The 215,695-nt window shown below is 37.2% G+C and overlaps 17 protein-coding genes and 2 long non-coding RNA genes across 21 annotated transcripts; 8 read left to right on the top strand and 11 right to left on the bottom strand.

Moving 5' to 3' along the window:
• Nucleotides 1-5,455: 5,455 nt before the first annotated feature.
• On the bottom strand, nucleotides 5,456-8,937 carry LOC149702985 (xyloside xylosyltransferase 1-like). Its single transcript, XM_089866889.1, has one exon. The coding sequence runs from the start codon at nucleotides 8,489-8,491 to the stop codon at nucleotides 7,334-7,336; it is 1,158 nt and encodes a 385-aa protein (XP_089723015.1). The 5' UTR covers nucleotides 8,492-8,937; the 3' UTR covers nucleotides 5,456-7,333.
• Nucleotides 5,456-206,869, bottom strand: LOC149702968 (uncharacterized). The gene is made up of 2 exons (XR_016381908.1): nucleotides 206,710-206,869; nucleotides 5,456-7,324 (listed from the first exon to the last, which is right to left on the bottom strand). It is a non-coding gene; the product is annotated as an uncharacterized LOC149702968 (long non-coding RNA).
• On the top strand, nucleotides 9,864-13,616 carry LOC149702984 (uncharacterized). The gene is made up of 8 exons (XM_089866888.1): nucleotides 9,864-10,309; nucleotides 11,165-11,268; nucleotides 11,340-11,403; nucleotides 11,463-11,624; nucleotides 11,689-11,827; nucleotides 11,897-12,117; nucleotides 12,178-12,476; nucleotides 12,544-13,616. Exons 1-8 carry the CDS (start codon nucleotides 10,265-10,267, stop codon nucleotides 12,851-12,853), a joined length of 1,344 nt encoding a protein of 447 aa, XP_089723014.1. The 5' UTR covers nucleotides 9,864-10,264; the 3' UTR covers nucleotides 12,854-13,616.
• On the bottom strand, nucleotides 13,850-18,641 carry LOC149702983 (cytochrome P450 2J6-like). Its single transcript, XM_089866887.1, has 8 exons — nucleotides 17,932-18,641; nucleotides 15,718-15,834; nucleotides 15,428-15,552; nucleotides 14,949-15,366; nucleotides 14,779-14,885; nucleotides 14,456-14,711; nucleotides 14,140-14,330; nucleotides 13,850-14,087 (listed from the first exon to the last, which is right to left on the bottom strand). Exons 2-8 carry the CDS (start codon nucleotides 15,786-15,788, stop codon nucleotides 13,912-13,914), a joined length of 1,344 nt encoding a protein of 447 aa, XP_089723013.1. The 5' UTR covers nucleotides 15,789-15,834; nucleotides 17,932-18,641; the 3' UTR covers nucleotides 13,850-13,911.
• Nucleotides 19,224-23,875, top strand: LOC149702982 (glycosyltransferase 8 domain-containing protein 1-like). The gene is made up of 7 exons (XM_089866890.1): nucleotides 19,224-19,492; nucleotides 19,566-19,673; nucleotides 19,735-20,003; nucleotides 20,830-21,018; nucleotides 21,088-21,254; nucleotides 21,315-21,415; nucleotides 21,487-23,875. Exons 1-7 carry the CDS (start codon nucleotides 19,447-19,449, stop codon nucleotides 21,657-21,659), a joined length of 1,053 nt encoding a protein of 350 aa, XP_089723016.1. The 5' UTR covers nucleotides 19,224-19,446; the 3' UTR covers nucleotides 21,660-23,875.
• On the top strand, nucleotides 52,125-120,376 carry LOC149702980 (uncharacterized). The gene is made up of 4 exons (XM_089866875.1): nucleotides 52,125-52,337; nucleotides 56,090-57,113; nucleotides 117,055-117,241; nucleotides 117,755-120,376. Exons 2-4 carry the CDS (start codon nucleotides 56,223-56,225, stop codon nucleotides 119,665-119,667), a joined length of 2,991 nt encoding a protein of 996 aa, XP_089723001.1. The 5' UTR covers nucleotides 52,125-52,337; nucleotides 56,090-56,222; the 3' UTR covers nucleotides 119,668-120,376.
• LOC149702981 (uncharacterized) lies at nucleotides 112,548-113,204 on the bottom strand. Its single transcript, XR_016381907.1, has 3 exons — nucleotides 113,111-113,204; nucleotides 112,844-112,921; nucleotides 112,548-112,744 (listed from the first exon to the last, which is right to left on the bottom strand). It is a non-coding gene; the product is annotated as an uncharacterized LOC149702981 (long non-coding RNA).
• LOC149702979 (EEF1A lysine methyltransferase 4-like) lies at nucleotides 128,770-130,886 on the top strand. Its single transcript, XM_089866878.1, has 3 exons — nucleotides 128,770-129,088; nucleotides 129,153-129,436; nucleotides 130,226-130,886. The coding sequence occupies exons 1-3, from the start codon at nucleotides 128,914-128,916 to the stop codon at nucleotides 130,508-130,510; spliced, it is 744 nt and encodes a 247-aa protein (XP_089723004.1). The 5' UTR covers nucleotides 128,770-128,913; the 3' UTR covers nucleotides 130,511-130,886.
• Nucleotides 130,881-133,170, bottom strand: Prosalpha5 (proteasome alpha5 subunit). The gene is made up of 3 exons (XM_089866881.1): nucleotides 132,682-133,170; nucleotides 132,360-132,621; nucleotides 130,881-131,171 (listed from the first exon to the last, which is right to left on the bottom strand). The coding sequence occupies exons 1-3, from the start codon at nucleotides 132,943-132,945 to the stop codon at nucleotides 130,972-130,974; spliced, it is 726 nt and encodes a 241-aa protein (XP_089723007.1). The 5' UTR covers nucleotides 132,946-133,170; the 3' UTR covers nucleotides 130,881-130,971.
• LOC149702977 (ceramide-1-phosphate transfer protein) lies at nucleotides 134,049-136,244 on the top strand. Of its 2 annotated transcripts, XM_089866880.1 has the most exons (3): nucleotides 134,049-134,196; nucleotides 134,451-134,637; nucleotides 135,330-136,244. In XM_089866880.1, the coding sequence occupies exons 2-3, from the start codon at nucleotides 134,504-134,506 to the stop codon at nucleotides 135,841-135,843; spliced, it is 648 nt and encodes a 215-aa protein (XP_089723006.1). In that variant the 5' UTR covers nucleotides 134,049-134,196; nucleotides 134,451-134,503; the 3' UTR covers nucleotides 135,844-136,244. The 2 variants fall into 2 exon arrangements, with proteins under 2 accessions (XP_089723006.1, XP_089723005.1); XM_089866879.1 differs by lacking the exon at nucleotides 134,049-134,196 and having other exon boundaries at nucleotides 134,238-134,637.
• On the top strand, nucleotides 137,427-148,508 carry LOC149702976 (alkaline phosphatase-like). The gene is made up of 8 exons (XM_089866877.1): nucleotides 137,427-137,943; nucleotides 144,392-144,615; nucleotides 146,801-146,975; nucleotides 147,047-147,222; nucleotides 147,296-147,497; nucleotides 147,555-147,695; nucleotides 147,774-148,085; nucleotides 148,151-148,508. Exons 1-8 carry the CDS (start codon nucleotides 137,859-137,861, stop codon nucleotides 148,414-148,416), a joined length of 1,581 nt encoding a protein of 526 aa, XP_089723003.1. The 5' UTR covers nucleotides 137,427-137,858; the 3' UTR covers nucleotides 148,417-148,508.
• Nucleotides 149,246-152,188, bottom strand: Fbxo42 (F-box protein 42). The gene is made up of 5 exons (XM_089866876.1): nucleotides 151,754-152,188; nucleotides 151,010-151,680; nucleotides 150,615-150,740; nucleotides 150,414-150,541; nucleotides 149,246-150,356 (listed from the first exon to the last, which is right to left on the bottom strand). Exons 1-5 carry the CDS (start codon nucleotides 151,875-151,877, stop codon nucleotides 149,327-149,329), a joined length of 2,079 nt encoding a protein of 692 aa, XP_089723002.1. The 5' UTR covers nucleotides 151,878-152,188; the 3' UTR covers nucleotides 149,246-149,326.
• Nucleotides 155,269-156,846, bottom strand: LOC149702974 (putative sodium-dependent multivitamin transporter). The gene is made up of 2 exons (XM_089866883.1): nucleotides 156,682-156,846; nucleotides 155,269-156,614 (listed from the first exon to the last, which is right to left on the bottom strand). The coding sequence occupies exons 1-2, from the start codon at nucleotides 156,844-156,846 to the stop codon at nucleotides 156,438-156,440; spliced, it is 342 nt and encodes a 113-aa protein (XP_089723009.1). The 3' UTR covers nucleotides 155,269-156,437.
• On the top strand, nucleotides 157,837-173,715 carry pea (ATP-dependent RNA helicase pea). Its single transcript, XM_089866874.1, has 13 exons — nucleotides 157,837-158,029; nucleotides 158,120-158,205; nucleotides 158,316-158,587; nucleotides 159,740-160,424; nucleotides 161,015-161,200; nucleotides 161,888-162,035; nucleotides 162,687-163,336; nucleotides 165,767-166,426; nucleotides 168,498-168,578; nucleotides 168,680-168,808; nucleotides 170,579-170,775; nucleotides 171,397-171,576; nucleotides 173,380-173,715. The coding sequence occupies exons 1-13, from the start codon at nucleotides 157,936-157,938 to the stop codon at nucleotides 173,600-173,602; spliced, it is 3,591 nt and encodes a 1,196-aa protein (XP_089723000.1). The 5' UTR covers nucleotides 157,837-157,935; the 3' UTR covers nucleotides 173,603-173,715.
• On the bottom strand, nucleotides 173,694-174,630 carry LOC149702972 (uncharacterized). The gene is made up of 4 exons (XM_089866884.1): nucleotides 174,268-174,630; nucleotides 174,069-174,209; nucleotides 173,954-174,010; nucleotides 173,694-173,857 (listed from the first exon to the last, which is right to left on the bottom strand). Exons 1-3 carry the CDS (start codon nucleotides 174,389-174,391, stop codon nucleotides 173,961-173,963), a joined length of 315 nt encoding a protein of 104 aa, XP_089723010.1. The 5' UTR covers nucleotides 174,392-174,630; the 3' UTR covers nucleotides 173,694-173,857; nucleotides 173,954-173,960.
• On the bottom strand, nucleotides 174,806-177,596 carry LOC149702971 (uncharacterized). The gene is made up of 4 exons (XM_089866882.1): nucleotides 177,456-177,596; nucleotides 177,256-177,396; nucleotides 177,056-177,196; nucleotides 174,806-176,996 (listed from the first exon to the last, which is right to left on the bottom strand). Exons 1-4 carry the CDS (start codon nucleotides 177,577-177,579, stop codon nucleotides 176,833-176,835), a joined length of 570 nt encoding a protein of 189 aa, XP_089723008.1. The 5' UTR covers nucleotides 177,580-177,596; the 3' UTR covers nucleotides 174,806-176,832.
• LOC149702970 (uncharacterized) lies at nucleotides 177,632-179,295 on the bottom strand. The gene is made up of 6 exons (XM_089865806.1): nucleotides 178,722-179,295; nucleotides 178,456-178,596; nucleotides 178,256-178,396; nucleotides 178,056-178,196; nucleotides 177,856-177,996; nucleotides 177,632-177,796 (listed from the first exon to the last, which is right to left on the bottom strand). The coding sequence occupies exons 1-6, from the start codon at nucleotides 179,101-179,103 to the stop codon at nucleotides 177,633-177,635; spliced, it is 1,110 nt and encodes a 369-aa protein (XP_089721932.1). The 5' UTR covers nucleotides 179,104-179,295; the 3' UTR covers nucleotide 177,632.
• LOC149702969 (agrin-like) lies at nucleotides 187,784-189,405 on the bottom strand. The gene is made up of 3 exons (XM_089865805.1): nucleotides 188,576-189,405; nucleotides 188,480-188,512; nucleotides 187,784-188,206 (listed from the first exon to the last, which is right to left on the bottom strand). Exons 1-3 carry the CDS (start codon nucleotides 188,994-188,996, stop codon nucleotides 187,977-187,979), a joined length of 684 nt encoding a protein of 227 aa, XP_089721931.1. The 5' UTR covers nucleotides 188,997-189,405; the 3' UTR covers nucleotides 187,784-187,976.
• On the top strand, nucleotides 193,701-214,629 carry ClC-a (chloride channel protein 2). Of its 2 annotated transcripts, none has more exons than XM_089866886.1 (21): nucleotides 193,701-193,990; nucleotides 194,556-194,643; nucleotides 196,500-196,650; nucleotides 199,150-199,281; nucleotides 200,461-200,589; nucleotides 201,500-201,711; nucleotides 201,780-202,069; nucleotides 202,549-202,650; nucleotides 202,719-202,803; nucleotides 203,397-203,546; nucleotides 203,617-203,686; nucleotides 204,847-205,055; nucleotides 206,337-206,452; nucleotides 206,542-206,678; nucleotides 207,252-207,460; nucleotides 208,429-208,534; nucleotides 208,604-208,680; nucleotides 210,852-210,899; nucleotides 210,968-211,003; nucleotides 211,084-211,188; nucleotides 212,353-214,629. In XM_089866886.1, the coding sequence occupies exons 2-21, from the start codon at nucleotides 194,581-194,583 to the stop codon at nucleotides 212,638-212,640; spliced, it is 2,715 nt and encodes a 904-aa protein (XP_089723012.1). In that variant the 5' UTR covers nucleotides 193,701-193,990; nucleotides 194,556-194,580; the 3' UTR covers nucleotides 212,641-214,629. The 2 variants fall into 2 exon arrangements, with proteins under 2 accessions (XP_089723012.1, XP_089723011.1); XM_089866885.1 differs by having other exon boundaries at nucleotides 193,702-194,210.
• The last annotated feature ends 1,066 nt before the right edge of the window (nucleotides 214,630-215,695 follow it).

Here is a 215,695-nt window from a genome sequence, read left to right as displayed (position 1 = left end):
ACCGAATCGGTTTTTTTTTAATTCACAGAATTAAAAGTTTTCCATTTTCGTCACTTAATGTTACTTAGCTTCGGTTGGCTGCTAACAATCTACCACCATGGAGCAATATCAAAGGAGACATAGATGCGTATAATCAGAAGTGGTATGAGACTAGAAGTGAAGGGCTCTAGCATTGGTAATAGATCCTGGCACTAGTGAACAAATTTGAGGATTTTGTGCCGCTTCCCACGCGCTAAAACTAGAGAGAGAAAAATTGGTCGAGTTCCAAAAACATTTCCTACCCCCTTCCCTTCAACCTAAAGCCGCAGAACACGGACGCGGCTCCTTGAATCTAATTCGGCCGTCTACCACCGCGAGCGTCTCACGTTTTGGAGGGAAAAATTCTGAAACCGCCACTAGAGGGCCAACCGTTTGTGTTTTATCAAGTCTTTTCACTAATGCCGAGTGAAGAATTTGGTTAGCTCAATACTTCTAGTATCATACCACTTCTGGTATAATGCAATTTTAAAGGAACTTTCGTTCTCACTCCAAGAAAATTACTCCATCTATCGAGTAATTTTTCATTGGCCTATTCTAGAATGCCAATGGAAAACGGCATTACTTAACACCTATTGGTACTACGTAGTAGTACGTACTAACTAATCGGTACTAATAGAATAATTTCGGTTGAGAGGGGGAGTGAACTGTGTATCCCCTACCTTAGGGGCAACTTTGTACTAGAGAATACTATTTGCCCCCGGAAGGGAAGGGGAGAGGGGATATCACTAAGGTAAGAGATAGAGGGTTATGACGTTGCCGTATATGGGAAAGATATTACTCTATATTTGGTCTTTGAGTTTACGTTGGAGTATCGCATTTTTCAACATTTATCATAAACGACCGGTTAAAAACCGGTTTTTTTGTCCAGTTTTTTGAATCGGTTAAACCGGCCATTTAAATATAACGATTAACCGAAAACCGGTTTTTTTCTGGGAAGTTGACATCCCTAGTTGGAGGTGCTAGTTTCAAAATGTTTTTGAAATCTCAAACTAATTAGAATTTTAAAATCATTCAGAAGTATTTCCTGGGAGTTTCACTATGCAGATTGATTAGTAGGAGAATCGATAAAAAAATCGCTTGATTTTTCCTTTTCACCCTCCCTTTAAAGGAAGTATGAAGGCCCAAATTTCGAGTGTATAATTTGCTTCCTCAATGATAACATTAAAGGTTCATAGATAAAAACATGAAGTATGCTTCATTGAAGCTTGCTTGCGCCATGAGATATGAGAAACTCCCTCTATCTTTCAGAATAGTGTCGACCCCCTCAGCGTATCATTAAACCTGGTGTCAGTTACCAACAAAAATCAAGTGTTCTCTTGGCCATATCATAGATAAAGGATGCGCGTGAGGAAATTTGTTTTCAACTCCCCGAGGGGCTAATCACTGTGAGATTTCCTGTACAACGATTACGGATTACGTGTAACCATTTTAGCATTGTCAAGGGCAGGGCTTATAAAGATTACCGTAATCACTTTAGTGCAGTCAAGGGTACAGCCGTGTACACCGATTACACTGAGTAACCGGCCCCTCGCAACTTCCTATCTCCGACGGCAGCTTATTTGATATACACTCTGTTCTGAAATACTGATTTTTAGCTACGTTATAGGCCGGTTACAGCTAAGCCGCTCCAACGTAAAGACCTAGCTTTGCGCGTACTAACAACCGAAGCTGGAAGCCTGGAACAGACCATATATCGAATAAGCTGCTGTCAGAGATAGGGAGTTGTCAATCTTCTATCGTGAAAACAAATTTTCTCACTCGCTTTCTTTATCCATGGCCATATGCTTTTCTTGGAAGATGCTTTTTTCCAATCTTTCTGCTCCCCTTTTAATGATTTGCTTGAAAACGATTACTAGTATGCTAGTAACTATAGTCCTCATTGCTAAAGTCACAAGGAAATTATCACCATGTTGATAATTCCCTTGTGCTATACTCTATGACCTTTTTTTTGGCAGTTTTGCGGCAAAATTAACAACGGAAAAATTTTTTCTAGGGAATTTTGGTTTTACTAAGGCGCTCAAAGACTCCATTTACGACTATTTCCATTTTCTTGTTTTCCTGGAGAATTTTGATTTCAAGTACTCAAAGACTATATTTACCAATATGACGTATTATAGTCTTTGATCGTCTGGTTTTATTCCAAAATTATTTATTTATTTACTCATTGTGTTTTGGCACAGGAAGTCAGATCGACTTTTGGCAATCACCGATATTCGGAAAATGAATTTTCAGGTTTTCAAAGGCAATTTTAGCTCAAAGATTATACTAACCAGAATGATGTAGATACTTAGTAAAGTCATAAGTTCGTAAGATATGTTTCATAAGTTTGTCACTGGTTACTGAGAGCTTGTCATGAAGATGGACTGCAAAACCGCGTGTAGTCCATTCTCACGTTGTTGTCGAACTAGCTCTTAGTAAGTCTCTAGCATTGCGACGTAAAGGAAGTGTCATACTTAAGAAGCATATATTATAAACTTATGTAAAGCATTAAACCTGGCGTTGCTATAATTAGCTTTTGAAACAGTCTAAAGTTTTTAGGTTCGGTTTTTCGTTCTTTGGTTTAATATAAAATACAGAGACGCGAACCACCTGTGGTTTTAATAATATATTCGCATACTTTGCGCCCCCTAAATGACCCCTGGTGACCTTTCCTGTAAAGGTTTTCGCACCCCTTTTGAAGGAAGGATAAAGGGGAATTTTAGCTTAGGGAGTTTTGCCATGATTGTTGTATAGATTCGTAGCATAATTCGCTTTTAAACGTAATATTTTCATTGGATAAAAATCTTAAAAAGGGATAATAGCTTTCCAGTTTTTGGACGCTCGCGAAACTCCCACCACATCTTCCCGCTAGTTTTGGTCAATTCAAAGAGAGATTATTCTTTATCATACAGGTTTTTTATGGAAATCTTTTCTCTCCCTGCACTAAGCTTTTTACCTCACCGAGTGACGATGACGTTAAGAAGAGGTATTAAACTAGACATGTCTGTATGTGCGTGTGTCTGTCAGTTCTGTCACCGCGTTTGCAGTTGGCAAATCGGAGGAAACGTGTTGGCAATTTCCGAACCGCGTTCGCAATTCACACTAATTCGGAAAATTGTAGTTCGATCGTTGCGTTCATCCCGGACAAAGGTTTCTGGCCATTTTCATTTGGCTGCCATTTTGTTTCTATAGAGTGCTGTCAGAAGCGCCGGTGTGACGTCACCCATGCTGTTTTCCCATAAAGAAAAAACGCCCATTGCTAAAGCCAGACTCGTGACGTTTAACCTTGGATCTGACGTCACAACTGACAGCACTCTATTAGAGCTGGACTAACAAAATAGGACTTCCTAGATAGGTTGACTTCACAAAATATTTTTAGAATAAAAAGTGACACGGTGGCGGTGTTAGGGCCATCTTACTTAACCCTTCATCGGAAAGCTTTCCGCCAAGAATATTGTTGAGGTGTCAATAGAACTCTTAATCTTAACGCTTGAATATTTCACTAGAGAGTTTAAGCATCCCCTAAACGCGTACGTGTAGCTACCTTCCACAGTGCATTAGACCAATGCATTGTCAAAGGTGGCTACACGTACGCGTATAGGGGATGCTTAAACTCTCTATTATTTAAAATTTTAAAAGGCGATAGTTGCGTATTTAGTCTTCGTCTCGACTCGGAGAGGTGATATGTTGGTTTCTGAACTTGTTATATTTTACCGCGCTAGGTTGTCTACCTTGCAATAATTCGTTTCAAGAGCAGTTCGCACCGATTTTTACAATGATAACAAACCGCAACCACAGGAATTGATAGCGACGACGTCCCCATTCATTGACTTAACATTTCGTGATTTCTGTCTGTCCTTTCAATCTTCATTGGTGTAGTCAATTCTCGCTTGTCGTTCTCGAACTAGCTCGAGCTGTAAGTCTCTAGCATTACGAAGTATCGGAAGTGGAACATATCTTACGCACTTATTGTTACACTTATCTGCAAGCTGAAACTATGGGGTTTGAATCTCCTAGGCTCCTGAGGCATTTTATTTTTCAATAGATTTGACACTTCATAATATTTTTCAATTGCTCTTGCATAATATTTCTTTGAAAATGCTTTCTCGAAATGGAAACTGCTCTTGAACAAAACTTAGCTTTCAGCGCTCCCGCACCCCCATTTTAATCTTTTTGAAAAAACGCCCTTACCTTCTTCATTATAGGCTTTGTAAACTCAATTTGTACCGTGTTAAAACCGGTTTCTTTGGTAGATTTTAGGTCTTTTTAAGATTGCGAGAAACTTTTAAGCTTAAAAAAAATTTGAGGGCGATATTTTAGCAAGAAAAGGGACCTTGAAGAATCAACAAAAACCACGTCTTATTTTGCAGGGAGTAGAAAACGTAGCTAATTTTGAAGTTGGAAATTTTCAAAGGATGGGTTTGTTTTTTCGAAGATATACCATTTTATCCTTGAAGGTAGGCCACTCCTACGCTCAAATTGAAATTGTCAGTTCGTTGACTACATACTGAAAGCATAAGTTTATAAGATATATTCCATGGAACATATCTTATAAGCTTATGCTGATGAAAGGTAATTAAGGTATAGATTTCAGGCCGGGGAGTAGTTCTGATTGGAGGGTTTTAAGGATGACCCCTTACTTAGATCAACATTGTCTTTTAATCACTTATATAAATTTGACTTGAACAGGGTTCACACAAACCTGGAAAACTCAGAGAAATAAATAGTTAACTAAAACTCAGGGAAATTTCGAATTTTTAGTAAAATTCAGGGAAAATCGGGGATATTTGTGAGATTTGAGTAAGTTTACTCTGAATGGGTTGCTTCAACTATAAAACTACTCCCGTTGTTATTACTGCATATATGGGAAGAAACCTGGAAAACTCAGGGAAATATATTGTGATAAAACCTGGTAAACTCAGCGAAATATATGGGGAAAAAACCTAGAAAACTCAGCCAAATGTATGGGGAAAAAACCTGGAAAACTCAGCGAAATATATGGGGAAAAAACCTGGAAAACTCAGAGAAATGTATGGGGGGAAAAAACCTGGAAAACTCAGGGAAATATAAGGGGAAATAACCTGGAAAACTCAGGGAGATGGGTTTTCCAAAAGTTGTATGAACCCTGTTAAGGGACGGCCCGTAAAACACTCCAATCATAACTTGTAAACGGTGGCCCTTAGAGAAAAATGTCATAGAACATTTTCGACTCAAAATCTCCCAAATAACAGCCCACTACCATCCTACAACCCTACTAAAATAAATATACATACAAGTATACAATTTCCAGGGCCGTCGAGAGAGTTTGCGGGACCTACAAATGGCCAGGGCCCTCTAGAAAGTCCGGGCCCCGGTCAAACTAACCGAATTACAACAACCCTCTTTGAACGGCCCTGACAAATTCAAAAGTAGTTTAAGTTAAGTAGACCACAATTTATTTTAAATTGAAAAAAAAAAAAGAAAAAATATTTATTTTCTATCTTTATATACAGTTTTTATTTCTTTATAAAAAATATTTATTATGGCGTTATGAACAGGATTTTCTTTCGATAAAAATATGCTTCTTTTTTTGGCAAATATTTTAAATAGATAGATCATTCATTATTACTATTTTATTTAGTTATCTTCTTTGTTTAATTAAATAAACACGGAAAAAAATGCGTATTTAATTTCTAAAAGTATATATTGCACACTAAAAGTTGTGCAAAATCATAAACAAAATGCGAGTTAAAATTAACAAGTGCTACTTTGGCACGTACAAAATACAGTAAATACTTTAAAACATTTACGTAATATAACTTAATTAAAGGGCAAAATATATCTAACTTTAATCTGTTAATTTCAAAAAGAAATTAACGTGGAAATAAAATTAAACGAGTGCTCATCTCTTGCTTTTTAATTAATTAATCTGGGAATAAAAATTAAACGTTAGGTACTTTTGTTTGTTTTTTGTTGAACTATTATCACTTTAATTGCGCAATTGCAATTTTTAATGCATTTTTTATTAATTAGCATTATCAAGAAGTGATATCTAGTTTATTAGGGAGAAGGTAAAAATGCCCATAAGTATTCGCGCGCCATAGTCCCAGTCCCCCTTTCAAAATACAAGGGGGGGGGTGTAAAAGGAGGCCGGGCTATTTCGCAGCCTCTCCTCAGTCGGAAAATATGATTGTAATTTTCGTCATTCCCGTCGCGCTGACGTGAGTTTTTAAGAACCAATGGGATGCTGGTTGTAATTTAGAGGCGGCGGGGATTAACTCCGGACCTACTATAGAGCTATTTCAGTGGGGGAAAAATTTCGTCTGCTACGAAAATTGGGCCTGCCTTTGAGTGTAGGGCGGCCATTTTATGAGGGTTTTCTCTATGGGCAAATAGCCTTGGTGACGTAGCCATTACCCCCTCTGAAATAGCTCTATACGTTTGGACTGGAGATAAAGCTAGCTTTAAATGTGGCGTGTTTATACCTTCTCCCTAATAAACTCGATATCACTTCTTAATTAGTATTATGCAAAACCGTTTAAGTAGGTTAGAACTATTAAAAATTTATCGTTTATCTGCATAATTGTTATAAGAAAAATCTAAAAGCAATTGCTAAAGTATTAAATTATAGGACTAGGCTTACTTCTTGTCACAGAATATGAAATTAAAAAAGTTTGATTTTTTTTTTTTTATTTTAACATTTGACTTGGAACGAAGCCAAGCTGTCTACTCAACCAAAAACGGATTTATGTACTAAGAACGTCGGATCGTAGCTTTAGCCTCTAGTACCATCCTCGCATACTTTATTGAGAAACTTCGTCTGCTTTTATATTGACTCCACCCACAAATTCTGTATATAGAGACTTCTAGAGATCGAAAATGTCATTCTTATCTCTATTTTCGTGGTTAAAAAGTTTTTTCGAAATTGCTATATAGAGCTATTTCAGTGGGGGAAAAATTTCGTCTGCTACGAAAATTGGGCCTGCCTTTGAGTGTAGAGGGCGGCCATTTTATGAGGGTTTCTCTATGGGCAAATAGCATTGGTGACGTAGCCATTACCCCCTCTGAAATAGCTCTATACAGAATTTGTGGGTGGAGTCAAAATATAAGCAGACGAAGTTTCTCAATAAAGTATGCGAGGATGGGTAGTGAATTTGCTACGTTCAACGTTCTTCTTACATAAATCCGTTTTTGACTCAACTTAATTAGGAAATGTGGTATACTCGCTTAAACTAGCTAAAGCATTTTGTACCCGATTAAATGGCAATTTAAGTTTCGCAAAAGTTAAAAACATAAAAGCTATGGAATCTATTCTATATAAAAGTTACTTAAGTTTTTATCCTAAAATCTCATCTGGCATTGGCGTATTACAATTTCCGTGGTATAATTTAATTGGCCCGTTACATTGGTAGTATTTATCAAAGACATCGCTATAACCGTGATGTTTCCACCATTGACAAAGCTGTCGATTCCAAAAGCACGGCAAAATGTAAAAAAGTTCAGGATGTTCGAAGCTCAATAGCGTAAAAAAATCTTGATCACCTAAATGACCTTTGAACTGATATTTTTGAGCTAGACGATCAACCGCTGTTGCGTTTAGGTAGGAGTTGTAGGTTGTTGAGTTTCTAATTCGTTGCAAGTCAAGCAAAATGACACCGCTATTGAAACCAGGGTTTCCGTTCGCTTCTAAATAACCTCCCGGTACGGCTTTCGGTCTTTTTAAACGGTAATCGCGTAATAAATGAAAATAAACTGGCTGCTGTTCATGTGCTAGCCCCATTATAGCTTCAGGTCCAAAAAGTTCAAAATGTTCGTACATATCAGCAATATTTCCCATTATTTTGGTATCGATATCTATCATAATAATTTTATGTTGGGGTAATACTCGATGTATCGCGACAGACAGGAAGAATAACGCGTCACTGTAATAAGCCCCCGGTTTATAACTGAAATGTGGTTGCAAAAAACTGACTGTATCGTGCAAAGGTTCGACAATATGTTCGACATTGTAAAAATCAACTGCGATTTTGAAAATTCCGCTTTTAAAAGCAGCGAAACGTAAAAGTTGTTTGGCTAATGGAAGGCTGCCTAAATCTGTGATTATATGAAGGTGTAAAGGCGAGTTGGTTTTCTTAAATAGAGATGAAAGGCAACGCGAAAACTTTTGTTCTAAGAATTTAACTTCGTGAGCGCGAGTAAAGATGAATAAAAGGTCCAATAATGTTTCATTGGGGTAGCTGCTCCCACCGCTGATTAAACTAGGAAGCCTTTTACCATCTCTTTTTAACACGTAAGATTCCAAAATATATAATTTTTTACCATTAAGTTCGTTGTTTAAAAGTTGCACGGATGTACTGTATCCCTTGTTAGGATTTAACTTGGTTGAAAGGGAATTTTCATCCACCATTCGCAAAAACACGAAACAAGTGCCGAAAATGCTCAAAATTATGCATATTTTTAAAAAGGTAATGCGGTGGTGGCCAAATAAGGCCATTTAGAATAAAAAACTCATTTATATTAAATTATTTTCAATATGCCCAAATAAACATCACAAAACTCCTACACAGCAACTAGCAGCAGCAGCAGCAGGGTCGATCGAGTCTTGACTCTCTTTAGATAAAGCCGAAATTTCCGCGAAAACTCATAAAGCACCTCTCGAATGAATATCGCCGCCGATTTGCGCTAAGCCTAACGCGCGAATGTTTTTATTTTTCAGTTTTATTTGGAAATGGCGTTTTCTCACTTTTTTCTCGTACGATATATTTTCCGCGACGTAATATCCGTATAAAATTGATAGTTGCGACATTATTTATTTACTTTTATTACATTTTAAAGTTAATACTAAGCTTTGAACACGGTGGATAAACTTCTTAACAGCACAGAAGAGAGAAGAGTGACGATTCGGGATCGGATTCGGGAATCGGGACGAGACGTCAACCTCTCCTCTTCTTTTTTTCAACTACGGAAATCAAAGAGAATATAGGGGAGGAGTGGAAAGAGGGGAAAATCTTGTTGCTCTTTTCTACCGCGCATCTTCAATACGCAGTACCGAGGCATTTCCGTTTGAGACATTTAACGGTATCGTAGGTGGCGCGACTGAGCCGGAAACTCCCTCGTACCACTAGTATAATTTAGGGGCAACAATGTAATTTAGCCTTGTGGAGCGGGGGAGCTTCAACTCCTCCCCTATATTCTCTTTGCGGAAATTTAGGGAATAATAGGCTATGAGCAATGGAGGGTACATACTTTTTTCGTGACCTTCACACTTGGAGTGGAAAGTAGCGATTTTTTTCTTTAAGCAATCAATGTTTAGGGATTATTTTTTAATTAATTCTTAGGGAGTTTTTCAATTAAATATTTATTGATTTTTTCAAAGCAATGTTTGTGGATTCTTTCATTGCAATGTTTATGGATTTATTTGAAAACAATAGACTAGTGGCGCTAGAGAGGGGTGTAGACTGTGTATCCCTCCCTCTGGGCGCTCTTGTAAGATTAAGAAGGGATACTGTACGCTCCCAGTAGAGGGGATGACACTGAGCTAAGAGTTGGAAGGGCAAGGGTATGACGTTTGCATACGTAGTACTGCCATTACTCTATGCTTGGGATTTTTTTTCTAATTTAAATTTGCAATATGAATTTTTGAGCGACAAATATTTCTTGCCGTGTAGGAAAGAGAGATGACAGATATAGAGTGCTGTCAGTTGTGACGTCAGATCCAAGGTTAAACGTCACGAGTCTGCCTTTAGCAATGGGCGGCCATGACGGTTACCGTTTTTTCTTTATGGGAAAACAGCATGGGTGACGTCACACCGGCGCTTCTGACAGCACTCTATTGGCCTTTGACTGAACATTATTTAGTCCTATATTTAAGCAAGATTGCGTACTTTTGGCGTTGATGGAAAATCAATTCGAAGAAAAATTGTTTCTACGTTAGTTTTTCATTGCGAAATAAGCTTTTGAATAAATGAATTATTCCGAGGGTTCGGACACTTTCCATTTCTTTTTTTTTTAAATCTGAGCGTCTTCCCTTCGAAAATAAGGTGTCTTTATAGAAGTAAGCTGTCCCTTTGGTAGCGCTTGACCAAACCCCTTTTCGTGTCTTCTTGACTTACCGGCGCGCGACATAATTAAGGCGGCAATGTTCAAAAGGCGGAACTATGTCGAAATGTCTTAATCGTCCCATTTTCGGACTTTTACGAAAGACTAGGACTCAATAGGCAAAGGCGATCTTGAACTAGTTTTAATTCTAAATTGGTATTTGAGAAAGATGAACAACTCCGGAGAGCTCGTTCTGAAAGTTGCCGTTATTGACGTAAATACAGGGTGGAAACCTTCGCCAGAGACCACTGGTATTACGCGTGGGGATGATGTGTCAAGGATTTCGTAAAGAAATTAAATGAGTAGTTAAATAAAAAATTTTAATGTAGTTCGTTAAAAAGTGTGACGAACATTCGCTGTGACCAATGACTTTAGTTCATTGGCTTTCTTCGGTTTACTCGTTTAATTTCTGTACTAGCGCTGGCGTAAATTCCGTTCTTAGGAACCCCGCGTAATACTATAAGTTTATAAGATATGTTCCATAAGTACGACACTTCCTTTACTTCGCAATGCTAGTGACTTACTGAGAGCTAGTTCGAGAACGACCAAAGAGAATTTAGAAGGGGAGTGGAAGGGGTGGTTTGGAATGTAGCGCAACGTCGTCTGGTAAGCGTTATCTAGGCAGGTCGATTTCCGGTATGATGCGTTTGTAACAGAGAGATTTTAGAACATGTGACCGGAAACTCGCCTACCCCAAAAAGCTCAACGCGACATCTTGTTTGGGCGTCATCACGTTTAATAGAGTCAAAAGGGGGGCCTTCCACTCCTCTTCTAAATTCTCTCTGGAACGACAAGCGAGAATCTGTACTTAGCCTTTGGCAGCGCCTCACCAGCCGTCGCTCTACGAGAGTCTATGATGTTTCACCTACATTACTTCGTGACAAGCTTTCAGTAACCAGTGACAAACTTATGGAACATAGCTCATGAACTTATGGTACTACCAACGCTTTGTAGTCGCTGGCGAAGTGGCTGTCTTTTTTCTTCGAATGTCTTGGAAGGACGCGGAGATTTTGGTGGACTTCCAAGACGCTCGAAGAATACGTAACACGCATTACATACACGCGCGCAGTTCATAGAAGCGATGCGTATTGAAGTTCAGAATGGTACGGTCCAAAGCATTACGGGAGTATTTGCCGACGTATTTAATATCTTGCGAAGGAATTGTAATTTTAGGTGAACTAGCAAAAAGGCATCGGTCATAATACCCTAATAACTTAACTATCATCATTTTCGAATATTTTCAGGCACGAACTGATTGAGACAAACAGCCAGGATGCCACGGAAAATGTCAAAATGGTTCACTCTGGGGTCGGTGCCATTATTCAATTCATTCTCCTAATTGACCTTAATGAGCTTTTTAATTTAAGAGAGCGCACATGGCGCTGGTCCCAGCCTCGCTTTGGTTCACCCAACATGAACCCGGCGAGATTTCGATGCCTTTCGTCTATTCCCCGTTGTATATTTTGACGAAGGCTCCCGAAGAACGCGTCTTAGTTTCCCTACGAGCGCTTCTCGTCATGGATCTCAACGTAATTATTGTTGTTTTAGCAGCTTGGTTGTTTATCCCCACAATAAGAGTTCACTTGTTCGTAGTCTTTTTTGGGGTGCGTCCTGTTCCTGACACTTCTCATTTTGATAATGGCGTCCTCGGTCGACGGGACATTAGGCGAGTCCCGATCGAAGAAACTCCTTCGATCTTCTCTTCAACATTTGCGGCAGTTCATCAACGAACGTATAAGAGCGTCAAGCTGTCAAAGCAACTATAAGAAGCGTCTAAACGTCTTTTTTTTTTGACGCGTAGCTCTGTTCAAACGTTCACCCTGTCATGGGTCATCGTTTGGTTTGGCGTCCGCCTGCTGGTTGTTTTTCACTTTCTTCATGGTCGCCTTCATCGGAGCATATCTCAAATCGGAATTCTCAATTTCCGATCCCGATTTTATCAACTCGGTCGAGGATTTGCTGAGACATGGAGACGTGAAAATATATTTGATGAGCGGATCAATGGAGGAATTCTATTTTCGGGTAATTGAAGACAGGAACGTGTCACTTTCAGCCGCACCTAGATTTTTTCATTAACTGTAGGACGCGTCAGACACTCGACTGAGATCAATTTACGAGCGTGCCAACAGGGAAGGGAGCATCATAGACTTTTTCGATTTCTTTTGTGGCAAGCCGTTGGAGGAATTGGACGCGAGAAAAGCGGCCTACATCATCGACATTAATTACTTCTTCTCCGTCTATCACTCGCTCGCTATTTTCGAGGACGGGCGTCCCATCCCCAAGAATTTGTACTACGCCGATCAACCAATCTTCACCAATCCAATGGGAACTATCACCTCCAAAATGATACCGCCAAGAATAGACGAATGCCTCGAATACTGGTAAGTATATCGTCTTGATACCTTAACCTTCCGTTATCGAGGAGAAGTGTCATAAATGTACTTCCAGGATCGAGACAATGTTCTCGACAAGTCCCTACATGAACCTGAAGTACGAGTTTTTGCGGGAATCGGACGAGTTCATTTGGAAGAAAGGGGAAGGTACCACCGTCGAAAAACTTCGCCTCATCTCCATCATCGGCTGTTTCGCCATTTTGGTGGTCGGGCTCGCCGTGGCCAGCCTCGTCTGTTTCCTCGAAAACGTTACGTTCTCACTCAAGAAGAATCCCTCTCTATATTCGACCATTTCAAATCAAGAAAATATCGAGAAAGCTCAAAATGAACCAGAAAACACAAAATCAGCAACCATATCCGAATGATGGCGAGCCGAAATGGGGAGCCCCCCGTCTTTCCCATGCCCAGGGATAAATCGCTTTCAATATTTAATATCTTACCACGCATCCCATTAGGATTAGTCGGAGATTAATTACTGTGTGTATTTGGATCGAGTTCAAAGGTGTGCGGGGGTCTTCCGGCGAAGCTCTCCTTGTTCACAGCTTCCCGAATTCATCTGCTCTCCTTCAGGACGACGTGTTATTTTTCCCCCAAGTACAAAGTGAAAGTATTCAATTCAATGACGCGTTGAGGTTTTAGAAGGGAAACACTTCCGTTTTTCTTGGCCTGCGCCTTATAGTAAAGGTGTCTGGTAGGGGCAAAAAGGGCAAGTGTTCTACGATGGGCAAACTCAAGAGGCCCGGGGACAAATTGTACCTAGTGTAATGAAACCGTTTCAGAAAGATCAACCCCGCTGGAGGCTGACGGCGAAGACCAAGACCAGTTGGACCCGGAGTCCAAACTTCGAAGGAATCATGTTTAAAAAGGACTCTATTTCAAAACTTAGCTATAATGGCGGAAGATTGCTCTGTCCGCTCAAGGCACGCAGTTGAACTTGAAAGCCCTATTCGGGCTGAAAATAATCCAACATAGATTCCATGATTTTTAACTGTCGATATTAAAACAGCACTAGCGATTTCTGAACTAATATTATAATATTAGAAAATATATTATATATCTTTTACACCTATAACTCATAGACGGCCATTTTCGAAAGAGATAAATAAAACCAGAATGACACTCGTAGAATTGTGTATGAAATATTGGGGCCTGCAGGTGAAACCTTGAAACAATCTTTGCTAGCTTAATTCGGACAGGATAACATAATCCACTTTATCGCAGTATAATCTCTTTTTAAGCGTGGTGTTTGAAACTCCCCATTCTAGACCTTGAGTGGCTTAGAAGCGACCAAATTAATAGAGAATTACCATCACGCCCCTTTGAAACCGCTCAAAGACCATTTTCCCCAACACGAGAAATAATTAGTAAAGTATTCTGGCTTTTAATTAAATTGTATAATTATACAAATTCAAGAGTTCAAGGGTCAATTTCTGGGTTTGAAAATGAAGGTAGCGTTTTCTAGTTGAACTGCGAGTTGACGATTGACCCTGGTGTCCAGTCCGCCTTTCGGTGGCAAGATCTGGAAGGCTTGAACGACAGCCGAGAAGTACAGGAAGACGCTCATCCTGGCCAGACCCTCGCCGGGACAATTTCGCTTTCCTATTGTTAAGTATCGTCAAAGATGGTTAGACTTTGTCTTCACTTATTTTACCTTTGGAAAAGATGAGGACATTGTCGACGAGGTTGTTGAGAGATTTCCCATCTTTGGACAAGAAACGTTCGGGTCGGAACTTCTCCGGGTCTCCCCAAATTTTGGGGTCAGTATGGACTGAATGGAAGACCATTAGAATGATGGCGCCTTTGGGAATGTCGTAGCCACCGAGAGTATCGTCTTCCATAACCCTGATAAAAATAATCAACAGCGTGAGATTGTAAAAAGTTCCTTCGTTCTCGAGGAGAGAATGTTGTAAAGACAAGTTGGGCGAATTCCTATTTAAAACAATAATGACTGAGCATTAAAGACTTACAAGCGGCCTTCGTTGACCGGAAAGAAATTGGCGTATCTCACGACTTCCCAAAAGACGGCTTGCGTGTAGGGCATTGAATGGCTGTCATTCCACTCGGGCAGTCTCTCTTGGCCGACGACGCTGACGATCTCTTCGTAGACCTTTTTTTGGACATACGGGTACTGAACCATAGTCGTGAACATCCATTCCAAAGTAAGTTGAGTGGCTTCCGCTCCCGCCATCATAAGCATAACCGAGTTTGTCAACAGAGTCGGTCCTATATCGTTAGTGGTCAGATAACGCCACCACCAATTTTAGCAATCGAAGCAATTAGTAAGGCCTACTTCTAAATGATTTCTCAGGGTTCTTGTTCATTTCTTGGAGGTAAAAATCGATGTAATCTTTCTGCTCACTCTCTTCGAAGTTTTTTTCGTGACGAGAAACTTCACCGCTGCGATAATTAATGATTATTATAATAAATTGGATTATGAATATATTTCTAATTCGTACTGACTCGAAGACTTTGATCATTTCCGTCATAAGACGTCGTCCCTTTCTGACGTGCGGATTGAAGTGCTCAATGAAATGCTTCAAGAAGGGATAGTAGTTCTTATTCTGATTCTCAATCATATATTTTTGAGTGGCCGCCTGGAACGCGTAGACAGCTTGCTCCAATTTTGATCCCTTTTCCAAATTTCTGTTCGAGATCATTTTGAACATCAAGTTGTTTGTCTCGTACTTCAAGGCGTCCCGAATTTTCGTCTCTTGACTTCCGGACCTATTCAGTTTGTCGACGAAGTTGACCACTATGTCCGAGTGGTTCCTGGCTGAAATGGCGGCCCCCTCCGTCTTGCCCATGCCCAGATCTCTCAGGGCGCGTAACAGCGACTGGCGCTGTTCTTTCCAGTCGGACCCGTTCATCTCACCCATGCCTGAGGTGAACAGATTTTAAAAATGAACATTTTGCCAGAAATAATGAGTGACGTCAATTACTAGGTTCATTTGGTAAGAGTTCGAAAGCGTGCGGGGGTCTTCCGGTAAAGCTGTCTTTGTTCGCGGCTTCCCGAATCAAATCATTATCGTTCAGAATGATGTATAATTTGTCTCCCAAATACAAACTGAAATTAAAGTTGGAAGTACCGACGAGTTAAGCCGCGGAGAAAGCTCGGAATTGGGAAGCGAACCAAACTCTTAAAACGCATTAAAGTTCTGCGTTGGGTGGGTGTTTGACGGCTTTGGCTTAGCCGTCCCCGTACGCTTAATGAGGTCGATGACTTACTTACCTGAAGATATTTCCGTACTTCTTGGCCAGTTTGGTATAGTAAAGGTATCTGGCAGCGGGCAAAAAGGGCATGTGTCCCACGATGGGCCAACTGAAGGGGCCCGGGGGCAAATTGTACCTATTGTAAAAAAACCGTTTCTGAAAGATCAACCCCAACAGGAGGCTGACGGTGAAGACCAAGGCCAGTTGGACGCGGAGGCCAAAGTCCGAAGGAATCATATTTAAAAAAGACTCCATTGTTAATTTCAAAACTTAGCTAGTGGCGGAGGACTGCTCTGTCCGCTCAACGCACGCCCGATCGAACAGACTTGTACTCCCACTGCGCAGGACGTTACAAATACCCTAGCTTTATTTTATCGCCTTATCTGAATCTAGCTATTCATTGAGAGATAAAAAAGCAAGGTAATAAAGGGACGCCGAAAATACCCACGTTCAAATTATATTCCCTGTCTGTACTTTTCATAATCGAAGGATCTGCGTCGTTGACTCTCCCCTTGAAGAGGTTATCAAACGCCAGGGCCAAGAGTAGTGTACTCAGTTGTTAGTTTTAGCAGTGGTTTTAGATTTGGGAATCAAGGTTAACTATCTCAAAAGGGAAGCGACAAGGCAGTTGTAATAGTAAACCTAATAGGAAACCCTCGACCAAAAACGCACTGTTTTATTAATATTACACGTCCGTCGGGTGGCAGTGGCACAGAACGAGGTAGAATGATTTATGACTTAAAAATTAGTACCACGAAGGCAAGAGGAGGGGTTGTCATGGGGGAAAAATCACCCGTAGGTCGCGTTTGACCTTGGTGTCGCTCGAATTTAATATTATTCTTTGAAAATTACTGTAACATGATTTTATATGCATCAATTAGTTTTTTCTTTTCATATATTAGTTTTTAAAAATCAAATTGAGTGTTTATAAAAACGAAAGAGCAGATATGCAACCAAATAGCAAATCAAATAAATTTTATTATTTTTGGCAGGGAAGAAATAGAAAAATATTTAATTTGATTGTAACTCTACCGTTAATTTCAGTACTAGCTCCAAAATTAACGGCAAAAGTCTTTCCAAAATCCAGATTTCTGTCTGGGTGCAAATTTTTCTTCCAATAAAGATTTTAGCCAAATTCTTCCAGCTCTAGGAAAACTTCATTGTTAGGTCCGTTGCCTACGTTATATAACATAAGCAACGTTAGGTCCAAAGAGCCCAAAAGAGAAACCACCGTCGTACGGTCGTACCAGTACCATGGGTAAAGAATGCGCTTGAGGAAATTTGTTTTCACGCTATAGGATAGGCAACTCCCTATCTCAAACAGCTTATTCTGTATATACTCTGTTACTGCATCGGTTGTCAGCACGCGCAAATCTAGGTCTCTATGTAACCTAGCTTTGTGCGTGCTGTCAAGAGACGAAACACCGCGAAACACTTCAGGATTTTCAGGATTTAAAATATAATTAGCTCGAGTGCACTGGTCTCTAGGCTTTAGTTTCAAATACGTGTAGTAGGATGTAGGCAATTTCACAGCAGCTCTTTACTCCTCTACTAATGTCTTCTTGGTAGAGGGGGAGGGCTAGTTATTTACTATAGAGTGGTACTGAAAAGGGAGGAGCTACGGGAAAGTGACGTCAATATTGGGGGTCTAAATTGTATGGCTTAAGCTGACGACTTCCAATATGGTCGCCAAAACCGAGGTAAGAGATAGGAGGGTGTGACGTCACGAGAAAATTCGTGGTAGCAGACTATGGTAAAGTCTTGGAGGAGGGTAGTTTATCCTGGAGTAGAATAACAACACGCGAGAGTGCAATAGAGTAATATTTGCTGAGGGAGGTGAGACGTCATTGGTTTTTCAGCCAATGAAATTAACAAGCCAACAGATGGCATCACCTTCTGGTGGCTATAGAGCTCATGTTAAATTCTGCCGCCAAAATGGCGAATGGGCGGAGTCAAAAATAAATAGGGGAAAGTGTCGGACTCTCTCCTTCGTCTGTGACATGCATTTGGAGGGGTGAATGCATACTCGCGAAATCTGTTTCATCCCCCTCGCCCATTCACCGCGTACCTAAGACAATTTGTGATATTGCGCGTGAAGAAATAGTGCGGTTTTATTTTACATTAGCTGCTTTTGACATAGGCTAACCGTGGCCACTGCAGTTTATCGCCACAATTTAATTTGATGATGTACATGATTGTATTAATTTAGTTTGTTAATATAGATGTTATTTACCAATTCGGGGTAGGATCGCCAGCTGAAAAAGCCAGCTCCTAATCCCTTAGACTAAGCCAGGGTACCGAGAACGAAATGCTCTTGCCCCAGCGAAGTCTCCTCCGTACGGGAGCTCTCCGCGTACCGTCGCGTTCACGGGTCGAACATCTCCGTCCGTCCAAGGCTTAGTTTCCTACGGCCTATTGTCATTGTATATTTTCCGCTTATCGAATCGTTAATAAAATTGTAAAGTTAAAGTTAGAAACTCCGTCTCGGTACTAATTCCTACGTAACAATATTGATGTTATTTACTAATAGAAAAACGTTTTAGCTTATAATGACAACCCAGGGCCCAAGTTTAAACGAAATTCTAAAGGATTTTAACGATGAGTATTTTTGAATTAAATGATGATTCAAGAACATCTGGGGCATTTTTAATTTAATTTCGGCGTGCTAGCGATTTAAACAAACTTTAACCTCGTTCAAACGCGAAAAAATCACTAAAGAAAATAGAACAGAGCGCGCAGGTTGTGACTCTTCCTTGAGATACGCCTATGCCAAATTCTCCCGTTTGGTGGCGTACGAGCGTTATTTTCGGGAAGAATGACATCATCAACTACAAATCTGATTGGTTGATACCATTTCGCGCGCTCGAGCGTCTCGAAATGCATGTCAAGCTAAGGTAAAGGCAGGAAAATTTGGCAGTCCGACACGTCATCAGCCCCCACAGTCCCCACGCGCGCGAATTTTTATGGCATAAATGTGTTTAAAATCAAAATGCCTTACTGAAGGCTACAGTGAAATATCCAGGAAGCGTAAGCTTCTATTATAAATCCATGTTTACAATCATTAAAATTTAGTGGCGCCGTTGGACCAAGGCTTAGGTTTTCCGAGAAATTTAATTTCTCCGCCTTAAAAACAACCCCAACTTTGAATGTTGATTATTCGTCAAATAACGAACGGAAAATTATGAAATAGGTCTCAAAATATAGATTAGAACTTACTCGACTTCTCATTTAAAACTCCGCCACGAAAAAAATCGGTAATTATATTAAAAATGCTCTTTAACCGAGTCCACTACCGAATTTTTTTTCCCATAGAAAAAGCATTAGGAGGAAAACTGGGTTGGTAGCGCACCTAACGGCGAAAGTCGGAACTAGGGGCGCTTTTGCTAGTCGTTTTTTAACATGGGGCTCGGCTAAAGCTGGCAGGCCTTCTACCACCGGTAATCTAAGTTGGCCATGCTTCTACCCTCCAAGGTAAAATGTTGGTGCTCGCGGAAGGCGGGCTGCGCAGCACATTCCAGATAGTGGGGGGGTGTCGGTCGTGTATTTTGCTGTAGTTGTCTAGTGAGGCTGTGTTATTAATTTTTGATAATTAAAAAAGGCATGTCATATAATTTCACATCACGATGACGAGCAGGAAATTATAATAGTACTACAAATGCATGCTCCCTGGAAATTGCGACGATCATTTAGTAAGTGTTCTACCACCAAATCATGATTTAGAAAATTTGGTGGTGTATTAGTCACCAACATGGGTTTGTGCCTTTTTGGAAGGAAACTTTGCACTCCATTCGCTTGTAAGTCCATATAACTAATTAAATTGAGATTCAGTTAATGTCTTATAAGCTTTAAAATGTAATTCCTTAATAGGGTGTCTCTTTCTTCTCGCTGGTTGCGTTATTTACGCTAGTTTCTACAGTGTTAATCTTTTATTGCAAACTGACGACCGGAGTGTGTTAACTTCAGGATGGAGAGAAAGTAATGTTTCTTTGATGTTGAACTACTGTAGATGAGTTTAATAACATCCCTTCTGTCACAGGAGAGGTATTTGAAGCCAAGGATATCACTCAAGTAGCGATAGTCACGAATGAAAACCATTTGGGAGGGACAATTGCTTTGATAAATAGTATCGCATCAAATACTAGAGTTCCCGTTTATTTTTTCATTGCCACTGACAATAATACTATGAATCATCTTTGGTCGTGGATCGAGAAGAGCAAGTTGAAAGATTTGTCATATGAAATTAAAGGAGTGACGGAGGAATGGCTTCGCAAAAGGACAAATCTCACCGGATCAGTAGAGAAACTTGTGAGTCCAATTTCTGTTATTCCTCTAAACTTAAAAGAAAGTATTCTGTGGTAGGGCAAATTGCTTCCATGTTGTTTTTTCCCTAATAAAAATTGGCCAAATTGCCTCCATGGGGTTTTTTCCCTAATAAAAATAGGCCAAATTGGCTTTATGTTGTTTTTTCCCTAGTGAAAACAGGCCAAAAATTGGCTCGGTGGGGTTTTTCCCTAATAAAAGTAGGCCAAATTGGCTGGGTGGGGTTTTTTCCCTAATAAAAATAGGCCAAATTGGCTCCATGGTGTTTGTCCCTAATGAAAATAGGCTAAAAATTGGCTCCATGGTGTTTGTCCCTAATGAAAATAGGCTAAAAATTGGCTCCATGGTGTTTGTCCCTAATAAAAATAGGCCAAATTGGCTCCATGTGGTTTTCCCTAATAAAAATGGGCCAAATTGACTCCACGGTGTTTTTTCCCTAATAAAAATAGGCCATATTGACTCCATGGTGTTTTTTTCCCTAATAAAAATAGGCCATATTGACTCCATGGTGTTTTTTTCCCTAATAAAAATAGGCCATATTGACTCCATGGTGTTTTTTTCCCTAATAAAAATAGGCCAAATTGGCTCTATGGTGGTTTTTCCCTAATAAATATAGGCCAAATTGGCTCAGTGGTGTTTTTCCATAATAAAAATAGGCCAAATTGGCTCCATGGAGTTTTTTTCCCTAATAAAAATAGGCCAAAATATTACATTATCTCTTTTTTTAACCTTTGATGAAACAGCTAAATAAAACTATCCTATTTTCAAGGCAACTCTGTTAGGATATTAATGATTCGTAATTTAATTACAGTTACAATACTCAAGACTGTTCCTAAACGAGATTTTTCCTAATTTGAAACGAAGGGTTATATTATTAGAAGATGATATGATAGTTAACGGCGATATCAGCGAGCTTTACCATTATCGTTTGAAAGACAAACACGTAGTTGCTCTCTCCAACGAATGTGATCCAATCACTAGAAGCCATAACTATAAGGGGGTATGTCAAAATTTTAATTCTAATTTAATCCATTTTCAATTAATTTTGATTCGTTTAATTTAATTAAAGGGAAAGTACGGAGAAATTATGTATCTTTTTAAGAAACTTTTAAAATATACACGAATTAAACCTAACACTTGCGTGATCAACATTGGTGTGTCAGTTATTGATATTGACGAGTGGGACAGAAGTAACGTCACAGCCAAAACTTTGACGCTATTAGAAGCTAATAAGCGGTAATTTTTCGCCTATTGCCAAAATTTAAGAGATATATTAATCAAATTTTTATATTTTAGAGATAAACTTTTCAAAACTGAAGGTGTTTATGCGCCGTTAATAGTCACACTTTATAATCAAACTACTGAGCTTGATCCATTTTGGCATGTTCGGAATTTAGGTAATTACTGATTTTAAGGCGTTTTGACCGTGTCATTGTCCCTTTTTTAATAATTCTATTTTTAATCTTAGGCTTATCAATTGGTTCCCGATACACCACAAAATTTGTTAAAAAAGCGAAACTACTTCATTGGAATGGACAGTTTAAACCTTGGATGCGAAACGCCGCTTACAGTGATATATGGGATAAATATTACGTCGAAGATCCTACAGGCTTCTTTAAACCATTACGAAAAGTAATCTAGGTTAAAAAAAGTTCAAATCTTGAAATGACATTACGAAAATTTCTTGGTAGCTACTGAATTGTGCTCCTTTTGAGTTAAATTCTATTGCAATTTTTTATTTTTGGTTAAATTTTCTTATAATTATGATTTTGTCAGTTAAAATTTCTTAAAATCATGTTTTTTCAGTTATACATTCTTACAATCATGTTTCTTCAGTTAAACTTTATTACAATTATGTTAATTAATTTAATATCTTAAAACAACCATGATGATGGAATCATAGTAAAAGGAAGAATGAAATGGCCAGACAAGGATTTTTAATCAATAGACCATTCCATTAAATACTTGCAGAGAAACCAACGCACGTGGGTAGGGCCTCCATATTAGGAGAGTTCCCTAGCGCTTCGAGGCAACGCCTGATGTAGTTCGTGTTCGCTACACGCGAGAGGCTAGTCAACTAGCTTGCCGGGCTTCTTAGCGCGAGGGAACTAGCCTAATAGACCATTCCTGTAATTACTTGTAGAAAAACCAACGCGCAGGGGCGGAGGGGTCTCTTCCGATTCGCCAAGAGGCAACGCCAGATGGAGTTCGCGTTCGCTACACGCGGGAGGCTATGCCAACTCGCACTGCCTCTAGCGGTGCTTCTTAGCGTACCCCTACGACCTGTAAAGTTCTCTTCACCTATGTCAATAATGGAATAGTCTATATTGCGGCCCCGGCCCCAATGCTGTCTACTTTTCCTATTGCATTACAGGAATTGTCTATTTAGACTAAGCCCTTGACAGTACCAAAAGTCCTCTGCAAAGACTAATAACTGTACTCAGCAAGTCCATTTCTTCTTCAGCATAAAAAGCTTTCAGTAAACAACGCTTGCAAAGGCAAAGGCTCAAATATATCTTTAGTTGTCTTGCGCAATAGGCATTGTATTTTCTATTCCACATTGGTACACTAACTAAACCTGTAACTGTATGCACCGTATTGTGGTATAGCTGTAAATATCTGGCGCATTTGTTTTGAAAACTATAGTAGCAGTATATTTATTTTTTATTTAAATTGCATAATTTATTGTTAATTAGTTACTAATTCCTAGTACTTAAGGAATTACTTTCAAATTGGACTTGGGTAACAAGTTTGGACTTTCAATAGGACTAAAAAATAACGGTTGTCTGGCCATTTCTTTATTCCTTTAGTTAGGTGAATTAATTAACATTTCTGACAGTTATTCATTTTTACTTAAATAATGGGATAGTGAACTCCAACAACACTCAATCTGTAATATTCTCAAAAATTATTCGGAGAATGAGATTATTTGTCGAAACAAACACATCTTCAAACATGACATCGTGCAGCATATCTTTCATAATTAGTACTAATTGAGTTCACTATCCTTAAGACAGTTTTATCACCTCAGTAAATTAATGACTGTATTGCTAGCTAATTTTTAAATTCATTAATATTCCTAACTAATGAAACGTAATTGTTGATGAGACGCGGCTGGCTTTTTTACGGCAAATTTTTCCTCTCCCCTTTTATCGTGAATTTTTAGCAAATTATGAACAATTAAGTGCCTTACCTATTTCTTAAACTAAAAAGGGGTGTGTAGTTAAATCTTTACTAATTCGTAATTCTTGATTAGAAAAAAAGAAGAATTAATTAAAAATTATATATATTTTTTAATTATAATTTTGAATTATCGAACGTTAAAGGAAAGGTTTTTCTACTCATCCCTTTCGACCACTTTTAAATAACTAAATCACGTGTAAGTGTATTATAAATATAAATATAAATATAAATATCATTATTATCGCTAATTTAGAGTGAGGTTTTAATACGTAAAAAGAATTTTTCAAAGTTTTCCAAGAATGTTTTAGTAGGTGCTAGGAATAATAAAACAAAAATACACGTACGTCATTTTAATTATTATAACATAATTGCTTTAAATTGTTAAAATATGTGTTAGTTTTTCAAGTATTATATTTAATTTTGCTCGAATGGTTCAATAATTAAACGATTATTTTGCGTAGTTAGATTCCATCCTTATACGTAATTTTTTAGTATTTCAATCCCAGTCCCGGTGTATTAATTAACTAGTTTTTATGATTATTAATTTTTAGAATTTAGGGTATATTAATCATGTTTTCCAAATATATATGAGAGATATATATATTTATATATATTTCTAGTATTATATTTTTGAAGTGCAATTGTTATCGTGTGAATAAATCAATTTAAATTAATGTTTTCCAATTTTTTTCTGTGCCCATTTATTTTTTACATTCATTTGTTTTGTACTAAAAGCTTGCCTAGGGAAACACCGGCCATTACAGGTAATTTAATGCCAAGAGACAATCCTAGATGGAGCTTCTAACGGTTCTTCTTGGCGGACGCCTACGCCCTGTAAAGTTCTCTTCACCAATGTTAATAGTGTAATGGTCTATTAGCCTAAGTAAATCACCCTTTTTAAGTCCCCGACTACGGCTGTTTGGTGAAATATTAGTTATTCCAAGAGATCAAGCACCTAAAAGCCACAAGATATTTTTATTTGCCTATTGGCGCCCCTAAGGTTGGGGTGATCTGACTCTATAGACCATTCGCGTAATGGAATCAAAGAACTTGGAACATATGTTGGAATGGAATTGGGTAAGCAAACAGCACAAGGGCCGATCCACCATATTAGACTAGTTCCCTCACGCTAAGAAGCACTGCAAACGGCAGTGTGAGTCGACTTGCATCTCGCGAGCTCCGTCTGGCGGCCCTTCCCCCGTGAGTTGGTTTCTCGAAAAATATTTAATGGAACGGTCAATAGGGACTTGGCAATTCGGGCTTAACTCCGCCCCCAGCGCCATTATGGTATGTTTTTTTACAGAATGAAAGCTATATAAGCCCCTCCCCCTGGTATGTTTTTTAGCACTAGTGGAAGGTAGCCTGACGTTTCATGACGTAGTAATGCCAAGTCCCTATTGGGTGGAATTTTTAGTTGAGGGCCTCTCTTTTTTAATTGTTTTCGACTAATAATACTCAAAATGGAAACCTTTAACGGGTGTAGTGTATTATAAACTAATACCAGGTTGGGGTCAAATAGAGAGCATTCTGCAGCCTGCCAGCCATTCAGACATAGCTACTTAGAGGTAGATCATCAGTTTATGGTAATTATAATTACAAGTTTGGTGTCCTCATAGATGGCGCCACTGCATTGAATTGAACAAAATTCTGAAGTCAGCCGTCGACTCATTCAAACAAATTCATTGTGAACGTGGTGCTATTACGGATTTAATTTATAGCGTTTTCCTTTGGGTCCTCGCGGAGCGCTCCCAAGGAGCAATAAAAATGGTAGTAGTAGTTTCCAGCTTCGTTAAAGACTGTTTTTGAAGAATAGGATCTCCTAGTTTTATTCCTCCATGGGAGCGCTCCGCGAGGACCCAAAGGAAAACGCTATTAATTAACGTCTTATTTTTAACTAACTGGGTTGGTAACTCTTGATTGAAAAATACAAATTACAGTCAGCTAAAGGACCAAAGTTCGTCTAATTATAGCTAGTGTCAAAGGACAACTTAAAATGTACCGGTAAGTCAATCTTTGAATGTTACGGGACAAGGCTTAAGTTACAAACATCCTTCTGTGAAGTGTGAAGCATGCCATATTTCTAATGTAGGTGATGCCTAATTTTCATAAACGTAAATGTCGAAAATAATGTCAATGTTTGATAAGAGTAAAATAGAAATCATTTTAATTGAAGCCTAGGTCATAGCTAACAAATTTATTCGAAAAGCGGCATTACATCCTTTACTTTTAATGAGAACCTTCATGAGCCAAGCAAGGTTATAGTTGTCATGGTAGAGCGGTTAAGCTTGAAAGTGAGAAAAACTATCTCCGTTTGTGAAATAAGCTCAATATTATGTTCCCATTTAAAGAAATTATATTACTTTCGAATGAATAATAAGAAAATTAAAAAAATAAATGTCATAGCGAGTTATTAACCGCCAAGGCTTATCGTGTATGTAGAGGTTTCAATGTCAATGTATAGCCGGGGTCGTAGGCCTAAAATTAAAAGTTGGCGACGCATTCAAGCGGGTTAAAGGGCTGTGAAAAATTGAAGAAGTAATTTAAAAACCGTAAAAACATTTCCATTTTTACGGTGGGGGTGATCTGGAGCACTTTTCTTAAAACAGTATATCCTTTTAAATCTGAAATTTAATTATACTAAAATGTTATCGCTTTGTGATGACTTTCAACGCGCGTTTTAAAACCCTTGGAAATAACTTATCCTGTTGAGAATTTAACAGTAAGTGGGTGGTACATACATATCAATCCTCGCGGGATTACCAAAACATTTACAAAATTTTGCAAAGAAACTCGTTTTTTAGAACTGATCGAGTGTTTTGACTTCTTTTGAGATGGTAATAATTAGGCCTAGGCCTAATTTTCAAATAGGCGTTAACTCGATCCTTTTCTAGCTAATTCTCGTTAAAAAGAGTAAAGTTTGTCCTTCGCAAATATTAGCCCTCAATTTTTGGCGTTAACTTTTTAATCAGAACTAGAAGCCACACTAATTTTCAAGAGAGGCGGCAGCTTTTTCACCAAACAATGGGATCGAAAATTATAGGTGTACGACAAAATATTTTCAACTCTTTCACAAGAAGGCTCGTGTTTGCAATAATTTCAGAAATTCGTTAACTACTTTATTCTTTTGTCCCAAAATGTGTCTTCATATTCGTGAAGTATAAAATAAATGCACGGTTTTTCCTTTCACTGTATTAAGTTCATAAGATATGTTCCATAAGTTGTTCGCTGGTTACGGAGAGCTTGTAGGTGAAGCGTCATAGATTCGAGGTAAAGCTTGCAACGCCTGGTGAGACGCCGTCAAAGGCTTAGGACAGGCTAAATATGAATATGGACTGCCAAACCGCTTGTAGTCAATTCTCGCTTGTCGTTCTCCAACTAGCTCTCAGTAAGTCTCTAGCATTACGAAATATAGGTAGTGTCATACTTATGCTACATATCTTATAAACTTATGGTTATATCGGAAGTAAATGAACTTCATTTACTTCTGGTTCTATGGAATTAGAGACATAATTTATAGTTATAATTAAACACGAAGATTATACTTGTAAGATTCAAGTTGAATTTTTTGCATTACACTTAGAACTTTAAGTCTGCAACGTAACTCTTCAACCCTTGACAATCGTAACCGTGATACACTCAGTACCTTTGTAGTAACTGCAATACGTGTTGAATGTCCTGCCCCTTGACAGTGCTAAATAATAGGACATGTGTCCTGTGAGCCCCCTCCCCCTTTGACTGGAAAATTTATAGGACATTATCCACTTGAGAGTGCAGAAATTGTGTCGCATCTTCATAGTCAAGCTATCAAAACTTCGGAAAACTTTATTAGTCAAAAATAAACCCCCCCTCTTAGTTTTTAAAAGTTTATGGGACATTTTAAAATTTTATTGGACAATGTCCAGTGTCCTGTGCTTATTTCCGGCCCTGCACGTGATCCTTGAGCCCCTCTTTCAAGGACAAAGGTTTTATTACACTTTCTGTGCTGGAGTAGTTTTATTAGAGTGGCAATCTGGCAAATGATTTTTTGAAAGTTACTTCTTGGTGGTAGATCGACGCTTATCGTATCTATATGCCTTTTCTAAACGCCGGTTCAATGTAAAATCAGGGAGGAGTTCCTTACTCCCTGGTAAAATATCATGGAAAGCTTTTGGGGCGGTTTCTTTGGAATAGACACTTCTGAAAAGGAGGACCTCGGTAGAGAGCCTTGTTATTTTTAAGACAGAACAGCCGGTATGTGGATCCAAATATGTTAAATAGAACTATCGCAGAAGCCTTAGTGTGACGTCACCCGTGTTATTTGCCCATAGAACCAAAGTGCAGGTACTAAAAATGGCTGCCCACTACAAAGCTAAGCCGGTGACGTTTTACCTAGGCACTGACGTCATAACTGAGAAAGCTCTATAGAGCTTCAACGTCACCAGTCCACCAAAATCGTTTTCTTTGGATCCAAGAAAACTAGGCTCTATTTAACCTCCGACTTTTAAAAATTGTCTCGTACCCTCACACGTAGATGTATATGTATATTACGTAACCATAATTTTTCTTGTTACTCTTCTTCTTTTATTTAAAACTAGGGCTTCTTAAATTCTATTTAGAAAATTAGAGATATAAGTTTGAGGCATTTTATTGTATAGCATGCCTTTGCAAATTACCGCTATAAAATATTTAATAACTACATGAAAAACTCAATTACTCCATTGTTTTTAACAAAAATATAAACCGGATATAGAAAAGAAAGAGAGAGGTTCGGGGGAAATCGGTACCATCCAGTGAAAAAAAGAATTCTCTTTTTATTGACTCGAAATTCTTGATCTGTGAGAAATTAAAACGTGTTGTGGTCAGTTACCCTTGAAGATGAACTCTCCATCAGAAAACTCATTTTCCGTAAGATCAGGGAGGACTACGAAAGGAGTCGTATTGTGCTGTGAATTACTATTCTACACCACGAGTAGAAAAAGGGTTACTGTTTGCAGTCTGGGAAATAGCTCCAGTTTATTAACGGTTTGGACCTGTTTTTAAATTCAAAAAGTGGGAGTTACTGGTCCTCCAGGGTTCGTACGGAACCTGGATAACCTGGAAAACCTGGATAAGTCAGGGATATGAAAATTAGGGGAAAAAGTCAGGGATAAGTCAGGGATTTAAAAAAATTTCCTAAAGAGTCAGGGATATGTCAGGGATTTCGTTTGGTATATCAAACCATGCTTCGAGCAATGCTAAATACGAGACAGGTGTGATGAAGTGGGCTCTGGTAAACACCTTAAAATGGTCAGGGATATTGCCAAAATTTGGTCAGGGATATTGCCAAAATTTGGTCAGGGATAACCTGGAAAAGTCAGGGATTTTCAATGTAAAAATTTCGTACTAACCCTGTCCTCAGGACCAGTTTATTAACTCCTAATGTATAGGGAATCTAAGGGAGAACAGTCCAAGGACCAGTTTATTATTTTGGACACTAGAGGGGTTACTGCTTCCAAGGAAAAGTTTAAAAATATTCTAATTTCCCAGATTGACTGTTCGGGTATTGAGCTACTATTTTGCGCCATCTCTCGAACACAGAATGTTGTAGGGGTAGGGGTAAACTTTCATCGTTAACGTTCGTTGTCACCACGTGATGTTTGGAGCTACTCTAAGCAGCGCGTACAATTCTGCTCCTTTTCTACTCCTCCCTGATAAGATAGATATGTTTTTATATAAAAATGTTAATTGAGGACTTTCTTTTGTGATTTATACCACCAAATAAAGGGGGTTGTGGACCAAATTTTTTTGATTGCGGCAAAATTTAATCGATATACAATCGGTTGTGGAAGTTTTCTTTCTTATTTATTAGGTTTTTTATATTTATAAAAGCCGGTATGTGTTGTGAGTGCTCTTTGTCTGTAGCCTGGCCGTCTTCAGACTTCAGCCAGTGTGATGGCCCTAGTGAAATTGATTTCATTTATTCAATAACCACCTAAGGTACTTTTCGTTTCCCGGGTGTTTTAAGGAACACTAAACTGGGAAGAGATTCCTGTCTATGTTGACATCAATGACAAAAAACTAAACCAAACTGAAATACCTGAGTTCTTGCAAAGTTTTTTAACCTATTTTCTACAAATTTAAAATTAGTTAAACGATTCTTCATTAAGGGTTATTCATGGAACTAAATTGTTACTGGTGTAGTTGTTACAGCTAGAAAATCACGAAGCCTGTGAGTTTGAGGCAGGGTACTCTTTAGAAACGTGAATGGGTTTTTGGTCAGACATGTCAAGGTGCTAAGCCTAATTTAAACCTTGAACTCATAGTTTTTTAGGTCGTTTAAGTTTTCGTTAAAAAAACACCGACCTATTATAAATTACACTAATTTTCTGCATTTTATTTTTAAACTTCGAAAACGTTCAAAATACTTTCATACAAATTGGTTCTTGGTGGAGTTTTGTTTACGATATAGCACCGAAAAGAAAATTCAAAAAAAAAATTTTAAAAGGCACCGAAAGTTTCTAAAATTTCTTGTAACTATTTTGGAATACAAATCGTTAAATTTGTGGTATGTGGACAGTTTCCCCATTTTAATAATTTACCGCCAAGAATATTTTAATACTTAATATTCATAATACTAAGGTTAATAGAAAATTATTATAAATTATTATTTTTTTAATTTCTTATAAAATGCTTATCTATACTCTATAGTCGAATATTTTAAAAGGAAGGTTTTAATGTTCTAAAATAAATGTTTTACATGATTGAAAAATGTTTAAAATTAGATTGGAAAGCCTTTGAAGGAAATAATTTCCAGACTTTTATCAAAATATCCTATTTTGAGATAATAAGAAAAAATGTTACTCGAGTTTAATTTTCCGGTAAAAGATTTTAAATCAAATTTAAGATTTTCCCATTGGAATCAATCGCAATGCCTGCACTAAAAACCAGTTTGAACTTTCTTTGAAACGCCTAAAGTTAAACACCCATGAGAAACGTCTAGCAGGAATCAACATAACCTTCCTGAGTTGAAGTTCATAGTTCAACGTTTATTTACAAGGGGTAGGATAGTCCTTCAAATGAGTGAGATTTCGTGATCATGGTCAATTTCCTTGATTATACCTTTTTTTATGGAATCGTTTTTATAGCATTTTGTAGAATTTCGCTATTTTAATGGAGTTTCATTTAATTTTTTTCTAATTTCCAAGTATTGTGTGCAAAATTGGCTGAATTTGCGAATATTGGTAGATTTTTAATGGGAATGTTATTGGACATTTCGTCGACTTATGGGAATGTTATTGGACATTTCGTCGACTTATGGGAATGTTATTGGACATTTCGTCGACTTATGGGAATGTTATTGGACATTTCGTCGACTTATGGGAATGTTATTGGACATTTCGTCGACTTATGGGACATTTCGTCGACTTATGGGAATGTTATTGGACATTTCGTCGACTTATGGGAATGTTATTGGACATTTCGTCGACTTATGGGAATGTTATTGGACATTTCGTCGACTTATGGGAATGTTATTGGACATTTCGTCGACTTATGGGAATGTTATTGGACATTTCGTCGACTTATGGGAATGTTATTGGACATTTCGTCGACTTTTGGGAATGTTATTGGACATTTCGTCGACTTTTGGGAATGTTATTGGACATTTCGTCGACTTATGGGAATGTTATTGGACATTTCGTCGACTTATGGGAATATTTTTTTTTTTTTTTGCCCCTATTTCCTGGGATTTCCTTGGGTAGTAATTTCACGTCTTTCAAAGTCTTTGGAAATTTTAACTTTGAAATGTCCGGCCCCGCGTATAAACTCGGTATAATTAAAAATCGTTTGATCAAATATTTGAACTCTTAACCATTTCTAATTTAAATAATACAGGTACTTATTGGGCAGCATTCTATATATGTATATATTCCAATCTATTTTTGAACTCGTGGCCTATTTTAGAACAAAAAATTCGGTCCCACGAAAACCGTACTTAAGCCTTAGCGCAACAACTTTTAATAAATTTAAATTCCATGTAATTTTATCAATATAAATCGATTAAAAAGTTTTTATCTAACCATTGCATTCTCCCATTAAGTGCAAGTATTAAACTTACATTATTCGAACGAGATTTTGGTTAGAAATTTTGTATAATGGAAAATGTCTGGGGTGTGTTATGATATCTCGTGATGTTTTTGTCAAAACAAAAAATTAAATATAATGGAACCACAATTTGGTCACGCGGAACCAGATTTACGGCGCGCCAAAATACCGCCATTTTATTTTCCTTTTTTTCTTTAACTCTTAAATAATAGTCGAAATGAGAGAAAAGTGTTAGAAAAGAAGCCGATCCCTTTATTGTCCTCTCATTATTTACTCGGATTCACTCTCTCGTCTTTTTGTCAACTAATAACCACCGCTACATTACTAGAAAGCAAAAGTGCGAAAAACCCTGTTTCTAGACGACAACACCTAACTAATTACCAATCTAAATGTTAGAGTTTACCAGAGATATAAGCTGTATCGTATGGCTTTACAAATGTGTAGCGCGCACCTTCGCTTTCGGTAGAAATTCCTGGTTGAAATAATTACCGAAAACCGTTATGAAAAGGGTTCGTCGTGCTCGAAAGTAAATAATATACGCGCAACACAATTTTAGCGAAGATAAACATTTTGACACCGATTTTTATTAAATTTTTATTTTATTTTATTTTTCTATAATATAATATTTCAACAAATGTTTTTTAAAGGGAGGGTGAAACATAGTTTTTTTTTCTTATGGTGAATTTTTATTATACAGGGTGTTTCAATTCAAAAAGGGTGCGATTTTGAATCTAAAACATTCAATGACATTTTGTCTTAAGGGCCACTGTTTACGAGTTATGATTTAAGTGTTTTTCGGATGTCCCCTTAATTAAATTAACAATGTCTTTCAGTTTCTTTCTTAAAATTAAGGGATCATCCGTAAAACGCTTCAATAATAACTTGTTTAGGGTGTTCCTTTGGGAAAAAATATTATATAACATTTTCAACTAAAAATAGAATCCACTATACTTCGACCCTACCACCTTTTTTGGAATATCCTACAGAGGTTATATAACAGAGGTTATAGTACGGACTATTTTCAATGTTTTTTTATTTTATTTTATCAGGGATAGATTTAATTTTAGAAGTAGGAATGAAGAACAGAGTATTCTGGGCGCGCGTCAAAGTCCCGGACCCCCTTCTCCGGGACGGGAGGGGGATGAAAGAAGAGGCGGATCATAGCGACAGAGGTAAAAAGGAATTGCGTATTTTTCGCCGTCCCCATTCACCAACGTCATCATAACGTAGTTTCAACGGCTCAATAAGATAATTAAATTTTTCGTTACGTGTTGGAGGGAGGGGCTCTATACTGGGCTATGCGTCGGACTGAAGTAAATACTAACCGTCTTCCATTCCTACTTCTAAAATTAAATCATCCCTGATATTATTGAAAGTTTTCAACGTTAAGCATTTTTTAAGTATAAGAATATTTTAAAATTAAATTAATGCAGGTGAAATTAAAAGAATGTTTCGGAATATGCATCTTACACTTGCTAAGGAAACGTCTGTGCCCGTGTGTTTTAAAAGTCTAGAAACCCAGAAGAAACTAAATAGCCTAAGTTGGGTTTCAGCGCCATGTTATGTTATTTTTTTTTTTTTTTTAGAAACTAAACTTACAAATTCAAAATTGAATAAAACTATGCTTAGTTCGGCGTTAATTATAAAGCTGACAATGTTACAGATATAGACAATACGACGTACTTAACAGGCTTAATGGCTGGGGGTTTCTCGGACCCAACCTTGAGGAACCCAACCAAACCATTAATAAAACCGTCCCCTAGTGTTGTTGATATCAACCATGCATCGTGAGCGTGACTTAGTATAAAGAACAAACCAACATCATTCTCAAATATATATAAATAGTTTATAGACTAGGAGCATTGATACCATTTACACCAGGAGGCCAGGCTTAAGGTTTCCCACAGTTCAGTTCAAACAGTTCAGTTTTCGGTTCAGTTCAGTTATTTTCGGTTTCAGTTTAGGGCCTAAACTGATTTGATTGCTTCAGTTCAGTTTCAGTTTGCAAATCTCCAAACTGATCAGTTTTCAGTTCGGTTCGGTTTATTTCTTAAACTGAACTGATAAAAACTGAACTGAAGAGATAGTTATGTACTCTTTCGATCTATCGCGAGAAACGATATCAAAACGTTCCCGCAAACATTAGTAGAACAATAGAAAACTGGCATCGTTTAGTATTGCAGGCTGTATGATATTTTGGGGGATGTGTCGCGTAAAGTTACCTTATTAGTGTCGCGTATATTTCTTCATTTATGTCGCGTATATTTAATTATGCATAGAAATAAGCTATTAATTTAAGTCCCGTGATTAGCTGGGACCCTCTGCAGAGAGACACAGGCTAAAAGAATACCAATAATTAGCAAGTCATAGTTAAATTGTTCAATGTTAATAATTAGTTAATTAGTCAAAGTTAAATTGTTCAATGTTAATAAATAGTTAATTAGTCAAAGTTAAATTGTTCAATGTTAATAACTAGTAGTTAGTGAAATAAACATGACTCTTAAGGTATGGCACTTCACGATTCCAAAATACTTAGTAGTAGCATGGATGAAGGAGGCGCGTGAGGAAATTTGTTTTCACGCTATATGATCGGCAACTCTCTATCTCGAGCGACAGAATATTCTGTATACACTCTGTTACAACGTCGGTTGTCAGCACGCGCAAACTTACGTCTCTATGTAACGTAGCCTTGCGCGTGCTGACAAGAGACAAAAAACTTCAGGATCTTCAGGATTTAAAATCGTTTAAAATATCCCGAAGTTTTTTAGCCTCTTGTCAGCACGCGCAAAGCTAGGTTACATAGAGACGTAGGTGCTGACAACCGATGTTGTAACAGAGTGTATACAGAATAATCTGTCGCTCGAGATAGGGAGTTGCCTATCCTGTAGAGTGAAAACAAATTTCCTCACGCGCATCCTTCATCCATGGTAGTAGTAGAAAATGTTTGGGGTTAATACTTAATAGTTACAATCTGGGTATTTTGGGCCTCTGATACCGTATTTTTCATCTTGATAATCTCTGAAGGGGTTTTCGGTTCAGTTCAGTTATAACTGAAAACTGAACTGATCAGTTCGGTTTCCTGGCTGAACCGAACTGGTAATTTCAGTTCAGTTTCAGTTCTTGAAAATCTTAACTGAAAAGTTTCAGTTCAGTTTCAGTTTTAGTCCAAAACCGATTTGAACCGAACTGTGGGAAACCTTAGCCACGCTACTTTGTACTGCGCTTTGCCTTCCAAATAGCCTGGCCTCCTGGTATAAATGGTATCAATCATTCTAGTCTGAAAACTAGGTATAATGAGGCTATTTCAGCCCCCTTTCCGACTCCCCTCTTGGTATCCTTTCTAGGTAGAGTGAAGTTGCATCGTGGACGAACCAATACTGAAGGACGGATGGCAGAGTGAAAGTTGAAAAATACTTGTTAATTCGCCTTCTAGCGACAGATAGTAGAAAACCGGATATTGGGGGCATACGGGGCAGTCTTGGAAATAGCACAGGTCCACAGGTCCAAAACCAGTTTATTAATTGCTTGGACCAGTTTTTTTATTCCAATTCGAGGGGTTACTGGTCCTTGGGACTAGTTTATTAATTGAGAATTTTTATGAAAATTGAGGAGGGACTAGTTTATTAATTGAGAATTTTTATGAAAATTGAGGAGGGACTAGTTTATTAATTGAGAATTTTTATGAAAATTGAGGAGGGACTAGTTTATTAATTGAGAATTTTTATGAAAATTGAGGAGGGACTAGTTTATTAATTGAGAATTTTTATGAAAATTGAGGAGGGACTAGTTTATTAATTGAGAATTTTTATGAAATTGAGGAGGGACTAGGTTATTAATTGAGAATTTTTATGAAAATATAGGAGGGACTAGGTTATTAATTGAGAATTTTTATGAAAATATAGGAGGGACTAGGTTATTAATTGAGAATTTTTATGAAAATATAGGAGGGACTAGGTTATTAATTGAGAATTTTTATGAAAATTGAGGAGGGACTAGGTTATTAATTGAGAATTTTTATGAAAATTGAGGAGGGACTAGGTTATTAATTGAGAATTTTTATGAAAATTGAGGAGGGACTAGGTTATTAATTGAGAATTTTTATGAAAATTGAGGAGGGACTAGGTTATTAATTGAGAATTTTTATGAAAATTGAGGAGGGACTAGGTTATTAATTGAGAATTTTTATGAAAATTGAGGAGGGACTAGGTTATTAATTGAGAATTTTTATGAAAATTGAGGAGGGACTAGTTATTAATCAATGGAAATAATTAGCCATATGCCTGATGAGCGCACAAAGGGCATAGCGGCCAAAATTGGAACTATCATAAGGATGAGCTTAGAGTAGTGGCACTCTATATTAACTCCCTATAGGTAAAGTGACCATTTATTTTTTACCCCAAACCGGGACGGCTTGGAAACACTAGAAACAAACTAAAATTCGGATTGAAGTAAACACAACTAAGAGTTTTTTCTAAGGGTTGATATTGTCTTTCTTATATTTTTCTGAAGCACAGATTTGTTTATGGAGGTCTGGTGATGATTTTAAGCAGGGGCGCCGATCATTTGTTTTTCTCAGGGGGGCTGGGGCCCAAGGCAACACCAGCGAGCTCAGCCAAAAATTTTAATTCCTTATTGAAAATATGAATTATGATATTATTGAAGAGAAAGTGAGTTTTAATAGGAAATATAGTACTAAAATCCTCATAGGTAAACCTATTTTAGCTTAAACTATGTAGAAAAAGCTCAAAAAAACTAATCGGATTTTACTTTGAAAAGAAAAGCCTATTGAAAATATTATGTATAAAAAATTCAGAGCGAGCGAAGCGAGCTCCGCAATTTCGTTGTCTATAAATTTGATCTCGATGAAAGAGCTAAATTTTGATAAACTTGGCGCTTAACTAACTCTTTTGAAGGTTGTCGTTAAATACGCATTTGCGTTTAGGCATTTTGAATAAAAGAAGACTCATTCGTCACTAGAAAAACTACACAACACAAGTCACCTTCGCTCGTGGTGGTAGACGGCCGAACTAGATACAAGGAGCCGCGTCCGTGTTCCGCGCGATGGAAGCGGCATAAAATCCTCAAATTTGTTCACTAGTGCCAGGATCTACTACCAATGCTAGAGCTCTTTACTTCTAGTCTCATCTTACTTCTGATCCTATATACAGTATAAGCATTGCAATTTTACGTAAACGAAATCAACTTTGCAACATCTCATTAAATAATAAATATAACCATTAAACTGTGGAATATAATTTAAAATTAAGGTATTTTGAAGTTATTTCGCGATAAAAGGGGGTCAGTTCGATTATCAAATTATACATACCATAAAACTGGTCGTAAATTTAGCATGAAATGAATTTTTAGTTTCTTTCAAATCAAAATGAATGTTATTTCGATTTGGGAGAGAACAATTTTCTGCCAAATTATTATCCCGTGTTTTATTTAAAGTATTTTAACAGCGTTAAATATTTTATTTTAACAGAGAGAGAGAGAGAAAATGAGCATAAAAACAAGTTGGGAAAACCAAAATATTACCTCTCCGAGTCAAGACGACTACTTACAAACTTATTTACACAGATATGGAAATGTTTCTTAAGTTAAAATTTATGAAATATTAAGCAGTATACAAAGCATAGCAAATATACTGTAAATCAGACGACATTTTTCATCCAATAATGATATACTTGTACACATTAAAATCATCCGATGGGGGAAAAACGGGAAATGAAGACAAAAAACTTTGGAGGGATATTACCTTAACGTGTTTGTAAAGGCCCAATTTTCTACGCCTCAACTGTATGCCCTCTATGTTCAAAGCCATACTCACAACAGGGTTGCCATGTAAACACTATCCTCTCGTTTCACCTCAACGATTTTCTTAGTTTTGTCAACATGACTGTTAACGTTACATAACACTACGCGTTTTACGTCACGTTATCCAAAAAGCCGACTATTTTCTTTGAAGACCGCGCTAGCTCAGCGCTGAGCACCCGACGTCAAAGTTCATAAACAAAATCCGGTTACATAGGACACTGTTCACAGCGCTGGGGTCTGCTGAACGCGGCCCAGATATCCACCATGATTATAAAATTTAAGCCCAATTATTTAAAAGTGTATTTAACTTTCGGCTCACTCTGAACCGTTATTGTCTCTGCATTACAGAAACGAAAACCTAGCGTTTACTTTTTGGTTCACTAGGCCTATTGACAAATAAAAGTTCATTTGACCAACATAGTAGCGTTGTGCTTGTATTCACTTTAGAAAGGATTATGCTATAAACAGATCTAGTATAGCTTAAGTAATATATAAACATCCATTTTAAATAATAATATTTAAAAAAATCTTTGGAATATCAAAATGAAATAGAGCTTTAAAGCTACAAAAGTACTAAATGCATCATAATTACGAAAAATATTTCCACATATTCACTTTATATTAAGGATAAAGGGGATATTATGGTTCTGTAGGATTTCTTTACACATCAAAACAAAACGAACTTCTAACGCAGCGCACTACTGTAACAACGGACGGACACACACAGACAAAAACATAGGCTGCTTTTTAACTCTTTCCGTATTAATTTTGAATTGAGAAACAAGATTATCTTAAATATTATAATAAATATAATTAATATTTAACATTTTCTTCGTTAGTTATTCGCCTTATTGAACGTTACATCGTTTTAAAAAAGAACAATTAAACATTCTTGAGAGACTTGACTAATATTGGCGTTTGAAATGAAGCATACGCCGGTTGCTTCGCCTTACTAAAATAGGTAGTATATAAGGGTTTCGAATCGCAACTATGGATAAGAACAGCGCAATTGCGTGAACCTTTGGTGGAAGCCCCACCTTAGGGAGGCCGGACGTTTCTCGTAACCCTGGCCGATCGCCGCGTATGTCTTAACCTTAACGATGATGATGGAGTAGAAGCCAGGTGTGCAGACTGGTGTCCATGTGGGATGGACCAAAACAATGACCAGAAGATGGTGGTGTGTAGAAACCAGTGTGTACAGACTGGTGTCCATGTGGGATGGACAAAGACTAGAAGATGGTGGGGATCTCATTAAAAGCCAGTGTGTACAGACTGGTGTAAATGTGGGATGTTCAAAGACCACAAGAGGGTGGTGATTAGAAGCCAGTGTGTACAGACTGGTGTCCATGTGGGATGGACAAAGAGCAGCAGATGATTGTGATTAGAAGCCAGTGTGTACAAACTGGTGTCCATGTGGGATGGACAAAGACCAGAGGCTGGTGATGTTAGACAGGCAATGGAGTAATAGCCTGTAAGTGTAATACAATTTCCGAAATTTCCGGAAATTGAGAACACGTTTGCTCCGATTTGCAAACTGCGAACGCGGTCACGTGGGTGTAACAACAGACAGACAGACACACAGACACGTCGAAATTAGAACCTCTCCGTGACATACGTCACTCGGAGAGGTAACAACCGGGAAAGTATGGGGGAAGTTCATTCCGTTAGGCTTAACATTTAGGCCATTTTATTTTTTCATTTTCATTATATTCCATTATTTTAAATTAAACAAATAATCAAGTGGAAGCCGCCCAGAGCGGAACTTTCTCCCCCTACACGCAATCTGACTGCCCACAAACTTACATTCATTAAAAGTATAAAATCCACACACTTTTTTTATCAACGTGCATGGTGGTAGTGCGGTGCAAATGGACAATGAATAATTAAACAGCCCTCACAATATAATAAAATATTCTTTCCGGTTACCTTATCGCTACAATCTCTTTGGATGTCTTGCATTTGGAGGTGTTATCTAATAGGGGGAATGGGTAAATTTTACTGATGACTAATATTTTTGTAGCACCCTAGGAGCGAAGGCACTCGGCGTTGCCCGTCAGCCCCTAGGGATGCATTTTTTATTACTTTTCACGCGGACATTATTCCATAAAGAAGGGTTTTTTTAATTTCTGGCCGCCATTTAAAAAGATGGCCACAAATTGAACCCAAAAGACCATTCAGCCCGTCTATAGGTTGAAGTGTACTAAATATTTGCGAAATTGGTTGAAAAGCGCGGACTTTGTTGCATAGAGAAATTTTTTTTACATTTCTGGGCGCCATTTTTTAAGCTGGCAGCGGATTGGAAAAATCTTTCTTAGTACGCGCCTACTACTTATGAGTAACGTTCCTGAAAAATTTCAGCCTCCTAGGGCAAGCGGTTTGGGCTGGGCGTTGATTATCAGTCAGTCAGTCAGTCAGGACTTTGATTTATATGGATACTAGCCGTTACCCGCGGCGTCGCTCGCGTGTAATAAGAACTTCCATCTAAAATGATATAAAGAATGTGTAGATTTTACTGATGACTAATATTTTTGTAGCACCCTAGGAGCGAAGGCACTCGGCACAGTCCGTCAGCCCGTCGGGATATTTTTTATTACTTTTCACGCGGACATTATTCCATAAAGAAGGGTTTTTAAGTTTTTGGACGCCATTTAAAAAGATGGCAACAAATCGAACCCAAAATACCATTCAGCCCGTCTATAGGTTAAAGGAAACCACTGTACTAAATATTTGTGAAATCGGTTGAAACGCGCGTACTTAATTGCATAGAGAATATTTTTTACATTTCTGGGCGCCATTTTTTAAGATGGCGGCGGATTGGAAAAATCTTTCTTAGTACGCGCCTACTACTTATGAGTAACGTTCCTGCAAATTTTCAGCCTTCTAGGGCAAGCGGTTTGGGCTGGGCGTTGATTATCAGTCAGTCTGTCAGTCAGTCAGTCAGTCAGTCAGTCAGGACTTTGATTTATATAGATATAGATAGACAAGCACAAGCTAAATTACCCGGTGTTGTCAGTGTTGAACTGACTGGAAGCCGGGAAGAGTTTTCGGTTTATGTAGACACTAGTGTTTGTGTGGGGACCCCAGACTTTTTCCCCTGATACTGTTACTTATGATGGAAAATGTATGTCTGAGTTTTTCGTAGTTAGATTTTGGTACTAGGAAACTGTTTTTTGACATGTTCCTAAAACAATCGACTGATTCATCTCAAATAAGTTCTCATATATAACAAGTTGGGAAGGAAAAATAAACCTCTCCGAGTCGAGACAAAATTAAGAGGATTTTCTTAAATAAATATAATTGATATTATTTATTTTAATCGTCATTAATGTACCTTAATTCTAGTTAAGTCGTTTTAAGAAACGTTATTTCTAAAATCATTTTAATCATAGCTACTGTTGACGTTTGAATTCAAGCGTATGTCTCTTTAACAATTTTTGGAAATATAGGGTGTGTATACAGTAAATGATAAGAAAAGCCGCAATTGCGTGAACCTTTGGTGGAAGCCCTGGAGGCTGGAAGGCTAAATGTTTCTCGTAACCCTAGCCGATCACCGCATACTTCTTAATCCTAACGCTGATCAGAGGTAAAAGCCAATATTGCTTTCTGTGAACTGCGAACGCGGTCGTAGTAGCAGACTATACTGTCACCCCGGGACAAAACCTTTCCATCGATACTTAATTTGAGAAAATCGGAGGAGATGCGTAAGATGTTTTGCTGAACCCTGTGACCCCTAGGTCAAAAAACAATAGCTTTATTGGCACCCCGGAGGTGAAAACTTTCTATGGACACGTCATTTGTTTAAATCGAAGACATACGGGTGCCTTACGAAGGTTGACAAGGTTGTACGTACGAATTCAGTGAAATTAGAATGAAACAGTTGTTTGAACGCCAATTTTCCAAACGTCAGATCTCTACTTTATCCGGACACCCCTAGTAACTGTACCATGGAACTACTTGGTTTTTTTTTCTAACTTAGAAATTAAATTACGAGCTTGCGCTAGCAGCTATGGGATCTAGTTACAAAATAAGAAAAGTTAGTAATAAAAAGGAATTTGGAGATTTTTCTTAATATTATTTTTTCTTCCTTCATTTGCACTAGCGTTATTACCGCCGGAATTCAATTTATCTTCGAAGTAGTCAAGAGTAAATCAACTTGGAGTAAGTGGCTTTAATACTGGGTAAGGCAACCTATATTCACCTGCAATCTCCGCATTGGTAATCAGTAACCACAGAAAGTTTAGTTTATTAATGGGAACCTAGCTTTACTCGTCTCGGCATAGTTTTCCGCGAAGATTTTTGAAAGGCACAATCCCAACGATAAGTATTACCGCTCACAGCAAACGCGCTTGTTACCTCTCAGAGTGACGATGACGTCACGGAAAGGTATTACACTGGATGTCTCTGTCTGTGTGTGAGTGTGTGTCTGTTACCGCGTTCGCAGTTTGCAAATCGGAGCAAACGTGTTCGCAGAAAGCAATTTTCGGCTTCTACTCCCATCGCTAGGGTTATGAGAAACGTCCGACCTCCCAATGTCAGGGCTTCAACCAAAGGTTCACGCAATTGCGGCTTTTCTTGTCATTTCTTGTGAATCAACCGCCTTATATACCCTAAATTTCCAAAAACTGCAAACGTCAACAATAGCTATGCTTAAAAGTATTTTAGGAATAAAGTTTCTTAAAACGATTTAACTAGAATTAAGGTAAATTAATGACGATTAAAATTTTTAATATCAGTCATATTTATTTAATTATTATTCAAGAAAACCTCTTAATTGCGTCTCGACTTGGTTTGCAGGGCGATCAACACACCACTAGCACTTTTTAGTTGATTTACTCCTGGTAGAGTAGGTATGGAGTAGGAAGACTTTAAACTTGTTGGGATGTTCCGAAGAAAGGTTCGGGCTTAGTCAAGTTAGCGGTGGTTCTTCCAACCTCTACGGATTTTGAATCATAAATCACTTTGTATATACAAGGAAAGTAAGAAGAAAAAACCCACCCTAGAATCGGAATGGAATAAACACCCTCACAATGTAATGTAATAGCAGCCTATGTTAATTTTCCTGGAGTCTACGTACTGTGGAAGGCGTGTAACTGCCGTTATCCTTCTTCCGTAACGAGTAAACTTGACTTAAGAGTTTCTGAGATTTTTTCCCACAAACTTCTGCCGGTGAATTTTCAATCGAATAACGCCTGCGTGTGTTTTTCTTTATTTGATATTTAGTTTCTTCTTTCTCTTTTTGTTTAATTCCTTGGGGTTTATCGAAAATTGCTCAATATCCATCTGCCTACCCGAATATTTTCCAATTTGTCAGTATTTGACCTTTCTTTGTATCGCTCCAAGTAACGTTGCTTATGCATAGTGCGGACTGAAGGAGCTAGAGAAATTTCATCTTACGTTTTCTTAACTTTAACCGCGCTTCCCCTAGTAACTTGCAAGAGCATCTAGGGTTTGGAACTGAATAAACACTAAATCGAACAGAGCTACAAGCTTTCATTCTGTTGTAGATAGCGTTTGAATTGCACTCACAAATGACTCCCAACACTTGCCCGCACACTATCTATAGAACCATAAGTTCATAAAATATGTTCCATAAGTTTGTCACTGGTTACTGAGAGCTTGTCATGAAATGACGTAGATTCTCGTAAAGCGATGCCTGGTAAGAAGCTGTCAAAGGTTTAGTACAGACTAAATAGGAAGATGGAAGTCCTGCAAAACCGAGTGTAGTCCTTCTCGAACTAGCTCTCTAAGTTTCTAGAATTACGAAGTATATGTAGCGTCATATCCTATAAACTTATGATAGAACTTCATTTTTTCTATCCAATGTTGTTATTGGTTAGTAGACCATTCGTAAAATTGTTTGTGCACGTCACAGCTTGTTCTTCCATGGTTTTACCGTTTTTGTCGACGTCACTCAGTTAGTTGGCCGTCAATTTCCGGAAATACGATTGCCAGTTTCCTGAAGTACGAAAGTAAAATTAAAATATTGCAATGCCATCGCGTATTTTCGAGTCGGTTTTACCCTAAATCTATTGTATCTGTATGATTTAAAAGCAAACCTATCTCCCAGGTAATGTCAAAGCAACTACCTTGTAATATGGGAACACCGAGCCATCTCTCAGTTAATTGCCTATCTCTTGATCTTAGAGCTTAAAGTAAAAGGCAATGAAAATATGGCATCAATTCGTTACCCTATAAGGAGTAAGTATTGGTCTGCCATACGGGCTTATCTTATCACCATCCGAGACTGAATTAAAGAGACTGCATACGTCAATAATGGTATTGCCAAAGCTGACCACTTCCAATATGGCCGCCAGAACCAATGTAAGAGATAAGAGGGTGTGACGTCATAACTATATACCTAGTAGGTCTATATAGGCGATGGGTTCTCTTTCCACCTCTTCGAGAAATTAATTCAAGGCTATGAGACGCCCCTCCTACCTTTTCATAAAAGATACGTGCTCTTAGCAAATATACTTTCAACTCATATGATAGTTTTATGTTGTAATTTAGCTAGCTTCGAATCGTCCACCATTAATCCTTGGTTGGATAGATCTTAATAGACACAATTGACGCGTACGTCATGATAAATGAGTTACCTTATTACCATGTTATTAATCGGTAAATGCGCGTACAATATTTGTGTTTATCGAAGCTTCTTCTCCTCAGGGGTACATTTAGATTATTTTTAGCTCTAGCGTCAAATAGGTTTTCGATTATTTGCAGGCATGGTGGTGTCAAAGGCGTTAAGGGTCATCAGAGTCACTCGTTAATTTACCTCCCGCCAAGTAAAATGCCGCTGCGAAAGTTTCGTGGAAGGGCGGTTATTTTCATTTCTATGGTAATTTTTCCTCGTTTACGCCCGCACCTTAGCGGCAAAATTTTGACAGCGGAAGAGTCATTTATTTTACCCCTTGTCTCTCTCTCTCTCTCTCGACATAACATGTTTTGGTGACGTTATTTTTTAATTTCATGGCTCCCCTGTTACACGACTTTTTTGTTTTTAGTGCTAACATGAATTAAGATTCAACTCTCCATGAATCTTGAAACTTTGTAGTAGATAAATAGATATTTTTCACTGTATAGGGGCTAGAAAAATGTACACCCCCTCTCTCAGTTCTAACTTCAGTGCAGGATTATCAGGCAAGTATTGATTCAAACTGCTTTTCTCTCTGCAGTGTTCTGGTTCAACAAGGCTTACTGTAGACAGAGAGAAAAGAGGTAAGATGGAGTGGTAATGATGATGGGCGACTTGCCGCACTGAAACTCTCCCAATGTACCTCGCGCACGCCCCTACCCTTCGGTAGACGATTGTTAAGTGCTGCCGCTTTGTGACACTGTATGAGAACTAGCTGCAATTTTTAAAACAGAAGGGGCGTCCTTTACGATTCCGTACTGTACGACGCTGAGGATGCTGGGAGGACTTCGCTGCCGTAGGTGGGGGTACAGAGGCGACGTTGTAATATTGGGGGTTGCACTCCATCCCTCTCTAATTCAAGCTGTAGATTGTTTTCACTGTACTGGAAAGAAGAAATTTATCCCCTTCCCTCTCAGTTTTAATTTTAGTTCAGGGTTGTCAGTCGAGTACTGATTTAAACTGAACTGCTAGCCTTTTCTCTCCAGTCTTTAAGCTTACCAACGGTTTGGTAACACTGGAGGAACGATGAAAAACCTTTTTAGTGAAAACTATTTATAGGATTGTATTATGAGCGATGAAATAGTCGGTTAAAGCTAAGGCAACTCTTACTCGTCTATATAGCGGGGATGGGAAGCAGAGGACGGAGGTGGAAAGTGGTCATTCTAACCGGTCTATTCCACGGAACCTATGACTATTGATCTTCGCATGGACAATGCCGATTATGAACCCTTTTCAAAAGGATCAGGGGTAAAATAGTCTGGTGTTTGACCACCTTGTTTTCTTCAGACTGAACATATAAGGTGTATGAATCCAAATACATTAGATATAGCTTCAAACAAGAGAACTAGTAAATTTGAAGCCTCATCTATGGTCTTTGGATCCGTCTTAACCATATATCAAGCAGATGACATTGCGGCTCGCCTTTTGAAAAGGGTATATTATAAGCCCTTACAACAGACCAATACTTATGCATTATATGGTTATGGGGTAAGCGCTTTCGCAGAGGCTGTAATGTTCAAACTTCAAAGTGGTTGCTCTTTTCAATTATTTTTAAAGACCCGTCAATATTCATAGGAGATTTTGAATCGTGCAGGTTGGAGAGCGCAATTGTACGTACCATAAATATCCACAATGGGAAGTAATATGGGACTATCTGTTTATATAATCGTTGAGAAGCAGCACCCCGAATTTAAAACAATTGCCCTATTTGAGAGACGAACTGATTTTTACGCGTTTGCTCGCTATGGAGTGTTTTTATTTTAATCCCTTTCCTGTAGGAAATCTCTCTGGTGTGTAGAACTTCAATGGGGGTGAGTGCTGAAACAAACCACTCTTTCCGCGTTTTATATTCCGAGCTTCCGTTTTATTATTGGAGGAAATATTGAAACGCATTTTTTAATATTAAAGAGATACTGTATGACATTGTAAAAACATTTTAAACAATAAAGTTGTACTGAGAAGGGAGGAGCTACGGGGATGTGACGTCAATATTGGTAGTCTGAATTTAGGGCCTGAACTAACGAATTCCAATATGGTCCCCAAAAACGGGGTAAGGGATAGGAGGGTGTGACGTCACGTGAAAGATCGTGGTAGCAGACCATAGACAATTTCTTAATTTACGTACAGAGAAACCAACACTCAGGGGCGAGGCTGCCTTTGGGGTATTCACTTTAGCGCCAAGAAGCAACGACAGATGGAGTCCAAGTTTGGAGGCTTGCCAACTCGCACTGCCTCTACTGGTGCTTTTTGGCGAGAGAGAATACCCCAATGGCGACCCCGCCCCTGTGTGTTGGTTACTCCGCGTGTAATTTCCGAAATTGTCAATTATGTTTGTATTAGCAGTACCCGTTATTGCCCATCAGCCCTTTAGGACATTTGTACTACTTTTAGGACCGCCATTTTAAAATATGGCGCCACGTAGAATCATAAAAGTCAATAGATCGTCTATAGGATTTAAGCGAACCAGAATCCTAATTTTAGTGAAATTGGTTGTAACTCGTGAACGTTGTTACGTAAAGTTTTTTTTCTGATTTTTTTTTTCTGGTCGTCATTTTTTCAATATGGCCGCCGATTGGAAAATATTTTGTAGTGCATGGCTACTACTTAAGATTAACGTCCCTCCAAAATATCCAGCCTTATAGGTAAAGCGGTTTGGGCTGGATGCTAATTATCAATCAGTGAAATATTACTAAATTGGTCTGGGTCATCATCTTAATTATTTTTTCAATATTATATTTAAAGTTTATTATATTTTCTATTTAATTTAATTCTTTTTTAATTATTGTAATTTTACACCTGTACATCTAAAACCTATTCTGTAATTCTAAATTTCTCGTATCTTAGAAACTTACAATTATAAAAAATTGATTTATAATTCAAGCATGTCTGTATCCCTTTACTTTAAATTTTGTATTTGGTTTAAAATTAATTTCTCGTATGTTTTTCACCCTCGATAACAAAATAAATTTGTGGAGCGAAAATTGAACGAAAAATTTAAATATTCTGATGAATGTTTTGAGGGCAACCTCTCTCTCTCGTAAAACATACGTTACAAAATTTTCCCTATTTTATAAATCAAAAGTCAACCGTAAATATTCAAATTCGTAAAATAACTTTCCATTCTGAAATTCCGCGTAAATCAAAACAGTTAAAAATTAAATTAAAAAAATCTCCAGCCTTACCAAATTCACCGTGAGAATTATTTAAAAATTTTGAAATCTAAAGTATAATTTCACAAATAATTTACTTATCAAAACCTAAATTTGATGAAATATGAACAAAATACACTAGTAATACATATATATTTAAATTTTTTTTTTATCGTATCGGTTTTAAAACTGTCATAAAACTAGTTTTGGTATTTGTAAGCGAAGCGTTCAGGTCACCATGCTTAGGTAGCGATGGGCCAACTTCAAGATTCTACTTCTAATATTTGCCCTAAAGTCGAAATATTTTTTATTACCAGTTTCTTCCTCCCCTTTCTTAAAGGAAGATTATAAAATAATTGCATAATCAACATATACAGGGTTCGTACGGGACCTGAGAAAACCTGGCTAAGTCAGGGATTTAAGTTAATTTCTTTAAAAGTCAGGGATTGGTCAGGGATGGGCCATGTGTGATGAAGTGAGCTTAAAATGGTTAGGGATATTGGAAAAATTTCTTTAGGGATAAGCTTGAAAAGTCTAGAATTTTAAATATAAAATTTTTGTCCGAACTCTGATTTATACGGTACGCGACAATTTGGTCTCGCCGTTTTGGTCTCGCCGTTATGGTCTCGCCGATTTGGTCTCGCCGTTATGGTCTCGCCGATTTGGTCTCGCCGTTAAGGTCTCGGGACAAATGGGTCTCGGGACAATTGGGTCTCGGGACAATTGGGTCTCGGGACAATTGGGTCTCGGGACAAATGGGTCTCGGGACAATTGGGTCTCGGGACAATTGGGTCTCGGGACAAATGGGTCTCGGGACAAATGGGTCTCGGGACAAATGGGTCTCGGGACAAATGGGTCTCGGGACAATTGGGTTTCGGGACAATTGGGTCTCGGGACAATTGGGTCTCGGGACAATTGGGTCTCGGGAGCTAACCCAACCCAACATTGTTTGGGGGTAAGAAGATTATTTATATGAGTATTAAAAGCCCGCCTCTTACCACGAACAATTTATTAGCAATAATAGAAATATTTTGAAAAATGTGTCAGATAATTGATAGGAGAACATTTTGGAAAAGGTGGCAGCTAATTAATAGGAGAATATTTTGGAAAAGGTGGCAGCTAACTATTAGAAGAATATTTTGGAAAAGGTGGGAGCTAATTAGTAGGAGAATGTTTTGGAAAAGGTGGTAGCTAATTAGTAGGAGAAAGTATTGGAAAAGGTGGCAGCTATTTAATAGGAGAATATTTTTGAAAAGTTGGCAGCTAGTTAATAGCAGAATATTTAGGAAAAGGTGGCAGCTAATTAATAGGAGAATATTTAGGAAAAGGTGGCAGCTAACTATTAGGAGAATATTTAGGAAAAGGTGGCAGCTAACTATTAGGAGAATATTTAGGAAAAGGTGGCAGCTAACTATTAGGAGAATATTTAGGAAAAGGTGGCAGCTAACTATTAGGAGAATATTTAGGAAAAGGTGGCAGCTAACTAATAGGAGAATATTTTGGAAAAGGAGGCAGCTAATTAGTAGCAGAATGTTTTGGAAAAGGTGGCAGCTAATTAATAGGAGAATATTTTGGAAAAGGTGGCAGCTAATTAATTGGAGAATATTTTGGAAAAGGTGGCAGCTAACTATTAGGAGAATATTTTGGAAAAGGTGGCAGCTAACTATTAGGAGAATATTTTGGAAAAGGTGGCAGCTAACTATTAGAAGAATATTTTGGAAAAGGTGGGAGCTAATTAGCAGGAGAATGTTTTGGAAAAGGTGGCAGCTAATTAATAGCAGGATATTTTGGAAAAGGTGGCAGCTAATTAATAGCAGGATATTTTGGAAAAGGTGGCAGCTAATTAATTGTAGAATATTTTGGAAAAGGTGGCAGCTAATTAATAGGAGAATATTTAGGAAAAGGTGGCAGCTAATTAATTGGAGAATATTTTGGAAAAGGTGGCAGCTAATTAATTGGAGAATATTTTGGAAAAGGTGGCAGCTAACTATTAGGAGAATATTTTGGAAAAGGTGGCAACTAATTAGTAGGAGAATGTTTTAGAAAAGGTGGTAGCTTATTAGTAGGATAATGTTTTGGAAAAGGTGGCAGCTAATTAATAGGAGAATATTTAGGAAAAGGTGGCAACTAATTAATAGGAGAATATTTTGGAAAAGGTGGCGACGAATTATTGGGACCATTGCTTTGGAAAAGGAGGCAACTAATTAGGTAACCAAACCGTCCCAAGACCAAATAATCACGATACCAAATAGTCCCGAGACCAAATAATCACGATACCAATTAGTCCCGAGACCAAATAGTCCCGAGACCAAATCGGTGAGACCAATTAGTCCCGCGACCAAATCGGCGAGACCAAAATGGCGAGACCAATTCGGCGAGACCAAATTGTCTTGCTCCGGATTTATACAGTGTGGAAAAGTGCACAGTAAGAAATTTACTTCTGATAGTAAGTAGCAAGGTTTATATGTTCCTAATGAAGTTAGTTACATGCCAGCTCTCTTAAACGCCTGACATTTGATGTGCTCAGATTCGTCTATCCAACCAAGAACCCATATAAGATCCGACAATATATATCGTGCAAATTAAGTTTGCCACCTACCTTGGCACTTACGAAATAACCCGCGAAAAAGGCTTTTTTTGTAACTCATTTTGATTGGCTTTAGAAATGAAATTAAAAAGTTGGTGACTCAACTCATTCAGCTTCTATTCACACGATCCAACTAGTTGATTCAACTCGAGTTGACCCATCAAGCTGAGTCAAAAAGTTTGATCGTCTGAAAGAGCCTTAAGTTTCTGAAAGGACTGTCTAAAATATTGGAAGATGAAATGAAATAATTATTTATTGTCTATGTAAAAAACTACAAAGAGTTCACGAGAATATAGGCCTAGACAGATTTAAGAGATTTTGCCGTCCGGTCCACCGTTTTCAAGTTTTGTTTGGAGTGTTTTATGGATGACCCCTTATAGAAACTGAAAGACAAAGCCAATTTAATTAAAGGGAAATCCGTAAAATTGCTTCATTGTTAGTCTCGATGCTCGGTTTTCAGTTCGCTAGAACTCTTCTCGATGGAAGTCGGCCTTTTATTTGGGCAAAATGTTATAGAACATTTTGAACTCTAAATTGCCCGAAGAACATCCCACTTAATTTCTCACAGATTAACAACCTGTATAAAAAGCCTTTTAGGTTTACTTGAGCTGATTTGCACTGGATCGGTAAAGCTTTGCCAGTATGGCGGTGTTGTGGACGAATACGGTGAGCCCGTATACGTGCTCACTGGCGAAATGTGGGAAAGATAGATGAGATCACGGTACTACAGCTCACTTCTGTCTCCGTTTTTATATGAGTTCCTGATATTTAAGGTAGAACACCTAATTACCAATTAGACACCAGCAAGTTGCTGATAGATCTTCTTAAAAGTGCCTAAAGTTGCAGATAGGTCTCCTTAAAGGCCGACTTCCAACGAAAAGGGTTCTAGCGAACTGAAAACCGAGCATCAAGACTAACAATGAAGCGACCGTGCCGATTTTCGAAGCCCCGCTGGGTCTAAAGTTGGAAGGGTTCTCGCTAACTGAAAGCCGTGCAATGTGATTCTAGCGACCTGAAGATCAACAATAGAAATCCTTTAAAATTTATTTCCTCTCGAATTTTTGCTTTCCCCTGAAGGAAATTTTCTATTGTGTATGTTTAGTTCGCTAGAACCGCATTGCACGGCTTTCAATTAGATCGAACCCTTCCGACTTTTGACCCAGCGGGGATTCGAAAATCGGCCCGGTCGCTTCATTGTTAGTCTCGATGTTCAGTTTTCAGTTCGTTAGAACCCTTTTCGATGGAAGTCGGCCTTTAAATGTAAGGCTGAAAACAAATTTCCTCCTTTATCTAAGTTAAAACTCCTTAGAAATTTCCAATGGAAAAAGACATTAAAAACGTGAAAAATTATCCATGAAAGTTTCCGTTGCCAGGCATTATGTTTATGGGCCAAGCGAGGCTTTGGCTATGACATTTTGCCCTAAGGGCCACTGTTTACAAGTTATGTTTAGAGTGTTTTACAAGTGACCCTTTAAATTTAACTAGGAAACAAAACTCAAAGGGGTCATCCGTAAACATGTAAACATTGGCCCTTAGGGCAAAACAATTCCACTCAAAATCGCTCGTAGAACGTACTGCAGTTCGGCAACGGTTCTCCCACCCTTTTTGCAACACCCTGTACTATTACCTCGTGTAGAATATTAATTTCGGTGATAATACGCCTTTAATCTAAACGTGAGGCAATCATAATAAAATTGTCCACGTGACCAAAACATTTCTGGCCATTTTTTTTATGATCCAACGCTCGCTCGGATGGCGCATTTTATTCTACCCCCTTTGGCGAGGCGCGCTACTACCTTCCTCCCCTTTCTTACTTTATCCGGGCTATGTTTTTCCGCTTCTTTCCCTCCCCCGAGCGGAGAGCGCGCTCTCTGCTCTCGCGCGACTTGAAACCCTGGTGCTTCTTTTAGTCATGGTCGTGGACCAGTGTTGTTCTTGGTAGTACAAATGTACTTTTTTAGTACATTTTCAAATTTCGAGTACGAAAAATACATTTTGTATTTTTGGTAGGTTATTTAGTACTTTTTGGAATTTCTAGAATGGGAAGTATATTTTAATTTTTTTGGGGGACGATTTTGCACTTTTTTGAATAACGACGAGGAAATTAATCTCTTAGTATTTAAAAAAGTTGATTCTTTTTTTGGACGAACTTAATCTGGAGGACACCTTGTTTTATTTTTCAACTCACTTTCTTTTTTAAAAAAAATAAGTCTCTACGCACAGCAAAAAAGCCAAATGGAAAAATGAGCCAATCACCCTTCGTTCTTTTGTACCCTTTGAACCCTTTCCCTGAAATTTTTTTTTCCAGAGTGGCGCTAAACTTGAGTGGGGGTCCGGGGGAAACGACTAAACGTGCTACTGCTATCGGAGTAGAGAGGTTAAGCATTCCTTAACGCTTGAGACTTTTGATGTTCCCGTGGTTTATTTATTTTTAATTACTTGGTTTTAATTAATATGGATTATATTATTAGAATAAAATAAATAATATTCCATAAATTAATATAAAAAATAATCTTATAATTATATTTAAGATATTTTGTATCTTAGATGGCGCGCTAAGCGTTTCGGAGGGGGGTGAAAGTTAAAAGTACGTTTTCCCCCCCTTTTTCTGGAAAAGTACGTTTTAGAGTTGAGAAAAGTACATTCCCAAAATTGCTAAGAACAACACTGTCGTGGACCCTAGCTTGGCGGTTGTTGGCGGGAAATCTTCGCGCGCGCGTTTGTTTTTCCTCGCGTATCTTCCGCTGGTCCTTGTCTTCTGCACCACCACCGCCCCCCTCACCATCGCGAACAAACGCTTCACGGATATAATTTGTGTGACGGAAAACTAATCTTGATTTAATTATTTATTTGGATTTTGTGCCGGGACATGGTTTATAGCTAAATTGGTAAGTGATCTTGTAATTAATGATATTTTTCTATGGTCTACAGTTTAATGAAGTGTGCTGAAGATTAATTTAGAAATTTTTGATGTTTGCACATTTTTAATAATAATTCGAATGACTGTAGGGGTTACGCGAATTTAGGGTGGAAGACACTCCCCCCCCCCCGTTAATGAACCTTAATTAGACTTAACCCTAAGTCAACAAAACCTAACCAAACCTAGTTAAAACCCAATCTAAACTTAACCATAAATTATTAAACCTAAAATCAATTCTATTGAAACTTAACTTTATCTAAAGTTCTAAAGTTTAAAACATTAGATGTTTTTAGAACATTCAATGTTTTCACGAATTCGTAATTTTTTGCTAACACTACTTATTGAGTACTACAATTAAACTTTAATTGGGATAATTTTCAAAGAAAGCAATTTTTCCCTGTTGTCGAATCAAGACTAATTTAGTTTGCAATGTGCGGGCTGCTTAACTTCAATTTTAAGATACGTGTAGTTTGTTGAACTTAAGTTCAAAGCATGTTTATCAACTAGCCCTAGCTACTTTTGCTTCGATTTTGTGTATCAGTTGTGTAGTTTTGGGTATTGATAATGGACCTTATGGGTTTCTAGCCTTAATATCATAATCCTTTGGAATATTTACATTTGTTTTCGATATATTTAATGGCAATTAAAAGCAGTATTTTCCACCATTTTATTATAAAATGCAAGCTCAGTTTTAAATCGAATCAAATTTATCGTCATATGCATAGTTTTCAGACTAGGAGTATTGATACCATTTACACCAGGAGACCAAGTTACTTGGTGCTGCAGTCACTTTGTCCACCAAGTGAAGTAGCCTGGCCTCATATTATAAATGAACATATCAAAGGTTTTTCGGTTACCATAAATGTACCACCTAAAATTGCGATTGAACCAATTACAATTCTATAATTTAGAAATAGGATCCTGATAAAATAAACAATCATAATGGATTTATTGGCAACACTTAAGAAATAAATCCCATCGTTATTATTTTTTCTTTTCTCAAAGACGCCGTAGAAACCTCTGGATAATCTTACGATTATGACTTAAAGGCGGCTTTCTACCCTAGACAATACTACCCCTTATGTACGAACAATATGAGGTGCCATACCCTCTATTTAAAACCCACGATTTTATAAGTCAAAAGAACTCTATATATATATATTCGAGGATTACGATGAAAAAAAAAAAGTTAGTCAAGTTGTGAGTTGTGTAACGCGTAATCAAGCATCTGGAATAGGTCAAAATCCAACACGCGCCTGTTCTACGTCACCCCGTGATCCAACCAGACACGATTCTACACGCGCAATTATGACTAATTTTGTTTTAGCCATTTTTAACCCGGGGTCCTTTAACGCTCAACGCAGTAGGCGTCGGACCCCTGCTTGAAGAAAGGGTGCCTAAAACAATAAAATCCATCAAATCCTCTAAGCAATTTGACAGATCGTTCTCTTGGCGTACCCCTTGGCTTCTAATATACAAGTACCATAATACGTTTCTAAATTTTCATTACATTGTGTTCTCGCTTTGAATCACACAATTTTGCGTAATTGTTAGCGGAAGTTGATAAATCGGAGGTTTTTAGAAACGCGAAATTTTCTCCCCGGTCAGCTGGGGGTGATTAGTGAATTGTTCTTTTTTTTATTAATAAATTATTGTAATAACGTCTAGGATGATATTCACTTTGAATTTCAGCTTTAAATTCTTGTTAAAACGTGCAGACGTTAAGTGGTAGACCATTTCGATGAACTAAGGTAAAACTGCCTTGCATCGCGCTTTTTTGGCGCCTGGGCTGTTCGCTTTTGGTGCATGTCATGAGCAGGCCTCGAAGTAAGAATTATAGGGAGCTAACAGTTCTGACCCTGAAACGTCACAACCTTCTATCTCTTACTGGAGTTTCATCCCCGTTAACGGTTGGAAACAGTTTTCTACGCGCAAAAATGCCAACCATAGGGGGGCTGCGTGACGTCAGACTATTTTTCCCCCTAGCCAGTTGTTAGCTCCCTATTTCCAAAATGGTCCTGCAGACATGTCACCCCTGATGTCTTGAATAATTAAACTACTCCCAAGGACCAGTTCGCCTTACCCTATGTATTTAAGTTGGAATGATTAAAGTTGTCATGGGGACCGGTGTGGTTCGGGGTTTGAATTAAAAAAGTGGTCCAATGAATTAATAAACTGAATGGTTTTGGACTTGTAGACTTGTCTTATGTCGAAGCCTACTCATGAGAGCCCGCGGCATTGTTTCAACCTTTTTACCGTCGAAATGCTTCATTTGATTGCAATTTTTGACGAAGCGCTGATATTGAGACCTTGCGCACCCCTTGGTCACACGCTCAAACCCTCAATTACTATAGATAATTTACAGACAAGTGTTGCAAGTCATTTGTGAGTGCAACTCAATCGCTATCTACAACAGATTGAAAAACATGTTGAATTCTGTCGATTCAGTGATCATTGAGTTCCAAATGTAAGGAACAGACTGACTAAGAATATGGGCTGTAAAATTAACCGCGTGTAGTCAATTCTCGCTTGTCGTTCTTGAATTAGCTCGAGCTGTCAGTCTCTAACATTACGAAGTATAAGTAGTGTCATGCTTATGGAATATGACTTGTGTAGGCATCTATTGAAAGTCAAATGCGCAAAATGTTCCACGGTGACTTCCTCTCGGTCAGGAAAAACCCAGGAATAGCTGGTAACTTTTAATGTGGGCCTAAGGTCACGAAATGTTTCGTTATAAGTCATGGCGTTTCTACAATTCAAGTAGAGAAATGAGTTACACGGTGAACTTTAGTTGTTAAAATGTGTTTTCGAAATTAGTATATTAAGCTTCAGGCACTCTCTGAAAAACTTCAGCGATAAACTACTTTTATTAATGTAGTAACTCGGTAACTGGTAAGACTCTTCACGAAGGGGCACCGTTAAGAACGGCGCGTAAGGGTTCGACACAATTCTTAGCGTAATTTGGTTAGCTACGTGTCAGCTAGCCGTGTTTCAGACAAGCCCCTTTGAAGTAGCCAGTCTATTATTTTCTGCTCGTGAGATTGTCTTTTTTTTTACTGCATGCTTCTTTAATGTGTGTTTGAGTATTTTATGATTGATGAGCAACGTGAGTGATGTAACTTTAATGCGCACGCGTTTTGCTTTTGCTGCTTGAAAGCGATTATCTCGCTTCGAAGTGACTGCAGATTAGGCCAAGTCTGTAATCAAACGTTTCTATATAATGATCTTTATCGCAATTCCGCAATCGTTCCCTCAATTTACCCTTTCTAGCTTAACGTAATGCGCGTCCCTTTTTGGGTTGTTGAATGCGTTTGAAACTGTGATTTGTTAAATTACAGAAGAAACGATTTAAATATCACCACCAAAGTATAACCCAGAAGTGATCAAGCTAGGTTCTTAATGTCTGCACTTCGTATACTTTTGTGGTACTGTAATTCAGGCATAACACAGGTGGTATTATTGATTATGAACTGTTTATAACCACTCCAAGAAAATGCCTAGATTTTAAAAAGCTGAAAGAATAATTTCAGTTGCACTTCCGAGTATCTCATATTTTAATTTTGTCTTATCTAATAGAAACCTGATATTTTAATTTGCATTTTTATCAGCTGCTTCTAACGAAAGTTTAAACCTTTTAAAAATATCTTTGTTCAATTTTAATGCGTTTTTAATACATTTTTAATTCGACTTTAACCCTTCCGTATAATTTATATTTCACAGGTATACGCAAAAATGGATTATACACACAATAGATTGGATTACAATCGCGAAATAGAATACGGGTGTTTCTACTCTGCAATTTTACTCTCAAAGTGAACTTTTGTGAACTGTGACATCGCCATAAAATATTACGATGCAAGCCATCGCGTACAGTTGGTTAGCGGCATCGGCTGCCGCTCCCTTAATCGTGGTCCTGTCCATCTGGACCGCGTATGTCTTCCATACTTACCGTCGTCGATGGAGGACCGTGGACTTGTTCTTCCTCGCCACTGTCTGCCAGGAACTGGTCTCGGCTTTCTTCGGATTCGGCTTCTCGGTACTTAACCTTATAAGCCCTCGTATGGAAGCTCCCTGCGGTTTTATCCTATGGGGTTTGACCTCCGCGAGAACTTTTCAAATCGCCACTCTGACGTCATTAGTCGTTGATCGTGCTCTAACCGTTCGATGGCCATATAGGTACCGGTTCAGCGTCAGACGTAATCAAATCCGGTATCACATTGCCGTATTGGCTGTCATATCTCTGTTTGTTGGTGTCGCGGCGGTTTTCGCGCGTTTGGGTCCATCAGCTTTGACCCTGAATAACGTGGCCACGGATGGCTGTTCCATTCATCCAATGGGATGGGACTTGAAGTTCTCCATCTTTGTCATGTGCTTGTACGGTGTCCTGACTCTAACGTCGTTCGTTTGTTGGGCTGACGTTGAAGTACATCGATGCCGTAACGATAACTTTGGCGTCAACGTCACTTCCGGCGGAGATCGGAACGCGAATGGAGGTCATTGTTTGTCGTCCTCGTCTTTGAGTTCGGGAAATACACCAGGACTTACAGGTACTGTAAGTAGCGGAAGTGTTTCGAGCTCCGGAAGTGGGAGTACCCGGTTACTTTACGGCGTGGCTGCCTGTAACAATGGAAGACAGACTTCGCAAAGACCCTACGCTTCGGACAAGACCGTAACTAACTTCCGGTGGACGTCTGTCGCCGCCATTGCTGTCGTCTGCTTTTCCATCAATCACATGCCCTTTATGGTAAGCCAAATGACTTTAAATTTTTATCTCTGTCTAAAGGTGTATTATTTCGAATACTTTAAACTGGTCGAGTGGTACCACCCATACTTAAGGATTCTTAATAATACATTTTAACGAGTTATGTCGAAACGCGTAAACGTTTGGCATCTATCTTAAAGCGTTCCGCGTTACGGCTCAAACACAATCGTTTATTTTATCGACGCGTTTGACGATTACAAAAACTAGAATCCCTTGACCAAGAAAATCTTTTTAAATATACTCAAAATTACAAATTCAACTTTTTGGAGTTTGGACTCGTAATGGTTCAAACTAGAAAAAAGAACCAAAATTCTGAAATATCTTTCGCGTTATGCAATCAATATATACTGAAGTCTGAACAGGTTTTAATGATAATAATAGCAGTAGTTTCATTATTAACATTGACAATTTTTGGCCTAAAAAAATCACGGGAAATATTCAGGAAAAAAACTGGAAAAAGGCATGGAATTTAAATCTGAACATTTTGGGGCAAAACTGTATGTTACTTTTAATCCGATAAAATCTTATACCAGAACCGAGCAACCCCCATCATGTTAGTGTGTAAGTGTGTTAAATCTTCACCCTATCCCCAAAAGTCTTAAGATTAAACGTTATCTGACATTACTTCACTGGAGCTGGGCACACAGAATCCAAAAAGAAAAAAAAACTGGTTCTTTTTTATCTGAAAGGGTCGTAACATTTTCTTCTTTTCTTCGCTAAATCGTTTTACTGTAAAGCATCCCCTTCTTCGTGATAAAGTTTCCTAACTATATACGTCATTCATGCTTAACTGACAGTCCAGGCTTTGTCCAGTTCCTTGGATTAAAGTGATACTTAAAGGCTCCCACACCTATTTTACACCAAAATGGCGGAAAATTTCACATAGTGAAAGGCTAGTGGTGGAAGCCTCCTGATTGGCTAAATAGGGGCTGACGCTTAGTAGGGCAGATTTTCACCCCTTTGCCCACACCCTATTTGTTGGCCGGATTTTGCAAAATTTAGGAATATAGCCTTTTTAAATGTTGGGGGTAAAATTATGTACCCCCTTTAGAAAAGAGTCTCTAATAGATGTTTTTGAACTCTTCACTCTCCCTTAATTTCAAATTATCAAATTCCTCTCCTAACACGTGACGTATCAAAGCAATCTGTTTGTGATGAATTTATTAAATAAGTTAAATAGATCCCAATTGGATATTCTTCTGTGTTCTTTTGAGTTGCCCTTTGAACTGTAACTGTAAGGTTAGAGCCTTTTCTGCCAGCTTAGGTTGACGATCTGCTTTGATCTCCTTTTGTGTCGGAAAGAGAAGTTTCGGCCGAGATTTTTTGCCGCTTTTTTGTATCTTTTGATATCAATTTTACACTGAATTTAATGTCAAGCCAAAGCCTGATGCCACGTTTAACGGACACGCGTTTCCCAGCCTTGAGTTTGGTATAAATTCTAAGGGGAAAATTATTACAAATTCGTAGGAGTCGTTTTCTCTATTGTGATATTTTTTATTTCCGTTCTGTCCGAGGGATTGGATACTTGCCAATTTTTGAATTATCATATAAAATTCATTGAAGGAACTGTTGAGGAAATTAATAATATTCACATGAAGGATAACGATTTATATTAAATTATTCGAAAATCAACCGTTAATTTTAAAATAAGTCTCGATACTCCAGGTCACCACTGAATTTTTTTAAACTCCCACAAAAACATTCAAGCACCAATCAGTAGCGGCCTTTTCTATTAATTGCAAATTACTTCAGCATTAATTTTTGTTAGTTGACCCTCAGGTTGACCATTTCATTACGCCTTTAAAATATCAAAATATAAAAAATATTGCCATCTTGATCTGAAAAAGTGGCCGATCCCTTTATCACGACATTGTTGTACTGTGCGTTTTAAGGGCCATTCTTAGTTTGCACTATTGCAAAGCCATATTTTAGATATAGTTACTGCAACTGACATAAGCAAAGCCACATATAGGAAATTCTACAGTGTTGTAAATTAAAAATGGAACGTAGTATAATGGGCCAACTCTAATCTTATATACTTCTCAAAAAAAAAAAAAGTTTGATTCAAGACCTGAAAACCTTTTTTATTTTTTTTTACAAAACGCCAAATTCCTGACCGAATATTTTACGTGCCCATCTTGAGCATAAAAGGCCATCCATGAAGGGGCCACCCTCTTTCAAAAGAATTTTCAACTAGCAATCTCCCCTTTAAATTTGGATGAAGGGGAATATTCATAAGAATATTTAGAATTCCACACATATTTAAGCACCATCTCCTTTTCGAGTTTTAAACGTTGAATAGTTGAATTTACGCACCCTTTTTCTCTTTCTTTAAACTGGGCTAGGGCCAGCTATAAAGGTTTGTATAAGATTAAGGATATGTCAGAATTATTCCATAACAATGTTATAATGCAAGTCTTAATTTTGAATTGAGAAAATTTAGTTATTTTCATTATAATTTTATCAGGTGGTTCTATTCAGTTTTATGATACATATTTTTGCGAAATCCACTAAGTGGCTGAATCGGAAAACGGACAAATATGTTACTAACACCTTATAACACGGTAAACTGCCATATATATTTTGACTAAATTATTTATTACCTTTGTTTACGCAGTGTAAAATATAGCAACTTAATTGTTTGTCTATGAAATGCTTATAAATTGCAATATACGACGTATTTATATATACTTTTAGTCATCGCCTTTCTCCATAAAATATGTTACTTTTTACATGTCAAGATTGACTATTTCGCTCGTGCTTTATAAGATCATATAAACGCACCTTGAATTAATTAAACTACACTAAAAAGTTTTCTACGTTGGTATTAATTTTCTTTGAACAATTTGTAATATTATATTCATAGTAGTATTTTGAACTTGATTAGTTAAGATGTGAATTATTAATTATATCAAAATTATAAATGCTGGGCAAATTATCGTTGGTTGGTTCAATCTTTACGATTTGGAAACGAAATTTTAAAGAGTATTTAGGGATCATTGTAACTGGCCAGTTTTGACGGTGTTATTTACTTTAACTGGAAATCGCTGGAATATTTTAGGGGTGTGAACACTTTGAACAAAAGGTGAATGGGCTCAGATTTAACGTGCGTAGGATTACTTATGGAAATTATGGTTGTGTTTATATAGTCATCGTTTTTAGGCACCTACGGAAACCAAAGGGCGAAATATCTTTAAAAGTATTTGATAATCCGGGTATGGATATTTCTGTAGGCTAACATAATCCATAACCAATCAGAAACTTAAAAAATTTTATTTTTTAATTAAAAGGGTAATTGTACTCTACGCAGGGTTGCCAAAATCAATATCATATTCGAATTCATTGACCTTTCCAGGTTTTCCTTAACCTTTTTTCTATGATTTTCCCTGACGTAAAACGGTCCATTTGTTATTGTTATTAATATATAAGTTAAAAATTTCGTTTAAAATCACATATTATGAAGATTCAATGTATAACTTCTCGCTTAAACGTAGTTCAAAACGTCACCCAACTGGATGTTTGAACCTCAGAAATGTTAGCAATTTTGAACAAATTCCCTGACTTTGTTGAAATTTCCCAACTTTTCCATAACCTATTTGGCCCATTTTAAAATTGCCTGACTTTTCCCGGTTTTTCCCCACCTCAACCCTGCTGCGATTTCTTCTGGTAATTTTCTAAAATGATAATTTTTTGGGGCAATTCGGCGCAATTCACCTAATTTATTGAGAAAATGTTCTTTGAAATTACGATATTTTATCACAATACTGAAGCTGAACAAAAATACGAAGGAAACTAGTCTAATTTTTCGGTAAAAAAGTCGATTTAGTTTTCAAAATATTAAGAAATAATTGTTAATGTAGCTCGAATTTATTGTAATATCGAGAGTACAAATAAGACCAAAAAAGTTCAAAGAAAACGTTTGGCAGTGATGCCACAATCTCATAGTATTGAAAGTTATTTTGTGCATCGCCGTTGTATTGGCAAGCGTACGACCCAATGCAAAAGTTAGATTGACTGATGGTAATTCAAGATGACTGCGTTCGCCTTGAAAGGTTTTAAGTTGTTTAATTGTAGGGTTATAGAATTTAAAAGTGAAAATTTGATATTTGAGGTTGAATTTAAGTTGAAGAAATTCCAGAAGGCAGGCATCTCTATCAAAATAAATATTTTCACCCCTCGATTCGAGAGGCTAAAAAATGTTTAATATCAAATTTTGGTTGCCATCCTAAACCTATTACAACAAGTAACATAAATTCCATCAAATGACTTTAAGCGTTTAAAATATAACTGATAAGTATCTCTGAGAATCTCCACCAATTTAAAGGGATACCGTCACAAAGAAGTTTCCTGGCCTTTTAGATAAAATATATAATGCATAAGTTTATAGGATATGTTCCATAAGTTTGGCAATACCAATACTTCGTAATGCTACAGAGACTTAGTTCGAGAACGGTTTTCCTATTTAGTCTGTGCTAAGCTTTCAAAAGCGCCTCACCAAGCTTCGCTTCACGAAAATCTATGACGTTTCACCTACGTCACTTCGAGATTAATAATAGAAATATCAAAAAGGACCTCTAATGGCCGACCTGCTTAGTTTATGTGCTTGTTTATCAATGTGAAGTATACATGGTGTTTCTATAGGGATGGTAGGACCGAAATACAAGTTATGATTTAAGTGTTTTACTTTTGGGTGCCTCTTAGGGCAAAATGTCATAGAACGTTTTCGACTCAAAATCTGTCGTTCTGTCCTACCACCCTTTTTTAAATACCCCGTATACGTGATTTAGAATGAAAACGGAGAAAGAAATAACGTACAGTACTTCACGTTCTTCCTTTTTCCCTCAAAATGGTAGAGGAAACAGCCTACCTCGGGTTAAAGTAAATTACGTACTTCAACTTTAACCCGTGGTTGTTCTCTCCCTAAAACGTTAAATAACCGAGCATGGTCTGTGAAAAATATCCTATGACAGTATCCCTTTAACGGACATCGAGGAACCTTAAGTTATTAGTCAAGGTCGTTTTTTTTTCTATCGAAAAAATATAAAAAAGATAGAAGAACCCTTATCTTCATCGTGTTTAAAAAAAAACCTATCTTTAAATTTATTATTCCCATCCTATTAGGACCGGGGAGGCCCAAGAGTAGTAGTAGTAAGTACTACCAGCGTTGTAGTGCCACAGAGCGTAAGTAGTACAAACCGGAATCGGACCTTTGGGCTTTGTTTTTTGGAGAGAGAGAGAGAGAGAGAGAGAGAGAAAAAAAAAACTTTTCGTCGCCGATTTCTTTTTAAGTTCATTTTCTTATAAAGAAAAGAAGAGAGAGAGATCTTTTAAGATCACGCGAGCGTAAATGAAACAATGGAGTGTCTTTCTTTCTACCGCTCCTTTTTGTCTTGACTTAAACCGACGGACGACGAGAAAGAAAGGTTCTGAAAAAATCACCAAAGGGGGTAATGAGAAGGGGAAGTTCTAAGAAAATTTTAGTTTTTGTTTTTTAATTTTTATTTTTTGTTTTTATTTTTCAAGAAACAATTGTCGTCACTACAGCTCTCCTTTTTGTTTCTCGAAGCTTTTGTCGCTTCGTCTAGTTGGTCAAAGGGTTAGTGAATCGCCTTTCTCTTAGTGGGAAAATATAGAAATTTGAGGGAAATAAAATTGTTGGCTTAAAATTTATTGTAATTTTAGGGGTATCTAATTTTTTTTAGTAAAATAATTTCTGGGGGTACTTAACTTGTTTTTAGTGAAATCAAATGTGGATGAGAGGGAAAGTATGACAATGGCCATAGAGCCTGTGTTAAAAAACGCGGACATCAAAGTTTCGCCAATAACTATTTAGTTTACTAGTGACTGATGGACTTGCAAACTCGCAACTGAAAGTAGTTCAGACATTTATGCTCCTTGGTTTAACCATAGCCCACTCGATCACGCGCATCACGACGCAAGCTGCTCGCGCTATAGCTAAATTACCGAGATTACACAATAGCAGACAGTGTAATCGCGAATTAACACAAGACCTATTTTAAGGGAGTGAACAGGCCCAGTATAGCTACACCAATAAAACGGTCAACTACGGCGAAACTCTGATGACTCGCGACTTTTGGCCATTTTCATACTTTTCCTCTCATCCACTTTTGGTGAAATTAAGGGACATTACGGGGGTATTTTAATTATTTTAGTAAAATTAATAGACATTCCGGGGGTATTTTAATTTTCTAGTAAAATTAATAGAAATTCCGGGGACCGGGGGTATTTAAATTTTCAGAAAAATTTCAAGTTTGTTTAAATTTTTTAGTAAAGTTAAGGAAAATTCCGGGTGTATTTAAATTTTTTAGTAAAGTTAAGGAAAATTCCGGGTGTATTTAAATTTTTTAGTAAAGTTAAGGAAAATTCCGGGTGTATTTAAATTTTTTAGTAAAGTTAAGGAAAATTCCGGGTGTATTTAAATTTTTTAGTAAAATTAAGGGAAAATCGGGTGTATTTAAATTTTCAGAAGAATTTCAGGTTTGTTTAAAATATTTTGTAAAATTAAGGGGCATCCCGGGGGTATTTAATTTTTTTAGAATAATCTCTGTTCTGTTTAAATAATTTTTTTTTTTGTAAAATGAAGGGAAATTTCGAGTGTATTTACATTTTTTAATTAAGAGAATTTTAGAAAGCTCGAGTAAGATGATGGTTGCGTATACTAAATAAGAAAAGTAGTTATTATTACCAGAAGTGGTATGATACTAGAAGTATTGAGCTAACCAAATTCTTCACTCGGCATTAGTGAAAAGACTTGATAAAACACAAACGGTTGGCCCTCTAGTGGCGGTTTCAGAATTTTCCCTCCAAAACGTGAGACGCTCGCGGTGGTAGACGGCCGAACTAGATTCAAGGAGCCGGGTCCGTGTTCTGCGGCTTTAGGTTGAGGGGCAGGGGGTGGGAAATGTTTTTGGAACTCGACCAATTTTTCTCTCTCTAGTATTAGCGCGTGGGAAGCGGCATAAAATCCTCAAATTTGTTCACTAGTGCCAGGATCTATTACCAATGCTAGAGCCCTTCACTTCTAGTCTCATACCACTTCTGTTATTACTTAATATTAATATTTTAACTTTTAAAAAGTGCATATTCATAATGTTAAACCTCATACTGATTTTGAACTATCGAGTTGAATATATAAATAGAAAATCGTTACATCGCCGGGATTCGCCGCACTACTGTTTCATTTATGTAGATAAGACCAAGAAAATAACTGAAATCCAGATCACATAAGCGGTTTTTCAAATCAAACCGAAGCATAAGCATAGCGTAAGTGCACTATATGCCTTTAAAATTTTGTCACAGTTTTAAAGCAAACGGAAAACAACAAACCGTTAGTTGTTCTTTTTTCTTGAATACAATAATTGAAGCGAATTTTTTCTTATATAAATTTCTTTAACTTGGCCAGAAGAAAGCAAGACAAAGAAAATGATATCACTGAGTCTGTAAGCTTTGTTGTTGTTCTGTTCCCCCTCCCCCCGCGATCCAATCATGGTTTCTATTTAGGTTATAAGCTGTGAGAAGAAGGCGCGCGAGCTCCACTCGAGTTCCCAAGTTTCCCATAAAAGGCAAATCGAAATATATCATGTCTGGTTTATGTTATATAAGATTGGAGCGCATTAAATCCATTATTCGGAAATGAATCGAGATTTGACAGGTCGCGGGAACACCACTAAAACCGCTCGCTGTATGTACAGTACGTTATGATATTGACCAGACGACGGTACAGAATTAATATACGATCAGTTACAATCTATTGTTTTCCTTGTAACGCCGTTTCAAGTACTACGGGTAGTGAGTGTGTATACAACATTTTTATGACAAAAGACTTGACAGATTTTGTTACTAAAGGGAGGGTGAAATGGAAAATCAAGGGATTATTTTTTGTCAATTTTTCTACTAATTATAAGACAAATCTTCATAATGAAACATGCCGAAAATAGATAGTTTACACACATTTAGTATTTATACCATTAACACCAGGAGACCGGGCAAGATGAAGGACAAAAACTCGTCTGCTCTTGGCCTCCTGGTGTGAATGGTATGAACCCTCCATGTGTGTAAACTATCAATATATCCGAATGATTTTAAATTACAAATTAGTTTGAGATTTCTTGGATAATTTGAAATAATAACCTCCGACCAATCGCGTAACGCCCTGAATTTTCGTTACCAAAATTCTCGTGGCACGCTCCATGTCGAATATGTTCACCATAAGTTTGTCACTGGTTACAAACTGGAGCTTGTCATGAAGTGACGTAGGTCATAGATTCTCGTAAAGCGACGCGTGGTGAGGCGCTATCAAAGGCTTAGTACAGACTAAGTTGGAAGATGGACTGCAAAACCGAGTGTAGTCAATTCTTTTGTCTTTCTCGAACTAATTCTTAGTATGTCTCCAGCATTTCGAAGTATAGGTAGTGTCATACTTATGGAACATATCTTATAAACTTATGGTGTATGCAGTACCAGTATCATATTTTGCTTTATAAATTGGATATAAATTCATAAAATGTTACTGTTTTTAGAAAATATTTTTATCAACCCTAATAAGTTTCAGAAAAAAAATAATAACCTAAATTCCGCCACCCCTATTTAACCATAGTTAAAAACCTTTGTTAGTTAAATTAGACACCCGGGGGAAAAGCACCCATAGTAAAGTCCGTCGGTGAAAAAAAATCGGATGTGTCGTCACACTAAAGTTACTTCAAGCGTGAACACACTTAAGACTCCGTCTCACGTTGTAACGTTAACGGAGTCGTATATGAAATATCCCTTATACTTCGTATTGACATTTTGAAATTTCAAAATGAGACGAAACCTAGACTATATACCAGATGGCTTAGTGGCGTATATACCCAACCTGTCTTTTCCTACTTTAAAAGTCCATTTCATTTACAATATTCTTTATTGTAGAGCGTAGACCACGGGTTGATTTAGGCTTTAATTTGTGTAGGAATACGATGGTTGTAGGGTTGTTATTGGTGCAGCATTTCTGGGGTGAGAGGACACACGTCACTTAATTCAACGAACTACTTAACAAAAGAAGTCTAGTTTCCATTGTCTAAATACCGGTATGGCATTACACCCTGATAGCTTAGTCTATTATAATCCGATTTTGAGTTTTTCAAAGGAAATAGATGAATTTTTTTTTAGGATTTTAGGCGCGGGAAGTGACGAGGTTGGGTTTAATAATAGATCTATTCAGTATATTTATACGTAGCAAATTTCAAATGAAGTTTATAGCTGCGGGACTTCATTCGTCGGAAGAGGCAACGAACTTATTATTAAAAGGATGTTCATTTTTCAGACAATATGAATATATAGTATATATTTTAAAGCTTTTTAATTTATTTCTAAAGATAAAATAAAATGTAACGTAAAATGTTATATAATTTGGAAATATCGCAAAGAGCTTTTTTAGGCGTCGTTAAGAGACAATTTTGAAGGGAATATGAAGCTGTTATAAAGTAAACTACAAATATGCTTTGTTTTCTCTGTCCACCTTTATCCAGTCTCGTTGAAAAACGCGGAAAACTTGGTTAATTTTTAACTACACATATGCCTCTTATATACTGGGTGTATCTGATTAGTCTTCCATGTATTAAAGGGTGTATTCTTTGGGTTAAATCAGAAGTATATAATACTTCTCTTCGATAGAAGTGTACAACAAAGCGGGGTTGTAACATATTCTTCCCAAGATCAATCCCAACATTTCGAGCAAAGTTAATAAGCCGAACAACATACGCGATAAATAGTTCCCTCATCATTACTCTATTAGCGCTGCTGAACTATTTGCCAAGGCGCAAGCGCTTGTGCAGTTTTTTTCCACGTCAAGACAATCAAGGTTGTGAGTTGATAGCTGAAACAGTTATAGAATTCACCCCACGGTGCGATGCCCATCTGAAGTTTGATGAGTAGGAGAACAATGAACATGGATGGGGCCTACAATATTTAACCACGGAAATATGGGTTCCCAAACATGGATTGGCCCCTAAAACAGGAAATAGTAATAACACATGTGAAGTAATTAGCTTTAGCAGCGTACGCCTCCTTCTAGGTATTTAATAGTACACTTTTGCCATTGATGAAGGTTCAATAAAGTTCTTAGGTTTAGGACTATTGAAGGCTGGTACGTCTTACTCCATTCGCATGTGTGATCACTATTTCCTTGTTTCAAGGACCAATCAATGTTAGGGAGCACATATCTCCATGACTAAATGATGTAGACCCCACCATGTTCTTTCTCACTTTCCACTGAATTTAACCTTAAGAACACACCCTTTAGTTTAAAGCAGACTTTTCAAAAACACGCTGTATAGCTTTGGAAATAGTTTTCCCCAAAACAATTTGCTTCAGTTCATACTTATTTTAATTATATTACTTAAAATATAATTTGTTTTGAGAAGATGCGTTAAATAATGGACTGCAAAAATAGCATGTTATTAATAGAAAGAGTACTTATGTTCAGACTTTTAATTTAAGAGTTTAGGCATCCATGACGAGTTTAAGGTTTTTAATCTGTTTTTAATATCAAACATACGTATATTACACACATACGTGTTTCAACTGAAATATTTTTTTCCCTAATCTAGTCACCGGGACCGGGTAGCCTTGTTATTTCACCTAGCTTCAATGCTTACTAACACAAATAGATAATTTTTTGTTTTATTACTAAATAATTCGAAAATCCCGTTTTATTTAATCAATCTAACATATTTAAAAATTGCATACACCCATAGCGTATTGCGAAATAACCTTATCCCCAATTTTCAAATTAAAAAAAACACTAGTATTAAAAAGATAAACTCGATAACTTAACTTGGATTTCAAAATACAGAACATAACATAACTGAAATTCTAGAAACACCTATCTTGTCAGAGGGGTGGAAAACTTCCTTTTCTGGTGTAAATTGTATCCAAACTGGTTAACGCTCTATGGAAGGAAGAAAAATAAATATTTATCGTACTTAATCTGGCTAGTGTCATACACCTCGGTTAGAATGAATTTCTTTCCGATAAATTCAAGTTTAAAATCAGATTTATTAAAATACCAGTTCCAAATAAAAATCTTGTATTGAAGTTTTAAGTGTAAGGTATTGGAATCGAAGAAAATTCACTCCTAAAAACGTGTATCGTTCTTAGTAATTTTAGAAAATCTAATAATTAAGGTATGACCCCTTAATTAAATTAGAAATATTTGCATTTTCAGTTTCTTAATTAAATTTAAGGGGTCATTCATAAAATACTTCAATCGTAACTTGAAAACAGTGGCTCGGACGGCAAAATGTCATAGAACATTTTGTACTACAAATCGCCCAAAGAACATCCCCCTTAATTTATGTCAGACTTATCAGAAACACCATGTATATATATATAGTGATGTCGTGTGCACAAACATTTCAATAAACAATCCCTGGACAAAACATATTATAACCAAGGATAGATTTAATTTTAGAAGTAGGAATGGAGAACGGTTAGTATTTACTACAGTCCGACTCATAGCCCAGGGCTGCGTTCAGTAACGCTCAACGGAGGCTCCGTTGAATGCGCATTCGCCACTGAACGATTTTCGGAACTTCCGGTTTGACGTCACGATTGTAAGCGAAGAGGCATCGAAGTCATCGGCTGTAAGAGCCGATTACTTCGTTGAGCAACGAATTTGTGACGTAGCAGCAATGGAGGAAACTTATCTCCCTGAACGATTTCGAGAAGTTAATTTGATGGATAATTTCGGAACTATTTATAAAATCGGTGTAGCAGCGACTGAATGCGAATGAATAATGTCTGTTAATTATTTTATGAAATTTTTTCTTCGATTATATCTATGAAGCTTAAAAAGTTATTGGGTTTTAAAGCTTAAGCCTTGGCTAAGTTACGGGTCAGAGTTTGCTCTTATTTCGGCTAGCAGGTCCTCGCATATCCATTTCCATGAACTGTAAGCAGACGATAAAACGCAAAGTTTGCAAAAAACCGTTCAGTAGCCTAATACGTCACATAACATCACGTTGATCAACGGAGCTCAACGCGTTTGGTCTCCGTTGAGCGTTACTGAACGCACCCCAGTAAAGAGACCCTCTCTCCAACACGTAGCGTAAAAGTTTAAATTATCTTATTGGCTCACTTAAACTACGTTTTGATGACGTTTCTGACGGGGACGGCGAAAAATACGTAATTCCCTTTTACCTCTGTCGCTTTGACCCACCTCTTATTTCTTACCCCCCTTCCCGTGGAAGGGGGTCTGGGACTTCGACGCGCGCCCAGATTACTTTGTTCTCCATTCCTACTTCTAAAATTAAATCTATCCCTGTTGTAACATAAGTTTTATGTGTCAGTCATTAAGGATTTTTACTGATATAAATATAATTATGTCTACCATGGTTCCAATTTGAAATATTATATTGCGTCTTTAACTTTTTCGAGATTAATTTATTTTTGTCCTTTATTTGGCTTGCAAGAAACTAAGATGCTACCAGACGTGATTTATGACGCAAAACGGCAAACACCAAAATTTGAGATAATTTTATAACATTATTTTTTATTATAACCATTTTATCCTCAATTTTTATCTATTTAGAAATATTTTTTATTTTTACACGTTTAATACCATAATGGCATTAGAAAAAAGATGTCATTGCGTCACATTTGACACTAATGGTCCCCTTAAAAAATGTTCTGTAGAAAAAAAAACAATCTAATTCCTCGATGCATTTCGAAATCAACGTTCGGGAAAAATTTTATCGTTCGACAGTTTTCTTCCAAGACAAAACAGAAAAGCTAAAAAAAAATATTGAAGCCATAAAGGGAATATAGGAAGGAATTTATTGCTTTGTACCATGCATAAAAATGACGTCAAGTGTGTGGTGCTCATTTTTCTCTTTCGCTAGGGTTGACTAAAGTGACATAACTTGAAGTGAAACATTGCAAACTTCCTCCATTAGAATTTAATTTTTGAAAGTTACAATTTTAAAAAAAACATTTTCTAGTTTCTTTGAACACTCAGTACCTTCACTGTTTTTAGTGGTACGGTGATGGTGGATGGGTAAAAAGCAACAGACTTACGCAACGCAACCCTCTGAAAGTCTCTAATCAGGCTTGTCTATGGTATCATGGATATCTATACGTATAAATACTACGTATTGTGGATTCCCATCTCTTAGCTTCCACAAGGCATTTCACTTTGGTGCTCTTTCAGCAGAGGAAAAAATATTACTTCCAATCCCCAAGTTTATGAGTGATGGAATTTCTCTATTTGCGCATGCGCAAAATTTCAAACTCACCACTCGGCTATAGTCTCCGTAGAGCTATAGTTCCTTTTCCCCACGAGGCATAGCTACTTCCGACTCATTTTAGAGCCACCTCACATCCGCCAGTGTATCGCATATTTGGTGGCCAGCTTTTTGACCTTGTTGGAATCCATAATAAACAGTATTCAGACATATCCATGCTGGTATTGACGAAGATCGAAACATGACCAATGAAATAATTTTCTAGTTTTGCTTATTAGTCTATTTAAAAATTTCTCGGCTAGCCGGCGTTGCCCGGGTGTTTTATGGGACTTCAAACCAGGATGAAACACCAAAAAGTCCACCATTGTAAAATATCTGCATGAAACCAACTTTTTTTCTTGACAAATTCAATAAAACGATGATAAACTTAAAACGTTACGGCTCTGCAACAGAACGTTCTTAACGGACTTAATGGCTAGCGGTCCGCGGACCCAACTTGGAGGAACTCAACCAAACCACTTCGTGTTCTCGATATTAACCATGCAACTTGGTCAAGTTCCTTAACGAATTGTGACCTCTCTCTGAAAAGTGACAGATATGTAGTGAATAAATAAAAATTATGAAATTCAATAACAAATAACTCATTGTATGGAAGATATACTAGACTTTAAAATATGAATTTCTGCAAAATATTCTACTAGCTGACTAAAAATTCAGGCCACGAGTTAGGCCTAGCAATTTTTTTTACTTAATCGATGCAAAGTACTTTTATGTCTCCGCCCCCTTTTTTCAAAGTAAATATAAAAAGTATTTGATTCGGCAAGAAATAAGAGAGATCTCTTCTTAAGATGTACACATTCGGTAAGATCTCGTGAAAAGAAATATAATAAATTTAAAAGATTTTTACCATTTGAGTACATTAGCGTGGCCCAAACGATCATACAAGTTAGGTTTTATTGAAACGCTGCTGCGATATAACAGAACGTATTTTTATGTATTTACTAAGTGCATGTGCTTTATGTTACGAAGTTTATGAAATATGAAATGCCTTTTTTTTACGATATGTACCCCAATTTTTTATATAAAAGCCACTTTTATATTTTGTAGGTTAGTTGAATTACAATATATATACATTTATACGAAGCACAACGACTTTTGTATTATTTTTTTATGTGTAAGACCATATGTTCATAAGATATGTTCACCATAAGTTTGTCACTGGTTACAAACTGGAGCTTCTCATGAACAGTCTGGGAAATAGCACACTTCCTCTGGTCCAAAACCAGTTTATCGATTGCTTGGACTAGTTTTTTGATTCAAAAAGTGGGGCTTACTGGTCCTCGGGACCAGTTTATTAATTGCTAATCTATAAGAGAACAAAGCCTGGGTCCAGTCCGGAGAGCAGTTTATTATTTCGGACCCTAGGGGGGGGGTCACTGGTCCCAAGGACTAGTTTAAAAATATCCTTATTTCCCAGACTGGTCATGAAGTGACGTAGGTGCAACGTCATAGATTCTCGTAAAGCGACGCCTGCTGAGACACTGTCAAAGGCTTAGTACTGACTGCATAGGAACTTAGGAATATGAACTGCAAATACGAGTGTAGTCAATAGGGTGCTAACAATTGGCTAGGGGGAAGAGATAGTCTGACGTCACGCAGCCCCTCTCTGGTTGGCAATTTTGCGCGTAGAATACTGTTTCCAACCGTTATGGGGGATGTAACTCCAGTAAGAGATAGAAGGGTGTGACGTTTCAGGGTCAAAACTGTTAGCTCCCTATTCTCGCTCGTCGTTCTCGAACTAGCTCGAGCTGTAAGTCTCCAGCATTACGAAGTATAGAAATTGTCGTACTTATGGAACATAACTTATAAACTTATGGTAAGACTATTACTATAAAAAAATCGAATTTACTAAATTCTCGCTTAATAACGGGCCATTTATTCGTACTGTGCCATATGGGTTGTAATATGTTTACGATTATAGGTTTCGTGTGGGGTGGTTTGGAATTCTTTTGACCGAACCGAAATGTAGGACTTTTGCTTAACTTTTCCTTTCTATGTCAAAGTTTATGGTTTTTCAAAAATTCTTATTAGGCTTAGGAAAAATGTAAGTTTACAAATTTTTATCTTTTCTTTATTTTTTTTTTTTCGAAAACGGTTTGTTGATTGTTCCATTTTTTATTTGCCTCAATTAATTAGAACGTGTCTAGAGAGAGGAATTTCAATGAAAGTTAGGTCAGCAATCGTTACTGACTTTGAGAATCTCGAAATATAAATATTGTCAGGTGGTGTTGGCACAGTTTTACATTTTTACATTAAAAATTTTCAACACCCCCCCCCCCACTTGACGGAATAGCTAATGTTAAGAGGCATTAATTGCGTGATGATAAGCTTGCTACGCATACATTAGCGTGTTTTGAAGCGTTGCGTATAGTGGATGCGTTTGAAAAATAGCGCCATTGCTTGCGTTACGTCCATAGCGACATCTGGCGACGCTATTCAAGCGAGAAAATTCTCTATAATCTAGATTAGCCTTCGCTATTTTTAAAGTGTTGTTGAACCATGAACCTTCTATATAATGGACAAGAATCTTAATGGTGTCCCAAAATAATAAAGAAAAAAAAAGCTAGCAGACGACAAGGTCTTGGAGAAAGACGGTACAATGTAAACAAGTAAAATGGCCGCTTGGTCTCATTTCGCTAAGCCTTGGGACTAATGTTATTTTTTGCGTCTATTTGAAAGTAAAGTTTAATAAAGTAATTAAAAATAGGAAAAATAAAGATTAGCGCGTTGGCCATTTTGAGAGTGATTCAAGGAAATTGAAATGGAAAAACATACGTTTTTTACCCCTCCCAAAAATGTCAAGTTTGTTTACGTTGTACCGCGGTGCGCGTACCCTGCGAAATTGGAGGGCAACTGCGCACAGAGTCACATACGTTTTAAGCAGAAAAAAACTTCCCAGTTTCTGGTCCTTCTACAGCCTTGACATTGTTATGTTTATATTAAGTTTCCTTAATGGCGGCGAGTAATGGACTACACGTTAGGCTTCCCCACAAGGCACTAGGGATCACCCCTATTTGACAAATCCGTCAGGTGGTACTAGGCGTCCAATAGGGGTACTTCCCAGTGCTTCGCGACGATGCCTAACGTGTAGTGGCCATTACACACCATTACATAAACTTAATTGCTTCTATATTCTTTAATATTGTAGATAAAAACATGGTACAATTAATATATTCATTATTTTTTATGCGCTCTTTCGATTTAAAAATAAAATATTCTAGCTCGACATTTCCGTTAAATTCATTTGCTTTATTACAGTATAATTATTAGAATATAAATATAAATTTATTTATTTTTCATTCCTTAGAATAGAACTTATTTTCATTCTCCATTCCATATGCACTTTTCGCACGACTATTATTAGTAAAAAAGGTGTCATTGATTGATATTGAACTTGCAAAGAAGTTTTTCCAATATTTTTTCCTTCTGCATTTTACGTGCTAAACGCGCCCTGCAACTGCGCCATTTCATTATTTTCTTTTCTTTTCTTCCTTTCTGGAAGGAACTAAGACGTGTTGTCGCCACGGAAAAAACTATAAAGGAAATACAAGCCGCTAAAAACATGTACACAATATCAGCTAGTTCGATCTTGAATCTTATTTTTTCCCCATTAATCCAGTAACAGGCAAATCGGATCTAGTTTCTTAAAATTATATGCCTCCCTGAAGGGTTTGTGGGCGAATAAAAGTTTTCAGAGACTCACTAGGGGCACGTGAAACTTAAAAAATGTCATATCATCAGAAGGGTATTATAGTGGAAGCATACTTTATCAAACGAAGCGTGAAAGGTTATTAGCTTTAAACTGAAAACTTAATAGGGATACACCGAACTAGAATGTTTTTTCTTTTTTTAATAAAAAGAGCGTGTAAAATAATGAATATGTCAATTGGAACCACGTTTCTATCTACAATAATAAAGAAGATACAAGCATATTTAGTTACAGTTATGGCCAAACTCTGTGAAGTTCCCTATTGGACGTCTAGTACCACCTGACGGATTCGTCCAATAGGGGTACTCCCAGTGCTACGTGTGAAAGCCTAACGTGTAGTGTCCATTGCGCGCCATTACGGAGACTTAATTGCTCGTATCTTCCTTAATATTGTAGATAGAAACACGATTCCAATTGATATATTCATTATTTTATACGCTCTGTTTAGATTAAAAAAGAAAATTTTTAATTGAAACAATTCTAGGTTGGCGTATTCCATTAAATAAAACTTACCAAAACATTTGAGTTACTTTTTAATCTATTTTCGAAGTTGCTGATTTTAGAATCCGAAATGAATTCGACCTTTCTTACTCTACAAAATCTGTCCGGCGGTTTCATTGGACAAAATTACAGCCAATAATAGATAGGAACATGAAAAGCTTTGGAAATGTGCAAAAACTCATGTGCGATATTGCTAAGTTATAGACCTTAGGCTTAGGTAAGAACTCAAAAATGAACCTTTTCGCGTTCCATTCTTCTATTGGCTGAAACATGGGCCAATGAGAATTCCGGGAAAAGTTTGTACTTAAAATCGGAAAAATACATTATTCTAAAGCTTAAAATTAAATCACCCTTCCCTCTTCCTTTATGGACTAATAATAGTGTATGTTGTTAATCCGTGAGTACTCCCTTTAACACGTATAGTCTTTATGTATAGTTCCTCTTAAAGTTTCGCTTTCGTTGAACACTTCTTCCCCAATATTAGTATTATATATTTCTGATATCACTGATTGCCTACCCTCTTGTGATTATTATTATTATTATTTGGTAATAATATAACTGTCAAATGAATATTGCGTGACGTGTTTTTATTTTATACTATGTGACATACGACCTAAATACTTGAGTAGTATTACGTGGTGCGTTTGGTAAATTGGCACCGCCTCTGGGCAAAAGCTCTTGATTGTATTTGATTGTTAATTTAGATTATTTAAGCTATGTTTATTTGACGTTTAGACAGGGGGAAGTTACGAAAGATTATTAAAGCGCTTGAGATGTTACGTAATACCTAATTGTTGTTTAATATTCACGCTCGAGAACTACGAGTTATTGATTTATGCAAATATTGAAATCGTGAAAGTGTCCTCGATCTTACACGGTTCCAAGCGGATTGAAATGAATTTCTGAACTCTTAAATTATTTACGTAATAGTAAACTTTCGTTGCTTATAAATTAGAAAAATTACGTGACCCTTGTAACCTCAACTCATTAAGCTCACAAAAAATTACAAATATTTGTTTTTATAAATGTTATTTATTGTATTTTAATCCTAAATTCTCAATAGATGACTTGTAAAATTGTTTGGGCCTCTCACATGTTTTTTTTTTCAAATTTGGTTCCTGGTTGTTAACATTACTAACGTTACTAATAGTTTTTGGCCAGCTAACGGTGTCAGAGCGTTACTAACAGACCGACAGATTAAGTTGGGCCTTTCTTATTTTAATTTTGGAAAGTTCCATACGTATGGGTTAGTTGTATTAAATCACTTTTGATGAGATTAAATAGTTAGCATTTTTGAGGCCTACAAAAGCTTCATAAAATGTAACCATTGGACAACAGTGATGAAATGTTTTAAATTGTTTTGTTCAATCTTTCAATGACCGGAATGTTATTTAAAAAAATAATAATAATTAAAAGCAAGAAGCGATATCTAGTTTACTAGGGAGAAGGTATAAATTTGCCACATTTCTAGCTTTATCTCCAGTCCAAACGTAGGTCCGGAGTTAATCCCCGCCTCTAAATTACAACCAGCATCTCATTGGTTCTTGAAAACTCAAGTCAGCGCGACGCAAATGACGAAAATTACCTATTTTCCGACTGAGGAGAGGCGAAATAGCCCGGCCTCCTTTTACGTCCCCCCTTGTATTTTGAAAGGGGGACTGGGACTATGGCGCGCGAATACTTATGCATCTTATACCTTCTCCCTAATAAATTAGATATCCCTTCTTGTTAAAAGCAAAAAGTCACTGTCAGTCAGTCAGAGGCTATTGTCTTTACAGCCATAGTTTAGTATAAGAAAGGTATTTGAAAAGAATTAAACCTAGCAGTCTCAATTTGCATTTCACCTGTTTCGTTTTACCGTCTCTTTGAAACTGTCTTAGGATATTTCTTAATTGCGCAATCTGATTTAAAAGCACAACAAAATTTCGTGATCTTCGTGAATTAATGTCCCATATATTTCCTCTTTAAAAGATTATCCTGATATTATACGGATAGATAAGAGAGTTGAAACTGAGCTTGTAATACGCTGACCCCAAAAAAGGTCACGGAAACCCGGGAGCGGGGGATTAGGAGGTAACGAAACCTATTAAGAAGGAAAAAAAAGGTCGCTCATCCAATCAGAAATTGTTGTCTCGATGTCAAACGTTTTTTGACATCCAGTTTTTCGCAACCTAAGCTAAAATGTGTCATCCGGAAGCTGCAGTTTCAGTTGGCGTAGCCGTCGTTTCGCGAGGGTAAAACAATTTCTTAAATTTCTACATCACTTTATCGTTAGTCATAACAAAATGCTGATAAAAAGAAAACATTCCAGACGTTAGTGTTTTAAGCATTAACATAAATGAATTATTAATGGGGTGGCACGCAAAGTAGATGAAACTTAAGTTATCGTTTATGTTTTGGTTAATTTAGGGTTTGTTTGTTTATTGAAATGTTTGCGCTTGTGATATCGCTATGTACAATCTTTAACGTATTAGCTGTTATTAGCAATTTATGGCAAGTCTGACTTTTAAAGGGGGTTCTACAAATCAGTTCGATATTCGTGTTTCCATGTCAGAAACGTTTTGCTAAAACTCCTTGTCAAGGCTTGTGGTTGGCAGGGCTCCCACCAGGTCCCCAAAGTCCTTATTTTCCTGCAAGGGCTTTAATCTACCCTAAAATCGGTATTTGGTCCTTAATCGCCCTAATTTCCAAAAACTGCAGAAGAAAAGCATTTATTTAGTATATTTAGTCAAGGGGAGATATCTTAAATAACTGTATTCTGTAAAGAAGTAACGAAATCTCGTCAGTCTAAACACAAATATCTGTAAATTAAGTCCGAAATAACTTTATATTTTGTTGAAAATCAGAAAAAAAAGTGATATAATGTTCATAACTTCACTTAATACTTAAAAACGTGTCAGTTTAAGACATTTTTATACATTACAGATGTCATTTTGTATTAACATGCAGTGGTCAACACTTTCGGTTCCTAGAAATTTTTATGGGAGCCAAGGGTTTGTGTAATAGTTTTAACCCTATTGGGAAGTAGACGATACTGCGACCCACCCTTTGAAAAGGATTATAAGGGAAACTTTCTGTTTATTTACTTCTGACGAAGTTTAGAACAACATTGATTTTCGTATAAAATTATCGTAATTTATTAATAATTTATAGCTTCTTGTACCCGTTCCGTTTTAAAATAATTTTACAATCAATATTTTGTTAAGGAAAAAAATTTACAAATTGAATATTATCAGAGTATACATTCACGATTCAATTTAGAAAAAGAATTATTTTGTTATTCGATTTTGGAGGTTGGAAATAGCACGAAAATGAACTTTTGATAGCTCGCCCATGTAGCTTCTTTTGGAATATAAATTTTAAGGTATTATAAAAATTAATAATATATACGGTACCGTTCTAGGGGTATCGCCTACCTCTTTTGGGGTCAAGTTTTTATTTAGAAGATGTTTCTTTTGAGAAAGTAGTATTATTATTATTTATTTATTAAATGTTGATTCAAACTGTAGCTTAAATATAGATAGCCTAATTCGGAAGCTTTTCTGTATCAACGCGGGGGATCAAAAGAGTTGAGTTTTAACTTTAATAATATTTTGCTACTTTTATTTTATAGCTTCTGTATTTTCTTATAGAGGTTTAAGCTTTTTAAAGTTTAGACAGAAGATTATATTAAAAATTAAACTGAGATTGTGTTTAAAACTTATATTTATGGCCCACGGGAGTTTAGGTTTTAAATTCAGCTTATTTTGAAAAGTGTTTTTGTTAAATTAATGGGTTTTAGAATTTTGTTGCGGTAAGCCCAGTTTAATCAGAAGTAAATTTACTTTTGGTTTAATTGATTATTTTTTCCATTTTTAAAATTTAATTGATTGCTAAAATCGTCTTTTAAATACAAGATTTATTTTGGGAAATAATTGGAACGCAATAACTAAATATTGCGGATGTAATTTAGATTTTTGAACTTATTTTTTTAAATTGAGACTGAAATGGACAGACAATTTTTTAATCGATTTATATTGATAAAACTGATTCGAAATTATTAATTAAAGTTATCAAAATCTTTCCGTGTTAATTTTTTTTCAAATTTTCAAACTCAAATTTAAAATTGGTTATACTTTTAACCGCGGTTTTTGTAAAAATAATCTTGAATTTTCAAATACGAGGGAGGCTTATCGTGTCAACTTTTGAAACTTTGAAAAATATATAATTAAATTAACAGAAGATTTTATGGTAAATTTTATTAATGAAATTTTTTATAAAATTAACAGGTTTTTGGTGTAAGTTTTATTAATAATTTTTAGGCTATTTCATCTATGTTTAAAATACAGGAGTTGTAGTTTAAGATTAAAATTTTCCTTTAATGAAAGAAGAAAGTTGGAAACTTAATTCTTCCTCTATATGAAACTTGATACAATTTATCTTAAAGTTAACTTGATAATTTTAAATTTCAAAAATTGTCAGTTAAAAATTAAGTAAAACACTTTTCCGGAGGGTTGAGTGTTTAGTTTAGAAATAGTTTTAAAAGCCAGATTTATTTAATAACGGGTTAATCTTGTTTTGTTAGTTTTAATTTGAAATTAAAACGTTTCATCACTTCATGTTTCAAAGCAAGCGTAATTAATTAAAAAAAAAACAAAAACTAATTAAGAACAGATATTGAAAGGTCATACACATCGGGGTGGTGGTGTACGAAGGTGATGGCGTTATACCGTGACTAAATTAGGGTAGTGAAAATATTGGGGTTACGAAAAATGCTTTCGAACTTTAATTTAATTTACTTAACCTTTGAGCGTTACCATTTATAGATTGAACTTTCGAACCATTTTTTCAAATTCTTAAAAAGATAAATTTAATGCATGATTGATTAAAAATTGAATATTCGACGTAATGTCTCTTAGTTTGTATTTTTAAATTTAATTCGAGTTTATTAATTTTATTTTCAATGGAATTCTTGAATGCCCTAACTGGATTAATCAAGCTTTATAGAAACTATATACGAATTTACGAAATGCATTACAAGTTGGGAAACCAAAATAAACCTCTCCCAGTCGAGACGCAATTAAGAGGTTTTTCGTAAACAATTAAATAAATATGATTGATATTAATTATTTTAATCGTCAGTAATTTGCCTAACTATTAGTTAAGTCGTTTTAAGAAACTTTATTCCTAAAAGCATTTTAAACATATCTATTGTTGAAGTTTGAATTCAGGCGTGTGCCTCTTTAACAATTTTTGTATTAGGGTATATAAGGCGATTGATTCACAGTAAATGATAAGAAAACCCGCAATAGCCTGAAACTTTGTTGGAAGCCCTGCCAGTGCCATTGCCCGGATTGCCGATCGCCGCGTACTTCTTAATCTTAACGATGGGAGTAGAAGCCAATAATTGCTTTCTGCGAACACGTTTGCTCTGATTTGCCAACTACCAACGCGATGACAGACACTCACACACAGATTTGTCCAGTGTAATACCTCTCCGTGACGTCATCATCACTCGGAGAGGTAAAATTACTCTGTATTCATTTAAGTATCCCTTTAATTTAAACTGTTTTGCATATCTTTAAACAAAAACGAAAATATAAATTTTTTTCTTAATTTATAATTTTAGAAACTAGTTTTAAAAATAGGTAATGAAGGTGAAATGAATGTCGAAATTTTCCCAAAAAATGCAAGTAGGTATGAAGTTGTCGCAAATAATTATGGCACATTTTTTATTTTTTTGGAGAAATATTCTAAAAACCTACGCCCAAAGAGCGACCCGCGCTGTAGAAATTAAGAAATAATTGCTGGTTTCTATATTGCAAATTAAAAGACATATTTTCACAGTCCTTATTTTGAGACATCTTAATGAAATTTAATAGCTTGTGTATATGATTCGGCCACACCCTTCATGGCTATGGTTACCTAATAACCACAGTTAATTGTTTTAACCATATCACAAAGCCACACAACAATTAATATTAATGTAGCGTATAGTGGGCTCAGCTGTTAAAATTTAACTCGTTGTTATCCTATTACAACCGTTTTAGTGAAATTAAAGATGAATTATTTTTAAATTCTTCATACTCGCGCATCTATATTATTATCGTTAATTTCCCCCATATTCCTCACCTATGAATGGTTATCATTCATTTCCCCCATACTCGCGCCTCTCTATGATTATCGTTAATTTTTCCCCATACTCGCGCCTCTCTATGCTTAAAATTAATTTTCCCCCACACTCGCGCCTCTACGATTATCGTTAATTTGCCCCATACTTGCGCCTCTGTATGAGTATGGTTAATTTCCCCCATACTCTCACACCCCTGTACGATTATCGTTAATTTCCCCCATACTCTCACACCCCTGTACGATTATCGTTAATTTCCCCCATACTCTCACACCCCTGTACGATTATCGTTAATTTCCCCCATACTCTCACACCCCCGTACGATTATCGTTAATTTCCCCCATACTCTCACACCCCTGTACGATTATCGTTAATTTCCCCCCATACTCTCACCCCCGTACGATTATCGTTAATTTCCCCAGACTCACACCCCCGTACGATTATCGTTAATTTCCCCCCATACTCTCACCCCCGTACGATTATCGTTAATTTCCCCCCATACTCTCACCCCCGTACGATTATCGTTAATTTCCCCCCATACTCTCACCCCCGTACGATTATCGTTAATTTTCCCCCATACTCACACCCCTGTACGATTATCGTTAATTTTTCCCTTTTACTCCTAAAATCCCCATTGATTCCGTTGGCCAAGAATAACTAACGCCAAAAAAAACCCCCAGACTAAAATGCAGTCGACTATTATTATGCTAATTAGCATAGTTACTTTTTACACGTATCCCTTTTAAAGACTATAAAACGTCGTTAAAGTTGTTTGGCTTGAAGCCATTTTGAGTAATATGGCAATACGGGTATGTCTCGTTTGCATTGATGGTTTCCTTTTTTTTCAGCTACTTAGGATAAGGTCATTGAACACAAAGACAGAAAAATGAACCGCGTCGCGTGAAAAATTAAACCTGTAAAATTTGCATCTCCTCATCCCCCCCCCGTCCATTCGCTGATCGTCAAAATATAACACCCCTTAATTTCGGAATTCGAAATAGCTCGATCGAAAGTTTTAACAATTAAGGAGAAAAACATGGAAGGATAATTAATAAAAGTTCCCCCTCTCCGTATGCTACAGTAATGAATCTAAATAATTTCCACATCATTTGAAAGACCAGGAGGGTGAGTGGGTGCCAGGCATTTCCCTAGTGAAATATCGTCCCGTTTTAAAGGGTTAACCTCTCCATTTTTCGGAATTGATTTTATGGAACTAGGAAACATAGTTTCAAATGTTTTAGTTTCAAGAGTGTTTATTTTATACGCTTTCTGATTTTAAAGTTCTATTAAGTTAGAATGAAAATGGTTTTGAAATGTTTGAAATAAGTTGAAGGGATAGTGAAAAATAAAATGATTTTGTATACAATGTGTTTCTGATAGGTCTGGCATAAACTAAGGGGGATGTTCTTTGGGTAATTTTGAGTCGAAAATGTTCTATGGCATTTTGCCGTCCTTGCCACTGTTTTTTTATTTTCACTATCTACAGATGTCTTCAATTGATAGAAGAATATGTTAAAAGGTTTCTTATTTCCTTCAGACCCTCCTTTTAAGAAATTAAAAATACGTGACGCTAACCCTTTAAAGGGGAAACAACGCGTTAATTAGCAAACGAGCGACGGATTAAAAAGAAATTACTAATAAATGCTTGTTGGATTCATACTAGTGTAAACTTGTTGTTGAATTTTGTATAAGCTGAATATAGGATGACGAAAAACATCGTTGTATAGAAGGATGAATTGCCAACATTGTTTACTTAAGTTGTCGCTAGAAAGGGCTTTGGAAAGCGACGCGTTAAGGGAAACAAAAAAATATGAAATTTAATGACTTTGTAGGTTTTTAAAAGAATCTTTCATGAATAGCTGTAGTCTGTGGTAATCAATGATGCGCTTAGAAATTAGTGTCGGTCTCTCTCTCTGACTGTATATTTTGAAACAGTAGGCGCTGAACTTCCTAATGATTTAATCATTTATACATATCTGCGCATGTCCGGAAATATTTTTCTAAAATTTTCTGGAATCTTACCAAACTTTTCCCTCAATTCTACAATTTTAGTTATTTGGAAATAGATAAATACAGCTGGGTATTTAAGTGTGTAAAAATAAAAATAGGCAGTGAATCGGTGCATTTTACAAATTTTTCTGTTGTTATATTTAGCTCGTATTAAGTTCTGTCATAAGTCATTATAACAACCGCAAATGTTTCTTGCCATTGTTTTAATTCTAAACTGTAAGAACAAAAGCACACGTAATGTTAATTCCAGTAAGTCTATCTTAGGTTAGGTAAGCCATGTCTCGCTTGGGCCATGGTTACGTCAATAAAATGATGTGAGCTCCTCCCACATTGATTTCCTAGTTCGAAACTTCTCACTCAAATTGCTTGAAAAGTCACACTTATGGCTTTACTATATTGAAATCTGCGTACCACCATGAATTTTCGTAGGTATTGCTTTTTACTAATACCATAAGTTTATAAGATAAGTTCCATAAGTATGACACTACCTATACTTCGTAATTATACTAGAGGCTTACTGAGAGCTAGCTCGAGAACGGCAAGCGAGAATTGAGTACACTAGGTTTTGCAGTCCATCTTCCTATTTAGTCTTCAGTACTAAGCCTTTGACTGCGCCTCACCAGGCGTCGCTTTACGAGAATCTATGACATTTCGCCTAAAAGCTCTCAGTAACCCGTGACAAACTTATGGAACATATCTTATGAACTTATGCTAATGCTTCAAAGGTAAGATCATATTTTGCTCAATGTGAGACAAAAGTAGAAAAGTGGTTCACACATTCACAATGGGAGTTATCACCCCTTTAACAACCACAACAAAAAAATAACTAGGTCAAGATTTTAATGAAATTTCACTCTTAAAATTGAACTTTCACCTCTTTAAGTCTTAATTGCCTTTTGGTATGCAAATTGATTCAATTCCTTAAAAGGTGCAGGAATTCGAAAATTTTATTTCGAAAGAGAAAGAAAAAACCTTCTCATTCAATTTATTGTTAAATGAGGCGTCATTCGCTTTAATTAAAAACTTATAAGCTCATTAAAATACCGTCCCAAACCCCAAGCGCTTTAACTACCCGCGAATAAATAGGCGGTTTCCCTTCAAAACATAAAAAAATAAATTATTCAGAATTCTTCCACCCTCATCTCATTAACATTTCATGATTTCTTCAAGGAATTTTCCACTGTTAAATGTTTTTTCTTATTTACCATAAACATAGGCCTATATTTTATATTGTATCTAATTAGCCTTTTGTTTTGCCGGAATCAATGTAGCGTTTAATATATTTCCAATTTTTTATAATTATCCTACCGCAAATATTTCCTATTGTTTTAGAATTTATTGGTTTCGTTTCAAACATCAAAATAGAGTATTATCGGTGGAGAGGGGAGTAGTCTGTTCAGACCCTTCTTTTGGAAGTTCTTTTGTAACAGAGAGGATACTCTATACCCCCGGTATGGTTCGTGTCACGGAGCCAGAAGGTAGAGGGTATGACGTTGTCATATATAGAACTGAAACGAATTTGCTTATGACGAAGATGGGGGAGAATTGGATGAGAAGAGGAGGTCGAGGAGGTGCATTTGAAGGGAAAGTGAAGCTCTGTTCTTAAACTGTCATTCATAAGCCTCTTCGGTGTAACTTAAGAGGGAAAGACACGGGGGTAAAACTCCCTGGCTTTTCGGCGCCTGCGCTGTGCGCTCTAGGCGTTTTAGGTCCAGAAAGTGCGCGGAGATGGATATGGGGCAACCCCTTCTATATCTCGATGCTGAGGGTTGCCTACCCCTTTTCTACATCGGAGAGGCTTATTTTTTTCCAGCGATGGTAGTGAAATCAAGCCACCTGGAGTCCATTTTTGAATTAAGAGCTTGGACTATGCTTCACCTTGATTTCTGTTGGTCTGTTTATGCCAGAGAACATCAATGTTCAAAAATGAAGAAATTTGATTAACTAAAGGTGGATGCTGGCAAGGCGTCGTCTGTGCATGATTTTCGCGCGCGCGTGCGCACATCGAGCTAGCAAAGTTAAGAATAATAGTATCTGTAATCTCTCGCCAAGTATGATTCACCTTCTCTTTAAAGCAGAAAGGACAATTTTTATCGATAAAACCGCGTGTAATTTAAAAGTCTAATTAGCCTGTATCGGAGATGGGCTGTGTGTGTTTTTTAGAATATTTATCGCAATGAGGGTGGAGGTGGCTTCTACCAATTTTTAAGGGTATTGAGTTTAGGGTGTATCTCGTTTAAATCAGTGACTGTGCAAGAAAGGCCTATATTTTTTGGTTAGTACGCCGAACGTACTAGGGAGAGACTCTATAATTTGACTTTACTTTCGCAAAATCCCTAGTTGACGGTTCGTTGATTTATATGGGGGACTCTGATATACACGCTCTGTCAGATATATATTAACCCTGAAATGCCTAAAGTTATAAATAACGGAAAACTTTCCTTAATACAGGGTGGCAACGGATCAGAGAATCTTGGTGTTTAAAGTCATCAAGGCTATAGAACAGAAAACCTCAAAAATGTGGATAAGAATAATTTCGATAAACATTTGTCATAGTCAAAATGAGATTGATAATTTTCCTTAAACAGCTAAGAGCTAATCGAAATTATTTAGATTTTTTTGACGAGTGTGAAATTCGAAAATCAAAATTCAAAAGCTTATTCAACAACATAGAGTAAACACACACAAGGAGAGAGGTGGTCTGAGGTCTCACAAGGAAACTGGGAATGATAGCCAGGGGTTTAAGCTACTTGAGCCTGCGCCGTTTTCTCGCACATACTTGACGTCATGTTTCTTCTCTTCTTTAGTATACGTCTACAGGATCAGAGAGAGGGGGAGAAGAGCCCCGCCTCTGCATGCGCAAATCATGTGCGTCTGAATGAACCTCTTCGATGTAAAAGGCAACCCTCAGTATCGGGACATACAAGGGGTTTACCCATAACTGTTTCTACCCACTCTCTGGACCCAAACGCCTAGAGCGCAGGCGCCGAAAACCGAGATGGAAGGCAGAGTTTTACCCCCTTATCTTTCCCCCTTAGTTTCATCGAAGTTCAAAGCTGCCATCTCTCCTGGTGTATGTTTCCTCTATGTTCATATGGACTAATTCTCTCTTTTGGTAAAAGTCAGCAATATATTCTGATAAAAAGTCATCTTCGTGTAGATTTTGACTAAATATGTTCTTAAATTGAACCCCGGGGCTGCCATAATTAGAGTAAAATTTTCATCAATGTTTCAAAGCTTCTATAGTAGCAACAATCAGTCTCCCAATTTTTATGGATTTGAGAACTTTTGTTGTAATCTTTTTTTTAGTTTCTGCCGGGTTCTACTAGGGCATAGCTTGTTTACAAACTTTATTCAAGACTAGCGTTGAAGCGAAGCCTGAGACTAAGACAGGGGGATTTATTTGGATAAATTGCCTTGATGGAGTACCAGGGTTAAGTTGACGTTTAGGGGCTCTCGACAGCGAGTAATTTTGTTATACGAATCTTTCGCTAATGGAGATATACCCAACATCATATATCTATCGTCTATTTCAGTTGGAGTTGCCAATGAGTACCAGAATAGACTAACCTTTATTTTGAAACAGTTTAAGTACCATTATAAGCTGATGTTTACTTATAATTCTTACGGTTAATTGCGTATGAGATGGATGAACTCTCTAAGATTAAGTCACGACCTCTTTTCTTAATGTTTTAATTTCTTTTTGATAGAACTTTTAAGATGCGGATTTTCTTAGAAAAATTTTATAGTTAGATATATTCAAAACTAAAGCAAAACTTGGAAATATGTTCACTAATAGTTGATTTTTTAAAAGAGGAGGAGCTTACAGAGAGAATGTTGCCCTCGACGTCATTTTCTACGTCATCTCGCTAGAGCTAATGAAAGTCTACTATTTCCTTAAAGCATAGCGCACTTGAACACGCTGTCTGCTCGAGCTACAAGCGTGATCGAGTGGACTAAATTTAAAATAAAGACCGTTAAGCCTTGGCTAGGTAGTTTTATTCGCATTTATTTTAAAATTTAAGATAATGAGATAATGAATGTAAACCAGTGTTCAATTTAGTATTATAATTAATTTATAAGGTTATCTTTTTCGCTCGAATAGTCCATGGCCAAGGCTTAGACTAACAAAGCGACTGCACCCTAAATATTTTTGGTAACGGAAATGCTACTCTGCAATACATCTAGGCCACGTGACTTAGAGACGAAGCAACATTGCAACAAGATGGCCAAGACCATAAGGTTTTATTTTATTAAATCAATTTGAAGCAATTCTAGAGTGAAGATCAAATATACTCACTGACTGAGTGCTCACTGTAACTTCAGAACCTCTTTACCTACCATGCCGAAATTTGGAAGGGAAGCTCTCTAGATGTTCGCAATGATTAAACCTTTTTAAGGACCCATCCGTAAAACACTCTAAACATAACTTAATTGAAAATAGTGCCCTTAGGGCAAAATGTCATTGAACATTTTCGACTCAAAATCGATTTCCCAAAGAACATCCCTCTTAATTTCTAATAGACATTTAGGAATTATCCTGTATATGCCATTACGCTGCCTATATATATTTTCTTTAAATTATTAAATTCTACTTGATTTTTTTTCTTTGGCTAGCCCTGTTTCACAATGATATTAAAATTATTTGCCTACAATGAAAGCGATTAATCATGATTTGTGTCGACCTCCGACAATTATCTCTCTAAACTTACAGAAATGACAACACTCTGTTGTTTCTATCAGCAACAACACGCTAAAAACAAAACAACTGCCATTACTGATTTTAGTCACATCGTATGTAAAAAGAAGTGTAGTGTGCCATGAGTATATTTTAAAAGTTTGGGAAATGGGCGTATTCCATCTTACCTCAACGTTTACGCGCTATGTCACCTAGTCCTGAGAGAAGGGAGATAAAAGGGCCGTCTATACTTTCATAATGGTGTTAAGTAATAGCGACTTTCAATATTGAGAACCCGATAACATCGACGATCCTTTAGTATTCAACCTCTGACCTACCGGGAACGCGAAAAACGTTAGAATATCAACCGCACCCTGTTACCCTTGAAATAAGGATTCAATGTTACATCCATGAATTTATTGAAATAATACGTGAATTCGGAGCGAAGCTAAAATTGAAAAATTTGATTTACCAATACGTTTCTAACGATTGGCTTTTAATGCCACAAACTATTTATTGGCTTCAACTATAGTTAAGTTCTAAGGAAATTAGCTAAATGTGACAAAAGCAGTTCAGTTTAGAGCCTTAAATTTGGTTCTTAACAACCTTTAAGACCTTAAACTATCAAACTTAATGAAACCATAAATTTATAAGATATGTTCCATAAGTATGACACTTCTTATACTTATAAAGACTTACTGAGAGCTAGTTCGAGAATGACACGAGAATTGACTGCACTTTGTTTTGCGGACCGCCTTTGAAAGCGCTAGTTGACTACTCGGTTTTGCAGTCCATTTTCCTATTTTGTCTATACTAAGCCTTTGACAGCGCCTCACCAGGCGTCGCTTTACGAGAATCTATGACGTTTCACGATTTGTGCCCCCTGATGAAAAGCACTCAGTAACCAGTGACAAACTTATGACGAAACTGATTCACTTTCAATATTACATTTTATTTGATCAAATCGAATTAAAAACAGACTGATTTAATTGGCCATATGTCTAATCAGCGCCACTAGCGGATGGTCTGAAAACTACTCCCATAGAGTCTAGGTATATTTAAGCGGGTTTGCAGAATTTCCGTCAGATGGCTCGAACGCCGCGCCATCTGACGGAAATTCTGCAAACCCGCTTAAATATACCTAGACTCTATGGGAGTAGTTCTCAGACCATCCGCTAGTGGTGCTGATTAGACATATGGCCAATTGGGTTTAATTACAATTGGATAAAATTTGAGAATAATACAACAATTTGATAGTAATTGAATCGTTAAGACTGAAATTAGATTTAAATTTTAATCTGACATTTTCAATCCCTATTAAAATTAAATCTAGTTTTCTAATAAATGAGGTAAATGAATCATTTTCCCGCGAGCACTTCAAGTAACTGTTTGTGTTATTCTTTAGTTTCGTATAGAGATTTTAAGTTCTATTTAATCTTAGAAATAAGTCAATGAACGCGTACTTTCAAAAGACTCTTTCTGATTCATAATTCTCCTTAAATTTCGAGGAACACCCAACAGATTCAATATGCTTGTATAAATGAAGAAAATTCACGCGTTAACATCGTAGTATTTGAACCAGGGGCCTCTTCTTGACGCGAGGCGCGTAGTAACATACCAAAGAGGATGTACAGTGCGCTAAAATCACCACTCCCGTAAAAATGTAGCTGGAAAATTATTTGCTAAAGTCGTGAACTTTAGGGACCATTTCGATCTTGGAGGTCCGTAGGTCAAATTGCGCCTTGGTACTATACGAGGCTATGAACCTTTGACTTTATGTAAGTGGCGAACCTCCAGGCAGCGGACTGGCGCTAAGGGTGCGTTCAGGAATTCTTAGGTGGGGTGCAAACAATTTTTTTCTTCAATTTTTCGTGGCCAAATATAATAAGTGCAGGGCTCCCGTAGTTACCGAAAGGAAGTTTTTTTTTATTTTTCAACACGAAGTTTGTTTTCAAGTTCAGTTTTCATCACAGCTGAAGGTACTTGCGGGTTGTTTAGCGTTTATAATCCCTAGAATGGAGATAGAGATGGATGGTACGATGTCTCTGTTTGCGAAGAAGACCAGAATTGGGATGTGATTATATAAATTTAAGTAGAAACTAGTTCAAATTTCCTTCCCCTTAATTTTTCGTAACATTTTTTTTTTCTTTCGCGTAAACTAATATTTTTTCGACCTTCCCATTTTTCTCTAAATTGCTGATGAAGCATCGTGTTGGATACTTGTCGCGAGTTAGAGGAAACAAAATCAAAGCTAATTTGAAGATAATCCTTAAACATAGGGGGAAGTGTCCTTAAAAGTCCTCAACGAAATTGAAAAATCTTAAAAAAATTTAAAATATTCCCTAAACATTTTAGGAATTTGAAAATAGGCTTTAAAGGTCAATTAAAAATTTGAAAATAGGCTTTAAAAATTGGGAAATTCCAAAATATTCCCTGAACGTGAAAACAGGGTTTTTAATGATCAAAGAAAAATTTCAAAATAGGCTTAAAATAATTTTAATATTTAGAAAATATTCCTTAAAAGTCTGGAAATTTGACAATGGTTTGAAAAATTAGGGAAATTTGACAATGGTTTGAAAAATTAGGGAAATTTGACAATGGTTTGAAAAATTAGGGAAATTTGACAATGGTTTGGAAAATTAGGGAAATTTTAAAATAACCCTTAAAAGTCAAGGAAATTTGATAAAAATCATTAAAAATCAAGGGAATTAGAAAATAACCCGGGAAAATGTGAGCAAATTGAAACTTGTGGCGAATTGGGAATAATTCATTGAAATTACAAAGAATTTCAAAATAATAACCAAGATTTTGGTATAAAACGTCTTGAGAAATTAGATCTAATAAATCGAGAATTATTTTTAGTAATTAGTTTTAAATGAGATGTGGGAATACAATTTCGGCTTAGCGGAAAGATGTAGATGTTCTAAAACACCAAGTCTTGTCTATCTAATGTGTTTTTAAAAATACAATAGATAAAATATCTTTCCCTAAATTTTAAAAAAAATTGCAATTATTCGACCCCTCTGAAAGAAGATGGAGAATGAACTTCTCTTGCTCTGGAAACTTAGAGATTCGTTTCCGTGATCCGCGTTTCAACATATTTTCTGCCTTTTTTTGAATAGAATAATTCTTTTGAACTTTTGCAGTATATAACTGCTCGGGAAAATTATCATAAGATTTGATGACTGGGGAGGATGCGTTTTTAAAATGTATCACATACATATACTTAAGCTAAGGATTATCATACACAATGATGGGTGTAGTAGGTCTAAAGCATATTTCTAAAAGGATTTTGCGGACTGTTGAGTTGGTTTATGATATCATTTTAACGGGTTAAAATATGTAAACAGGGTGATAGATTCGAAGTACACTCAAAAGTATATAGATATAAAAACAAAAGTGCACTTCATTAACAATTTCCTGACTTTGGCTCTAAACGACATGTAAACTGAGAAGCAAACTACCCTCCGCTCAACCCTCTACACGAATTAACCAATCAGAGTAGAGCTTCTTGACGTCATAGGTTTACAGAAAGTAGTACATGATGCTGGTGATTCAAACGTTAATTTTGGGTACTAGAGCTAGCATCTTCTACTTTATGAGCCTATTCACCGCTTGTTCCCTTACGTGCCACGGTCGAGAAGGTATTCATACGCTGAGGGGGTCGACACTATTCTGGGCTTCTCATATTACACGGCGCGACCAAGTTTCAGTGTACTTTTTGTTTTTATAACTATATACTTTTGTTAAAGTGCATTGAGTCGGAAATGTTCTATGTTAAATGTCTGCTTTACCGTTTGATTAGAGTCCTTTAGCGAAGACCCCTTAATTACATTAGCATTGTCTTTCATTTTCTTACTCAAATTTAAGGGGTCATCAACAAAACACTACAATTTTAACTTGTAAACTGTGAACCTTATGGCAAATGAAAATGTCATATAACATTTTCGACTTGATATTTCCCATAGATTCTACTGTACCACCCTTTATGGAACACTCTGTATACAGCTGGAACTTAGGATCGCCCTTTTAATCCATATTTTGAGCCCCAACTGCCGATTAAAGAGAGTCCCTCCTCTGTCTGTTATCTTTCTAAAGCCCCCAAAATTTAAGTCTATTTTGGTTTTTTGGTAAGAAAAGGAAACATCCGTTTCGCAAGTTTAGTTCCTTGGGCCTCTGACATAATCTTACAGACTCATCGCACGTGATGTCAAATAGACCAATGAATGACGAAGTTTTTCTAAACCTTCGGCAGATGCCAACGGGTTTTTCTTAAGTTAGCCGCCGCCTTTAAGCTAACTCTAATAAAGGACATTGTTAATTTATGGTATATTTCGGGCCACCTAAAGTATTTATACACGGCTTAAACTTGGTCTTTAATAGATCATTAAATTAATTACTTGCAGATAAACCAATACACAGGCCGCACTTGTCCTTGCTCTTTGGTACAATTAAGTATAAGCATAAGATGCGTTCAAATCAGTTTGACACTGGTTAACGTAGATCAAACGTCATAGGTGCTTGTAAATCCCAGTAAAAGACTTGCATAATACCATAAGTTCATAAGATATGTTCCATAAGTTTGTCACTGGTTACTGAGAGCTTGTCATGAAGTGACGTAGATGTAACGCCATATATTCTCGTAAAGCGACGCCTGATGATTCGCTGCTAAAGGCTTAGTACAGACTAAATAGGAAGATGGAAGTCCTCCAAAACCGAGTGTAGTTAATTCTCGCTTGTCGTTCTCGAACTAGCTCTCAGTAAGTCTCAGATAGCATAACGAAGTATAGGTAGTGTCATACTTATGGAACATATCTTATTAACTTATGATAGTAATGATATTAAGTGCAAAAATTATCCCGTCATTCTTCAACTAGCTTTCATTAAAACTGTACCATTTGCAAAATATAGAAAGCTTCATACTTATATAACACATTTTACAAACATTAAACTGTAACCCTGAGATGAACTCAATCATTCACCCTCCCTTTAATGTTTGAAGAAGATATGAGAATCAAGAAATAAGCAATTAAAAAAATAAAAAAAAAAACCTTGAAAATAAATTTTATTTGGCATTCTCTTTTCGCCGTGTTTTGAACCCTTTGACCCAAACCTTCGTAAATTAGGTAGGCGCGCGCGCTCGTGGAATTTCGAGATATTTTTCAATCGGTACCACCCGTAGTTTCTGTACTAAGACAAAATTTATTCCTGTTTAATTTTAGTGTTTATAAAAAAGAAATGGTTTAGCACCGCGAGGATTCACTCGATTTGCAATTCTAATTTTAGCATGGTTTTATATAACCAGAATCATAAGTTTATGAGATATGTTCCATAAGTATAATAGAGACTTTCTGAAAGCTACTTCGAGGACTACTACACTCGGTTAATTTTGCAGTCCATATTCCGATTTAGTCTGACCAGGGATAGATTTAATTTTAGAAGTAGGAATGGAGAACAGAGTAATCTGGGCGCGCGTCAAAGTCCCGGATCCCCTTCCACGGGACGGAGGGGAATGAAAGAGGCGGGTCATAGCGACAGAGGTAAAAAGGGATTACGTATTTTTCGCCGTCCCCGTCAGCAACGTCATCAAAACGTAGTTTAAGTGAGCAATAAGATGATTTAAAGTTTTCGTTGCGTGTTGAAGGGAGGGGCTCTATACTGGGCTATGAGTCGGACTGAAGTAAATACTAACCGTTCTCCATTCCTACTTCTAAAATTAAATCTATCCCTGGTCTAACTGTGTACTAAGCCTTTGACAGCGCCTCACCAGGCGTCGGTTTACCTCAAATCTATGACCTACCTCAATCACTTCATGACAAGCTCCTGTTTGTAACCAGTGACAAACTTATGGAACATATCTTATTAACTTATGTCAGAATGTACATATAAAATTAAAATTTATATTATTTATTATAAATACGGTATAAATTCCTTAATATAGCTTTACTAAACTAAACCCCAAAAACACACAATTTTCCTACAAAGTACAATAAATTTTTTCTTGTGTTGAATTTTCGTGGGAAGGAAAAATTTGTCGATTTTTTTAAGACACACACACACACAGAAAAAAAATCTGTCATCAGAGACCTTCAAGGCCTGGTGACCATGCGTTTACCGCCTACCCGTCTATACCACGTAGTATGAGATTGTAACAATAGATATCCAAGGAAAAAAATTATCTACAGACAATTTGGCATACGAATTTTTACTACAAATATTGTACCTTTATCCTAACTTGAAAAAAATAAAACATAATGCGTCAATGAATGTAAAATTAGATTCTGTCCATTTGAGCAAATCGAGTCAATCGACTGACTTCTTCGCCTTATGGGAAAAATCCTTCCTTTTTTGGGTTTACTTTACTGAGATTTGAAATCTGGTATACAGAAGAATTTTTGATAAAACTGAATTTTATTGGTTTATGAGTACAAATAAATATGAATTTATTTTACAAAATCGACCGAGGGGTTAGTAACAGAACCTTTTAACTGTAGCAAAGGGATTAGACGTGGTATTTGAAAGCCTTACCAAGAAGTTATATCAGTATCTCAGAGATACTAGATATAACTTCTTGGCCTTACCCTTGGCAGAGATTACACTTAATCCATAATCGGGCTATGATGGAATAACAATAATTTATTAATTTACGAAATTTTTCCTATTAATAATTGCAATTATCTATGAGTATGTTCAGTAAAATATTTTTTGGGATAAACGATCCCGATGACGTCAGTAATTGCTGAACGCTCTTGTTTCACCAATCAACATGGTTTTCTGGGCCACATAATCAAAACTTTTAATTTTAATTGTTAATGAGCTACCCAATGGTGAATATATTTTAAGGAAATCAAGACTTTTTAATGAGTAAAAAATAGGGTGTTAAAATTAAAACTAAAATAAAGTTCAAAGTCACCAATCCGATGCTCTTAACAAAAAAACTTCGATAAACCATGACGTCACTCTCCTAAATGCTAAAAAATGTTCATAAGATGCTTTTCATACATATTAATTACTGTTCAAACGTGTCCCAGAGTACGAAGAAATTTCAGACATTTGGAAAAACTGAAGTCAAGCAGGACAAATTGTTACAGTTGCCTTCGTTGGGCCATATGTTTTTAATTTCAAGGTGCAGTTTAATTAACGTATCACAAAATCAGTTATTTAGCATTACAAGGTTGTGATGCATAATTGCATGTTAAAACAGCCCTAAAAATAAACGTTCCTTAGCTGGCCTATCAAGGGCTCATAACCATAAATTGAACAGTTGTCAATATGTATTCTTGTGCCAAAAACAACTAAGTATTTTATTTTTATTTTTATTTTAAATAAAAAATAATTCACATAAATCGTGAAGGATTTCGCAAGTTTTCCCTTCAACAATTTCAACATATATTAAACATTGTTAACAACTGCTTATTAAATTAACGATTTAAACCTAACTTATACTTTCCTGTAAGTATAAAATTGAAAAATCATAACTCTCACTTTAACAAGCTAACTAAAACCTCTATCGAACTATTTTTAGCTCGTAACTTAATTTCTTCGCATTTCATATTAAGAACGGAACCTCTATAAATCTTACAAACTGATCATTTCCTTATATTATAGTTTCATTGTTACAACAGAGAAAAATAAAATTTATAAAAATAGTTTTTGGCTAAGTGGTTAATGAGATAATGATATGACACTGTTTCGACGCTCCAACGATTTTCGAATTTTTCTCACCTTGGAAATATTTTTAATATTAATTTCTTTCCATATGGCGCCAGGGCCACTAATTATTACCAATTCCCTCTGAGTTATTTCTGGAAGAGTGGAAATTAAAGTTTTCTACTTCCTGTCTCACGTAAAAGGGAGTGAGATAGAGGTTTATTATTCTTGTATATTTTCCAAGAGTTTATTCAATTCTTCCATAAGAATTGAATTGAATTGTACTTCAGTTAAATTATAAATGTCTTTAAGACAATTGTACGTTGTCTGTAATGAATGTTTCTTAATTGTTTCTTGAATGATTGATATTGGTGAACATCTCTTCGCGTTTTGGTCTTAGCAAGGTGTCATTATTTTTTCTCAGAGTTAATGGAATTTACAATTAGAAGCCAATAAAACTATTTAACTTTGGAAGTATTATGCTAGAGGCCTATTTTGCACTTTATATTTACATAAGTTCATAAGATATGTACAGTACCATAAGTTTGTCACTGGTTACTGAGAGCTTGTCATGAAGTGACGGTGAAACGTACGTCATAGATTATGGTAAAGCGACGCCTGGTGAGACGCTGTCAAAGGTTTAGTACAGAATAAATAGGATTAAGATGGACTGAAAAATTAACCGAGTGTATAGGACTACAATTCTGGCTTGTCGTTCTCGAACTAGCTCGAGCTCTAAGTCTCTAGCATTACGAAGCATAGGTAGTGTCATACTTATGTAACATATCTTATAAACTTATGTAGGTATGTATATTGTACGCAACTATAAGTTTTAAAAGTGACAGTACTTGGCCCTAATTCAAGATACATGTTCTAATTAAGTACTGAAAACGATACTTATGTCGTTTTGCTTTACAATTCTGCAGTTGGCAATTGTTTTATTCATTTTTAGATTCGTTTGTGTACGCTGTTGAAGCAAAATTAATTCTTTATTGAACACTCCATTTAATTGAAGCACAAATTTAACTATAGCAAATGGAATTAAAATTGTATGGTATAGCATTTACTCCGAAAGTGCAGTATAAATCAAACTTATTTAAAACGATCGATTGAAATCTGAAACTTTACGATGACCACTGGATATTCATGAAGGTATTAAACGAATGAAAAATTAAACGCAGTGTCAGGAAACTTACTGTCTCTTAGATTCCAATTAAAAATCATTTTGCTTCGAACGTCTTCATTAACCGGTTTATCATCATCGTTCTGGGCGATCGTTATTCTATATGGTCGTGACAAACCCTTCCCTTCATGCTTTAAAATTGTCGATATTTGGACATTCTATGAAGCGAATAATCATTAATGTCTTTTTAAAATATATAGATATATTTTTTTCCTTTAGAAAGTTTTACTCGGAAGTTAATTACAGGGTCTGGTGTTGTTATCCGTTTTGATTAATTTTGAGTTAAGGAATTTGTGAAAATTTTACTTTCTTTTACATTACTACAGTACGTTAAATATCAATTCCCGGGGGACGTTAAATCGACCGAGTAGTCATACAGTTAGTTTAAAAATTCGATTTGGTCCGTTATGCCATTGCGATATGGACAAATATCATATATCATATGTAAGAACGCGTTTTGGTTACCTGAGATTCTGTACTTCGAAATTTGAGTTCTGTTAGTTCAATCATTTCCGTTATATTTTCTTTGTTCTTATATAATAGAGCTAAAAGCTTTGAAGGAAAATTCTAGGCTGTAATTTTCGGTTTTTATTTTAAAAAGTGTAAAATAATGAAAATTTCAAATGGAGCTTGTGTCCATCTACAATATTAAATAACTTTCTAGGAATGTTATAGCCTGTTAGGTATTCGGTATCCCTGCGAAGCAGTTGACGTCATAGGGCTATTGTTTCCAATTTCTTGACAAGCTACGCCTTACGCGTAGGCTGTTGAATGAAAACGGTAACTCCTCGGATCTTCTTTAATACTGCAGTTCCATTTTGAAATATTCATTATATAATACGCTCTTTTGAATTTAAATGAAAATTTCTAACCTGATATTTTTTCTCTTAATAAAGGACCCAAAGCATCAAAACCCCCAGTTCAAATCCAAGAAAACCCAAGGGTTTCATTGGGTTTACTTTTACCCACCAAAGAACCCACTTATAAAACCAATCACTAAAGTTTTCAATTTTGATGAAATTAAATGATAAAATAATTTCTTTTTATTTATTGTTTCAACTTCAAAATAGTTATTTAATAATACTTTTTTGTTTCAAATTCAAAAGTGTTATTTCATAATATTTTTCAATATTAGCAGTTACTTTTAAATGACAATTACTACAATTCACGCAACTGCTAAATATAAAAGCCCAATAAAAGCCAGAAAAATTCAATAAAACCCAGTGATTATGGTTTTTTTTTTAAATAATACTCGGTTTTTTTTTCGAACCCTGTCAAAATCAACCTATTTAAACTAAGTATGAATCTTTCAAAACTCATTAAAGTCTTCGGGAAACTTAGTTTAAAAAATTAAAGATTTTTTAGTACACGAAAGATTTTTAAATTGTGAAGTTTGTTTTCAAATAATAATTAAAAATTTCATAAAACTTTAATATTATATTTTATTTTAATATTTTCTTTTTAATGATGGGCCATTTTTTGGTTTCTGCCAAATTCATGGTTACCAAAAAACGTAATTTTATTTCCTGAAATTTGTCCTTTAATGAGATTAACTTAATTTATTTAAGGAAGAGGAAACTTAAATATGAGAAAACTTCATGGTATTTGTTTTTAAGTTACGCTTTACACCGTGATAATTTGGTTTTTATTCTCTATTTAATTACGAAATTGGCGGCATTTTTTCATTTGTAATTATAGTTGGCTTGAAAGTACACCTAATTACACGGTGTCAGAACTAGTCTAAAGTTCTCGGAATTTTATAGACCTGAATTAGACTTAACGATGAATTGTAATTAGAACCAGTTGGTTTTGTTCTACTTTCGCGATATTGAAACGCCTTAAAATTGGAACGCGTCCACCCAAAAATCCCGACCTTCAATTATCTCGCAAAATTAAAATATAAGCCTTAATTAGGACTTAATTATTTTTCAAGGTTACAAGTTCGACAATCGGGTCATTCGATAATTATATCGTTATAAGTTAATATAGCTACACGCATCATCAAGAATGGATAAAAATATTAGTACTTTGGTGGGAAATTGCATTTCACTCTTTTTGCTACTTATTTATCAAACCATGAAGATTGAAGTTATCTCGTATCAATGCTCGTCACTTAAACGTTTGGGATGGGCGTTGAACTGTGCAGTTTTTGTTACTTTTTGCACCGCCATTTTACAAGATGGCGGCGTTTTCGACCATTATCATAATAGTCTGCAGGGTTTTCCAAAAAGGGTTGTAGCACAAAAGTACAGAAGGCTCTATGGGCCATTTTGAGTTCAAAATGTTGTATGAAATTTTGCCCTAAGGACCACCGTTTACAAGTTGATTAATGGATGACACATTAAATTTAATTAAGATTAAAGAAACTGAAAGACAATTCTAATTTTATTATTATTAATTAGAACATAACTTGGCCCTTAGGACAAAATATTGTGTATCTACTATTCAAGACCTAACGTATCTGCAAAATTTAGGCCTACTAGATTAAGCGGTTTGGGCTGAACATTATCAGTCAGTCAGGTCTTGGTAGCATATATTCATAAAATATGTTCGATAAGTTTGTCACTCGTTACTGAGAGCTTGTCATGAAGTGACGCAGGTTAAACGTCATAGATTCTCGTAAGGAGACGCCTGGTGAGGCGCTGTCAAAGGCTTAAGTACAGACTAAATAGGGCCTAGATGGACTGCAATTTCTGCAAAACCGAGTGTAGTCAATTCTCGCGTCGTTCTCGAACTAGCTCTCAGTAAGTCAATAGCATTACGAAGTATATTTAGTGTCATACTTATGGAACATTTCTAATAAACTTATGATGGTAGCAATTCGAACGCGGCCCGAAATATTTACTGTTGGAACGCAAAAGGTCAAGATTCAATCTAAAATATTGCCATCATTTCTTTCAATTTTCTTTTAAAATATCACTTAAGAAATTTTATATTTTCAAAACTTGTTGTTTAGTAATATCAGGTAATATCTTATTTTCCTCGAATTTATCCAGTCTCCCATACTTTTAACCTTTCGTCTGAACTTGAAAGTTTATAAAACTGATAGAACTGGTCTCGAAGCTATAGGAGAAAAGCCGGTATTGAAATAATAAAGCACCATAAGCCATAGCGTTTAAAATATATCATTTCACCACTAAAGAAGATGAGACTCAAGGGGAAATATATATATATTTTATTTTAAGGTGAATGATCCGATCGGCCGTCTGTCAGACATAGAACGGTGTAAGTACGCGGGGCCACTCGTCATGCTTATGGTTGGTATACCTGGAGAAAAAAAATCATGTTTTTATGGCTATGCTAACTTAACTGAGGAAGGTCGATTTCTTGATTTGTAATTCCTAACAAAAATATTTTTCCCCCTCCCATTTCTATCATATTTCTTCCCGTAATAAAATGTTAATTATTCGTTCAAAAAGAGATTATCTCCGGATCGAGAACCGGTCTCTACTCGTCTTAATTTTTGTACTAATGATGTTTTTCTGCATTTTTTCACCTCAAATCACGGCCAAGTTATATTTGATAAATTTGCGAATCGCGTTAGGATTTTGGTGTTAATTTTTATGTTAAAAAGGGCTTGGGTTTAGTTGAGTCATTAAGTTTATAAGATATGTTACATAAGTATCTATACTTCGTAATGCTAGAGACTTACAGCTCGAGCTAGAAGAAAATTGACTACACTCGGCTAATTTTGCAGTCCATCTTCCTATTTAGTCTGTACTAAGCCTTTGACAGCGTCTCACCAGGCGTCGCTTTACGAGAATCTAAGACGTTTAACCTATGTCACTACATGACAAGCTCCAGTTTGTAACCAGTGACAAACTTATTATGAACTTATGGTTAAGTGTTGTATCGAATGAGGATATTAATTTTAAAATTAGGTTAAATTTACATATTTATTTATTTATTTGTTTGTATCACGTGTTCATCTATATTCTCTTTGAACATGGCATGCGCGATAGTGATTTTTTTCCCCTTTTATTAGCGTGTTTTGGGTGAACAATGAACAAAAGCAAGCGTTTTAATATTTGTTTTAGAAAAGTGCTATCCTTTTTAGAGAACGAAAATAAATGGTACAGTACTCTAAAGAAAAGTTAATTTCTCTGCACGTTTAGGAATACACTAAAACCTGAAATATAAACATAGAACCATTAACAAAATCTTAAATTCCCTACCGCATTGCCTTTCTTTAAGAAATGCCTATTCAGCACTAATTTAACACGATGTGTTTCAGACTTTTTGACCAGTCATAACCTTATCTTTTTGGGGCTTGCACTGAAGTCTTTTTGTATCCGGAGATTGTGCGCAGAGACGGCAATGTATCAACCCCGTTGTATGTCCCGAAACTGAGTTTTTACGTCGAAAAGGTCAATCGAAAATAACAAACACCGCCAAGAATAAAACCGTTCATATAACATTTGCTAATGCATAGCTTACTCCATCATGCGTCAGTTGGGCATGATCAAGTGACCTATGACTAAAGGAAATGGCTAACGAGATGGTGTCATCTCGAAACTGAAAATTTTCGGACTATACCCGCGAATCTTTTACGCATTCGAACACTGAAATAGTAACAGAGCCCGTCGGTTGACTGATTTGGTAGACAGTGTTTTCCCCGTGTCTTGCCCTCTTAGTTACATCGAAATGGTCTACTCGGATATAGACCTTTTCGTTCTAAAAAAGGGGTAGGTAACCCTTAGTATAGGGACATACAAGGGGGTTGATACATTGCTGTCTCTGCGCACTCTCATGATACTTGGAGACTACAGCGCAGGCGCCAAACACCGAGATGGAAGGCAAAGTTTTACCCAATGTCTTTCCCTCTTAAGATGACTTGACAAAGGAGTCATGGAGGTTAGCGTCCGAGACTCCTTTGTCATCTGCTCCTGGTTACACCGAAATTTCTTGAAAGTCTTGGCTCAAAAATCGCAATTATATCATGTGACTTGTTTTAAGTCTTCTGCTATCACGTCTGAACATGGAAATGAACGTGCAAACGCGACCGAAACGGTTAACGAAATTAACGAGACGACGACCGAAGGGAACCCAAGATTTTACTCTCTGATTGGGCCTTGGCCCTTTAAGGTTTATTTTTCGCATCTCAAGTATTTAATTAAAACTACCAAAACTTCTACTTGCAATCTAAATAAAACTCTACTATTCCATTAATTGCTTATCAGTGTGAAGCCAATAAATTCAATGGTTAATTCCGTGAAATTCTCGATCGGGTTCAATTTGAAATTTAGGAAATAGGAATAATTATGAAATTATATAAAATCAAAATCAAAACGAATGTATTTCCTGTAAGGATCTGTAGCCGCAGCCAGCCCAACCAATCTAGTTGCGCCTAAAGGCACCCATTTCTAATTAAACGTCTTAAATTATAATTACTGCGAAACCCAACCGCTCGTAAATTTAAATTGCGTTAAAACCTTGGAAGCTCATATATTTTTGTTTCATTTTTTTTTTTTGTTTTTTAAAAAAATTATTAAAAAGACAAATGTCTGTGATAAGTCGAGCGTGACCGTTTCCGCTTCTTTATAATAATAACGATATAAAAACTTTTTCTTCAAACCCCGTTTTTCTTTTCCGCGATTTAATGAAAGGTACGAAATAAAGATAAATGAGATTTAAAACGGGGGCAGGTCTCTCGCTCTCTCCCATCTCGGAAACCTCCTTGACCCTTGATCCCAGTCACTTTCGACATAACTTCCCCTTAGGGACTAAAGAAGTACTTATTAGATACGCGAGGTTGTCACAAATTTTATTTTATTATTTTTTATTAATATATTAAAGGATTCGAATTGTCCTTGTTAAAGCGCCGGTAAATACGTAGGGTGACAAAGTTTTGACGAAATACTTTATTGTGGTAATCACTGAACCACGGACAAAGTTACATAGCGAGAAACTGTTCATGCAATTTAAGGGGGAATTCATTTACATGTGCTGCAGAGTGTTTTTAATTTGTTTGGGATACATTAGAAATGTTTTTAACAGATTTATGTTTGCATTAATTATATAATGTTATTGATTAGATGTGTTTGATCGCTTGATTATTTCACGCTCCGAAATTTGACAAATTACGGAAATGTAATATTTAATGTCACTGGTCAATATGTGATATACAGGATGATTTTAAAAGAGTGGTAGGATCGAAGTATAGTGGTTCTATATGCGATTAAAGTCGAAATTTTTCTATGACTTTTTGCCTTACAAGTTATGATTGTAACAAAAATTGGATATTAATATTCTAGATATCTAATATGTAAAATCATAGGTTTATAAGGTATGTTCCATAAGTATGACACTTCCTATACTTCGTAATGCTAGAGACTTACTGAGAGCTAGTTCGAGAACGACAAGCTATTGACTACACCTGGTTTTGCAGTCCATCCCGGTCCATCCTCCCATATAGTCTGTACTAAGCCTTTGACAGCGACTCACCAGGCGTCACAATTCTAGAGACTTACAGCTCGAGCTAGTTCCAGAACGACAAGCGAGAATTGACTACACTCGGTTAATTTTGCAGTCCATCTTCCTATTTAGTCTGTAGTATGAAGCCTTTGACAGCGGCTCACCAGAGAATCTATGACCTACGTCACTTTATGACAAGCTCCAGTTTGTAACCAGTGACAAACTTATGGAACTTGTCTCATGAACCTAACTAATTTCAAACGGAAAAGATGGAAAGTAATTTGGTCTTCAGAGTGTAACCCCTTTAAGCCTAATTCGTTGATCATGAAACCAAAAGGGATGGCCATTTCACGATCGACGATTTGAACGAACAAAAGCTAATCTAGTCGATCTTATCCTTTCAAAAACTTATCTTTCTTTTTAAAAAAAACTACTTGACTGTTTTATTCTATTTTTTTTGTGAAATGATACAGTTCGTTTACGATATAATCGACAGTGAAAGGAAATATTCCATTCTTATAAATTCAAAATACATTTTTAATTTTTGTTTTTTTCCCTATTGTTGGGTGCTCATCTCTCTCAGTCGTGAGAAATAAAGAATTTCTTCCGATTTCTATCATTATACAGAAACTACTACACGATTCGACGATTGTGCATGGCGATGCCTTGTTATATTTCGAGAAAAAAAAATAAATATATTTTAAGGGTCGAAAAACCTTTTTTTACACACTTTATCCGGGAAATTACTGACGCGTATAATGTGATGCTGTTTTTTATTTTTCTCTTTCTGCTTAGCCTTCTGCTAAAAATATTTTTTTTTGGTTTTGCGTTCATCTTAAATATAGCTATCTTAAAGACAAATAAAACTTATCGCATGCAGTTTTTTTTTTCTTAGATTAAAATTTGCTGAAATTGGAATTTGAATTTGAATCTTGCAGCTTGAATAATTTTGCATGAAAATTACTGAAAAAGGACAAGAATTATAGTGTTCGTTATACTAATATCATAAGTGCATAAGATATGTTCCATTAGTTTGTCACTAGTTACTGAGAGCTTGTCACGAAGTGACGTTGGCTATAGATTCTCGTAAAGTGACACCTACCTGGTGAGGCGCTGTCAAAGGCTTAGTACAGACTAAATAGTTAAACATCCAGCCTCCAGGAAATAACCTCCGAGTGATTTTAAAATTCAAATTAGTTTGAAACTTCATGGATAAGTTGAAATTTGCACCTTCGACCAATTGCGTAACGCAATGCCTTCTTGTTAACCAAATTCTCGTGGCACGCTCAATATCAAATGAAATTTAGCCTGAAATTTGATAAAAATTGCGCGAAATGGAACAATTGTGGCGCGAGATATGGAGCCTTACGTCATTGGTCGGAGGTGCAACTTTCAAATTATCCATGAAATCTCCTCAAACTAGTTTGAATTTTAAAATAATTCGGAGGTATATTTCCTGGATGTTTCACTATGCAGATTGGTCTTATAATTCGTAGAAGAATCGATAAAAAAATCACTTGATTTTGCCTTTTCACCCTCAAATGAAAGGTTCATGCCAGAATGTTTCTCTTTTCATTCGTAAAAACATTTAAAATAGGAATAATTCAAGCTGTAACAATGTGCCTTTGTGTCTACAACATTAAAGAAAATAAGAACAATTAAGTTAACTTATTGGGGCCTTAAGAATCTGACATTTCACCAACCATCCAGCCTTTAGTAACCAATGTTGTCAAACTTACAAAACATATCTCATAAACTTACGCTATCTTGTTACTAAAAACCATTTAATAGACGCGGATAACAACAATTTGTTCTTGTGCCCTAAATTCTAAAGTTTCCTTGAAAATAGGCCCCATTGTCCTTCGGAAGCGTCTAAGAAATTTCTTCTCGAAATGATTTGACCTCGGGTTTTCTTGACCCTTCGCTCGTGTATTCTGACTTTACGACTCCTCATCAGGGAATCCATAAATCCACAAAAAAATATAGCTTGAAATATATTCTTTGTGATGGGGGGAGTTTCTCTTATGTTTCTCGCATTTTTGCGTGTGTGCCGAGTGTCCAATCTTCTGGCTCGTTTTTCTCGCTTGATGATGATAAAACGAAGTGTGGCAAATAACGGTGTTCTCTCCTCCAACGGCAACGATGCCATGAAACCAGGCTTGCCAGACACAATTTCCTTGTTAAGGTTATTCCAAAGTAAAGGTTCGTCGCTTCTAAATGAGTTCTTTTGAAAAAATCCCATTGGCAAGTTAAACTGAAGTAGTAACTCCTGCTGAAAAATTACCAAGATTCTTTGGGACACACTAGGGTCATCTTCTAAAAATAAGCTCACGTTTCTGGATAGAGAAATGCCTTCAAAATATTTTTTTTCTTACTTACTTTGGATTGGTACGCAACGCCAAGGTTTAGTACAAGCAAAGCCTCTAATCGTGCATTTACGTACAAACTTGTTTTATACGCTTACTTACACTCATCTGTACTGTATTTTGGAGATGGTTAACGGTATACATATTCGTACTGGCATTCATCGGATCATTACGTCGACTATTGCCAGCTCTTTGCAGTTCCGCAAAAAGTAAATTTACACGAAGTAAATATATAAAGATATATTCTTGACCAGTTGAAATTACTGTAATTTTGAAAATCGAAAAATAAGTCCTTCTGGACGAGACCAAATTCAGGTAAATTGGTGTATTTTGGTAAGAGAGGTTATACATCGTTCTCAGACTAGGAGGATTGATACCATTTACACCAAGAGGCGAGGCTACTTGGTACTGCACTTTTTCTGACAAGTAGCCTGGTCTCCTGGTGTAAATGGTATCAACCTTCTTAGTCTGAAAATAATGTATTATATTACTAGTTTATGGTATCGTGCATGTTTGTAAGTTATTAAATTCAAAAATATTTAAGAATTTCTAAAAATTTTAAATTCTACCGAAAGCCCTTAATGGTTTAATATTATAAAATTATTTCTTGTTCAGTTTCATTATTAGTTTTTCGTTACTTTGATAAAAGATTTTGACGGGAAAAAAATTATGCTACAATTTCTTATGCTAATTCTTAACTTATAATTCTAATAGATCCACGTTAAGGTACGCTCCATAATTCAGTGTTTTTGCATTAACGTACCCCAATAGTACCGCTAAACGTGTAAGTTATTTTTTGGGGGGCATTTGATAGCTTAAAGCTAATCTACATTTGACCCCTAAAGATAGACTGAACTGTCCATCTTTCCACCCATGATAATGAATAGTCTTTCTTGGCCTCGCCGAAATTACCAGTCTTATGAGTCGACACGAAGAACTTAGAACCGAGTTTTTTTTCTTGGGAGGGGGGGGAGTAAGAATCACTTTGCAGAGAGATAGAAGAGAGGGGGGAACGTTAGGCATACCGGGTACCGGCCCCGGGTGTCGTGTTTTTACATTTATTATTTAAGTATTGTTCTCATAATATTACGTAGTTTGAAATTGACCAAAAAAAAAAACGTGTATGAAGACACAGATCCTTAAGTTTCGCGGGAAAAATCACCTATGCTTTTTAAATATACCATGTGTTTGAAGTTAAGCCTATCTCTCGTCCAGTCAAACTAAACCATAAGTTCATAAAAGTTTGTCATGAAATGACATAGGTGAAACGTCATAGATTCTCGTAAAGCGACGCCTGGTGAGGCGCTGTCAAAGGCTTAGTACAGACTAAATAGGAAAGTGGACTGCAAAACAGAGTGTAGTCAATTCTGGCGTCGTTCTCGAACTAGCTCTCATCAAGTCTCTAGCATTACGAAGTGTAGGTTATGACTAAACTAAATTAAAATGCAAAACATTTTAGACGCTACAAGGTTTCGTACGTGTTTTTCACAAAGTTTCTCAAAACTGTATGTTTTGCTTACTTAAAAAAAAACCACCCTAGGTCATAAATTTAGGTATTTCTTTTACTATGTTCATTATGTCCCTTTGAAACTGGTTTACCTGGGTTTACCTTATTGTTAATGGAAGTTCTGGAACGAGAAAAATGATTGACATTGATGACTGTAGACATCAAGGCGGGACATTATTTGAAATTCTAAAGCAAATATTATGTTTAATGCATGTGGGGTCTAAATTTAAAATGTTAATATGTTTGAATTTAATAAATTTGCTAGTAAGGTGGTCGAAAAGCTTTTGAATTATTGTGTAACATCTGATCGTAAAACAAAAAGGGCTTTAATTTTGGCTGACAAAGCCATAAGCTAGACTTAACGATTCTCTCAGTTAATTGACCTCGTGCTAATAATGACTTTCTTTTTCACTGTTTTTCATTTGTATTCTGTGTTTTAAAATAATGAAAATTGAATAATATTTCTTTCTTTTTGTTGTATTCGAAAGAACATTTAAAATAATGAATATTTCAAATTAGAACCAATAAGAACCACGTATCCATCTACAATATTATAGAAGTTATGAGAAAATAAGGTCTCTCAATGAAGCGGATAATGACGTAATGTTGTGTTGAGGCTGTAATTGGCCACTCTAAAAAGTTGTCTGCTTAACGACGAGGCTTAAACCGAATTATTCGTATCTTCTTTAATATTATCAGGGATAGATTTAATTTTATAAGTAGGAATGGAGAACAGAGTAATCTGGGCGCTCGTCAAAGTCCCGGAACCCCTTCCTCGGGACGTGGGGGGTATGAAAGAACTTAAGAAGAGGCGGGTCATAGCGACAGAAGTAAAAAGGAACTACGTATTTTTCGCCGTCCCCATCAGCAACGTCATCAAAACGTGGTTTAAATGAGCCAATAAGATAATTTAAACTTTTCGTTACGTGTTGGAGGTAGGGGCTCTATATTGGGTGGTCTATGAGTCGGACTGAAGAAAATACTAACCGTTCTCCATTCCTACTTCTAAAATTAAATCTATCCCTGATATTATACAGGATGTTTCTCAAAAAGCTCAGAAATTAAGGGAGATTTACTTCAAGCGATTTTGAGTCGAAAATGTTATATGACATTTTGACCACAGTTGTGTTTAGAGTGTTTTATGGCAATTGGAAATAATTGTCTTTCATTTTCTTAATTTAATTAAAGGTGTCTCTTAGGGCAAAAAGTCAGAGAAAATTTTAGACTCAAAATTGTCCATTAATTTCTTAATAGCCCTTTCGGAAAGACCCCATATAAGACGTCTTTCATTGCCGGTGTTATCTAAAAGCGCGATGTAAAATATTTCGGTCATTGAAGTTAGAAGGTACTAAAAGTTAATCCATTCCTCAGGGTATCGTATAATATTACAACATAACACCACAAACACACACAGGCATGCAGGCGTTTTACGAAAGCAGCTTATTTAGATTATAAACTTCGACAAATTCGGTCAAGCGTGTCTTCGATAAAATATTTAATGACGAATAGAAATTAACTCTAATAAGGATGTTGTAAGATAGGTAACGAAAAACCACCCATCGGGCGTCACTCTTTATTGATATCCCATTCTTATCAGAAACGACTTCATGATGCCAGTGCCAATTACATCTTCGTCGCTAAACTACTGTGTTGACCTATCGTTCTTTATTTTATAGAGAGGTAGTTCAGTTACACGCTTAAAGGGAGATTGAAATTGTGGTTTATTAGTATGCTCCTAACCTTTGAATCAAAATCTGTAAGAAACTTGAACGAGAAGAGAATGGTTTTTGTTTAGCATAAAAGTACTAATCAAAAGTCTAGCAGACGACGCGAGTTAAATTTATCTTTATTCACTTATCATCTCTTTCGGAGTTCTTCAACTATATCTATTTGAAATTGCGCCAATTGCCTCGTTGCAACGATTTAATTTACACGTATATTATCGGCAACAAATTTCCAATATTGCGGTAGATTTTATTGAAATAAATGTGATGTAGAGAATTTTTAAAACGTGTATCCAAATTTAGAAATTAGTTGCTGCATTTCAAATGTTTTTTCAAAGTGGTGGTTAAATAATATTAGTTTACTAGAGTATGCAAGGTTCATACAAACCTGGAAAACCTGGAAAAATCAGGGAAATAACTAGTTGACGAAAACCTCAGGGAAAATTCAGGGAAATTTCGAATTTTTAGTAAAATTCAGGGAAATTTCGAATTTTTAGTAAAATTCAGGGAAATCAGGGAAATTTCGAATTTTTAGTAAAATTCAGGGAAATCAGGGAAATTTCGAATTTTTAGTAAAATTCAGGGAAATTTCGAATTTTTAGTAAAATTCAGGGAAATTTCGAATTTTTAGTAAAATTCAGGGAAATTTCGAATTTTTAGTAAAATTCAGGGAAATTTCGAATTTTTAGTAAAATTCAGGGAAATCAGGGAAATTTCGAATTTTTAGTAAAATTCAGGGAAATCAGGGAAATTTCGAATTTTTAGTAAAATTCAGGGAAATCAGGGAAATTTCGAATTTTTAGTAAAATTCAGGGAAATCAGGGAAATTTCGAATTTTTAGTAAAATTCAGGGAAATCAGGGAAATTTCGAATTTTTAGTAAAATTCAGGGAAATCAGGGAAATTTCGAATTTTTAGTAAAATTCAGGGAAATCAGGGAAATTTGCGTCAAACAGGGGCCGAGTAATTAAGCAAAATGTTCATAAACATACCCTCCATAGGATTAACGTTTCGACACCAAAAAAAGCTTCGCGGAATTTTACCGTATATAAAAATTAAAAAGGCAGCAGACTAAAAACCAGGGGGATAAGTGCCTGGCAACATTGCCTATGTAATATTTACGTTTGGTCTCGTCGTGAAAACATAAATACTGCTTTTATTTCACCATCCCTTGGAAGGCAATACTTTTTAAGGGGTTAATGATAATCTCATTTGGGTTTCTTTATAAAATGAAAACACGACAGCGCTCTGATCAAAGCTATTGTAATATAAAGTATAAAATATATACGATCTTTAATACTGATTGGCCCGTTTGGAGAGATACTTTGGTTATTATATAAATTAAGGTTCATTGTTTTTAGCTTCGTAGAAAGCATTATCACCTAGCTGCCTTTAAATGATCTGAAAAACATTACATTAGCTTCCATATTTTGGGTCGTGCATTAATATTAATACTATAATCTTTACTTGGGCGTTGATTTCGCTTCAGGCGCCAAAATTTCATCGTAGGTATTACTACTCTGATGAAATGCTTGGCTTCGGGTGTTGTTTTCCTAGATAAAGGATATGCCTGCTAGCCAAAATTGCAATTAAAATTTTTGCTAATCTCGCGTGATAGGTAATCTTTCTTGAGCATCTTCAATTAATGGTAAAGCCTGCAGCAGAGGGTCTGCTCGCCATGGAAGCTATTAAAAGTATTTAATTGAATTTCCGTTTATTTTAACGTTGCGAAGGTACCTTTCTGTATATCCTTATAATTTCAATTCAAATGTCTTTTAGAATAATTTATAAAATTCAATATGAATTATTCAATAATTTTTTTAGAATTCAATAAGAACTTATCCTTTAACGATTTTCAATTCGATTAGAATTATCCAATAATATTTTTAAAATTCTATTAAGAATTTGTGTTTTTAAAATTGGAAAAGAATTATGCAGTTTTTTTAATTCATTTATATTAAAAATTATACAATATAATATATTTGAAATTGGATAAGAATCATCCAATAATTATTTTAAAAATTATACAATAATATTTTTGAAATTGGATAAGAATTATCCAATAATTATTTTAAAAATTCAATAAGAATTACCCAGTGATATTTTTAAAATCCCATAAGAAATATACAATAATAATTTTCACGGCATAAAAAGCATTCTATTTGTTAATCCAGGTGGTAAATTTCGTCCAAATCCGTTCAGCCGTTTAAACAGTATTGCGAAATAAACATCCAAACTCGCAAACTTTCACATTTATAATACAATAGTATTGTCAAAAATCGAATTCTAGCTTACTAGGGAGAAGGTGTAAATCCGCCACATTTCTAGCTTTATCTTATCTCCAGTCCAAACGTAGGTCCGGAGTTAATCCACGCCTCGAAATTACAACCAGCATCTCATTGGTTCTTGAAAGCTCACGTCAGCTCGACGCGGAGAGGCGAAATAGCCCGGCCTAATTTTACTTCCCCCTTGTATTTTGAAAGGGGGACTGGGACTATGGCGCGCGAATACTTAGGCATCGTATATCTTCTCCCTAGTAAACTAGATATCGCTTCTTGGTATGGTTAAAAATTAAATAAGCACTCTCCAGGATGATTTCTAATAAATCAATCACTTCAAATGTTTCCCATAAAATTAATACTGAGTTGTGACATTCCCTATCTATATAAGTTTCGAGTTAGCTTTGAGATTGAAATCCACAATAAACAGAACCCTCTAAATTGGTCACTCTGAATAAATTAGCATTTTACAATGTATGACCGAGTTTTTATTTTTAGGGGACGAAATGATTAACGCGACTATATTAGCGTATAAATTTCTTTAAAAAAATATTATTGTTTCAAGAAATAAATTATAATTCAGAAGGAATTTCGAAAATTGAATTATAATACGCGGTTGCCAACCAACCTAAAACCAAACACGGTAATTTAAATAAATTGTAGAGGGCGTATTGCTTCCGCTTTATGTTTTCGAATTAACTACTAGCATATATAAAGGGAAGATGAAATAACTAGCCGACCCTAGAAGTATCGAAGAAGTATGAATACAGCATAAGTTTATAAGATATCTTCCATAAGTATAACACTATCTATACTAGGTAATGCTACAGAAGTTACAGCTCGAGCTAGTTCGAGAACGACAAGCGAGAATTGACTATACTCGGTTAATTTTGTAGTCCATCTTCCTATTTAGTCTGTACTAGCCTTTGACAGCGCCTCACCAGGTGTCGCTTTACGAGAACCTATGACTAGTCACAGGCTCTCAGTAACCAGTGACAAATTTATGGAACAGGGTATAAAAAGGCATTGTGCCGTAATGACCCACTGTTTGCAATTTATGATTCGAGTGTTTTACGGATGACCCCTTCAAATTAATTAAGAAACTGATGAAGGAAAATGCTAATTTAAATTAAATTTGAGGGGTCATCCTTAAATCACTCCAATCTTAACTTGTGAACCGTGTCCCTCATAGATCCCGCCTGTAAATAAGCCACATGCAAGCTTAGTGTGGACATACCTCCATGGATAAAGCTTAGATTGTTGTTAAATGTCATAGAACAATTTCGACTCAAAATCGCCCATAGAACCCCCTGTATTACGACTCTACCACCCTTTTTTTTGGAGGAACACACTGTATTTTCTAATTGAGTTGTTTTCTGCCCCTTTAAAATATATAAATATATTTTTTTCAATTCAAATATCCTTATTAAACCATAATTTTCATTCCAGCAGAAATAATATCTATTACAACGAAATGTAGGTCAAAAACTGGATCTCTATCTAATTATTTACCTTTGAGATTACTCTAACAATCAGATTATAGAGTTCGCAACGTAATTACAGATTTTTTGATAATTTTTTTTCATTCTTTCTGAAATTGTTCTTTCTTATTTTCCAAACAATATAATACCAAAAAATAAAAATACCAAATTTGAAAGAAACTGAAAACCTCATCATTTCTTGTTATAAGTTATAAAGACAACGCAAAATGGGATAGATTACCTCCACGAAAAAGAAGGGCACGGAGAAAAATGAGGGCGAGCGCACACACACACCGTAATGCCATAATGATAAGGTCATTAACGGTCGCAAAGGTCATCCAAGTTGGTCCACCTCCGCGGCTAAAACAAAAAAAAATCCCAGAATATCTGCGTCATTTTTTTTCCGCAGCACCCCTATGGCTCTCCAATCCTCCTTCCAAAAAACGTATTTCTCGCGCCCCCTTGACGGGATCATCGTAAATCATTGAGCCTAATCGATAGCCCTGATATTCCAGCCCCAGTACCCATTAATTTTGACGAAACTTATCGTAATCGGCCATCATTTTGAATCAAAGTCCGTAGCGAAGTCGAAGTTGTCCAGCCCTTCGATTCGCTCTCCTCACTTATCCTGATAAATGCTCGCCAGTTCTGTTCTACTTGTAAAATACAGTGCTGTCAACGAGGGATGCGCCTAAAGTGATGCTGAAATGGTCAAATAGATGACCAAAATCACTTCAAATTACAATCTTTGAGACTTACCAAAATGTTCATATTGAAATTTTAAAACCGTGGTCGACTTACGAGAGGCATTTACATGGTTGCCGCCATAAGCTGTCGACGCCCCTTCGTTAGTGTCTGACATTCAGTATCCTCAGTAACCTTGACCGAATAAATGCGCTATATGAAGTGTTAAACTTGTGGTACTTAATTAATGTAATTAGTAAATATTGAATCTGGCTTTATTCCAACTAATTACATTTGTGTGAAGGGACATGCACTCTAGAAATTAACCACAAAGGCATTGGCTTTGAATACGGTATACTGTCAAGTAAAACTCTGTGAACTTACATCTGTGCTCACAGTGTCCACCCCTCTGATTTAGCGTCTGTATCGGTGCTTTTGCAAACATTATTTTGGCATTATAAACCAATTAACCATAACTGAAAAAAAAACGATAATTTACTGTTACATTTCTCTAAAATTTTTAAATACCGACAAACGGTAATTGAACAAAGTTTGATATAAACAAGTCGGCCAGCCATTGTCAAAATGTCAATGTATTAGCTACTCTTTACAAACGTAAGATCTATTCAGTAAACCCAAAAAACTTTGTATGGCGATATTTGGCAAATTACCGGTAAATGACAAACCCATTTGCATCCCTAAACACTACGCTGCATCCAAAGAAGCGAGGCATTTCTTAATTGCCACCTTTAGTCTCCCTTTAAATATGTCCTCTAACACGTACCCAAGTAATCCAACGTACATTCGAATTGAAATGGAGGAAAAATAAGTCCAATCTTCGGAAGCCCTCTTTAGGGGTGGGAGGGCGGAGGAAAACTTAAACTTTTTTAAGTACTTTTTTCTTGTTTCCGAGATACTTGGCCTTTGAAAGGAAGCCATTCGAAGGAAAAAGGTTGTAGGGTGACTTTTTTTCTTCTTCTTCTTCAACTTCTTCGTACTATCCCGCCGGATTTTTCTTATGGAATCAGCTATTTTAGCTCGACTGGGATGAGTTGGGATGAGCGCGTGACTGGAATACGTAACGTATAGACCATTCCACAAATTTCGTGCAAAGAAAAACTCACAAAACCAACACACAGGCGGGTAGCTGCTTTCTAGCGCCAAGATGGAACCAAGAAGCGATATCTAATTTACTAGGGAGAAGGTATAAATTCGCCACATTTCTAGCTTTTATCTCCAGTCCAAACGTAGGTCCGGAGTTAATCCCCGCCTCTAAATTACAACCATCATCTCTATGGTTCTTGAAAACTCACGTCAGCGCGACGCGAATGACGAAAATTACGTATTTTCCGACTGAGGAGAGGCTGCGAAATATCCCGGCCTCCTTTTACGTCCCCCCTTGTATTTTGAAAGGGGGACTGGGACTGGGACTATGGCGCGCGAATACTTAGCTATCTGATACTTTCTCCCTAGTAAACTAGATATCACTTCTTGATGCAACGCCAGATAGAGCACGTGTTCACTGGCTAGCACTACCTCTAGGGGTGCATGCTTCTTGACGCGAGGAAAATAGCCCAAGAAGGTGACCTCCCCCGCTACTGTGGTGTTTGCATTTTTTCTGGAATTAATGGAATGCTCTATTACGTAAAAGACCAAACCTAAACTCTTCTTTTTTTGGTCTCAAAATATGGGGAAAGCTTATGAAGGGGAAGAATCTTAATGGCCTGAAGCGAAAATCGAACTTGTTTAATGGCATATTGGCAAAAAAAAAACATAAGGATAATATTATATAATAGTGTGGTTTTATTAAGGGATAATTGGGAGACAATAAAAGTTCATTCGGTCATTGTTTGAGTAGAAAAATGTTCGTTCTGTTTTATATTTATTTATAGTGTAGTTTTTATTTCTTGCTTCCTTCCTTCCTATTTCGGCTCTTTTGAATTGGCGCCTCGCACGTATACTTTGTTGTTCTACGATTTGTATGTTTTTCTATGTATAAACTTTTTACCGTTACCCTGACGTGGTGTGTGTGTGTGTGTGTGAAAGTAGGCTTAGCTCTTCTATTTGCGCCTCATATTCTTGAACTTGAAATTGAATTTTGTTTGGGAAATTGTTTTTTTTTTTTTTTTTTTTTTCAATTATTTGTGTACTTTGAATATGGGCCGCGAATGACGTTCAAAGTTTAGGTTAAAACTTGTGGAAAATACACTTCGCAAGTTTGAAAGTATGTTTTATCTGAATTTGTAAATAATTTCTATTTTTTTATCAAGTTCAGGGCGCGAGAACTAACTTACAGAAGGGCACATCTCGTGATGTATAATTTATCTCTCTTTTTTTGTACATACATGGGATGACAATGTGAGCTTTAAAATAACATTAAAATTGGGTAATAGTTTTCGAAGTTGTTGAACGGTCTCTGGAAAATGGGATACATGAGGGCACAATGATTATTTGTGCTTTTATCAACAATGTAGTTTGGTCAAATTCGAATGTTAAGGAATTGTAACTGGGCCTAAAGAACGAACATACAAGTAAATAAACAACTTCCTCAAACAGGGATAGATTTAATTTTCGAAGTAGGAATGGGGAACAGAGTAATGTGGGCGCGCGTCAAAGTCCCGGACCCCCTTCCACGGGACGGAGGGGTATGAAAGAAGAGGCGGGTCATAGCGACAGAGATAAAAAGGAACTACGTATTATTCGCCGTCCCCTTAGCAACCCCATCAAAACGTAGTTTAAGTGAGCCAATAAGATAATTTAAACTTTTTGTTACGTGTTGGAGGGAGGGGCTCTATACTGGGCTATGAGTCTGAATGAAGTAAATACTAGCCGTTCTACATTACTACTTCTAAAATTAAATCTATCCCTGGCAATATCCAACGGTTTGTATGCTGCGGTAACCGAACGAAGCGATGTGCTTCGGTTTTTACCTTCCTCTTTTCCTGAATAAGACTCCCCTTTCAAGAGCCTCTGTGATCTCTTTCAATAATGAGTCTAATTAATAAGACGTTATCTAAGATTGGGAACTACGATAAATTACTTTAATTCGTTTTATCGTGCCTTTTGAAGTTATCTAATTTAAAAATCGATGTTTTTTTTCTGTGAAAAAAAAAACACAACCAAAAACCAATGAATAGCAGCGGAAATTCATTGACGACGGGTTTCATCTCTGACATAATTAATCTTTCCGGTAATTCATGAATAAAAATTGGAGATTTTTTTTAACTTCTAAAGCTCTTTTTCAGTATTTTTAATAAATTACCCAAAAATCTCCCCAAGCTAAATTTTTACACCGGCTTCTTTTCAAGAAAAGACTAGTTTTGTGGTCAAAAATAAAATAAAATAACCAATATTAACTCGTCAATAAAATGAATCAAATATTCGATAAAGAATAATTTATTTTAAATTTTCAAATAAAATATTAAAGGGAATAGAACCGTGCCAGAAATCGATTTTTTAAAATATTTTAAAATCATGTTTCTTGCTATTAAATCAATACTAATTATTATAAGGAGGTAAAATTCGTTTGTTTGTATGTAGGAGAAAATCTCTGAAACTACTGAACCGATTCTAAAAATTATCTCACCAATAATAAGTAACTACACTATTTAATTAGAAATCTCAATATATGTAAATTATATTGGTCAAAAAGCATTTAGATACAATGGACACTACCCATTTCCTATAATCACCTTTCGACCAAACCGTGTAAGGTCGACAACCAATTTCATCAACTGTCATAACTCTTTAGGGATTTCAATTAAAATCTTTATTATGTACATGAGTGTGATCCCTTCTCATAAAATAATGCTTGAAGTGAAAGATCACGTTAGATAACATATAAATTAGATTACATAGTGAAACAAATGTTTTATTGTGGTACTATTCCTTTAAAATACACTGGGGCTATTGGTGGTCATATTCCCTTTAATAAAACGCTGATCGGTACATGAAAAGTGGTACTAGTTTTGTCCGGTTTTTTGCAAAGCCAGTTCTGGTTTTCCCAGATTATTCACTTTTCACAATCGAACTTGTTCAACAGTTTATTCGGCCGTTTCGAGTTTTTAAGATGGATGGGTAAATTTAAAATTTAAATTTAAAAAAATTAAAATATTTCTAAACAACAAATAGATCGTGCAAATTCGCGCTTTTTCAACATTAAAGAAAGAAAAAAAAATAGATGAGGTGATTCTGCCTGGACAGAACCCGTTTTTTAAAGGAATGGGATGATTTAACATTAATTTTGTTTTTTCTCTAAATATTTTCATAATTGATTCTTGAAGAAATGCTATTAAATACTTATAGATTTTCCTTTTGTTTATTGATAGGTTTTGACCGTAGTTGGTACGGTGGTACCTACGGTATGGTCACCATGGTACGAGAACGCTTTGCTGTGGTTGAGACTCGTTGAAGGTCTACTAGTACCCCTTCTATTGTACGTCACTGATCAACCGCACAAGAATGGCTTCAAACGAATTTGGTCCAAGACGGAAAGCAAATCCGAAATGATGGAAGGTAAGATTAAAATGTCTTCAATTATTCATTAAAAGGTTAAGAAATTGGAAACAAACAGTTAAATTTAAATTAGAGAAGTCAGGGGCTAAGCGCAATAATTTTAAAGAGCTGTCAGTGATCTATTTTAGAAATTGACGTTAGTCCATTATCTCATGACCTATCCTTTTACAATTTTTCAACATTTCACACTCTTTGCCATTGCAAATCCACGAACGTTATTGGCTTATCCTGGGCACTTTTAAATTTAATACGGAATTACATAGAGATAAACATACGTATTGGGGTACCAAGCCATGCGTAGGTATTTTTGTTCACTCCAGTCGGCTGCGGGAGTTGCCTAAACCTTTAGTGCGTAATAAAAGCTGCTGCCTCTACCGATGCCTCTTGGGGTGAACGAAAATGTCGACATTAATGGAATTGCCCTTAAACGATTTCTTAAAATGTTTTAGTTTCCTTATTTGTATAAAATTGTGGAAAAGTCAACTCCCAAACTAATATCCGTTTCCTTTTTAGTGGACGATGGTCGTTTCCGGACTTTTTCCGGCGAGTTTTCCATCCCATTCGATCAGAAGCCCGGTCCTTTTGGATCGTTAACTCCGGTGGGAATCATCACCAACTACCGGCGCACGAGACGAGACAATAACACTCGTAAATCGGCTCGCAATTGGATCAAAGCTTGGAGCGCTTATTCCCCACACACAAACTCCACTAACAACTCCTACGGTGTCGATGCTGTACTTTCTTCCACCGCTTGTCCCCAAGTGCGATCGGCCAACAGTCACCAATTTCGCAAAGCTTTTCACCACCCTTTCGTTAACTGTAACCTAAACACGGTCCTGTCCTCCGAGGTCGACCCGTCTCGTAAAGGATCAGTGTCCAAGATACCGAGCGTCGAGACGGACTTGCCAAATTATAGTAGTGACCGTTGGAAAGGCGCTATAGTAGACGAAGACGATGAGAACCATATTTACGCCACCTTGTCCGATAATGCTAGCGACTTCAGTTTCCGCTCAACGCTTCCGGACGAGTCCGCGTTGAATTTGGGTGAGGAGGAAAGCGAGGAAGAAGTTTACGGTGGCTCATTTACAACCGTGGCTAATGACGATTTTGAGTTCCACGATACCAGGCCTTGCGGAGGTGAGGTGCGCATGAGACCATCGTCCTTGGAACTGGTGGTCACGCACAGTCCCGCACCTTCCAAACCATCAACACCTAAAACGACTTATTCCACGCCAAGAGTTATTCCGAATACAGTCGTCACTCGCGAGCCACGACCAGAAAGTCGCGGTTTGCCTCGTACCAGCATACAGGAAGAGTTCCTGCAGATGATCCAGAAACACGAGGACCTGTCCATTGTGGAGGAAAAAGATGAAGAGTATCAAGACGACGACAAAGCGTCTTCCGAGGCTTCGGGTTCCATCCATGACCTTGTAATTCGTATAGATCGATCTGGTTCCCACGCGTCATCTCACTTGTCCAAGACAGACAGCGGGATATCACCGGGTTCGAATCCGGACTTGTCTTTACGAGTGTACCGCATGGACGCCCAAGAATTGCGTCGTTCCAACTTAATGTCGTCGATAGATCGCCGAGCACGCGCAACCTCCTTTTCCATGAATGATTTAGACAGATTAGGAACCACGAGTCCTAATCGACTGAGGGAGAAATCAGAGTCAAGCAGTTCTGGAGAAGGAAGTTGTATTGAGCTAGGCGAAGAAGACGATGACGTAGACAGTCTGGATGACACTTACGTATTTCCGGTGAAGAGCGAATCCATGATATCCTTGTGTAACAATAGTAAAGACGATGGGCGCAACAGCCGAAATAATTTGCACCATCAACAAAACCATAAGGGTAGCGGGAATATGGTCTCCAAAAAGTCTTCCACTAGCCAGACTAGCGTAAACCAATCAGGTTCTGCCGCTAATTGCAGTGGCGGAAAAACCAATGCCAAATCTCAGCCGTTGAACAAACTGAGTGACAATACCATTTGGGAGAGTTGGGGAAAGTCCTCGTCGAGTTCTTCCCTATTGGGAGACCATTGCGTGCGCAAGGCGAAGGAACACATAAAGAGCAAGAAATATAAAGTCAACAATCACCATAACCACGAGAGACGCTCGAGTCGCAAACGCAAAAAGACGGTCAGTTTAAATAGTATACATCGCATTGGAAGCGATCACGTCAAGCAAAGGAGTTCCATTCCTGACTTCCGACAGTTTGCCTCACCAACATCCGCTTCTTCCTCCTCAACCGGAAATAGTAACGTTGGTGGTATTTGGAATAACGATTTGGGACTCCAGCAAATTTCTGCCAATTTTAGGCTTCAAAGGCCGCTCTGTTATTCCCAAGTATTTAATTACTATAATCCCGCCCATCAACAAGTCGGCAACGATGGGCGAAAAAGAATCATTTCTGGTTTTATTTAAAGAAACAAATTTTAAAATGAAACGCGCGGCCAATTAATATTCGCGAAAATACCCAACAATTTGGGATCATGTAAACTCGAGAAACATTGAAAGGATTAATTATTGTACGCATTGTGCCTTTGCGTAGCGTAATTCCTTCTATATTATGCAAAACCCCGTGTTCCACAACTTTCTCCTCTACAAATTTTCAAGATTTCTTTAAACTTAAATATGCAAAGGTAATTTATTTAATAAAAAACAATACACATACTATATTATAAACAATCAATATCGTGCCATTGCATCGTTTATATGAGAGATGGATTTAGAAAAAGTTTTATCTTCGAAATTTCAAACTAGTAGGCCTATATTTTTACTTTAAAATTTTGGTACCCCCGTTTTTGGAGGGTATATATTTACTCGGTTCACTGGACACTTTTTATGTAGTTATTGCGAGTAAATGGCATTTGTGTACTGTAAAATAAAATGAAAAATTTATATCTTCTTTATCGTTATTGAGGACGGCAGAGATACGTTTACATGAAAAATAAGGTGAAAAGCTAACTACGTTAATCCAGCGCTAATATTCGGAAAGTTTTTATATGCCATTGTAGTTCGAAAAGTGTTTTCAGTGTTTTTCTTATCCTCTGTAAATATCTTTTCAGTTTAAAATATGTGTTTTTCGTTTTTGTACATGAACTGTTAATTAAAAAAAAGTACTTGTAAGAAATTTTGGTTTCACCACGTGCGTATAATATTTAGAATTTTGGCGGGAATTCTAGGTAGTTCCTATAATTCATCAGGTGGCGCCACTTCCTTGAAGAAAATTCGAACTGCTCGCGCACGCCCCTACCATTCGGTAGGCGATTGCTAAGTGCTACCGCGTAGCGCCATTTTATTTGTATGAGAGCTAGTTTCTATTTTTAAGATAGAGGGAGCGCCCTTTACAATTTCATCCAGTACGAGTGACGTACGACCCTAGTCACCCTACCTAACCGCTGAGGATGCTGGGAGGACTACGGTGCCGTAGGTGGCAGCCATGGAAATAAGGTTTTTTTCCCAACTAGTCCTCGGGACCAGTGACCCCGACATCAACAATATTCAAACTGGTCCCTGAGACCAGTTACCCCTGTGCGATTTATTTTACTACTGGTCCCACTTTAAAATTATTTATAAATATAAAATTACATGGTCCCAAATCATTTTTAATAATTTTATTTAGCCATCTTTGACTACATTATCGTACGAAAACCAAAAGATTATCGATTTTCAACCAAAATTATCGTACGCTCCAGCGGTGTTCTGATTGACCTTGCAATTGGCCATATGTCTAATCAGCGCCACTAGCGGATGGTCTGAAAACTACTCCCATAGAGACTAGGTATATTTAAGCGGGTTTGCAGAATTTCCGCCAGGTGGCTGTAGCGGACTTTGGGGTCATAAGGCCCCGCAGCGGTTGGCTATGCCGTTGTAGTTCGCGTACAAACTTATTTAAAAATAATTTTAGCCGTGGGGGTAAAATCCAAGATAACTTTATTACATGTTAACAGTGCAGAGGTTAAGAACAGAAGTGACTCGAGATTCCTTCTCATACCTTTATCATACGAGGGGTTTTTGACCAAGGGGTTAACCTCCGAGGAGAGGAATCTCGTTCTTTTCAAATATGAATACAAAAGAGTTTATTTTTAGAAGCGAGAAAAACATCTCGTTCTTTACAGTACTGTGACGAAAGGGTTAACAACAGGTATTGAAAAGGTCAGGGGTGTGAGTGCAGGTGTGTCCAGTATTAAGAGATACAAATTTATAGGATGCAATGAACTGTAGAAGTTCGTAAAGTGAAGTCTAACAAAAGTAACTTGTTACAATTCCCCCCGACAAAGGATGAGAATGGGTTCGAATACTTAAGAAAAAACAAAAACAATTATGTTGTGTTACAAAAATACAAATTTAAGAGATTGAGGTAACAATGAGTTTGCAAAATACAACAAATTACAAGAGTCAAAAAAAAATACTTTTACACAATATTACTGTAGTAATTGACTAATTCAATTTACGAAATTTAAATCAAAAGTTTAAACAAATTAAAAACAAGCATTGAAAGTATACAATTTTAATCAGTAAGTTGTAATTTTTTTTTTTATTTTTTTTTCATTTAGAATATTTAATTGCTTTTGTATTAGCTCGCTGAGGGCGGGGATTGTGTCGCAATGGTTGTGAAACGTTAGGTTTTTTCCTTGGTTGGGGAACAGTGACCTGTGGCCAAACTAAAGTAGCGTCTCTTTCAACGTACGGTTTCATATTAGTAACATTAATTATACCCTGATCTTTCAATGTCTTAGGGTCAACCAAAGCGTAATTTAAATCGCTAGTTTTAGCCGAAATTTCGTATGGACCATCCCAGCGCTCGGCGAGTTTCTTCGTAAAATTTTTTATTTTCGAAGATTGGTGATGTGTGCGCGTCATAATTAAATCACCAATTTGATAATGAACATCGCGTCTATTTTTGTCATAATTTTGTTTTTGATGTTCATGCGCTTTTTCTTTAGAAATTTTGACATTTTTATTTATTTCCGTCATTTTATCAGTCAAATGTTGAACATAATCGGAAATCTCGTTAAGGGGGTCGGCAGAGGGGTTGCGTTCCAAAAAACGATGAATGGGTAGCTTGAGCTCGCGACCGGTCAACATAAAATGGGGCGAGTATCCCGTGGACGCGTGCGGAGCTGAACGAATGGCTAAAGCTAGTTTGGGTAGTTGTTCATCCCAACGTTTATGTTCTGTCCCAACATATATAGCGACCATCTGTTTTATTGTTTTGTTGGAACGTTCAGTGGGATTAGCCTGTGCATGATATGGGGTTGTGTGCTGTACTTTAGCCCCCCAATCGTTACAAATCGACCGAAAGGATTCGCTAGAGAATTGGGAACCATTATCCGCGATTATGATTCGTGGAACTCCATATCGAGGGAAGATTTCCTCTGTGAGTTTTTTAGTGATAGCGGAAGTGGTGGCTTTTCGTAAAGCGAAAATCTCAACGAATTTAGAAAAATTGTCAATTATGACCAGCATGTATTCATTTTGTTTCGAGCTTCGCGGAAAAGGTCCCATTAAATCAAGTGCAATGGTTTCCCATGGTTCTGTTGCACCTAGGGTGCCTAAGAGACCAGCTGGGCTTTGATTGTCAGACTTGTAAGCCTGACATTTCTGGCAAGACTTAACGTAATTTTGAACGTCTTGATTTAATGTGTTCCAATAAGCTACTGTTTTTGCGCGCCATAGCGTTTTGTCTATACCTAGGTGTCCTGCAGTGGGGTCGTCATGTATCACGCGCAGCAGGTGGGGTATCAATGTGCTAGGAATAATGGGAAGCCAAGCTATTGGTTTCGCGCATTTTTGCTCGTGGCGGCAAGGCCTTGTTTCCTGTAAGCGGTAAACCACGTTTTCTGCAATGACGTAACGGTCTGCCTTATGTTTAATGCGTCTGGCGAGCTTTTTATCTGTTGGCAATCGACTAGATAGCAAATAGGTTTTAAGAGCTAAGATCTTTGGATCGTCATCTTGGGCTTTAGCTAATTTAGTCCTATCAAACACGTCAGTTAAATTAAAATCTACTATGGCAGAAGTTGGGTCAGCGCTCTTAATGGCGGAAACATTTAGGGAATGGCAGAACTGGCATTTATCTGGACGGCAGGTTAGACCAGCGTCGCGTAATTTGGTTAGAACGTGATGAAGATGAACGTGGTGTTCTTCGCGAGTTTTGGAGTAAACCAAAATGTCGTCAATGTATATCAAGACAAATTTTCCTAATTCATTTCCAAAGATTAAGACCATGCATCTTTGAAAAGTAGCTGGAGAATTCCGAAGACCAAAAGGCAAAACATTAAATTCAAATAACCCGCGGTGGGTGACTACTGCGGTGAGGGGTTTCGCGGCTTCATCAAGTTCTAATTGCCAAAACGCGTCTTTCAAATCAATGATTGAAAAACAAGTTGCACCTTCAAGGAGGTTAATTTCATCCCTAATTATTGGTAGGGGAAAAGCGTCAGGGACCGTTATTTCGTTTAGTTTCCTAAAATCTCCACACACGCGAGGGATTGAGGTAGTTTTCTTACCGACTAATAGCAAAGGGGAAGAATACGGTGAAAAACTTTTTCGAATAATACCCTTTTTGAGCATGGCTTCGAGCTGCGTGTCAACTATAGCTTTGCGAGCTGGGGAGAGGGGATAGGCTCTGGATTTAAACGGTTCCTGGGAATTTAATACTATCTTATGCCTTAGCAAAGTACATCGGCCTGGTTCACCTGTAAAAACCTCGGGAAATTCTTCTATCAAAGCCCTGACTTCTGAATCACATGGGGTGACCGCATGTTTGTTGGCGACAGGGGTGCTGTTTACGCTAGAAGTGTCAGCTGGGATGATAGGGGAATCAACAGGGGTGCAAGGCCGTAGAGGTTCAATTATAGCTAGCGCAGGTAAAGGGTTAGCGTTGGCTAAAGGGTACGCCGTGGGTTCATTCCCAAAATGAAACGTGCCTGAATGAGGTTTAGCGTGGATTAACGTAAATTCGGAAAAATCCCAACCTAGAACGACATCGCTATCAACGGAGTTGGATACGGCGAACACGTACATCCAAGACCGTCCGGCGATGGTAACGTTTAACGCGGCTTCACCAATAACGTGAAACGGGGTTAAATCGGCGTTATTCATTTTTGGTCCTGACCACGGGCGTAAAGTATCTGACTTACCGCGTGCTTTACCCCATAGAGTAGTGGATATGGCGGAAATTTCTGCCCCACTGTCTAACACTGCTAAGCCTTTATATTGACCTAACGTTATTTCTACTTGAGGTCGGTGGGCAGCCACTCGTACCTTTGTTTTGATATTTTTCTCAGGAATGACTTTCTTGTCATCGGGCCCTTCAGGGTATTCTAGGGGGAGGTTCTGCCAGCTGGGGTTATCAATGACAGAAGAACCTATTGGCGAAAAGGCATGTGACGTTTGCGGTGAAACGGCTTCATTTAGAGCGGCCTGAATCACGCCTGAAATTTGATTTGGGGAAGATTCATCTTCGCTAGCCGCCGTGGCTATACTAGAAACTGTCCCGGGAGGGTTAGACGCGTGGTGTTCGCTTGCCCTATTGCCATTTTGACGCCTAGCGCGGCATTGAAACGACTTGTGTCCCATTCTGTGGCATTTCTTACATTGCACTTGCTTAGGTTCCCTGACTACATTACTGGCGGTATTATTTACATGTGGCGATGGATTGTGGCTATTTTTAGGAAGCCCGGTACCCTGAATGGAGTCCCTAGAAGTTTGAGGTGGGTTTAAATTTTGGACAGGCCGAGGCCTATTTTGAAAGTTAGGACGTTGGCTTCGCGGATTTTTACCATCGAAAGCCTGACAACGCCTCCACAGATTCTCTGCCTTTTGAGCGCTTTCTTGAACATCTATTAGCCTTGGGTTGTCTGGTAACCTCATAAAGGGAATTAGATGTGGATTAAGGCTGTCGAGAATGTGAGTAACTACAGCTTGAGGAGTCATGCAAGGGTCATACTGTAGTGCTAAACGTTCCATCTCTAGAATAAAACCTAAGACTGGTTCGTCTTCGCGTTGCTTACGCCTATTCAGCTTGTTTTGCAGCTGTTCTTTAAAATCTACACCGATAAATGCTCGGCAAAAATGTTCTTTAAACTCCGACCACGTGGGAATACTTCGTGCCATACGGTCAAACCAGTATAAAGTGTCGCCCTCTAACATTCTTTCTACTAAATCCCTTAACTGTGGGTCAGTTAAATTACATATTCTTTGGAAACGCTCAGCCTCCGACAGGAAAATTAAAGGGTCTTTCCCCGCGCGAAATTTAGGAATTTGCGGTGGGTCTGGTCTAGCGTATATACTAGGATTTGTAAAATTTGGAGGGGGAATGGACAAATTAGGGAAGCTATAAGAGTTCAACATTTGACCATTTCCATTGTTTGACGGTACATTTACATTAGCATTACTTTGATTACTATTAGCATTTAAAACACTAGGAGAAGCGCCTGATGGCGGCATATTCGTGCTAGACGAATTACTTAAACTACTAGGACTAATAGGATTAGTAACAGTAGGAGTGGTCCCTGGAAAACCCAAGTTAAATTGACCATTCGTCAAGGCAGTTATTAGATTTAACTGTTGTTGGTTTTGTTGGGCTACTAGATTAGCTAATAGAGCACCCATACGATTTGCAATATCGTCAGCCAATGAAGATTGGCTAGTAGTCGGGGTAGTGTTTGTGGTACCCGAAGTAAGACTACTAGTTATAGGGGTGGCTGTATTTGAATTGGGATTTCCAGAACCATTTGGATCACCTTTTGAAGACATTGTGTCTACTAAGTTAGAGGAATCCTGATTTTGATAATTTGAACAGTTTGTGTTTATATCTAAATCTACGTTATCTGATAACACAGGATTATCCTCGTTTTCGTTTAAAAATTCCTGTGAGGGGGAATAAATTTCTGTTTCATCACCAGAAGAAATAATATCTAAGTTACGGGCCTGAGATCGCGTATAGCGTCTTTCCTTATCCATAAATTATACACATTTGATTTAAACAATAATGATAATAAAATATTGTCCCGTACTAGTAGTAGGTTGATAATTTTAGAAAAAAAAATCGTTTGTGTCCAACCTTATTGTTTTCGGCGTAGAGTGCCGCTCCGTAGTCCCGCGGTCCTTCCGGAGATGATGGGCGACGATCCGCGGAGAAAATGTTCTATTAGCACGTTGTCCCGCAGTCCAACGGTAGATTTTCGAAGCGTGATGCGTCTTGTAGCGTGCCGTCCCGCAGTCCGGCAGCTGAGTAAGTCCTTACGGAGTTGATGAGTGACGAGGGTTTGTGAGGGTCACCTCGAGGCACGTTGTCCCGCAGTCCAACGGCAGAAATTCGTGTTGTTTGTCGTTCGTTCGGCAACGTACCGTCCCGCAGTCCGGCAGTGAAGAATGATTGACGGTGAGCAGCCACGTCGGAGTCGACTCGAGTGATCTTTGGTGCAGCTGAAGAGTCCCGCAGTTCTCCTCCCAACGACCAAAACGATGCTATAGATCTCGAAGATCGACCAAATGCACGACGAAAAAGGCGCTATGGTACCACCGGCAACAGTCAGGAACGACGGCAACCTCCGGCAAAAGAAGTCATCAAGGATGGCGACTCGGTAGGGAAACCGACATCGAAGCACGGCGCCTCCACCAAAGTTGTAGCGGACTTTGGGGTCATAAGGCCCCGCAGCGGTTGGCTATGCCGTTGTAGTTCGCGTACAAACTTATTTAAAAATAATTTTAGCCGTGGGGGTAAAATCCAAGATAACTTTATTACATGTTAACAGTGCAGAGGTTAAGAACAGAAGCATAGATAATAAACACCAGGATCAGAAGGTCGGGGCAGAGCTTGCCGCGCTTTGTACAAACTGGGTAGGTTCTACTTCCGGAAACCAGCGCATGTGTACAGCGTAGAATCATGGATAAATAATGCACGTGTGGAATAACAAATTTCCCCACGTGCATTCTTTAAAGTTTTTATATAAACATTAGGCCTATCGGTTATCATCTTATAGTATCATATGAGCATATCTTGGCACTATGGCCGTAACTGACTATAAACTACTTACTAAAAACAAAAGAAGGATAACCCTTAAAGGTCAGGTTAATTTATACTTTAGTATTTTCAATAATTATTGAAAAACATCTTAAGCCTCGGTTTAGATTAAGGGCCACAAGGGTGCCACGGGGCGGCGCGAAAATCGAGCAGGCAGACCTCGTCTGCGCATAAGCGGAAGTCGACTGCAGAAGTTTGGCGTGCGGCCCCCTCGCAAAAGCGCGGCAAAGAGAGAAGCACTACGGAAGGCATACCTTCCGATCCTTGTGTTTATTATCTATGACAGAAGTGACTCGAGATTCCTTCTCATACCTTTATCATACGAGGGGTTTTTGACCAAGGGGTTAACCTCCGAGGAGAGGAATCTCGTTCTTTTCAAATATGAATACAAAAGAGTTTATTTTTAGAAGCGAGAAAAACATCTCGTTCTTTACAGTACTGTGACGAAAGGGTTAACAACAGGTATTGAAAAGGTCAGGGGTGTGAGTGCAGGTGTGTCCAGTATTAAGAGATACAAATTTATAGGATGCAATGAACTGTAGAAGTTCGTAAAGTGAAGTCTAACAAAAGTAACTTGTTACATGGCTCGAACGCCGCGCCATCTGACGGAAATTCTGCAAACCCGCTTAAATATACCAAGACTCTATGGGAGTAGTTTTCAGACCATCCGCTAGTGGCGCTGATCAGGAATAAGGCTAATTATACTAAAATCGGTACAACTTAATAATATTTACAAGGGTTCTGAAGGAGATGGACAAATAACGTCTCCAAACGTTTCTTTCATCCAGCCTTTGGACTTAAAACATGAATAATTTCATCCTATTTCACCTTTTTCTTCTTCTAGCGAGCCTTTTGTGCCCAGATTAGTTAGATTTCCCGCTAAATTATCGTACAATTATCGTACGCCGAAGCCGAATTATCGAATTTAGCGTACTAGTACAGCGTCATAATTATAGTAACTCCTATGGAGGAATAATACCATTTACACCAGGAAGCCGGGCTATCTGGAGGACAAAAACCCGTCTGCTTTTGTCCTCCAGATAGCCCGGCCTCCTGGTGTAAATGGTATGAATCCTCCATGAGTGAAAACTATCTATTAGGAAATAAGATTAAGACTCCTTGCAATGAGAAAGGAGTCGAAATTTGACGAAAACCTTTAATTAATAAACTGGTCCCCTTTCAATATTTATCAAAGTTTAGAATTAATAAACAAGTCCCTAGGACTCGTGACCCTCGGTTTTTGAATAAAAAAACTAGTCCGCGTAATTAATAAAGTGGTTTTGGACCTGTAAACCTGTGTTATTTCCATGGCTGGTAGGTGGGGGTACACAAGCAACGCTATAGGTATGGGGCTTACCACTCCATTCCTCTCTCCTTCAAGGTAACAAATAACAATGCTGTAGCGTAGGGTACTTAAAAGTACTTGCCAGTATTTACCACGGTGATAATATTACTCCATGCCAAATGTGAAACCTAAATTACGTCATCGTCATCGATTCCTGAAAATTAAATTACTCTTCTGCTCTAGTTTCTGATGCCACGTGTTTAAGCAAGGCCCATAGACATAAAAAATGGATTTTTAATAATTTATTTTTAACTTTTTATTTAAGCATTTATATTTTTAAATAGTCTTAATGATGAATGAGAAAGATGTAGGTTTACCTAAAAATAACTCAGATTATAAAGATGTTGATTACTGGAACGAACGCTATAAGAATGAAAAGGAAAAAGATTGGTTGTTATCATATGAGAATCTGGAAGATGTTTTGAAATGCCATGTTCTAAAAGATGATAAAATACTAATTTTAGGTAATTATAATTATAGTAATTAGAACCCTAACTTAGTTTCATACTCTTATTTAAAAACGTTAAGGTTGTGGCAATAGCTTGCTTAGTGAAATGATGTACAAAAATGGGTTTAAAAATGTTATAAACATTGATTACTCGCAAGTTGTCATAGACAACATGTCAAATCACTGCGATATTTGTAAAAAAATGTCTTGGATTACGATGGACGCCCAGAAACTCCATTTTCAGGACAAAGAATTTGATGTAGTTATTGAAAAAGCAACGGTAGATTCCTTTTTAGTATGCAGTAAGGATCAATGGAATGTCCCAATTGAAACGAAACATTTTGTTGAAAGAGTACTTACAGAGGTAAATATTTAGAAACTTGGGAAGGACAAGTCTCGTAATTAAATTCCATGTTAATTGCAATAAGGGCTCTCATAATTGCCATTGTTAATTTTCTTGATCAAATTTAACAAGGAAAACTACGCTTGCGAACATTTAATTCTATAATTAATTTTTCCACCACAACCATACTAAACTTAATCTAACCTTTCATGACCTTTTAAAAAATCCCTGCATAGATTATAAGTAAATTAGAAAATTCATAAGAAAAGTTGTGTATTTTCTAATTTTGATAATCACATTTTGACCTAATAACAGAAGTATATAATACTTCTCTTCGAGAGAAGTGTTCCACAAAGCGCGGTAAGTGTAACGTCATTCTTCCCAACATCGGAACATTTGGAGCAAGGTTACTAAACCCAATCACATACGCGATAAATAGTTCCCTCATCATTACTCTATTAGCGCTTAACTATTTGGCAAGACGCGCTTGTGGATTTTTGTCCCACCCCAAGACGAGGCTTGTGGGATGATATTGCTGGGGATTTAGTGCCAAATAATTATAGAATTCACCTTACGGTGCGATGCCCATCTGAAGTTAGATGAGCGGGAAGCAAACAAAAAGGGTGAGCCTAGGAAGAATGACGTTACATAACTAAAGTATTAAAAGGATACAGAGTGTCATCCTTCTTCTATTATCCCCTTCTGCTAATAAGTATCTTTTATTAACGTTAACGTGGATTTTTCTGAGGCTTGTCCTTTTCTCGTAAATTTAAAATTCTAAATATCGTATGACTTTTAAATTAATTGTAGGTGAGTCGAGTTTTAAAGGACGATGGAAGATTTCTTTCCATATCATTTAGCCAACCTCATTTTCGAGGACCTCTTTACACCTTACCAAAATATAAATGGTCCTTTTCGAAAAAGGAACTTGGCACGGACTTCCATTACTATTTTTATATTATGACAAAAGGCGAAAAACTGAAAGAAAGTGACGCGATATTTTACAAACCCCCGACAATAACTCGTATTAATCAACAACGTAATCATTCGGAATCTGACGAAGAAAGTTTCCTTTTTAACATCAGTCATGATTAACTTTACCAAAGTTAAATCACGGCAGGAATATATTTAATTTTAGAAGTAGGAATGGAGAACGGTTAGTATTTACTTCAGTCTGACTCATAGCCCAGTATAAAGCCCCTCCCTCCAACACGTAACGAAAAGTTTAAATTATCTCATTGGCTCACTTAAACTACGTTTTGATGACGTTGCTGTTGCTATGACCCGCCTCTTCTTACATCCAACCCCCCCGTACCGTGGAAGGGGGTCCGGGACTTTGACGCGCGCCCAGATTACTCTGTTCTCCATTCCTACTTCTAAAATTAAATATATCCCTGATCACGGCAACTGTTTTTATTTTTCAATTAAAAAAATCTAATATTTTTTATTAAAATTGAAGTCTATATTTTAATTTCAAGTGATTTTTTTTATTAGAAAAAACGAAAACAGAAGATCACATGGATAATTAATTAATTAATTTCAAACGAGGATATATTTTAAATTCCTTTAATAACTTCTTCAACTTCTTCCTTGCTATGCATGTGATAGCCAGTACCCGGTTTTACGATGGAAACTTCGACATTGGACGAATTGAGCTTCTCTTCCATTACTTGCTTTAAAATGGTTAATGCACATTTTAAGGCTTCGTCCAGAGTCATGGCTTTATGGTAAGCTTCTTGCAGCGCTTGTTGGGCTCCTGAAAATGAAAATGACGAGTAAATACTTTCATTATAAATGAAAAATATAAATTTGACTTTGTAGTGAATATCAGATAACTTTTATACAAAATAACTTTTAAGTTTGACCATAAATTAATAATCTACAATTAAGTTTCTATGTCTGAATGGGATCTATAGAGCAGCGCTTCTCAAACTGTGGTCCGTGGACCGGCACCGGTCCGCGGACATGCGGCTGGTATGGTCCGTTATACATAGTTGAATAAAAAACCGGTCCGCAAGGTTAAAAAGTTTGAGAAGCACTGCTATAGAGGACTAGTCTGTTCCCATGCAACTTTTTATCACATAACTAGCCTTTTATATTTTAACTTGGTTAAAGCTAGCTTAATAGCTTTTCACTAATTGGACTAGCTCAAGCTCATCAACATTTAAACTCATTAAAAGGTAAGTTTTTCACCGTTTAAACTCATTAAAAGGTAGTTTTTCACCATTTAAACTCGGTAAAAGCTAGTTTTTCACCATTTAAACTCAATCAAAGCTAGTTTTTCACCATTTAAAAGCAATAAAAGATAGTTTTTCACCATTTAAAAGCAATAAAAGATAGTTTTTCACCATTTAAAAGCAATAAAAGATAGTTTTTCACCATTTAAAAGCAATAAAAGATAGTTTTTCACCATTTAAACTCAATCCAAGCTAGTTTTTCACCATTAAAACTCAATCAAAGCTAGTTTTTCACCATTTAAACTCAATCAAAGCTAGTTTTTCACCATTTACACTTGATCCAAGCTAGTTTTTCACCATTTAAACTCAAAGCTAGTTTTTCACCATTTAAACTCGGTAAAAGCTAGTTTTTCACCATTTAAACTCATTAAAAGCTAGTTTTTCACCATTTAAACTCAATCAAAGCTAGTTTTTCACCATTTAAACGAATTGAAAGCTAGTTTTTCACCATTTAAACTCGGTAAAAGCTAGTTTTTCACCATTTAAACTCGGTAAAAGCTAGTTTTTCACCATTTAAACTCGGTAAAAGCTAGTTTTTCACCATTTAAACTCGGTAAAAGCTAGTTATTCACCATTTAAACGCATTAAAAGCTAGTTTTTCACCATTTAAACTCTGTAAAAGCTAGTTTTTCACCATTTAAACTCATTAAAAGCTAGTTTTTCTTTAAACACTCAGCCTGCTTTGTCAAAATGATATTAAAGTTTACCTTCAGAGCCAGATCCAATAGCTTTAGCATCATATTGGACGTATGTTCCTGAAGGGTCCATATGATACAACTGTGGACCTTTATCATCAATACCAGCAAACAAAATTGCCACCCCAAAAGGTCTACTCATGGCATTTCCATCATCATCACTATCGCCAAATTGAATTGCTAAATTAGAAACTGCCTGGGCAACACTTTCCACTTGCATCTTTTCATCATAAAGGAACCAATGGTTTTGGGCCTCTACTCGTGCACGGTCAACCTGAAAGGTAATGTCAATGTAAGGGAAATTTTAGGACGCGGAGAGTTGCGGGCAAATTACCATTGTTCGTGAATCAGCCATAAGACCACTGACAGCGCAACCAATATGATTATCAATTTCCACAATCTTTTCGATAGTTGTCGGCTCCATCAAAGTAGAAGTTACTCTCTTCTCTACTGCTAAAACAACACCTTCGGGTGTTTGTATACCAATTGCTGTTGATCCTAATTTGATCGCCTCAATGGCATATTCAACTTGAAATAATCGGCCCTCAGGTGAAAAGGTGTTAACACCTCGATCGTATTCGGATCTCGTTAGAAACATTGTTAAGCTACTACGATAAATATATTCCAAAAGCGGTTAATTGCTTCTCGATTTCAAATTAATTATAACTTTAACTTAGTTTAAGTTGACGTAGCGAGAAATTGTACTGTCACTCTGTGACTTTCGCCGGTTTAAGCTGGAGGACGAGGCTTAACACAACAAATTCTAACTAAAAGGATTCTGCTTTGTCATTTCATAGCACACTCGATCGTGCGCTCACAAACACTGGTAATGGTAGAAGCCCGTTCAGAACTTCAATTTCTGCAGAATGTGGTCCGCGGAGGCATGGATTAACTAACGCGTGATCATGTATAGATAGTTTTCACACATGGAGGATTCAAACCATTTACATCAGGAAGCCGGGCGATCTGGAGGACAAAAGCGGACGGGTTTTTGTCCGCCAGATAGCCCTGCCTCCTGGTGTAAATGGTATGAATCCTCCATGTGTGAAAACTATCTATAAGCGTGACGCTTGGATTTTGGGAGGGAAATCTAAAAGGAGAGAGACGAAAAGTCGAAAATTAACATTTGTTGCGTACTTCCATTCTATGGGACGTTTTTGGCAATATCTTCGGTTCTATTGTTCCAAATATTCTGAAATTTTGTTGTAAACTGTGTTTTAAAACTAAAAAGGTTTTGAAATTCCAAGTTCTTTGGTTCTAACACTCAATATATAATTTCTTATTTCTATCTAGTGGTTCAAATAAAGCGCGAGCAATTTGCGCGCCAATGCGTTGTGCTTTATTCGAGTTGGCTATGATCACTTAGCATTAGATTAACTGTTTATATGATCAACTAGCCTTTGAATCAATAATTATATTAACTGTTTATATGATCAACTAGCCTTTGAAAAAATAATTATATTAACTGTTTATAAAGACAACTATCCTTTGAACCAATTATTATATTAACTGTTTATAAAGACAACTATCCTTTGAACCAATTAGATTAACTGTTTGCAGTTCAACTGTTCTTTGAACCAATTAGATAAAAAGTTCATAAGATCAAGTACTGTTTGAATCAAATATGCTAACTGTTTATAACATCAACGATCATATGAACCGTTTCAATTGAACGCCATCTATCCTAGTCTTTACGCAGAAACGGAAGCCAGTGCTCGTGTACTAGATTCGAGAAGAAGACGTTAGCTTCTTCTAAATATCAAAGGTTCAAAAGTTCATCCCGGCGGCGGGCTGCTCGCTGGAGGCTGAGGGGTGCCCCACTCTTCAAGGATAAAATTGGCACACTCGTGTAAGTCATTCTTTGGAAATTTTAGAAGATGATACACGAGGGGCATGAGCTCCCTTTCCATCAGATAATCTTATCCTAGTTTTATTTTTTTTTGGAGATTTTTTTCTCGATATTGGGTCCATCAAAATTTCCCAAGCTATTTTTTTTTATTCATTCATTTCATTGAGATTTTGACAAGTGCAGTGAAGTTGTAGTTTTTAGCTCCGTTTCAATTTTAAATTTAATAATGGTATCCATATACCATCCTGGTTTAGCCAACTCCTTTGGCCCATCTGGTCCATTTCAACCAGCGTTTCACGACGTTGCTATGGCAACCCCAAATAAAGATCAAGATGACCATTTTAACGTTGCTCTGGTTATTGATGCATTTAAGAAATGTTCAGAAGAAGAGGAAGGGTTACTTATTGACAGCTACTTAGAAGCTTATTTGGAGCTCCACAGGTAAGTTATTAATTATTAACATTTTTTTGAAAATACCTAGAAAAATTTCAATGGATATTTGCCGAATATTTGGCTTAATAGTTAAAGAAATTCTAGGAAATTAATAAAATATGAAATATATATATATATATATATATATATATATATATATATATAAAGCAGAGAAGTATATAATGTTTCTCTTTAAAAGAAGTGTACCACAAGGGGGGTAATTGTAACATGATTCTTCCCAACATCATTTTACATTTGGAGCAAGGTTACTAAACCGAATCACATACGCGATAAATACTTCCCTCATCATTACTCTCTATTAGCGCGTAACTATTTGCCAAGGTGCATGCGCTTGTGGATTTTTGTCCCACGTCAAGACGAAGTTTGTGGGTTGATTGCTGAGGATTTAGTGTGCCAAACAGTTTATAGAATTCACCCTAGCACGGTGCGATTCCCATCTGAACTTAATTTGATCAGCAGGAGAGCAAAGAAAAACGGTGAGCCTGAGATTAGAAGAATCATGTTACAGGATACAGTCATACTTCTTCTATTATCCCCTTCTGATGAAAGTTTAGAAATATATATTTTAATTATTTAAGAATATAATTTATCTTATGTTTTAATGGTACCAAAAAATTGTCTGGCAACCCCGTTTAATCAATCTAAAATTTTATTATTATAAAATGTTATTATTTTTTTAGGTTTTTCCAAATTTTGGGTTCGGTATTTAGTTTTGTGGCATCCGATGTTCACGAGAAAATTAACGTTCTACAAGGTTACCGACATTCCGATATTGGTGAAAACTATGTGACCATCGAAAGAATGATAGATTTTGAAAGAGATAATAAGCTTTTGGAAAACAGAGATAGGCCATCCGGTTCAAGAACCTTGCTCAGACTTCATCGTGCCTTGGAGTTTATCTCAATGTTTATGCGGTCGTTGGGCAAAGCTTCTGCGACTGATAAAACTTCGTCTCTGGCTCAAAGCGCTTATCAAGATACTCTGGCAAAGTATCATCCGTGGTTGATTCAAAAAGGGGCTGTTCTAGCCATGTACACCCTACCCTATCGAGACGAATTGATTAAAAAAGTCTGTGGTCAAACACACTTGACCGAAGCCAATGCCCTAATGTCCAAATTAGCGGATTCGGCTGACACCGTTTATAATAAAACCCAGAAACTCTACGCTCAGTATGATCTACTGGATTTACCGTAAATTCAATTTAACACTTTTACGAGAAGCGTAAAAGATTAAGATTAAGATCTAATTAGGTACTTCCGCTGATATTCGACACCTCGAGCAAGCTATAAAAATAAAAATAAAAATAAAAATAAAAATAACAAGAAACAAAAAACAGTCCGCCCAAATTTAAATAACCACATCGTTTAAAACAACCGAAATATTCCATTAATTTAATTTAAAAGAATTTTTTTAAAAAAGTATAGGTATGTAAATTGTAAATCTGTTGTTTTCTAAGATTATTTTTATTAATATAATTATTGTTAAATTCTTCAAAATTTTTATTTTTCTTTACGATCATAATATTTCATGAATTTAAATTATACACATTAACTGGAATCTTCACTGAAATAAATGCCAAACTTTTTGTTTTAAAATTTTGCGTTACTTCTTTCAAATCTATCAGAAGCTGGGTTGAGGGGAAGTGTGAAACTTCTTCCAAAGATGTTTTAAATTCTCTTCAACTTTCTTAAATAACTGGCAGGGTTAATAGCTGTTTCTCTGCCATTTACATTTTGACAGCTCTAGTGCATTCCGAGACTTTTTTGAAGGCACAATTTAATTATTGAAAGGCTGTCAAAAGCGCTAGTCAGCTGTAAATCACTAACACCATGTGGCTTGGGTTGGGGTTAGCTACTGTAGATGGCGCCACTGTCCTTGGAATGGAGTTGAACGCGTTTTCTCGAATCAAGGTTACTTTTATATTAAATCATTATTTTTCATCCATGATTAAATCATTAATAAATTCAGTAATTAATAGTACTGTAAAAACCGTATCAAAGTGTAGTTTTGATTATATAAAAATTTATCGTGTTTGCATAACACTGCTCTCAAGACTGGATAAAGGAACCAGGTCAAACCATAAGTTTATAACTTATAAGTTATGAACTTGTGGTCAAACTAATCGTATATTTATCATACAATAACTAAAAGGGGAACCCAATAGAAGAATGGCAGTTTCCCAGGTTTGACTGTATTAAGTTCTATGGGCAAATAACGTGGGCTGTCACTAGTCTATTCGAAAAACACGCAATCCTTTGGGCGTTTGGACACCTTCCCCGCTGGGTGGCCATGTCGCCAATGTACTCCTTGTTGTACGCGAGATTGCAGCGCCAATTACCTGAAGTGCTAGTTTTCGAAATAAAACGAACAAAGTTTCTTTGAACCACGCTTCTCCTTAATCACGTGTCTGTGACGTATTTCAAATAACAATTACCCACCCGCCGATGACTTCTTTGAAGACCCTTTAAGCAGTGAGACTCAATTGGGGAGCCGCAAAAAATATAGCTCTCCCCTTTTCAAACAAGAGTATTGTGTATACTGTGATTACCATGATTACCGCTACCCCTCACTGAAGATCATATTATTTTTGACTGTCCGAGTGCATATCACCCTTTCTTCCACTCCCTTGATGAACCTACCCTTTTTGAATAATAACTCCCCAAAACAGAGTCTCCCTGAATAAATTATGACGTCTGAATAGTAACTGAAACAAGTGCAATAACGCTTATTGTGACGTTTTCACCATCTTGTTTATTAAAATTTGCCGGCGGTTATAATTTCCCTACCGGTTTTGATTACATCGACGTCTTTTTTCGGTATCGTAAAAACAAGCCACGTGCCTGGAAACTTACGGCACGATACCGTGTTTGCTTTAGATTGTGAAATCAAGTAGATTTTTTACAACCTTTCCCTTAAAAAAAACCTACATTTGACACGTGTTCGACTCCTGTATTTGTTTTTTTAATTTATAACAATGATAAGTCTACTTTATTCCATTCCCCAAACCGAAACGTTTTCCATTTTTTTGCGGATTTCGCCGGTTTTCAAGAACATCCTAAAATGATTAGCCGAAAGCCTGAATAATATTTTTTGCTGCCGACTCAGTGTTGTTTTTGCGCCCTTGTAAAGCACTCGCATAAATAGCTCAGCCGGTTCGCGCGGTCGGGTGTCAGAATTCATTCGTCCGCCAACTCGCGAAGTGAAGAACGATGGTTCTATTTAACCTGCTGTTGTTATGTTTTGTTTGGTTAGGTTTAAACGTGGGAGTTTGGACGGCAAAATCACAGAATGATGGTAAGCTATTCAACTTTATTTTAACGTTTATTAGTTTAGAATGACCCAGTTTTTCCTTAGTCAACAAGGTTTAAGGACGACAGTGGTATAGAGTGCTGTCAGTTGTGACGTCAGATCCAAGGTTAAACGTCACGAGTCTGCCTTTAGCAATGGGCGGCCATGACAGTTACCGTTTTTCTTTATGGGAAAACAGCATGGGTGACGTCACACCGGCGCTTCTGACAGCACTCTATAGTTTATGTGTATGTTTTAGTTTTATTTAGTGAACTATCAAATCAATATTATTCCAAATTGGCTACATCAGTTTTTTGGAAATATTTCCTTCAAATTAAGCCCTTATGGCGTTCGATTCCACATCATTTAGGTTTCAAAGGATGGTGTAACCGTAACCGTTTGAAGGCAGAACCCTACTCTCACATGATCTCGTGCTTTACCATGAGCTTGTTTGTGTACACCGGTTTGTACAGGGTATCCTTATCGCGGGAATGTGGATAGGAATGTTAGAAGGGGCGCTGTAAACAGAATATTCCCGTGGCTGGCCCGACCCAAGACCTGTTCGGGAGTCTCGGGACGCGTTTGGGCATAGCCCACTCGATACACGCTCTCTTGCGTCGTGATGCGCGTGGGCTATTTTTTGGGTAAAAGGGGGGGGGAGGAATTTGGTGAACCTCTTTAGTCTTTATAGATATCATTATCTCAAATAATTTTTTGAAGATTACTTGAAAAAACCCAAATTTTAAATATATTCGTTCGTCTCAGCTTAGTATCGATGCTCAGTATTATTTTAATAGACTAAGCTTAAATGTTTCGAGTTTAGGGTATTTTATAGATGAAATTGAAATTTCAACTTTGTACCACTGTAGAATTGGTTGAGAGGAAAGAAGAGTGTATCCCCTTGGTTTTGGAGCACTTTTTAAACAAAAGGGACCTCTTTGAGGTGATAGGGGAATAATTGTAGAATCCCTGATGAGGTAGAGGGATATGGACTTCGTCGTATAGAAAACAATTATACTGTACCTTGAGAATTATTGGTGGGGGAGGACTAGACGCTCTCTGAAACGTTCTGAGGTCATTGGCCAAACTATAAACCAATTACACATAGAAACGTGAGCATAGATGAAGGTATTGTTCTTCACATCAAGAGGCACCACGTGTTACTTCATTTGTGTTAAAAAATAGTAGTACCATATAAATTACGCAACGTATCTCATTTTAAATATATTTTATAAGTTTAATAAGACTTGTCCTTTAAAAGTTGCCAGACTAGTATACTGTATAGTTAAGTCTACCATAACTCGGTGTTAGTCAAATTAATGCAGTTTACTTTATTGATTTTTCGGAATGGAATGTTTTAGCTATTATAAGGTCATTGTCCGTAAGTTTTATAAAGTTAGTATTTTCTATGGCATAAATTGTTTACTACTTAAGTGCGTAAGCTTAAGTGACTGTAGTACTATTGTCCCGGGGGTCGCGAGGGAAGGGGGTCCTGAAGCTGAAGGCCTTGTAGTACGCGTCTACTTTCTTTAAGTACTTAATAACCACCGTGCCCCGAGACAATAGTACTTAGCTTTATAAGAAAGGACAAGTCTCATAAAATTCGTATTTGATTAACAAATGCGCTCAATGAAATAATTAAATCAAAATTGGCCAATTAATACAGTGATAACGATGACAATTAGACTAATTAAAATGTGTACGTGTGGGCCGATTTTGGTTCTATCGCGCCCACGATAATGCGAGTTTTCATCTAAATAATAACAAAATACAAAATGTGTTTAATTCGAAGACAAAGGCTAATTTGTTATTTGACGCGTGTTTACTACCAGGAATAGATTAAATTTTAGAAGTAAGAATGGAGAACAGAGTAATGTGGGCGCGTCAAGGTCCCGGACCCCCTTCCTCGGGACGGGGGGGGGTTATGAAAGAAGAGGCGGGTCATAGCGACAGAGGTAAAAAGGAATTATTTATTTTTCGCCGTTCCCGTCAGCAATTTAACTTTTCGTTAAGGGTTGGAGGGAGGGGCTCTATACTGGGCTATGAGTCGGACTGAAGTAAATACTAACCGTTCTCCCTTTCCTACTTCTAAAATTAAATTTATTCCTGATACTACATAGTTTAATACAGTATGCTTGTTGATCTTCGGTATAATAAATAGAAAAGAGAAAATTGTAGTTATAAACGAGCTACCAGGATAACCACAATACACGCTACAAAATATTTTCAAAATTCATGAACGGACAATACAGAGAAAATAGCTCTTAGCTTAGGGAACACACTTTATATTGGAGGAATAATACAAATTGTCAAGAGCCAACTACCACAAGTCCTCAACTCTTCCTCTGGACTTTTAATTTAGCTCCTCTGATTATTTTCTGCCCAACAATTTATGGAGAGTTCCACTAAAGGTTCTGGGTAATAGACATTTTTCAAAAGTCGGGGGGGGGGGGGTGAAATAGAGAGCCTTCGGTTGGGGGAGGACTCGGAGGGGCTTTTTGAAGCCCTGATGTCAAAACGGATTAATTTATATGGAATTTTAGAAATATACACAAATATGACAAACTCGGTAAATATAAACTAAGGTAAAATAGTTTGGTGTTTGACCTTGAGTTCGGCATTATCCATGAATTATCTAAGTTGTTTTATCTTTATCCATATTCGAGAATTATCCACAGAAGTGCTATGTTAAATCTAATTATATTCTCAAAATGTTCCTCTAAATAATCGATTATTTACTAATCTATGGATAATGGATGGATAATCATGTCAAGCTCTAGTTCACCCGCCTCGTTTTCAAAGACGTTTGATATGACTTCAAACGAAAGGGACTTCTGCCCTGTAAGGCGAGCCCGCGTAATCTTTCCATACTTGGCTCATACATTTTCAATAAATAAAAAATAAAGAAAAATTAGTTCATTCGAACACTCACGTGTTTGAATTTGATAGCCAAACCTCATTTGCATGAAATAGTGTTTTTAGGACCAACAGAAAAACTTGTTCCGCGGCTTCCCTACTCGGTTGTAGTTTGATTCCAAATTTATAAAATTCGATTTGTACGATATTTCACCTTCATAAAATAGTACGCATCTTTTAAAGACGCGCATCATAAGTATAAAGGGGGGTTATTATGAACTCCTGATAATGTTATATAACTCCTGGTAATATTATATCAATAAGTGAGACCAGAAGTAATATCAGAAATAAGGTTTCTTATATTACTTTTGGTGAGACATTTAATCAAGCCGTAATGGTAAATTACTTAAAGGGCAAGTCTAATTTAAAATGCACTTTTTGAATCCAATTTAATATGGATTTTTTTCCCTGGTGAGGCGCTGTCAAAGGCTTAGTGCTGACTAAATAGGAAGATGGACTGCAAAACCGCGTGTAGTCAATTCTCGCTTGTCTTTCTCAAACTAGACAAAGTCTCTGGCATACAAAGTATAGGTAGAATTTCACTTATGGAACATATCTTATAAACTTATGCTTATAGTGAATGTAGTTGTAGGATTGTTTATCATAATAGTTTTAGCATGTGTTTTATATAAAAACAGAAAGAGAAACGGCCATGAAAGTTGTTATGCAAGTGTATATATAACTAATTTTAACATCCACTGGAGTCAAGGTTCTTAAACTGCTCTGAAGTGGTACTTTGATTTTACCGCAAACATCGTGGTACTTAAGTACCACCACAACGGCATTCACATAAGAAAAAAATAGACTACGATAAACTAGATTAAAATTATAAATTTTTTACCGCTGATAGATTTAGTATGGAATTGATAGTAAAATTTTAATAAAACCGAAGCTATATTTTTTAACCAAACTTGTATTGTTATATATAAGCCTGTGGCTTATGATAAAGATAATTAAATTTATGATAGCGCCCTATTTTTGGATAACGTTCTCTTGTTATAGATACACTAACGACATCGTTTAATAGTATGTAGTTAATCAACTCCCCTTAATGGGGATTAACATACAATAAATTACCGAACATTCTAATTTTTTTTTTACAACTCGTATAAATTAAGATGACTGGGTATGGAATTGATAATAACATTCTAATTAAACCGAAGCTCAATTTTATCTTGGTTTAACCAAATACGTATTGTTCTACATAGATTTATAATTCTCTAGCTTGTGATAAAGATGATTGTATTTACGATATAGCCCTATTTTGGATAAAGTTTCACCTTACTTTACCCTAACTAGATAACTGCTAGCAACCGCGTTTAATAGTATGCAATTAATGAGCTCCCGTTAATGGGGATTAAGAGAAAATAAATGACTGAATATTGAGATTTTTTATCGATGGTGCGTGGTTTGCGGTAGATAAAAGTATGCAAGTTCTGATTCTAGCTAAATGCTATAAAGCAATTTTGGGGCGAGGGGACAGTCACTCAGCGTTATCTGTGCACCTAATGTACCTTTAACTATAAGTTCATACGATATGTTCCATAAGTTTGGTACTGGTTACTGAGAGCTTGTCATAAAGTGACGTAGATGAAACGTCATAGATTATCGTAAAGCGACGCAGACTAAATAGGAAGATGGACTTCAAAACCGAGTGTAGTCAATTCTCGCTTGTCGTTCTCGAACTAGCTCTAACTGTAAGTCTCTAGCATTACAAAGTATAGGAAGTGTCATACCATACTTATGGAACGTATCTTATGAACTTATGCTTTAACTGAACTGAAGGGATGTTGTTTACCATAGTTTTCTTTCACAACATGGGAGGGAATTTCAGGGAAAGACACGGGGGTGAAACTTTGCCTTCATCTCTCTTTTCGTCGCCTGTCCTCTGGCCGTTTTGGGTGCGCTGTAGGTCAACCACTATTGCATGTGCCGATACTGAGCGTTCCCTACCCTCTTTATTTAACATCAGAGAGGCTTATTGGCAGGGGTCTTTGTAAGGCAAGTCAGTCAATTTGAGTCAGGGGATTAATTCAGCAACCTGACGCCCGTTTGAATTTATGGTGTGATAGTTTAGACAAGGTTAGGTTCAATGGGGGTCAGGTTGCCATTTTCTAGTCCTGATTCAATCTGAACTTCTAAGTTTTCTCACAACCGTCTCGTGGCTAACCAAAGATCTGGCAGCACTGACGAAACGAAATAAATCATTTGCGCTCTAAATAAATCCCCTTTTGCTGAGACAATTCTATTATAACCTATGAGGCCCGTTTGTGCGAATACACGTTTCTTTGTACGTAATATCAAAAGTTTATAAGATGTGTTCAATAAGTTTTACACTTCCTATACATCGTAATGCTAGACACTGAGAGTTAGTTCGAGAACGACCTGAGAAGTCACTACACTCGGTTTAGCAGTTCATCTTCCCATTTATTCTGTACTAAGCCTTTGACAGCGCCACTCCTGACCGCCTGGCGTCGCTTTACGATAATCTATGACGTTTCACCTACGTCACTTTATGACAAGGTCTCGGTAACCAGTAATAAACTTATGGAGCATATATTATGAACTTATGGTAATATGCTAATATATGAAATTACGAATTCAACTATTAGTCGTGAAAATCATTTCCCATGCATATTTATTTACTTTAAATGCGCGCTCTTGATACAAAAATTAAATCTGTGTAGTTTTTACAATTTTAGGAACTTGTCAAGCATGTTTTAAGGTATTCATAATGAAAACGGAATGGGTAATTCACATATTTCTCACGAAGGTCAAGGTATTACCTATAGAGGAAGAAGAATTACAAAATATAAAGCAATTTATATTTAAAAAAAATATGCATGTTTGTCATACATATAAACACTGGGTTGGGTATGTTGGCGTGAAACTGAAGACTCAAGGTTTTTTCATGCATGATGACGTTTGTACGTGTCACTTTTACAGTTACTTCACAACCTAAAATAATTATTTCTCAACACCAATTAAAGTCGCATCAAAACGGAACAGTGGTTTTAAATTTAAAGATTCTGTTTTCATTTAATATAAAAACATCTGCTGTGTTTTAAAAATATCTGACAAACAGGGTTCTTGTACTTATTTAATTGTGAGGAATAACTCCAGACGTTTAAACCATGGATAAAGAATGCGCGTGAGGAAATTTGTTTTCGCGCTATAGGATAGGCAACTCCCTATCTCGAACGAGAGCTTATTCTGTGTATACTCTGTTACAGCATCGGTTGTCAGCACGTGCAAAGCTAGGTGTCTATGTAACCTAGCTTTGTGCGTGCTGACAAGAGATGAACAAAACGGGATGCATCTTTATTAACTATTTCATTAAGTGTTATACTTATTATATTGTTATATTTCTTATGGCATGGCCATATATTAACATTTAAGAACATAGATTGATATCGAACGCGTATCCTTGTATCTCTATTTCTTGGGTGTAATTAATTGTAGTCATATAAATAATTTAACATCCGTAAGTCGTTCCAAGAAATAAATTATGATGAGAGTATAATTTAATATTTATTAGATAACGCCGATTTTTGGAGGAGCTTGGGTCAACAGGATTTGAAAGCGGCCCTAGGGAGGGTGGAAAACAAAGGAGTGGCCAAAAACATCATCATCTTTGTCGGAGATGGAATGGGTATACCAACAATTACCGCTGCCAGAATCTACAGAGGACAAACTAGAAATGAACCAGGAGAAGAAAATTACCTGGCGTTTGAAAAGTTCCCCTATACTGGTTTAATTAAGGTAATTTTATACGATGGTATAGTTTTCCTTCGTCTATAGCAGGGATAGATTTAATTTTAGAAGTAGGAATGGAGAACAGAGTAATCTGGGCGCGCGTCAAAGTCTCGGACCCCCTTCCACGGGACGGGGGGGAATGTAAGAAGGGGCGGGTCATAGCGAGAAAGGTAAAAAGGAATTGCGTATTTTTCGCCGTCCCCGTCAGCAACGTCATCAAAACGTAGTTTAAGTAAGCCAATGAGATAATTTAAACTTTTCGTTACGTGTTGGAGGGGGGACTGGGCTATGAGTCGGACTGAAGTAAATACTAACCGTTCTCCATTCCTTCTTCTAAAATTAAATCTATCCCTGTTTATAGGGAAGGCATAAAAGAAATTTGATTGTTTTCAAAAGATCATAGTTAAAAAACAAAAAGAATACTTCATTAAAGTTAATTACTTGCGCCGTGTAAAATGAGAAACTACCTATCAGGATAGTGTTGACCGTTGCACAGGGAACATGCGTGAATAGGCTTCTGAAGTAGCAGATGTTAGCTATAGTACCAAGAATTAACGTTTGGATCGCTACCCTAGAGTTATTTTTTCTTTAAACCTTTGACAGAAAACCTCTTATCTGATTGGTTAGTTCGTGTAGAGGTTGAGAGGGAAGCCGTTTGCGTCTAAAGGAAATTGACCGGAAACTGTGAAAACTTTTAGTTTTATCTATGAGCTTTTGTTCATAATCTACTCCTAAAAATAATACCTGCGCGTATTGAGATGATGTTATACAAAGGTGACCTAAAAATTTATATATACGCTTTCTCGCGAGCGAGTAACAACAGTAGAATCAATTAAAAATCACATGATTCGTGGTCAATATCATTTTAAATGGTTAATGAACCCCCAAGATAAATCGTCGGGAACGTCACAAATTTCCTCTCAACCCATTTTTGACTTGATTATTCAATCTACAGTTTTCTTCAAATTTAATGATTTGTTAAATCAATGACGTCTTTCTTTGATAGCGATAAAGAGTGAAATATGATCATACTTTGAAATTTGTTTGACAAATTTTCAGTCGACCTCAATTGAAATCTAAGTTATTTTCTTATGTAATATATCAAAAGTGTTAATGTAATTTAAGTAGAAAAGTTAGTGTGATAAGCATCGGGAACTATTACTGCTCTAAAAAGAGCTAATTCAAATATAGGCTAGAAACCTTCGCAGTCTAGATTCTCCGAACGCTAAATAGCTATGTAGGGTTAATGTGGAAGGCATTGGTAATAGACCAATTAAATGAGTTGTTGCAATACAAAGGTTTAATGTAACTTGTTAAACAATGGGTTACGAACACATGCTTTGTGATAACTCAGATTCCCTGTACACCGGTTACAGATTACGCGTAATCATCGTGCCCATTGTAGAACTTTCCAAGATTACGCCTAATCCCGTTAGTACAATTATGCAGAGTGACTGGCCCCTCGACTTTGAGTGATTATTTAATATTTCCATTGCCTTGCAAGTGGTGTTTAAAAGAGCTAAAAGCTTACAGCTGAGTCCTGAATTAAGAAATGGTTGGCTTCTATGATGGGGTGGGGGACGAGTACCACTTTTTCGAACTTTTGTATATCCAACAGTCCAATATCGTTGAATCGTAGAAATTAAATTGGGTGTACTGTTTACAGAGAAAGCTCGAATTTCGCAGTTTTGGCAATTAAGAGGGAAATAAAATTCAAATATTCATTATCAAACAGGAACTTGGCCGAAATTTCGCTGTGCTTTATAATTACACAACAAAAAAATTGTCGTTGGTGCGATTGAAATCGTAGGCGTTGTTCCGAGATAAATCGTCAAATATTGAACAACTTTTATGTTTAAAAGCTATTAGTTTTAATTACAACAAAGCCGAAACCCTATGATGAAATAGGAAAGAAAATATGTTTTGCCAAATACGATGATAATCTGAGGGGTTAATCACTCTCAGATTTACTATTCGCTGAATTACACATTACGTAATTTTAGTGCAGTCAAGGGTAGGGCTTTCAATGATTGCGGGTTATCCCTTAGCACAGCTATATTTACAGCATGTACACAGATTACAATCAGTGACTGTCCCCTCAGTATAGCGTGGCTATGTGTGTCTCCGGTTCTTTGTTAGAAATCCTTGTCGCAATTTCGAATCTCAAGAGAAATCTTTTTCCCATGTTTAGACGTACAATGTTGACAGACAAGTTCCCGATTCGGCTGCCACAGCTACTGCGATATTTTCTGGAGTTAAAACTAACTACGAAACGTTGGGGTTATCACCGAAAGCGAAAGCAAAAGATTGTAACACAACTTTTGGTAATGAAGTCACCACCATTTTGGACTGGGCTCAAAAAGAAGGTAAATATTCTACCCACGTGATATATAACCTAATTACTATCTAATGAATGCTCACGCGACGAACTTGAAAGGCAAGGATACGGGAATTGTAACAACGACTAGAATAACGCACGCAACCCCCGCGGCTTTGTATTCAAAATCTGCGCATCGTAATTGGGAATCCGATGACATCAAGCCCGCAAACGCTTCACGTTGCAAGGACATCGCTAGCCAATTGGTGGAAAATGAGCCCGGAAGCAACTGCAAGGTTATTTTTTATATGGACAAGTTTCTAAAGAACTTAATCATAATGATGCTACTTTTACTATTAAACAATGTAGGTTATTATGGGTGGTGGGAGAAGGCATCTTATAGACAAAAATCAGAACGATGGACAAGGTAATAGTGGACAAAGGACTGATGGAAAGCAACTCATAGCTGAATGGCTTGAAAATAAGAAAGCCATCAATGCTAAAGCTACTTATGTCGCAACCAAATCTCAATTGTTGAATGTAGATACTGCAAATATAGACTATTTGATGGGTAAGTAATGGGCATGTGATATAAGTGACCGTAGATTATATGCTCTTTCGTTTATAGGTATTTTTTCATCAAACCATATGGACTATGACCTTGACCGTAACAAGGGTGAAGATGGACAGCCATCTTTGGCTGAAATGACTCAGGTGGCCATCAACATGTTGAAGAAAAGTGATAAAGGGTTCTTCTTACTAGTTGAAGGTTAGTCATATTAGCGCGGTATTAGGCAGTAATCAGTTGTGGGCATAATGAAATTTTTTCACCACTCTTCAATCTTAGGTGGAAGGATTGACCACGGACATCACGCAAATTTAGCTAAGAAAGCATTGCAAGAAACCCTTGCTTTTGAGGACGCCATCAACAAGGCTTTGTCCATGGTTAACCAGGAGGAAACTCTGATTATAGTCACAGCGGACCACTCCCACGTCATGACTATCAATGGATATCCTGTTCGTGGAAATAACATTTTGGGTATTGGCGATGTATCGGACGTAGATCATGCTGGCTACACAACTTTAATGTACACTACTGGGCCAAGTGCGACTAACGATACGTACGGAAACCGAACTAGACTAGAACAAACTGATACCAGTGAGTGAATAATACATATTACTTAACCTTTAAATCAAGATACTAAATTACTTCCTTCATATTAGATGATAAAGAATATCGTCAAGTATCTATGGTCCCTCACACCGACGAGACGCACGGAGGTGAGGACGTGGCGTTGTACGCGACAGGTCCCATGGCTCATTTATTTCTAGGAGTTCACGAGCAAAATTACATAGCTCACGTAATGGGTTACGCTGCCTGTGTTGGCGCTAACAAAGACCATTGTATAAACAGTAGTAGTATTACTTCACCAACACTGATTTTATTAGCTGTTGTTGTTTTTATGGCCTTGTTGAGAAATAATTTATGAATGAAGGTTGATCTTTTCTATACATTTGTTATACGTTTTTAAAGTTGTACATTAATTATTTCAAATAAATTTAATTCTTGATGATAATACAATGGGTATTATATGCTCATCTTTATTTTATAGTTGTCTTCAAATAACCGTAGTCAAATGGACGGATAGCACGAAAATCCTCACACTATTGGAGTGGATAGGTCGTCAGATTTATATATATATATGGCAACGTCATAACCCTCTATCTCTTACCATACGTTTATGAGATATGTTCCATAAGTACGACACTTCCTATACTTCATAACATAAGTGTATAAGATATGTTCCATAAGTGTGTCACTCGTTAATGAGAGCTTGTCATGAAGTGACGTAGGTGAAACGTCATAGATTCTCGTAAAGCGACGCCTGGTGTGTTCATAATGCTAGAGATTTCCTGAGATCTAGTTCGAGAACGACAAGCGAAAATTGTCAACAGGAGGTTTTGCAGTTCATCTTCCTATTTAGTCTGTACCAAGCCTTTGACATCGCCTTACCAGGCGTCTCTTTACGACCATTCATGACGCTTCACCGACGTCAATTCATGGAAAGCTCTCAGTAGCCAGTGACAAACTTATGGAACATAGTTCATAACTAAATTTCATTCAATCCGCGCGCTCCTAGTTGTGGTTGTACTAATGTCTTCGAATCGTTCGTATGAAGTTGCTTAAGATTAAATTTCACTGCGATTGGCCTAATGGTAATCACAGGATACCAAGGGATGAAAACACCCACCCATTGTTCGTGTGTTCCGAACTTTAAATACATCATTGTCCCAGAAAAAATTGAAAAAGACAGCATATTTTGAATCCTAGTATTTTATTCAGCATTAATAATTTTATGAAGTGCAAGAAAATTTCGAAAAAAAATTGAAACAAATCATTTAAATAACATATTTGAAAGCGGAGATAAAATGCAGGGAATTTGAAACAATTTGAGGTACTTTTTCACCTTCACTATTATAGGAATTTAAATCTTTCTGAATACCGCCAAACATAATTAGTTCTCCTTTCCCTAATACTAACGAATACAAGATAATTTCTTCCAGTCCAGAGTTTGACTGATACTGAGGTGGTAACCACGTTACTTGATTACTATTCAAAACCTTGCTGATGTCCAAAACATAAAGGCACATGGGATTTTTCGGTGGCACTGAATTTAACGCCGAGCAACTCTCCAATGAAGCTGCCTTCGGTATCATCCTTCTAGGCACGCTATTGGACCTCATTTGTCGCAAACGCTGCTCCATCCTATCCAAACCTTCCAATTGTCGTTGCCTATTGCGTCTCGCGTTTGGACGAATGGACAATGTAGGTCTACTGGTACCAGTACCGGATGTTGCCGAAGACTTATTTTCCGGAACATTATCAATGGGAGAAGTTGACGTAGAAGAGGAAGCGGGGATATCAGAGAGGGAAGTTGTGGAAGAGGACGAAGACGACGAACTTTCGCCAAGCGGACGAGAAATGGAGGTGGGATGCAAGATCAAATCCATAGTTGAGAAAGTATCAAGATTGGAAGCTAAGCTGTTATTTTCAATAACAGGGACAACAGACGCTTCAGAAGCAGTTGATGACATGGAAGGTAAACTGGGAGATTTCTCGAAAGTTTCTTTAGATGGTTTCAAATTTTCCATCGCCGAATTTAACGCTGTATTACTAATTCCAATGGCTTCTTGCGCGAGTGAAGATGACGTACTAGGGGATGAAAGATCATTTGAGGTGGTTGGTATTGTCGCGACACCCTTTTTTGGAGGTAGTTTATTGACGTGCATCTCATCATCGTCGCTACTAGAAGTATTACTGCCACATTTCCTCGCGAAAGAACGATTTAGGTAGCGTTTGAGAACACCCTTTTTTCCATTAACATACACCTCATTCTCAGCTGGTTTAGGCGGAAATTTTGATTCAGGTCTGAAATAAAGTAGATAATTTTAGAAGTGTTTCCCCAAATTAAGAATCTTAAATAACCTAGCAAAAATTTCCCCTTGAGGTGGGATCCATAACCGAGATGAAGGTGCTCTTAATAACTGAGGCAAACACGGAGGTAGAGTTCTGGACCACTGAGCTTTGCTTAGAACTACAACTTTGGTTCCAACCTACGGGTTTTTTCGTATTAAACAATATGTTTAATTCATTTTTGTGGCTTAAATGTAATCGTTTAAAACGTACAATACAAGCAGGATGAAATGTTAATTGGGGCGCGGAACAATCTTTCTGAAGAATTTCTACTTCCTTCCATTCCCAAACACCATTAGCGTCATCGTTAGTTTTAAGTAGCCAAATATCATTGAATAACTATTTGAAAAGGATAACTTTTCATTTTTAACGTCTTACAAACGAAATAGAGTGCTGCCAGAAGCGCCGGTGTGACGTCACCCATGCGGTTTTCCCATAAAGAAAAAACGGTAACTGTCATGGCCGCCCATTGCTAAAGGCAGACTCGTGACGTTTAACCTTGGATCTGACGTCACAACTGACAGCACTCTATACAGTCACCCCTTATGGAAATCAGAAAGCTTTCGTCCGAGGTGACTGTACCGCATAGATGTTATTTATTTATGTACCATATTTGGTCCACCACATCCTCCGACAATCAACAAATGGTTATTATCAATGGTTATCTGTGAATGTCCATATCTGGGAAGTGGGGCTGGCAAACTAGTCTTTTGTTTCTTCCAGGACATAGTTGTAACATCCAAAACCCAAACTTCGTTAGAACTAGCAAATGGTCCCCAACCACTTTGACAATGTAGGCCACCAAATACCACCATTTTACTACCAATCATGGTCGCTGTATGACCTGCCATTCCTGGACAACTCGAGGAAGCGGTTACTTGCGTCCAACGATTGGTTATTGTATTGTAAATATGCAAATGATTGAAGATAAGCCAAGCTTGGTGTAAAGGGTAAGGCGATGTATGGGTCCATCCTCCGAAAAGTATTAAACTATCGCTATAGCAGACCATCGAGGCGCAAGCTTTTGGGGGAGGGTATGTTCCAGTTGCTAATGGACGTATCCAAGACCGAGAACCTAAATCTAATCGCCATAGGTCATTGAATGTTGTACTGGCTGTAGTACATCCTCCAAAGACAAACATGGAGTCCCTACAGACGCAAGAGCTATGCGAGTAACGCCTTGATATGGTTGGGGTGCTCTCGGCGTAGCAATGCTCCCAACAAACATTTCGAGCAGTAACAGCATTGTGGAATTCTCGACGAATGGATCGAACAGTTGCTTTTCAGAAGAAATGAAGGATTAAGGTAAAGACTTTGAAAACTATAAAACTATGTCTGAATTAACCACTAACCTTTAACTAAATCATACCATGTTTTGTTTACTAACAAACATTGTTTAAAGTCTCGATAAGGCGAAAGATAACTAAAAATGTACTCAACAATAGGGTGGGGTAAATCTTCTATAGACAAACTCATAATTTTAACTGTCAAGTCGCCTTTGACAATTCCACAGCTACTGCAACCTGCAAACCCACAACACAAACTCGGTCACACCGCCACACGCAAACTCGACTCGAGGAGCCAATTGTGAAACCGAAAGGGAAAGGGTCACAGATTCACATGCCGTTTTTCACTGGTATTTTCCATGGAGTATATGTATTGGAGTGATATTTTAAATATCCTAGATAGTGGCATATATTTCCGCTGGGTCTCCCTAAATACTACTCCATAGTATCAGATTGCTTGTCAATAATGGAAAACGACAGTACGTCACAGGCATAGATATAGTAAAACTATAAAGGGTCTAGATCCACTTCGCTGGCTTAGGCTTAACGAAAAAACGCGGAAGGGGCAACGAGCAGACAGCCGCTATTTTCTGGGGGTAGCCGTATAAAACGCCATCTATCGGAGACAAATTAGCGGCCAAAATTGGAACTATCATAAAGCCTGGTTCCCACTTGACGAAAAAAAGCACGCGAAATGTGTATTCGCCGGCGTTCCCACTTAGCGCGAAATTTGAAGAGATCGCGCGCGAGATTTTCTTTCACGTTAAGCCTAATTATTTTCTTGCGGATTAAAAATGGAAAACCTAAACAAAATAAATAATGAAAATGGCCTTTGTTTAAATTTAACGTTTCAAAAATGTCTTTCGGGAAATGAGAGGTGACCACGAGTTTCTTCAGGTAAAGAAATATTGAATTATCAGAACTTTAATTTAGATTCTATCAATGTAGTTTTCACTTATATATTGTAACCGATGTTCCCCCATTGTGTATTTGTGTTGTGCTAAAACATAAAACAGTAGTAGGCTTAAAATAAAACTTAAGTGATCGACAAAAGAAAGGAGGCATTACAAAATTCTGAATCTGGGTTTTGATTGGTTGCTTTTAGGGCGAATTTGTTTCCCCTTTTCGCCTCGACTAAAAAAATAGAACAAGTCGCTCAGTTCCGCGAATACGATTTTTTGCCGGCGAATATCAAAAATTCGCTCAATTTTATCGCGCTGATCATTTCGCGTTGAAATTTCGCCCTATAGAGCTATTTCAGAGGGGGTAATGGCTACGTCACCAATGCTATTTGCCCATAGAGAAAATCTGCACAAAATGGCCGCCCCGGTCCGCCAAAGGCAGGCCCAATTTTCGTAGCAGACGAAATTTTTCCCCCACTGAAATAGCTCTATTTTCGCCAAGTGGGAACCAGGCTTAAGGCGAGCTAAGCCTTGGTCATGGCCATAATGTAGAAGTAGATTTGGAAATGGAGTAATGGCATCTCCGAGGGTTTGGCTTATTATGCCCTATAGGGAGTTAACATAGAGTGCCACTCATCCTTATGATAGTTCCAATTTTGGCCCCTAATTTGTCCCCGATAGATGGCGTTTTATACGGCTACCCCCAGAAAATAGCGGCTGTCTGCTCGTTGCCCCTTCCGCGTCGACCTCCCATTGAATTGTGTATCTACCCTTTTAACATATCTATGCTATCACAGAGAATATAAGGGAGGAGTGGAAGCTCCCCCGCTCCACAAGCGTAAATAGTTATGTCTCGCTTAAATTATACTAGCGGCAAGGCTAGCGGTACGAGGGAGTTTCCGGCTCAATAGCGCCACCTACGATACCATTTAATGTCTCAAACGGAAATGCCTCGGTACTGCGCATTGAAGATGCGCGGTAGAAAAGCGAGACAAGTTTTGCCCCTCTTTCCACTCCTCCCCTATACTCTCTTTGATGCTATCGACAAGGCCAGCATTTGAGCATTGAGTTCTAATATGTTCAGGCCCGTTCGCAAGCGCGCGAGAAGCTGAGAGCAGCCATGGAAATAAGGTTCTTTTTTCAACTAGTCCTCGGGACCAGTGACCCCGACATCAACAATATTCAAACTGGTCCCCAAGACCAGTTACCCCTGTGCAATTTATTTTACTGCTGGTCCCATTTTAAAATTATTTATAATTATAAAATTACATGGTCCCATTTTAAAATTATTTATAATTATAAAATTACATGGTCCCATTTTAAAATTATTTATAATTATAAAATTACATGGTCCCATTTTAAAATTATTTATAATTATAAAATTACATGGTCCCATTTTAAAATTATTTATAATTATAAAATTACATGGTCCCATTTTAAAATTATTTATAATTATAAAATTACATGGTCCCATTTTAAAATTATTTATAATTATAAAATTACATGGTCCCAAATCTGTTTTAACAATTTTATTTATCCATCTTTGACTACATTATCGTACCAAAGCTAAAAATTATCGATTTTCAATCAAAATTATCATGCGCACCGAAAGCCTCCTAAATAGTGGTAAAACCTATGCAAGTGTTTTGATTCACCTTGTATTTATACTAAAATCGGTACAAGGGCCCTGAAGGTGATAGACAAATAACGTCTCCAAACGTTTCTCACATCCTGCCTTTAGGCTTAAGTGTATTATTCTTTTGGAAGAAACATGAATAATTCATTCTATTTCACCTTTTTCTACCTCTAGCGAGCCTTTTGTGCCCAGATTAGTTAGATTTCCCACTAAACTATCGTACAATTATTGTACGCCGAAGCCGAATTATCGAATTTAGCGTACTATATAGTACAGCGTCATAATTATCGTACGCTTCCAAAAAACTCTTAAAATTATCGCATTCTACTATAATTATCGTTCGTCTGGCAACGCTGTACTGATTTGTACTAGCCTGACACTAAGACTAGGAGTAGAGATAATTAGGAAATAAGATTAAGACTCCTTGCAATGAGAAAGGAGTCGAAATTTGACGAAAACCTTGAATTAATAAACGGGTCCCCTTTCAATATTTATCAAAGTTAAGAATTAATAAACAAGTCCCTGGGACTCGTGACCCTCTGTTTTTGAATAAAAAAACTAGTCTGAGTAATTAAAAAAGTGGTTTTGGACCTGTAAACCTGTCTTATTTCCATGGCTGGCTGAGAGTGGAAGCGAGTCTGTCTTCTCGCTCGCAGATCCGTATCTCGCATACGCTCTCTGCCGTCGGAATCATAGATATATATACGGGTCTAGATACCCTACTGAATCGGGGAAAATACGGAGATGACAGCTAGCAGTCGACGCGATTTTCCCGGGGGAAGATACCTAGTGCGCCATCTATCGCTGAATTTTGAAAGCTAAAAAATTCGATAAATAACTTTTGCCAGCGGGCGTGCTGATGCTTTGCAATAACAGCTGATATTTAAAGAGATTTAAGCGAATGTTTGTTCAAAGTAAAACTATTTCCTAATCTGAAGGGGAGGTCCTCTTATTCTGTTCGTAAGCAAATCATTTTGTAAATAAGAACAACTGTTAACCATCTTTAATGCCTTATTTCACTAACATTTCATTAAAAACACTACTTCTTTTACATAAAAACTATTTATTTCACTTAAGAACATAATTACACGTATAAAGGAGATCAGAAATACGTAAAGCTATTTGAAAAGTTAAGCCTAATTTGAATTTCCCGCGCTTTCCATATTCGAATTTTTCGTTTTTTTGTTTCTTGAAACTCTCAATAGATGGCGTTTGGATCTAATTCCCCCGCCGTAAAGCGTCGACTGCTAGTTCTCACCTCCGCATTTTTTAAAGGGCCTAACAGAGGGGAAGTGTATCTAGACCCGTATATATATCTATGGTCGGAATCAGCTGCTATATTTTTGTTCACAAGAAAAGCAGATCGTCCCTCGCGAGTCGCAAGAAGCTGAAGTTGTTCGAAAATTAAAATGGAGGAGGATGCGGAAATAGTACGAGCTTGGGTCATTAAATTGCTCTTATTAAAGAAAAAAACATTATTAATAAAAGAAAAAACTAAAATTATAAATAAAAATACGTTGGTGGGTGCATCCCATTTGGATGTAACGATAAGAAGGATATTTTCGTACTTTGGTAAGATTTTAGCTTCATAGCAAAGGCTTAGTAATTTTATAAGCCGCGATAAATGATTCTTGAACAAAAACTTTAAAAATGTGCAGCATGTTTTGAATTTAGTACCTATATTTTAATTCAAATATATTGGTAGCTGTTGCAAAATATTTCCATTTCTTTTTTCTGTTTTAAAGACGCCATCACAGACTGTTTAATCAAATCGAAAGAAAGAGCAAACCAAGACAAAAACGTATCTCAAGAAAGTGATGATCCGCTCTCGCAATAGCGCCGTCATCGCGCTTGAGAACAGCTGGTAGAATTGCGAGAATCTATACCATTAGGGCGGGCAGACGTCCAATATTAACGAACCCAAAAACCACCAAAGAAACTAACTTATTGAAAGTGGCCGCGCAAGATGTATCCGAAGGCACGGATATCTTGGAGAACCTTGTGGAAAAGAACATCATTGGGACCGAAACCACTGAACCCAAACGCATCGAAACCACCATAACGACCGAAACAAAACCCCTAAGAAAGAGCAAACCAAGACAAAAACGTATCTCAAGAAAGAGCAAATAATATTATTGACTTTTATTTCACAAAATTAATACTGTAAAACCAAAATTAAAGCGATATTAAAAATCTTAATTAAGGCGTTTAATTAACTCACCTCGTAAACGCTTATATAAGGTATCTTGAAGAACACGGGAACCACGGCGTAGGCTGCTATTAATCCTCCCAATCCGTAAAACAAGTTAAGAATAAAGAAACCAGAGCCGTACATATACATCTCTCCAATTAGAGCGGTCATACCATGCCCCGAACAAGATGTAGCGAACTGAACAAAATACACCTAAAATTAAACTGGTCTAATTTGGAATATTTGGGTCAAAATATTTCATTACAATCGATATCGCAGCGGGTATGACGGCCATTTTCCGATTTCCAAGCGCAAATTCCTCCAAAGTACTTTTGGTCAAACCTTTTCGACCGTAATAAACACCTATGGCTAGACATATAACTTGGGATACGATTAAAATCGCGTAATCTATAACTCCAAAGCGTGACATTACGCAACGAGTCAGGTGTGCGTATGAACAAGTCCGATTCTAGACAAACTCTTTTACTATGTAGTCACGCAGTAGGTAGGCGTATCATCATTCCCCCAAGGGTGTGTGAATTAACATTTACACCACATTTTTTCATCACGTTTGTTTATAAACTTCAGATCTTTCACTGTCAGAATTCAAACAGTTTTGCTACTACTAAACGAAGTTTCATTTCATTTAACAATTATGCAAAACAACTGTAAAACTCATAAAAACAATTATACATTTTCTCTTTGGTTTGGGAAAATAGCTGCTTAATATGGTTAGTCACAAGAGTCGACTTTTATTAATTTTCGAGGTGAGTTTTTAATTGTTTTTCGTATTGGAATAGTAGCGTTGTCACAGCTGCAAAGCTGCCATTGATACCCGTACATTTTTTGTACTACTGTTTACGCTGTTTGTAAATACCGCCAGAAAATATTTCGGCGGTTCCTGCCCCTTAGCGGTCATTTTCATGGCAACGTTAAGCCTTCCAAAATATGGAGGATTAGTCAGTGATGCCAGATTGAGGGAAATTTCCCATATCTGGGGAAATTTTGACTCCTAAAAACGGTGAAAAGGGAAAAGGGAAATTCCACCAAAAATTTGCTAAATCTAGGGAAATTCCATGGGAAGAAATATTTTATTCAAAACCTACTATCTCAACATAGAAAATTAAACAACTTCATCAAATTGACCTATTAATTACGTTGGATTCTTATTAGATGGCAACCCTGCTACTGTTTTTAGTAATTTCCAAACATTGAATTACCGAAAGTCGTTTGCTAAATAACTGACCCATTGTAATCGTTACGAAAATACATCGCCAAAAACAGTTGTCAAGCTATAATTCTAACATTTTCTATGCGCAGAATCTGGCAACCCTGAACTAGGGAAATTTTGGTCCAAAAAGGGAAATTTTAAGGGTTAGAAAGGGAAATTTTAAGGGTTAGAAAGGGAAATTCCATTTTTCCCACCTGGCTGGCTGGCATCACTGGGATTAGTGACTGCCACTGACTGCATAACGTTGTTTAGGACAGTAAAAGCAAATATAATTTAATTTAATTAAGAATGGACGAAATTAGAAAGCTAGAATATCTCTCGCTCGTTTCAAAAGTGTGTACGGAGCTGGAAAATCATTTGGGATTGAATGATAAAGATTTAGGTAAGTAATCACTTTGGCCAAGGCCTAATGGTTTTTTTATTTTGATTGTTTTCTGTTTTTAATATTTTGTTTTGTATTTAAAATAAATAGCTGAGTTTATAATTGATTTGGCCAACAAGAATGACACATTTGAAAAATTTCGGGATGCATTGGAGAAGAATGGAGCAGAATTCTCGGTAAGTAACTTTGCACCTATGTCACTGCCCCAGCCCCCCCAGGAAACTGAAATGCACAGTGTTTAATTTAAATTACTTCATTTATCGATATCAAATTTAAATAAATTTAGGACTCGTTAACATCAAATTTGTTGAGAATCATACAACACATGCGACCCAAAAACTCTGACGATAAAGACTTTAAAGATTCAAGTTTTAGTGGAGACAGAAAGTCATCATTTTCCTACAACGCTTATAAAAGTGATTTGGAAGCTAAAAAGGAAAAATTTCCCTATTTGGCGTTGCCTAATGATCCTTCAGTTGCTAAAATGCTTGACCACGAGGATGAAAAAATAGTTGCTAATGCTTTTGCGGAACTTGAAGCCTTGGCAACTGAAAAAAAGTATGTATTAGTTTTATAATATTATTTTACATTTATTGGATTTCTGTAATGACTTTGTAAACGCAATCTGATTAGTTAATCTTGATTGTTGACTTCATTGGTCCTGCCATTTCTAAAACAAGGTTTAAAGAGAGTTCATACAAACCTGGTAAAACAGGGAGAAACCTAGGAAACTCAGGAAAATAAATAGTTGACAAAAAATCTCAGGGATATTTAGAATGTTTAGTAAAATTCAGAGAAATTTGTGGCATTTGAATAAGTTTGCTCTCAGAGGGTTGCTTCTACTATATAAAAACCACTCCCATTGTTATTATTCCATATATGGGGAAAACTCGAGGAAATATATGGGAAAACACCTGGAAAACTTAGGGAAGTATGTGGGAAACAACCTGGGGAAGTTGGTAAAATATATGGGCTACAACCTGGGAAAGTCAGGGAAATATGTGGGAAGCAACCAGGGAAAGTCAGGGAAATATGTGGGAAGCAACCAGGGAAAGTCAGGGAAATATGTGGGAAGCAACCAGGGAAAGTCAGGGAAATATGTGGGAAGCAACCAGGGAAAGTCAGGGAAATATGTGGGAAGCAACCAGGGAAAGTCAGGGAAATATGTGGGAAGCAACCAGGGAAAGTCAGGGAAATATGTGGGAAGCAACCAGGGAAAGTCAGGGAAATATGTGGGAAGCAACCAGGGAAAGTCAGGGAAATATGTGGGAAGCAACCAGGGAAAGTCAGGGAAATATGTGGGAAGCAACCAGGGAAAGTCAGGGAAATATGTGGGAAGCAACCAGGGAAAGTCAGGGAAATATGTGGGAAGCAACCAGGGAAAGTCAGGGAAATATGTGGGAAGCAACCAGGGACATATGTGGGAAGCAACCAGGGAAATATGTGGGAAACAAAGTGGTAAAGTCAGGGAAATATGTGGGAAGCAACCAGGGAAATATGTGGGAAACAACCTGGGAAAGTTGGGGAAACGAAATATATTTGGAAAAAACCTGGAAAATATATGGGAAAAAAACCTTGAGAACTCTGGCAAAGCGGTTTTCCAAAAGTTGTATGAACCCTGTTAACAATGCAACAATGTTGACTAGCTTTAGGCACATACACCATCCAAAAGATGTTGTTTTAAGTTTTAACCATATTATGCAATTTTAGATCGGTAATTGTCAAAGAAAGACCAGTTACTCCGGAAACCAGAACTCAACATCACCGAAGTAGAAGTCCCAATAGAGACAGAAGGCGGCATAGATCTAGAACAAGATCTCCCAGAGGGAGGGATCGCTCTAGATCCAGATCTAGATCTAGGGATAGGAAACGCCATAGGAGGAGATCTCGTAGTCGTTCAAAGAGCCGGGATAAGAGTAGAAGACAAAGAGATCGTTCCCATGAAAAACCGGCTCCACTACCAACTGAACCGGTTGTGGGACAAATCTACAACGGGAAAGTAGCCAATATCATGCAGTTCGGCTGCTTCGTACAGTTAGAAGGACTGCGAAAAAGATGGGAAGGTTTAGTCCATGTTTCGCAGTTGAGAAGGGAAGGGAGGGTTACCAACGTTAGTGACGTGGTGCAAAGAGGTCAGAGGGTCAAAGTCAAAGTTTTGTCCTTCACCGGGCAAAAAACTAGTTTGTCAATGAAGGATGTAGACCAAAGAAGTGGCGAAGATTTGAATCCGGTTCGTTCAGGCGGATCTGGAAATGATCAAAGATCCGAAGAAGAAATGAGGAACCCTGATAGACCTTTTAGTCTCCCATTGTTGACGAAACCCGATGAAGATGATATGGATAATCGGAAAAGGGTTCAAAGGATTTCTTCCCCAGAAAAATGGGAAATTAAACAAGTAATTATAATTTTTGTTTAAAGGGAGGGTGAAGTGGAAAATCAAGTGATTTTTTTAACGATTCTTCTACTAATTATAAGACCAGTCTGCATAGTGAAACATCCAGGAAATACTTCCGAATGATTTTAAAATTTAAATTAGGTTCCGATTTTAAGGATTATTTTAAAGAAGGTCCTCCGACCAATCGCGTACCGCCCTGCCTTTTCATTAACAAAATTCTCGTGGCACGTTACGTGTCGAATGAAACTTATCACGAGATTTGATAAAAATTGCACGCGATGTGGCAATCGTGGCGCGAGACACGGAGCGTGCCACGAGAATTTTGTTAACAAAAAGGCAGGGCGTTACGCGATTGGTCGGAGGACCTTCTTTAAAATTATCCTTAAAATGTGAACCTAATTTGAATTTTAAAATCATTCGGAGTTGGTATTTCCTGAATGTTTGACTATGCAGACTAGTCTTGTAATTAGTAGAAGAATTGATAAAAAAATCACTTGATTTTCTACTTCACCCTCCCTTTAAGCAGTTATCTGCTGTTGTTATTGATGATTTGAATTTCGAATTTAATTTAACAATACTTAAATCAACAGATGATGGCTGCAAATTGCATTGACAAATCTGAACTTCCCGATTTTGACGAAATAACGGGAATTATGCCTAAAGAAGAGGATGATGATGAAGATCTGGAAATAGAATTGGTGGAAGAAGAACCGTCATTCCTTCGTGGCCACGGAAGAGCTAACCTTCAAGATTTGAGTCCAGTTCGAATTGTTAAAGTAAGAATCTCGCCTTTAAGTTTCCATTCTTTACCAGGGTTCATACAAACCTGGAAAACAGGGAAAACCTGGAATAATCAGGGAAATAAATAGTTGACAAAAACCTCAGGGAAAACTCAAGGAAATTTATAATTTTTAGTAAAAATCAGGGAAATTTACGTCAATCAGGGGCCGAGTAATTAAGCAAAATGTTCGTGAACAACCCCTCCATAGGATTAACATTACACTATACTTTGGAGGCTCATAACTCTGGTTCTACTAGTGATACGGGGATGTCCTTTGAGTATGTTATAGTCCTATTTGCCCCGCATACAACCATACAAAAAACTTAGGGCTACGCCAAACAGGGGTCGAGTAATTTTAAAACATCCCCTCCATAGGATTAACATTACACTATACTTTGGAGGCTCATAACTCTGATTATATTAGAGATACGGATGGGGATGTCCTTTGATTATGTAATAGTCCTATTTGCCCCCCCCCGTCCTTCGTTAACATTTGCTCCATTGGATACTCCATATACGGGAAAAACCTGGAAAACTCAGGGAAGTATATGGGGAAAAACCTCCCATAAATCTCAGGGAAATTTGTTTCCCAAAAGTTGTATGAACCCTGTTTACGCATTCTTTTGTCCCTGACTGTTAATAGTCTCAGAATTAAATACCTAATAAATTTTTGCCTTCTTAGAATCCTGATGGGTCATTAGCGCAAGCGGCAATGATGCAATCGGCTTTAGCCAAAGAACGTCGTGAACAGAAACAACAGCAAAGGGAAGCTGATATGGATTCAATCCCAACTGGACTGAACAAGCATTGGATTGATCCGATGCCAGATGGTAAGCTATTTCATCCTTACCATAAGGACATTATCTCTCTCTCTAAGGGCCCAAGATTCTATGTTACGGTTGAAATGTATGTATGTCCGATTTGGTCAGCCATCCGTCTCATCTCAAGTGGTATAATAATTGTATAGCCTAAACAGAGGCCGAGCGCATTCGCTGCAGAGTAACCCGGCATTGAACATTTTTCCCTCCTTCAAAGATTTCTCACGACAGCTCTTCGTGATTTTTACTAAGCGCGAATTTACCTCTTGTGTCTGAGAGAGCTGGGGGGTTCTGGAAATGCTCTTACTTATTTTTTCCCCTCAGTCCTTCCTCTCTCGCGTCTCGCCACTCGCCTCCCCGCCTGTTTTAGTTTGATTCCCAACCGCTTGGGAGCGTTATCTCAAAGCTCGCGTCTAGACCACAACTGGCTTAGGATATCGGTCGTGGCTGATTTTGAAAATTATTTTTCTCTCCCGCGAATTTCACGAAAAATTCGGAAGGAGCCCCTATACAAAATCTACGTCACATCTAGCAGAACTAGATGTTTTTGCTAATAGATGCGCTTGGGCCCTTAGAGAGAGAGATAATCTCCTTATGTACTTACTCATTGCCAAAGCTTTTGGAGAGTGGAATGTAAACGTGAATCTTGTTTCTTTGTAATAGCCGAGGGCCGGACATTAGCCGCTAACATGCGAGGCATTGGCCTAATGGGTCAAGAATTACCCGAATGGAAAAAACACATTACCGGTGGTTCCAAAGCATCGTACGGAAAGAAAACTCAACTAACCATCTTGGAACAACGTCAGACATTGCCTATTTATCGTCTAAAGGATGAATTAGTCAAGGCTGTAACCGATAACCAAATTCTTATCGTAATCGGAGAGACTGGTTCGGGAAAAACGACCCAAATCACTCAGTACTTGGCCGAAGCTGGGTTTACGAGTCGAGGAAAGATTGGTTGCACCCAACCTAGACGTGTGGCAGCCATGTCTGTGGCTAAGAGGGTGGCCGAAGAGTTTGGTTGTCGTTTGGGACAGGAAGTGGGATACACGATTCGTTTTGAGGATTGTACCAGTCCCGAGACGGCTATCAAGTACATGACGGATGGTATGCTGTTGAGAGAGTGTCTTGTGGATTCGGACTTGAAGGGATATTCCGTGGTCATGTTGGATGAAGCTCATGAAAGAACCATTCATACTGACGTTTTGTTTGGACTCCTGAAAGGAGCTGTCAAGAAGAGACCAGAGTTGAAGCTCATTGTAACGTCCGCTACGTTGGATGCAGTGAAGTTTTCACAGTATTTCTATGAAGCGGTAAGTTTTTTAAGGATTCCTTGTTATATGGGTTGTATAAGTGTTAAAAAGGGAGGGTGAAGTAGAAAATCGAGTGATTTTTTATCGATTCTTCTACTAATTATAAGACCAGTCTGCATAGTGAAACATTCAGGAAATACCAGCTCCGAATGATTTTAAAATTCAAATTAGGTTCACATTTTAAGGATAATTTTAAACAAGGACTGCCGACCAATCGCGAAACGCCTTGGCTTTTTATTAACAGAATTCTCGTAGCACGCTCCGTGTCTCGCGCCACGATTGTCACGTCGCACGCTAATTTTATCAAATCTCGTGATAAATTTCATTCAACACGGAACATGCCATGAGAATTTTGTTAATAAAAAGGCAGGGCGTTACGCGATTGGTCGGAGGGGCTTATTTCAAATTATCCTTAAAATCTGAACCTAATTTGAATTTTAAAATCATTCGGAGAGAGATATTTCCTGAATGTTTCACTATGCAGACTGGTCTTAAAATTGGTAGAAGAATCGATAAAAATTCACTTGATTTTCTACTTCACCCTCCCTTTAACGGGATAGTAATGTTTATTTTCGACTGCCATGGGGTTTCGATAGTTTAAAAAATATGTCACAGTAGTCTGCTACTATGAGCTTTCTCATGACGTTGATCACACCCTCCTATCTCTTGGCGACCATATTGGAAGTCATCAGCTCAGGCCATACTATTTAGACTACCAATGTCGACGTCACGACCCCGTAGCTCCTCCCCTCTTAATACCACTGTATAGACCTATATCAGTTGAGGGGGGGGGAAACGTCACAGTTGGGCCTGCCAATAAACGGAGCCGGTTTTCACCCTCCCTCCGTGTGGGCCGCTGAAGAACTATGCTAAATTTCCTGCACAATATGGCGCCTAACCGGGGACTGGCGAAACCCCGCCTCAAAAGCTCTCCTTTCCCCCCCGAATTGAAATAGCTCTATAGGGAATTGGCAATTAAAGTGTAGCTCCACCCCCTGCCGCCATTCTGGGATTCTTTTCTTGCATATGAAAAGCTGTTTCAGCCCCACTTTCGGTACCACTCTCGGCATCTTTTCTAAGTGACATTTCGTGACGAACTTGTATTGAGCTTAATTTGTTAGTTTGGTTATTTAAAAACCAAAATTATGGCGAAAAAAAAAATTGGGATAAGCATAGCCTACATATTGACTGCCTGATGTCATAACGGTGTCGTCTTGTGACCAGTGTTAGCACAGTTGGCAGTGTGCGTTCGAGGATGTAATTTAGCAATGGTTCAATGCGCAGTGAAATAAATAATTCTGTAGGTAAAATTCGTCATACATAATGATTAGTCTAGCGCTTCGCACAGAAACCGCCTAGATACGTTGAGAAAATGGCTGAACAATGATGATTTCTATTGACTATATGTTGTATTCCTGCTTTAATATTTTAACCTGAAAAACATATCTCTATTCCTTTCATATAAACAACATACCTTTAATTAGCCACATCGTAGTATACGATGAGGCTCTTAGTTTGATCTGCCCTGTTGTCGTTCTCGTAGTAGTAGTAGTAGTAGTGCCACAGTCCTGCCTTTGGCAGTATCGTTCGTCATTTTTGAACGTTGAGAGAAAATATTTTTCTTTTTAGTTAACGTTACAGTTCACAGGTGGAGTTTTAAACTTTATATAGGGAAGAGATTATATTTTTTAAATTTTCTTCCTCCACGGAGAATCGAACCGCGGACCTATCGCTCGCCAGCCCAGTACTAAACAGTCTCGACTAAAACCGCTTTCTAAGAAACGCTCGCGAATAGAGGACTAGTCTCGGAGAGTTTGTCAGAGACAGGGTCCCCTTCCTCTCTCTCTCTCTCTCTCTCTCTCTCTCTCTCTCTCTCTCTCTCTCTCTCTCTCTCTCTCTCTCTCTCTCTCTCTCTCTCTCTCTCTCTCTCTCTCTCTCTATCTATCTCTTCAACTAGGAGCATAAGTTTATAAGATATCTTCCATAAGTAAGACACTAGCTATATTTCGTAATGCTAGAGGCTTACTGAGAGCTAATTCGAGAACGACAAGCGAGAATTGACTACACTCGTTTTTGCAGTCCATCTTCCTATTTAGTCTGTACTAAGCCTTTGACAGCGCCTCACCAGGCGTCGCTTTACTAGAATCTATGACGTTTAACCTACGTCACTTCATGACTAGCTCTCATTAACCAGTGATACACTTAGGGAACATATCTTATAAACTTATGCTAGGAGTCATGATCTTATTTGAGGCCAGGAGATATAACTTCGCGGTAGGAGAGGCAAAAAGTATATTATATAAATTTTAACCGTCCGGGAAGAAGTTTTTTTTCCAATTGATCTCGTTGTTCTAATTTACGTACTTTACGATCATACGATGTGGCTAATATTTTTGTCTTGACAAACTTGTTTTTTTTTTTCTACTTTAGCCCATCTTTACCATTCCTGGTCGAACATACCCCGTTGAAATCCTTTACACCAAAGAACCTGAAACTGATTACTTGGATGCCTCGTTAATTACCGTCATGCAGATCCATCTGACTGAACCACCCGGTGACATACTTCTCTTCTTAACTGGTCAAGAAGAAATTGATACCGCTTGCGAGATTTTATACGAAAGAATGAAATCTCTCGGCCCTGAAGTACCGGAACTTATTATTTTACCCGTCTATTCGGCACTCCCCAGCGAAATGCAAACTAGAATCTTTGAACCGGCTCCCCCCGGTTCTCGTAAAGTTGTTATCGCTACCAATATCGCCGAAACGTCATTGACAATCGACGGTATCTATTACGTCGTCGATCCTGGCTTTGTCAAACAGAAAGTTTACAATTCCAAAACTGGAATGGATTCTTTAGTCGTAACGCCCATTTCCCAAGCTCAGGCTAAACAAAGGGCGGGTAGAGCCGGTCGAACTGGACCCGGAAAGTGCTATCGTTTGTACACTGAAAGAGCTTATCGGGATGAAATGTTAACTACACCCGTTCCTGAGATACAAAGAACCAATTTGGCATCGACTGTCTTGCAGTTAAAGGCAATGGGGATTAATGATTTGTTGTCCTTTGATTTTATGGATGCTCCTCCAACAGAAGTAAGCATTTTATATTTTATTTCTTTGTAAATTAAAGGGAGGGTGAAGTAGAAAATCAAGTGATTTTTTTATCGATTCTTCTACTAATTATAAGACCAGTCTGCACAGTGAAACATTCAGGAAATACTTCCAAATGATTTTAAAATTCAAATTGGGTTCAGATTTTAAGGATAATTTTAAACAAGGACTTCCGACCAATCGCGTAACACCCTGCCTTCCATTTAACAAGATTCTCGTGGCACATTCCGTGTTGAATGAAATTTATCACGAGATTTGATAAAATTCGGGCGCGACGTGACAATCGTGGCGCGTGACACGGAGCGTGCCACGAGAATTTTGTTAACAAAAAGGCAAGGCGTCACGCGATTGGTCGGAGGGGCTTATTTAAAATTATCCTTAAAATCTGAACCTAATTTCAATTTTAAAATCATTCGGAAGTATTTCCTGAATGTTTGACTATGCAGACTGGTCTTGTAATTAGAAGAAGAATCGATAAAAAATCACTTGATTTTCTACTTCACCCTCCCTTTAAGGGCTTTTTGAAAAATGGGAGAATTATTGGAATGATAAACCATGGATTAAGATTAAAGAATGCGCATGAGGAAATTTCAAATTTGTTTTCACTCTTAGAGGATAGGCACAAAGTTCATACAAACCTGGAAAATCAGGGAAAACCTGGAAAAAATCAGGGATATAAATAGTTAACATAAACCTCAGGGAAATTTAGATTTTTTAGTAAAATTCAGGGAAATGTGCGTCAATCAGGGGCCGAGTAATTAAGCAAAATGTTCATAAACATTCCCTCCATAGGATTAACATTACACTAAACTTGGAGGCTCAGAACTCTGGTTATATTAGAGATACGGGGATGTCCTTTGAGTATGTTATAGTCATATTTGCCCCCCCCCTCCTCCTTTGTTAACATTTGCACCATAGGATACCCCATATACGGGAAAAACCATGGAAATCTCAGGGAAGTATATGGGGAAAAACCATGGAAATCTCAGGGAAGTATATGGGGAAAAACCTGGAAATCTCAGGGAAGTATATGGGAAAAAACCTGGAAATCTCAGGGAAATTTGTTTTCCAAAAGTTGTATGAACCCTGTTGGCAATTCCCTATCTTCGACGGCAGCTTATTTCGTATATACTCTGGTCCATCTGAGGTTGTCAACATGCGCAAACCTTGGTCTCTATGTTAGAGTGGGTTAGCAGTAACATATATCGTAGCTTTGTGCGTGTTGTCAACAGACGAAAGCAATACTGATTTTCAGGATTTAATATCTTCATAGTTTTTTTTACGCTCAAATGCACGGACATCTAGGATTTAGTTTCAAATAGGAGTAGTGGACAATGGCGAGTTTATGTTTAACAAGCAACTTCGCGCAATTAAAAATTGCCAAAAATCAAGAAATAATTGCGACAATTCTTCAGGGTTCATACAAACCTGGAAAACCGGGAAAACATGGAAAAATCAGGGGAATAAATAGTTGACAAAAACCTCAGGGAAATTTGCGTCAAACAGGGGCCGATAATTAAGCAAAGTGTTCGTAAACATACCCCTCCATAGGATTAACATTACAATAAAACTTTGGAGGCTCGTAACTCTGGTTCTACTAGAGATACGGGGATGCCCTTTGAGTATGTTATAGTCATATTTACCCCCCCCCCCCCATCCTTCGTTAACATTGCTCCATAGGGTACTCCATATACGGGAAAAACCTGGAAAATTCAGGGAAGTATATGGGGAAAAACCTGGAAATCTCAGGGAAGTATATGGGGAAAAACCTGGAAAATTCAGGGAAGTATATGGGGAAAAACCTGGAAAATTCAGGGAAGTATATGGGGAAAAACCTGGAAATCTCAGGGAAATTTGTTCTCCAAAAGTTGTATGAACCCTGTTCTTATGTATGGGGGCAAAATGAATCCTATTAGCTGTTATGTACATAATATTGAGACGGGCGGGCTTGAGGTGGTTTTAAACATTGTTTGTCCAAAAGTTGTATGAATCTTCTTTAATTTGGTATTAATTATAATTATAATACAATTAATCCCTTTTATTTATTTTTCAGTCTTTAATTATGGCTCTGGAACAACTTCATTCATTAAGTGCGCTCGATGATGAAGGTTTATTAACAAGATTAGGACGAAGGGTAAGAAAGATACTTCAAATCTTAGCTCTAGAATTTCTATTTAAATAAATTTTTTTTAAGTTATCTATAATAATTAAATTAACTAATTTGTATATTGTCAGATGGCCGAATTTCCCCTTGAGCCAAATTTGGCTAAAATGCTTATTATGTCAGTTCACTTGTCGTGCAGTGAAGAAATTTTGACTGTGGTATCGATGCTGTCAGTTCAGAATGTCTTTTATAGACCAAAAGTAATTAAATTTTAATCAAAATAAACTTTAAAGGGGAGTATGAAGGGTTTGAACAAGCGGAGCCTCCGGGATATCTAGGCCCATGCATGTAGCGAAGCAAGAATATTTTTTTGACTAATTTAGTTCACCGTGTTTTCCCGCTTGGGGCGCTTTCAGCACCGTAAAATAAACAAGTTCAGCCTCATGACCCCGTCGACTGTTACAATATTAGGGCAAGGTATAGACGTAGAGCGGTGAAGCCGAGGTCGCGGATAGTTAAAAAATGTTTTTGAAAATTTCCGAAGACCTTTATTAAACAATCATTCCAAAGAAGTAAAGGATAAAAATGTTAAGGTTAAAAAAAATGAAAGGTTTTGAAGGAGTAAAAAGTCCTCTAATGGTATATGAAAACTGTGAATTAGCAACTTCAAGAAGTTTTGCTTTACTAAAAAAACAACGTTGTTGAAATCTCATAATTACTTTTTTGTCCATACAATCTAACCAATAGATTCAATAAAAAGTGAATAGCCCCTAAAAAATTACGTTAATTTAAAGGTGAAACCTTTCTCTTTCATAAAAGTTTTATAATTGGCCCCTAAAATGTCATCGATAATTTATGGAAGACCCCGGTCGCAACGGTCATTAAAGCGCCACCTCGTACACACAAAGGGTAAAAATATTTCCTCTATGAAACTGGATATTTCCCCACGTTAAATTCGACATGCATGGGCCTAGATATCCCGGAGGCTCCGGAACAAGTTAATTTTATCAGAAGTATATAATACTTCTCGACGATAGAAGTGTACCACCACCAAAGTGGGGTAATTGTAACATGTTTCTTCTTAACATATCATTCAGGGTTCATACAAACCTAGAAAAATCAGGGAAATAAATAGTTGACAAAAACCTCAGGAAAATTTAGAATTTTTAGTTAATTTCAGGGAAATCAGGGAAATTTGCGTCAAGCAGGGGCCGAGTATTTAAGCAAAGTGTTCATAAGCGTACTCTCCATAGGATTAAGATTACACTAAACTTTGGAGGCTCATAACTGTGGTTCTACTAGAAATACGGGCATGTCCTTTGAATATGTTATAGTCCTATTTGCCCCGCATACAACCATACAAAAAACTTAGGGCTACGACAAACAGGGGCCGAGTAATTTTAAAACATACCCTCCACAGGATTAACATTACACTAAACTTGGAGGCTCAGAACTTTGGTTATATTAGAGATACAGGGATGTCCTTTGAGTATGTTATAGTCCTATTTGCCCCGCATACAACCATACAAAACACTTAGGACTACGACAAACAGGGGCCGAGTAATTTTAAAACATACCCTCCATAGGATTAAGATTACACTAAACTTTGGAGGCTCATAACTGTGGTTCTACTAGAAATACGGGCATGTCCTTTGATTATGTAATAGTCATGTTTGCCCCCCCCCTCCTTCGTTAACATTTGCACCATAGGATACTCCATATAGGGGAAAAATCTGGAAAACTCAGGGAAGTATATGGGGGAAAACCTGGAAATCTGAGAGAAATTTGTTTTCCAAAAGTTGTATTAACCCTGCTGGGAAGATGTTTTCCAAAAGTTGTATTAACCCTGCTGGGAAGAATCATGTTATGAAGAGGATACAGAGTGTCATACTTCTTCTATTACCCCCTTCCGCTGAAAAGAATAAAATGAAGTGGTTTTAAATTAAACCCTTCATGCTCCCTTCAAATACTTATTTATTATTTAATTAAAATTTGAAACTAATCAATAATTGTTAATTTACTCGTGTTAGGATAAGCAAGCTTTGGCTGATCAAAAGAAAGCCAAATTCAATCAAGCAGAAGGTGATCACTTGACCTTGCTGGCGGTTTATAACTCATGGAAAAATAACAAATTTTCCAACGCGTGGTGCTATGAGAATTTTGTCCAAATACGTACGTTGAAACGTGCTCAGGATGTACGTAAACAATTGCTAGGAATCATGGACAGGTAAATATTTTATTGACTAATATCAGAAGCCGATTAGGCTTTACACATGAAGTACGTTACGTAACATGTGCCTGGGGGAGCTACACTATATTCTCTAAGCTCCTAGGAAAGAACTTCCCCTTACGCAGAGTGAAATAGTTCAGTAACGCGGCTCCTTCGGATATCTAGCCAAGGCTTAGTGTAGTTTTCGTGTCTAATTTTATTCGCAGAGCTATTTTTCTGTTGATTTTTAATGAAAATCTTATAATATTTAGTTGGACTTAGTAAATGTCTCAAAATATTTCGAAACTTGAGCTTTAAAACGTGAAATATTTTATAACGACTACCGAACGATACCGCAAATTCGCCTTCCGGGCTTCCCGGTTATGTCGACGGCGAGGTTGAGTCGCGGTCCCATGCAAGAAAATAGTAATACCCGTCGCCTGTTGGTCTGACATTAAAGAGGTTATCTATGGTTAGGAGGCTCATGATTGGTTAAAAGCTTTTTTTTTTTTTCGTCTGCTTAGTTTTTACTTCGGGAATATCATGAAATCAATGGCCAAAGCTTTTGCTAATATTACCTATTTCCCAATGTTTTTAGTTGAATGGGGTGAAAAATAACGTTTAATTGTTCTTAAATAGGCATAAACTGGATGTGGTCTCGTGTGGTAAGAACACGGCTCGTGTTCAGAAGGCAATATGCAGTGGGTTTTTCAGAAATGCCTCGAAGAAGGACCCCCAAGAAGGTTATCGTACATTGGTTGATGGACAAGTGGTTTATATTCATCCTTCAAGTGCTCTGTTCAATAGGCAACCAGAGTGGTAAGTCAAAAATAAATATTCTCAAATTATTGGTGCGCAGCTTGGTATCTTTTCTTGTCATACTAGTTTTGTTGTAGTGCTAAGTTTATAAGTCCATGCTAGAATGGATGGACTACTTCAAAGGCATAATTATTAGAGGCGTTGCTATTTTTACCCACCCACCGATGGCTGCTTTACAAACCCTTTAAATCTGCATGCAGTATTCCCTTTATAGAGGGACGTAGTAGAAACCTACATACCTATAATGTTGCAGTCTGTACCCCCCACCTACCCCAACGAAGTCCTTCCAGCATGCTCAGCGTTTCGGTAGGGTCTTATGGTATGGAAACGTTGAGGATGTTTGTCTTGTAAAAAGAACCTAGTTCTCATGATATTAATACATATGGCGCTTCGCGACAGCACTTAACAATAGCCTACCAAAGGGTAGGGGCAGGTACGCTGAGAGAGTTTCAGTGCCGCAGGTCGCCCATCATCATTTCCACTCCACTTTAACTCTTTTCTCCCTGGTAATCCCTGGACTACCTGTTTCTCGTCTTATTTTCTATAGATAGTTGGGTCGTGCGTTATTATGACGCGATCCATGATGTGTATTAGAATTGCCCACAATACTTGGTGGGAAAATAGGCTAAGTTGAGGAGCGTTTACAGTCTTGATCAGAATCGTAATGTCGGCCTACTCCGCGTAATACTTTAGTAATGTCGGTCTACTCCGCGTAATACTTTAGTAATGTCGGTCTACTCCGCGTAATACTTTAGTAATGTCGGTCTACTCCGCGTAATACTTTAGTAATGTCGGTCTACTCCGCGTAATACTTTAGTAATGTCGGTCTACTCCGCGAAATACTTTAATAATGTCGGTCTACTCCGCGAAATACTTTAGTAATGTCGGCCTACTCCGCGTAATACTTCAGTAATGTCGGCCTACTCCGCGTAATACTTCAGTAATGTCGGTCTACTCCGCGAAATACTTTAGTAATGTCGGTCTACTCCGCGTAATACTTCAGTAATGTCGGCCTACTCCGCGTAATACTTCAGTAATGTCGGCCTACTCCGCGTAATACTTCAGTAATGTCGGCCTACTCCGCGTAATACTTCAGTAATGTCGGCCTACTCCGCGTAATACTTCAGTAATTTCGGCCTACTCCGCGTAATACTTAAGTAATCTCAGCATAATCTTGGTGTAATCCCAGATTATCTCATTCAAAGAAATCAACCCGCAAATTACGCTAATTGAATGATGTTATAGTTTCTAAAATACATTAGAAAATGTGCAGAATTAATAATTTTTACTTCGGCTATATACCTTTTTCGACGTAAAAAAAAGAGGGTAGGCAACTCAGTATGCAAGGTGGTTGATACATTGCCGTATCTGCGCACTCTCATGATACAAAAAGATACAGCGCAGGCGCAAAAAGCTAGGTGGAAGGTGGAGTTTTACCACCGTGTCTCTCCGTCTTAGTTACATCGAAATGGTCTATTGTTTAGTTGCTTCTTCTTTATTGGTTGAAATAAATCTAGATTACGTTTAGTTAATTTTAATTGGTAATCGAATAAATGACTATTTTTATCATTAGGTAAGTGGTACTAGGCATATGCTTAGTTTTTTGCTATCTTGCATTAACTTTGAACTTTCAACACGTGACGCACTGTAGCTTGAATTTTTATAAGAACCAAACCAAACTTGCAAACTTAGAGCTCCCGAACTTTGCCCATAAAATTCTAGTATTATATTTTGCCGCTTTAGGGGGGTCTTTAATTTAAACCCGTTTCAGTTTGAATTAAAACAAATATGTTATATTTAAAGGGTTGTCTACCACGAATTGGTGTTAACCACTAAGGAATACATGAGGGAAGTGACCACGATTGATCCAAAATGGATGGTGGAATTTGCACCCGCTTTCTACAAATTTGCTGATCCCACTAAATTAAGCAAACATAAGAAACAATTGAGGTTGGAGCCGTTGTACAACAAATACGAGGAACCAAATGCTTGGAGAATATCCAGAGTCAGACGTAGAAGAAATTAAAAATGTTTTCAAAACTATGATTTTTAGATTGTAAATATATTCCAGGGAAACTATAAAACAATTAAGTGAATCTAATTTATGGATTAAAATGTTTGTTTTTTTATAAAATTTAATGACGTTTGGTGTTCATAATTTATAAATATAATGGGAAACGTTTCACAATCATGATGTATAGCTCATGGCTCCAATGAGTTTGCCGCATGTGCGGTGGGCAGGGATCGTAGTATCAGTATTCAATCCACAATATCTTTGGATCTAATGGTCAAAATGTAATGAAACTAATGAGAGGTGTGTTACAATATATTGTATCAGAAGTATACAATACTTCTCTTCGAGAATTTTAAATTATACTTAGTTGTCAAGGAGGGCCAAGAAGAAAAAAGATGGTCGTGTCATCGCATTCAATAGCTGTTAAAATTCAAAGTCAGCCTATTTGTCGAGATTTCCCAGTTCGAGGTTAGCTTACCAGGTGGTTTTCGGCATTTTATGTCTAGTCCCGAACCGTCTTGAATAGGATGACTTTCATTACAAACGCATTGGTGCGTTGCATCTTCACATTTGGCATTTGGGTCATTGCATTTATTGGTCGTTTCATCGCATTCAAATTCTATTAAAAGTCAAAGTGAGCCGATTGGTCGAGATTTCACAGTTCGAGGTTAGCTTACCAGCTAGTTTTCGGCATTTTATGTCTAGTCCCGAACCGTCTTGAATAGGATGACTTTCATTACAAACGCATTGGTGCGTTGCATCTTCACATTTGGCATTTGGGTCATTGCATTTATTGGTCATGTCATCGCATTCAAATTCTGTTAAAAGTCAAAGTGAGCCGATTGGTCGAGATTTCACAGTTCGAGGTTAGCTTACCAGCTAGTTTTCGGCATTTTATGTCTAGTCCCGAACCGTCTTGAATAGGATGACTTTCTTTACAAACGCATTGGTGCGTTGCATCTTCACATTTGGCATTTGGGTCATTGCATTTATTGGTCATGTCATCGCATTCAAATTCTGTTAAAAGTCAAAGTGAGCCGATTGGTCGAGATTTCACAGTTCGAGGTTAGCTTACCAGCTAGTTTTCGGCATTTTATGTCTAGTCCCGAACCGTCTTGAATAGGATGACTTTCATTACAAACGCATTGGTGCGTTGCATCTTCACATTTGGCATTTGGGTCATTGCATTTATTGGTCATGTCATCGCATTCAAATTCTGTTAAAAGTCAAAGTGAGCCGATTGGTCGAGATTTCACAGTTCGAGGTTAGCTTACCAGCTAGTTTTCGGCATTTTATGTCTAGTCCCGAACCGTCTTGAATAGGATGACTTTCTTTACAAACGCATTGGTGCGTTGCATCTTCACATTTGGCATTTGGGTCATTGCATTTATTGGTCATGTCATCGCATTCAAATTCTGTTAAAAGTCAAAGTGAGCCGATTGGTCGAGATTTCACAGTTCGAGGTTAGCTTACCAGCTAGTTTTCGGCATTTTATGTCTAGTCCCGAACCGTCTTGAATAGGATGACTTTCATTACAAACGCATTGGTGCGTTGCATCTTCACATTTGGCATTTGGGTCATTGCATTTATTGGTCATGTCATCGCATTCAAATTCTGTTAAAAGTCAAAGTGAGCCGATTGGTCGAGATTTCACAGTTCGAGGTTAGCTTACCAGCTAGTTTTCGGCATTTTATGTCTAGTCCCGAACCGTCTTGAATAGGATGACTTTCTTTACAAACGCATTGGTGCGTTGCATCTTCACATTTGGCATTTGGGTCATTGCATTTATTGGTCATGTCATCGCATTCAAATTCTGTTAAAAGTCAAAGTGAGCCGATTGGTCGAGATTTCACAGTTCGAGGTTAGCTTACCAGCTAGTTTTCGGCATTTTATGTCTAGTCCCGAACCGTCTTGAATAGGATGACTTTCATTACAAACGCATTGGTGCGTTGCATCTTCACATTTGGCATTTGGGTCATTGCATTTATTGGTCATGTCATCGCATTCAAATTCTGTTAAAAGTCAAAGTGAGCCGATTGGTCGAGATTTCACAGTTCGAGGTTAGCTTACCAGCTAGTTTTCGGCATTTTATGTCTAGTCCCGAACCGTCTTGAATAGGATGACTTTCTTTACAAACGCATTGGTGCGTTGCATCTTCACATTTGGCATTTGGGTCATTGCATTTATTGGTCATGTCATCGCATTCAAATTCTGTTAAAAGTCAAAGTGAGCCGATTGGTCGAGATTTCACAGTTCGAGGTTAGCTTACCAGCTAGTTTTCGGCATTTTATGTCTAGTCCCGAACCGTCTTGAATAGGATGACTTTCATTACAAACGCATTGGTGCGTTGCATCTTCACATTTGGCATTTGGGTCATTGCATTTATTGGTCATGTCATCGCATTCAAATTCTGTTAAAAGTCAAAGTGAGCCGATTGGTCGAGATTTCACAGTTCGAGGTTAGCTTACCAGCTAGTTTTCGGCATTTTATGTCTAGTCCCGAACCGTCTTGAATAGGATGACTTTCTTTACAAACGCATTGGTGCGTTGCATCTTCACATTTGGCATTTGGGTCATTGCATTTATTGGTCATGTCATCGCATTCAAATTCTGTTAAAAGTCAAAGTGAGCCGATTGGTCGAGATTTCACAGTTCGAGGTTAGCTTACCAGCTAGTTTTCGGCATTTTATGTCTAGTCCCGAACCGTCTTGAATAGGATGACTTTCATTACAAACGCATTGGTGCGTTGCATCTTCACATTTGGCATTTGGGTCATTGCATTTATTGGTCATGTCATCGCATTCAAATTCTGTTAAAAGTCAAAGTGAGCCGATTGGTCGAGATTTCACAGTTCGAGGTTAGCTTACCAGCTAGTTTTCGGCATTTTATGTCTAGTCCCGAACCGTCTTGAATAGGATGACTTTCTTTACAAACGCATTGGTGCGTTGCATCTTCACATTTGGCATTTGGGTCATTGCATTTATTGGTCATGTCATCGCATTCAAATTCTGTTAAAAGTCAAAGTGAGCCGATTGGTCGAGATTTCACAGTTCGAGGTTAGCTTACCAGCTAGTTTTCGGCATTTTATGTCTAGTCCCGAACCGTCTTGAATAGGATGACTTTCATTACAAACGCATTGGTGCGTTGCATCTTCACATTTGGCATTTGGGTCATTGCATTTATTGGTCATGTCATCGCATTCAAATTCTGTTAAAAGTCAAAGTGAGCCGATTGGTCGAGATTTCACAGTTCCGAGGTTAGCTTACCAGCTAGTTTTCGGCATTTTATGTCTAGTCCCGAACCGTCTTGAATAGGATGACTTTCATTACAAACGCATTGGTGCGTTGCATATTCACATTTGGCATTTGGGTCATTGCATTTATTGGTCGTTTCATCGCATTCAAATTCTGTTAAAAGTCAAAGTGAGCCGATTGGTCGAGATTTCACAGTTCCGAGGTTAGCTTACCAGCTAGTTTTCGGCATTTTATGTCTAGTCCCGAACCGTCTTGAATAGGATGACTTTCTTCACAAACGCATTGGTGCGTTGCATCTTCACATTGGGCATTTGGGTCCTTGCATTTATTGGTCAAGTCATCGCATTCAAATTCTGTTAAAAGACAAAGTGAGCCGATTGGTCGAGATTTCACAGTTCCGAGGTTAGCTTACCAGCTAGTTTTCGGCATTTTATGTCTAGTCCCGAACCGTCTTGAATAGGATGACTTTCTTTACAAACGCATTTTTTCGTTGCATATTCACATTTGGCATTTGGGTCCTTGCATTTATTGGTCGTGTCATCGCATTCAATAGCTGTTAAAAGTCAAAGTGAGCCGATTGGTCGAGATTTCACAGTTCCGAGGTTAGCTTACCAGCTGGTTTTCGGCATTTTATGTCTAGTCCCGAACCGTCTTGAATAGGATGACTTTCTTTACAAACGCATTTTTTCGTTGCATCTTCACATTTGGCATTTGGGTCATTGCATTTATTGGTCATGTCATCGCATTCAAATTCTGTTAAAAGTCAAAGTGAGCCGATTGGTCGAGATTTCACAGTTCCGAGGTTAGCTTACCAGCTAGTTTTCGGCATTTTATGTCTAGTCCCGAACCGTCTTGAATAGGATGACTTTCTTCACAAACGCATTGGTGCGTTGCATCTTCACATTGGGCATTTGGGTCCTTGCATTTATTGGTCAAGTCATCGCATTCAAATTCTGTTAAAAGACAAAGTGAGCCGATTGGTCGAGATTTCACAGTTCCGAGGTTAGCTTACCAGCTAGTTTTCGGCATTTTATGTCTAGTCCCGAACCGTCTTGAATAGGATGACTTTCTTTACAAACGCATTTTTTCGTTGCATATTCACATTTGGCATTTGGGTCCTTGCATTTATTGGTCGTGTCATCGCATTCAATAGCTGTTAAAAGTCAAAGTGAGCCGATTGGTCGAGATTTCACAGTTCCGAGGTTAGCTTACCAGCTGGTTTTCGGCATTTTATGTCTAGTCCCGAACCGTCTTGAATAGGATGACTTTCTTTACAAACGCATTTTTTCGTTGCATCTTCACATTTGGCATTTGGGTCATTGCATTTATTGGTCATGTCATCGCATTCAAATTCTGTTAAAAGTCAAAGTGAGCCGATTGGTCGAGATTTCACAGTTCCGAGGTTAGCTTACCAGCTGGTTTTCGGCATTTTATGTCTAGTCCCGAACCGTCTTGAATAGGATGACTTTCTTTACAAACGCATTTTTTCGTTGCATCTTCACATTTGGCATTTGGGTCATTGCATTTATTGGTCATGTCATCGCATTCAAATTCTGTTAAAAGTCAAAGTGAGCCGATTGGTCGAGATTTCACAGTTCCGAGGTTAGCTTACCAGCTGGTTTTCGGCATTTTATGTCTAGTCCCGAACCGTCTTGAATAGGATGACTTTCTTTACAAACGCATCGGCGCGTTACATCTTCACATTTGGCATTTGGGTCCTTGCATTTATTGGTCGTGTCATCGCATTCAATAGCTGTTAAAAGTCAAAGTGAGTTGTTGATCTAGATTTCACGATTAAGGGCTTTACATTAAAGGTTTTACATACAGTTATCATCTGACATATATACGTAAATTTAGCTCAAGAAATTTTAGACTAACCTTCATTATCTTCACTCTTCACGTCGTCATGCCCGTTTTCTTCATACATTTGGTTTTCTTTTAAGAGTCGCGCCACATTTTCAATGTCCAATCCATCCTGATGTTTATTACCCTTGGCAAATTCACTTAGTAAATTTAAAAGATCATCTTTTTCGTTTTTCGCGTCTTTAACCACTATATTCCTGGCATTAAGTACCGTTATTAGCAAGAAAGTTCCAAGTAGGCCGACAACGCTCAATAGCGTTACCGCGCGCATCTTGAAAAAGAAAATTGAATATATTTTTTTCACCAACAACCGTTCATTCAGTAGGTCCACACTCAGGTTTGTCGCGATAAAAAAAGACTGTATAAATGGGCGCTTTTGCTTATTATATATAAACATAAGATTGCCGATATCAGTTGGGGGACCGTTGACGTCATCCTTCTTCTACCTGAACAGATAAGCTTGTAGTCTTACGTGCAATGAGGCATATTGCCTTTGAAATCTCATTAATCTAATTAATATTTGCCTTTTGAACGCGGAATAAACTCAAATATTACACAATTCTTAATTTTCTGACGGTGACGAATTGAAATCGTCTCTTATTTTCTATTGTTTCTCCCTTGCAACTATTTAATTAAATCCTGAATCCTGATCTCAGTTAAGGTGAACCGTACACTTTTTGGAGCTATAAATCTGAAGAACTATCTTTATGGGGTTCAAATTATCGAACGTTAAGGATTCAATGTCAATGATTTTCATTAAAAGGTGTTTCATAAACTAATTCTTAACTTTGTCAAGTAATTCAACTCCAGGAGTAGAAGAAATAGATATTGAACTTTCACCTCGTTTGATCTATCATACCAAGAAATAATTTCTGAAGAAGTATTGTTTAAGTGGTGTTACGGTAATTCATTAAAGGGCCTATAGTATCCTATAATTTCATGAAAGGTCCTATAATATCCGATATTTTTGACTTAGTCGAAAGTTTTCGTATAGTTATTTATGAGCATTATTAGTCCTATATTTTCCTATAAAAACAGTTTTTTCTCCTATAAAATCCTATAATTCCAGGAAAAAATTCCCATTTCTCTTGTAAGGAATTAAGAATTTTGGCTTGGCTCCCTGCATGTGACGCCGTATGTAGCAGGAGGGAGACGACATAACGGTGTAAATTTTTACAAGATCGACATGAATTAATCAAGATTTCTTAGTATAATAACAGTAACAGTAATTATAGTTACAGACGTTACAGGCAACTACAGAAGGCCTAGGCCTGTAAAGTCTTTCTTTTATACAGTGTGTTACATAAAGGGGAGGGGGTAAGACAGAAGTTCAGTGGGTTCTATGAGCGATTTTGAGTCGAAAATGTTCTACAAGTCATGATTAGAGTGTTTTACGGATGACCCCTTAAATTTAAATCAGAAACTGAACGACAATGCTAATTTAAATAAGGGGTCATCCCTAAAACACTCTAATAATAAAAAATAATAATAAAAAATGTCATAGAACATTTTCGACTCAAATCTCTTTTAAAACCCGCTGTACTTCTTTCCTACCACCCTTTTTGCAACACCCTGTATATTCTGTTTGAAAGAAACGTTTTTATTCCAAATTTAATAACTTATACGCTGCTATCCCTTTGAGTCGAAATTTGATTCTTGTCCGTTTCATAATTTTTTTATATCGCCTCTAATTTTTAGTTAAATATTGCTTGATCATGCCGACAGTTCTGTTACATAGTTTCTAGTGTAGGAAGTTCTCCAATATCATGAACGTTAATAAGGTAGATATCGTATTACGAACACCTACCAGTTCTCTTCCCCTCTACCCTCCCCCGCAAAATGTTCGCCCGCTTCCTATTCGTCATCACAATGGGACTACGTTGACAAACAACGAGCGTTAGCTAGTTGATCGTTAGAAAATTTTATAAACAATTTTGTTCTCGACTACCACCTTTTCCCTCTTCTTTCCTTCGGGTTCCAAATTACCAAAAGTCAAAATGTACCTGTATTCAATTGATCTACGGTTTTGCGTTACCTTTAACAGGGTTCTTATAAACCTGGACAACCGTCCTGGAAATGCCAGGGAAATAAATTGACGACTAAAAATTCAGCGAGAACTCGGGGAAGTTTATAATTTTTAGTAAAATTCAAGGAAAATTCGGGAAAGTTTATAAATTTTAGTAAAATTCAGGGAAATTTATAATTTTTTGTAAAATTCAGGAAAATTTATATTTTAAAGGAAAATTCTGGAAATTTATAATTTTAGGGAAAATTCTGGGAAATTTATAATTTTTAGTAAAATTCAGGGAAAACTCGGGGGAATTTACAATTTTAATTAAAATTCAGGGAAAACACGGTGAAGTTAAATTTTAGTGAAATTCAGGGAAAACTCAGGAAAATTTATAATATTTAGCAAATTTTAGGGAAAAGTCAGGGAAAATGTAAGACTCTCGGATTAAGTTTTCTCTGAAGAGTTGTTCCAACTAAAAACAACCAATGCCGTAGTTATTACTCCAAAAAACCACTCCCGCAGTGTGACCTTTCACATTGAAATATAATATAAATATATGTAATTGCGAATGTCAGGGAAATGGGTTTTCCGAAAGTTGTACGAACCCTGTTTTACCCGATCTAGATTTCGAAATTAATTATAATTTTCGAGCGTAGACCTAATTTTCACGTGGAAAAAACTATGAACTTTAGAATTTTATTCATCCTTGACGATTATTTTAAAGTTCTAACCTTATTCGATATAAAGTAATATACCGGAAATTTATAACTGTAACGGGTGAAGCATCCGAGGAACTCATACACTCTCATACTCCCTGCATAGTGATTACCTGTGACCTGTAATAATTTTAACACTGTCAAGGGTTTTATTTTTTTTTAAACATTACTTGTAACCACCTCTGCTTGTAATTCATTTAGTACAGTTAAAAATATAGCTTGTGCACCAATTATGCTGAGTGACTGTTTCGAGGACGCTTTCATCGGTGTACCATGGATATGTATAAATACTACGTATTATGGATTCCCATATCTTACCTTCCACAAGGAATTTCGCTTAGGCGCCCGTTAAGCAGAGAATATTGAAGGGGAATCATTGAATTTTTCTCATCAATTGGTCAGGGCCGGATTAACCAATTTTGCACCTGGGGACCGAGACAATGTGCGCCAGCTTAAAAAAAAAGGAACAGCAAATGTTCCTAAGGGGGAATAGTTTAACTCAATGCGCCCCCAACAAGCCTTGCACCAGGAGGCCAGTGCCGCTTGCCCCCCCCCTTTAATCCGGTCCTGCAATTGGTGCATTAATGATGTTTAGGGTGATTAACAGCACCATAGCACATAGGATCAACTTTATAATGATTTGCCTGATCGTGCAACACAATTCTAATTCCTTTTTATAATAAACCTATTGGTTTAATCCACGACTAAATCACTACAATACTGGATGTAGGGATTGGCATTCATGATCACTAGAGAGGCTCTAAATATATGATAGATTTTGTAGATTCGGAAAACGTTGAGTGGTGCATACCCAGTTGTATATCCTCCCAGCTGGTCATCTGGTGTCAGTTCTCGAAAAATAATTTCACCCCCAGTCAAAAGACTTGTTTAACCACGAATACATACAGCTAATAGGAATTATTGTGTACCCATTTTCTCAACATAGGCGGATTTTGTGGGAAGAGCTAGACTAATAATGTATGACGAATTTTACCTCGCGAATAAACTATCTCGCTGCCTGTTGCACTTTGCACGCTCGCCTGACGTCTCGTTGCTATCAAGTAATGAAATCACAGTTTGAAAGACGTCAGAATACTCAAGTCCGGCCCACATAACTCGTGTAGAAATAAACATGGGATATATGAAGGCACAATGATTCTTATTAGCTATATGTATTCATGGTTCCACAAGTATTTTTTGACTAAGGGTGAAATTATTTTCCGAGAATTGACACCAGATGACCAGCTGGGAGGGTACAATGCAAGTGACTTGCGCAACCCTTTATACGCCCAGTCAACTGCTGAACTTTGCATTCTCTCTGACAGCCCAATTAAGAATAACAGGTGGGAAAAGAGGGGATAACCACTCTTCGATGTCCTATACACGTGTTACGTGTAATTGTTTTAGCACTTTATGGGTAGGAACGGTTAATCCCTTTAATACAGTAACAATTTCAAGCATTTCGAACAGTTTTGTAAAGTAACCTAAAATATTTTCGTTAACCGTTTTAATTATTTAAATAAACCTTCCCATGTGTTTTTGACACTATCGTGCGGTAGCCAAAAATGTTTAATAAACACCATTTTTTTCAGCCTAGAACTCCAGGTACTGTGTTGTATATTTTGTTTTCAAAGTATTTACAAACTTTGTGACTAGTTTAAAATAATACAGTAATCCAAATTCAAAATCATTCGGTCATTAGTTGAATTACCGTCTTAAATATCACGCATCTCTGATTTAGAAAGATTGAGGTTTATTGTTTTAATAAAATTAGAACACTACGCCTGTTAACCTCGCGTTGCCTGTACCAAGTGAAACTTGATAAAATCACGTAAACTCTGGCGCCTACCATCTTTGGTCCTAAAACTTTCCTTCGAAAACGATATTAGTTATATCTTGACTCTTATTTCCAATAATTGACACCCCCTAAAATCTCCCGGTATTTAAAACATTCACTTCGTAACGTAACACCGGGATTTTGTCCTCATCATTGTAATTAGAAGTTTGTGACGTGAAGTTGGAATTTTCGAGGCATGTTTTCTAGTGTATTTTTGTTGGAAAACCACTGGTAATAGCACCATTTCAAAATGGGAGCCGCATTGTCGTCTGTTATGTATTAGGGTTAAGACGGAACATCCGGTACGCATATCCAAAGAGATGGCTTCAACGTTCTCAAACCACCAAAGTCCTTTTGATTGAAGCCTAGGGTCTTTGGATCAACGGGAAAACAAGGTCATCAACCACCAGACTCTACTTTACCTCAACTTTTGAAGGTCTATTCTCATGGCTGCGATTATGCTTAGAGATGTTGGAGGAGCTTGTATTATATCCCTTTATAGAGCTATCTCAACTGTGACGTCAGTGCCTAGGTGAAACGGCAAACGTCACAGCTTAGCTATGTCAGTGGGCAGCCATGTTTGGTACCTCTTTGGTTCTATGGATAGCATGGGTGACGTCACACTAAGGCTTCTAAGATAGCTCTATTGGCGTCATCTTGGCCCAAGCGACGTGAGCTTGGTGGAGTACTCACCCATATTTCGGAGTATCATCCTTACCACAATGGAGACGTCGAGATGAAGATTCTCAGTGTCATTTCTATTTTCAAGAATAATAGAAGCTGTCAACTCAATTGCCCTGACTATCAAATTTAAAATCATCCATCGATGTTGATATCATAAATTCTGATTTCATCAAGACCCAGTAGGCCTAAATATTCAAGAACATGAGTTTAGAGAAGTGAAAATTGGTGTATGGAAGTTCATTGTCTTTGAGCACCTTGATGAGCCCTAAACCAGTTTTTGGTTGGATTTTTGACACTTAGATTGACCAAAAGAGAATTATTTCGCTTTTGGTGGAATACTATTCCACTGTATAAAATTATTTGTCCCTCTCGATCATTTTCGTTCGAAATGTTCGATAGTAAACCGTTGGGTATAAATATAAGTTCGAAACCTAGACCCTGAAATGATCGAGTCTAACAGCCATAATTTTAAAACCAGGAAACGACCCTGACGGCCCTTAAAGTTATGGCAACAAATGGTCTTTATGCGTTCTTGGTTATTTTGAAACTCTTATTGCGCTGTATTCCTGATAGTACAGGGTATTTCTGATAAGTCTGCCATAAATAAATGGGGATGCTCTTTATGCGATTTTGGGTCGAAAATGTTCTATGATATTTTGCCGTCCGGGTCGTGCACTGTTTTCAAGTTAAAATTGGAGTATTTTACAGATGACCCCATAAATTTAATTAATAAACTGAAGGACAATGCTAATTAAATGTAAGGGGTCATCCCTAAAACACTCAAATCATAACTCGAAAACAGTGGACCGGAGGACAAAATGTCGTAGAACTGTATCAAATAAAAAAATAATTCGACTCAAAATCGCCCAAAGAACGTCCTCCTTAATTTATGGCAGACTTATCATAAACACCTTGTACATAAGTTTATAACTTATCTATAAACGTATGCCCTGTATAGCAGTATAATATCCAAAATATACTGCTAAAAGTTTTGAAAACTACGCGAAACTCTTGAAGAAGCAAGACATTACTTCAAAATGTATTACAAATGTTTTTATATCAAAGTAATGGGCTTCAAATATATACCGTTGAAATAAAAGGGGATGGATTCCAATTTTTTTTCTCCATAAATACTGACACAGACTGATGAACCAATCGTAAAAGACGAGTCACATGTTTTTTTTATAGTTGGCATCAAAGTACAAACCCAAGCAGGCCGATTGGGAGGATAGTAGGTGGACCATCTTGTTACCCCGTTAATGTAAACTAACTAAAATGTATCAAATCTATTACACAGACAAATTTGTCTCCCCAAACAAGGAACTTAAGTCTCTCGTAGGGTTTTAGAGGAAAATGTCAGGTTTAGAGCAAAGTATGGACTGTTATGTTGAATTGTCCAATGCACTGACCAGTGAAATTAAGAAGGAGAGTTTCGTGGATTTTGGAGGTGAGTTTTTGTTTTTAATTTAGAATGTGAAACTGAAGCGCACTCGAAGAAATTCCAAAGAGCGATAGATCCTATAGAGTTTTAAAATTATACCAAAAGCCATTTTAAAGTCCAGTCAATAATACTGTTTACGTTAGACAACTATGTCACTGAAAAGACTTATCTCCTGACCAGTATAGTTCTAGAAAACTAAACCCTAACGGAAAACGGTAACCTTTAGGCTGAAGATGTCTTTCTTGAGGTTTTTTCGGACTCACGTTTTTGCCTAGAAATGGCAGTAGAGCCATAGAGGAGAGACAGTAGAAAAGTGGACAATTTAGCCTTTACCAATTATGAGAAAATCTCGGCAAATTTTTACTATTAATTTCCGGTTTTTTCCCATTGGGTGATTACTTTCTGTACAAGACATATCACTATTGGTTGAAAAATGTCGTCCACTTAACATTATATCTTCTATGGAGACGGAGAGAGAGAGTGATATTTTGACAAAGGTAACCAACGTGTCTACCAAGAAACCAAGTGCCGGAATTAGCTTCAAAATTTTTTTCGCGAACTGAATACAACAACTTTCTACTCCTCTACTGTATATCCTCTATGGTAGAACTGAAAGGCAAGTGGAAACCAATCGGAGTATGCGTAACGCTTTCTCCATACCTTCCAGCTCTAATGACTTTTGTCCCGAATAGAGATTACATAAACATAGAGTAATTGTTTCCTGGTATGATAAATTTTTAATGAAGGGTAAAACTGATGTGATTTTAACGTCTTCAGCATAAGAGAAACTCAATATATTACGAGATTGGAGAATATTGTTTTTCGGTGGTTTAGCTATGAACCCTCCACTTGCTTGGGGAAACGAATTTCAGCTAATCCACAAGTCAGATTTAACTAAATTTCAAAGTGCTTTTTAAATCACTGCTCTTAAAAAATCCAATCGTTGCTTACAATCCTAGGTGTTACTATGGGGCATATGGTCCCCGCTTAGATTTAAACCAAGTACCAAATATTTACTCAAGAAAAGTTTCTTCCCTTATTATAGTCATAAGTTTATACGTTCCATAAGTATGACACTACCTATACTTCGCAATGCTAGAGACTTACTGAGAGCTAGTTCAAGAACGACGATATCGAGAAATGACTGCACGCGGTTTATCAGTCCATCTTCTTATTTAGTCTGTACTAAGCCTTTCATAGCGCCTAACAGGCGTCGCTTTACGAGAATCTATGACGTTGCACATATGTCACTTCATTACAAGCTCTCATTAACCAGTGACAAACTTATGGAACACATCTTGTGAACTTACGCTACTACTACAACACTTACTCACTAACTTCCTAGTTGTCAGAAGCACAGTTTTCAAAGAAACTGAACACCTATTGTCCAACGCATCCTGCTTGAATCTATCCTCGTCGACAACCCCATCTTCAACTACAGAACTGGTCAATGTCAATTACGATGACGGTGGTCAATGCGCATCCATACAGTTGAACGAAGACTCGAAATCCCCAATTCCGAATGCTTGTGATTCTTCCGAAACCCATAATGACGACACTCCTTCAGAAGGGAGACCACCGTATTCGTACGTCGCTCTTATAACTATGGCCATCAAGGAATCTCCTCAACAGAAGTTAATGTTGAGAGATATCTATTCGTTCGTCTTAGAAAAATTTCCTTTTTACACCACCAAAAAGGGGTGGAAGAATAGCATCAGACATAACCTAAGTCTAAATGATTGTTTCATCAAGGAAGCCCGTGAGGGAGGTGGTGATAAGAAGGGAAATTACTGGACGCTTCATCCTAGCTGCGAAAACATGTTTGAACATGGTAATTACCGTCGAAGACGCAGGATGAAAAGACCATTCAGCCAAACAGCGGCTTCAGTTAGTCCCACGAACAGTAAAGTCATCTATAACGACATTTACACAGCGCCGATGCCCAATCCATTCTATTCGGCCAATCAGTATGGAGGTTTAACTTCAACCGGAAATATGGGAGGCCCATCTTCTAACTGGTCTTTGGAAGCGACTTCCGGTGGTGGTTTGAAGTACCACCATCAAACTTGCGTTAATACCCCCGCTACGCCACAAGCGATTCACCATCCGAGTTATTCAAGTTTGCACCATCACCATGTGTCAACGACTTACCAGTTGCCGGATAATGGTTTGCAATCTTTACAATTTGGACAGTTGTCTTCTATGAGTGGTTTTGGGGCTTTCTCGGCTCCCGGTTCGCCAGGTGGAAATTCCACCGGTAATGGATTGCAAGGATTTAGACATTGCCGGTCCAGACAAGCTCCATTATCGCCAACCGCTAATTGCGAGGTTAGGTACCGGCCTTATTGACCTTTGAAGTTCATTAGTCTTGGATTGAGTAAATAATAGTTCATAAATAAAAAAATTGGGCAGTTTTTTTACTTTATTGTTATAAGTAAAACCATGATAAAACTATTATATGACAAATTATCTTAAAATACATAAGTATAAAAATATAAATTAGTTACTAGTACCCTATCTAAATCAATATAAGCTTTGTTAATACGTTAAAAGAGAGAACTTTATAAAGTGATTATTGTTTTTAGTTTCTCTGTATTTGACAAGCTCCTTGATGTTTAACGTAAACTTTGATCTTTTTCGAGCACGATTCTCTCTTCATTTGACACTCGTTGGGGTATGTGACATTATTACTTCCGCATACTGGCTGGTAGCCAACTGGACAAGTTGTGATGCATTGGCACTCGGCTGTGCCTTTTCTTTCGTTCACTTTACAATCGGCGTTATACGGACAGTATTTCTTTTCACACGGTTCTAAATTCACCAACAGAACAATTCGAATTAATTTTACCTTTTTTGCGGTAAGCTTTTACGTGGTCTTAGCGCGAGCCTATCAGACAAGAGAGTAAAGGACTGGTTTGATACCACCTTAAATAAGATGGTTCGCGCTACTACAGCTCATAGAATGTCTAAATTCTTATATTCATACAGTGGAATGTTCAAATTATCCAAATTTTATTCTAACACTATGGCTCAGTTTCACTTATTTGTACTTCTCTAATTATAAACATAAACATTTGCACTTACCATCGACAATAACCGATCTCTTGTATGGCTCTCCTGTAAAATTAAGTTGAAATAAACTTCAATGAGACTCGATCGTAACGTTTTTTGAAAACCTACCTTTAAGAGCCGCTGAAATCCTACGCAAATTATGCACGGTAATCCTTAAAAGAGTAGCGTTCAATTTAAGCATCCTGTTATTGGGCAAGTACTTCAACAAAAATATCCTACTGTCCTTGGGTCTAACTTCATCGTCGCAAAACTCGTCGGTACCGAATCCCTCCAATCTGATGACCTTACCGGCTTTTAAATCAATCCCCGCGTCTTGTTCGAGAGGCTTGATGACCCTTTTAACCAATACTTGAGCTCCGTATTCCTCATCTGGCTGATGTCTGTCGACTTTATCTACGGTACCAGTTAGGATAATGTCCGATTTATCTTCCCGTAAATCGAGACGTTCTTGCCGGCAATCTCTAAAACGCGACCGTTCAGCTACGGTGACGCCCAATAGAACCAAGAAAACGAACCCAGCTGTTCGCATATTTGCGCTTTAAGATGAAATTACACTTATCCCGTGTATTTAACTTTGGAAAGACGTCTCCGTTCAAGGGGTCTTAGTATTCCTCTTGATTAATAATTTGTTTATTTTTTGTCCCGACGTAAACAATTTTATCTTCAAGTTAACATGTGGATAAGTGAAGTTTAGACAGACTAAAGAAACTAAAACGTTTAAACTTTTTTCAACCGCGTTTTGCCAAGAAAAAGGAAGCTAGTTTTAAGTTTTTAAGATTCTCTAGTTTAAGCTAAGCTTTGGGCGTGTGTGGGTGTCAGTGGAGGTGTGGATAAAAAGAGAGGGGAAAACTGGCTTCTAAAGTTTTTGGTGTACCAATTTATTTCTCCTCGCTCTTTCATAAGAACTTTTAAGTCGTGACACGCAACTTCACTTCTTCTTCTCCCAAAGCTAGACTGCCGTCGACGTCGAGGGAGAATGACCATATAAAGATCTTTTAACGAGAACTTACTATCCCGTCCGTGTTTGCGTAAAGGGGGAGTTAAACGCTCCTATTTCTTATCACAAAAACAAGACCTTTTGGGTTTTATAGTTTAGAGGCTGAAAAAAAAAACTGAAGTTCTTTTGATTTGAATAAGTCTAACCGTAGTTTGATGCTTGAAAATTACGATTTATACGTCTATATTGAGAGTTTAAACTTTATGTATAATTTAGTTTAAATAATAACGAACAGTACGCGTAGTTTGATGAGGGTAGTAGCAGAAGTATATACTAATTCTCTTATAGAGAAGTGTACCGGCCACAAAGCGGGGTTATTGTAACATGATTCTTCCTAACATCCCTTCCCTTAACTTTTGGAGCAAGGTTACTAAACCGAATCACATACGCAATAAATAGTTCCCTCGTCATTACTCTATTAGCGCTGCTTAACTATTTGTCAAGGCGCATGCGCTTGTGTGTTTTGTCCCACGTCAAGACAATCAAGGTTTGTGGGTTGATTGCTAAGGGTTTAGTACCAAACAGTTATAGAATTCACCCTTGCACGGTGCGATGCCCATCTGATGTTTGATGAGCAGGAGAGCAAACCAAAAGGGTGAGCCTGGGAAGAATCATGTTATGAAACTAAAGCATGAAGAGGATACAGTGTCATCCTTCTTCTATTATCCCCTTCTGGTAGTAGTTTTTTTTCCCCTCTGATTTTACCGTTCTTTTTACAAGCTTTTATTCAACTTCATTTTAATTTAGTTTGCTCTCTAGTTACGTCTATTGCGAAATCTTGCAAGCTAATTTTGACACACTTATTCCACAAGTTCAAACTTCTCAATGACAATACAAAAATCTCCACCTCTGGAAGATCAAGAGAGAAAGTCACGCCTACCTTCATTGGGTTTTCCTTTTGAATTAATTTTTAAAGCTTGTTTTTTCTTTCTTGAAATTAAAAGTTAAAGCAGCCAAAAATAAATCTTGATTCACCATTCCTTTAAATTAAATCTTCAAGACGGTGTGTTTAAAACGAGCTAGGCAACGAAATTTTAAATAATTAACAAATAAAGACAAAATATTTCGTTAAAAAGTATCTTTATTAAGCAAATATTTACACCTACATAAACCTTAACCATGAAAAAATAGTTATTAATAAATTTAAACATCGTAAATAATAATACCCTTACATACATTTTTGACAAAGAACATATGTACGCGCGATGAAATTACTTCTTTCCCAGAAAAAAAAAATCCCTAGGCGTTTTAATGGCGTTAGCCTCGGTTAATTTAAAATTTTAACTATAAATATTCAGGAAATCCTATTCGACCATTTAAAGTCTAACAATAACGGCTACTCATACTCTATTTTTCTTTTTGTATTTTGTATTTGAAATCCACGTATTCAGCAAACAAAACTCGTAGAAAAACTTCGCGGATGAGCTTTAGGACGACGGTTCAGACTATCCGCGGAAAAACAATTAATTTAACTCTGATTAGAGATGATAAACATAAAACTAAACGAGACCTTCGCTATTGTCTAACGTTTGTATAAGCGAAACGTGCGAAATTAAGATTCTAGACTTCCAGAAAGCGATGAAAAATGTAGACGAAAAAAGCACGGGATTTCTATATATTTCTTTTGGGATAACAATAACAATTTATTTTAGTTTAGAACCATATGCCATCAAGGTTTATGCCGCTGTGTAATCAGCCTCTACGCCAGAGTATACATTTATATCGTGACGGTATTTAATAATTTCTTTATACAGTCCTCAAAATGAATATGGGAGAATGGATAGCCAAAATGGGCAAGAAGAAAGATGGGTAAGTACCTGAATTACAATCATCTCTTGTATTTAGTAGAATAAATTAGAAATAATTACGTGGATGTTTATCTTATTAAGTTTTCATTTTATTTTAAAACTAAACGTATTGTTTAAATATGTCAAATGCCAATTATGTCTATATTATGAAAGTTAATTCAAATTGAACCAGGAAAAATTATAATTATGTCGAGATTCAATTTAAAACTTTGTCAGCCTAAATCTGTGGCGGGACTAAATGAGGAATAACTGAACATCGTTTCGAACCATTATTACAAGACGGTCACATGTCAATTCTTCTGTGATATAATCATAAGTTTATAAGATATGTTCCATAAGTGTGACACTTCCCATACATAGTTTTTAGACTAGGAGGATGGATACCATTTACACCAAGAGGCGAGGCTACTTTTTGCTGCACTTTGTCCGCCAAGTAGTCTGGAATCTTGGTGTAAATGGTATCAAACCTCCTAGTCTGAAAACTATGTATGCTTCGAAATGCTAGAGACTTACTGAGAGCTAGTTCGAGAACGACAAGCGACAATTGACTTCACTCGGTTTTGCCAGAGAGAATTTAGAAGGGGAGTGGAAGGGGTGGTTTGGAATGTAGTGCAACGTCGTCTGCTAAACGTTATCTAGGCAGGTCGGTTTCCGGTATGATGCGTTTGTAACAGAGAGATTTTAGAACATGTGACCGGAAACTCGCCTACCCCAAAAAGCTCAACGCGACATCTTGTTTGGGCGTCATCACGTTTAATAGAGTCAAAGGGGGGGCTTCCACTCCCCTTCTAAATTCTCTCTGGTTTTGCAGTTCATCTTCCTATTTAGTCTGTACTAAGTCTGTACCAGGCGTCGCTTTACGAGAATCTATGACCTACGACACTTCATGACAAGCTCTTAGTAGCCAGTGACAAACTTATGGAACATATCTTATGAAATGTCACAAGGTTTTGATTACTTTTAAAGGTTTTCAAGATAATTGCCGATTTAAACCAAATTTTGTATATTTCTGCTATAGGGTATAATGAAACTATATACAAAATTACACTTAAATTGGAGTGTTTTTACGGTAGTTATAACACGTGGAAGAAATTTTTACACTGACAATAACGTTTTTCGAGCCTATAGTCAATCAGATTGTACAGTACTGTCGCTCGCGAAAATAGTACGTTACTAAGGAGAAATACTGAATATACAACAAGTGTTATATGACAAATTTAGGGTAAAATAGACTGTTGTAAGTGCCTATGCATATGTAGTATTATTATGTGTGCAACATAGAGCATAGACCCTTTACAGAAGTTTATAATAATTATTTTATTCCGGGGTAGACTTCTTAAAACAATCTTTTCTTAAATAATTTTAATAATTAGTTTTAACCTTCCAATAATTATAACCTAAGCTTGATTATTTTCGAAAATTAGTAAAATACATAATGAGAAATTATGTGGTTATTTCAGTTCTCGCAAAGAGGCACCTTTATGCGAGGGGGTAGACACTTAAGAACTCAGGTGTACAATATGTCTTGAACTCAATGTACTGTCAGAGCTGAACTCTGAGTTCCGAAGGCTTTGAACTCAATGCACTGTCAAAGCTGAACTCTTTTGAACTCAGGTGTACACAGATATCCAAAGTGTCTACCCCCTCGCCTTTATGGCATGGTTAGAGCATGGATGAAGGATGCGCGTGAAAAACATTCGACGCTCAACAGGATGTGCAACTCCCTATACTAAAAAGTAGACAAGTCGATACTAGCGCCGCCTGGCTACCAGCGCTGGAAACCTTCGCGGGAAAAATAAAAAATACTGGACACGAGAAAAAAACACGCGCTACCATCGTTTTTTTCCTTAGCGTCGTCTGCTAGAAGCAAAACAGTTTTTTTTTTTCTTATGTCCTGTAATTTTTATTTTTCCCGCGAGGGTTTCCAGCGCTGGTACCCAGGCGGCGCTAGTGTCGACTTGTCTACTTTTTAGTATAGGGAGTTGCACATCCTGTAGAGCGTCGAATATTTTTCACGCGCATCCTTCATCCATGGTTAGAGGCAAGAGGGGGATTCACTGCATCAAGCGCCATGGAGTCAGTATTTTAAGTTACTGACTCCATGCTCAAGCCATCCAGCGCTCATGCTCAAACGGTAAATCATGCGAGAAACTAAAATTAATACGTATGGCCAATGTAAATTATTTTACTTTTCAAATCTATCCGTTGGAGTTTGATCTATGAAGATCCACGGACCTACGTTTTGAATATGGCGGTACATTTTAGTGTGTTAAAAAAGCAATAGGTGGCAGCACCTACTAGACCCAGTATGCGTTTTGTATGTACAAATCATCCTAACCTAAAAACGGTACCACTTACAGGCATTTAAGGGTCATTAGGCTTGCGTTTAGTATGAGGTTGAAGTGAACTTGTCTTCTGTGGTTAAAGTAGGAGGGGAGGTCGAAAGGGGGATTGTTTACGACGAAACTCTTACGCAACAGTCATACTTTCAGAAGTTTCAGTATAATTGTTGTCGGGACGGAAACGCGTCGTATCTTAAGTTAAGACCGTCCACAATTCGCGGAACTCTTCTATCTTAATTTTAGGCCTAATGTACGTTGTTTTTCTATTAAAATAAACCCCTCATTCTTTGGAATTTTCCGGGATTATGATACGTACTTACAAATTTCCGTAATTACTACATTACATTAAATCGGGAATATAGAACTTTTAAAATTGGTATGTACGGGCCTCGGCCTTAGGCGATTCTATTGGAACTTAAGAAATCAACCCTGGCTTCCTTCTTCTTGTACGAGAAAAATCGGAAAAATCCACACTGCGCTGTTTTGTCTCATTTCGCGATTTGAAATATCATTGATGAGAAAATTGGAGTAGTAAATCGTTGTATTATTATTAACCGAGCTCTTTGACTGGCTGGGACAAATCTTTATTGAAGAAGGTGAGCCATTGGTTTATTTCTCAATTGATAATTTAAACTATTAAGTGTTTAAGTTGCGTCAAAACGTTAACTTTAACATTGAGAGGCATACCATAACCATACAGAGCCCATTGTTTTCTTTAAAAGTTAGGATTCCTACGAAGACTTAACTTCTTAAACTCTTATATTTGACTGAGTAGCAGTGTAATAACATAAGTTTTGTTAAGAAACATTTAAAATTTAAAAATGGGTGAAGATTACGCTAATCGCGCTTATATTCAACATTTTCGAAACTATAATTTGTAATAAAACGCGTTATTTTCTGTGTATATTTTTGTGTATTAATTTGTTTAATTTGTTTTACAGAACCAGGACGATTAGAGGCACACCAATGGCGCAAGCTACGAGAGCCACAGTGGGCGCAGGGGCGGCCCTGGGATATGAACATACTCTTGTAAGATTTACTCTCAAATCTCTCAAATAGGCCCGCGAAACTCTCAATTTTCTTTATAAAAATCTCTCAAATAGGCTCGCGAAAAATAGTTTATTAAGTATCGATTTCAACTTCAAGAGTTTTAGAAATTGTATTAATCTAATCTCTTTCGAAAGCGAAGCCTTGCGAGTGAGGATAGTTTAATTTAGTTTCTAAATACAAGCCTTGTGATAGTTTAATCTAAATTTAGAAGTTGAAAAGTAGACCTATGAAACCTTTACGCTATGATATTGCATCTAACGAAGCTTAAGTAGATCTGCAAGCTAAAATTTCTTTTGAAACCTCGTAATGATTTAATGGATAGTCGTTCCTCCTTTGTTAAACTTTAAGCGTGTATTTACTAAATCTTTTAATGGTTTGGAAGATACCAAAAATTCTTGATTGATAACAGGAAAAAATTAGGTTAGATTTTATAATGTTCAGGAGGAAATTCATTTTTCCCTTGCACATGTCCTTTAGAAAGTCATAATTACTATTCGTTAAATAAATAAGAACATCACGGAACCTGCAATATCATTTACCAAACATGCACAATAATCGGATCATTCGTGAATTCAGGGTTCGAAAAAACAGGGTTTTATTAAAAAAAAAAACAAAGCCCAGCCCTGTGGGTTTTTTTGGGCTTTTATATCTTTTGCAGTTGTTTAATGAAAAAGCCCAATAAAAACCATGAAATAGAAACAGTGGAGTTTTTTGTGGTTTTTTATGGTGGCTAAAAACCAATAAAACCCTGGGTTTTTTATGGTGCGTAAAACCCAATAAAACCGTGGGTTTTGTGGTTTTTTTATGGTCGCCAAAACCCATTTAAACCGTCGGTTTTGTGGTTTTTTATGGTCGCCAAAACCCAATAAAACCGTGGGTTTTGTGGTTTTTTTATGGTCGCCAAAACCCATTTAAACCGTGGGTTTTGTGGTTTTTTATGGTCGCCAAAACCCAATAAAACCGTGGGTTTTGTGGTTTTTTTATGGTCGCCAAAACCCATTTAAACCGTGGGTTTTGTGGTTTTTTATGGTCGCCAAAACCCAATAAAACCGTGGGTTTTGTGGTTTTTTTATGGTGGGTAAAACCCCATAAAACCAGTGGGTTTTTTAATTCGAACCCATTTTGTGATTGAAATATCTGAGTGGCCTCTAATTTGCAACTGATCAAATATTCCGAAAAACTAAATTAATGAATTGACTTTTCCTAAAAAATCTAATTAAATCATTACACAAACATATTTTGAAATTAGAATTAATCATTTAACATTTCCGCCGCTATTCTAAATGATGTTGCAGCCAGAATTCAGGTATATTACTTGAAGTATTAATATGTTTAGTCATGATTTTGTTCTGGTATAGGGTGTTAGTTTTATCAAGAAGCGATATCTAGTTTATTAGGGAGAAGGTACAAGATGCCTAAGTATTCGCGCGCCATAGTCCCAGTCCCCCTTTCAAAATACAAGGGGGGAGGTAAAAGGAGGCCGGGCTATTTCGCAGCCTCTCCACAGTCGGAAAATATGACTGTAATTTTCGTCATTGGCGTCGCTCTGACGTGAGTTTTCAAGACCCAATGAGATGATGGTTGTAATTTGAGAGGCGGGGATTAACTCCGGACAGGCTACGTTCGGACTGGAGATAAAGATAGTAATGTGGAGGCGAATTTATACCTTCTCCCTAATAAACTAGGTATCGCTTCTTGGTTTTATATAGCCTTGAAAAACTATACGCTAGCTTTGTTAAACTTTTACTGAAGCGTGCATTCCACCGCTGCAATTTTTGCTACGTTTCAATTTTAATTTGTTGTTTTTTTATTCTGTTTATATAATCATCATGTAGATGTATGGTCATTATAAAGAGGATTTGGGAAAATTTGCAAAATCAGAAGCTATTAGACTAAAAGCTTTAGAAAGACTACGCAAGAAGGAGGAAAAATTAAGCCAAAGGGAACTTAAACAGTACAAGAGTGAATTTGAACGAAAATGTCGTGGTGAGATCATAATAAATTTATTCAAGCATATCTTATTCGTTAGTTAATTTTTTTTCGGGTTTTTTAACATAATTTATTTATGGTTAATTGGGAGGCATATAATTAATTAATACTTTCTTCGCGTATTTGTGTTATGTAACTTTACGTTTTTTTAAAGGGAAAGTGGCAGATAGCATAACATTTTACCTTAAAAGAACGAACGACCTTTTTCTAAATATAAAAGGAAAAATAAATAGGCCTATAAAAAAAAATAAATAAATGATATCTTATTACAAAATAATTACTAATAACATTTAATTAGTCTTTAAAACTAGGACTACTGCCCGCCATTGGTTTAGTGGCGTCTGCTAAATCGAACCTGTTATCCCTATGGTATTGGTTGAATAGAGTAATGTCAGTTCTACGTATGCAAACGTCATACCCTTCTATCTCTTAGCTCAGTGTCATCCCCCCCAACAGGCGCGTACAGTATCCACTCTTACAAAAGCGCGCCTAGAGGGAGGGATACACAGTCTACTCCCCTCTCTACCGACACTACTCTATTCTCAGAGACTGAGAGAGGTAAGGGGTAAGAGGTTCGGTTTAGCAGACGCCTCTAAACCAATGGCGGATGGCGCAGTAGTCCTCGTTTTTAAGACTAAATGCTAATTATTTTGTAATGAGAGATCATTTATTTATTGTTTTAATTTTTCCTTTAATATTTAGAAAAAAGCCGTTCTTTTAAGGTATAATGTTATGTTAGCTAACCTTTTCCTTTAAATTTGAAATGACCCGCCCTGGTTTTGACATAATTCGCATAAATTTTTTGGAAAACGCCTACTTTCTTCGAGATGGGAATTTGTGTTGCGTAATTTTTTATAATTGGAGTTTATTTTATTTTTTTGAGCACTTATTTTCAAAATATTAGAAATATTAACTAAATTTTTGCGCTTTATATAAATTATGGCACCAGGAATATATAAATTTCTTATACTTGGAATCTATGCCAGGCGGGCATTGTATGAACCTTTCTGCTTGAACTAAAGGGGAGGAGTTGTAAAACCCGTCACCCTTGACGTCATTCATAAAGCAGCCTGAAATTTGAAACCGCGTGACATTGACGTGGCTAGCGACCTGTACGCGCCGAATCCGAATGTAAACAAGGTTTCTTTGGGTGTTCTGAAGGTGTAGACCTAGAGTCAAGGTTTCCTATGCATGTGAAGAGTTTTAAGCCCTTCCCCTTTCGTTTAATCAGATGGAATGCATGGCCTCCTAAGATTCCAAGTGTAAGAAATATATGAATCCTCATGGCGCTCATATTTTTGTCTTTAGTGATTGGTTTGTTCAAAGAAAACACTAACTACTTTCAAAAATAAAAAGAATGATATTATGTTATAGAAAATAATGTAAAGTGTATAAGAATAACAATACTACTTATGTAAAGAGCCACATGCACCGCAATAAGAGCCCTATTGAAAATTTCCTCACCATCCATTTGTCTGGTTTTTAGAAGATAAAAAGGCAAATAGAAGATAAAAACATACGACAGTTCTTCAACTGTAGTCTTTTGAACATGTGTTATAGACGATACTTTCGAAGGAGCTATTTTATTTTGGGCAGAGTGGGTCTCCAAAAGGTTTCGTGCAATTTATGCCTTACCGACAGGCCGTTAAGGTTAGGGTCGCGGTAAAATCTCTATTGGCTTGCAATCTTCTTTCTCAATTTTTGAGGCTCACTGCGTGCTTTTGCGCGGTTTTTCGTACCGGACCAAAGGAATTATGGCCACATCGAACTGCACAAACCTAGAAATCTTACTGAGCATTAAATTGTATTTAACAATCATACCTGATATTAAATTTGAACCCTTTAGTTTAAACATCCGCTTTAAAAAATTAGAACTACTCGCAGACAATCAACATCTTTTCTGCGTCTGATTAGTATTAGTGCAAAGCGTCCGTAGCGAAATCTCTGATGATATAAATATAGTTTTTTCCCCTTCTCAATTGCAAACTGTTGCCAAAAAATTAAAAGGATTCTTTCCCAGAGTGGTTTCGTTGGTTGGTACAAACCCCGGCCCTTTCCTTACACCTTTACACATTCTAAACTTAGTTTCTACAATCGGGTGATATGGGCTAACCCAAAGAATAGAAAAACACAGAATAGCTTAATTTTTTACCCAGACGTACCTTTTAATCTTGTTTATCGTTTGCTTGATTTAAAATTATATTAAATTAAGTTTTAATGGATGATGAAGTTGAAGAAGTGTCAAAACCTAAACGCGGTGGGTGAGAGATATGATTCTAAGGTTAAAATCCTAGTTAGTTACCTGCTTTTTAATCTTATAAAAATATTCCGGGGATTTGAGACACACAGGGTGTCGTACGTGGATGGAAATTTTAAAAATAGAACAACTTTTTTTTTGGCGACGTTTGCCTGAATTTTATTTTTATAAAGATACTAAAAAGATGTATCTTTATTATCGCTACTTGGTTTCGTATTTATTTTTGTCATATTTTTTAGGTTATTTGTCAAATATATGGCAACATACGTTTGCGAGATTAGGAGAAGATTGGGTCTTTTTAGCCCTTTTAGGAATTATATCGTCCTTATTAAGTTTTTCAATGGATTACGGGATTTCAATGTGCCAGAAAGGTACGTGAATATGAAATTGTTTTTTTTTGGTAGATTTATGGTGGAATTCATAAACGTCGGACGCCAGGGTTCATACAAACCTGGAAAACCGGGAATACCTGGAAAAATCAGGGAAATAAATAGTTGACAAAAACCTCTGGGGAAAATTCAGGGAAATTTCGAATTTTTAGTAAAATTCAGGGAAATTTCGAATTTTTAGTAAAATTCAGGGAAATTTCGAATTTTTAGTAAAATTCAGGGAAATTTCGAATTTTTAGTAAAATTCAGGGAAATTTAGAAATTTTTAGTAAAATTCAGGGAAATTTAGAAATTTTTAGTAAAATTCAGGGAAATTTCGAATTTTTAGTAAAATTCAGGGAAATTTCGAATTTTTAGTAAAATTTAGGGAAATTTCGAATTTTTAGTAAAATTCAGGGAAATTTCGAATTTTTAGTAAAATTCAGGGAAATTTCGAATTTTTAGTAAAATTCAGGGAAATTTCGAATTTTTAGTAAAATTCAAGGAAATTTCGAATTTTTAGTAAAATTCAAGGAAATTTCGAATTTTTAGTAAAATTCAAGGAAATTTCGAATTTTTAGTAAAATTCAAGGAAATTTCGAATTTTTAGTAAAATTCAAGGAAATCAGAGAAATTTGCGTCAAACAGGGGCCGAGTAAATTAAGCAAAATGTTCGTAAACATACCCTCCATAGGATTAACATTACACTATACTTTGGAGGCTCGTAACTCTGGTTCTATTAGAGATACGGGGATGTCCTTTGATTATGTAATAGTCATTGCCCCCTCCTTCGTTACCATTTGCTCCATATACGGGAAAAACCTGGAAAATTCAGGGAAGTATATGGGGAAAAACCTGGAAATCTCAGGGAAATTTGTTTTCCAAAAGTTGTATGACCCCTGGACGCAACGCAATTTAGTACAGGCGAAGGAAGGGTGTCGTGCGAAAACGTCTGCTTTTTGCGCACGACGCCCTGCCTTCGCCTGTACTAAATTGCGTTGCGTCCGGCGTTTATGAATTCCACCTTTAAGGTGCTAAATTTGTTAAATTATGTTTAACGCTTACCTATTTGATGGTAATTAGATTACAGGTAAGATTCGTGAAAATCGTTTTAGATTAGCTTGATTAAAGTGTATTGACTATTTTTAAATTGATTTTTAATTATAATGGGTTTAATTATAGCTCGAATTTGGCTTTATCGAGACTTAATAAACCATCCTGTACTTCAGTATATCGGATGGATATCTTTTCCATTAGCGTTAATCTTATTTTCTGCGGGATTTGTGCATATAGTTTCACCTCAAGCCATAGGTAAATTTATTTAGTTTTGTCATAAGTTTATAAGATATGTTCCATAAATATGACACTACCTATACAAGTTCGTAATGCTAGAGACTTAGAGCTCGAGCTGGTTCGAGAACGACAAGCGAGAATTGACTACACTAGGTTTTGCAGTTCATCTTCCTATTTAGTCTGTACTAGGGGTCCGAATCCAAGTCCTGTAGAAAGTCCTCGAGTCCAATTTTGTAGGACTCGAACTCCAGTATCCGTCATTTTCAACTACCCAGACTCTAACTCGAGTATCCGTCATTTTCGACTACCCGGACTCGAACTCGAGTATCCGTCATGCATTTTCGACTACCCGGACTCGAACTCGAGTATCCGTCATTTTCAACTACCCGGACTCGAACTCGAGTATCCGTCATTTTCAACTACCCGGACTCGAACTCGAGTATCCGTCATTTTCGACTACCCGGACTCGGACTCGAACTCGAGTATCCGTCATTTTCGACTACCCGGACTCGGACTCGAACTCGAGTATCCGTCATGCATTTTTGACTACCCGGACTCGAACTCGAGCACCAGTCATTTTCGACTACCCGGACTCGAACTCTAGTATCCGTCATGCATTTTCGGCTACCCGGACTCGAACTCGAGTACCCGTCATTTTCGGCTACCCGGACTCGACCTCGAGTATCCGTCATTTTCGGCTACCCGGACTCGACCTCGAGTATCCGTCATTGTCGAGTACCTGCACAGTCCTAGTCTATTCTAAGCCTTTGACAGCGCCTCACCAGGCGTCGCTTTACCTCGAATCTATGACCTACGTCACTTCATGACAAGCTCCAGTTTGTAACCAGTGACAAACTTATGGAACATATCTTATAAACTTATGGTTTTGTTCTTGCAGACTTGGTTTTCTTAGGTAATATTTTCGCAGGTTCGGGAATTCCCGAAATGAAAACTATTTTAAGAGGAGTGGTTCTTAAAGAATATCTTACTATTCGTACTTTAATTGCCAAAATGGTTGGTTTAACTTGTTCCTTGGGTAGCGGAATGCCGCTGGGCAAAGAAGGTCCCTTCGTACACGTTGCCAGTATTGTCGCCACCCAACTTAGTAAACTCGTAACTTCCTTCAAAGGAATATACGAAGTAATTTTTAATTTAAAGTTTGGCTGCTTTAAAATTCCAGTAAACTTAAACGAGTATTTCTTCCAAAGAATGAGTCAAGAACTGGCGAAATGTTAGCCGCCGCTTGCGCAGTGGGCGTGGCTTGCAGTTTTGCGGCACCTATAGGTGGCGTCCTATTCAGTATTGAAGTAACATCCGTTTTTTTCGCCGTCCGTAATTACTGGAGGGGTTTTTTCGCTGCTTGTTGCGGTGCAATGGTTTGGAGACTATTAGCGGTTTGGTTTCAAGATGAGGAAACAATCACGGCAATTTTTAAGACTAATTTTAGGGTTGATTTCCCCTTTGACCCGCAAGAATTGCTGGCATTTGCCATGATAGGGTAAAAAAAATTGCGTGTAAATGTTTAAAAACTTTCAATCTTAGTTAAACCAGAAGTATATAATACTTCTCTTCGAGAGAAGTGTACCACAAAGCTGGGTGAGTGTAACGTCACTCTTCCCAACATCGAAACATTTAGAGCAAGGTTACTAAAACGAATCACATACGCGATAAATAGTTCCCTCATCATTACTCTATTAGCGTTTAAATATTTGGCAAGGCGCATGCGCTTGTGCATTTTTGTCCCACGTCAAGACAATCAAGGTTTGTGGGATGATTGCTGGGGATTTAGTGCCAAACAACTATAGAATTCACCTTACGGTGCGATGCCTATTTGTAGTTTGATGAGCGGGAAAGCAAACTAAAAGGGGGAGCCTGGGAAGAGTGACGTTACATAACTAAAGCATTAAGAGGATACAGAGTGTCATCCTTCTTCTATTATCCCCTTCTGGTTAAACTAACTTGTAAATTTTATTTTAGCATTGTATGCGGGTTTGGTGGTGCTTTTTTCGTATGGTTTCATCGTCAAATTGTCTTCTTTAACAGAAGGCATAAGAAAATGACGGCATTTTTACAACAAAAGTAATTAATAATTAAACTTAAAGAATTACGCTAATTAATTAACGTTAATTCATTTTTAATCTTTGCAGTCGATTTTTATATCCAGCCATAATTACTATTATAATTTCGAGTTTGTCTTTTCCTCTTGGCTTGGGCCAATTTACCGCAGCTGAGGTCACTATTTTCAATTCATTCTTTTAAAGGGAGGGTGAAGTAGAAAATCAAGTGATTTTTTAACGATTCTTCTACTACTAATTATAAGACCAGTCTGCATAGTCAAACATTCAGGAAATACAGTCTCCGAATGATTTTGAAATTCAAATTAGGTTCAGATTTTAAGGATAATTTTAAAGAAGGCCCTCCGACCAATCGCGTAACGCCCTGCCTTTTTATTAACAAAATTCTCGTGGCACGTTCCATGTCTCGCGCCACGATTATCACGTCGCGCGCAAATTTTATCAAATCTCGTGATAAATTTCATTTAACATGGAGCGTGCCACGAGAATTTTGTTAACAAAAAGGCAGGGCGTTACGCGATTGGCCGGAGGACCTTCTTTAAAATTATCCTTAAAATCTGAACCCAATTTGAATTTCAAAATCATTCGGAGACTGTATTTCCTGAATGTTTCACTATGCAGACTGGTCTTATAATTAGTTGAAGAATCGATCAAAAATCACTTGATTTTCTACTTCACCCTCCCTTTAATATTTAGTTTAAGAGTTTTTTTTATCTAATTAGTATAATTTTATCATCAAATTAATTGCAGTTAACAACTCACGAATCTGTTAATGAACTCTTCAGCAATATAACTTGGAGCGGTACTCAACCAGAAGTTGACGAGGCAATCGTAATAAGTCATTGGTCGACGGAATATACTAACATTTATGTCAACTTAGTACTCTTCATTGTGCTTAATGTAATTTTTAATTACTAAAATTAATTTTAATTAGTAAGAAAATTAATGAGAAGACTTTTTAAATCTATAGTTTGTTACTACGGCTCTTGCCGCAACTATTCCGGTACCCGCTGGACTTTTTATTCCCGTTTTTAAAATGGGTAGGTTACTCGCAGGGTTCATACAAACCTGGAGTGGAAAACAGGGAAAACCTGGAATAATCAGGGAAATAAATAGTTGACAAAAACCTCAGGGAAAACTCAAGGAAATTTATTATTTTTAGTAAAATTCAGGGAAATCAGGGAAATTTGTGTCAAACAGGGGCGGAGTACTTTAGTACTGGGATATAAATAGTTGACATAAACCTCAGGGAAATTTAGATTTTTTAGTAAAATTCAGGGAAATGTGCGTCAATCAGGGGCCGAGTAATTAAGCAAAATGTTCAAAAACATCCCCTCCATAGGATTAACATTACACTAAACTTGGAGGCTCAGAACTCTGGTTATATTAGAGATACGGGGATGTCCTTTGATTATGTTATAGTCCTATTTGCCCCCCATCCAACCATACAAAAAACTTAGGGCTACGACAAACAGGGACCGAGTAATTTTAAACATACCCTCCATAGGATTAACATTACACTAAACTTGGAGGCTCAAAACTCTGGTTATATTAGAGATAAGTTGATGTATTTTGATTAGAGATGGCCGATACCAGGCTTAACCCGATACCGATCGATACCGGTACTAACATGAACCGATACCGATATTTACTCACTATGATCCAAAACCCGATACTTGAACCGGTATCGATATAGTATCGGTTCATCCCTAGAGTAGTAGGCGCGTACTAAGCAAGATTTTCGCTTATTAGTTGTTAGATAAACTGAATTCAGGTACTTTTTATATAAATGAGAACTCGTCACGATTGAAATTCATAGAAATGAGATATTATCACCATCATTACGTTACTAAAAGACCTAAATATGTCATGTAGCGCCATATAACGCATTTTAAACGAGTATCGGTTTAGTATCGGTATCGAACCAAACGATCCGATACTATCGGGAAACCCCGAGTATCGGTGCCGATACTGATATGGTATCGGTACCGGTTCATCCCTAATTTTGATTATGTAATAGTCATATTTGGCCCCCCCTCCCCCTCCTACATTAAAATCTTCCCCATAGGATACTCCATATACAGGAAAAACCTGGAAATCTCAGGGAAATTTGTTTTCCAAAAGTTGTATGAACCCTGACTCGTGACGATAAGTTGATAGGTATATGATCATGATTAAACTAATTGCGGCGGTTTTTTAGGAGCTGCATTTGGGAGATTGGTTGGAGAGTGTATGGCCGCTTGGTTTCCCGATGGAATTAGAATGGGAAAAGAAATTCATAATATTATTCCCGGAGGTTACGCCGTTGTAGGAGCTGCCGCACTTTCAGGCAGCGTTACTCATACCATATCAACTTCTGTCATTGTTTTTGAACTTACTGGACAGATGGCTCATATTTTGCCTGTTATCGTAAGCGGTAGTTAATATTAAACCTGCGCGAGACTGAGTAGTACTCGGACTCGCAACCTATTTTCCTAAAAATTTGCCGGTACACGCGAGTCCTCAACAAGGCCATGTTTTCCCCTATGCGAGTCTTCTTTTTTACTTCCCTTTGAACTAGTCTATTTTTGTTGGGCAAGTCCATTTTTTCTTCGCGAGAGGTCAACTAAAGCAAGCTTCACGGCGTCTTTCAGTAGTAGAGCCACTGAATCGTGCGCTGCTAAACGCATGATCGAGTAGGTGTCACTACACAACGCGGGCAATGACTGATATAGCTTTATTTGACACGCGCGATAACCGATGACGCATTATTTTCCACAGTCCGGGACTGTGTTGTCACTTGTCAGTACAGGTGCTCTTACACAATTCTAGCAAAGGCTAAGAAAAAGGAGTGTGTATATTTTTGTTATTTTGTGATATTTTCCCTTTTTACTTTTGCGCTCTTTAGAGCTAGCAAAAGTATTGTTCCGACCCTTGCTGGCAGGCTGGGGGCCTTTTCTATCCCCATTTCCCCCTTTTTTCGCGTACACGGTCGGATATTTGCAAAAAACAATTTTAGGCAACATCAGTATAAATTTTTATTTAAGAAAATATTTTACAGCCTGACAAGGAACCGATCCCGCGCGCTTTGGATCCCCACTTTTCTCCTCAGATTATTGACTAAGCAAGCTGAGCCACGGAGGTATAATAGCAACAGTTATTTGGTAAAGCGTATCTCGTGAAGAGATAATCGTCGCCTGGGAACGGCCGCGATTCACTTATTTAATTAAACTGTAAACCAAATTCTTACTAAATTGGTTTTATTCATAAAAGGAATGCTATTTTATAAACAATGGAAAAAACCGAAAGTTATAAATTTGCCGGGGTCATCTTATAATGAATATAGTAATACTAATTCTAGTCACTAGAGGCCACGCAAAAGTGTAATCTGGCCGGTGCCATCTTGTTTTATTTGTCATAAACTCAAATATTATTAATTAATTTCTAATTGCTAGTAATTAAGTGACTATTTTTAATTAAGCCTAATTAGACTCGGTAAAAAATTTTGGACTCGCGTTGGACTCTGTTAACAATTAAATTTTGCATTTTTTGAGGGCTCACTGGAGTCACGAGTACAGGGAAATTGGACTCGAGGTCTCGGAGAGTCCAGTTTTCGATTACTCGCTACCTTAAAATTAGTGCTCGGAGTCTCGCACCTCTAATCAAAACCCTTCAAAGATTTATTTTTAACTATCCCATTTTGTTACTAAGATTGCCGTGCTTATTGCCAATGCTATTGCTCAGTCATTGCAACCATCCGTCTATGACTCTATCATACAAATAAAGAAACTTCCATATTTACCACCCATTGTTTCTACATCATCCGAGTAAGAATTCAATTTTCATCTTCAATCCTTAAAAATTTCGACAAAGATCGTAAATTAAATTATTTACAAATAGTTATTTCTTATTTCAGAGCTCATAATATTTTAGTGGAAGATATTATGGTCCGAAACGTAGTTTATATCTTTCAAGGTTGCACTTATCGCGATGTGAAAGAAACACTTAAAAATAATAAACGATTACAGTCATTTCCTCTTGTTGATTCTCCTGGTGAGAGTTTTTTCATTTTGTTACTTTTAACCTTAAAGGGAGGGTGAAGTAGAAAATCAAGTGATTTTTTATCGATTCTTCTACTAATTATAAGACCAGTCTGCATAGTGAAACATTCAGGAAATAAATACCTCCGAATGATTTTAAAATTCAAATTAGGTTCAGGTTTTAAGGATAATTTTAAAGAAGCCCCTCCGACCAATTGCGTAACGCCCTGCCTTTTTGTTAACAAAATTCTCGTGGCACGTTCCGTGTCGAATGAAATTTATCACGAGATTTGATAAAATTCGCGCACGACGTGATAATCGTGGCGCTAGCTAGACATGGAGCGTGCCACGAGAATTTTGTTAAATGGAAGGCAGGGCGTTACGCGATTGGTCGGAGGACCTTCTTTAAAATTATCCTTAAAATCTGAACCTAATTTGAATTTTAAAATCATTCGGAGATATTTCCTGAATGTTTCACTATGCAGAGTGGTCTTATAATTAGTAGAAGAATCGATAAAAAATCACTTGATTTTCCACTTCACCCTCCCTTTAACGTTTAATACTAATTACAGTGTTTAAAATATAGATTCAATGATTTTACTCGGTTCAATCCCGAGAATGGAGTTGCTTCTTTTGTTAGAGAAACAATTGGGAAGGGAACGCAGATTGAGAGAAGCCGCTCGCATGCAACCCCCAATTGAGTCCTCTTCGCATTTTCTTCCTGTTGGAAAAAGCCCCAAAGAACAACGAAGAGCCTCGCGATTTGAAATTGTTCCAGTCACTGGTAGCGGAAGAGTAAGTTATCTAATCATGATTGTTCTTCCTTAATTATTTATCAGTGTGAGTATTTGTTAAACTCGAGTACTTCTAGCAATATATTGAAATACTGACTGATAATCAACGCCCAAACCAAACCGCTTGCCCTAGAAGGCTGAAATTTTGCAGGAACGTTACTCATAAACAGTAGGCGCGTACTAAGAGATATTTTTCCAATCCGCCGCCATCTTAAAAAATGGCGCCCAGAAATGTAAAAAATCTTCTTTATGCAACAAAGTCCGCGCGTTTCAACCGATTTCGCAAATATTTAGTACACTGGTTTCCTTTAACCTATAGAGCTATTTCAGTGGGGGAAAAATTTCGTCTGCTACGAAAATTGGGCCTGCCTTTGAGTGTAGAGGGCCGCCATTTTATGAGGGTTTCTCTATGGGCAAATAGCATTGGTGACGTAGCCATTACCCCCTCTGAAATAGCTCTATAGACGGGCTGAATGGTCTTTCGGGTTCGATTTGTTGCCATCTTTTTAAATGGCGGCCAAAAACTTAAAAACCCTTCTTTATAGAATTATTTCCGCGTGAAAAGTAATAATAAAAAATGCATCCCGACGGGCTGACGGGCAACGCCGAGTGCCTTCGCTCCCAGGGTGCTACAAAAATATTAGTCATCAGTAAAATCCACCCATTCTTTATAACATTTTGATGGAAGTTCTTATTACACACGAGCGACGCCGCGGGTAACAGCTAGTTCGATATATATATATGCTCTGTTCAGGAAATTTACTCTATTAAAGTATTAATTTAATTCTTGGCAAGTAAATTTCTGGGACTCGCTAAATACTCAAAACTGGAAATGGACCTAATTAAAATACTCAATACTCGGCTCGAAACTGCAAAATTCATTTTGACTCGCAGTTTTGTACACCACTGTTATTTTACAGAACATTGAATTTAACAATCAGTTATTTATTTTTGATTTGTATTTTGTAGCCATCTCCTCGTTGTTCTCCCCCGCCTTCTCCTCCGATATCTCCAAAGAAAAGCATTTTGAAACATTCTCCGCTCAATTCACCCTACAATACTATTACATCTCATGGTAAGATTGGTTACTAACTACGATAAACTATCATTAATTATTTTAATTTATATTTGTTTTTTTTTAAAGATTCAAGACTGAGACAAGCCTTTGAAACAATATTTAGAAAGGCCCTAACCCTTCAAGATGTAAACCCATCTGAAAAAGTAATTTCATTCATTTTATATTCAAATCAGTTCAAAAGGACACCAAATTGGGGGTGGGGGTGGAGTAGGGTCATGTTGTAAAGTTCAGTTATCAGTATTCAGTATAAGTTTTCAAGCGAGGGGTCGGATGTTCGGCATTTTAGTGTACGGGATTTTGAGATTTCAAGATTTTGACAAAGATTTTGAGATTCTGACTCAGATTTTAGAAATCTGGAAATCTAGTCCAAGATTTTAAGATTTCGGGATTTTAAAGGAGATTTTCAGATTTTGAACGCGATTTTCAGATTTCGAAGATTTTGGGATTTTGTTCAGGATTTTCAGATTTTGAAGGAGATTTTCGGATTTTGAGGAGATTTTCGGATTTCGAGGAGATTTTCGGATTTCGAGGAGATTTTCGGATTTCGAGGAGATTTTCGGATTTTGATATTTTAGGATGAGATTTCGGGATTTTACGTTAAGATTTCGGGATTTCTAGATTTTAATGTTAGATTTCGGGATTTTAGGTGAAGATTTCGGGATTTTCAGATTTTAAGGTAGGGATTTTGGGATTTTCAGATTTTAAGGTAGGGATTTTGGGATTTTCAGATTTTAAGGTAGGGATTTTGGGATTTCTAGATTTTGACGTGATATTTTAAGATTTTTAGATTTTGACGTGAGATTTTAAAATTTTTAGATTTTGACGTGAGATTTTAAGATTTTTAGATTTTGACGTGAGATTTTAAAATTTTTAGATTTTGACGTGAGATTTTAAGATTTTTAGATTTTGACGTGAGATTTCGGGATTTCGAGATTTTCGAGAGAGATTTTAAACAGATTTCAAACGAAGTGTACGGGATTTTGACAAACGTCCGACCCCTCGTTTTCTAGTGTTTCTCGAACGCTCTAGTGGCGTTTAACTTTTATTAGTATTTTAAGATTTTAGTAGTTATTATTGATTATCGTTATAGATTATTCAAGTAGTAGAAACCACTATGACCCAGATAGACGTGAATCCATTCCAAGATGACCGGCACCATGACGTCATCCCAAACTCAAACAAAAGTTTAAGACTCACTCAAAATGTCGCCCTCTCGCATCCACCTGACCTTGAGCCCTGCCTTCCACCGTGCTATTAAGTGGTGGGTACGGGACCAGTTAAATTGGTTACCCCCCATTAATAGTATACCGCAGTCAAAGGGGGGAAATAGCACGCGGGAAATCAGGGGTCAACTTGTCAAGTGGAAGCGCAAGTGCCAAATTTAAATTTTGAGTGAGTTTTAAGTTTTGGGATGAAGTACGTCAAGGTCGCCATCTTGGATTCATGTCAATCTGGGTGGTATTTACTACTCCTGAACTCCAGTTTTGGCTTGGTGAAGGTTTGTGGGCGGGAGTATAAATCCCACCCACTAACCTTCTCCAAGCTAAATCCAGAGTTCAGGAGGAAAAGCACCTTGTAGTGGAACCACATGACCCGCGCTTTGTTTTAATTGTTACCCACCTTCCGATGACCTCTTACAGTCCCTTGATCTTATGCAGTTTTTTGCACACTAGGCCTATTTCTGAAATAAAATAAATAATTTAAAGTCCTAGCTCTTTTACATCCTTATTAAACACTAATAACATGGATAAAGAATGCGCGTGAGGAAATTTGTTTTCACTCTACAGGATAGGCAACTCCCAATCTCGAACGACAGCTTGCTTATTCTGTGTATACTCTGTTACAACATCGGTTGTCAGCACGCGCAAATATATTCCTCCATGGAATGTAGCTTTGTACGTGCTGTCAAGAGACAAAAAACTTCAGGATCTTCAGGATTTAAAATATCCGCGAGTTTTTTAGCTCGAGTGCACGGACCTCTAGGCCTTAGTTTCAAATACGTGTAGTAGGCTGTAGGTAATTTCACACGTATTTGAAACTAAGGCCTAGAGGTCCGTGCACTCGAGCTAAAAAACTCGCGGATATTTTAAATCCTGAAGATCCTGAAGTTTTTTTGTCTCTTGACAGCACGTACAAAGCTACGTTACATGCTCATATAGCTTTACGCTTGCTGACAACCGATATTGTAACAGAGTATATACAGAATAAGCTGTCGTTCGAGATAGGGAGTTGCCGACCCTATAGCGTGAAAACAAATTTCCGCACGCGCATTCTTTATCCATGCTAATAAGCTTGTTACGTTTATTTTCAATAGGGCGAAAGTGTACCAACAACTCCTACAACACCAAAAAAAGTTACTTTGGTAAAACATTTTATAATTAAAATCTTTTTTTTTTCTATTTAAGTGTTAATTATTAAAATTATTTGTAGCCCAAAGAAAGAGTTATTGATATGTCTCCAGAAGAGGTAAGTTAATTACTAATTAGTTTCAATAAAACAAGTTAAAATTAATAGGAAACATTATTTAATAAACAACGCCATTTTAGCAATTAGCCTGGGAACAGGAGCAAATGAGTCAAGTCTGTGATTTCAGCCGATGCCATATTGATCCGTCCCCATTCCAACTTGTTGAGAGAACTTCCTTAATTAAAGTAAGTGCTAAGTGCATTGCTTAACGCTCCTCTAACAATACAAACTCCATGTTTTAACATAACGCTCGATAGTGTAAACATTTACATGGAAATTATTAATATTATGTATTATCAAATGTGGATGAGAGGGAAAGTATGACAATGGCCATAGAGCCTGTGTTAAAAAACGCGGACATCAAAGTCTACTAGTGACTGATGGACTTGCAAACTCGCGATTGAAAGTAGTTCCAATGAGATAGAGTTCCAATTCAAATCGGCTTACCGCGATACACATTGTTTTTATCAAGCAAGTTTATCAAAACATGACAGCGCCACCTGTGAGCCTCTAGCGGAACTAATTACAACTTTTACTCGCTTATTTTCAATCAGAAACATCGTTATGATTTTTATTTCATCGATTTATTAGATTAAAAAGGACTAGAGTTTTTATTATTTAACTCGCTTATTTTATTTAACACGTTTAAAAAACTATTTTGACAGCAGACGGTAATAAAAAAGTTCTTCAAGTGATTAATAGGTGGCGCCACCCGTATTTGATAAAGATTCATGCTCGACAAAAAGTGTATCGCGAAACATCGATCTCGAGATCCCACGTTGTGACTCTAGGTTTATATATATATATATATATATATATATATATATATATATATATATATATATATATATATATATATATATATATATATATATATATATATATATATATATATATATATATATATATTCTATCTCATTGAGTAGTTCCGACATTTATGCTCCTTGGTTTAACCATAGCCCACTCGATCACGCGCATCACGATGCAAGCTGCTCGCGCTATAGCTAAATTACCGAGATTTGTTTTAAACGTATCTAGTTTTATGTGCTCTTCGATTGCTTCGATAACCTTACTTAAATCCATATTATACCTTCAAATACCTTTTAAAACATTACCAGCTACTCTGTAGTGACTACAAACACAAATCGAGGAAGTTCTAGCATACACAATAGCAGACGACGGTAACCGCGTAACCGCTAACTAACACAAGACCTATTTTAAGGGCGTGGCCGTGAACAGGCCCCAGTATAGCTACGCCAATAAAACTTTTGGCCATTTTTATACATACTTTTCCTCTCATCCCCTTTTTATTGATTTTTAATTGTTCATAATTTCTAATAAATATTTAGGTACATTCCCTGTTTTCCATGCTGGGTTTGAACAAAGCTTACGTAACAACCATCGGTCGTTTAATTGGAGTTGTAGCTTTAAAAGAAGTGCGGAGTGCTTTGGAAAAAGTTCACGCGGGAGGTTTTAAAACTCCTGGTAATTCCGACGAAAGTACCACGACGAATAATGAGACTTTACCCTCGGAACCTCCTTCTGAAAGTCAGTCTGAGGCCGAGGATAACGGAGATTCTGATAGAATTAGCGTAGGAAGGAGAACGAGGTTTTCTAATCAATCTAGCCCCGTTTGAACAAAGAAATAGTAAATATTAAATACGTTAGTAATCAAAAAAATACTGCAAAAGCAATTAACAGATCATTCCAAGTAAGCTGAGAGACGTTATCGTTAAAAAAACCCGGTGTTTTCAATTTTCCATGAAAGAATTTTAAGCCCAGTGATTTTTTATATTTTAAGTAGGCAAATTGCTTAATATTAATATTTTATATGTAACTAGTTTTGTTCTTTTATGTTTTTACTTTTTAGATCAAAAAAAAAAATAATAAATAAATCAATAATTAAAAATGCTCCGTTAATTGGCCTTATTCCTGATCAACGCCACCGAGGCGTAGCGGCGACTTTTGGAACTATAATAATACGGTAGCCAATTAGAGGTGGCGATGGAGTCAATGGACTCTGATGGAGATCTGTTATTTTCTATGTTTTGATTATTACCTCTTCAACTTCAAAAAACATGTTTTAACTAATTATTATTAACCGAATAATCTCCAAATACACCAAGATCGAATGAAAACTTAGTCCGAAAGTCTTATTTCATAATATTAAACAGAATAAGAAAGGTAAAATCAACTTTTAATACTTTTGAAACCATATCGCTTGTTAAGCCTTGGCTATTCACATGAATCAGAAAGATCAACAAAACATAGAAAATAACAGATCTCCATCAGAGTCCATCGACTCCACCGCCACCTGTAATTGGCTACCGTATTATTATAGTTCCAAAAGTAGCCGCTACGCCTCGGTGGCGTTGATCAGGAATAAGGCCAATTATAGAATTGGAAAATTTATGAACTGAATTTTTAATCCATTGTTGTTTTATCATTTTGTCACAAAAGATCAAATAATGTCACTTTCCCTAATCAACCTTGCTGTCCAATTATTCATGGTAGAAAGTGGTTTGTCCTTCATAAGTTTTCCGACTTGCATTTAATTTCATTGCGCGTGACTTATGGCTGAAAGATACGCCTGTGGTTTAGTTAAAAAAAATGCCACTAGATGATCCCATAGTCGAGGGGTGGAGTTGACTGACCCTATAAGCTTAGGAAAGGTTAGTTTTAGCTCCGCCCTAACTCCGAGGACGAGTTCTGATTGGTTCCTGCTTTTTTCAAGGTAAAATTGGTGGGTAGAAGCGTGTTAGGAGCCAACATTTGCTTTAAACCTTAGTTGAGAAGTTAAAATTGTCACCAGTTTTTATTATAATTAAATTCTTTCATTCAGTTAGGAATGTTTTCCCAATTTTATTTTTGAAAGGAATTTATTTAAAAGAACCAGGAATTACTTTTGAATTTACTTCAGTCTTACCAAAAGTTAATAGTTAAAAACAAGAAGTATACTTCGTTCGCAGTTACCACCTTTGGCTATAGCAAGAAGTTATATCAGTATCTCAGAGAGAAGGTATAAGATGCCTTTGTATTCGCGCGCCATAGTCCCAGTCCCCCTTTCAAAATAAAAGGGGGGACGTAAAAGGAGGCGCCGGGCTATTTCGCCTCTCCTCAGTCGGAAAATATGACTGTAGTTTTCGTCACTCGCGTCGTCGCGCTGACGTGAGTTTTCAAGAACCAATGAGATGCTGGCTGTAATTTAGAGGCGTGGATTAACTCCGGACCTACGTTTGGATTGGAGATAAAGCTGGAAATCTGGCGAATTTATACCTTCTCTCTGAGATACTAGATATAACTTCTTGGCTATAGACACTATGGAAAATGAGAAGCAAACGACCCTCCTCTCAACCACTACACGAACCAACCAATCAGAGAAGAGCTTTTTTTATTGAAGATTCAAAGGTTTATTCTTGGCTAATATGTTGAGCCTGTCAGGGGCGTGCCAACATGAGTCAAAATTTTCTATTGGAGCGGGGGCAAAATGGCTGCCTAATGTTAAAGTCCCATAGAGTTGGAAATTAGAGCGGGGGCAAAGGCCCCCGCTGCCCTCGTAGTTGGCACGCCCTTGGAGCCTGTTCATGTTCTATGGTCGTGAAGTAGTGATACGCAGAGGGGGTCGACAATACTCTGAGGAGTAAGGATAAAAGGGGTTTCTCATATTACATGGCGCGAGCAAGCTTCAATGAAGTGTACTTTTTGATTTATCTATAAACTTTTGGTCTTACTAATAAAGAACTCCAACTCCTTAGATATATTTACGTTATTCATTCCCGCTTCTTTTACAAGTAAATTCCTGAATTTACTAAGCCAGCCTTTCGGCGTCTAGAAATACATTCCTATAACTTATTATAATCGGAAAGAAAACAAAATACCCAAAAATAAGGAATAAGTGCATTTTAAATAAATGATTGTAAATTATATTTAGTAATAATTGCGTTAAGAACTAATTGTTATAAAATATTGTATCATTAAAAGGGATTATTTTATTATATTTGACACAAATTCTGCTGCTTAAAGCGAAGCATGGATTAACTAGCGTTAGTTAATCCATGAGCGAAGTGTGGCTTTTGTTGACACTGCTAGTTTTAGCTTAGCCCTCGCGAATGAGTTCCGATTGGTTTCTGCCTTTGGCAAGTTAAATTCTATGTTGAAGTATTGATTAACTAACGCTAGGGATAGTTCGTTCCCCCAAAAAGATAACGCATGCATGTTCCAAACTCCCCCTAGCAGTAGCTACTATCCCTAACAGGAAGTAATAAGAAAATTGGACCAAATATCACGTGGCCTATGACGTCAAAATTGAAATACTGCCTAAATTGGGCAAAAAGATTTATATTGCCGAGAGATGGCGCCATATCTACATCCGTTTTGGTCCAATAAATTGGGGGAATGAAGAGGGGAATCAAGGAATAATTCGGAACATGTAGTTGGCGATAGCAATACACGGGAAACCCAGTTAGTGAACAATCCTTAGCGTTAGTTAATCCATGGTTGAAGATTAGTCAGAATGTTAGAGGCGCTAATATAACGCGCTTTGCTTAAAGCACCACAGCTTGTCTAAAAGCCAAAATTAAAGCCCCAAATGCCATGCAAACACGTATATTGTTTAGGTTAGAAGCTAGAATAAAAATGTACTTCCCATTGCATTTTTGTCGCTCATTATATTGAGCAACAAGGCGATCGAAT

This window comes from Phalangium opilio, unplaced genomic scaffold, assembly GCF_054372755.1.
Source record: "Phalangium opilio isolate 3A_F unplaced genomic scaffold, DU_Popi_V2 ptg000017l_1, whole genome shotgun sequence".
NCBI classification, from domain to species: Eukaryota; Metazoa; Arthropoda; class Arachnida; order Opiliones; family Phalangiidae; genus Phalangium; species Phalangium opilio.
This window is presented reverse-complemented; position numbering and strand designations above follow the sequence as displayed.

Excerpts from the sequence above, each read along its gene's own strand:
- Prosalpha5 (XM_089866881.1), bottom strand. The coding sequence starts at position 132,945 with ATGTTTCTAACGAGATCCGAATACGATCGAGGTGTTAACACCTTTTCA. Across the intron at positions 132,622-132,681 it reads TGGCTGATTCACGAACAATG|GTTGACCGTGCACGAGTAGA; the intron begins GTAATTTGCCCG and ends ATTACCTTTCAG. Across the intron at positions 131,172-132,359 it reads TATTGGATCTGGCTCTGAAG|GAGCCCAACAAGCGCTGCAA; the intron begins GTAAACTTTAAT and ends TTTCATTTTCAG.
- LOC149702982 (XM_089866890.1), top strand. The coding sequence starts at position 19,447 with ATGGGTTTGTGCCTTTTTGGAAGGAAACTTTGCACTCCATTCGCTT. Across the intron at positions 19,493-19,565 it reads ACTTTGCACTCCATTCGCTT|GGTGTCTCTTTCTTCTCGCT; the intron begins GTAAGTCCATAT and ends ATTCCTTAATAG. Across the intron at positions 21,416-21,486 it reads TTGGCATGTTCGGAATTTAG|GCTTATCAATTGGTTCCCGA; the intron begins GTAATTACTGAT and ends TTTTAATCTTAG.
- LOC149702974 (XM_089866883.1), bottom strand. The coding sequence starts at position 156,846 with ATGTCACGCTTTGGAGTTATAGATTACGCGATTTTAATCGTATCCCAA. Across the intron at positions 156,615-156,681 it reads TACCCGCTGCGATATCGATT|TTCGCTACATCTTGTTCGGG; the intron begins GTAATGAAATAT and ends TATTTTGTTCAG.
- LOC149702983 (XM_089866887.1), bottom strand. The coding sequence starts at position 15,788 with ATGCCCTTTTTGCCCGCTGCCAGATACCTTTACTATACCAAACTGGCC. Across the intron at positions 14,712-14,778 it reads CCCTGAGAAATCATTTAGAA|GACCGACTCTGTTGACAAAC; the intron begins GTAGGCCTTACT and ends CTAACGATATAG. Across the intron at positions 14,088-14,139 it reads TGTCCTCATCTTTTCCAAAG|GAAAGCGAAATTGTCCCGGC; the intron begins GTAAAATAAGTG and ends ACTTAACAATAG.
- LOC149702979 (XM_089866878.1), top strand. The coding sequence starts at position 128,914 with ATGATGAATGAGAAAGATGTAGGTTTACCTAAAAATAACTCAGATTAT. Across the intron at positions 129,089-129,152 it reads TGATAAAATACTAATTTTAG|GTTGTGGCAATAGCTTGCTT; the intron begins GTAATTATAATT and ends AAAAACGTTAAG. Across the intron at positions 129,437-130,225 it reads TTGAAAGAGTACTTACAGAG|GTGAGTCGAGTTTTAAAGGA; the intron begins GTAAATATTTAG and ends AATTAATTGTAG.
- LOC149702980 (XM_089866875.1), top strand. The coding sequence starts at position 56,223 with ATGCAAGCCATCGCGTACAGTTGGTTAGCGGCATCGGCTGCCGCTCCC. Across the intron at positions 57,114-117,054 it reads TCAATCACATGCCCTTTATG|GTTTTGACCGTAGTTGGTAC; the intron begins GTAAGCCAAATG and ends GTTTATTGATAG. Across the intron at positions 117,242-117,754 it reads CAAATCCGAAATGATGGAAG|TGGACGATGGTCGTTTCCGG; the intron begins GTAAGATTAAAA and ends TTTCCTTTTTAG.
- Fbxo42 (XM_089866876.1), bottom strand. The coding sequence starts at position 151,877 with ATGAGTTTGTCTATAGAAGATTTACCCCACCCTATTGTTGAGTACATT. Across the intron at positions 150,741-151,009 it reads GATGTGGTGGACCAAATATG|TTATTCAATGATATTTGGCT; the intron begins GTACATAAATAA and ends CTTTTCAAATAG. Across the intron at positions 150,357-150,413 it reads CAAGGGGAAATTTTTGCTAG|ACCTGAATCAAAATTTCCGC; the intron begins GTTATTTAAGAT and ends ACTTTATTTCAG.
- LOC149702970 (XM_089865806.1), bottom strand. The coding sequence starts at position 179,103 with ATGTTTATATATAATAAGCAAAAGCGCCCATTTATACAGTCTTTTTTT. Across the intron at positions 177,997-178,055 it reads AAAATGCCGAAAACCAGCTG|CTATTGAATGCGATGACACG; the intron begins GTAAGCTAACCT and ends GACTTTTAACAG. Across the intron at positions 177,797-177,855 it reads AAAATGCCGAAAACTAGCTG|AATTTGAATGCGATGACTTG; the intron begins GTAAGCTAACCT and ends GTCTTTTAACAG.
- LOC149702977 (XM_089866879.1), top strand. The coding sequence starts at position 134,423 with ATGGTATCCATATACCATCCTGGTTTAGCCAACTCCTTTGGCCCATCT. Across the intron at positions 134,638-135,329 it reads GCTTATTTGGAGCTCCACAG|GTTTTTCCAAATTTTGGGTT; the intron begins GTAAGTTATTAA and ends TTATTTTTTTAG.
- pea (XM_089866874.1), top strand. The coding sequence starts at position 157,936 with ATGGACGAAATTAGAAAGCTAGAATATCTCTCGCTCGTTTCAAAAGTG. Across the intron at positions 166,427-168,497 it reads TGGATGCTCCTCCAACAGAA|TCTTTAATTATGGCTCTGGA; the intron begins GTAAGCATTTTA and ends TTTATTTTTCAG. Across the intron at positions 171,577-173,379 it reads TTCAATAGGCAACCAGAGTG|GGTTGTCTACCACGAATTGG; the intron begins GTAAGTCAAAAA and ends TTATATTTAAAG.
- LOC149702972 (XM_089866884.1), bottom strand. The coding sequence starts at position 174,391 with ATGACCAATAAATGCAATGACCCAAATGCCAAATGTGAAGATGCAACG. Across the intron at positions 174,210-174,267 it reads AAAATGCCGAAAACTAGCTG|AATTTGAATGCGATGAAACG; the intron begins GTAAGCTAACCT and ends GACTTTTAATAG. Across the intron at positions 174,011-174,068 it reads AAAATGCCGAAAACCACCTG|CTATTGAATGCGATGACACG; the intron begins GTAAGCTAACCT and ends GAATTTTAACAG.
- LOC149702969 (XM_089865805.1), bottom strand. The coding sequence starts at position 188,996 with ATGCGAACAGCTGGGTTCGTTTTCTTGGTTCTATTGGGCGTCACCGTA. Across the intron at positions 188,513-188,575 it reads GATTTCAGCGGCTCTTAAAG|GAGAGCCATACAAGAGATCG; the intron begins GTAGGTTTTCAA and ends TTAATTTTACAG. Across the intron at positions 188,207-188,479 it reads GAGATCGGTTATTGTCGATG|AACCGTGTGAAAAGAAATAC; the intron begins GTAAGTGCAAAT and ends TGGTGAATTTAG.
- LOC149702985 (XM_089866889.1), bottom strand. The coding sequence starts at position 8,491 with ATGGCCTTATTTGGCCACCACCGCATTACCTTTTTAAAAATATGCATA.
- LOC149702984 (XM_089866888.1), top strand. The coding sequence starts at position 10,265 with ATGAACAACTCCGGAGAGCTCGTTCTGAAAGTTGCCGTTATTGAC. Across the intron at positions 11,625-11,688 it reads TTCTCGTCATGGATCTCAAC|TCTTTTTTGGGGTGCGTCCT; the intron begins GTAATTATTGTT and ends ACTTGTTCGTAG. Across the intron at positions 11,828-11,896 it reads GCGGCAGTTCATCAACGAAC|CTCTGTTCAAACGTTCACCC; the intron begins GTATAAGAGCGT and ends TTTGACGCGTAG.
- ClC-a (XM_089866886.1), top strand. The coding sequence starts at position 194,581 with ATGGCGCAAGCTACGAGAGCCACAGTGGGCGCAGGGGCGGCCCTGGGA. Across the intron at positions 200,590-201,499 it reads AGTTTCACCTCAAGCCATAG|GTTCGGGAATTCCCGAAATG; the intron begins GTAAATTTATTT and ends ATATTTTCGCAG. Across the intron at positions 203,547-203,616 it reads TACTCTTCATTGTGCTTAAT|TTTGTTACTACGGCTCTTGC; the intron begins GTAATTTTTAAT and ends TTAAATCTATAG.
- LOC149702971 (XM_089866882.1), bottom strand. The coding sequence starts at position 177,579 with ATGACCAATAAATGCAATGACCCAAATGCCAAATGTGAAGATGCAACG. Across the intron at positions 177,397-177,455 it reads AAAATGCCGAAAACCAGCTG|CTATTGAATGCGATGACACG; the intron begins GTAAGCTAACCT and ends GACTTTTAACAG. Across the intron at positions 176,997-177,055 it reads AAAATGCCGAAAACTAGCTG|AATTTGAATGCGATGAAACG; the intron begins GTAAGCTAACCT and ends GACTTTTAACAG.
- LOC149702976 (XM_089866877.1), top strand. The coding sequence starts at position 137,859 with ATGGTTCTATTTAACCTGCTGTTGTTATGTTTTGTTTGGTTAGGTTTA. Across the intron at positions 144,616-146,800 it reads CCTATACTGGTTTAATTAAG|ACGTACAATGTTGACAGACA; the intron begins GTAATTTTATAC and ends TCCCATGTTTAG. Across the intron at positions 146,976-147,046 it reads GGACTGGGCTCAAAAAGAAG|GCAAGGATACGGGAATTGTA; the intron begins GTAAATATTCTA and ends CGAACTTGAAAG.